The 264,758-nt window shown below is 40.3% G+C and overlaps 6 protein-coding genes, 2 long non-coding RNA genes and 1 other non-coding gene across 14 annotated transcripts; 4 read left to right on the forward strand and 5 right to left on the reverse strand.

Moving 5' to 3' along the window:
- Window positions 1-13,008: 13,008 nt before the first annotated feature.
- On the reverse strand, window positions 13,009-20,745 carry LOC139478729 (uncharacterized). Its single transcript, XM_071261338.1, has 4 exons — window positions 20,351-20,745; window positions 19,677-19,893; window positions 15,135-15,281; window positions 13,009-14,445 (listed from the first exon to the last, which is right to left on the reverse strand). The coding sequence occupies exons 2-4, from the start codon at window positions 19,873-19,875 to the stop codon at window positions 14,300-14,302; spliced, it is 492 nt and encodes a 163-aa protein (XP_071117439.1). The 5' UTR covers window positions 19,876-19,893; window positions 20,351-20,745; the 3' UTR covers window positions 13,009-14,299.
- Window positions 20,746-29,280: 8,535 nt separating this feature from the next.
- Window positions 29,281-35,885, reverse strand: LOC139478889 (uncharacterized). The gene is made up of 3 exons (XM_071261564.1): window positions 35,248-35,885; window positions 32,225-32,371; window positions 29,281-31,517 (listed from the first exon to the last, which is right to left on the reverse strand). Exons 1-3 carry the CDS (start codon window positions 35,447-35,449, stop codon window positions 31,372-31,374), a joined length of 495 nt encoding a protein of 164 aa, XP_071117665.1. The 5' UTR covers window positions 35,450-35,885; the 3' UTR covers window positions 29,281-31,371.
- Window positions 35,886-43,881: 7,996 nt separating this feature from the next.
- On the reverse strand, window positions 43,882-49,595 carry LOC139480303 (uncharacterized). Its single transcript, XR_011654414.1, has 3 exons — window positions 49,314-49,595; window positions 48,979-49,060; window positions 43,882-44,352 (listed from the first exon to the last, which is right to left on the reverse strand). It is a non-coding gene; the product is annotated as an uncharacterized lncRNA (long non-coding RNA).
- A 94-nt stretch (window positions 49,596-49,689) lies between these two features.
- LOC139480175 (uncharacterized) lies at window positions 49,690-57,371 on the forward strand. 3 transcript variants are annotated; one of them, XR_011654404.1, is made up of 4 exons: window positions 49,690-49,916; window positions 50,379-50,437; window positions 55,941-56,019; window positions 56,768-57,371. It is a non-coding gene; the product is annotated as an uncharacterized lncRNA (long non-coding RNA). The 3 variants fall into 3 exon arrangements; XR_011654403.1 differs by lacking the exon at window positions 49,690-49,916 and having other exon boundaries at window positions 50,328-50,437; XR_011654405.1 differs by lacking the exon at window positions 49,690-49,916 and having other exon boundaries at window positions 50,328-50,437; window positions 55,941-56,012.
- Window positions 57,372-60,702: 3,331 nt separating this feature from the next.
- Window positions 60,703-65,452, reverse strand: LOC139478975 (uncharacterized). Its single transcript, XM_071261696.1, has 3 exons — window positions 65,013-65,452; window positions 62,034-62,180; window positions 60,703-61,319 (listed from the first exon to the last, which is right to left on the reverse strand). The coding sequence occupies exons 1-3, from the start codon at window positions 65,212-65,214 to the stop codon at window positions 61,174-61,176; spliced, it is 495 nt and encodes a 164-aa protein (XP_071117797.1). The 5' UTR covers window positions 65,215-65,452; the 3' UTR covers window positions 60,703-61,173.
- A 4,042-nt stretch (window positions 65,453-69,494) lies between these two features.
- On the reverse strand, window positions 69,495-178,207 carry LOC139480443 (probable 3',5'-cyclic phosphodiesterase pde-5). Of its 2 annotated transcripts, XM_071263519.1 has the most exons (28): window positions 177,964-178,207; window positions 158,399-158,600; window positions 149,345-149,422; window positions 132,927-133,100; window positions 124,031-124,074; window positions 123,239-123,350; window positions 122,635-122,684; window positions 119,588-119,616; window positions 118,853-118,970; window positions 117,520-117,613; window positions 115,641-115,699; window positions 112,851-112,901; window positions 111,879-111,937; window positions 110,613-110,664; window positions 105,157-105,302; window positions 102,433-102,594; window positions 101,125-101,239; window positions 100,222-100,361; window positions 99,443-99,529; window positions 97,227-97,244; window positions 89,394-89,544; window positions 87,315-87,470; window positions 86,528-86,578; window positions 85,939-86,060; window positions 78,372-78,483; window positions 74,036-74,116; window positions 73,234-73,322; window positions 69,495-72,768 (listed from the first exon to the last, which is right to left on the reverse strand). In XM_071263519.1, exons 2-28 carry the CDS (start codon window positions 158,517-158,519, stop codon window positions 72,693-72,695), a joined length of 2,547 nt encoding a protein of 848 aa, XP_071119620.1. In that variant the 5' UTR covers window positions 158,520-158,600; window positions 177,964-178,207; the 3' UTR covers window positions 69,495-72,692. The 2 variants fall into 2 exon arrangements, with proteins under 2 accessions (XP_071119620.1, XP_071119621.1); XM_071263520.1 differs by lacking the exons at window positions 112,851-112,901; window positions 149,345-149,422; window positions 158,399-158,600; window positions 177,964-178,207 and adding exons at window positions 115,150-115,200; window positions 144,112-144,443.
- A 5,545-nt stretch (window positions 178,208-183,752) lies between these two features.
- Window positions 183,753-183,826, forward strand: Trnat-agu (transfer RNA threonine (anticodon AGU)). Its single transcript has one exon. It is a non-coding gene; the product is annotated as a tRNA-Thr (tRNA).
- Window positions 183,827-189,892: 6,066 nt separating this feature from the next.
- LOC139480590 (uncharacterized) lies at window positions 189,893-201,262 on the forward strand. 3 transcript variants are annotated; one of them, XM_071263731.1, is made up of 7 exons: window positions 189,893-189,953; window positions 192,032-192,169; window positions 193,228-193,377; window positions 194,858-195,022; window positions 197,933-197,980; window positions 198,457-198,574; window positions 200,911-201,262. In XM_071263731.1, the coding sequence occupies exons 1-7, from the start codon at window positions 189,893-189,895 to the stop codon at window positions 201,260-201,262; spliced, it is 1,032 nt and encodes a 343-aa protein (XP_071119832.1). The 3 variants fall into 3 exon arrangements, 1 of the variants encoding a protein (XP_071119832.1); XR_011654426.1 differs by lacking the exons at window positions 189,893-189,953; window positions 194,858-195,022; window positions 197,933-197,980; window positions 198,457-198,574; window positions 200,911-201,262 and adding an exon at window positions 192,563-192,694 and having other exon boundaries at window positions 192,080-192,169; window positions 193,228-193,298; XR_011654427.1 differs by lacking the exons at window positions 189,893-189,953; window positions 192,032-192,169; window positions 193,228-193,377; window positions 200,911-201,262 and having other exon boundaries at window positions 194,938-194,998; window positions 198,457-198,495.
- A 21,885-nt stretch (window positions 201,263-223,147) lies between these two features.
- Window positions 223,148-252,064, forward strand: LOC139478550 (multiple epidermal growth factor-like domains protein 10). The gene is made up of 15 exons (XM_071261054.1): window positions 223,148-223,299; window positions 230,668-230,796; window positions 232,413-232,568; window positions 234,552-234,680; window positions 236,969-237,187; window positions 237,769-237,897; window positions 239,050-239,184; window positions 239,835-239,984; window positions 241,011-241,145; window positions 241,791-241,940; window positions 243,018-243,152; window positions 244,556-244,690; window positions 245,512-245,649; window positions 247,958-248,107; window positions 248,820-252,064. The coding sequence occupies exons 1-15, from the start codon at window positions 223,239-223,241 to the stop codon at window positions 248,930-248,932; spliced, it is 2,064 nt and encodes a 687-aa protein (XP_071117155.1). The 5' UTR covers window positions 223,148-223,238; the 3' UTR covers window positions 248,933-252,064.
- The last annotated feature ends 12,694 nt before the right edge of the window (window positions 252,065-264,758 follow it).

The raw sequence follows: 264,758 nt of genomic DNA on the forward strand, positions 1-264,758 counted from the left end.
ATAGTATGCAGGTAAACCTCTTGTGTTAGACAATATTTAAAGGTTTTATAGACGTCGTAGCATGTACTGTTATCTAGTGACGACCTCCAGTTTTGAGTAAACATATCAATTGCTACCTGCTTAAAAGAGCTAAGAAAATACATTTTGTCTCCAACGCTTTGATTTAGCCAAACATATCCAAATCCGTGAGAGAAGAGTAAATGCTTAATGTTTGATGCCCAGGTTACGTAAGCAACACTATAACGATAGACAAGCATTTCGTAGCATTTTCTTGGGATTCGTTCCCGCGACATTTCTGTTATTTTGAGCCAGTATCTGAGTAAACGTAAATATGAACAAATATATAATGGGTATCTACCACATTCGCCATAGACCATATGACTTGGAGCTGATTCAGAAACATTTAGTATGACAAATTAAACCATTTGAACATTTACAGGAGTCTTTTATCTGTTGCAAACAGCAATTGTTTCAGATTTGGTAAAAAACATATCTTTGCATTAAATCTTATTTAATGTCACAGGAACTTTTGTTGTTCAGTATATATTATTACTTATGTGGCCTCGACCAGAAAAAGGGAGAACACCTGGAAAATCTACAGTTAATGGAATCTTTAGATTTTCTTTCAGCTGATGATAGTAAATAACATTTCAAACTTGTGGACAGAATCTGAATGTAATGGGTCAATATTTCTAATTTTATGAGATTTTATACTGTATTATCATATAATGGGTAGGTTTCTCAGCAGAATAAAGCCAATGGATAAAAACGATATCCGTTGGGGTCATATGCGGATAGAGATGCAAATATCAAAGGTCAAGTTGGGACTACTTTCACTGTTTATAAACAAACATGGCATCGCCCTTGTCATTCAGCGATCAGAATCTGGAGAAATATCAATTACTATGTATTTAACAAGCCAAGGCTCGCTAAATACAATGTTTATTCCTAATACAGGATATTTACCATCCCCAAACACACTCGCGTGATAACCTCTATTTATCACTCATATCACCTCAACCATAAGTGGGGGTGGTCGGGTAGCCTAGTGGTTAAAACATTGGCTTGTGACGCCGAAGACCTGGGTTGATTCCCAATATGGGTACAATGAGTGAAGCCCATTTCTGGTGTCCCCCAGTGATATTGCTGGAATATTGGTAAGCAGCATAAAACCATAGTCACTTCCTCGCTCAACCATAAATGGAATAACACCTTTAAAATCTACAGTTAATGGAATCTTAAGATTTGTTCTCGGCTGAAGATAATAAATAACATTTCGCACTTGTGAGTAGAATGTGAATGCAATGTGTTAATACTGTTAATTTTACAAGATTTTTGACTATATTAAGACTCATATTGCCTCGACCATAAATGGAATAATGCCATTGAAATCTACAATTAATGGAATCTTAAGATTTCTGGTTGGCTGCAGAAAGTAAATAACATTTCACACTTGTGAGCAGAATGTGAATGCAATGGGTCAATATTTCTAATTTTAAGAGATTTTTGACTTTTTTATGACTCATATCACCTTGACCAGAAGTGGGATAATGCCTTTAAAATCTACAGTTAATGGAATCTTAAGATTTCTTCTAGGTTGATGATAGTAAATAACATTTCACACTTGTGGACAGAATCTTAATGTAATGGGTCAATATTTCTAATTTTAAGAGATTTTTTACTATATTATAACTTGTATCAACTTGACAGACGTGGGATAATGCCTTTAAAATCTACAATTAATGGAATCTTAAGATTTCTTGTCGGTTGATGATAGTAAATAATATTTCAAACCTATGAACAAAGGTCTTAATGTAATGGGTCAATATTTCTAATTTTAAGAGATTTTTTACTATATTATAACTTGTATCAACTTGACCAGAAGTGGGATAATGCCTTTAAAATCTACAATTAATGGAATCTTAAGATTTCTTGTCGGTTGATGATAGTAAATAACATTTCAAACCTATGAACAAAGGTCTTAATGTAATGGGTCAATATTTCTAATTTTAAGAGATTTTTTACTATATTATGACTCGTATCACCTTGACCAGAAATGGGATAATGCCTTTAAAATCTACAATTAATGGAATCTTATGATTTCTTGTCGGTTGATGATAGTAAATAATATTTTGCTCTTGTGGACAGAATCTTAATGTAATGGGTCAATATTTCTAATTTTAAGAGATTTTTTAATATATTATAACTTGTATCAACGTGACAGATGTGGGATAATGCCTTAAAAATCTACAGGTAATGGAATCTTAAGATTTCTTCTAGGTTGATGATAGTAAATAGTATTTCACACTTGTGGACAGAATCTAAATGTAATGGGTCAATATTTCTAATTTTAAGAGATTTTTGACTATTTTATGACTCATATCACCTTGACCAGAAGTGGGATAATGCCTTTAAAATCTACAATTAATGGAATCTTAAGATTTCTTGTCGGTTGATGATAGTAAATAATATTTCACACTTGTGGACAGAATCTTAATGTAATGGGTCAATATTTCTAATTTTAAGAGATTTTTGACTATTTTATGACTCATATCACCTTGACCAGAAGTGGGATAATGCCTTTAAAATCTACAATTAATGGAATCTTAAGATTTCTTGTCGGTTGATGATAGTAAATAATATTTCACACTTATGAGCAGAATCTTAATGTAATGGGTCAATATTTCTAATTTTAAGAGATTTTTTACTATATTATGACTCGTATCACCTTGACCAGAAGTGGGATAATGCCTTTAAAATTTACATTTAATGGAATCTTAAGATTTCTTGTCGGTTGATGATAGTAAATAATATTTCGCACTTATGAGCAGAATCTTAATGTAATGGGTCAATACTGCTATTTATAAGAGACCTTTTACTATATTATCACTCATGTCCCTTTGACCAGAAATGGGATAGCCCTTTCACATGTACAAATAATGGAATACTTGTAGCTGATTTTTATTAATTATCGATTAGATATTTACCCTTGTATTACTGTAATTAAGCCATGCAGAAGCGTCATAACACATTTAAAATTTATTAACTGTTGAATCTTTATAGTTATTTTTAGCTTTTGAAAGTGATTAGGACCACAAACTTAGCAAATATTGAGGGAGGTCATGATTGGTACTTTTATAGGGAATATTATACCAGTAAGTGTGTTACACAAGGAGTGTCAGAATTCAGAAATTCTTGTATTTACCCAGTGAGGGTGAAGGTAATACATGGATTCTTACATGAGTTTTGTAAAACAGAATATGTACTGTGTTTATCCAGGTTTATCCATGTAATGCCAATCGTCAAGCACGGGTACTATCTTATTCCGTGTATTTTACCTTCCGCTGTCTGGGGTGCGATTGGTTAGCCTATTGGTCAAAGCGTTCGCTCGTCACGTCGAAGGCTCGGGTTCGATTCCCATCATGTGTTCAATGAGTAAACCCTATTTCTGGTGTCCCGTGCCATGATACTCCAGGAATGCTGCTAAAAGCAGTGTAAATACATATTCACCCACTTACTCACTCCTTCTGCAGACGTCTATCCACTAGACCACTCAGGCAGTTGATTTCGTGTAGAAGTGGTCCCCAGCACCACATGCTTAATTTTAATTGTCTTACTAGGCGACTTCATGGATCGGAGGTTCAAGGTCCTCCGACGTTCTGGATGTTTGCTTATAATATCAATCACTATTTTGCTCTCTGCCCATGTGGACCAACATTTTACTGCAAGAACCAGTAACAGCAAAGCTGACCATGCAGGTAATATTCCCATGATCGGATGGGGAGTCCGGCTTAGAATCGTATAATGAGAGGTGACTAACGAGCCTCGGGTAGTCAGGTTCGTTATTTGGTTGATTGCGAGACATCGTACATGTCGGCGTGGGACGTTGTTCATACTTAAACCAATCGTTTATTTACATGTTTTTATATCGGGGTACATGACACACAATTAACGAAGTCACAAGCATGCCCACCCGGTCCATCGATTGTGGTGCCCGTGAAGACCCGGGGTAGAATAGGTCTTTTCAGCAATCCATGCTTGCCCTAAAAGGCGACTATGCTTCTCGTAAACGGCAACTAACGGGATCGGGTGGTCTGGCTCACTGACTTGGTTGATGCATGTCATCGTATCCCAAATGCATGGATCGATGCTCATGATGTCTATCACTGGATTGTCCGTGTTGTCTGGTCCAGACTCGATTATTTACAGACCGCCGTCATATAGCTGGAATATTGCTCAGTGCGGCGTTAAACAACCAACCAACCAACCATCGATTGTCGCCTAACATGACAAGCGAAGCGATGGGTATATTTTAAGCAATGCCCAACATAGACATACACAATGCACTGTCCATGGATCATCATGATTTTAGGATAGATATATAAATATGTTATTTCGACTTGCTTCAATATATCTTTCCTTTATTTCAAATTGAAGCTGCCTGGTTCCTAAAACACTATGGAGTAACTCTATACTCCTTTCTGTTAGGTCTGGTTTACCGGTGCATGCATGCGTGCATGAGGAGTCATATCCGTCTTACCGCTTATATCTGTTAGTTCTACATTTATATTTATACATTTATTATAAATTTGCACACCAAACTTCTGAACTTGCATTACCTGCATCATGTATATGTGATAGGGTTAAGTTAAGGAGGTATTTGAGGTTACCACTAACTTGTATATGTGGGTAGAATGCCATTCTGAAACAATCGTCAATATCAAGCTTGGATACTTCTTAGCATGTTTCAAAGCTTACATTGGTCTGCATCTACAGCATTCTGAAGTATGTAAAATATAATACATCCCATACAAACCCTCTATCGTTATCTATCGTTCTGAGTGATGTATAGTTTATATCCGATATACATACTCCCCCGCGTCTTTCATTTATAATGATGTATATAACATGTCTGATATACAACACCCCGCGTTTCATTCTGAGTAATGTATATTTTATGTCCGATGTACCTGTGTACTTCCCCGTAACTTTGTAAAGAAGAATTATAAAACACTTTCATCTTGTGTAATTTTCGCCTCAATCTTCTGGCAAACCATATACAATTAACCCATCGAACTAATTAAAAGAAGTGGAAAGAGCTTGTCTAAATACAGAGGCAAGTGAAATAATTGTTTTGAAATTATATAAATATGATTTCTCACATCTACTCATGTGTGAATTACAAGGATTCCATTCAGCACAGTTACATTAAATAAATTAATGAGGATACATGTTTTGCATTTCTATTCAGATCGTGGGATTGGAGGAGACCGCACGTTAATTTGGCCCACAAACAACAGAATACGGAAAATTGTTTACAGTTACAAACAAAACAAAATCTAAATGGAATGCATAATGTGTCGGGGCTCTCTTATTTAACGGCCACAATCCGAAATATTTCATAAACCCCTCGAGTTACCGCTTTTACTTTTGTAATATGGCCGATTCCATTACATTCTATACACTATTGTGACCACAATGTGATGTAGAAACACATCCTTGATTTCAATTATTGATCTAATTATAACATAATTTGTTAAAAGAAATATCGCACAGACACTGTGACATTTGTGCATAAATGTGAATTGCCGCACAGAAAGGCGTGTGAATATTTGTCAAGTACAAAATAACAAAATAATAATAATATCTAAAGATGTTTCCAATTTATAGTGAAGAATTTAATGGGCGTTATTTATTTGGAATGGGACATGGAAATATACAAAAGATCATATTCAGTACGGTCCCCCCCAAAATATAAACTAAATCATACTCCGCATATATATCGCCATGTGTTTTAGAGCTAACCGAAAGCATTACCGCAGTAAATGGGGTTTTGCGAAATTGTGGACTGTTTATCCCAGTTCTGGTCGTATCCCAGTTCTGGTCGCTACACACGTGTGCCTCATGCATTCAAGACGTTTGGAATAAGGCTTACTATTCATTGCTGCTGCCGCATATTTGAACCACTGTATTGCGTCTAATGATTGTAAAAATGTACTGTGTATTTCAATATTATTTGATGATTGTTCACTGGTCTTTTGTGGTTACTTACTGATTTCACAATTTAGTTCGGTACGTACCGAGTTCTGGGTTTATCTCCGAGTTTCAGTTTGGTAATCAGCACGTAACAACAACACACCTTTCGAATTTCATGATAGTCCCTTACATGGTACTTTATTACACGTTCGGGTCGACAGGTGTGTAGACCAAGTCGCAAGAAATACAGACATGTACAGATACAATGCTATCGTATAACATGTATAGATGTTTTCAAAGTTTGACCACTTTAGTTACATGGTGATATTGTTTCCTCTTCAGCGATAAATTTTACTTGTTGGTTGTTTTAAAGGTGGATATACACATCAGTGTGTGTTGTTGAACAGACTCGGCAATATTCCTGCTGTATGACAGTCTGTTGATGATCGAGTAAGGGCCTGACAATCCCGTGATTGATATTGTGAGCAACGGCCCACGCCCACGGGGTACGAAGACACGCAATCAAGTAACCACCCGATCTTTTCTTAGAAAATAAATAATTTTATGAAATACTGCCTTGTTGCAGGGTTGTGTAGAATCACCGACGTGTGGAACGATACGCGGTAATGTATCAATAGGATGCATGTCTTCATATGCAGCACTTACTGTAAAACTGTAAAATACTATTTTTAACCCTTTGTAATAACTTTTCAATGCTCGAAAGCCTATCTTACATCGTGTCGTGGTCTGATCATGTATCCTATCAAGACCTCGTCGCTCAACGTATCCCAACCTTATCGTGTATTTGATCGTGACCTTGTCATTCATCGCATCGTCAGCCTATCTTATGTGCCATCGTGGTCTGATCGTGTATCGTATCGTCTCACGTATACACATAAGTAAACAGCACACAAAATAAAATGACAAAAGTAATAGTTAAACTATATTCACATACACAGTACTGTGTAAAAACTTTACATATACTATGACTGACCGAACCCTACTGCATATAGTGCAAGGAAGGGTCACTGGACGGTACTATCAAGACAACAAACTGACACACTTTGTTGTCCTGCTTGCAAGGGGTGTGGGTCGACGTTATGACCTTCAGGGTGACAACGCCCGTGCTCACCGTGCACGAATCGTCAATGCTCACCTCCAGCAGCACAACATCCAAAGAATGCCATGGCCAGCAATGACCCCAGACCTTTCCCTCATGGAACACGTCTGGGACATGATAGGGAGATGTATACGTCAACGTCAAAGGCCGCCGACCACGTTGCCTGAACTTGACCAGACGCTGCAACAAGTCGCCATTGGGAGACTCATGCCTCGTCGAGTCAATGAATGTATGACTAATCGTGGTGGTGTTACTGATTCAAAAACGCCATTTTTGACATTTCCAATCTTACCTCTATCGTCCTTCGTTGGCGGCCATAACATCTACTGTCATACTTCACCACCGGTTGTAATGCGTTCCCGAATCGTTCATTATTATCATTCATCTTGTACTAGAAACTTATATCTCTTACAATTTTGGAAATTTTATCAATGAATAAGGAACATATTAACCATTTTGTATGATTTTGACAAATGCACAGGATGGTGTACGCCCAAAATATTTGTTCGGAAATACACTCGCAGTTTAAGATCATGAATACACCCCCGGTTAAACCTTTTCATGGTAGAAGCTTTCTACAGATGTTTGCATGGAGGGCCAGCAACCAGCTTTCATCCCCTATACAGCACCTAGTAAACATTACATCATGCAAACGTGAGAACGTTAACGCAGAAACGAGTGCAACTTTCTTTTTAAGATTTTGACGGGATGCATATCAATGGTCAGTATCTTATTAATCTAGTATTCTTTTTGAAACGCTTCAGTATTTCTTTGAAGATTTATTGGTCAGAAGATGGGCCTAATAGGCCACACATTTCATACATACACATTACTGTGTACGGCAGAGTCAGAACATACCCATCTCATAGCGTGTTAGGTGTCTCCACTCACAGGGTCTCACGGCATGGTGGGATATATATTTTAAGAGTGAGTGAGTATGGTTTTACGCCGCTTTTAGCAATATTCCAGAAATATCACGGCGGGGGACACCACAAATGGGCTTCACACATTGTACCCATGTCGGGTATCGAACCCGGGTCTTCGGATCGACGAGCGAACGCTTTTACCACTAGGCTACCCGACCGCCTCTATTTTAAAAGAAAACATACTCAGACTATATACTGAACCGCTAAAGAAACGTAAGACGGCATGCTGTTGGTGACCTGGTTGGTGTTGCTGTAATTTGTAGATGGTTCTCACGTGGACATTAAAAGCATTGACAACCATTCGTGCCGTCTGGCCAGCATGTAGTCGCCCTAAAGCCTGGTTTCTCCGATTCTTCGTTAGTCTTGGCATGGCGCTAGTATCGATACAAGAATATTGTACCAACGTATTTGCGTGCCGTTTATCAGAAAAGGCACAAGGAAATTTTGATTTTCATGGAAAGCATTCGGGACTTTGTACCAGGGTCGTTTGCTAAGCTGCGTTTTGGCGAACCATCTATCCATATTTATGGCACTTTTAGGCCGTTAACATTAAATTTGGGTACAGACTAATGTCAAGAACGAGATGCCTCCAAAAAAGCATTGATATTTCAATGAGGATCTTTCACGAAGTATTTTCATGAAGTGACGTTTCATTTGCAGTACAGTTGTTTAGTCTTACGACTTCATATTATATCCCTTCCGTGCATGTATTAATAGTGAAACACTGAAGCTGATATTTGATAAAATACCCACTTACCTGATGTATGGTGTTGGTTGATGAGTTCTAAGCCTCACATAGAAAGACTTGACCAAAATCCATTTAAATGATGATATTATATTTTACTGATTTGTGCACTGGGGCTTTGACCTGATGGAAGAGCACACATTTTCTCAGCTTCACGTGTCTCTCAGGAAGGAATCAGACTGAGCCATGATGACAGGCGCACCAGAGACGTGGCGGTGTGGACTCGCGTGATGACGATGGCGACAGATGTATTATGTAACTGTTGGCATTGATTGTAGTAAGTAACGTGGTCAGAGAATATGCATTGATGTAAAATTTAACCTGACGTATTCACACTAATAACTTACAGGGAATGTAACCCGTCATCATATAACTTACAATTGCATGACATCTTCCCAAGGTGAAACGGAATTTCAAAATACAACAAAGAAAGATTTGCATCAATTTAGGTACCAGATGATGCCAAATTTCGCAAGACCAATATCATATGTGATTGATTCTGTAACAAGCGTAAAATCTATGAAAAATGTTTTAGGTTTTAAATATCGTTCCAGTTAGTGAACAAAGGGGGATAACTCCTGTTAGCTTTAATGTCTTGGCACGTTCATCTGTGCGTGACTGCCAGGTGTGTTTTGTGAGCTTGTGCACAGAGTGCGGTGTTAAACAACAAACAAACATTTGTATCTGTACTTGGGAGTAAGATAACAGGACGTTCTTTTCAGCATAAATGTCATTTTTAGACATTTCAAAAGGTGAAATGGGATGAGGTGAAACTGCTCCATGGCTTCTCCTTAAGCCAGACTTGCGTTATGAACTCAATTCCATTAAGAAGAATAAAGCAATCATTTTTAGGTTATTGCGTCTTGAGTGAGTGAATGAGTATGGTTTTACGCCGAGTCATTTATGTCATTATTCTTTTGTTAGATATCATTTCAAGCCCTTGGTTGTTATGATGGTGAGTGAGTGAGTATGGTTTTACACCGCTTATATTTAGCAATATTCCAGCAATATCACGGCGGGGGACACGAGGAATGGGCTTCACACACTGTACCCATGTCGGGAATCGAACCCGGGTCTTCGGCGTGACGAGCGAACGCTTTAACTACTAGGCTACCCGACCGCCCCTATTGCGTCTAGAGTTATTGGGTCCAGAAATGATATTGTGTACGAAATATTGAAATTTAATATTTAATATTGTATGGGTTTCAGCTCATGACGGTTTGCTTGGTTAAATTACTAAAGGATGAGGTTCATAATTGTGATATTTGCCAGAGATTTCGAATATGCCATTGTGAACTCGGTCTCCATCAAATTGGGATGTTGGTTCTTCTGGATGACAATTGCACAGATTCTGCGCACCAGTTACAAAAGTAATAAAATGCATCATCATAAAATGTGTCTGTTTGTTTGTTTGTTTGTTGTTTAACGCCGCACTCAGCAATATTCCAGTTATATAACTGCGGTCTGTAAATAATCGAATCTGGACCAGACGATTCCCTGATCGACATCATTAGCATCGATCCACGCAATTGGGATACGATGACAAGCATCAACCAAGTAAGCGGGCCTGACATCCCGATCCCGTTGGTCGCCTTTTACGACAAGAATAAGTCTTTTTGTATGGCAAGCATGGGTTGCTGATGACCTATTCTGACTCGGATCTTCACGGGGTTTTGGTTGGTAAGGACGTATTCCCTTTGTATGACCTGTGCAGTGATAATACGCCTCAAACAGTTCAACATTACACGTTAGAATCCCCTCTTTATGACAACAAAAGTGTAGTGCTCGAGAAAAGTGAAACATTTTCCCTTGCTTCAATAAAGGGCCCCAACATGCTGTATGGTTCAACTCAGTGGGCAGCACGAGTATGCATCAGGCACGTATGAGACTATCTAATAATATGTCGTCTGGTGGAAATAAACATTAAACCAAACATTTGTATCGCTTTTAAATTGTTTTAACTTTTCTTTATCTGTTAGATTTTTTTACTAAAGCCTCATTTTCTTCCAAACAAAATTGTGTTTGTGGTTGTTGTTGTGGCTGTGGTGGTGGTTGTGGCTGAGGCTGAGGCTGTGGCTGTGGCTGTGGCTGTGGTTGTGACTGGTTGGGGCTGTGGTTGTGGCTGTGGTTGTGGTTGTGGCTGTGGTTGTGGCTGTGGTTGTGGTTATGACTGGTTGGGGCTGTGGTGGTGGTTGTGGCTGAGGCTGTGGTGGTGGTTGTGGCTGTGGCTGTTATGGCGCCCGGTGTATTTGTATTATGAATAACGTGACAGCATTAGTAGTGAGGGGCGGCGGGGTAGCCTAGTGGTTAAAGCGTTCGTTCGTCACGCCGAAGACCCGGGTTCAATTCACCACATGGGTGCAATGTGTGAAGCCCATTTCTGGTGTCCTCCGCCGTGATATTGCTGGAATATTGCTAGAGAAGCGGCGTAAAACCATACTCACTCACTCGCTCATTATTAGAGAACGAGAGCAGTAGAGGTAGCTGCCTTTGTGAATCAAAACCTCAACACTACAATGGACTGAAATGTAGTCTCATGAGCGACGACGTAAAGTCACATTGTAGTCGCTCACTGTCCTGTGCGGTCTCTTAGCGTCATGAAAAACTGTTTGAATTGTTTAACCCGAAATATTTTGCTCAAAATATCTAGTTGCTTCGGCAAGCACCGGCAGGTTGGATAATAAACCTCCAGCAGCGATCAAAGGCCGTCGTAGTTTTTGTAACCAGCTCGGTTACCATGTTAATACAGGCTGTCGAGCACAAGGGGGTCTCTGTCAAGTGGGGGAGCGGCAAGAAGTCTCCCCGCGCCAGGTGGTGAACAACGGACGCGTCCAACTATTCCAGCCATTGATTTCTGTGCACGCCTTTTCTAAGAAAACAGTGACAACTTAAAAGTGTATTTCCAGGAAAAGGTTTAACCCCTGTTCATTATTATCTACGAACCCAAACTGAAATGCTGATATTTATAGAAATTTGGATATGAACGTGTATAACATCTTAAAACAAGCTTTATTCTATATTTTGTACATCAAAAGTATACACGGATCCTGCAGATACGACTACATCCATTCAATCAATACAATGAATATTTAGTGTTCGAGTTATGTCGATCTTGATACAGCAATTTGTGGTGTGGACTCACAGGCGGGCATATCTGTCTAAATATGAACCTCGGGCACCCGTGAAGATCAGGGGTAGAATAGGTCTTTATCATCCCATGTTTGCCGTAACAGGCGACTGTGCTTGTATGACGGGATCGAGTGGTAAGTCTCTACGGTGCACGTGTCTATGCGTGCGTGCGTGCGTGCGTGCGTGCGTGCGTGCGTGCGTGCGTGTGTGTGGCTGGTTTGACAAGAATACCCCAGACACAATATACTGACTCCGAGCCGACCAGTCCTTGTTTTAGCCCCTTAATGCCGAGCACCAGCACCAGGGTAACATGAATACACAATGCCTTTCAGAAAGTGGTCAAATGTAACAACTTCTATATTTGGGATAACACTTTCTTGGAAAAGTACAAATTCTTGTACTTTTATGGATTGAGTCCCTTCCGGGATTCGAACTCACACTCTCAGAGTGAGGCACCTAATTGCCAGCACACAAAGTCAGCGATCTAACTAACTCAGCCATCGAGGCTTCCACGAAATGGAAGTCCGACAGCTGGTAGTCTAGATCACGTACATTGTGTACCCCTCTGACAAGTGTAAATTGGCACGACTCCATTGACATGTTACATAACCTTGACAGGTCGTCTCATGGTGTAATTATTTTTATCGTTACCATTGTTTTAATGTTCCCGGTTTTGCATTGTTATTTGCATCAAGTGTACATTTTACTTAAATCATCAATCATATATTACATTTTTCTGCCATTTCGCTTTTTAGCATCAACCTAGTGCTTGAAATCACATTGGCCGCCAGTGGTTCTGAGATCGCCAGACCGTGAAGTTTGAACATGTTCCCCTGAAATCCAGCCGCTTTGTTCAAAGGAGATCTTCTTCGTCGGAAGTAACCCCAACAAATAAGGGGTGGCTTGTTGATTCATTGTGCTTTGAACGGCATTTCAGGGTATCCTCCCATTAGTTAGACGTCCCATTTGTCACACACTTGAAACAACATACTCATGGCTGAAGGCACTGACTGGTCTACCCTATAAGTATTAGACTCGAGTGATCCAAGAACAGGAGAAAAGTAATCTCGTACTTTATGTACTTATACAAAGATATAACATATAATAAATAATAAATATATAAAACTTCTTTATTAGCACTGGTAGTAGCACTGATTAATTAATTGAATTGAATGTCTCTGAATATTCCTTGTTTACCCCAACTCTGCATAGAAGCCTGCAGCATCCAATAATTTGCTTGAGTTCCTGGCGAAGCTGTTCTTTCAATGGAGACTCTCCTGGACGAGTGTCTTTAGCTGGCTGAAGAGTCTCTGGTATGTTCATTCAGATATATTATGTCTGAGGATAACGGCTCATTGCAGATCGTTGACATGTAGCACTATTGTTTTTTACTATTTACAAAAGATCGAGATCGCTAAAACAAAAGAACGACTGCCTCTTCAAAATCCAAAGTTAGCGGACGAAATTACGTTCAACTCTCATCTGTCATTGATCACTTTCCTTAACTGTAAACTTTTCTGTCCTGTTTTCTAATTTCACTTTCTTTGACAGGGGCTTCACTTTTTGAGACAATAAAACCATTTTAACCACCATCACTCATGGTCATCTTACCTTCATGTGAGGATGATGAGATCTGATTGGTTCACGAGATCGTGATAAAATAATATTTATCCCGCCCAGGAAGGAAAGACATCTGAGCGGGAGAATAAGTTCCTTATACCCCGCCACGAAGAACACAGGCTGCACGCACGCATGCACGCACACGTGCACACACACATGCACCATTTACAAAAATACACATATTAAATACACCAATTAAACATGCGCCCAGTGCGTTGTAACGTAAATATAACGTAATCACAGATATAGGTCTACACCAGAGGCCATGAAATTGAGAAGTCTGCTAGCATAACGCCCAAATAAATACGATATCAAAGATAGGTTTAAAATTCTGTATTTTTCAATGAGCATCACTTCGAACATTATGATTTTATGATGAACTATTGTACTATTGCCATGAAACATACATGTATATCTTATTTGTCTGTCTGTCTCGCTCTCCTATTCTCACTCAAATAGGCAGTAGTTACATATGCGTATTACAGTGAGTGAGTATGGTTTACGCCGCAAATATTACAGCAAAATCACGGTGGGTGACACCAGAAATGGGCTTCAAACATAATCCCCATGTCGGGGATCGAACCCGGGTCTTCGGCGTGACGAGCGAATGCTTTAACCACTAGGCTACCCGATTGCTCCTGCGTATAAGACAACCGTATTAACAGTTATACCAGTAAAGAACAATCGTTGTCTACAAAGAGTAAATATTTTTGGCTTCTTTCTCTATCGCGTTTAGTTTGAATGAGAATACAGCCATCCACTTCACCCACTCCCGGCCCTGAGTCATCCAATTATTTTATCCACCGTCAGGACAATCCCCCCTATCAGGAGCAACACCGCCCCGACAACTGTGAGAGCAAACGACCAGCCTAGATTTCTGTGTTCCTGTTTGTCTGCATAAAGGATCGCCCCAGCAAGGATGAAAATTGCTGAAAATAGAATGAATTATGCATTAAAACATTACATACAAGTTTTCTTGTTTGTTTGTTGTTTAATGCCACAAACAGCAATATTCCAGCTAAATGGCAGCGGTCTGTAAATAAACGAGTCTGGACAAGAGAGTCCAGGGATTGACATCATGAAATCGATCACATACAAGTTTGTTTGATGTTAAACGCCGTACTCAGCAATATTCCAGCTATATGATGGCGGTCTGTAAAGAATCGAGTCTGGACCAGACAATCCAGTGATTGCCATCATAACCATCGATTCACGCAATTGGGAAACGATGACGTGCATCAACCAAATCAGCGAGCCTGACCACCCGATCCCGTTAGTCGCCTCTTACGAGAAGCAACGTCGCCTTTTACGGCAAGCATCGGTTCCTGAAGACCCATTCTACCCCGGATCTTCACGGGTCCACATTCAAGTAAGTGAAACAAATACAAAGTTAACTTTACTAGAAACAACACTACTTATTATAACTGTGTTACACTAACTGCAAATCCATGTCGGTCACAGAAATGACTGGAATGAGTATTATAATTAATTTTACATGTTGTGTATATTAGACAATGTATACTCCTGATGTTGTTTGCCTTCATGTAATTTGTCACATACCCAAACACATTATTTCGACATTGATGCGTTAACGCCTAAGTGTAGGATGAAAACCTACCTGAGAGGAAGGCCAGCACCAGTGCACTGATCTGTAACAGCTTCAAGTCGTTCTTCACCAGCACGAAGATGCACAACACAACCACGCAAGCCAGTCCCAGCAGAAACCCAATTATGGACAGGGCTCTCACTGCGTCGTACCAGTCAGCTGAAAAATATATAACTGCAGCTAATGTCGTTTCAAAATATAAGGCTACTCTATATGTATGTACGAGAGCTGGTCCAAAAGTTCTAAGCCTAGCAAACAAAACAAGCATTTTTTTAAAAATGTTTTAAATTTTACTTTTCAAGATAATCACCCTGCTTTTCAATACATTTCTCATATCGATAATAATGCTTTTCAATTCCAGTCAGGAGTGAGTGAGTATGGTGTTTCGCCGCTTTCAGCAATATTCCAGCAATATCACGGCGGGGGACACTAGAAATGGGCTTCACACATTGTACCCATGTAGGGAATCGAACCCGGTACTTCGGCGTGACGAGCGACCACTTTAACCACTAGGCTACCCGACCGCCCCTTCCAGTCAGGAAGAAGTTTTATGAAGCCACCCTGAAGAACCCATTCACGGCCGTTTTGAGGTCATCGTTGTCGTCCACGAAAGTGTTCTTTCAGTTTAGAAAACAGGTGGAAATCACCTGGTGTCAGGTGTAGCGAGTATTGAGGGTGAGGAAGCTCTTGTCGCACAGCAGCCTTTACAAGTCGAGAGGTGTGAGTAGAGGCATTGTCACGAATTAGTAGAACTCCAACAGAGAGCATTCCTGGCCGCTTTTCTTTGATAGAGCCTCTCAGGCGATGAAGCGAATTAGCATAGTAGGCACCGGTCATGAATTTCTTGGGGAGTACTTTTCCATGAAGTAAAAAACTGCTCGGTACTCGTTCTTTTCCATTTCTGTTTCCATTTGGACCACAATCACGTTCAACTGGCTGTCACTAATATACAAACGGCCTCAACAGACAAAAATGCACTTGCAATGAACTCCTACTTTGTACTTTGTTATGGCCCATAGTTGAAAGTTAGTCTGGCTTAGAATGTTTTGACCAGCCGCTGTGTGTGTGTGCGTGCGTGCGTGCGTGCGTGCGTGCGTGCGTGCGTGCGTGCGTGCGTGCGTGCGTGCAGCCACAGAAATATGTTTCCCTCCCAGGCGAGATAAATAATATTTGATCAAGATCATGTGAACCAATCAAATCTCAACACCCTTACATTGAGGTAAGATAACCATGTTTGATTGCGGCTAAAATGAATTCAAACAATCAAGAAATGGGTATTCGATGTTGATGTATTTGAGATATCATAGTTAAGGTTTATTGTCTCAAACGCAAATGAAAAGTGAAGTCCCTGTCAAAAAAGTGAAATTAGAAAACAGGACAGGAAAGTTTACAGTTAAGGAAAGTGATAAATGACAGATGCGAGTTGAACAAATGGACTTATGTAGATTTCTTTATTCCCCCAAGACCACCAACAACGAGACGTCAAAACTGTATAACTCCTTAATATCACTAATACACACAGTCTGTCAAGTTGGGTTTTGGATCACAAGTTTTCAGTGTTTCTTTGACTGTTTTCAGTGATAGCGTTTGTAATAGCCATCTCTTGCTTGTTTAATTTTTAGCCACCATCAAACATTGATGTTTATTACTTTCTTTTGCAGTTTACTTATAGTAATAAAAAACCTAAAACAATGTAGCAGGTGTATATATATGTATTTGAGCTTTTTGCAAATAAACCTATTTCAAGTTTTTGTTTTGTTTTTATTGAATATAATTCAACAGAGGTTTGTTTTTATCCCATCACTCTATGTCCAGCCCCCTAGTGACCAATCACATCCCAAGCTATCCCTGTGATTGGCCAAATTCAAACTGTACCTTCTTGCTCTGACTAACTCCATATTGTCACTTTCATTATGCGCTGCATTGGGAATATTTGTAGATCACCACTAACGGTTAGTTTATAAGTTATCTTTACTTCTAAATAGGATTAAATAGTAATCAAAGATAATGCATTATAAATAAGCATCTAAGAAGTACTTATCATATTTACATTAAATTATATATTTTTATTAAGTTGATGTTTTGAATGAATGCGTTTTAGAGGCTGAACTTTAACCTAAGCAATAGTGTATTTTAATATACTACTCAAAATTTGATAAGGATCACTAGGTGATATGTGTGTAAGTTACCACAAACATAACAAAAGACATGACTCTGACTCAGAAACGTGTTTAATCATGTTATGAATGAAAATACGGCATGAACTTGTATCAATATGGAATGTTTGAAATCTGCAAACACCAAAAGGCATTTCAGTAAAAAATGTTAACAGCAAACAAGAGAAAGAATTACACAGTTATGAGGGATAGTCCATCATTACACTTAGTCGATGAAGTGTCAATATCGAGTATGACCTGCCCTTGCATCAATGACGGCCTGACAACGTCGAGATATGCTGTCAATAAGCACCCGGATGTTCCCAATGGGAAGGTTGTTCCACTCTTCCACGAGGGCATGTCCGAGCTCTGCCAAAGTCGTGGGTTGTGCTCTACGGCGTGAAAGGGCAACCTGCAGCATGTTCCAGACATGTTCAATCGGGTTCAAGTCCGGCGATCGCGCTGGCCAATCTATGCGGACAATTGTCTCCTGCTCAAGGTACTGCTCAACCACCCTGGCGCGATGAGGACGGGCGTTATCATCCATCAGGATGAACTCAGGGCCAACAGCACCAGCGTAGGGTCTGACGTACACATCGAGGATCTCATCCCGGTACCTCACCCCCGTCATTGTTCCTCTCTCCAGGACATGAAGATCTGTCCTTCCATCTCTGTTGATTCCACCCCAGACCATGATGGAACCACCACCATAACGGTCATGTTCACTGATGTTGGCATCATGGAAACGTTCACGTTGTCGTCGCCACACCCGCTGCCTCCTGTCTGTAAAGTCCAAACAATACCTGGACTCATCGGTGAACAGAACTGGAACCCAATCGTTCCGTGTCCAAGTGACATGATCTTCAGCCCATTCCAATCGCTCCCGCCGGTGTCGAACAGTCAGGGGGATTCGGACACATGCCCTTCTCGAGTAGAGACCTGCATTGTGAAGACGATTCCGTATCGTCTGAGTGGACACATTCACCCCCGAGGCGTTCAGGGGGTCGTTACGTAGGCTGGTTGCTGTCCAGAAGGGATGACGTCGTGCCTGAAGAGCCACAAAATGATCTTGGCGTTGGGTTGTCGACCTCTGACGACCACCCCCATGTCGGTGTGCTGCTGTACCAAAATTTTGCTGTCGGGACCAGGCCCTGCTTACAACGCTCTGGCTGACGTTTAGTGCATTGGCAACGTCACGTTGTGAATAGCCAGCATCAAGCATTCCAATACATCTGCCCAGTTGTTCTGTCGTCAGGCGACGCCTTACACGTTGAGGGGGCATTGCGTAGATAAACGTAGTGTAAACACTCAATTGAGTTTAAAGTTTCAGAATGAATCAGACACCCTTGCCTGATTGGAAATCGTGCAATGGTAGCAAAAGCATGAACTGTGATGTGAAACGCATTTCCCATGGCATGAAATGCACGTGCAAGTGTGTTGGAGACGTTTTTGATTTCACTTGAACACAATATTGCCAGTTATGCAGTTATTTTTTTTTTTATTAAGAAAAATATCTACGATCCTTATCAAATTTTGAGTAGTATATTATCTTGTATACATGCTAAGTTATATCTACAATTATGTCAGTGCACAAGCTATGCATTTTGTTATTTATTTCATTGTATTCAGTCACTCTAACTATTTACATATCATGTACATATAATGCGTAAGTAATTATTCCTGCTGTCTCTTCTGCAGGACATATCATAGACGGTGACATTTGAAGGGTATTACGTTTTACACCCTTGTGCCAAACATAGGGTATGCATATACACATGTAGGAGAAACCATTTTACTTAATATGTATTGTAAGACATTTCTATCATATCATCTGATAATACTTAGTTGTAAGTAGGGGCGGTCGGGTAGCCTAGTGGTTAAAGCGTTCGCTCGTCACGCCGAAGACCCGGGTTCGATTCCCGACATTGGTACAATGTGTGAAGCTCATTTCTGGTGTCCCCCGCCGTGATATTGCTGGAATATTGCTAAAAGCGGTGTAAAACCATACTCACTCACTCACTAATTGTAAGTAATAACTGAAATGATCGTATTGCTTTGATGATTACATGATATATATTATGTTTTAATATGCATATACTATAATATCTGTTGTTTCTTATTACATGGTGTCTATCGTGATTATTCACAAATAAACATAAGCCTCACACCATGTAGCCGTCTTGTCATCTGTATACAATAATGGATAAGGCCATGGAAAACCCGGTTACAAAAATACGATAATCAGAGAAATATTAGAAATGAAAGTTGAAATAACACTGGTTTGAAGCAGAGGAATACAAATGTGTATGAAACAGTACACGCCGTGCTCTAACTCAAGCACTGTCCAAAGGGGCGTTAAGCCATATTCACTCACTCACTCACTAAAAATGCAACTTACCGACTCCAGTTAATTGTATACACTCCGATGAACTGGATGAATAAGCACATATCTGGAACAATCCATATGCAGTCGTTACTGAATTAATAGTGTATGTCGTCCAACTCGGTGATGGGAAGCCAATGAGGTCAAAAATCAGGCCAGCCACACAAAGTCCAAGTCCGATCTTGGACAAGAGAGATGCTTGAGAGAACCCCATCTCATGTGCTGAAGAACCCTGAAAACCGGGGGAGATCGCTTATGTACTTGGCCTCGTATGTCGTGGACTGTATACCCCGTTGGTTTCCAAGGCCCCCTTTCAATAACAATGTTCTGAATGGCTGACAAACAGATGCACCTCCAAATATGGTCAAGCACATAAAACAGTTCTCGGAAGGTTGGGGGCTCCTGAGGATTCACACGTACCTGTCTGGAAATCTGACTTAGGTCTTCGGTGTGGTGAGCCCCTGAGTTAAACACTTGCCTATCAAACGTACCTTACCCCCTTCCCAACGTCCTCCAACTTTAACTCCCCATCGAGTCTCCACCCGTGTCTATTCTAAAGGCTAACAATGAATCTTAGTCATGGAATATTCCGGGAAAGCCAACGTTGGCCTTCCAGCTACAGTAGTGGTAGTTTCAAGTAAATCAATGAAGCCAGTTCTAGGAAATATGCTTTTGCCTTTGTAACTTACCGACTCCAGTTAATTGTATACACTCCGATGAACTGGGTGCATAAGCACATATCTGGAACAATCCATATGCAGTCGTTACTGAATTAATAGTGTATGTCGTCCAACTCGGTGATGGGAAGCCAATGAGGTCAAAAATCAGGCCAGCCACACAAAGTCCAAGTCCGATCTTGGACAAGAGAGATGCTTGAGAGAACCCCATCTCATGTGCTGAAGAACCCTGAAAACCGGGGGAGATCGCTTATGTACTTGTCCTCGTATGTCGTGGACTGTATTCCCCTTTGGTTTCCAAGCCCCACCTTCAATAACAATGTTCTGAATGGCTGACAAACAGATGCACCTCCAAATATGGTCAAGCACATAAAACAGTTCTCGGAAGGTTGGGGGCCCCTGAGGAATCACACGTACTGTCTGGAAATCTGACTTAGGTCTCGACGTCCTTCAACTTTAACTACCCACCGAGTCTCCACCCGTATCTATTCTAAAGGCTAACAATGAATCTTATTCATGGAATATTCCGTGTAAGCCAACGCTGTCCTTCCAGTTACAGTAGGAATTCTAGGAATTATGCTTTTGCCCTATTGATTTGTTTTGTAAATAACACCTGGCCCGCCATCTGTCATCCTTAACCTTATTCAGCATGGGTACAGACCACTGACCCATACAGAGCTGCAGTGCAGACAACATGCATTATTTGAGTCTCATTGATACTATTGTTTAATACAGTAAACTACGGTTATAACGAACACAAAGGGACTACGAATTTTCGTTCGTTATAACCATAATTCGTTATAAGCATATATACAGTATAGCTACAGCAAATAGTCAGGACTAAAAAGTTAGTTCGTTATATTCGTTAGTTCGTTATAAGCGTGTTCGTTATAACCGTAGTTCACTGTAATTGTACTGCATGAAAACAAACATGGCCAAATGTCTAACAATTTTAATGTCATCAACAGACATTAGTATATTATATTTATGTAATATGGGATGTACTTTTAAAAATATATTTCTTGTGAAGATACATTTGACCCAGATCTACATAAGCCTCACGACAAGCAGCCCATGGTACTCTTCCTACATATCATTAGTTACGTGCTTTAAAAACTCTTTCTTTTTCTTGTTTTTTCTAATGAACTTATGAACTCTAATATGCTTTAGATAAGGCTGCACATAAAAGGAATGGTAAACAGGACAGTGTTTAGAACCACCTGTTAATGGGGCATGCCAGTCTTGACATATGTACGTTTTAATCGTTCATGATAAAACTATCATAGTTATGCTTTTAGATCTAGACGGAAGGTAACATTATGTATGGCTCTGTACATGCTCAGACCAGTGAGCTCTTAGGGTACTGTCTTGCTGGCGGAAAGAAGCGGTAACTTGACAAAGAGATTGAAATGTATAATGTTTATTTATGAGTGTACAGCATGGTTCATGTTTTTGTGTCTGCGCTAAACATATGTGAACATTGGATTGTAACTGAAACACTTCATCTCTCTATAGCGAACATGATGGTCAAGCAGGTATTAGTGATTATCAGTATATTAAGAATGGCGCATGTGTGTACGCCATCAGTGTTATTGGTCTAATAACAATTATCCGCTTATAAGTAAAAGGTATCAGTGACAAAATATCCGTGTTGCTTGTATTGTAATTCAGTGATATTGTTTATTCAGCTTAACCATAGAATGAGTGAACTAACAGAGGGGAGGTCATTTATTGTGACTAAATTATTTAATAATCTTTCCAATTTAAACTTTCTTTACTATTGATAGACGCATTGTATTTCAATCATTATTAACATGAATGGGTTAGATGATATTTTAGTAAGTGTACATGTATTGCTCTTTATGTTCAAGATGAATCAATACATCAGATGTTTTAAGTGTAACAAGGGCAAAAGTGAGCGTGGCTCACTAATACCCCCGACCCGCCTAGTGTGTCAGTAGTTACAAATTAAATAGCTATGATAAGGTTAGCCTTACTTAGTATTTGAAAAATTCATAAAAAAATGGAAAATTAATAAAAACATTTTCTTCTTTTGACTGCTCCCCTCCATATGACACAGATTATATGTACTAAGTTTCAGATGAGTCCACTGAATAGTTTAAGATAAATCGCCTGGACAAAGTTTTCGGACGGACAGAATCTTGGTATAACTATATACCCCTGACATTTTGTCGGGGGTATAATTAAAAACGGTCTCGACTCGGGAACATTGCTGTCTTTTGAATCGTAAATCAGGTCAATATCAAAACAACGCTTTATTATTTCTGCTACCTTGAGATGGCGGATCAAATCCAGCACTTGCTGTTTGCTCAAATTACATGACAACATTGGGACCAACCGAGAGGGCTTGTCACAGCATGAATGGAAGACATATTTTAAAGGTGTGAATTACATAAGAACATGGCTCCATGATGACAGGCTCCGTTATCATGCATGATAGCGGAACTTCAAATTAAGACAAAAGATATTATTGGATGAAATGGTCGCGGATGTGGAGGTACTGGTGGACTGCAGCAATGAGCTTAAACCCTGTTAAGCAACCCCAAATGCAGCTACCGCTGCCCTGCAACCACCGTCGCCAAGCAACCCATGTTGCTTACCGATGCAACATCCGCTGCCCCACAACTACCGTTGCCAAGCAACCCATGTTGCTTACCAATGTAGCGCCCGCTGCCCTGCAACTACCGTTGCCAAGCAACCCATGTTGCTATGCAGCTAGTGCTGCCAGGCAAGTACCATTGCCAAACCATGAGCGAGGGCAACTATTGTTGCCAAGCTGACCATCCGTTGTAAAGCGGATACTAAGCCATCTGCTGTAAAGCAGAATGGATAAATTGGTTCCTGCTGTAAAGCGGGCAACCCTATCCTAAATAATTTATAATTTGGGATGTATTCCAAGACGCCAAATGTAACTTGTAATGCAGTCCACCAGCACCCCGCCCATCCGCAACATTTTATTCATGACAACATCATTATATACAAACATTATCCTCCAGTACCACCAACTGACAACTGCAAAGCTTGAATAACTTGGAATTAAGGATAACAGGGTGGGTGGGTTGGTGCAACAAACTATAGATGAATCCGCGAATATAACTAAGTGGAGAGCAAGTGCTGCGTAAGCTGATGCCAAGCTACAAGATGACATAGAAAATATAAACAAACGCTCCTTTACCGGACGTGCCAAGAGCGGATCTAGGCCAGAGACGATGGCACCATGCAAAACAGCACGTAGCCGCACGGAATGAAGGTATTTCGCTGTAATAATATTAGCAACTGTGCCAAGCCTAACATAAAGGCATTTAGTTCTAATCACTAAATGCTATTATATTGTAGGAATTGATTTCGTGGGCGAATTCTTTGAATTGCTGTGCGGGATAAACGTGTTGTCGCCCAGATACGATCAAAATGTAGTTTGTCACAACAAAGAATCACCTCTCAAACGAGTCTTTACTCGTTTTTACTGGGGTGTCTTGTCCAGGTAGCGTTTGTTTTTCGGGAGTATTGCTGGCTGTATAGTTTGACAACGAAAAAACACTCACCTTTTTATGTAAATTGTGTGAGTGGCGGATGCTACCGGTAGGGCAGGACATGCATAGAGGATATTTCATGTGTCGAGTGAAATATCATGTTCCCCATGTTTCTCTCAGCGAGTGACAGGGGGAAAGGAGATATTTTTGTCTATTGAACTGTAAAACATCATGTTCACTATCACTCAAGATCACTCTGGCTTTTGTCCAAAAATATTTGTTTGTAATTGACTTCTAAACTATGACAATCAAATACCAGATTCAATTCAGAAATTAACTCCAATTCTTCTTTGTAGTATTTCATTTGAAGCTTTGGAGGATATGTTTATTGGACAGTGTAGAGTATATTGCTGACAGGTAGAGAGAGGCTTGTTTGTCTCATTTGGAGTATTACAATCTGTTATATTTTAAAGTAATTAGTTTTTGAATAACTGGTCTTTAACATGTGAATCCAAGGGTACAATTGTTGCACATGTGTGACTCCTGGGGGCTGGTAAGGAAAACTTGAATAATAATACCCTGATATGTGAGGATGGATCACCACCATGTGCTTCATTATAATGATGTACATATTCCTGGTATATGTATGTATTACATACATACTTTGTGTTTGTGATTGCGTAAAGTGTTCAACTGTGTTGTGATTTGAAAATGGTATACCTTGGTATGGGACAAACATCGAAGTACTTCTATGTCTCAATTGACTGTTGAGATCACCGGTTTGTATTAATGAAACTCCATGTCATTGATGTCCGATGTATGTATATCTTACAGCTGCCAGTGATTGGACAAAAATAAACAATTTCAATATGATTTTGTATGTTTTCAGCAGTATTTTGTGTGAGTGAGTATGAGTTGGAGTGCCTACACAGCAGGCCTACATAGCAGGCCTATCATGGGGTGAGGGGACACTGAACATGGTCTTCACACATTGTACCTATAGGTGTAATCAGGGACACTGGGGTAGGTTTTGAATATCGGTTGACCAAAGTTGCCCATGATTTAGACAGATTTAGAAATGCTTGAGTTAGGAGATAAACATTATGTTTTCAACTTTACGGGTTTATTGTAAGCTCAATAATAAAACTTCCAGGACCGCCTCCGTGGTCTGGTGGTAGAGCGTCCGCACGGAGATCCCAGGATGTGTCCTACCAAAAGATGTTAAAAGATGGTACTTGTTGTTACCCTGTTTGGCGCAAAATTCAAAGACAGTACAATTTCAATGGCAATACAAAATACAATGGCATTGGTAATAGCATTAAAGTCAGAGATAATAATATCCACCTAGCAGCAACAGTGGTCAAGCTTACAAAATAGAACTAGGTAGGATATCCAGTTTGTTACTTAAACCATATCGAAAATGAATACCACTTTTTGTTAATTTGTCCACCTTATAGCCATTTTAGGCAAAGTTAAAAAATCTGAATGGTACATCTTTCCAAATATTCTGAAGTTTAATACACTAATGCCGAGCACCAGCAGCAGGGTATCATGAATACACAATGCCTTTTAGAAAAGTGGTCAAATGTAACAACTTCTATATTTGGGATACCACTTTCTTGGAAAAGTACAAATTCTTGTACTTTTATGTATTGAGTCCCATCCGGGATTCGAACTCACACTCTCAGAGTGAGGCACCTAATTGCCAGCACAGAAAGTCAGCGATCTAACTAACTCAGCCATCGAGGCTTCCACGAAATGGAAGTCCGACAGCTGGTAGTCTAGATCACGTACATTGTGTACCCCTCTGACAAGTGTAAATTGGCACGACTCGATTGACATGTTACATAACCTTGACAGGTCGTCTCATGGTGTTAAGTTGCCCTGTAATTTTTTTTATCGTTACCATTGTTTTAATGTTCCCGGTTATGCATTGTAACTTGCATCAAGTGTACATCAATTATATATTTCATTTTTCTGCCATATCGCTTTTTAGCATCAACCTAGTGCTTGAAATCACATTGGCCGCCTGTGGTTCTGAGATCGCCAGACGTGAAGTTTGAACATGTTCCCCTGCAATCCAGCCGCTTTGTTTTCTCACCCCAAAGGAGATCTTCTTCGTCTGAAGTAACCCCAACAAATAAGGGGTGGTGGGTTAGGCTAGTGGTTAAAGCGTTCGCTCGCCACGTAAAAGGCCCGGGTTCCATTCCCCAATGGGTACAATGTGTGAGGCCCATTTCCGGTGTCCCACGCAGTGATACTGCTGGAACATTGCTAAAAGCGGCGTAAAACCATACTCAATCAATCAAACCAACAAATGATGTCAAGGAACAAAGTCTGCAGATTTAGACCCAGTTCTCAGATTCAAGTCACGTGGGGAATACCCTGGACAGAGAGACTAACCATTGGCGTAACCCTGGCCTAAACAAATTGATAGTAAACACTTGGTTTATGCACTGCTCCAACAACAGGGCGTTGATTGATTAATGTCATATTGGCGGAACTAATATCCATATTCCATCGATTTCTTCTCATTATCTATTTCTTGCATACAACGGCATGTTGGGTTATATGATTCTGGGGACGTTTAGTTATGAAGCCGGATCGTGGAGCAACAGTTATAGCGTTTGACTACAGAGGTAACGAACCTGTCAGGATATTCTGGTATTTCTTTCCCCGGGTATAGCAGGAATTGTTAACCTTTCGCGAACACTTGGTGTCCTTTACGCTCAATGGAATATTATTCGGCAGAAAAATCGAGACTGATTATTCTCTTGCCTTGAGTTTTTACATGTATTGATTTACTTTCAAAACGTAGTGATCGGTTATCAAAGCCCGTCGAAGTGTCCATGTCGTCCCACTTGGCCAGGATACTAGGATACATTTGATATTCTGATCTAAAACTGAATACATGAACGGAAGAGCAACAAAATTCACACAATATGCAGTTCTGTCTTGTACTGAACACACACACACACACACACGCACGCACGCACGCACGCACGCACGCACGCACGCACGCACGCACGCACGCACGCACACACTCCACTATTCAAGATTTACACTATTCAAATGTTCAAAATTAGTCATGTCTGTTCACCAGATGGGAATTCACTAGCTTCTATAGGTGTTGACTACCCCTTTCCTTGAAGACGATTGTCAGACAGTTCTCCTTTTCCACGAAAACATTCGGTGACACTAAACGGTGAAAAAATTGTGTGTAGAACTATACTATTGCACAATGCTATACAACGTATTTACAACGGTAAACGGATTTTGTTATGCTAATGATAGTTCAAGGTCTCTGGTTTAATGCCGCAAGGGAGTGACGGCAAAAGCTGCCTTTAATGAACATTAACCTTATTTCAACACAAATGGCGTGATTTGGGCGGGCATTGCTGCGACAAAATATATCCGGCTTTGGAATAAATAGGGAAGAAACACTCGGTACACACATGGGTACAAAAGAAACAGTAGGGAATGTTGCTTGTTGATGCTTGTGCTTTGAACGGCATTTCAGGGTATCCCCCCATTAGTTAGACGTCCCATTTGTCACACACTTGAAACAACATACTCATGGCTGAAGGCACTGACTGGTCTACCCTATGTTACATAAGTATTAGACTCGAGTGATCCAAGAAAAGTAGAAAAGTAATCTCGTACTTTATGTACTTATACAAAGATATAATATATAATAAATGATAAATATATAAAACCTCTTTATTAGCACTGGTAGTAGCACTGATTAATTAATTGAATTGAATGTCTCTGAATATTCCTTGTTTACCCCAACCCCGCATAGAAGCCTGCAGCATCCAATAATTTGCTTGAGTTCCTGGCGAAGGTGATCTTTCAATGGAGACTCTCCTGGACGAATGTCTTTAGCTGGCTGAAGAGTCTCTGGTATGTTAATTCAGATATATTATGTCTGAGGATATCGGACTATTGCAGATCGTTGACATGTAGCACTTTTCACACTATTGCTTTCGACTATTTACAAAAGATCGAGATGGCTAAAACAAAAGAACGACTGCCTCTTCAAAATCCAGAGCTAGCGGACGAAATTACTGATATAATTTACAGCCTTATACTCCATATAAAATGAAATGTTGAGACGCTAGACCCCATGGTTGTGCATGCAGCTTGTAGTTGGTTGTGACAGACTGTGTGTATTGGTGATATTAAGGAGTTATACAGTTTTGACGTCTCGTTGAGGGTGGTCTTGGGGGAATAAAAATATAAAGAAATCTACATAAGTCCATTTGTGACGCATAGTGACATCAGCTCGTTCAACTCGCATCTGTCATTTATCACTTTCCTGAACTGTAAACTTTTCTGTCTTATTTTCTAATTTCACTTTTTTGACAGGGACTTCACTTTTCATTTGCGTTTGAGACAATAAAACGTAACTATGATACCCGTCTCAAATACATCAACATCGAATACCCATTTCTTGCTTGTTTAAATTCTTTTTAGCCACCATCACTCATGGTCATCTTACCTCCATGTCAGGATGATGAGATCTGATTGGTTCACGTGATCGTGATAAAATACTATTTATCCCGCCCAGGAAGGAAAGACATATCTGAGCGGGAGAATAAGTTCCTTATACCCCGCCACGAAGAACACAGGCTGCACGCACACGTGCACGCACACGCGCGCACACACACACAAACACACACACACACGCACGCACGCACGCACGCACGCACGCACGCACGCACACACACACACAGAAGTGCGTGAGGGAATGTTGTTTAACGCTGTAACAGCGATGTTCCAGCTATATCACGGCAGTCCCCAAACAACTGATTTGCTCCCATTCGTGACCAACTCGTGTTATTCCGGGACAAGCCGAATAGCGACTCGTGCCCCTCTCGTGGCCATTTTTGCGACCGGGTTCCGTCTTAGCGCAAACGGGCATACCTAAAACAAATGTCAACTCGTTGCGTAATGGTTAACATGTATTTCCCCATAAATTATATATATTTAAGATGCAATTTATAGCACAACAGGACATGCGGAATTATACAGTATGATTGAACACATGTAACTGTGTCTTCTTGCAGGTTACGGAAAGAGGCGAGTGACGAATGATTTGCTCTATGAGCAACGACCTTTGTCGTGGGGTCACGCTGATGCACAATCAGCGAGGTCACACATTGTAACCATCCGATCCGAATTAGTCAGCTCACGTGACAAGCAAGGGGATCCGGGAATATCCTGAGATGCACTGTGCACACCATTTACAAAAATACACATATAAAATACACCAATTAAACATGCGCCCAGTGCGTTGTAACGTAAATATAACGTAATCACAGATATAGGTCTACACCCGAAGCCATGAAATTGAGAAGTCTGCTAGCATAACGCCCAAATAAATATGATATCAAAGATAGGTTTAAAATTCTTTATTTTTCAATGAGCAACACTTCGAACATTCTGATTTTATGATGAACTATTGTACTATTGCCATGAAACATATATGTATATCTTATTTTTCTGTCTGTCTCGCTCTCCTATTCTCACTCAAATAGGCAGTAGTTACATATGCGTATTACAGTGAGTGAGTATGGTTTAACGCCGCAAATATTCCAGCAAAATCACGGCGGGTGACACCAGAAATGGGCTTCAAGCATTGTCCCCATGTCGGGGATCGAACCCGGGTCTTCGAGCGAACGCTTTAAGGTATCTTCCCAAAAAGTAGACCTGCCAAAACGCAGACCCGTTAAAACAACACTCGTTTTGGCTGGCTGCATCAGTAATTAGCACCCTGTACCCTTGATTAAGTAGAATGGTATCACCCATGTAACAAGCTTAAGAAAGAAAGCTGGGTAGATTTCACAATTTTTTATTATTCCGTCCGTCCGTCAGTCCGTCCGTCCGAAAACTTTGTCCGCGCGATTTCTCTTAAACTATTCAGTGGATTCATCTCAAACTTAGTACATATAATCTGTGTTATATGGTGCAGTCAAAAGGAAAAAAAATGTTTTTATTAATTTTCCATTTTTTTTAATGAATTTTTCAAACCCTAACCAGGGTTTCCCCTGATGCAGAATTCTTGCGTATATGACTCTCAATAAAGAAAAAATACGTCCAGAAAGAAATGACTACATCATGACTGACACAATTTCAAAATATCTATGTTGTTGTTTGCCAGCTTGGGAATGAAAATATTACAACTACTCACCTGAACGTAATTTATAAACATTTTTCGAAGACAATATATGCAAACGTCTTAAAATTTACGTCTAGCTTTTAATTAATCGTCTTTTTTAGAAGTAACATAACTTCGCATAACACCACTGCCACGGGCTAATTTGCATAGCCTGTCACATGATCAGACTTTTCTCTCGTTTTAAAACAAACGCTAAAATCAGAAATCGGAAGTTGTAAGTATCGGACGGACACATGTTTTTGCCGAAATTTAGGTAAACATTGAATGAAATTTTAAATAAAATTGATAAAATAGATGACAAACATAAGGTCGGATATACAGAGAACACATTTTTATTTCCAGATAGTGTAACAACAGGATTAACTTGCGTAATTCAAATCGGATTTGTTATGCTATTTCCGATGACAGATCATGACAGCCTGACATGAGACTGAAGAAAAGTCTGTGCATATTATACACGAGAGATTTTTTTCAGGATTTAATAGCCCATAATTAGGGGTGCGTATTATACACGAGTGTTTGTTGTTGCTAATAAACTGTATTCAACCAGAAAACCAGAAACTGTTGATAGATAATACAAGATAACTAGATAAAAGATGTAAATGAGTTAGTGGTATTAAATTATAATCTGACATGAAATGTATTTTAATATCCATCCATGATTAAAAATTATGTCTCACAGTTGAGACTGATGTTATTTATTCATCCTGTATTAGTGTCACTGTAAATTGTTTCATGAGCTGTGAAGTAATTAAAGATTGTGAAAAAATAAAACCAACAAACATGGTTTTTCATTCAAATATCCTTTATTTTTCTGTGGTACAATCAGCTTAGAACATTAATTAGCACTTGTTAACTTAAACTAAAGACATATAATATAGTGATTGAGAACATTTGGTATATTCTTACACAAATCCCACAACTTGTTTAAAGGTAATGTGTGAATAAGATTTGTGATGTACCGGGAGGGAGCAGATTAAAGAAAGGAGGAGTTTTTTTAAGACAACGTTGTTGTTGTCCACTACTGCTCTTTGTCTCAACATATTGATAATCCCTCATAGCAGGGGAGTGGACCAGTCCATTCATTAATTAGGTGTGACCAGCATGGCCCAATTAATTAGTGAGCTAATTTTAACTGCTTTTTGGGAGGTCTGCATTTTGGAGGTCTACGTTATGGGAAGGAACCCGCTTTAACCACTAGGCTACCCGACTGCTCCTGTCTATAAGACAACCGTATTAACAGTTATACTAGTAAAGAACAATCGTTGTCTACAAAGAGTAAATAGTTTTGGCTTCTTTCTCTATCGCGTTTAGTTTGAATGAGAATACAGCCATCCACTTCACCCACTCCCGGCCCTGAGTCATCCCTTTATTTTGTCCACCGTCAGGACAATCCCCCCTATCAGGAGCAACACCGCCCCGACAACTGCGAGAGCAAACGACCAGCCTAGGTTTCTGTGTTCCCACTTGTCAGCATAAAGGATCGCCCCAGCAAGGATGAAAATTGCTGAAAATAGAATGAATTATGCATTAAAACATTTGCTCTGAATATACAACTGAAACTGTATTACATACAAGTTTTCTTGTTTGTTTGTTGTTTTATGCCACAAACAGCAATATTCCAGCTATATGGCAGCGGTCTGTAAATAATCGAGTCTGGACAAGACAATCCAGGGATTGACATCATGAAATCGATCACATACAAGTTTGTTTGTTTGATGTTAAACGCCGTACTCAGCAATATTCCAGCTATATGATGGCGGTCTGTAAAGAATCGAGTCTGGACCAGACAATCCAGTGATTGACATCATAACCATCGATTCACGCAATGGGGATACGATGACGTGCATCAACCAAGTCAGTGAGCCTGACCACCCGATCCCGTTAGTCACCTCTGACGAGAAGCAACGTCGCCTCTTACGGCAAGCATCGGTTCCTGAAGACCCATTCTACCCCGGATCTTCACGGGTCCACATCCAAGTAAGTGAAACAAATACAAAGTTAACTTTACTAGAAACAACACTACTTATTATAACTGTGTTACACTAACTGCAAATCCATGTCGGTCACAGAAATGACTGGAATGAGTATTAATTTTACATATTATGTATATTAGACATTGTATACTCCTGATGTTGTTTGCCTTCATGTAATTTGTCACATACCCAAACACCTAATTTCGACATTTCGCGTAAGTGTAGGATGAAAACCTACCTGAGAAGAAGGCCAGCACCAGTGCACAGATCTGTAACAGCTTCAAGTCGTTCTTCACCAGCACGTAGATGCACAACACGACCACGCAAGCCAGTCCCAGCAGAAACCCAATTATGGACAGGGCTCTCACTGCGTCCCACCAGTCAGCTGAAAAATATATAACTGCAGCTAATGTCGTTTCAAAATATAAGGCTACTTTATATGTATTTACGAGAGCTGGTCCATAAGTTCTAAGCCTAGCAAACAAAACCAGCATTTTTTAAAGTGCTTTTATAATTTTACTTTTCAAGATAATCACCCTGCTTTTCAATACATTTCTCATATCGATAATGAAGCTTTTCAATTCCAGTCAGGAGTGAGTGAATATGGTGTTTCGCCGCTTTCAGCAATATTCCAGCAATATCACGGCGGAGGACACCAGAAATGGGCTTCACACATTGTACCCATGTAGGGAATCGAAACCGGGACTTCGGCGTGATGAGCGAACGCTTTAACCACTAGGCTACCCGACCGCCCCTTCCAGTCAGGAAGAAGTTTTATGAAGCCACCCTGAAGAACCCATTCACGGCCGTTTTGAGGTCATCGTTGTCGTCCACGAACGTGTTCTTTCAGTTTAGAAAACAGGTGGAAATCACCTGGTGTCAGGTGTAGCGAGTATTGAGGGTGAGGAAGCTCTTGTCGCAGAGCAGCCTTTACAAGTCGAGAGGTGTGAGTAGAGGCATTGTCACGAATTAGTAGAACTCCAACAGAGAGCATTCCTGGCCGCTTTTCTTTGATAGAGTCTCTCAGGCGATGAAGCGAATTAGCATAGTAGGCACCGGTCATTAAATTCTTGGGGAGTACTTTTCCATGAAGTAAAAAACTGCTCGGTACTCGTTCTTTTCCATTTCTGTTTCCATTTGGACCACAATCACGTTCAACTGGCTGTCACTAATATACAAACGGCCTCAACATATAAAATACACTTGCAATGAACTACTACTTTGTACTTTGTTATGGCCCATAGTTGAAAGTTAGTCTGGCTTAGAATGTTTTGACCAGCCGCTGTGTGTGTGGGTGTGCGTGCGTGCGTGCGTGCGTGCGTGTGTGCAGCCTGTGTTCTTCGTGGCGGGGTATAAGGGACTTATTCTCACGCTCAGAAATGTGTTTCCCTCCCAGGCGGGATAAATAATATTTGATCAAGATTATGTGAACCAATCAAATCTCAACATCCTTATATTGAGGTAAGATAACCATGTTTGATTGCGGCTAAAATGAATTCAAACAAGCAAGAAATGGGTATTCGATGCTGATGTATTTGAGACGGGTATCATAGTTTTATTGTCTCAAACGCAAATGAAAAGTGAAGTCCCTGTCAAAAGAGTGAAATTAGAAAACAGGACAGGAAAGTTTACAGTTAAGGAAAGTGATAAATGACAGATGCGAGTTGAACGAGCTGATGTCACTATGCGTCACAAATGGACTTATGTAGATTTCTTTATATTTTTATTCCCCCAAGACCACCAACGAGACGTATAACTCCTTAATATCACCAATACACACAGTCTGTCAAGTTGGGTTTTGGATCCCAAGTTTTCAGTGTTTCTTTGACTGTTTTCAGCCGAGTTACGTTGTGATAACGTTTGTAATAGCCATCTCTTGCTTGTTTCATTTTATAGCCACCATCAAACATTAATGTATATTACTTTCTTTTGCAGTTTACTTATAGTAATAAAAAAACCTAAAACAATGTAGCAGGTGTATATATATATAGGTATTTGAGCTTTTTTGTAAATAAACCTATTTCAAGTTTTTGTTTTGTTTTTGTTGAATATAATTTAACAGAGGTTTGTTTTTATCCCATTTATCTATGTCCGGCCCTCTAGTGACCAATCACATCCCAAGCTATCCCTGTGATTGGCCAAATTCAAACTGTACCTTCTTGCTCTGACTAACTCCATATCGTCACTTTCACTATGCGCTGCATTGGGAATATTTGTAGATCACCACTAACGGTTAGTTTATAAGACTTATCTTTCTAAATAGGATTAAATAGTAATCAAAGATAATGCATTATAAATAAGCATCTAAGAAGTACTTGTCATATTTACATTAAATTATATATTTTTATTAAGTTGATGTTTTGAATGAATGCGTTTTAGAGGCTGAACTTTAACCTAAGCAATAGTGTATTTTAATATTATCTTGTATACATGCTAAGTTATATCTACAATTATGGCAGTGCACAAGCTATTCATTTTGTTATTTATTTCATTGTATTAAGTCACTCAAAGTATTTACATATCATGTACATATAATGCGTAAGTAATTATTCCTGCTGTTTCTTCTGCAGGACATACCATAGACGGTGACATTTGAAGGGTATTACGTTTCACACCCTTGTGCCACACATAGGGTATGCATATACACATGTAGGTGAAACCATTTTACTTAATATGTATTGTAAGACATTTCTATCATATCATCTGATAATACTTAGTTGTAAGTAGGGGCGGTCGGGTAGCCTAGTGGTTAAAGCATTCGCTCGTCACGCCGAAGACCCGGGTTCGATTCCCGACATTGGTACAATGTGTGAAGCTCATTCCTGGTGTCCCCCGCCGTGATATTGCTGGAATATTGCTAAAAGCGGCGTAAAACCATACTCAGTCACTCACTCGCTAGTTGTGAGTAATAACAGAAATGATTACATGATATATATTATGTTATATTATGCATATACTATATTATCTGTTGTTTCTTATAACATGGTGTCTATCGTGATTATTCGCAAATAAACATAAGCCTCACACCATGTAGCCGTCTTGGTGTCATCTGTATAAAATAATGGATAAGGCCATGGAAAACCCGGTTACAACAAATACGATAATCAGAGAAATATTAGAAATGAAAGTTGAAATAACACTGGTTTGAAGCAGAGGAATACAAATGTGTATGAAACAGTACACGCCGTGCTCTAACTCAAGCATTGTCCAAAGCGGCGTTAAGCCAAATTCACTCTCTCACTCACTAAAAATGCAACTTACGGATGACGCCAGGTATTTGATGACACTCCGATGAACTGGATGAATAAGCACATATCTGGAACAATCCATACGCAATTTTTACTGAATTTATAGTGAATGTCGTCCAACCCGGTGATGGGAAGCCAATGAGGTCAAAAATCAGGCCAGCCACACAAAGTCCAAGTCCGATCTTGGACAAGAGAGATGCTTGAGAGAACCCCATCTCATGTGCTGAAGAACCCTGAAAACCGGGGGAGATCGCTTATGTACTTGGCCTCGTATGTCGTGGACTGTATTCCCCTTTGGTTTCCAAGCCCCACCTTCAATAACAATGTTCTGAATGGCTGACAAACAGATGCACCTCCAAATATGGTCAAGCACATAAAACAGTTCTCGGAAGGTTGGGGGCTCCTGAGGATTCACACGTACCTGTCTGGAAATCTGACTTAGGTCTTCGGTGTGGTGAGCCCCTGAGTTAAACACTTGCCTATCAAACGTACCTTACCCCCTTCCCAACGTCCTCCAACTTTAACTCCCCATCGAGTCTCCACCCGTGTCTATTCTAAAGGCTAACAATGAATCTTAGTCATGGAATATTCCGGGAAAGCCAACGTTGGCCTTCCAGCTACAGTAGTGGTAGTTTCAAGTAAATCAATGAAGCCAGTTCTAGGAAATATGCTTTTGCCTTTGTAACTTACCGACTCCAGTTAATTGTATACACTCCGATGAACTGGGTGAATAAGCACATATCTGGAACAATCCATATGCAGTCGTTACTGAATTAATAGTGTATGTCGTCCAACTCGGTGATGGGAAGCCAATGAGGTCAAAAATCAGGCCAGCCACACAAAGTCCAAGTCCGATCTTGGACAAGAGAGATGCTTGAGAGAACCCCATCTCATGTGCTGAAGAACCCTGAAAACCGGGGGAGATCGCTTATGTACTTGTCCTCGTATGTCGTGGACTGTATTCCCCTTTGGTTTCCAAGCCCCACCTTCAATAACAATGTTCTGAATGGCTGACAAACAGATGCACCTCCAAATATGGTCAAGCACATAAAACAGTTCTCGGAAGGTTGGGGGCCCCTGAGGAATCACACGTACTGTCTGGAAATCTGACTTAGGTCTCGACGTCCTTCAACTTTAACTACCCACCGAGTCTCCACCCGTATCTATTCTAAAGGCTAACAATGAATCTTATTCATGGAATATTCCGTGTAAGCCAACGCTGTCCTTCCAGTTACAGTAGGAATTCTAGGAATTATGCTTTTGCCCTATTGATTTGTTTTGTAAATAACACCTGGCCCGCCATCTGTCATCCTTAACCTTATTCAGCATGGGTACAGACCACTGACCCATACAGAGCTGCAGTGCAGACAACATGCATTATTTGAGTCTCATTGATACTATTGTTTAATACAGTAAACTACGGTTATAACGAACACAAAGGGACTACGAATTTTCGTTCGTTATAACCATAATTCGTTATAAGCATATATACAGTATAGCTACAGCAAATAGTCAGGACTAAAAAGTTAGTTCGTTATATTCGTTAGTTCGTTATAAGCGTGTTCGTTATAACCGTAGTTCACTGTAATTGTACTGCATGAAAACAAACATGGCCAAATGTCTAACAATTTTAATGTCATCAACAGACATTAGTATATTATATTTATGTAATATGGGATGTACTTTTAAAAATATATTTCTTGTGAAGATACATTTGACCCAGATCTACATAAGCCTCACGACAAGCAGCCCATGGTACTCTTCCTACATATCATTAGTTACGTGCTTTAAAAACTCTTTCTTTTTCTTGTTTTTTCTAATGAACTTATGAACTCTAATATGCTTTAGATAAGGCTGCACATAAAAGGAATGGTAAATAGGAAAGTGTTTAGAACCACCTGTTAATGGGGCATGCCAGTCTTGGCATATGTACGTTTTAATCGTTCATGATAAAACTATCATAGTTATGCTTTTAGATCTAGACGGAAGGTAACATTATATATGTCTTTATACATGCTCAGACCAGTGAGCTATTATAGTACTGTCTTGCTGGCGGAAAGAAGCGGTAACTTGACAAAGAGATTGAAATGTATAATGTTTATTTATGAGTGTACAGCATGGTTCATGTTTTTGTGTCTGCGCTAAACATATGTGAACATTGGATTGTAACTGAAACACTTCATCTCTCTATAGCGAACATGATGGTCAAGCAGGTATTAGTGATTATCAGTATATTAAGAATGACGCATGTGTGTACGTCATCAGTGTTATTGGTCTAATAACAATTATCCGCTTATAAGTAAAAGGTATCAGTGACAAAATATCCGTGTTGCTTGTATTGTAATTCAGTGATATTGTTTATTCAGCCTAACCATGGAATGAGTGAACTAACAGAGGGGAGGTCATTTATTGTGACTAAATTATTCAATAATCTTTCCAATTTAAACTTTCTTTACCATTGATAGACGCATTGTATTTTAATTATTATTAACATGAATGGGCTAGATGATATTTTAGTAAGTGTACATGTATTGCTCTTTATGTTCAAGATGAATCAATACATCAGATGTTTTATGTGTAACAAGTGCAAAAGTGAGCGTGGCTCACTAATACCCCCGACCCGCCTAGTGTGTCAGTAGTTACAAATTAAATAGCTGTGATAGGGTTAGCCTTACATTTTTTCTTTTTACTGCTCCCCTCCATATGACACAGATTATATGTACTAAGTTTGAGATGAATCCACTGAATAGTTTAAGAGAAATCGCGCGGACAAAGTTTTCAGACGGACGTTAGGGTTTGAATAATTCATTAAATAATGAAAAATTAATAAAAACATTTTTTTCTTTTGACTGCACCCCTCCATATGACAGATTATATGTACTAAGTTTGAGATGAATCCACTAAATAGTTTAAGAGAAATCGCGCGGACAAAGTTTTCGGACGGACGGACGGAATCTTGGTATAACTATATACCCCCGACATTTTGTCGGGTGTATAATTAGAAACGGTCTCGACTCGGGAACATTGCTGTATTTTGAATCGTAAATCAGGTCAATATCAAAACAACGCTTTAATATTTCTGCTACCTTGAGATGGCGGACCAAATCCAGCAGTTGATGTTTGCTCAAATTACATGACAACAGTGGGACCAACCGAGAGGGCTTGTCACAGCATGAATGGAAGACATATTTTAAAGGTGTGAATTACATAAGAACATGGCTCCATGATGACAGGCTCCGTTATCATGCATGATAGCGGAACTTCAAATTAAGACAAAAGATATTATTGGATGAAATGGTCGCGGATGTGGAGGTACTGGTGGACTGCAGCAATGAGCTTAACCCCTGTTAAGCAACCCCAAATGCAGCTACCGCTGCCCTGCAACCACCGTCGCCAAGCAACCCATGTTGCTTACCAATGTAGCGCCCGCTGCCCTGCAACTACCGTTGCCAAGCAACCCATGTTGCTATGCAGCTAGTGCTGCCAGGCAAGTACCATTGCCAAACCATGAGCGAGGGCAACTATTGTTGCCAAGCTGACCATCCGTTGTAAAGCGGACACTAAGCCATCTGCTGTAAAGCAGAATGGATAAATTGGTTCCTGCTGTAAAGCGGGCAACCCTATCCTAAATAATTCATAATTTGGGATGTATTCCAAGACGCCAAATGTAACTTGTAATGCAGTCCACCAGCACCCCGCCCATCCGCAACATTTTATTCATGACAACATCATTATATACAAACATTATCCTCCAGTACCACCAACTGACAACTGCAAAGCTTGAATAACTTGGAATTAAGGATAACAGGGTGGGTGGGTTGGTGCAACAAACTATAGATGAATCCGCGAATATAACTAGGTGGAGAGCAAGTGCTGCGTAAGCTGATGCCAAGCTACAAGATGACATAGAAAATATAAACAAACGCTCCTTTACCGGACGTGCCAAGAGCGGATCTAGGCCAGAGACGATGGCACCATGCAAAACAGCACGTAGCCGCACGGAATGAAGGTATTTCGCTGTAATAATATTATCAACTGTGCCAAGCCTAACATAAAGGCATTTAGTTCTAATCACTAAATGCTATTATATTGTAGGAATTGATTTCGTGGGCGAATTCTTTGAATTGCTGTGCGGGATAAACGTGTTGTCGCCCAGATACGATCAAAATGTAGTTTGTCACAACAAAGAATCACCTCTCAAACGAGTCTTTACTCGTTTTTACTGGGGTGTCTTGTCCAGGTAGCGTTTGTTTTTCGGGAGTATTGCTGGCTGTATAGTTTGACAACGAAAAAACACTCACCTTTTTATGTAAATTGTGTGAGTGGCGGATGCTACCGGTAGGGCAGGACATGCATAGAGGATATTTCATGTGTCGAGTGAAATATCATGTTCCCCATGTTTCTCTCAGCGAGTGACAGGGGGAAAGGAGATATTTTTACTATCGAACTGTAAAACATCATGTTCACTATCACTCAAGATCACTCTGGCTTTTGTCAAAAAATATTTGTTTGTAATTGACTTCTAAACTATGACAATCAAATACCAGATTCAATTCAGAAATTAACTCCAATTCTTCTTTGTAGTATTTCATTTGAAGCTTTGGAGGATATGTTTATTGGACAGTGTAGAGTATATTGCTGACAGGTAGAGAGAGGCTTGTTTGTCTCATTTGGAGTATTACAATCTGTTATATTTTAAAGTAATTAGTTTTTGAATAACTGGTCTTTAACATGTGAAACCTAAGGGTACAATTGTTGCACATGTGTGACTCCTGGGGGCTGGTAAGGAAAACTTGAATAATAATACCCTGATATGTGAGGATGGATCACCACCATGTGCTTCATTATAATGATGTACATATTCCTGGTATATGTATGTATTACATACATACTTTGTGTTTGTGATTGCGTAAAGTGTTCAACTGTGTTGTGATTTGAGAATGGTATTCCTTGGTATGGGACAAACATCGAAGTACTTCTATGTCTCAATTGACTGTTGAGATCACCGGTTTGTATTAATGAAACTCCATGTCATTGATGTCCGATGTATGTATATCTTACAGCTGCCAGTGATTGGACAAAAATAAACAATTTCAATATGATTTTGTATGTTTTCAGCAGTATTTTGTGTGAGTGAGTATGAGTTGGAGTGCCTACACAGCAGGCCTACATAGCAGGCCTATCATGGGGTGAGGGGACACTGAACATGGTCTTCACACATTGTACCTATAGGTGTAATCAGGGACACTGGGGTAGGTTTTGAATATCGGTTGACCAAAGTTGCCCATGATTTAGACAGATTTAGAAATGCTTGAGTTAGGAGATAAACATTATGTTTTCAACTTTACGGGTTTATTGTAAGCTCAATAATAAAACTTCCAGGACCGCCTCCGTGGTCTGGTGGTAGAGCGTCCGCACGGAGATCCCAGGATGTGTCCTACCAAAAGATGTTAAAAGATGGTACTTGTTGTTACCCTGTTTGGCGCAAAATTCAAAGACAGTACAATTTCAATGGCAATATAAAATACAATGGCATTGGTAATAGCATTAAAGTCAGAGATAATAATATCCACCTTGCAGCAACAGTGGTCAAGCTTACAAAATAGAACTAGGTAGGATATCCAGTTTGTTACTTAAACCATATCGAAAATGAATATCACTTTTTGTTAATTTGTCCACCTTATAGCCATTTTAGGCAAAGTTAAAAAATCTGAATGGTACATCTTTCCAAATATTCTGAAGTTTAATACACTAATGCCGAGCACCAGCAGCAGGGTATCATGAATACACAATGCCTTTTAGAAAGTGGTCAAATGTAACAACTTCTATATTTGGGATACCACTTTCTTGGAAAAGTACAAATTCTTGTACTTTTATGTATTGAGTCCCATCCGGGATTCGAACTCACACTCTCAGAGTGAGGCACCTAATTGCCAGCACAGAAAGTCAGCGATCTAACTAACTCAGCCATCGAGGCTTCCACGAAATGGAAGTCCGACAGCTGGTAGTCTAGATCACGTACATTGTGTACCCCTCTGACAAGTGTAAATTGGCATGACTCGATTGACATGTTACATAACCTTGACAGGTCGTCTCATGGTGTTAAGTTGCCCTGTAATTTTTTTTATCGTTACCATTGTTTTAATGTTCCCGGTTATGCATTGTAACTTGCATCAAGTGTACATCAATTATATATTTCATTTTTCTGCCATATCGCTTTTTAGCATCAACCTAGTGCTTGAAATCACATTGGCCGCCTGTGGTTCTGAGATCGCCAGACGTGAAGTTTGAACATGTTCCCCTGCAATCCAGCCGCTTTGTTTTCTCACCCCAAAGGAGATCTTCTTCATCGGAAGTAACCCCAACAAATAAGGGGTGGTGGGTTCGGCTAGTGGTTAAAGCGTTCGCTCGCCACGTCGAAGGCCCGGGTTCCATTCCCCAATGGGTACAATGTGTGAGGCCCATTTCCGGTGTCCCACGCAGTGATACTGCTGGAACATTGCTAAAAGCGGCGTAAAACCATACTCAATCAATCAAACCAACAAATGATGTCAAGGAACAAAGTCTGCAGATTTAGACCCAGTTCTCAGATTCAAGTCACGTGGGGAATACCCTGGACAGAGAGACTAACCATTGGCGTAACCCTGGCCTAAACAAATTGATAGTAAACACTTGGTTTATGCACTGCTCCAACAACAGGGCGTTGATTGATTAATGTCATATTGGCGGAACTAATATCCATATTCCATCGATTTCTTCTCATTATCTATTTCTTGCATACAACGGCATGTTGGGTTATATGATTCTGGGGACGTTTAGTTATGAAGCCGGATCGTGGAGCAACAGTTATAGCGTTTGACTACAGAGGTAACGAACCTGTCAGGATATTCTGGTATTTCTTTCCCCAGGTATAGCAGGACTTGTTAACCCTTTCGCGAACACTTGGTGTCCTTTACGCCCAATGGAATATTATTCGGCAGAAAAATCGAGACTGATTATTCTCTTGCCTTGAGTTTTTACATGTATTGATTTACTTTCAAAACGTAATGATCGGTTATCAAAGCCCGTCGAACTGTCCATATCGTCCCACCGGGCCAGGATACTAGGATACATTTAATATTCTGATCAACAAAAGAGCAAAATTCACACAATATGCAGTTCTGTCTTGTACTGAACACACACACACACGCACACACGCACGCACGCACACACGCACACACACTCCACTATTCAAGATTTACACTATTCAAATGTTCAAAATTAGTCATGTCTGTTCACCAGATGGGAATTCACTAGCTTCTATAGGTGTTGACTACCCCTTTCCTTGAAGACGATTGTCAGACAGTTCTCCTTTTCCACGATAACATTCGGTGACACTAAACGGTGAAAAAATTGTGTGTAGAACTATACTATTGCACAATGCTATACAACGTACTTACAACGGTAAACGGATTTTGTTATGCTAATGATAGTTCAAGGTCCCTGGTTTAATGCCGCAAGGGAGTGACGGCAAAAGCTGCCTTTAATGAACATTAACCTTATTTCAACACAAACACAGCAAAAAAAGTGTAGGTTTCCGTCTTCCGGAAACCTTCCGGATACCTTCCCATTTTGGATCCGGCCCGGATACCTTCCGGAAACCTTCCCAAAAAAATGTCAAAATTTGGGGGGTGCATTTTGTTCACTTAAGTGTGAAACACATAAAAAAATTAACTTGAAAATACCAAGCAATTTGAAGGTTGTTGAAGGCATCTGGAAGGTTTCCGGAAGGTTTCCGGAAGGTTTCCGGAAGGTATCCGGATGCAAATTTTCTTCATGACTTGCTTCTGGTAAATAATGTTAGCCTGTGCATTACAGGTACCTGTTGTAATATTTTGTGTTATTTTAATGGTAAATATCCTCCTAAAACATTTTTGGAGAAGAAAATTGTTCAATTTCATATTTTGTCCTTTTCGGATGTTAATGGTACTTAATGAACAAACATCAGTTCTTGTATAATGATATCCTTAAATTTCACGTCCAGACTTCCAGTTTGTACTGAGAAAAAGAAAAAGTTACAGGTACCTGTTGTAATATTCTGTGTTATTTTAATGGTAAATATCCTCCTCAAACTGAGATATGTGGGCATGCATTGTTCACAAGTTGTTTTGCGACATGGGTCCAATGTGTGAAGCTTATTGCTGGTGTCCGCCACCATGATATTGTTGCAATATTGCTAAAAGTGGCAAAACAGCATTCTCACTCAGAAAAAAATGGAAAGTCATTGGCTATGTGCTTTGGCATTTGGCCCTGGTGAGATTAACAGATTAGTTTGGAACGGTATCAGTACTTGTTATATCGGGACAGTGTAGTTTCATGGGAATATAAAACAGAATACAATTGTCCCAAATTGGTGCATAAGACTAATGGCATCCATAGAAAACACCTAAATAAAGTACAGAAAAAATATCAATGTCATTTGTCTACTAAGGTGGAACTACAACTTTTGTTAAGTATTTATAGTAGGAAAACATTCAGGGCATTAGTACATTTCATATTTGTTCAGCACCTATGTTATGGCTGATCAGTATTATATATCTGTATGCTAATGAAGCAAAACAAATCATGTTTTTGGAAAAAAATCTTATTTATTGATTATATGGCATTTCATTGGTACATATCACAAATTGAAATTTGATCAAGCAAGAAGAAGAACTAGCATAAAGTAACCAGTGGTGTTTGCAAGGCCTTACAGAACAGACGCTTCAATGCCATTTTCTAAATAAACAAATTAGTCAAATCTCAGAAGAATTTTATTGAAGAAGAATATCTAAAGTCAAATATGTTTCTGCAGTAAACCACAAAAGTCATTCAGATTTGTATGGTCAGCATCGGTGTACACAACCTGGACATAGTCACAGTGCTTTGGCATAAATTCATTCAGACTTCATTAGTGTCATAATAAAACCACCTACAGTCACACTGATGTGGCATTATTCATTCAGAATCATCACTTTCTGAGGTGAATCTGTTGGTTGTTATCAGGAGTACTGTTCATCTTCCGGCGAGTCCCTTGTCTGAATTGTGTGAGCAAGATCTTCTTAAATGTAGCTGGTGTCAGATTGTGAAATCCAGGTACCTGAAACATTTCATAACATCTTTAGAAACTTGTTAGTCAAAAGTTATGAAACACACACATATTTACAAATGTTTAAAGTTGTTTTCTCAAACAGTGAGGTATTGACAATTTATCTTGCAACTGATATTTAACCAATCTTTGAACATGTAAATAAGCCATTGCAAACAGAAAAGTGTTCAGAAAATACAAAAATGTATCCGGTCTTCTAAAACAATACCACAAGGTTCACCTGAATTTTGGTTGAATGTTTGCATTACATCAAAATGTAAGGAAGGTTAAACAAGACTATGCAAAACTAAGTTACATAGGTTCTTATACATAAATACATAAATGCAACTATTCATAATTATCAAAACACATGTCATGTAAGTGATCTCAAAATACAACATAATGAGCGAATGAGTTGGTATAGTTTCATGCAGCTTGTTAGCAATATTCCAGCTATGGGCTTCACACATTGCACCCATGTGGTGAATTGAACCCAGGTTTCAGAGACTGTTTCACCCACTAGGCTACCCTTGCACACCAAATACAAAAGAAAGTATATTAGGAATTCAGACAATAGATATTCTCACCAAATTCATTAATTCATTAATGGAAGCTATATTGAAATTCAAATTTTGACAAATTAGGATGAGACTGTAGAAGCATTTATCTAAGTTATTATGGATATTAAATATCTACCGTTAATTGGTAGTCCATCATAGACAGTGATAAGAAATTCAACTGAAAAGTACAACCTGAACCATCAACTAAAAACTATGTATATTACATTAAAGGGGCCAGTCATGTATTACCGGTATGTTCTCATTCATTTTTGACACAACCCTCCCTGAAAGAAAATGCAAAGCACTTTATATTTTATTGTCCATTTTGTCAAAAGTCTCCCCTAGAGACTCTCACATTTTGGGGTGACCCTCCCTGTTTGTTCTGATCTGAATTCAAATATTCATGACTCATTATCATATTTTATCATTCATCTTATCTTTTTCGAAAATTAACTAAATGAAGATTAACAATAACATGCAAATCTGCCAAAATATTGGCCTGGCAAAGTTTAAATTAATCATAATTACTGTTATAAAGTTTTGGATCCATCGTCTGTTTCTAAATACAGTGAAACCCAACTTTGACTTGTGTGGCATTGTTGAATCATCTACCCAATGTTCTTTATGCATTGATATGCATCTGCACAGAGTGGTCAAAGTCTGTGTCTGACACATAGTGTGCTACAAGGGAGACATCAGTTTGTGTCTAGCCAAACTGTCTGATAATCTCAAGGGCTGCCTTGGTAGCATCAAGGGATGTAGCTAATCCTAAATAAACATAAAACAAGTGACATCATCTCTTCTACAGAACACATGATCAAAGCCTGCCCCACCTTTGATGTTTATTACCTTGCTACTCTAAAAACAGCTAATTAGCAAAATGAACTCAATGTCAACTCATTGTGGACTAGGGATTAACAGGGCAATTAGTGTCGGGTGGGTATTAGTACTCGCAATTGTCTGTTAATTACTTAACTGAGTAGTGACGGCTTAGTCAGTTGTGCCTTTACAACTGCTATTCAACTTATCGAGTCAGTTTACTATGTAACATGCTTCTTGGGAACAAGGAAATGTATCTTGCTGGATAACAGTTTTTTTCTAATTGATCAGAGATCAGAAATAATAATAATGACGTTTTTGATGTGCATTTCTTTGTTGTGTTCACTAGGATGATGGTGATGGTGTTTGAATTATTAGACACTATTTATTCCAAAAGAGGAATAGGGTTGGTGAAGAGGCAAAGCTTATTTGAACAACATATATATTGATATACAGAAACTGTACAACAAACAGATTAACTGTATCTACAGTTGAAACTATCATGATGCAAATTTTGACTGAATCAAAGTCATATCTTTTCAAGACTCAGATCAGGTTGTAGTGATTGAAGGTCACATTAAACTTGCTAATTTCAAATCATTCATCCCACACTTATGATTTGGTTTGTTGTTTTATGCCGCACTCAAGCAATATTCCGGCTATATGTAAATAATCGAGTCTGGACCAGACAGTCCAGTGATTGACATCATGAGCATCGACCCACACAATTGGGATCAATGACATGCATCAACCAAGTCACCGAGCCTGATCGCCACCTGATGGCGTTAGTCAACTCTTTAGACGAGCATTGTCGCCCGTTTCGGAAAGTATTGGGTTACAAATATCCCTTGTAAAACCTTTCAACATGTTCAAATGACACATCGAAAGGCCATTGTGAAAAAATGCACCATGTTAGGATTCTTAAATACAGTTTCAGCTTGACATTGAGTACTTTGAACTTTAAAGTGAAAAATACATTCACAACAAGTGACTGTGTCTGCCAATCAGAGTCGGTGAGTAAATTGGAGTAGGGGACTAATTTCGAAGGTAAACTTGTTTCAACGTTTAACAACTACATGCATTTGTGTTTGTATGAGACGATGTGTGTTTAATTCCATATATTTTACTTCAAAGCATGTTATCACAATAAATTGAGTCGGGTATAGGATAAGTTGGAGTAGAGGCTAATTTCTCTTGTAAACTTGTTTTAACATTTCACAATTATTGGTCTTTGCAAGTTATCAATCCTAGTTTAATTTCATTTATTTTACCAAGGTAAAAAAAAAAAATAAGGTGTCATTTTCGTCAAGTAATAATCGCCGTTTTCGCTTTCGGCGAGTATTTCGCCAGTCAGTGCTGTTTTGCTAAGGTGTCGTTTCAGCTATAACCCGCTTATTGCACATTATTAGTTTCAATTTATATTTATAATCATTTTAACCACTGTAATAAGTAAAAAATGAAATAAAAGTATATAGAAAATAAACAAGCACTTGTTATAAAATGTGCATCCGCAGGCAATATTTATAAGATAATCCTGCATGTAGCTGTGGCCATCACACTGAAGATGCACTTCACTTCTTTCTCATATGTCAAAATTACAATGATTTAAGACAGAATATGTACTATTAATATTATGTTAAGGGATATGATCTAAATTCAATTCTATTAGGTAATCCTGAAAGGACGTCAAAAATAAACTTAGAAATTCTTAAATCAGTAGAAGACTACATTCAGCTATCCAATAGGTTTTGTGATTGTACATAGCATCTTAAATTTATAATACTATTCCTTGCCGTATATTGCAGTACACTATTACTACTAAAAATGTGACCTGACAGCGCCGACAACGTAGTTTCTATAATAAGAACATGTATATAATTGTATTCCTTGACTGTACTTTTTGTATTCTAATTCTGGAGCGCTATTCAAATAAGTTTTTGCTTGTTTACCCATCCAGTTCACATATAAATGTTTAAAACAAATAATTTAAACTCATGCAACAACATAGCGTGTGGAGACGATAGACCACTGAAAAGCGCATATATATGCACATCCATTGACCCCTGACATCACAAGGCATTGTTTTGCCAGTGTGTCAGGCAACAGAATACTACGAATTACATCACAGGGTACTGTGACCTGTTTGAAAAGTTAGGTACTGTATTCTAAAGGTAGGCCCAAAATTCTAGACAATCCAGTGATTGATATTGTGAACATCAATCCACACTGTTAGATGGTCACTGTCAGATGCCATGAACCAGGTCACTGAGCCTGATCACCTGATGTATTAGGTTATCTCTTATGGGTGAGGCTAAAACGGCACCTCAGCAAAATGTCACTGATTTCTCCAACGAAAACAGCACCTTGATTTGGCAAAAAGGGCTACTAATTGTTGTCTGTTATCTGGAGAGACATGTTGATTCCTGGCCGAAATATATATAAATGAAATTTCTATAAAATTACTATTTATTTCCTACTTACTAAAATAAATATGACATATATAGTATACCTGTTGTCCAGTTTCTTGACATTTTCGCCAGACTCAGGTTCAGCTTGACATTGAGCTAATCTGAGTAAAGCTACTTAAAACTTCAAAGCATGTGATCTTTCAATGATAAGTTTAGTTGCACCTCCCAATCAGAATCATGAGTAAATTTGAGCAGAGGCTAATTTCTAATGTAAACTATTTTTAGGTGACTAACATTTAACAATTATTTGTGTTTGCAAGTTTAATTGCATTTATTTTACTTCAAAGAAATCAAAGCATATTATATTTTCACAATAGGTTTAGTTGCATCTCCAAATCAGAGTCGGCAAGTAGATGCTAGTTTTTAATGTAAACCTTTTTGAACATTTCTCAGTTATTTGTGTTTACAAGTGACCATGCAAGTTTAATTTCATGTATTCGGGCATATTCAGACCCAAGGTAAAAAAAATAACAAGGTGCTGTTTTCACCAGGCAATAGTAGGCGAGGTACTATTTCCCTTTATAGTATAACCCTCTCTTACAACTAGCATAGGTTGATGGGGACCAATTCCAACCTGGAATCCCCAAATGAGTGGGTATGGTTTTACGCTGTTTTTAGCAATACCACAGCAAGGGACACCTGACATAGACTTCACACATTGTACCCATGACAAGAATCGAACCTTGGTCTTCAGCACTTCAACCACTAGGCTACCCCACCGCCAAAATTCCCAACATGATAAAGTTGTCATCACGGTATTCTTCAACAAGTTCAAGTGAAAATATCCATACCTTTCAAATGTCTTATCTTCCACTTCACAATGTTCACTGTTGCAAAACTCCTGTCATTTAATTTGTTCTTGATTATTCACACCTGCAAAAGTAAGTTTAGTCGGTACGGTATGAACTAAAAATTGAGTCACTATAGAGTATCTAGATAAAGGAATATAAGTAAGCAAACATATTTCTACATCATATACATTAGCAAGGATTAACATAAGTTAGGTAGATTGCTTATCCTACAAAAATTAAATCACACATTTACTAACATATATAAAACAGAATAAGTGGCTTACAGAAGATAAATAACTTTAATACGTGATCAATATTATTAACATATTCCTTACCTGAATCAGAGGCCATATAACAGTCTATGTATTATGGTCTCTGTCTGAATATGTCACATCTTCAGCTCCCTGCAATCGAGGTTGTGAAACATTTCTGCTGTAGGAATATTACATCCGCTGGGATATCCCTTGTCACACTGCCTGGCATGGTAGGCAAACGCATATTCCATACACCACATAGGTATACTTCCTAATACACACTGTCGAAATCCCCGCGGCTCCCAATATGGCCTGTATGAACAGTAATCGGCCAACCTCGTCTCTTTCCGTAACTGCTGTAGAAATGACTAGAAATGACCGCTCGTCATTCGTGACCAACTCGTGTTATTCCGGGACAAGCAAGTCTACCCATAATTCCCTGTATGGCCGAGGGCGCCATTTTGGAACACAAATGTAAACAAACACTCAAACCTCGTGTAATCGATGTACACCGTGATGCTTGATTGCGATATGCTTACCTCGTGTATTGATACATTGTTCTCAATCACCTCTAACTCGGAAATCCCGGTCGAAATCCACCTGAGCCATCCACAACGAGGACGTCAAGTATTTCGAAAACTCGATTGACAGCCGAAGGAAGGAAGAGCAGCTTGCAGATGCCAGGTACGTAGCAGGGCTTCGAGACATAATGTTCCATGATTTCTTTACAGAGATCTTATGGAATGGATTGATTTAGATATTTTCCTGATCTCCATGTTACTACTGTAAACATTAGTTTTGTTGTTTTCGGAAACCCTTTGTTATTATTATGATCAAGTGTTTGTTGTGACATGGTATTTCTATTTGGGCTTGCATAAGAGCTACAGGTGCAGGACTTTTAAGGGTCGTGTCCTTATTCTCAACATAACGCTGGGATTTGATGATGAGGGTTAGTTACCAAGGGTATAAATCTGGCAAAGTGCATGTCAAACAAAACGTGGCATTCAATTCCAATCATGTGTTGCCACCTGAACCACCTGAAAGTGAGATATGGATTACAAGGAATAATGACAGCTTATCAATCTTTAACAAATTCACACTGAAACATTGAAAGGATAAAGACAAGTTAGTTGTTTTCTGTTTCAGCATGTTCAGGGTTTGTGGGCAGGTTCACAGACATCCTCAGGGAGGATACCAAGTATTGAGTGAGTATTTTTGTTTGTGATAAATACAAACTACATGTATTCATCATGGTATATTTCAATGTAATGTAGTGATTTTACTTCCGCGACAATGTGGTGATTAACTGCTCTGATGGTTCCGCCAATTAATAGTGTGATCGTCCGGCACGATCTGCGTAGTGTTATTCTAAAATGCGGTCCGCGACTGTAAGTTCAGAACTAGGGATTTTACCTTTCTTGAAGCTTCGTTGCAGACGATCCCTTTTCCGGCAGCGCTCGGCCACGTGCATCTTGGCCTCGGCTGCCCGAACACTTCCGAGGGAAACTGAATGTCTCCGACGGAAGAAGAGATCGCCTCACACAACACTCCTCCCTGTTTTCTAAGCTCGGGTACATCTGAGGACGTCCGTCATTGCTGAAGGTCCTCCCCCCATCATTTCTGCTCAGGCACATCCGGAGACGTCCGTCATTGCTGGAGGAACACCTTGTTTTTTAGCCGCTCTGGCACATCCGAAGACGTCTGTCATCGCAGGGAGGGATGCTTTAATATTGCTGGAAACCCTACTCCACACATTCAATCATGCGAGGCGTTAAGGGTTTGTACCCATGAATGGACACGGGTACTTGATTTACGGTGTCAATATGGAGTTTCTATATTCTTGCAACCCTACTCCACACATTCAATCATGCGAGGTGTTGAGGGTTTGTTCCCCACAATTAGCATCGGATAATTAAGATACCCATGAATGGACACGGGTACTTGATGGGGAGTTGTGTATCGTGGCTGTACCACTTCCCTGACCCCCAAGAGTAAACCCGGGTGTCCTTCTAGTCACCTACTAGAAGTGGTACAGGGCTTGGTTGTTGGCTGTGGTGGTGGCGAGAACCGATTCCACTGTTCCATGTAACAGGGTGTCCTGGTTACCGAATGGGGAGGTAGTAACGTACGCCGGGGTATCATGATGCGACATACATTAAATGGTTTACCTGACTCCCTTAAATCCATGTCCACTGTTGTTCCATTTATGGTTAGGATATGTCAATTTCTGCACTATTTTTCAGCAAGAAGTCGAAGCCCAGGATTATCTCATCTCCTATTGGAGCCACATATACAGGCATTTGGAAATGCTTGTCTTGAACCTGCAATGTGACTGGTTGGTCAGAAAACCCTGCATCTTCAATTCTCGTCCAGCAGTGCGTAAGGTGACATCATGGTTCTTCGCTGGTTTATGTTGAAGCATCTTGAAGAGCTTGTCAGAGATAATTGTCACCTCTGCTGTATCAATTATTGCCTCTGCCTTTGTGCCCTGGACCAATAGCGGGATGGTAAAAACTGTTTCATGATGCTCTGCATTGATGGTAACTTCAGGACATGGACATTTGAAGATGTCACTACTCACAGCAGTTTGTGGTCTGCTAGAAACCATTGCCGTGTGCAGTGACTTCCTCGTGGGCACCTTTAAAGGAATTTGAGAGACCTAGCTGTGGCGCCCTGATCGCAGTTTCCAGCTGGCCTTCACTCCAGTGCGGGGTAGGACTTAGGCCTTTCGACCCACCCCGTTGGAGTTTAATTCCTTCTCCCCAGAACTCTGTTCCTCTTGAAATGTTACCCTTTTGTGAGGACAATTTATCTTAAAGTGTCCCACTTGGCCACACTGGTAACATTCATTGCTGTGACCAGGTGATGTTGCAGGACTAGAGGAACGGGAACGCCTATTACTAAACCTTCCCATTACTTTGAATAGCATGGTTTCCATCTTGTCGAACCTTGCCTCAATCTGGTCTATTTTCTTTTCCAGGGATGGGGTTCTGGAGTTGCTAACTAGTGACCTTGAAACAGCCCTTACTTGAACATCTCCACACTCTTCTCGATCAGATGCCAGGTATCTTATCTGCCTCTGCTTACCATATATGGCCTGATGGGTGTGCTGGAATGTGCGCACAGCATCCATTGCTTCCTCTAGAGAATAGGGATGTAGGTTGGCTGCATACTAACCTGCCTCCTTCTGCTCACATCCAAGACAGAACCTCATAATGACTTGTCGCTCAACATAGTCTTCTGGCAATCTGTCAAATGCAATTGTTGCTGTTGACATGAGCCGTTCAGACCATTTCTCGAGTGACTCATCTGGTTGTTGGCGCATGGTATTGAATTTTACCTGCGCTGTTTCTGGAAGTTCTTGGCGATCATACCACCGTTGAAACTTTTTAATGAGATCCTCAAATGGGATATCGGGATCTCGCTCAGTGCACGAAGCAAAGTATTCACTCGCTTCGTCCTTCATGCAGAAGCATAACTGGTCCCGTAGCTCCTCAGAATTCCAGTTCTCCCGTTTGGTATAAGTCCTAAACTTTAAATAGAAAGCAGACCAACGGCTCTTACCATCAAAGACCAGGGCCCTAGGTACCTTAATTGCCGGGCTGTGTCGGTCCTGACTTGCATAGCTCTGCCTTGGTTGATGCTGTCGGGCCCTTCCTTGGTTAGGAAACCTGTATTCCTCATCATCAACATGATCAAGCGCTGGCTCTATGCAAATCTCCGGTTCTCTGGTACTTGGGCGACCAGGCTCTGTAACAATCTGAGGGTGTCGTCTGACATCCCCTGCCCCATACTCTCGGTCACGGTGAAATTGCCCAGGATGTATATCTCTTCCTGGTTGGTTTTCGACCCTTCTTGGCTGGGGAATTGTTTGAACATGTGTGGCCTGATATTTGTCAATGACAGAAATTAAATGATTTTGCTGTCTTGTTCGGTCATCTTTAATCCGTGATGCTGTTGCCTGTGCTGGCACTTTGGGTCGAACCCCACCATGGATATTCCGGTCTGGGGTTTGAACTGGGCTGCTTACCGGTACATGTTGTGTCCGCTCTTGGCGTTCTGCCAATAATGACTGAATTAATGCATCTCTTTGACGCAACTCTTCCTCATATCGGAGTGCTGCGACTTGAGCAAACGCTGGCGATGAGTATGGTGAGTACTGGTAAGGCGAGTACTGTGCCAGGATGTGCGGATATGTGTTGGGCATGCTGGTTGCAAGAGTGCTCGCAACTAGTGGTGGTATATGATGGGGTGTTGCAAGAGTGCTCGCAACACCGCCAACAGGTGGTGGTATGTGAGGGGGTGTTGCAAGAGTGCTCGCAACACCGACAGCAGGTGGTGGTTGATGTACTGGGGTCATTAAACCCCCTGAACCCCCATACCCTGATGACATACAGGCCGCTGAACTTGGCCCCATGTTGGCTGAACTTGATATACCTGGTTGTAGAAGGCTTTGAGCCAGAGGCTGGCTACCCATTGTAGGGCTTCCTATTTCAAGGCTTCAAGGTGCAGAGAAATCAAAATAGTCAGCCAAGGAGGTGACTTTATGAATTTTTAAATTTAAAAATTCCTCGCTGGTGATTTCCCCATTATTTTCAATGTGTGCCATTATTAATTTTGCTGTGGAACGACCGATGCCAGGCACTGTGACCAAATCTTGAATTTCACAAGAGTTAATGCAAATTTTGTCTTCTGCCATGGTTTGATTCAATTTTGAAGTCCTAATTCACTTTATGAACAAGATGTTTTTTTCAAAATCTATCGCAACACACAGCAGGTGTGGGATCCAAACTACAAATTGTTGAGCAATATTGTATTTTGCAAAAAATATCGCAAAACTCAGCGAGTGTGTGATCCCAATCTCGACAATATTGACGATTGCTGTGTTGTCTTGCCACCTCAGAATATTCAACAGATTTCAATTTTATTATACGATTAATCCACGATGAATAGGTAACACGGTGGACCCAAAGTGGTAATAAATCAATCTCACACAAACATTTCGTTCAGAAAATACATATACATACAAACAATCGCTCGTATGCAAAGTATCAAGGATGAGGGTAAAGGTCACGAGGTCAAAGGTTTTGTTGACGCTCGCAACAGACTGTCAAATTTTCTCAAAATCTGCCAAACACATCAATTCGCGTGGCACATGAATGTAAAATGTTTGAGACATACATATAATAACATACAGCATCAATAATTACAATATTTGCCGTACAAAAAATGGAAAATATCTTCCAATCGTACGACAAAATTTTCACTTCAGATCGGCAACGGTCAAAACAATTAAAATGGCGGCCCGTTCAAAAGCAGAAATCGTATTTTTGTTCGCAGCGCCACTGTATTGATTTTACTTCCGCGACAATGTGGTGATTAACTGCTCTGATGGTTCCGCCAATTAATAGTGTGATCGTCCGGCACGATCTGCGTAGTGTTATTCTAAAATGCGGTCCGCGACTGTAAGTTCAGAACTAGGGATTTTACCTTTCTTGAAGCTTCGTTGCAGACGATCCCTTTTCCGGCAGCGCTCGGCCACGTGCATCTTGGCCTCGGCTGCCCGAACACTTCCGAGGGAAACTGAATGTCTCCGACGGAAGAAGAGATCGCCTCACACAACAGTAATGTGAAACATCACACTCACAATAGTCCAGCTCTGTGATGGCAGCCTGTAAATAATTGAACATGGACCAGGCAATCTAGTGATTGTTATTTTCAGCAAAGATCCATGCCCTCAGAGTATGATGACAACCTAGTCTGACCACTCAATTCATTAGTTGATAAGTGTTTGCAGCGGTAGAAACTAACACTTTCAGTCCACTAGTCCTAAAATGATAGCATATAGCAAAACCTTTAAAATGTCAAAATGACTAGTGCCAATTTCTAACCCTGGTGTTTGGATGTTGTGTTTGTGTGTGTATGTATGAGTATATTTAGGTTGGTTTGTTGTTTAACGCCGCACTCAGCTATATGACGGCGGTCTGTAAATAATCGAGTCTGGACCAGACAACCCAGTGATTCATATCATGAGCATCGAGCCACGGAATTTAGATCAATGACATGCATCAACCAAGTCAGAGTCTGAGCACCCGATCCCGTTAGTCACCTTTTACGACAAGCATAATGGCCTTAATGGCAAGCATGGGTTGCTGAAGACCTAGTCTACCCCGGAATCTTCACGGGTCGAGTGTATTTAACTTAAATCATGAATCTTATACTTGTTTCTCTGTGCTTTTACAATGTAACCCAAATTTTCTCGCGAATAATAAAGTATTCTCTTATTTATATCATTTCTGAACTAAGTGTCATATCAAGGTTAGATCTCTGTCAAAAGAGTGCCATGGAAAAGCCAAACAAATAGCCTAGAAATAAAAGTAAATACTGCATTGCATTAATCTGCATTTCAAGAAAATGTGGCAATAATTCATGGAATGATATTCACCTCGGTGAGCATCTCTCTGCATTGTCGAACAAGTTATTTCCTATGTAATGTATGTGTTGAATGACCCTGACTTTGTTGTCAAAATATTGTTTTAACATTTGTTAAATATGGGGATAAATGTCATCTCTGAATGTTTGACATGAATTATTATGATTAGGGTAGTTCTAAGTCGGAATCACAACCGGGGTCTTTTCATTTGAATCAAATGTACAACATGTACAGTTTGGACATTTCTGTGATGTGAATGCTACTTATGTTTGTAGAATGTCCGGATGAATAAAAGAGACAGTCATCCGTGCAGCATCAATGCAAAGAAAGACCATAGAAGAGCAACAGTGAGTGGTAAATATTTTGAAATTATTCTGTTTGGTTCATATGGTTATTTTGCAAACATGTCTTCAGTTTGTTCCTTATCGCTGTAGGCACGGATGTCCTATTATCTAAGGCACTACAATTTTCTGTGCAGAGTTGCATCTCTTGGGCTTAGCAGAAACCTATAGTCATGGGTTCAAATCCTGGTTCTCCCCGATTATGTTGCTAGGTTTGTCAGCATTATACACATACTCGTGGGATTCATCAAAGACCTGCATCACTTAGGACTTTCTTCCCACATCAAACTAACATGCGGTGATATATCTGGAATACTGTTCAAAGCAGTGTTAAAGCCAAATCATTTATTTAACACTGCATCCAGCAATAGTTTGGCTATATGACAAGGATTGTGAATATATATTTTTCCATGTTGATGAGTTGAAACAATCACTAAATGACATCTCTTAAAAAGATTCCCAGCATTCCAAGCCTAATTAATAGATAAGGTTGTGATTGAGTAGGCTCATTGATCATATGTAATCATACCACAGTGATGTGGGATATTGTCCATAATAGTTATCATCGGTTTGTCTGGACCGAGTTCATAACATTAGTCACTGGTTTGTCTGGTTGAGATTTGAGATGTGATTATCTTAAATGTTTAGCATATAACAAGACTCACATATGACAACTTAAGTGATTTTGCTGCCTTCTATCTGTAAGTACATGTGGCAACAATTCTTTTTGATTGCTAAAATCTTTTTACATAATGCTGCAGAAACTGAAGTCCTGCTTGAGATCCCCGGATGAGTACTCCAGGTTGACAGTCTGGAAGGACCAGACAAGGGAGTCCTAAACAGAGGCTGCACCCCTTCAGATATCAGAGGTGATTTGCAGACAGCGATGATGAGGGTCCTGTTATTTCATTGGAGGCCGACCGAGAAATTGTATGCCAAATGGTACTGGGACACACTAAGGCTGGTCTGGCTAATGTGAGAAGACCAACCAATGCCAAGCTGGAGTGGAATTCTTCCAGGACATTCAGGAAAGTCTTGTAAACACTTGAAAGGAATGATAAATGGGACTTATTGTCTTTAAATGTGGACCCAAACACCAAATGGAAAGTTCACAATTCTACTAACACAATGCAGCAGAGATAGAGTCTAACTGGTATCCCCTCATCCTGGTTCCTGTTCATCCATGGCAATATAGAAAGAAAAGGAGGATTGAGGGAAAGTAAGTTATCTGAACTGGTGAACATAATCCGTAGGTACTGTCAAGGGAACAGTTATCACACTCTGTTATGAGTATTGAAGAATAGGATGAAATTGCATACTGCATCAGGAACCATCATGTGAACACTGTTCAATGTGCGATATACTATAGGCATATGAATAAAAGAAATTGATAATTTGATTGTTGCTTATGTTTCATTTGCCAGCTGTGTAAATGGGGATGTTTCATGATTTTGCCTCAGTTTAATAGCCACACTTATCTTATGAAACCATGCATTGCTTGGGCATCTCAAGATAAATAACACATGTTTCCTTTGCTCTGAAAACGTCTGATGACACATTGATCTGTTATGTCAAAGGTTAAAGTCACAACCAGACAAAAAGTTTGTTTGTGGTCTAACTCTTCCTTTGGGCAGGGGTCGAAGTTGGAAAAAGGTCGTGTGTGATCTATATATACTACATTTTCCCTTAAATTGCCTTTTCTACAGAAGTCTTAGTAACTCTTATACATATACTGGTTACATTACTTCCATATTTTGGTCAATGATATGTTGAATTCTACCAAAGGACTGCATATTTGGTTTATGTGCTGGATAGCTCTTTGAAATGTTTTAGAAATATTTGTCACTGATATTGAAGGTCAAATTCACACTCAAAAGTGATAACTCATGAGGGGTTGAAGTGTAAGATCAAGGCAACAGTGAAGGGGTCATTCATAAAGTATTTCTGCAATTATAACTAAAATGCCTATTTCTGGAGATATTTGTGAAGTATTAAGCACATCGTTGTTATATTATTTGAATACACATGTATGTGCAGTGGTTACAACTCCAGTGTCAAATTAACTGTCAATCCCTTTTAATAAAATAATTCACAGTAACTGAGGAAGAGCTTACTGTAGTACCATAAAACTAGGGTGAGGCAAATGTCAATGAAGTTAGTATTTTGGATATAACAAGTACATGTACCGTTACAAATAGTCTTATTATCATCTCACTAGGACCAAAGGCCCAAGTGAGCACATTGTCAATGACTTTTTCTTTTTCTCAGTACAAACTGGAAGTCTGGACATGAAATTTAAGGATATCATTATACAAGAACTGATGTTTGTTCATTAAATACCATTAACATCCGAAAAGGACAAAATATGAAATTGAACAATTTTCTTCTCCAAAAATGTTTTAGGAGGATATTTACCATTAAAATAACACAGAATATTACAACAGGTACCTGTAATGCACAGGCTAACATTATTTACCAGAAGCAAGTCATGAAGAAAATTTGCATCCGGAAACCTTCCGGAAACCTTCCAGATGCCTTCAACAACCTTCAAATTGCTTGGTATTTTCAAGTTAATTTTTTTATGTGTTTCACACTTAAATGAACAAAATGCACCCCCCAAATTTTGACATTTTTTTGGAAGGTTTCCGGGCCGGATCCAAAATGGGAAGGTATCCGGATGACGGAAACCTACACTTTTTTTGCTGTGAAATGGCGTGATTTGGGCTGGCATTGCTGCGACAAAATATATCCGGCTTGGAATAAATAGGGAAGAAACACTCGGTACACACATGGGTACAAAAGAAACAGTAGGGAATGTTGCTTGTTGATGCTTGTGCTTTGAACGGCATTTCAGGGTATCCCCCCATTAGTTAGACGTCCCATTTGTCACACACTTGAAACAACATACTCATGGCTGAAGGCACTGACTGGTCTACCCTATGTTACATAAGTATTAGACTCGAGTGATCCAAGAAAAGTAGAAAAGTAATCTCGTACTTTATGTACTTATACAAAGATATAATATATAATAAATAATAAATATATAAAACTTCTTTATTAGCACTGGTAGTAGCACTGATTAATTAATTGAATTGAATGTCTCTGAATATTCCTTGTTTACCCCAACCCCGCATAGAAGCCTGCAGCATCCAATAATTTGCTTGAGTTCCTGGCGAAGGTGATCTTTCAATGGAGACTCTCCTGGGCGAGTGTCTTTAGCTGGCTGAAGAGTCTCTGGTATGTTAATTCAGATATATTATGTCTGAGGATATCGGCCTATTGCAGATCGTTGACATGTAGCACTTTTCACACTATTGCTTTTGACTATTTACAAAAGATCGAGATCGCTAAAACAAAAGAACGACTGCCTCTTCAAAATCCAGAGCTAGCGGACGAAATTACTGATATAATTTACAGCCTTATACTCCATATAAAATGAAATGTTGAGACGCTAGACCCCATGGTTGTGCATGCAGCTTGTAGTTGGTTGTGACAGACTGTGTGTATTGGTGATATTAAGGAGTTATACAGTTTTGACGTCTCGTTGAGGGTGGTCTTGGGGGAATGAAAATATAAAGAAATCTACATAAGTCTATTTGTGACGCATAGTGACATCAGCTCGTTCAACTCGCATCTGTCATTTATCACTTTCCTTAACTGTAAACTTTTCTGTCCTATTTTCTAATTTCACTTTTTTGACAGGGACTTCACTTTTCATTTGCGTTTGAGACAATAAAACGTAACTATGATACCCGTCTCAAATACATCAACATCGAATACCCATTTCTTGCTTGTTTAAATTCTTTTTAGCCATCATCACTCATGGTCATCTTACCTCCATGTCAGGATGATGAGATCTGATTGGTTCACGTGATCGTGATAAAATACTATTTATCCCGCCCAGGAAGGAAAGACATATCTGAGCGGGAGAATAAGTTCCTTATACCCCGCCACGAAGAACACAGGCTGCACGCACGCGTGCACGCACACGCACACACACACACACACACACACACACACACACACAGAAGTGCGTGAGTGAATGTTGTTTAACGCTGTAACAGCGATGTTCCAGCTATATCACGTCAGTCCCCAAACAACTGATTTGCTCCCATTCGTGACCAACTCGTGTTATTCCGGGACAAGCCGAATAGCGACTCGTGCCCCTCTTGTGGCCATTTTTGCGACCGGGTTCCGTCTTAGCGCAAACGGGCATACCTAAAACAAATGTCAACTCGTTGCGTAATGGTTAACATGTATTTCCCCATATATTATATATATTTCAGATGCAATTTATAGCACATCGGGACATGCGGAATTATACAGTATGATTGAACACATGTAACTGTGTCTTCTTGCAGGTTACGGAAAGAGGCGAGTGGTGACGAATGATTTGCTCCATGAGCAACGACCTTTGTCGTGGGGTCACGCTGATGCACAATCAGCGAGGTCACACATTGTAACCATCCGATCCGAATTAGTCAGCTCACGTGACAAGCAAGGGGATCCGGGAATATCCTGAGATGCACTGTGCACACCATTTACAAAAATACACATATAAAATACACCAGTTAAACATGCGCCCAGTGCGTTGTAACGTAAATATAACGTAATCACAGATATAGGTAGGTCTACACAGGAGGCCATGAAATTGAGAAGTCTGCTAGCATAACGACTATTAAATATATATCAAAGATAGGTTTAAAATTCTTTATTTTTCAATGAGCAACACTTCGAACATTCTGTTTTTATGATGAACTTAACTATTGTACTATTGCCATGAAACATATATGTATATCTTATTTTTCTGTCTGTCTCGCTCTCCTATTCTCACTCAAATAGGCAGTAGTTACATATGCGTATTACAGTGAGTGAGTATGGTTTAACGCCGCAAATATCCCAGCAAAATCACGGTGGGTGACACCAGAAATGGGCTTCAAGCATTGTCCCCATGTCGGGGATCGAACCCGGGTCTTCGGCGTGACGAGCGAACGCTTTAACCACTAGGCTACCCGACTGCTCCTGCGTATAAGACAACCGTATTAACAGTTATACCAGTAAAGAACAATCGTTGTCTACATACAGTAGTTATTTTTGGCTTCTTTTTCTATCGCGTTTAGTTTGAATGAGAATACAGCCATCCACTTCACCCACTCCCGGCCCTGAGTCATGCAATTATTTTGTCCACCGTCAGGATAATCCCCCCTATCAGGAGCAACACCGCCCCGACAACTGCGAGAGCAAACGACCAGCCTAGGTTTCTGTGTTCCCGCTTGTCAGCATAAAGGATCGCCCCAGCAAGGATGAAAATTGCTGAAAATAGAATGAATTATGCATTAAAACATTTGCTCTGAATATACAACTGAAACTGTATTACATACAAGTTTTCTTATTTGTTTGTTGTTTAATGCCACAAACAGCAATATTCCAGCTATATGGCAGTGGTCTGTAAATAATCGAGTCTGGAAAAGACAATCCAGGGATTGACATCATGAAATCGATCACATACAAGTTTGTTGGTTTGATGTTAAACGACGTACTCAGCAATATTCCAGCTATATGATGGCGGTCTGTAAAGAATCGAGTCTGGACCAGACAATCCAGTGATTGACATCATAACCATCGATTCACGCAATGGGGATACGATGACGTGCATCAACCAAGTCAGCGAGCCTGACCACCCGATCCCGTTAGTCACCTCTGACGAGAAGCAACGTCGCCTTTTACGGCAAGCATGGGTTCCTGAAGACGCATTCTACCCCGGATCTTCACGGGTCCACATCCAAGTAAGTGAAACAAATACAAAGTTAACTTTACTAGAAACAACACTACTTATTATAACTGTTACACTAACTGCAAATCCATGTCGGTCACAGAAATGACTGGAATGAGTGTTAATTTTACATATTGTGTATATTAGACAATGTATACTCCTGATTTTGTTTGCCTTCATGTAATTTGTCACATACCCAAACACATTATTTCGACATTGATGCGTTAACGCCTCAGTGTAGGATGAAAACCTACCTGAGAGGAAGGCCAGCACCAGTGCACAGATCTGTAACAACTTCAAGTCGTTCTTCACCAGCACGTAGATGCACAACACAACCACGCAAGCCAGTCCCAGCAGAAACCCAATTATGGACAGGGCTCTCACTGCGTCGTACCAGTCAGCTGAAAAATAGATAACTGCAGCTAATGTTGTTTCAAAATATAAGGCTACTTTATATGAATGTACGAGAGCTGGTCTAAAAGTTCTAAGCCTAGCAAACAAAACCAGCATTTTTTAAATGTTACTTTTCAACATAATCACCCTGCTTTTCAATACATTTCTCATATCGATAATGATGCTTTCAATTCCAGTCAGGAGTGAGCGAATATGGTGTTTCGCCGCTTTTAGCAATATTCCAGCAATATCACGGCGGGGAACACTAGAAATGGGCTTCACACATTGTACCCATGTAGGGAATCGAAACCGGGACTTCGGCGTGACGAGCGACCACTTTAACCACTAGGCTACCCGTCCGCCCCTTCCAGTCAGGAAGAAGTTTTATGAAGCCACCCTGAAGAACCCATTCACGGCCGTTTTGATGTCATCGTTGTCGTCCACGAAGGTGTTCTTTCAGTTTAGAAAACAGGTGGAAATCACCTGGTGTCAGGTGTAGCGAGTATTGAGGGTGAGGAAGCTCTTGTCGCACAGCAGCCTTTACAAGACGAGAGGTGTGAGTAGAGGCATTGTCACGAATTAGTAGAACTCCAACAGACAGCATTCCTGGCCGCTTTTCTTTGATAGAGTCTCTCAGGGGATGAAGCGAATTAGCATAGTAGGCACCGGTCATGAATTTCTTGGGGAGTACTTTTCCATGAAATAAAAAACTGCTCGGCACTCGTTCTTTTCCATTTCTGTTTCCATTTGGACCACAATCACGTTCAACTGGCTGTCACTAATATACAAACGGCCTCAACATATAAAATACACTTGCAATGAACTACTACTTTGTACTTTGTTATGGCCCATAGTTGAAAGTTAGTCTGGCTTAGAAATTTTTGACCAGCCGCTGTGTGTGTGTGCGTGCGTGCGTGCGTGCGTGCGTGCAGCCTGTGTTCTTCGTGGCGGGGTATAAGGGACTTATTCTCACGCTCAGAAATGTATTTCCCTCCCAGGCGGGATAAATAATATTTGATCAAGATCATGTGAACCAATCAAATCTCAACATCCTTACATTGAGGTAAGATAACCATGTTTGATTGCGGCTAAATGAATTCAAACAAGCAAGAAATGGGTATTCGATGTTGATGTATTTGAGACGGGTATCATAGTTAAGTGTTATTGTCTCAAAAAAAGTGAAATTACAAAACAGGACAGAAAAGTTTACAGTTAAGGAAAGTGATAAATGACAGATGCGAGTTGAACGAGCTGATGTCACTATGCGTCACAAATGGACTTATGTAGATTTCTTTATATTTTTATTCCCCCAAGACCACCAACGAGACGTCAAAACTGTATAACTCCTAAATATCACCAATACACACAGTCTGTCAAGTTGGGTTTTGGATCCCAAGTTTTCAGTGTTTCTTTGACTGTTTTCAGCCGAGTTACGTTGTGATAACGTTTGTAATAGCCATCTCTTGCTTGTTTCATTTTATAGCCACCATCAAACATTGATGTATATTACTTTCTTTTGCAGTTTACTTATAGTAATAAAAAACTAAAACAATGTAGCAGGTGTATATATATATGTATTTGAGCTTTTTTGCAAATAAACCTATTTCAAGTTTTTGTTTTGTTTTTGTTGAATATAATTTAACAGAGGTTTGTTTTTATCCCATTTATCTATGTCCGGCCCTCTAGTGACCAATCACATCCCAAGCTATCCCTGTGATTGGCCAAATTCAAACTCTACCTTCTTGCTCTGACTAACTCCATATCGTCACTTTCACTATGCGCTGCATTGGGAGTATTTGTAGATCACCACTAACGGTTAGTTTATAAGACTTATCTTTCTAAATAGGATTAAATAGTAATCAAAGATAATGCATTATAAATAAGCATCTAAGAAGTACTTGTCATATTTACATTAAATTATATATTTTTATTAAGTTGATGTTTTATATGAATGCGTTTTAGAGGCTGAACTTTAACCTAAGCAATAGTGTATTTTAATATTATCTTGTATACATACTAAGTTATATCTACAATTATGGCAGTGCGCAAGCTATTCATTTTGTTATTTATTTCATTGTATTAGGTCACTCTAAGTATTTACATATCATGTACATATAATGCGTAAGTAATTATTCCTGCTGTTTCTTCTGCAGGACATATCATAGACGGTGACATTTGAAGGGTATTACGTTTCACACCCTTGTGCCACACATAGGGTATGCATATACGCATGTAGGTGAAACCATTTTACTTAATATGTATTGTAAGACATTTCTATCATATCATCTGATAATACTTAGTTGTAAGTAGGGGCGGTCGGGTAGCCTAGTGGTTTAAGCGTTCGCTCGTCACGCCGAAGACCCGGGTTCGATTCCCGACATGGGTACAATGTGTGAAGCTCATTTCTGGTGTCCCCCGCCGTGATATTGCTGGAATATTGCTAAAAGCGGCGTAAAACCGTACTCACTCACTCACCAGTTGTAAGTAATAATAGAAATGATCGTATTGCTTTGAAGATTACATGATATATATTATACTATATTATCTGTTGTTTCTTATAACATGGTGTCTATCGTGATTATTCACAAATAAACATAAGCCTCACACCATGTAGCCGTCTTGGTGTCATCTGCATAAAATAATGGAAAAGGCCATGGAAAACCCGACTACAACAATACGATAATCAGAGAAATATTAGAAATGAAAGTTGAAATAACACTGGTTTGAAGTAGAGGAATACAAATGTGTATGAAACAGTACACGCCGTGCTCTAACTCAAGCACTGTCCACAGCGGCGTTAAGCCATATCCACTCACTCACTCAATAAAAATGCAACTTACGGAGGACTCCAGTTATTTGTGCACACTGGGATGAACTGGATGAATAAACACATATCTGGAACAATCCATATGCAAATGTTACTGAATTTAAAGTGGATGTCGTCCAACTCGGTGATGGGAAGCCAATGAGGTCAAAAATCAGGCCAGCCACACAAAGTCCAAGTCCGATCTTGGACAAGAGAGATGCTTGAGAGAACCCCATCTCATGTGCTGAAGAACTCTGAAAACCGGGTGAGATCGCTTATGTGCTTGGCCTCGTATGTCGTGGACTGTAAGGCCCCCCTTCAATAACAATGTTCTGATTGGCTGACAAACAGATACACTTCCAAATATGGTCAAGCACATAAAACAGTTCTCGGAAGTTTGGGGGCCCCTGAGGATTCACACGTACCTGTCTGGAAATCTGACTTAGGTCTTCGGTGTGGTGAGCCCCTGAGTTAATGACTTGCTTATCGAACGTACCTTACCCCCTTCCCAACGTCCTTCAACTTTAACTCTCCACCCGTGTCTATTCTAAAGGCTAACGGTGAATCTTAGTCATGGAATATTCCGGGAAAGCCAACGTTGGCCTTCCAGCTACAGTAGTGGTAGTTTCAAGTAAATCAATAAAGCCAGTTCTAGGAAATATGCTTTTGCCTTTGTAAATAACACCTGGCCCGCCATCAGTCATCCTTAACTTTATTCAGCATGGGTACAGACCACTGACCCATACAGAGCTGCGCGTGCAGTGCAGACAACATGCAATATTTGAGTCTCATTGACGCTATTGTTTTATAATTGTACTGCATGAAAACAAACATGGTAAAGTGTCTAACATTTTTAATGTCATCAACAGACATTAGTATAATATTTATGTAATATGGGGTGTACTTTTAAAAATATATTTCAACAACTACCTTACATCCGTAAGTTGCATAAGCCTCACAGACAAGCAGCCCATGATACTGGTAAATAGGACAGTGTTTAGAACCACCTGTTAATGGGGCATGCCAGTCTTGACATATGTACTTTTTAATCGCTCATGATAAAACTATCATGGTCATGCTTTTAGATCTAGACGGAAGGTGACATTATGTATGACTTTGTACATGCTCAGACCAGTGAGCTCTTATAGTACTGTCTTGCTGGCGGAAAGAAGCGGTAACTTGACAAAGAGATTGAAATGTATAATGTTTATTTATGAGTGTACAGCATGGTTCATGTTTTTGTGTCTGCGCTAAACATATGTGAACATTGGATTGTAACTGAAACACTTCATCTCTCTTTAGCGAACATGATGGTCAAGCAGGTATTAGTGATTATCAGTATATTAAGAATGACGCATGTGTGTACGTCATCAGTGTTATTGGTCTAATAACAATTATCCGCTTATAAGTAAAAGGTATCAGTGACAAAATATCCGTGTTGCTTGTATTGTAATTCAGTGATATTGTTTATTCAGCCTAACCATGGAATGAGTGAACTAACAGAGGGGAGGTCATTTATTGTGACTAAATTATTCAATAATCTTTCCAATTTAAACTTTCTTTACCATTGATAGACGCATTGTATTTTAATTATTATTAACATGAATGGGCTAGATGATATTTTAGTAAGTGTACATGTATTGCTCTTTATGTTCAAGATGAATCAATACATCAGATGTTTTATGTGTAACAAGTGCAAAAGTGAGCGTGGCTCACTAATACCCCCGACCCGCCTAGTGTGTCAGTAGTTACAAATTAAATAGCTGTGATAGGGTTAGCCTTACATTTTTTTCTTTTTACTGCTCCCCTCCATATGACACAGATTATATGTACTAAGTTTGAGATGAATCCACTGAATAGTTTAAGAGAAATCGCGCGGACAAAGTTTTCAGACGGACTTTAGGGAACATTGCTGTATTTTGAATCGTAAATCAGGTCAATATCAAAACAACGCTTTAATATTTCTGCTACCTTGAGATGGCGGACCAAATCCAGCAGTTGATGTTTGCTCAAATTACATGACAACAGTGGGGCCAACCGAGAGGGCTTGTCACAGCATGAAAGGAAGACATATTTTAAAGGTGGGAATTACAGTGGAGGAATTTATTTCGTGGGCGAATTCTTTGAATTGCTGTGCGGGATAAACGTGTTGTCACCCAGGTACGATCAAAATGTAGTTTGTCACAACAAAGAATCACCTCTCAAACGAGTCTTTACTCGTTTTTACTGGAGTGTCTTGTCCAGACTCTTTTGTTTACAGGTAGCGTTTTTCGGGAGTATTGCTGGCTGTATAGTTTGACAACGAAAATACACTCACTTTTTTATGTAAATTGTGTGAGTGGGGGTTGCTACCGGTAGGGCAGGACATACAGACATATATTTTATTTTGGCAGGCTCAACCTTTTCTTGAACGTCTGGTGTAATCACTGGTTTTCAGTGCTCCATTCATATAGTTATAATGATATAATATCATTTTTATCACTGGTTTTCAGTGCTCCATCCATGTAGTTATAATGATATAATATCATTTTTATCACTGGTTTTCAGTGCTCCATCCATGTAGTTATAATGATATAATATCATTTTTATCACTGGTTTTCAGTGCTCCATCCATGTAGTTATAATGATATAATATCATTTTTATCACTGTTTTTCAGTGCTCCATCCATGTAGTTATAATGATATAATATCATTTCTATCACTGGTTTTCAGTGCTCCATCCATGTAGTTATAATGATATAATATCATTTTTATCACTGGTTTTCAGTGCTCCATCCATGTAGTTATAATGATATAATATCATTTCTATCACTGGTTTTCAGTGCTCCATCCATGTAGTTATAATGATATAATATCATTTTCATCACTGGTTTTCAGTGCTCCATCCATGTAGTTATAATGATATAATAATATCATTTTCATCACTGGTTTTCAGTGCTCCATCCATGTAGTTATAATGATATAATATCATTTTTATCACTGTTTTTCAGTGCTCCATCCATGTAGTTATAATGATATAATAATATCATTTTTATCACTGGTTTTCAGTGCTCCATCCATGTAGTTATAATGATATAATAATATCATTTCTATCACTGGTTTTCAGTGCTCCATCCATGTAGTTATAATGATATAATATCATTTTTATCACTGGTTTTCAGTGCTCCTTCCATGTAGTTATAATGATATAATATCATTTTCATCACTGGTTTTCCAATTACACCCAACGGAATCTGTTTTGGTAGATATACTGGTTTGACGTGAGTTTGCACACGTGGTATCTCTCACTTTATTCAGTACTTTTATGACACGGGCCTTTTTGTAAAAAAACGAAATAAAATTTAGGCGCAGTTAAGTGGTTTTAACAATTGCATATTATCAAAGTTGGAGTATTTGTGTTCTTACAGCTTTGGCCAAGTACAAGTACAAGACAAGTACTTTGCTGTATTCATATTGATTATAGTCTTACGATGACAGTAGTGTATTAAACTTCTGAATATTTGGAAAGATGTACCATTTAGATTTGTTAACTTTGCCTAAAATGGCTATAAGGTGGACAAATTAACAAAAAGTGATATTGATTTTCGATATGGTTTAAGCAACAAACTTCACATTTTCTAATTTTCAAATATTAAAATGTCACCCACGTTCAATTTCACGAGTATTATATGGCAGTGTCATGTATTGTGAAGCAATGTTGTAATTATGTAATATTTTTTCTGTTAAGATTCAGTAGAAGCTCATAACATTGTTTTAACAATAATTAGTAGCCTGGAATGTATTACAATCTAATGTCAGCAGTGGTGTTGAAATTACTATATTTTGATGCTGTTGGGGTGAAGTGTAATCTAGAATCTTCTAGAACAGCTATAGACTTATCCAGCATGGTATGGAACTTTCTAGAAGGTCGTTGGACTATATAAGTGGGCAAGTGCATGCATCACTCTCATCTCACATTACATCAAGACCAGCGGTTGTGTTAAGATCATCTTTAACCCTGGATATCCAACCTAGTTCTATTTTGGAAGCTTGACCACTGTTGCTACTAGGTGGATATATCTCTGACTTTAATGCTATTACCAAGGCCATTGTATTTTATATTGCCATTGAAATTGTACTGTCTTTGAACAGGGTAACAAGTAACATCTTTTAACATCTTTTCGTATGAAACACCCGGGGATCGAACGCCAGACCTTCCACTCTCCGTGCGGACGCTCTACCACCAGACCACGGAGACGGTCCTGGAAGTTTTATTATTGAACTTACAATAAACCTGCAAAGTTGAAAACATAATGTTTATCTTCTTAATCAAGCATTTCTAAATCATGGGCAACTTTGGTCAACCGAAGTTCAAAACCTACCCCAGTGTCCCTGATTACACAAAAAGGTACAATGTGTGAAGACCATGTCCAGTGTCCCCCCACCCCATGATAGGCCCAAAGCACTACAACTCATGCTCACTCACACAAAATACTGCTGAAAACATACAAAATCATATTGAAATTGTTTATTTTTGTCCAATCACTGGCAACTGTAAGATATACATACATCGGACATCAATGACATGGAGTTTCATTAATACAAACCGGTGATCTCAACAGTCAATTGAGACATAGAAGTACTTCGATGTCTGTCCCATACCAATGAATACCATTCTCAAATCACAACACAGTTGAACACTTTACGCAATCACAAACACAAAGTATGTATGTAATAAATACATATACCAGGAATATGTACATCATTATAATGAAGCACATGGTGGTGATCCATCCTCACATATCAGGGTATTATTATTCAAGTTTTCCTTACCAGCCCCCAGGAGTCACACATGTGCAACAATTGTACCCTTGGATTCACATGTTAAAGACCAGTTATTCAAAAACTAATTACTTTAAAATATAACGGATTGTAATACTCCAAATGAGACAAACAAGCCTCTCTCTACCTGTCAGCAATAGTCTCTACACTGTCCAATCAACATATCATTCAAAGCTTCAAATGAAATACTACAAGGAAGAAGTGGAGTTAATTTGAATCTGGTATTTGATTGTCATAGTTTAGAAGTCAATTACAAACAAATATTTTTGGACAAAAGCCAGAGTGATCTTGAGTGATAATGAACATGATGTTTAACAGTTCAATAGTTTTCCTTAAACACTTTACCACTGCTGTGAACTTAAAAACTCTGTCTAATAGAAATGTCCTCCCTTAACATCGCAAGTCAATCAAATTCCACTGATATGACTAATGATGACAAATCAAAGTCGACACAAAATTTCATGTTCACTTCCAACGAAACTACCAACTGAACATCGGTGGTAAGATCCCTAGTATCCCAAGTGAGGATTCCATAGAACAGGTCCTCAGTACCCATTGCTAGTAGTAAGAGTGAGTGAGTTGGGTTTGAACAGTATTCCAGGGCATGTTGGGGTAGTGTAGGAGGAACGCCTGAAGTGGTGCAGGTCTGAGACGTTTACCACTTTGGTGAAACCCACAAGCATGGGTATGGTGTTGACAACCCTAGAATTATAATTGGGGCAAACCAGGAATCGAAACCCAGAATCATAGGTTTCTGGCGTGGTTTGTGGTAAGAAATAAGGATTGGTTGGCAACAATGTGTGACCTGGGCAGTTTCCATCCTACCCCAACAGTGTGGATCTTTGAACATGATTATTTACATGTCAACCATCACATGGCAGCGACATTGCTGACAGAGGCAGGCATTAGACAACATCATAACATTCACTCACAGTTGTGAGAACATTTGCTGGATACATCCATGTGTGACTTTTACAGAATAAATGCAGTCATCTTCCTCATTCTCTTTGTGTCAGCATACAGCATATTCATCAAAAACAAACAAATTTCAGTGAAACACAAAACTTCGTTATGTCATGTTATCAGAACACATTTTATCACCTCCATTCCCTAAAAAGAACCCAGCCAAAGGCTCTGGTACATTGCAGGTTGTACATCTGGGTCGGAATTACCTGCTCCACAATTGTCCTCTTACCAATGCACCAATACAGCAGTGCTGCTTTAGCTGTATGTACTACAAGTATTACACAGGCCAAGAAGCTTGTGGGCCTTGAGAGGTAAAGGATTTGTTTGTTTGTTTGCAGTTTAATGCCGCACTCAGCAATAGTCCAGCTACAGTGATCCCTCGCTATTGTGCTCTTCGATATGTATATGACAGAGGTCTTTAAACAATCGAGTCTGGACCAGGCAATCCAGTGATTGACTTCATAAACATCAATCCATACAATTCAATTGAGATACGATGACATGCATCAACAAAATCAACGAGCCTGACCACTCGTTCCCATTAGTCGCCTCTTACAACAAGCATAGAGGTAAAGGAAAAACTGCTCTGAAGTTTTTGGCTGTGCTCAGACAAGGGACATGGGACAGTACTGTATCAGGATGAAAGGAATATTTTGTTCTGGCAACTGTCTTCATGTCCCAGTCCTTTCAATCATCATTTATTACCAGAAAAGCTCAGGTTCCACATTGCATTCCACACACATTTATATCCATTGCTATCACCTCCAGACAGGTGACACAGAGACCTTAGCTGGCTGTCCTGTATGCATTGCTTTCAATGCCTCATCACTGATAAAAACTAACAAAACTCCACTGTCCTTATATAAATGAAAACAAATAGTAAAACCCTAATAAGGGAAAATGTCTACTGGTCCTTATAATAACTATTGGGCAGTTTGGCAAGGACTATAGGACTAGTGCCAATTTCTAACGTTGCTTATACATACAAGAGGCACATTGCTCCCCCAGTTAGCCTTGGAGATGATCCACATGATAAGGATACCTCCCCTGCTGTCATCCCCCGACAGGTGGCACTGTGACCTAAGCTGACTGTTCAACCTCTAATACATACAAGAGGCACATTGCTCCCCCAGTTAGCCTTGGAGATGATCCACTTGATAAGGATACCTCCCCTGCTGTCATCCCCCGACAGGTGGCACTGTGACCTAAGCTGACTGTTCAACCTCTAATACATACAAGAGGCACATTGCTCCCCCAGTTAGCTTTGAAGGTGATCCACATGATAAAGGAGGTATAGTACATAGGAACATGATGATGTATATATATATTTGTGCCAGCAAATATAATGAAGATAAAGAAGGATACATTGTTATGCAAATTGGATGGCATCATCATCCTAATATTCCTCAGGAATATATCATGCCTCTGAGGTATTTAAGTCGTAGCGTCTACCTGACAATTCAAACATTCCAACAAGTAAGATACCCATGTATCCACACGAACGTTTTGATGTCCTTTTTGCACTCTGTAAATATCTTGCAAAGTAATGAACCATACCAATATATATCCACTTGAGACCTTCCTATGTCCCATGTTTTGGAGTCCAAGGTGAATTCAATTCACTGAGCAAATCAAAAGTCTTCTCACAATGATTCACAGTAAACTGTAGTGTTCAGACATGCTCCTACTGAACCAGCTCCATGTCCCCTGTGCACTCAGTCCAGACTTCAGTGTTACAATGGGGTTAGGCACATACATGTCTTCACAGCAGCAGTGTCCATGCTATCTGACACCATGGGGGCCAGTTCCAGGAAGATAGCCATGTCCTTTAATGCATCACAAAGGCATTATCTTCATTTGTCATTAACTCCATTTGAAAAGCATCTCTTTGGCCCTTAGTCAGCACTTTTTCTTTTGACTTAGTTTCTTAAGGCAACACCTTCTCTCTCTTGCTTTCTTCCTTGGCTTCCTCAGCCATTTCCTGCCATTTGGATAAGTTTGCTCTGGGAAGGGAATGTTTAATGTTAGATCTATCATGTAATATTTATAACAAATATTTCGTTCATTCAAATAAGATGCACCAAATAAGGTTAAGATATATGGATGAAGAACTTCTTATTACAATCAGGAGCGACGTCTCAGTGTAACAGTTCTAACACTGTTATCAAGCAAATAAGGATAAGATATATGGATGAAATAGGGGCGGTCGGGTAGCCTGGTGGTTAAAAGGCTCGCTCGTCAAGCCAAAGACCCGGGTTTGGTTCCCGACATGGGTACAATGTGTGAAGCCCATTTGTGGTGCCCCCCGCCCTGATATTGCTGGAATATTGCTAAAAGCAGCGTAAAACCATATTCACTCACTCACTCACTCAGGACAAATAAGTGTCAAATAAATAAAAAAATATTATGATTACATTATTATTCTCAAACTATTGCTACAGTTTTTTTTAAAAACCCAAGAGTCTCACCTTATTCCATCGACCATTGGTGTAGTCGCAGGAAGAATCTGGGCCAGCAACTCATAACAGGGCAGACATATGCCAACAATGAAGCCCACCTAGAAGTAAAAGGTCATGTACTCAGATTAGATGTGGATATGATGTAAGAGTATGTTAATTCAAAATGTCAGAGCCAGAGAATAATCAGTCTCAATTTTCTGCAGAAACAGATTCCATAGGGCATAAAAGGCAAAATATTGATGAAAATTATAAGAATGGGTCACTGAAAGAAATGATGACACCAGGTGTAAAGCATGTTCTGTCCTAGTGGTAGCACCAGCCACTCACACAAAAGTCGAACAGAATATATTCTCTCAATATTCGAATCTTGGTGCACTAACCAGCAACAAAGTACCTCTCATCTGTTTGACTAACACATATCAATAGTCCTCAGGTAGTGTTGCACAACCAAAGAATTTCTTATAAAGCATTATATTTCTGACCCTGGTAGACCATCCTCCTTCAACAAGAGTTTAAATACCATGTCACAAAAAGGCCAAAATATTACTGACATGGTCATAAATTTGAACTCAATCTCCTCCTGTCACATTAAGGCCAAAATATTGCTGACATGGCCATAAATTTGAACTCACTCTCCTCCTGACACAATAATGCTGAAATATTGCTGACATAGCCATAAATTTTAACCCACTCTTCTCCTGTCACAATATGGCTGACATATTGCTGACATGGCCATAGATTTTAACCCACTCTTCTCCTGCTACACAATATTGCTGAAATATTGCTGTCATGGCTACAAATTTGAACTCACCTCCAGCTGTGGTAGTTCATGTTTCTTGTCCCGGTCCATCATTGCCATTGGGGTCATGCCCTGTTCCTTCTCCTCATCTCCCTACAAGGTCAAGGTCAATGTTACTATATTCAAAGACCAGGACACTCTGCCTCACCTGCACAAGTGTTACTAATAATCATTTCTGATAACATTTGAAGATTTTTCATCACTTGAAAAATATGAGGAGTCAATGTAATAACTATTAGTTTCTGTAATAGAATGTACAACACTTTTCTTTATATTATCTGAGACACAAATAATTAGATGACATTAACCAATACAGAATCTTACAATAACTGTTACTAGAAAGTTTATACTAGTTATTCAAGTGTAAGCATATGTTTTAGGCATTAAATTGTTCATTTATACAATGAATATCTACATATCCAGCATTTATCCAGGACAACTTGGAAAATGTTCTGTGACAGTATTAACACATAAATATGGTCCTACTGTAGGATTTATGACAAAGAGGACACCCAGAAGATGAAAGAGAGATAGAGAGAAATTATTAGAAAACATCAAAGAAAGAAATCCAAGAAAACAGAAGGCAATAACTGGTCAGAAGTGACCATACTCAAACAAGATACCATATTAAACAATTCCCCTTGACTAAATGACTAGATTGAAGGATGGTGGATCTCTGCTTGCACTGAAAATTGGATGTGATGATTCATTGAACTATTGATGCATTGCATTGTCTCATTGATGCACTGTCTATGGGCCGATGACAATTTAACTATGACAAGTTGTAATATTAATATGAAAGATACCAATAGATGAACAAAATAATTACTTTAATATCATTCATTCTTCTACAACATACATATTGTTTTAAGAGGGTGTAGGTATCCATTCAGAATTCATTCACAACTTTACATTAAATATTTAACTACTTCTGTAACAACTTCTAGTACATTCTACATGATTGTATGGAATCTACATTGTGCCAACTGTTGCAGTACTATCACAGCAATATCTGTAAGTATATTACAATATCTACAATGTCACCAAAGGTTAGCCATACTGAAAATAATGGATAAATAATGATTATATTTTTGGAATTAGAAAGGTGTTTGAATCACATGCAAATACCGAAGCAGACACAACCCCATACTTAATGCCCCCAAACTTTCTTATCAGAAATATGTATCATGAACCATGTTGACTTGGCCAACCTCATACAATGCAGTAGAACTTTGAACAGAAACTCCAACTACTCTAGCAACATTAATAACAAAGTTACGAGCCCTTCCTGTTCAATAGCATTACTTCCACTTTGTGAAAACACATCTCCCATCGCCATTGCAGTACCATGTTGAAACAGAAACTCCCATGAATCTAGCTACCTTAATAACAAGTTACAAGAGCTTGTATAGGTCATTGATGAGGATATGACCTTCAAACTGACCTCGAAATTTGAACACAGCCATGACATATGACAGGTATTGAGTTAATTATTGGGAGTCAATCATAAGTCATTGGAAAATGCTTTGATTTCCTATGAATTAATCTGAAACATCATGAAATTTGAACGATGTTCCATAATTTGACATATGTGGCCTAGACCTTACAGGGGTGACCCAAGACCAAACTAGAGTTTCATCAAATTCCATAACAAAATTAAAGATATCACCAACATAATCTTTTGACTCCTTTCTTAGGAACATTTGTAACATATTCTCCAAGGGTATTGTTGTTTCTCATGGGAGTACAGGACTGTCCCAAGTAGGCCAAGTTGTCATGTGAGTGCAACACCTTGCCCATTAGGGACCGTAAGATCTCCTCAGTAAGTCTGTTTCTCAAGGGAGTGTAAGACCTTCTCAGTAAGTCTGTTTCTCAAGGGAGTGTAAGACCTCCATAGTAAGTCTCTTTCTCAAGGGAGTGTAAAACCTCCTCAGTAAGTCTGTTTCTGAAGGGTGTGTAAGACCTCCTCAGTAAGTCTGTTTCTCAAGGGAGTGTAAGACCTCCTCAGTAAGTCTGATTCTCAAGGTAGTGTAAGACCTCCCCAGTAAGTCTGTTTCTCAAGGGAGTGTATGACCTTCTCAGTAAGTCTGTTTCTCAAGGTAGTGTAAGACCTCCTCAGTAAGTCTGTTTCTGAAAGGAGAGTAAGACCTCCTCAGTAAGTTTGTTTCTGAAGGGAGTGTAAGACTTCCTCAGTAAGTCTGCTTCTCATGGAGTGTAAGACCTCCTCAGTAAGTTTGTTTCTGAAGGGAGTGTAAGACCTCCTCAGTAAGTCTGTTTCTGAAGGGAGTGTAAGACCTCCTCAGTAAGTCTGTTTCTGAAGGGAGTGTAAGACCTCCTCAGAAAGTCTGTTTCTCAAGGGAGTGTATGACCTCCTCAGTAAGTCTGTTTCTGAAGGGAGCGTAAGACTTCCTCAGTCAGTCTGTTTCTCAAGGGAGCGTAAGACCTCCTCAGTAAGTCTCTTTCTCATGGAGTGTAAGACCTCCTCCGTAAGTCTGTTTCTGAAGGGAGCGTAAGACTTCCTCAGTCAGTCTGTTTCTGAAGGGAGCGTAAGACTTCCTCAGTCAGTCTGTTTCTCAAGGGAGTGTAAGACCTCCTCAGTAAGTCTGTTTCTGAAGGGAGCGTAAGACTTCCTCAGTCAGTCTGTTTCTCAAGGGAGCGTAAGACCTCCTCAGTAAGTCTGTTTCTGAAAGGAGAGTAAGACCTCCTCAGTAAGTTTGTTTCTGAAGGGAGTGTAAGACCTCCTCAGTAAGTCTGCTTCTCATGGAGTGTAAGACCTCCTCAGTAAGTTTGTTTCTGAAGGGAGTGTAAGACCTCCTCAGTAAGTCTGTTTCTGAAGGGAGTGTAAGACCTCCTCAGTAAGTCTGTTTCTGAAGGGAGTGTAAGACCTCCTCAGAAAGTCTGTTTCTCAAGGGAGTGTATGACCTCCTCAGTAAGTCTGTTTCTGAAGGGAGCGTAAGACTTCCTCAGTCAGTCTGTTTCTCAAGGGAGCGTAAGACCTCCTCAGTAAGTCTGTTTCTCATGGAGTGTAAGACCTCCTCCGTAAGTCTGTTTCTGAAGGGAGCGTAAGACTTCCTCAGTCAGTCTGTTTCTGAAGGGAGCGTAAGACTTCCTCAGTCAGTCTGTTTCTCAAGGGAGTGTAAGACCTCCTCAGTAAGTCTGTTTCTGAAGGGAGCGTAAGACTTCCTCAGTCAGTCTGTTTCTCAAGGGAGCGTAAGACCTCCTCAGTAAGTCTGCTTCTCATGGAGTGTAAGACCTCCTCCGTAAGTCTGTTTCTGAAGGGAGTGTAAGACCTCCTCAGTAAGTCTGTTTCTGAAGGGAGTGTAAGACCTCCTCAGTAAGTCTGTTTCTCAAGGGAGCGTTAGACCTCCTCAGTAAGTCTGTTTCTCAAGGGAGTGTAAGACCTCCATAGTAAGTCTGTTTCTGAATGGAGTGTAAGACCTCCTCAGTAAGTCTGTTTCTCAAGGGAGTGTAAGACCTCCTCAGTAAGTCTCTTTCTCAAGGGAGAGTAAGACTTCCTCAGTAAGTCTTTTTCTCAAAGGAGCGTAAGACCTCCTCCGTAAGTCTGTTTCTGAAGGGAGTGTAAGACCTCCTCAGTAAGTCTGTTTCTGAAGGGAGTGTAAGACCTCCTCAGTAAGTCTGTTTTTGAAGGGAGTGTAAGACCTCCTCAGTAAGTCTGTTTCTCAAGGGAGTGTAAGACCTCCTCAGTAAGTCTGTTTCTCAAGGGAGAGTAAGACCTCCTCAGTAAGTCTGTTTCTCAAGGGAGTGTAAGACCTCCTCAGTAAGTCTCTTTCTCAAGGGAGAGTAAGACTTCCTCAGTAAGTCTTTTTCTCAAGGGAGCGTAAGACCTCCTCCGTAAGTCTGTTTCTGAAGGGAGTGTAAGACCTCCTCAGTAAGTCTGTTTCTGAAGGGAGTGTAAGATCTCCTCAGTAAGTCTGTTTTTGAAGGGAGTGTAAGACCTCCTCAGTAAGTCTGTTTCTCAAGGGAGTGTAAGACCTCCTCAGTAAGTCTGTTTCTCAAGGGAGAGTAAGACCTCCTCAGTAAGTCTGTTTCTCAAGGGTGTGTAAGACCTCTCAGTAAGTCTGTTTCTCAAGGGAGTGTAAGACCTCCTCAGTAAGTCTGTTTCTCAAGGGAGAGTAAGACCTCCTCAGTAAGTCTGTTTCTCAAGGGAGAGTAAGACCTCCTCCGTAAGTCTGTTTCTCATGGGAAACCCCATGGGACCCCACTAGAAAGTTTGTTTATGATGGGAGTGATGTCTGGAATGGAGAGTGTGAGTCACATGGGCTGTTAGGATGTTAGTGCTGGTTAGTAGAACTAATATATCGACTAATTCCAGTATAAGGATTCCTACCTGCTGCCAAAACTCTTCCATAATGACATAAACGAGGTTAAGCTGCGTGTCCCAGGGCTTATACATGGCACAAAGGTCACATGCGGTCATGGAAACAGTCATTAGCATATGTCTGCAGATTGAGAGAGATGTCCACATAATCACACTAGCCACAAAGTAAGCACTAAAATAACAGACTTGTCTCTACATACCTTACTCTGTACTGATTCAGTGACATAGAACCTTACTCCACGGCCTTGTTTCCACCAGTAATACAAATCAAAAGGTTTCCAGATAAATTTGCTGGCAAACATAAGCATAATTATACCAACCTAACAGCAATTTTATCATTATATTTTTGAAGTATTTTAATCATTTTCATAAAATGTGAAGAGTATGTAGTGACAAGTCTGAGTGTTAACAATAGCATCTCTGAAAAAAAAGTTGAATTAAGGCTTTGCACCATACTTATTCCAATAAAAAAAGAAGTATTATAAAACCATCATGAACAGGTAGATGTACACCACATTCGTCTATCACCAAGATATACATTGTACAGATAAATGCAGAGCTAATGTAGTGTTAATTTTCAGTCAGAAATATAGAATGGGCCCTACTCCATAAATGACTTTGAGGCACTGTATAGTGAGTGAGTATGGTTTTATGTCGCTTTTTAGCAATATTCCAGCAATATCACGGCATGACGAGTGAACGCTTTAACAAGTAGGCTACCCAACTGGCCTGAAGCACTGTGTAGAGGAAATGCCACAATTTTGCTGTTTTTCCGATATAAGCTAAGTGTTCATTGGTCTGATTAAATTTGCCGATGAACTCGCTGCTGTATGTATTCATGGGTGATGTCGGAACATAGTGTACGCAAACCCTTGAAATACTGATGATTGCATAAATATCTCATTAAGATCATAATTATGTTACCAAAGAAATATTTAAAAATCATTGATTCATTTTTCGTATTTTTTACAAAATTATTTTCATTGGAATAAATCTGATGTCCCAGACACAGTACAATCCTCCATTGCTTACAACTAAGTAAGACAGTTTTATTTCATCTACAGAAGAACTCATAATAACAGGCAAACACAGGTGATGAAAAATAATTGGCAAAACCTCATGAATGTCATTTAAGCAAACCCCAGAAAAAGATTGGGATTCATCCAAAGAACATTAAAGACTTTTAAAAGTAATGAAGTAAAATAAACAGTAATAGGTGGGTCAAAATATGTTGGAAAGAAAATTTAGAAAATAAAATTGGCATTAAATAAACATAAAAATATAAGTGTGGATACACGTACTTAAAGAAAAATGGTGTGCATATGCCATCATCAAGTTCATAAATATTTTGAAAAGTTGATTTTCAATGTAATTAGAAAAAGTCATAAAAACACTACCCAAAGAAGAAATATATAAATAACTAGCAAATCCAGAAATGCAGTGATAAAAGAATCAAAACAATGTGCACAATACAATAAACTAAAGCAAAAACTCATGCACAAATACTCCTTATAACAGTTTTTACAGGACTGCCGGTAAGCTATGCTAATGTATCTGCCATGCATACATAGGCTGATTACATTCAGCTGAAACAGGCAAGACAGCCTCACACTCTGTAGAAGTCACCTGTGCATAAAACTCCTCATAAATGACCTTGACCGTTTCCGCCTGCACGTCCCATGGCTTTGTCATTGCACAAAGGTCACACGATGTCATGGCAATGTCACGTAACACCCGCCTAGCATGTCAGGGAAAATTGAAAATAATAATTGAACAGATGTCTTTGAATGTCATTAACAACAAGCTCACATCAGTGACACTGGAAAACGAATACCTTTGTCGTATTAAAAATACTTTTCTTAAATGTGAAGATTAGATATATTTCTGCTTTCTGATTGAATCATATTCCAGTCAAATGACCATGAAATTGACATTCACAAGCATCTGATTGTCCTATTTTGACTTTCATATGCTCATCAAGAGAGAGGTAAGATTCTACAAATGAAAGCCACTGGCATTCCAGCCGAAACTCCAGGGAACTAACTGATGCAATGAACTGCAGAAACACTGTTAATGATGTAAAGAGATTGTTTCCTTAACATAAGCGTCTTTGGAAAACGTGAAGTGAAATTATTTATGATCACATATTCTGTAATGCAACTTCTGCACCATGATCTAACCTACAGTGATCGAAATGAGTGAGTGAGTTGGGTTTTGATGCCGCTTTGAACAGTATTCCAGTTATATCATGGCATATCAGCTAAATGTGCAAGGAAAGCCCGAAGTAATGCAGGTCTCAGAGGTTTCCCACTTTGGAGAAACCCACAATCTTGTTTATGGTGCTGACATACCTAGGAACATAATTGGGGCAAACCAATCATGAGAACAACAGACATCATTGTTTATAGTTCTAAGAATACTACCTCTATTACATCATTGCCATAAATCCTGTACTTCGGCTGCAATCACTGAAAACTAATCTTTAGAATTTTCAACAGAACACTGTCAACCACACATAACTAGTTGTCAAGACAATAGGACCGCCCATCGTCTAGCTCTCTGGCTTGTCAAGGCAGGAAAACCTCACCTCTTTTCCAAAGGCTTATCATCGTAGAGACAGAAGATTGGGGAGGAGGGTGGGAGAACTTCTGAACTAATAGAGGTAGTTGCCTTAGAATTATAAACAATGATGTCTTTTGTTCATATAATTCTTGCGAATCCTCTTCCTCTATTACAACCAATGAAGTTCAGGAATGGAATAGGTCTTCAGCAACCCATGCTTGCTTGGCGACTAACGGTATCGGGGGGCCAGGCTCAATGACTTGGTTTGTGCATGTCATCGTATTCCAATTGTGCGGATCGATGCTCATGATATCAGTCACTGGATTGTCTGGTTCAGACTCGATTATTTACAGACCACAATCTTGTAGCTGGAATATTGCTGAGTGCAGCATTAAACAACAAACAAACAATCAAACAATGCTCTATCACATCATTGCCAGAATATACCAGAGGGATAGGCGGGTTCTGGCTCTGGTGTGCTCCCAGTGTAGCTGACAGTGGCATAATATTCTTGTGATTTCATCCCCTAATAGTTGTTTCCAATCCTGAAGGTGAAAAACCAACTATCAAATCACCACATTAGGACTTGAAAAACTTCATGTGCAAAACACAAATATGTAGTATCTTCACTAGAACTACCATTATATTTGTTATTATACAAATAAATGACATCATAGATGTTCCAAACCTATCTCTCATATTATCTTTTCTAATTTTGTGACGCCACATCCGGGTGTGGTTTTAAGTGTTCTTTCTGGTTTTGTGTTGTCTTTTCCGGCTAACTCTGGTCCAGGACGTCACTTCCGGTTATGATGACACTTCATTGTGACGCTTCCTCTCCCGAGAGCATAGAATATTGCCTTAATTTCTAGACAGTTTATGTTAAGGTTTTTTTCGGAAGTGTTCCAAAGACCTTGAATCCTGATATTGTCCATATTAGGCTCCTGAAAAGAGACATATACCAACAGAGCGGTCGTATGGGACGAGATGGTACTGTGAGCAACATGGTCAAGGTCTTGGCTTATTGATCCTGCAGGGGGTAAGACCTCCGAGATGTAGCTTGAATCTGGCCCTATGTGTACACTAATAATGTCTGGTGATGGTCTCTGACTTCGTTGTATATACCACCAAACCCAGATAAGTTGGCCAGGAAGATCCTGTTGTAACCATGGTAACTGTGACCTGTCTTGATCCGGTGCCCCCAAATCGTCCAGGTAGACATGAAGACGAACCGTGAGTCTGGTGAATATCCAAGGTACTATAGATATCCCGAATGGAAGAACCTGAAATTCATACCTCCTTCCATTGACGGCAAAACATGGAGATATGCTCATGAACCTCACTGTCTGCCTTTCCCAGAGTTGAACGCCACTGTATTGATTCCATCTGGAACTGGCGTGGCGGTGCTAGAAAAGACTTGCTCAGGATCTTGCCTGCTATTATCATGTCTGGGGAATTCTTCACTGGTGCAAGAAATGTAAAATCCTCTGTGATGTAGCAGGGCATAGAGTCATCCCACAGATGACATCATTACCGTGACAGTTTGCTGACGGGGTTAACCTCTTTGGTCATGTGGACAAGATGTCTAGTAGCACCTCAATGGCAATGTTTGCAGTTTATAACTTGGGTCCTTCCAGATGGAATCTTTGGCCTTCTGGTAGGATTACAAGTAGAGGATAGCGGTGGAATTAAAGCTTGTACCATTTTGTTACAACGTTCAGGATCTAGCCATTAGACATGATCTGCTTCCAGTTCTGGCTGCATGACAAGAGATGTCCCCCAAGTAGGCGTTTTGTTGACAATCGGCAGTCTTAAATCGTGGTCCAAAGTTAATGCCAGGTCGATAGGATGTAGAGATTGTTGAAAAGAATCCTTCCTGGTGTCATGGGAAGAATCTCTTGAACGTTTAGCTAGGAAGGAAGAATCATGGGCCTTAACTTGATAGTAGATAACTGAAAACGTTCAGTCGTATCTTATCTTACTTCTTCAATAACTTTACCAAGTTTATCATTGAAGGTATTTGGTGCTGTGCCGTCCAAACTTGCGTGGATAAGAGATCTTGCTGCATGTGAACAATTGTATTTAATGGGTTATGGATAAGACTGAGCTGATCCATCCTGATGGGTCTTGTTGTGTCTGCTGAAATTCCTTCAAAGGATTCCGGTAGCTTGGTGAGATACTGGTCACAAACCAAATCATCCAAATCTTTAAACCTAGCTGAAGGTAGGTCAAATCTTGAGTTTGGAGACTCTCATCCAAAACTTGAGAATCTGGTAGAGGTACAGTCATGTGTCTGATATTGTTTCTTCTTCAGCGACGTAAAGGGGAGATGATAATCATGTCTCAGCCTCCATAAATTCTCTGATGCAAGGTCAATGATCTTGTGAGCATAGCTTGGCCATTCAAGAGTATGATGTACTCTAACAGGTGATTGGGGTCTGAGATCCCGTATACTCTGGTATTTGAGGGAAGTCAAATTCCTCCAACTTCGGATGTATCAAAGGTATTAATGATACAGCTGTCCAATCTGCTCCGAGGTAGAGAAATGAGGATCAAAATCTCCCGACAGAGAATAATCAGATCCATCAAAATTATCTTCAACTTCCTCTTAGTCTGTGGGGTCAGATAGAATCTTTGGGGGTGACCTGGCGTATGGCGGCCAGATCAATCAAAGGAACCATGTGATCTTCACACGTGTTAAGGCTCGAAGGGGACCACAATGATTTAGGCCCGTGGAGTGTGAGTGAGTGAGTGAGTGAGTGAGTGAGTGAGTGAGTGAGTGAGTGAGTATGGTTTTACACCGCTTTTAGCAATATTCCAGCTATATCACAGTGGGGGACACCAGAACCCGGGTCTTCAGCCTGACGAGCGAACGCTTTAACCACTAGGCTACCCGACCGGCCCTGTGGAGTGTGAGACTCTTATCCATATGAAACAGTTCTCAAACAGTCTGCTTGGTTTGATTGTCTTCTCTACAGTCTTTATCCTGGGTGTTCAGGATAGCCAAATCTGAATGCTTCTGAGATGCAAAAGAGGCTTGGCTTCAGAAGAACCTCTATGGTAACCGTGTGGTGATTGTGACGATCTGGTAACGGACGATGACTTGGCGCCTGTCGGGTCTGTGCGGGTACCGTACTGAGGCTGTGACGACCTGGTAAGGGACGGTTGATTGACTCCTGTACTGGAACTGTGCTGTGCTGAGACGGTGTTTGTCTGGTCCATGTGGTAGGTGGATAATTGGTTGGTAGATTGGCTTCCCTCGCGACGGTCCTGATTACCGTGCGGTGACCGTGCCGGCTATGAACTCTTGGTCAAATAAAGCTGAATGGCATCTAGCTCTCTGGTCAGTTAGTGACAAGCTGGGCGCTTACTCAGAAGGTCGTACGGCCATGGTAGTAGACAGGAGATGTTTATCCAGCGGCTGTCCACCTTGCGGCATCTTGGCCAGGGACTTCCTTGCTTGATCGCAGGAGCCTTAGGCATTCCCGATCCTGATCCATCTTCAGTAGCAGTTGAGGGTGAGGAAATAACATCGGCAATGGCATCCATATTAAATATTTAATGAAATACCGTGACCAATGTTAAGTGACAATAGTGAATGAGTAGAGAAAATTATCAATGACAACAGAACATCTAATATCTGTCTAATAAAAGCTGTGAAAGAAGTACTGGGAAGGCAAAAGTTAACGATCAATATGTATTGTTAAAAAATAGTGTTTTGCTAATTTCATTCTTCACCTTCACTAAAAAATACGGATTTCCATCAAATTAACTATTTATGAAACAAATTATCCTTTTGGCTTTCATTTGCTCATTGCCCATTGTCCATTGCCAGTCATTGATAATTTAAGTCCTGGCTTCCAATTGTCCATCGCTATCAACTATTAATTAACTAACTGTCGTGTGTTGGCTTGCATTTGTCCATTGCAAATCTTCTATCAGCAGCAGTGAACTGATGGCTTCCCTTGTTAAGTTCCTCCCTTTGTTATTTCCTTACTGTTGTTGTTCTAGCTTACAGGAACATATATATGTCCTCTGCCTCATAGCATTCATTCACCTGATGAAGGAGCAAGTATACACTCTGAAACGTTGTGTTCCTCATAATAGAGAAGTTGACATCAATAATTTATCTTCCTTATGTGTATAACTTCTAAATGCCATTCAAAGACTATTTGTAAAACATTAATGTAAAATCAGCTTCTCTTGCAGTAGTTGCCTTACATTGATGATCTTCACTCTAGAGTGGACACTTTTATCAGAAAATACATAAAAACATAGCATTAGCACACACAGATTTCATCTAGAGATTGTACATATTGCACAATATTCCACTGTTACACTTTGAGGATAAACAAAACTTTGCTCAAAATAATGTAACGTCAGTGCCAGACATGATCTGAATCAGTCAGTACATACATTATGTAAAAAACACATTTTTTATGTTAAGCAAACAATGGAGAGACTGCACAACAACATATTAAATATCTCAAATAAAGAAGTTAAAAAACAAATTCAAACACAATTCAATGCACATGAGAACGACCTAAACATGAATATAGAGACAACTATGAATATCCTTGTGACTCAAACAATCATCACCAGTATATCATTATGTGCATGAGATTATAAGTTAGTAAGTGAGTTTGGGTTAACGCCGCTTTTAACAGTATTCCAGTTATATCTTGGCATGTCAGCTTAATGTGGGAGGAAAGCCCAAAGTGATGCAGTTCTCACACGTTTACCACTTCGGTGAAACCCACGAGCACGGGTATGGTGCTGACAAACCTAGAAACTTAATCGGGGCAAACTGGGAATCAAACCCACAATCATAGGTTTCAGGCATGCCCAAGGGAGGCAACTCTGCACAGCAAATCGCAGCGCCTTAGACGGCTGGGCCACCCATGACCCCATGAGATTAAAAGAAAGAATTATTGAAAAACATTGAATCATAATCTTTTTCCATGGCTTGCTGTCCAAATCATTGGCTATCACACATGACTGTGTGTGAGTTTACCTGTGTTCTTGTATGTCCCATGAAAAGTCATTCCTGTCTGCAATGTCCTTTAACTTGGCTCTGTTCCCAAAGAACAGTGCCAGGTCTGTAGCCAGAATGCAGTGCCGAATGTCACCCAGAACCTGCAATGACAGTAGGAACATTGACTGCTATCTGGATTCTAGGAGTGTTGATTATGCCCACCTAAAGTATCAATACATACATTCTTAATTCTCCATGTTCAACATGGCCCATTTAAATTTCTAAATTCACCATGTGTAACGCAGCCCAGCTCAATTACTAAATTCTCCATGTTTCATGTTGCCCCCGCTAAATTACAAAATCCTTCACGTTCAACGCAGCCCAACTAATTTACAAAATCCTCTGTGTTCAACCCAGTTGAACTAAATTACTAAATTCTCCATATTCCATGCTGCTCAGCTCAATTACAAAATCCTCCATGTTCCACGTAACAAAGCTACCTTACTAAATTCTTTATGTTCCATACAGCCCAGCTGAATTATTAAAATCTTCTTTCTTGTAAGATATAGAGTCTATTCCCCACCTGTAGTGCATAAATATACATGTAACTTCTCAGAGACCACCTTACCTTCTTGTATTCTTCTGAACATAGGTGCTTGAAGATATTGTGACCTTCATGCTGCAACAATTAAATTCCAGTATTACAATCACATGCAAACTGACTCCACTGAAACATTACCATGCAGGCTGATATATATGTATCTGGTCTACAACATAACAAAAGATATCACTGTGTTTTATCTGTATATTTGATCTGTACCTCAGAGCCAGATCTACATCACAAGTTGTCAACCGGTCGGTCTCAAGGGGTATATGGTGTGATGTATTAATGAATGTCGGTAATCCCGACAAGCGATCCCTCAGGGAATATTATGAGTTGTCGCAGGATCATGAGGGCTACATGGGGTATTATGTGTCCTACATGGGGTATTAGGTTTTATACCACGATCCAGAGAGTGATAAAACCCAATGATCCCCTCATGATCCTGCTACAACAATTTATGCATGATAAGCATGTTACCTAGATGTTTCCCTATTGATTTCCCAGTGGGCTACATGCAATTTGCACCCTGGCTGTGAGCTGACCACAAGGAAGCTAGTATTATAATTATAGGTAATATAAAGAAACAACAAATGTTATATTGCGGATAACATTTTCTTAGTAAGGTACAGATTCTAGTACTTTTTGGGGTTGAGTCCCATCCGGGATTTGAACCCACACGGCCAGAGTGATGCACCTAATCGCCAGCTCACAAAGTCAGCAATCTGACCTACTCAGCCACCGAGGCTTCCACACTAAGATAATGAAGATAATGTGACCCACGACATGCTACTGTGGGGCTCCAGCATGCTACCTGCAGTATCGCGACTGTCTGGTTGAAGTGATGATGTTCCATGGTGGAGGTGGAGTAGATGGCTGCCAAGGGGGAGGCACTCTTCACCATGAAGGCGTTGGTCTTCCCGCGATGATCCAAGTCATGACACAGGCATGCCACAAACAGTGCCAGGCTCTGAAACAGATGAACAACATTGGAATTCAACTTTCATGTGACACTGGAGTAAAAGAAATGAATGTACAATGAGTTACCCCATTTAGATGTTTCAGAAGACTTGTGCCTTCACTGATATCAATACATGAAACTGGGGACATTTGGCACACCATGGTACAGTGTGATCACCAAGAGTCATACTGAAGTTAGCTCACTGGTGTCCTGCCCTACTAGCATTACAGTTATTATACACAGCCTATGAGGGGAATTTGTTACATTTCTTAGAAGTTGAGGGATGGCAAAGTAGACACAATTTATTGTCATGTGATCCCTCGGGGAATATTATATGTTATTGCAGGATCATGAGGGGTACATGGGGTTTTATGCGTCCTGGATTAGGTTTTATACCAAGATCCTGAGAGTGGTATAAAATCTAACAAGGGACGCATAAAACCCAATGATCCCCTTGTGATCCTGCTACAACAAATTTATCTTACCAACATGCTTTAATGTGACATTGTTATAGAATTAACACACATTCAAAATTGATAGAAAACAGCGGTTCGATTGAGCTGAGGTTAACTTGTGCAATGTCACGTGACTTATGTGTGATAAGTTACCTAGATGTTTCCATATTGATCCGTATGGATAATAACTTCTTTATTTTACTGCAAAGGCAACGTTTTGGTATATACCCTTATAAATTATCAAAAAGAACAATGTTATAAGGACCTATACCGAAATGTCACCTTTTACTGACCTCAAGTGGAGTAAACAGGAGTCATGACTGACCTCAAGTGAAGTAAACAGGAGTCATGACTGACCTCAAGTGGAGTTAACAGGAGCCATGACTGACCTCAAGTGGAGCAAACAGGAGCCATGACTGACCTCAAGTGGAGCAAACAGGAGCCATGACTGACCTCAAGTGGAGCAAACAGGAGCCATGACTGACCTCAAGTGGAGCAAACAGGAGCCATGACTGACCTCAAGTGGAGCAAACAGGAGCCATGACTGACCTCAAGTGGAGCAAACAGGAGCCATGACTGACCTCAAGTGGAGCAAACAGGAGCCATGACTGACCTCAAGTGGAGTAAACAGGAGTCATGACTGACCTCAAGTGGAGCAAACAGGAGCCATGACTGACCTCAAGTGGAGCAAACAGGAGCCATGACTGACCTCAAGTGGAGCAAACAGGAGCCATGACTGACCTCAAGTGGAGCAAACAGGAGCCATGACTGACCTCAAGTGGAGCAAACAGGAGCCATGACTGACCTCAAGTGGAGCAAACAGGAGCCATGACTGACCTCAAGTGGAGCAAACAGGAGCCATGACTGACCTCAAGTGGAGCAAACAGGAGCCATGACTGACCTCAAGTGGAGTAAACAGGAGTCATGACTGACCTCAAGTGGAGCAAACAGGAGCCATGACTGACCTCAAGTGGAGCAAACAGGAGCCATGACTGACCTCAAGTGGAGTAAACAGGAGTCATGACTGACCTCAAGCGGAGCAAACAGGAGCCATGACTGACCTCAAGTGGAGCAAACAGGAGCCATGACTGACCTCAAGTGGAGCAAACAGGAGCCATGACTGACCTCAAGTGGAGCAAACAGGAGCCATGACTGACCTCAAGTGGAGTAAACAGGAGTCATGACTGACCTCAAGTGGAGCAAACAGGAGCCATGACTGACCTCAAGTGGAGCAAACAGGAGCCATGACTGACCTCAAGTGGAGCAAACAGGAGCCATGACTGACCTCAAGTGGAGTAAACAGGAGTCATGACTGACCTCAAGTGGAGCAAACAGGAGCCATGACTGACCTCAAGTGGAGCAAACAGGAGCCATGACTGACCTCAAGTGGAGTAAACAGGAGTCATGACTGACCTCAAGCGGAGCAAACAGGAGCCATGACTGACCTCAAGTTGAGTAAACAGGAGCCATGACTGACCTCAAGTGGAGTGAACTGGTGTGCTGCCCGCTTGATGACTGTGTACATGGAGTGCGCCACTGAAAACGCATGAACCCAGTTGTGGTAGGGCACATTGCGGTAGTTCTTCCGCACAGTCAGCGTGAACCGAATCAGAGCATCCGTGTCAAACCTGAAAATTGGAATTATTGATAAATGTCCATTTCGTAATAATTTACGACAAACTTACATACCAACAATATATTACTGGATCTGACACTTACAGCGCAAGAACCAAATACGTTTCCCTGTTCTGTTTCTTATTTTATAATATATTTTTCAGAATTATGTAGACTCCAACAACACTGAGCTACCAGTAGACATAAATATTGGAAGGTGCACTCTTTCTGTAAGACACACATCGATCGATGGAATCAGTATTCTTGACATATACATTATGATCAAATGCAAAGATTGATTAAAGATACTAGGTTTGGTTTTAAGAAAGTGCTACAATGCTGTGACCTTGTTTCCTTTGTATTGCATTTTGAGTGCAATCTTAAATTCACAAGTCCAGGAAATATGTATTCTTGGGGCAACTGAAGTGACTTCACGTCTTGCAAGAAACAGAACTAAGAGCATGTGATGTAAAATAACTTGAGGTGAAAAGTGAGAAATGAGAATCAACAACTATTTGGAACCAAACACAACAGAGCAACTTTCAGTGGTCAAGTTTATCAATCTCCAAAATTGTATTTAAAGTCGGTCCACACTCAAGTAGGTTTACAATTATTTTCTTCTTCTGAAGAACAATTATTCTGATTGAAAGATTTTTTTCATATAAGGCATTATTAATACTTGGTGAATAAATGTGACAACCTTCAATTTCACAAATGTGGAATCAAATTTAAAAAAACAAACCAAAAAAACATTTCTTTCCTTCCTGTCAAAAAGTTGTTAACTTCTTTCAGCAATCAAATAAAAACTTCAATAGAGGTCAACATAAGTACGGAAGGATATTTCAAAACACTTTTCATTTTTTGTTTTCAATTTAATTTAAGTTTCTTAAGGTGAATACCATCAAAGATCTGAAAGCCAAGTGATACAGATGAGGTCTACTGATGACCATTTCATATTCTGTGTGTAAGAGGGGGAATGGAGGGTTGGGGTCAGGATGGATTTGTTTTACAAAAACAATTTGTTCAACGATAAATACTGGAAAAAAAATCTTGCCTCAGATTTTGCTGGTTGTCAAGACTAACAAAGAAGTTGGTTAAAAAAAAAAAAAAATGAAAAGCAAAAGATTGTATGTCATGAAAATGTCTTGAATGTCTCCATAATCCCCCAACCCTCCAAGAATATTAAATGGTCAGTCTCCAAATATCTCTTATACTAAGGAGATAGTTCTAGCTCTAACAACATTAGTTCTATAAGCTTTAAGCCAATACAGGACATACCGTCATCACAACTCTATCAACTCAGTATTTACTTAAAGGAATGTTTTCACATCTTTTATCTTTTTAGATTTATCATTTCGTTTGCTAAAAAAGTGATAGCACAGAAGGATTCACAAAAGGCTGAAATACTTTTCAATGGAATTTGTAAAACTTAGCTTGATAGTGTACATGATGAGTGTATACATATATACATATATATATATATATATATATATGAGTGTGTGTGTGAACTTGCAGTGCATCATATTATGCTTTGCAAAATAGAGACTTCTACAAATACAGAATCATTGTAAATAACGTGATACTTCATTTCAATGATGTAAAAAAAATCAGTTACACGTGAACAGATTTTGAAATTACAAATACTGAATGAAAATAACAGTTAAAGTAAACCTGTAACTCCTTACATACGGTAGTCATGTCAATCAATGTATACTGAGCAAAAATAATTAAGAATCATGAATATTGTTTGGGATATTTTTTTGGAATATTGTGTGCTCTGTCTACACTATAAAGCAAATATCACAAAAAATATTCATGACCCCTTAATGTTTTTATTCAGTATCTATTCATTTTGCAAACAATTCACTTCCATGGTTCCATGAATACTGACACTTCAGGGAAGAACATAGGCATTCTCTTTGGCTTGCGACTGTACTGACTTCTGTACTATATCCATAGCAAATGTCTGTTTAAGTTTAATCGTAGGAAAAGATTTGTTTGTTTGCCACACTTAGGAGATAAACCTACTGTGTTTTGAAATTTGATGTAGTCCCACTGTAGAATAGATACCTCTTTTTATAATTTTGAACCGAGCGCTTTAGCGCGAGGTTACAAATTATAATAAAGAGGTTTCTATTCTACAGTGGGACTACATCAAATTTCAAAACACAGTAAGTTTATCTCCATTCTACCATGACTGCAACTACGCTTTGAAAACGGCGCTCTCTTGCAACGCGCAATAACACAGGTGCACAGGTCCGCGATCTTAGAACATTCCTAAAAGTGGTCACAGGTAGTTGTATATGTAACAAATATTACTAAAGTTCAAGATTAAAAAACACCAAAGTCGTGAGTAGTTCATAATAAGTGTTCAAAACACATAGTTTTTCAAACGAAGTTGACAAATAACACTCCTAACTTAATCCAAAGAAAGATGTTTTAATTTCTATCAAACTGTTGCACACTGTTGAACACTGTGGACTTGGCTGTCGTTTCTCGGAAATTTGTGCGAGAGGTCATTTCTTGGAAATCGAACATGCCATCATTTCTATTGTAGGGGTGACGGGTAATAGAAAAAGGTTTTAAAATACTAAACAAATATATTTCTACAGCAAACTTTATGAATAAACATTCCTATATACATTTAACATGTCTAAGAGTTATTAGGTAGATAGCAATTACCCCCAGTAAACAAGAATAACATCAAAGTAAATGCCTCTCTACCCCGAACTTGGATGTGGCAGAACTTGACCTAAATCATGGTTACTCACACCTCACAGCTGTCAATGGCTGACAATCATGTGTTTACATTAACTTGATCTAGTTAAAAGAAGCAAGATGACAACCCCGATCTATGATGTGGTTCAACATTTACCTGTAGATTTACTGGGATTGATCGAGCCTGCTGGTACATCCATATGCTTACTAATGGAACTGAGTATGACTGAACAGCCACTGTTTAGGCTGCAGACGAGCCGGATATTTTGAAACGAGGAATCTGCATGGTGTGACCTGTCAATTTCAAGATTTCACGGATCCAAAGCCAAATAGTGGCAGAACTTAGACATTTGTGGTCCAGAAATAGTAGGTCGTGTATAATTTTCATAACTGTGCGTGTTCTGAAATGAATTTCATCAAGTTTAATAAGCTGTCACTTCAGTTGGGACATTGTTTTCGTGGACTTTCGAAAGGGAGTGTGTTCTGATGCACTTTCAAATCCCCTCCTGCCAAATTCCAACGGTGGTGGTTGACGGAGGTGGTAATGGATATCGATCAGAAAAAGGTTTGTAAACACTATGTTGTCATGAATAAAATGTCTTCAAACATATTTTATTACGTTATATTTCACTTTCATTGTCGGTTGTTTCAATATGAAATTACCTGTTCGTGGGTTTCAGAAAAAGTTACCAAAAAATTAAAAAATGAACAATTATTATTTTCTAATTTTTTTTATTAGATATCACTCTTTCACTTATTTTGAATGTGTGAATCTTTGAATTATACCTCCCCACCCTGAAATGAGAACCGTCCTAACGTGTCCCGGTTGTCACTGTACCATCTGCACTGCACTCTCAGTTAACGTTATGGCCGCCAAAGAAATTGTTAACAGTAACGGAGGAAACCAGAAGACAACCCAGTACTGATGCACAGTGTGATGCTGTTCAACATTAACACGTTGACTAACTGTCCCTGCTGATGTAATGTTGTTTTTTTCAAACAATTTTTATAATGTTATATTTTACTTTCATTGTCGGTTGTTTCAATGAGGAAATAGCTTAAATTGTTCCGATTCTGGTCACCATAGAACATTTCTGTAGATCTAACAGTTTCATAAACATTTCATTTGTATGCAAAAGATATGCCTTCGTTAAATGTTTTAATGTCATCATCAAAGCAGTCAGGGTTGCAGCCCAGAACGCCCCAAACATCCGATATCAAACTACCGTATTTCCTCTGTTTGACACTATACGCCGTCTATTAATTTCGCGAGAGCCCTTGACTCGGCGTGTATTAGAGACCTGTCTGGTATTAGAGACCCAGCGTGTATTAGAGGAAATATAGATATGTTTTACAGTTCATATGGGGGTGATAGATCGGCAGCCATTTTCTGTGAATCGATATGTAGGCTATCTATGTATTCATACGCACGTTTTTTTTGTGAAAAGGCTTACTATATTTGAAAGGGGTTTCCGTAGCAAAAAGGAAACCTCTTTTTAACCAATCAGAATCAAGCATTCATCAATGTCATGGTAGAATCAGCAATATTCCATCTATATGACAGCAGTCTGTAGATAATCAAGTCTGAACCAGACAGTCCAGTGATTGATATCATGAGCATTGATCTACGCAATTGGGATACAATGACATGTATCCACCAAGTCAGCGAGCCTGACCATCTGATCCCGTCAGTCGCCTCTCACGATAAGCATGGTTTGCTGAAGACCTATTCTAAACTGGATATTCAGGGGTCCGCAGGAAAAGAAAATTCCTTTGGTGATTTGTTTCTCACTGATATCTGGGCCCATAAATTGAAAAGGGCTTTATACATAGCTTTGTGATATTGCAAGAAGAATGTTTAATACTTTAGTGTGTAATATACCTACCATTGGCACATATTATATAATCATAGCTGAGGGTGGCGTTAAACAACAAACAAACATTTTAAAATCCTAGATAAATCCCTGATTATGCATTGAAACTGGAGCATACGTATCTTGATGATACTTCATCACGGTTAACGTTAACAAATATCCTAACCTGGACCAAGCATCGGTGTTATCTAACCATGACAGAATAAAAACATACTATACACAATGGCACGTGTCAGTATAAACTTAATGTTACAAGAAATCATCTAACCATACTGCTAGACATATCTATCATAAGGCACCAAGCATGAAGGTAGAAAACAGGTGTTTTATCTATATGCACAGGAGAAGAAATTTCAGAAAGAAGGCTGGGCAAAACAATTCAAACATTAATTACAATAGATTGGTATCAATTTCTTGTTTATCACTGTTGCACATTTTGGTGAACCATCACTATCCAAAGAATCCAACACCTCTAACACAGATACCGGAAAACCAACTTCCACACCCTTCCTTTTACCTTATACTTGCTCCATCACCACAAACCTCTCATCCAGTCACCCACCGTGCCACCATCCCTCCCAACTTCCACACCACCCTTCCTTTTACCTTATACTTGCTCCATCACCACAAACATTTCATCCAGCCATCGATCATCCCTCCCAACTTCCACACCACCCTTCCTTTTACCTTATACTTGCTTCATCACCACAAACATCTCATCCAGCCACCCACCGTGCCACCATCCCTCCCAACTTCCACACCACCCTTCCTTTTACCTTATACTTGCTCCATCACCACAAACCTCTCATCCAGCCATCCATCATCCCTCCCAACTTCCACACCACCCTTCCTTTTACCTTATACTTGCTTCATCACCACAAACATCTCATCCAGCCACCCACCGTGCCACCATCCCTCCCAACTTCCACACCACCCTTCCTTTAACCTTATACTTGCTCCATCACCACAAACCTCTCATCCAGTCACTCACCGTGCCACCACCCTCCCAACTTCCACACCACCCTTCCTTTTACCTTATACTTGCTCCATCACCACAAACATCTCATCCAGTCACCCACCGTGCCACCACCCTCCCAACTTCCACACCACCCTTCCTTTTACCTTATACTTGCTCCATCACCACAAACATCTCATCCAGTCACCCACCGTGACACCACCCTCCCAACTTCCACACCACCCTTCCTTTCACCTTATACTTGCTCCATCACCACAAACATCTCATCCAGTCACCCACCGTGACACCACCCTCCCAACTTCCACACCACCCTTCCTTTTACCTTATACTTGCTCCATCACCACAAACATCTCATCCAGTCACCCACCGTGCCACCACCCTCCCAACTTCCACACCACCCTTCCTTTTACCTTATACTTGCTCCATCACCACAAACCTCTCATCCAGCTACCCACCACCCTCCCAACTTCCACACCACCCTTCCTTTTACCTTATACTTGCTCCATCACCACAAACATCTCATCCAGCCATCCACCATCCCTCCCAACTTCCACACCACCCTTCCTTTTACCTTATACTTGCTCCATCACCACAAACCTCTCATCCAGCCATCCACCATCCCTCCCAACTTCCACACCACCCTTCCTTTTACCTTATACTTGCTCCATCACCACAAACCTCTCATCCAGCCATCCATCATCCCTCCCAACTTCCACACCACCCTTCCTTTTACCTTATACTTGCTCCCATTATTTCTGAATTATTGTTAAAAGTTATCAAAATTTTATTGACATTGACCAGCCTTTGTTTCTGGAACTTCCTATTATATTAGGGCAAGAAGCAGCTGAAAGGCTTGGCTGAAATAAAATTTAATACAAATTTATGACTATCATGTAAATTTCTGATTCACTTGGTATTATGTGTATTTCAAAAACATACTTCAATACAAGCAAGGTAAGCTAGCTAATGAGAAAAAGGAATTCAGAGACTACAAAATGATTCCACATAAATTCTCAAATGAATGATCAAATGCATGTGTTTTCTAACACACCGGTAGATTTAGCTGTGGACCAACTTTCAATACAATCAAGGATTTTAAAAATATGAAGAAAATTTAGTTAATCAAATTGTTCTTATTAACAGAAACACATAAATTTCATTCATATAAATAAAACTTTGGAAAGTCATAAACCTAATTGCAACCTTAATACAGGGGAGGTAATCCAAACACAAAAGGGAGACTACTCATAACCACTGCTTCAAGCCCTTTTGTTAGTTGATATAGTTGATAGATATCAGCATCCCCAAAACCCAGGTGTATGTGTTCCACTATCCATTCCACTCCTACTCCGGGACAACAATGAGGGTAACCTTCTGTCTCTGTCACTATATAACTCCTACAACACTCACTAAATCAAAGATTCACAGACATTCATAGATGGAACAGGCAAGGGGAATAACTCCTGTGACCTTCCATATCTTGACAGTCACATGATCACAAGGAGAAAGGAACATAAACTACCTCAGAAGAAAGTAGTTCAAGTTCACTACTAAAAATAGTCGCTTCAAACATGTGTCAAGAGCCAGCTTTTTTCTTTTGAGCCTCCTCTGAACTATTTAAAGTCAAGACATTTCCAAATGATTTGAGGTAAATGTGCATATTGCGATTTATTTTGTATCGTGACCCATTTATCATTTCCTCACTATCTTAACTGCACAGGGGAAATGTGTAAATCATGCACAGTCTCTCTTCAAGCCCCTGTATAGAAGTGGATGAAAGTTGAATTAAGAATGCCAACATATGTCACTTTGTTAACGGGACACTCATGAAAAGAGGTACTCAATAATTCCCAAGCTTACTGGCACCCCAAATTGATAGTAAACTGGATCTATCATCAGTGTCTGAAGGTCACACAGGGTAATCCGCGAAGTGGACATGAAGCAAATTACGGATCATCTACACCTGAGTTTCAAGGATGAGCCAATGGATAAAATTTGCAAAAAGCCTAGATGTGGCAAAAAAACCAAACATATTCTCTTTAATTCTAAAGTGAAAGTAATAATAATAAGTGAAAAGACTTAAAAAGGTATGATATATATCATATATAGACTTGATTATATTGTATACCTTGGATCACTGACAGAACTGAAAGACAAAGGTGGTGTTTATGTTGAAAATATATCAAGGAGTAAAAGCGTATATATCTATAACCATCCTCCATGGTCTAGTGGATAGAGAATGTGCCCAGAGAGTGGAAGGTCGGTGGTTCAATCCCCAGCCATGTCAAGATGGTACTTGTTGTTACCCTGCCTGGCGCTCAGCATCAAGGGGATAAAACAAGGACTTATCAGCTCAGAGTCAGTATACTGTGTCTGGGTGGGGTATCTATGTTAAACTGTGGCATGGTATCTCAACTGGCTAGCACTATAAAACCGGTTTAAGTCCGGACCTGTACATGCAGCCACAACCACACATAACTATATAAGTGCAATAATGTTGAATGCAATATTAATCCCCATTTCACCTTACCTCACAAATATCTATCACATAATAATCAGTGAGCAAAACAATCAATTGATATAGTTTAACATCATATCTGCAATATTCTAGCCATACAACATTAGGCATTGAGTGAAACAAATCAGGACACATGACACTGACCGAAGAAACTGACAAACACACTTTTAGTATAAATGGAACAGCAACAACCATATATCATGCAGTAAAATGATTTGATTTTATCATCCATGCCTTTCCGAAGAAACTGACGAACACACTTTTAGTATAAGTGGAACAGCAACAACCATATATCATGCAGTAAAATGATTTGATTTTATCATCCATGCCATCTTTGAAAATTACATTGTGCTTTCCATTTCCTAACTTGTATTTCACAACTGGGTTAATAGATTCTTGGTTTTGCCAATCTATTCTTTTCACTGAGCCATTCATAAAAGTTTTCATCACTATTTTGCCTTTTTATGTCCAATGGAATGTGTCTGGGCAGATAATAAAGAAAATGCTCTGGTATTTAATATTTACACAATAAATCCCTGGAGTTCCTATATTGATTCCCACATTTTAATGTGTACATTTTGCACTTGAGTATAATGCACACTCCCCATTCTTGGGTACAAATTTCGGGATAAAATGTTATTCCATACAAAGTGTGAGGTAAAAAACTACATCGTATTGCTTCAGCCTGAATAACTACTGAATGTATTTGTGCTCGTGGATAATGATCTAATTTCCCTTTTTTTCCACAAGCTCTTTGATGTGCTGAGTTTTCCGCTCCCTCCAGTATACTACAGTTTGCACCTTTACAATGAAGTTAATCATGGCAGAGAGTGTTTAGTCAACAACGATCAGTTCCACATGGAATAAGTCAACTATTGCCAGTGTAACTGTGTCATGGACAATGTTCCATGTGAAAGCTGTTCTATGAAATAATTCCCCTAGACAGACAGATTTAGTTTGTATAGATCTATCTGACCATGAGGCCAATAGTACAATGAAATTTTGTTGTAGGAAAATTCGTCATGGAGCACTACTTTTTGTTGTAGCTGAACAGATGTACAGAGTTTTATTTATATTCAATGTCAAATTCTTTCAAATATCTTGTAAACAAAAACTGCAAGTCTGAGAAGAATGTGGCTATTTTTGCTGTTCATAAACTGTACAAATTTTCTTTGTGATGGATACGTATAATAATAGTGAGGCAGGTATTTGATTCTTATATCTTCATATACTGGACATATTAATAAAACATGGTATTCGTTTTCTTGGTAATATTTGCACTAAGGACACATTGATGTTATAACATCATTATCTTTGGAATGTCTGCATATAACTGTAGATTGTGGGTAAACATTAGGGCTGTTATGATTCACTCGCATATTCGAGGAATCGAACTGTATCTATTCATGAATTGAATTCGTTATTTGTGGCCACTAGAATCAAATATTTAAGAATATGCAATCATGTGCATTTAAATACCCTGTACCTAAAAATACCCATTAGAACATATTATATGCATAGATTAATATTCATATTCGTTACCCTATATTCATGATACGAATCGTATTCCCCTCATAGTTTATTCGTTACAGCCCTAGTAAACATCGTTGTTTAAACATTGTTAAGAACATAATTTTCATTTTTTTACAATGGCACTACAGGCATTTAGTGATACACCAAACCTACAAAAGGAAGAGTTTTGCAAGGACTAGTTTTACAAGTCTAACAATTAGATCAATAAGCTAAGAAAGGCTCACACACTCCTAACTATTCTCACATAGTCAGCTGAGTCTTGTGTAGAAGGACCTTAAAGTCTATGTGCTCACCTCATTGTGCCAAACAGGTCCTTGAACATGTAGAGAACATAGAGTGGCTTTTCGTCATTGTCAATACCCCAAGGGGAATAGGCATAACTGAAACACAAAACTTGTTTGTCATAAATAATGCTTGTAAGATTTATGCCATAGTGGCTGCACTCAATATTGATAAATTATTAGGAATATATAATTCAATAGTGTTTGTCATTAAATATGTTTGTGGTATGATTAGTTGTTGTGATTCTTCACCATCTGTTAACAGACAATATGGAACAAATCCCAGTTTTCATCCCAATGGGCCCCTGTCTACACCAGAATGTACCCCAGTCTCCATTCCAATGTACCCAGTCTCTGTCACAATGTGTCCCGGTTTCCCCTTTCGGATAGTATAATTCTCATACATAAGTGTTAAATTACAACTGGCATAGCTCAGGTCATTCGGTAGAATGTTTGTTTGTCGTTTAACGTCGGACTCAGCAATATTCCAGCTATACGACGCGGTCTGTAAATAATCAAGTCTGGACCAGACAATCCAGTGATTGACATCATGAACATCGATCCACGCAATTGGGATCGATGACATACATCAACCAGGTCAGTAAGCCTGACCACTGATCCCGTTAGTCACCTCTTACAACAAGCATAGTCGCTTTTTACAGCAAGCATGGGTTGCTGAAGACCTATTCTTCCCCCGATCTTCACATTCGATAGAAATAGGCCCTGATTGTTCTTCAAAAGCACATGATTAAGGGATAACAAATTGGTGTGGTTCTAGCCTCTGAGTTCACCTTGTGATTGCATGCATGTCATGAGGTACTGGTCTGGAGCGCAGTGACATCATCTCCTCCTCAGAACACTGACTGTGGTAGGACAACACCTCCAGGGCCACCTTGTACTTCTGTTCTGACCGCCGAATCTTCTCATACAGCTGTGAATAAGAACATCAACTGATCTTAGTATGAGTGGAGCAGTTGAACACAATAACTCCCAGGGTGCTGTTGTACAAAACAACCTTAGCGCCAAGATTGCCGTAAGTCTATGTTAAGGTATGGGAGTTATGATCACCTTTGCTCTAAGATCGCTTTGTACAACGGCACCCTGATCAACACAAATCACTTTGGATTTTGTTCTCTTATGTTAAGAAAACATATTTTTTTATATAAATATAAAGACTTCAAGTATTCCATTTGTATTCAGGATGAAGATGCATTATTAGACAAGTCAGGGGAAAAATAACATGTTCAAACTCCCATCACCACTGACATCAATTTGAAAATATCAACATCAAGCCTTCCTTCACTCCTCCCTTCACTTTCCCAGGCCTTCCATCATTCTTCATTTACATTTACCCAGTTCTTCCTTCACTTGCTCACTCCTCAACTTCTCAAGTTACCAACACTGTACTTTTGTTAGTTTTCTAATGCACCAATTCATTGATTGATTCCCATCTTCTTTCATCCTTCACTCGGGGCAGTCGGGTAGCCTAGCGGTTAAAGCGTTCGCTCGTCACGCCAAAGACCAGGGTTCGATTCCTGACATGGGTACAATGTGTGAAGCCCATTTCTGGTGTCCCCCGCCATGATATTGCTGGCATATTGCTAAAAGCGGCGTAAAACCATACTCACTCACTCACTCATCCTTCACTCAATCACACTCCCTTCCGCTGCTCAGCCTCCCACGTCAACCAATACCTTTGCGTGATGCAGTGCCAGGCCACAGTAGATAGCAAAGGTCTCAAAGGCTTCCTCATCTGCCCTAGTGAATGGTCCACTCATCTTGTTGACCATCTGAACCACTCCGATGATACTGAAACACCCACCATGCATCACTCAACTGGGGTGGATTAACCAGGTAACCTGACACTCAATATACAGGTGACAGCTATCTTGGACATACTGAACACCAAAAAGGTTTTGAGTATTTTGATAGATCGTATATTGTTTCAAATTTTTATGTCAATGTCAAAAACACCATCAGTTATAAAGGGAACAGTCATACTGAACACCAAAATGGTTTTGAGTATTTTGATAGATCGTATATTGTTTCAAATTTTTATGTCAATGTCAAAAACACCATCAGTCATAAAGAGTGAGAGAAACATTCCATCTTAATCGCAACAACCTGTAAACAATTAAGTCTGGGGCAGACAAACCAATGGTTGATTGCATGAGCACCGATCAATATCATCTGGGTATGTTGAGACACAATCAGCAATAACAACACACTGTAACCACCTGATTCTCATTTAAGTTGGTTCTTACAACAAGCATGGGGTACTGGTGAAATATTGACCAATAACTCAGTTGGTACATTTGGTCAAACATATCTTGCTACACAATTCTACAGATTACACAGAAGTTAGAGAATAACTAAGTTATAACTACAAGTCATGTTTACATGTCACCATCAAAGACAGAAACTAATGTTATATGTTTTTTGCACCGATTTACTGCTCATGATAAGATTCAACATTACCAGTTTATAACATTTCCCAAAGTGTCAGTCAGAGCAACAGACTGGCAACTTTGCAAAGTTATCAGACCAGATAAAATGTTGCTTGTCTGGAATGCTGCAGGCTAACGAACACAAGTAACAAAAGGGTAAACATAAGAATAGAACTGTTTAATGTTAGTTCTCAGAAAAAGCCAATAACCTGGTGGATTGCCATCTATGTTATTTTAACTCATTGAAATTTTATTCATCATTAATGTGTTTAACATTTACAGTTAATTTACCTCTTCACTGAATTAAAACAAGAATGCTTAGGTAATTTGGGGATACAATAATAGCCCGACTATTGGTCGTGCAACATTTCAAAACTGACAGTTCTTTAGCAAAATAGACCGTCTCGGACTGCTCGCCAAAAAACGGACATTGCATTGATGAGAACAGAATTCAATACCTGTAACAAGAAATTTCAGTTGATAGGGACAATGGGATTCAAAGAAAGATGGTTTCGGGTACCCTCCTTTCTGTGGTACTGATGTGAAGGGACTTACTTCCCCCTGATGTAGATGGGCATACAGAGGATGCTCTTGGTCCTGTAGCCAGTCTGTAGGTCTACGTCGCGGTTAAATCGGATGTCCCCATAGGCATCCTGGATGTTGAGAACCTCCCCAGTGGTGGCGACGTGGCCAGCCACGCCTTTGTCCATGGGGAATCTACATGCAGTAATATAGATCAGGTGTAAGAAAATGTACACCTCAGAAAGATCATATTTGAGACAAGCATTTTACTTGAAAAGGATGAAAGACTAGAGATATTCAGTTTTTAAGACATTTACCTAATCCACGAACAAGACTTTAGTACTGACAGACCAAGGTTCATGACTGGGGCTAATTGGAGCTTCAATCTCATGATCATTGGATGCATAAAGTGCATGTGAAAAAGATCTGACTAACCTGTCCACTCACAAAATCAATCTTAGAACACACTCAATACCTCTGAGGTTTACTTACCATACTAGATCTCTAATCCCTGTGTCATGTGTAATCTGTCATACTTTCTTGGGCTTAACATCATCAACTTACGGGTGGTAATTCAAGCAAATGTGCACATGTTCCTGTTACACTTCACAGCAATGCGTCATTAACATATGTGACTCTAGCAGCAGCAGACCAGCCCATGTTTCAACTTTGATATATTTATGGGACCGGGGGGGGGGGCACAGGTGGCCGAGTCGTCTAAGGCGCTGCAATTGGCTCTGCAGAGTTGCATCCCTTTGGCACGCCAGAAATCTATAATTGTGGGTTCAAATCCCGGTTCGCCCCGATAATGTTTGTCAGCACCATACCCGTGCTTGTGGGTTACACCGAAGTGGTAAACGTCTGAGACCTGCATCACTTCTGGCTTTCCTCTCACATTAGGCTGACACGCCGCAATATAACTGGAATACTGTTAAAAGCGGCGTTAAACCAAACTCGCTCATTCACTCACGTATGGGACCTGGGTGCAACCTGCTTTTGTTTGGTCCAACTTGGTTTTCATGTCAACATGCATGTGGTGCAAGTTAAATCAAGTTCCTTAAATGGAACCCTGCATATATTTGCAAATGTGAACATACTTGTTTTGTGAGAACTGAACGAGAATGGCCTGGCATATTACCATATGATGTATAACCATCTCAGGTCAGTGCTGCAGGGTCATTCACTATACATGTTTACAGCAGTCAAATTCACCCATTTCCTTTTCCAGTGGGTTTAAGGCTCCTATTTTAGCCATGTCCTGGCGTGGATAAGCTAACTGAGAGAGGAGAGGCCACTTGAGACATTTTACAGGCATACATCCTGAATCAGACACAACTGATTTCTGCCTCCATTTTAACTTCGCAGTATAAGCAGACATTCGAGAAAACATTACATGGGGACATTTGATGGATGTTGGAACCTGAATTAGTTCCTCTGTGTTCAGTAATGCAGCTAATATAATGATAATTTCAGTAAAGATCCAACCTTATTTCTTTCTGTGGTACATTTTCTTCACACTTTCCAGTATCAAATATTCGGGAGAAGAGTTCCTTGGTGCGGGAGTCGAGCATAAATAATGATGCCCGATCGGCATGCACAAGAGTTTTTGCAAAATTCTGCCAGAGGAAAAAGTTACGAAAAACTTAAGTTATTTGACTTGAAATTGATGGAAATAACTCAATTCAAAAGCAGGCTAGAGACAACTGAACATAATCAGAGGAGGTAGCAAATAAGTTAAGGGGAAAACAACAAGCAGACTACACTATGGTTATCACAAACACTGGTGCAAACTCTTGTACAGTGAGTAGACCTTGGGTTTCTGAACATACAGTACAAGCTATGGATTGACTAAGGATGGCGCCATCTGGCTTCCCTAAGGACAGCACCATCTTGCTTCCCTAAGGACAGCGCCATCTGGCTTGACTAAGTACAGCACCATCTGGCTTGACTAAGGACAGCGCCATCTGGCTTGACTAAGGACAGCGCCATCTGGCTTGACTAAGTACAGCGCCATCTGGCTTGACTAAGGACAGCGCCATCTGGCTTGACTAAGTACAGCGCCATCTACCACAATCATCCACAGGCCAAGGCTACAAGCATGTTCAGTATCTAAAGCATGGGTTACTGGGTTTGTCAAACATAAATGCACACAAATAAAGCTGATATCATTTGCACAAATGATATAATGAGTATGAAATATTTATATGGAAAATATCTCAATGTAGTTTCAGAATCAAGAGCATGAGGATATACTTTAGTCATTTATCAAGTTCATTTTAATTTTTGAAAGCCAGAAAAGATTTGTGCCAATGAATCCTGTCAGCAGAGCTCTGGGACTTAAATGTCTTTGTTGCGATTCAGTCGAAGCACCAAATGGTAGAACTTGGCTTACATATAAACAAGATAACAGCACAAATGTAAGGACAAAATGGATTATTATCACTACAAAAAGACAATCAAATACTGATCACAAAAGAGGCTCTTTTTAAAAAAAATTTTAAAGCAGCTGTAGGAACAAATGTTATCAACTATATGACAAAAAGCTTAAGTTTTGGAAGTTAGATCAGACCATTTTAAAGTCATTGTTTTACAGTCAACCTCAGTACTTTGATACATGTTACTTTTGTAATATGGAGGACATATTTATCTGTAAATCAAGAAACAAACTGTCCTTAATTTCAAAAGATGGAATCGTACTACAAGACGTTGAAGTGCCAGATGTCCACTGATGCACTGGGCTGACCCAGTCACTCTAACCTGATTTCTTTCTGCTGACTACTTTCAGGTGAAGGAACACCCATAGTGCTCCCGACGTCAAAAATACGTGCAAATAACTCCTGCCGGTGGTGATCCAATAGGAACAGTGAAGCTCGATCCGCATTCACCAACTTTTGAGCAAAATTCTGTCACAACGGAACAAAATTGGGAATACTACAGGGTAAGAAAATAAAGCAAACCAACAAGGGGTGATTGATAAGTTCTCAGCCTCACAGAGAAAGAATTATTCACAATCCATAATCCTCTGCTACATTGATACACTTTTGCCCATGATATTGGAGTTTCACAGATGTCCTTTGAGTGTCCGAAAAGCTTTAGAGTCCAAATGGGTTCCTGATAGAGCTTTCCTCATGTTTGGGAACACATGGAAGTCTGATGGAGCCAGATCAGGAGAATGAGGTTGGTGCTGAAGGAGTTCAAAGCCACACTCGTGGATTGTACCCACTGACTTGTGTCCTGGGGGAAGAGCACACGATTTCTCAGCTTTCCATGTTTCTTAGTCTTAATTTCATCCCATAATTGCCTCATAAGTCCAGCATAATATGCTCCATTTATTGTCTGGCCCTTTGGAAGATCCACCATGAAGACACCTTTGAACACAGGAGGCCATCTTTCCCGGTCATGGGATAGTCTTTGCCTTCTTTTGTGGTGGTGATGTCAAATCCTGCCACTATTTAGAATCTTGTTAGAACCTAGGGATCATTGATTGTCACAAATCGTTGCAAGAACCTTTCTGGTCAGCTTCAAACATAGCTAAATCACCACAAGACATGGTGTGAATGGTTGCATATTTGATCAGTTGACGCAAGTTATTCTGGATATACCCCTCTGACATCATGTCACAAGAAACGATTTCCCCATTGTGCAATTCCTTCTATTTGAGGCTCAGAGCTTATTAGTCAACCCTTGTATAAGCATGAGTGTCTAACATCCTAGAGTTGTGAGTGTACCCCAAAATAATCATTTGATTCAATAAGCCTTGGTAATTGAGGAAATGGGACTAAGGACATGAATATCATGTTCAGAGTTTGCTGAATTGATTTCTGTCAACTGTATTTCAGGCTTAATGTCATGCAGCTGTACCGCTATGACGCTGTAGCTCACCTGCTGATATTTACTTAAAGTCATGTGAAAATCTATAACGATAAACAAGTCACATACGCTAAATATTTAAAAACGAATGTGCTATTATTAATATTTCATAAAAAGTAACAAATTTAACCTGCTCATCAAGTTTCAATCCCAATGGCAGCAGAAATAACAAAATTTGATTCATTGTCAAAGTAAAGATCCAATCAAAGTGAAACAATATATCAAATGACTGACTGCATGGTACTCAGATGTCAAATCTAATTTAATTTACTTCAATAATGGTAAATGAATAGGCAAAGGGTTTTTAATATAACTGCTATTTTGAATACTTTATGAAAAACACCTGATCAAATTCAGGTACTATCCTTTGAATGAGTATGGTTTCACACTCCCCTAAGAAGTATTCCAGCAATATCATGGTGGGGAAAAACCAGAAATGAGCTACACACATCGTACCATGTGGAACATCGAGGCCAGGCATTTGGTGTGATCAGTGATTGCATTAAACCACTAGGTTATCTTATCGCCCACCGAATTGCCCTAAATGAAGCAAGTCTAGATTTTCAGGTTCTGAATCTCCCATCTCATAGCTGCGTGTTTCTATCAACATTATATTTTTTCAGAGACAAAGAGTTAGAGTATTTCTGGGGGGGCCTGCTCTCATTAGCTTTTGTTTGTTTGTTGTTTCATGCCTCACTCGGCAATATTCCAGCTATATGACGGCGGTCTGTAAATAATTGAGTCTGGACCAGACAATCCAGTGATTGACATCATGAACATCGATGCACGCAACTGGGATTGATGACATGCATCAACCAAGTCAGCGAGCCAGACCACCCGATCCCGTTAGTTAGACGCTTCTTACGACAAGCATAGTCGCCTTTAACGGCAAGTATGGGTTGCTGAAGACCTATTCTACCCCAGATCTTCATGGGTCTCTCATTATCTCTGGAATCATCAGAAGCTCTGATGAATACCTTATTATGTTTAACATACCAAAGATATGCTATACTCTACTTTTAAACATTAGAGGTCTTAGGAAAATGTTTTATGATACAGTGAAACCTATCTAATCCATATGGTAATCCAGAAATCATCTGGATTAACAAATTTCCAGATTGACGAATCACTGATACAGTCTCTTAAAGAACATACAGATGTTCCTAACAGTAATCTTCTTGAGGACATGGTTTCCAGATTAACTGGTTCCAGACAAACAGGGTTTCATAGCATTCATTTGTTCATAGCCATCATCAACCTCCAAACGGTGACCACATCTCGTGATGAGGTGATGAATAGAGACACTGTAATCATTTGGGTACAAACACAAGTGATGAAAAGCAAAATGGTAAACTATTTGGTGAATAAAAGCCAGCTTCTACTCCGAAGTCTAACAATTGGGTAAACAAAAGATGGGGTAAACTTTCTACGTGACATAACATGACGAGTCAGGACAAAGCAATGCAAAAATCAAAGCTACTCATCTCTACAAGGATTCATGTTATGAAGCAAACCAATAGAAAGATAATTATACTCAACAACAAAAGTTCCTGTGACACCAATATTTAAGTGTATTTTTCAAACAAGTAAAGTTTGGTTTTCAATATTGTTTTGACATATCATACATGTAGTACATGTATGGAATCAAGTCACAAAAACGCAACTGCTACAGAAAAGCATGCATTCCATATGCATTGTTTAGCATCGTGCTGAAAACAACCACTCAGAAAAACAACAAAATTACGCAATTATTCAACATTACGAAATGCCATGCCTGTCCGAAAATGAGTGTCTGCGCACCATTGGTATGCTCGAAGCAGGATCGAGTCAACGTGATGTTGCAAGACAATTAACGTCAACAGAAACACCATTTGGTGTTTATGGCAACGTTGGCAACAGACGAATGCAGTCAGACACCATACTCGGAGTGGCAGGCCACGCGTAACCAATAATCGACAAGAAAACTGGATTCGAACAACACGAAATCGATTCCAGTCAGCAACAGCGACTGCAAGAAGCATCCCTGGCCTTCGACGAATATCTACACAAACCGTACATCGTCGCCTCAGATGTGCAGGGATTGTTGCCAGTAGACCCACCAGACGTCCCATTTTGACAGGAAACCACCGTCAAGCACGTGCATTGGGGATGAGTCTTGTTTTCACCTCAGAAACAGCGATGGATGGATTCGACTGTACCGACGTCGAGGTGAACGTTATGTCAATCATTGTGTCATGGAAGAAGATCGTTTCGGGGGCGGCAGCATTTTGGTATGGGGTGGGATTACAGCAAGACAGAGGACCTGTTTGATAGTGGTAGAGGGAAATCTCAATGGACAGCGCTACCGCGACGAGATCATAGGCCCTGTTGTTCTACCGTTTTTGCGTCGTCATGGCCCAGGCATTACCTTTCAACATGACAACACCCAGCCTCATATTGCCTGACTTGTTCAGGATTCTCTTCAACAAAACAGTAGGAATGTCATCCCTTGGCTGGCTCGCTCCCCTGATCTCTCACCAATCGAGTACATGTGGGATGAGATGGATCGGCGCCTTCGATGTCAACCACATGTTCCACAGACACTCCAGGAACTTCGAAACATGCACCAGCAGATATGGACAGATATTCCACAGGACTTTGTGCGACGCCTGGTCCATTCCATGAGACGAAGATGTGTTGCTTGCATTGCAACCAGAGGTGGACACACAAGCTATTGATATGTAAATTGACATTTTAGCATGTTCATGGTTTTTTTATTATGAAATCACGCATTTTCTGAAGTCAGTATGGCACTTTAAACCATTTGAACACTTACAGGAGTCTTTTATCTCTTGCAATCCGAAATTGTTTCAGATTTGGTAAAAAACATAACCTTGCATTATAACTTATTCAATGTCACAGGAACTTTTGATGTTCAAGTATATATACTACTTTCAAAAGACACTGAAATCTACATAAGAAATATGGCTTTCTGAAGGGCTCCAACATCAGTAAAACATAATCCAACAAAAAGAACAATATGTTTCATATATATCAATGAAGGTCTCAAGAACCACAAGGCTCTGTAGCTCACCTTTCATGATAGAATGCATATGTTAACTGTCTTATATAAACTTTTCAGGCATTATCATCAAAAGCTGTACATGACTTATCCCAAGTATACCAATTCTTTCATTTACTGACAATAATGTGCCTATGGTTTCTCATTTTACAAAAAGTATACTGTTAAACATTTCAATGTCTTTAGGTATAAGGAGTGAGCGAGAGCTTTGAGCAATATTTCAGCAATATCAGGGCACACCAGAAATGGCCTTCAAACATTGAACCCATGTGGAGAATTGAACCCGGGTCTTAGGCGAGATGAGTGAACGCCTTAACAGCTAGGATACCCCACCACCTTACCACAAAGTTATTACAAGTATTGTGATGTGATATTGAATGGTGCTTAAGTTGTAACCATCAAGGTAAGTTGAACATACACCCTGATTGATTCCATGAAAATCCCCCAAATAAGATTGAGAAAATGTAGTGCTTCATAACTAGTTTGTATGTGTGCAAAATTTGTAATAATATACAATCTTTTTAAAATCAAATCTTTTACCCCGATCTAACAATACCACAATAGAATGTCAAGTCAGGTGAACCCTGAGCAGAATTTGACCATCCAATCAACATTTGTACACGACCTTGATATGAAAATTTTGATCTTACCATATTAGAACTGCCACTGAACACAAATTCTATTCATCTGTTCTAGTTGATAGACGTTTGATGCTGATTTAGGGTACTATTATGTAGACAACTAGTTGTGTGAAGTTGACGGTTACACTTCTGTTGAAAATCTGAAGATTTGTTTTGGTGTGATTGCAGCCAAAATACAGGATTAATGTTAATGATGTAATAGACTCTATGCTGATTGGCGCATTAGCAAGTTCACTTGACGCCACCTCCTTAAATGGAGTTGTCCTGAGATCTTCATATCAGAAAAGAATCATATCAGAGTAATGGATCTGATTTTAACAAGATTGTGAAAAAATGGTCCATGGTCTTTGAGTTATGACTGATACAGATATTCTCATTGCTAGATTGCTAGATCCCGGGTCTAAATGACAATTAATCACGCTATATGCACACCAAGACCTTAGGTCAAGGGGAGTTTCTCAACCAATCAGAAAATCTCTTCATTATGGCTCTCAGTTTCAATCATTGTGACAATGACACTTTTGAATTCATGTAAAGAATATTCATATTTCATAAATATTGTCATTTATAATATTCCTGAGACAACCAGGAATTACCAGTATCAAGAAATAAACACAAACATATTAGAAGTGACAACCTACCATTATTTTCATGATGACAGTATCCATGCTGATGATGTCTTGAAAAACGGACCTGTAGAAATCAGCATCGTCTTTTTACATATTTCAACATTACGGTGAGAAGCTCTCACCAATCTTAAAGGTTATCTTCAACTCACAAAATACAAGGCAGTTTCTTTTGTCATTGATAAAAAAGTGGAAATGTGCACATAGGTGAGTAGGTGAGTGAGCGAGCGAGCGAGCGTGTTTTGCTTAATGCTCATCTGAAAAGTACTCATGACACAGGCACAAAAGCTCCAAGGACAGGTCTGTTAGTGCTAGCAGATGATATTTGGGTTGAAAATTGGATTCAAACCCAATCTGAAGATCCTGGGATTGCTGAGGGACTCAACTCCAGACAGGAAATTGAGACAATTATACCTCTGGGCCTGGTGGGTCAGTGGGGACAGACAGTGAGTATATGTTAATGTTGGACCTATGTTTGGAGGTTTAGTAGAGACAGTGAGTGTATGTTAATGTTGGACCTATGTTTGGAGGTTTTGTGTAGACAGTGAGTATATGCTGTTGTTGGACCTATGTTTGGAGGTTTAGTGTAGACAGACAGTGAGTATATGTTAATGTTGGACTTATGTTTGGAGGTTTAGTGTGGACAGACAGTGAGTATATGTTAATGTTGGACTTATGTTTGGAGGTTTAGTAGAGACAGTGAGTATATGTTAATGTTGGACCTATGTTTGGAGGTTTAGTGTAGACAGTGAGTATATGCTGTTGTTGGACCTATGTTTGGAGGTTTAGTGCAGACAGACAGTGAGTATATGTTAATGTTGGACTTATGTTTGGAGGTTTAGTGTGGACAGACAGTGAGTATATGTTAATGTTGGACCTATGTTTGGAGGTTTAGTGTAGACAGTGAGTATATGCTGTTGTTGGACCTATGTTTGGAGGTTTAGTGTAGACAGACAGTGAGTATATGTTAATGTTGGACTTATGTTTGGAGGTTTAGTAGAGACAGTGAGTATATGTTAATGTTGGACCTATGTTTGGAGGTTTAGTAGAGACAGTGAGTATATGCTGTTGTTGGACCTATGTTTGGAGGTTTAGTGTAGACAGTGAGTATATGCTGTTGTTGGACCTATGTTTGGAGGTTTAGTGTGGACAGTGAGTATATGCTGTTGTTGGACTTATGTTTGGAGGTTTAGTGTAGACAGACAGAGAGTTTATGTTAATGTTGGACCTATATTTGGAGGTTTAGTGTAGACTGTGAGTATATGCTGTTGTTGGACTTACTTTGTGACTGTTAATAAAAACTCATTGAGTTTTCTTTGTTTTAACATACTGCTATGAACCTGCAAGAAAAAATATATAATTGATACATACATACTAGCAGCAGAAGGAAAAGACATTCATGGTATTAATTATTAACTGTTGAAGAAATGTTTACTTTCGTCATAGGTGTCTTCTAGATAAAGGCTTTAAATGATCGTTGATGTCATAATTCTTTCATAATATATTCATAAAACATATTACCATATTAAATTAAAATGATAAAGTGTGCTGATCATGGTCCTATAGTTGAATAATGTGATACGAAAACAATTCTCGGAAAGGAATACATTACTGTACAATTGTTAGTAAAATGAAAATCACAAAAAAAGATGTTAGAAGCGTCTAAATCTAAACAGTACAACACAAACTGAGGTCTGTTAGCAAATGAACAGCAAGATACTTATTGCTAAAACAGAGACTACCATTCATTACCATGATGGTCTAAAGCATTACCTGCCGCAGCACAATAAGGGGAGATAATCACATGAAGTACACAAAAGCATATCACACAATCACATCTTTGTTTACACAATAGAAATATCTGTAAAATTCAGTAAAAGAGTTTCCACAACAAACATTTAACAAACCATACGGTAAATTCAAAGTGTACAATACTCTGGTACATTCAAGGTCAATGCGGATCACCGTTGCCATAGTTACAGGTTTAGTCAACGCAGAATTTCAATACAATAACACACAGTGGAATCTGTTTTGGCAGATAATCAAGACTGAATATTCTCTGGCACTGTCATTTAATATTTTTCTGAAGACCTTTTCTAAACATATAATCTTAATAAACAAAAATGTGAAAAAATGATTGTTTATACATTAAGTAGGTGAAATAATAATAAGCAAACAGTGAATCAGCATTGGCCTCTGGTTGATGTGAATTCACAAAGACATGCACAGATACCACTACTCTGTTCAGGATACCTCTGTATAAAACAAAACCAGTCCACCCCAAGCTAGTATTCTCTCAGCAGCCTGTAGGAACAGACACAGGTGATGCTATAATGTCAGGCACAGACAAGAAGGAGGGGGAGGAGGAGGCAGAGGGACTTATCACAAACTCCCAGAGGCGGAGCCTATGATTTTGAAAAAGGGGTGGGGCATGTAATACCAAAGTCAACAAAGTGGCTTGGCCGAGGGGGGGCAGTTAACATGTAAAGTGTCTGGAATGAGGGTGGAGGTGCTCACCCCCTGCACCACACCCTCCTCTGGATCTGCCAGTTAACTACAAACACTACAAACTCCATCATGGACAAACTTCAACATTAACACTGGGTGTCATTTCCAAATTTCCAAAACATTGTCTGACATTTCAAAAAAAATATTTGCAACATTAACTTTTACTTCAATATGTAACTGAATTCATCATGCCGATATGGGTTGGTGTGATCTGAATGAAATCTGGAATTTAGCATTCAGCAGCAGCTGATGACGTCAGTCAAGGAATTGTGTTTAGTGGTTTAAAATTCAAAATGGCACACAAGCAACATTACAGTCATATTGTGTGGAATTGGTTTAAACAGGCTGTACATATCTTTGGTGAAGTTAGGATTGGGGCCTACGGACTACAGATCATAATTAGGGAGAATCTAGGATTTGGAACATGCCACCAACAAATCCTGGTATAACTAAGGGAGGCAACTGTTTATCCCCCTAAACAGGAGAAAAGATTTTCTGATGATTGTGGTTAAAATTACCAACATGTATTTGACCTATTCCAAATACAATTTTATAATGACATTACTCATTAGTATATAATAATTAATAAACACACATAATACACACACCTTTAAAATTATAAAATATTTTATGGTCACTAAACCGTGTTCTGACTGTGTCAGACTAGAAATACTGTCCTCTACAGAACAAGTCTAGCTAGAGAGTAGATAAAATGATAAGCTTGTCAGGCCTCTACCTGTGACACTACGGTAAGATATATAAAAATCTGTTAAAGCTGAGGGGTGGGAGGGGAACAGGGTGGCGTTAGCAGGCTGCAAGTGTTAGTCAGGAGTCTACATTTTCAGACTATCCCTTAGCCGATATGCTTCAGACCCAGCAACAACAAATACCTTAGATCCTTCAAACATATTTGTGACTATTATTTGCTCCTTTTGTTTTTGTAATGAAAGACTACATGATTAAATCATAAAAATATTGCAAAATAGATTCAAAAGTTCTGACGGATTTCTTTTATGATCTCAAAATCCGTATTACTAAGTTTCTATGATTATTATCCATATAGCTAAACTTTTTATGAAATATGAGTTGTGTTGAAGATTTAGCCATCCAATCTCATAAACTTCTCTTTTACATCAGATTCCCATCCTCTCTCCATCTACTCCAGACAAACCAGTAAATAAGAGGTCATGTCAGGTGAAGTACATGTATCTAGTCTGACAAGCAGATTGGAAGCTACAAAACTCTCAGTACAAGTAAGCAAACCATTTGGAATGTGAACAAATGAACATAATTGGGCAGTTCTGGATGGAGAACAATAATGACCCAATGTTGTTGATATTTTGCATCCTATAGTTTCAATCTTGTCTTTTTAATCAGCTTCATTAGAAGTTCTTTTTGCTGTGGTTTCATTTCTCTTATACCCAGCTTTGATCAAATTGCAAAGTGTTTGAAAACACTGGCCTGTAGGACCTGTGTCACCAAATTTTCACAAGAAGTTTGCTCAACTCCTCCACCTATTGGCCAACATCTACATACATACATACAGAGTAGACCTGTGAAGATCCAGGGTAGAACAGGTCTTCAGCAACCAATGCACAGACCGCCATCATATAGCTGGAATATTGCTGAGTGTGGCGTCAAACAACAATAAACAAGCATACAGAGTAGCTGTGAAACTGAATTTTAAATCAATATAATCTTAGATACATATGTTTTGATTAATAATATGTTTTTGTCTCGCGTGTAGATTCTGAATCAGGGCCATTGATGACATGGGACAACCTATGGGCTTCAAAAAACCAGGGGGGAGGGGTCAACGTTTGCTCAGGGCTGATGATCTCCTGTCAAGGGTTTGTCAGATCCGGATGGAGAGAGGTACAAAATTAGTGCTTTATATACATCTATATTTAACAAGACTGAGCTGTGGCAAGGAATTTGTTTGAGAAAGTACTACAGAATGTTGGTAGGTCTGATCGCTAGGGTGAGATGAAGGCAAAGGTGGTAATATGTAAGCCTGGTTTAGGATCTGGATTATATGGTTTACCTCAACATAATCTACTAGCATATCTGCCCACATTAGAAGAAGGATTGACACCTACAAAATGAACATTGTCACATGACATAAATGTGTGCCTCAGTATTTCAACTTTTCACAGAAGTCATTAACTTACACATCTCGTGGATCATATACATCTGACTGCATTTCATTGAGTGCCAAGTGTAGGCAAAACATACAAATGGCATGAAGAATGCTCTCAACAGGTAGGGATGATAATAACACAAATGCTAACTACACGATCTCATTTCAATCAGCTTTTACTCAAACATTGGGCACAGGGGACCTCACTGGGTCAACATCTGGACTTATACTAAAGAATGGTATCATAGGGCAACAAAATCAAAACAGCTGAAGTTTAAAATGTGAATTTCAATGTGACTTAAGATGCACTTAATTGAATTCATAAATTTAATAATTTCGACCATTTTTCATTATCAAACGAACAAAATTCATGCCCTACGAAACAAATATCTTACCTCTTCTTCTTCTTCTGTAAATGACGTATATTTAAAGTTTCTGTAAAATTCTACTACACCTGAAACCAAGTTATTTCATGTTACTTCGCTTGCTAAACTAAATGAGGACAATGATGATGTGGATTTGAAAACAAAGGAGTATTTGTAATTTTGATGTTACTCTGAATCAAAGTCGTCCAGGCTAAACAAGTTTTTCTCAAACTAATGAAACAAGTATCATATACAATGTCATATATTGTAATCCATCTTCCCGAGGCAAGAGAGTTAACTGACTTTAAAATTCCAGTTTCCACCCTTGCCGAACTTGGCTGGAATTCCTGGGCTCGATCGTAGCGCCACCAGTGGCTATTATGAGTTATGTCCCTTCTATGCCATTCCTATAGACCAATCAGATTCCAGCTCTCGTATCACTTGCATTTGCTTCAATCTAAATGGCAGCGCCGAGTCAAGACTATCTGATCAATAATCAAGATCTATATTGTGATATAACAAGTCTTACATCGTTAAGTGCATCAAATCACAACGTTAGCACCTGATTAACCAGATGAAAAGATTTAGAAAATATCTGTTGACAAAGAGGTAGCGGTGCACATGCTTTGCAAATCCTGCAGTCAACCGAAATCTGCATGACAGTGTATGAACCGGATTTCGATTTCGTTGCGCGATTTTGATTGAACTATGCATAGACTCGTTAGTCCAGCCAAAATTAACTCCATAATACCAGCCTAGTTTGGCAAGGGTGGAAACTGGACTTTTATAGTCATTTAATTCCCTTGCCTCAGGAAAATGATTGTAATCACTGTCATGGTAGGTCCCTGGAGTGAACTATCCAGTGAGTAAGTGAGTGGTTTTGTGCTGCTTTTGTCAATATTCCAGCAATATCATGACAGGGACACCAGAACTTGGCTTCAAACATTGTCCCCATGTGGTGAATCAACCTGTGCCTTCAGCGTGATGAGCGAATGCTTAAAGTACTAGGCTACCCCACTGCCCAAAACCTATCCAGGTTCATTAAGTTTCCCTGTATCAATGGTGATGTAGGAAAGAGGTGGTCCTACAGTCTAAGATGCTGTAGTGTGGTGATGATACAGGTTAAGGGTATCTTGGATCATACAAAGGTCAATCAGCTCCCTCAGATGCATCTTCCTGAGGCAAGAGAATTAACTGACAGTAAAAGTCCAGTTTCCACCCTTGCCGAGCTACCTCCCTGATCACGGGTTTCAATATAAAATTTAATCTGATTATGATCCTTGGTCAGATCCATTTCAGTGAATAGGAGTTTCAAAAAATGGTAAATGCCTATGTCCCAAATGTCTCTAACACATTAGACTTTCCATGACAAGCTGTGATACAATTAAAATACTGTTCAAAGCAGGTCTAAACAAAACTCACTCAATATGCAAAACAGTTATCATAAAGTATTTATTATGACAGTTAGATAGTTTAAATCCACTATAAACAAAACTGAGAGTATCTGATCTTCAATCTCAGACTCTGTGGGGGCAGTGGACAGCCTTGTGGCCATATTACTGGAATATTTGCTAAAAGCGGTGTAAAACCAGACATTCATAGTGAATGAAGCACCCTTTAAATATCTATTCAATCTCTTGTTATACATTGTTATACAGTCATCATACATTACATCAAGTAATACAAAATGTGTACTAGAATGAATAAAAAGTACGAGAACATTTTTAAAGGAAGAATTTATTTGCCACAATAAATAAATAAATTCAAAATTTTTAGATGATTTATGCAACTTCATCATTTGAAAATTTAGTCCTTGAATTCTTTCCAAAGTCACAAATTCTAGATGTGGACTGATGCAATGTGATACTGATTGAATGGTAGTGATTTAACAGACAATGCTTCTTATTACCTAATAAGGACCCCCTGCCATCCTGCAGTGGCAGGGCTAGCACTGAATGAACCTTGATATTGCCGTGTCCCAAACCCTCAGGGAACCGACCGTCCTGAAATATAGTGAAACAACATATATCTTATTTTAACTCTTCAAAACCAATATAAACATCATAGCATTTTGGAAAATAGTCACTTTGTAGTCTAGAGTCCCCTGTAATGTAAGTTATATAGATCATGGTGACCTGATAGAATCGAGTCTGGGCCAGGCAAACCAGAAATTGAAAGCATAAGCAGTAAACTGCATCATCAGGGCTAAAATTTGCAACAGTTAATCAGCAGTCGCTGAGTCTGACCACCCTTTCCAACTTCGTCACCTAATGCGACAACCTGTAGTGCTTGGGATCCATTCCAACCCTGGGCCCATTATGTTACAGAGACACAAAACAGACATATAATCTCAACCATCTGCCCACTACAATGTCAACTGCCTCATCACGTAGAGAGTTATCTGCCCACTAAAATGTCCAGTGTCTCATAGGAAGAGAGTTATCTGCCCACTAAAACATCTGATGTCGCATCAGGTAGAGAGTTATCTGCCCACTAAAATGTCCAGTCTCATAGGAAGAGAGTTATCTGCCCACTAAAATGTCCACTGCATCATCACAAACAGAGTTGTCTGCCCACTAAATTATCCGCTTAAAAGTGTAGAAAGAACTTCAACTCGCAGTCCAGTGTCACTTTGTACATCCATGACCTGTTTTCAGTGTGAGAATTTGTTTGAAGCACCCCACAAATATCAGAACCATTTACGTCTTCATCAACAGTTATGCTTCCTTTGATTATCAATGAAAACACATTATCTATAGTAATTGGTCTTCCAACTGTTGGGTTTTTAAGAGATGGTGACTTGCCACATAGCATGATTTTCTGATGAGTATGATCAATCATCTAACTCGAAATACCAACTAAATGAAGTTAAAGTTTAACAAAGATGTTTCACTTTGTGGCATATTAAATATTAGGCCAAACCAAATTTTTTCTTGTATTACAGATCTGCTGGATAGAAGTTTTCCCTGATTTCAAAAACAAATCACTGAAAATGATTAAAAAATATAACTGCCGACAACACTAACATATCGATCGATTTCTCATTGGAAGGGAAGCAACTCTTACGCAATTGTCACTTGCCATCAGCAGAAGTGTAAATAATTTCATTTGATGACTGCTGCAACATACAGCCATACAAATTTCATATTGGCACCAGATACGTAAAATCCAAATAAAACACTTCCATGTGTCATTACAGTGATATTTCCCAATGAGCTACTGGCCCAGCATAGTGTACTTACCCCGTGTGGATCCTTTAACCTGACTGTTTCCTGCGTGTGTGCTACATGTGCTGCTACTGTCGTCCCCAGACAGATCTGGTCGCCATTACTCGGACCGCTACTGGACATCGGCTTACTACTGCAGTAACACATACCACTAGTAGAGAAGTCATAGGAAATTGGCGAAAAACACATTTGTTTTGTTTGTAGCTTTAAACTGCATTCAGCGATATTTCTGCTGGATGAATGGCGGTCTGTACGTAATCAAGTCTGACCAGACAATTCTGTGATTACATCTTGAACATCGATCAATGCACAATGGGATTCATTTCGCCATATCTTATGACAAGTATAGACTGCTAATATTCTTACCCAGAATCTCCACAGGTAACAACATGACATACTACTATATGTGACCTTGATATAACATCAGATCAGTACATGTTCTATCATCTTAATGTTTTGTGTTACTTTGGCACTACAACTTTCTATGTAACTGGTAGGAAATATGACAACCGTATCACCATAAAATAACCTTACCTTGCACTGAATTTTGAACACATCAAGAATGAATGTTTAGCAACACGTCACTTTCAAAGATAATACAATCATTTCTAAATTCTACATAATCATTGCAACGTGTTTGTTTCTGATAGCAAGAATGACAACTTACCATAATGTGAGTATAATAAATAAATGCACAGAACATTTTTTTATATAATTTTCGGAAATAAAGATAATTCAAGCTTTTCTCACCTGTTAACATTTGGCATGTACATCACTTCCTGCAACAGAGAACAGAATGTGATGCAGAGTGTGAACACACGACTCAAACGTATGTTGGTGAAGGTCTAACCAGAATCATTTTCTTATTTGTGCTCAGCAGGACTTGTGCTGCATGCACTTCATATTGTGACCTCATGATGATACATCGTGAGAAGCTAATGAGACTGTGAAATCAATTAATTCACATGTATGCCCTTGTGTGTATGTGTGCATGATTATCTGAGTGAGTGAGTGAGTGAGTGAGTGAGTGAGTGGGTGGGGGGAGTGAGTGTGTGGGTGAGTGAGTAAGTGAGTGAGTGAGTGAATGTGTGAGTGAGTGAGTGAGTGAGTGAGTGAGTGAGTGAGTGAGCGAGCGAGCCTGGTTTTATGCTGCTCTTAGGAATATTCCAGCAATATCATGGTGGGGGACACCAGAAGAGGGCTTCACACATTGTACCCATGTGGGGAATCGAACCCAGGCCTTTGGCGTGATGAGCGAAAGCTATAACAACAAGGCTACCCCACCGCCCCTCTGAGTGTGGGTGGGTGCATGTGTAATGGATGTGTGTCTGTCTGTCTGTTGGAATGAACTAGTCACCTCAACAACCATGTTTTAATGTTTTACACACAGGTTTGTATGTGCCATTGTAAAAAAGAGGCATTTCTATTTTCATGAATATCAAAATGAAAAAAAAGAAATTGTTGTTTTATCAGCAAATGATTAACTATCTTTGGTTTTTTTATTTGACTAAAATGCTTTTTTTGTTTTTTACCCTACTGCCTCAAAGAACTTAATGCTAAACTATCTAAAAACATACTGAGTCAGATACAAATATCTTTTTGACTATTGCAGCTAACTGGTCACAATAGAAAAATAAAACTGCTGCTGGGACAATGATTGAATTTTGTTTGGCAAAATTTGCAACAAGCTGAACATCTGAATCCTAAAATAAAGAGACCTTTCCCTGCACATATCTGCATGAACATGTATGTAAACAGTGTGTCTCCAGATTACAACAAAATGCACAGTGGGAAAGTACATGGTAAGATTAGAGCACCGCATGTGATTGTCTCACACAGATACCACCCCTACGTGATGACCGACATAGTCGATAGTGAGATTAAACATCAACATTATCACAAGATCCTGAGAATGTGGGCATACGCTACAACATGTACAATAGTTATCTCTAGACCACACCGATCTATGGAAGCACATACAAGCCATTTGTAACTCACGACTTTTAATAATGATGACTCCCTCAATAGAATCCAACCTCGGCTATTTTGGACAAGTCCATTTTATGCACAGGTGAATATTTCCCGCATATTCTCACAATCTGCACCCCTCATGGTTTATTTTCCCTGCAGTGTTTTATTGTATGATACACAACTCCAACTCGTTGTTTTTTTCTTAACTAAAGGGGATTTAATCAAATACTTATAAATGCAGCTACTAGTTTTATGGCAGTTGATGAGTTAATCCAGCAATAGCATGGAGAGACAATATCGTGCAGTCAAATCCACACTGTGTTCCCATGTAGGGAATCGCACATGAATTTTTTCAGTGATGAGCCAACACTTTAACCACTAGGCTACCTCATTTTTAACAAAAATTAAATATTGAATTTCTATACCACACTTTCCAATTTATAACTGGTCAAATGCACCTAGACTATGAAAGATCTACATTATTACCCCGGTCAATGGTTCGTGTGCACTCGATTTTGTTCTCAGCTCCCTAGGGAGTATACAATCAAAGCAGCCTGTCAACAGGCTTAACAGTCACAATATCATGTCATCCTACCAGGTACCCATTCATCAATCCATGCAATTGGGACGTGATGACATGCATTAACCAAGTCGCTTCTTACGACAAGTATGGGTTGCTGAAGAACAATTCTAACCCAGAATCTTCACGGGACTGAACCTGAGTGAAGAGTCATTAAATAAACATTTTGTGTCACTGGTTCTCTGGGTTCAACAAGTTCCCAATAGGTGGTCCCCTGATTAAACCGTGACATACAATTGAATGTGACATTATATTCACAGTGAAGCATGAGCACACCGAGCAGGTGCCATCCTCACCTTTCCCCCCAACAACTGACAGGTCGACCTTAAAGATACCCCATGATCACTCAGTTATGACACCTGGTGACGTTACTGTCACTGCTGAGGAATTCATTTGCTGTCCTTAATGGGCTTTATTTGTAAACTGTCATTCAAGGTATGACACACACTGCTCAAAACAAGTTAAAGAACACCAGATTTGGAAGGGTGTGAGTTGCAATACCCACCAGAGATGATAGATCAACTGTAGTCATATGTAAAAATGTCATTCCTGACTGGTGTAGTGAGTGAGTGAGTAACTCTGCTTTTAACAGTATTCCACTTGCGGCGTGTCAGCTTAATGTGGGAGGAAAGCTCGAAGTGATGCAGGTCTCAGACATTTACCACTTCGGTGAAACCCACGAGCACAGGTATGGTGCTGACAAACCTAGAAAAATAATCGGGGTGAACCAGGAATCGAACCCACAATCATAGGTTTCTGGCATGCACAAGGGACGGAACTCTGCACAGCGAATCGCCACGCCTTAGGCAACTGGGGCACCCGTGCCCCCTTTCCTGGTAGAAAGTTTGGTCACAAATGTCAAATGATCTACTTGACCAGGTTCTCACGTTTGTCACCAGTATTCCTCCTAAAGCTGACAGCGTGGTCTGTGGTTCAATCGCTGGACGTGTCATACCAAAAGATGTTAAAAGATGGTACTTATGAGGGAAAGCCCAAGTCACAAGCTCGAGATTTTACCCATGTGGGAATCGAACCTGGGCGAGTGAAAACTTTAACCACTAGGCTACCTAAAAACCATACCATAAAAACATGAAGACATATTATTGCTATCACCCTGAGCATAAAGTTATGTAAGCAATCAAAGTGGTCATACACAATTTAATAAATAAAAAAATCCTAACCTCAAATATGATTATTTTGCACCTTGAATGAAGAGGTCATGAAATGAGTAATGCAATCTTCTTACCCTTTTGTTTTCATCCGCAACATAAAGATTATATCCATCTGCATTGATCGCTGAAATTAAAACCGACAACTCATTGACAGTCCAATGTGTTTGAAACATCATAACCCAAACGTCACACAGTTCACACTGGAGAACATGGCAATTCCATAAGTAGGGCTGAGCATATACAAACACTACCAAATTTCAGGAAATTCTTTTGGTTACTGATCTAAGTATTTTAGCCATAGAAACAGACACTAGTATGTTTTGATTATGGTCATGGTCTAAACATGCTTCCTTAGTCATGGTCTAAGTATGCTTCCTTGTTCATGGTCTGAACATGCTTCTTTATTCATGGTCTAACTATGTTCCTAATGAAATGGTCGAAGTATGTTTTTCACGATAATGGTCAAAGTATGTTCTCAAGGAAATGGTCTAAGAATGCTTTCACAAAATGGTCTAAGTATGTTCTCTAAGTAATGGTCTAAGTAAGTTTTTCATAACAATGGTCTCATTATGTTTTCATGGTTATGGTCTAAATAGGTTTTCACGGAAAGGGTCTTCGTATGTTTTTAGCTTAATGGTCTAGGAATGTTTACAGTGGACTATTTGCTGCCTACCGTACCTGAACACACACAGCCAGCCAACTCATGCAGGATAATGGCTTTCCCATTGGGCTGATACACCTCCTTGGTTAACTCCTGCAGCACCCGACCACGGCTCGACTGAATTCGCGACTGAAGTGAAATTCATATTACATTGAAGAAAATCATACAGTCAGCTTAACATGCTACTATTATCAGAAGTTACTTATGAATATAGAAGCGTCTTGTCGCTTCCTTTTTCCAAATGTTCATACTAGTAAATTTTACAATTAACATTGTTGTCATCCTAAAATGTTTTGACTGACATTGTTTGTTGTTTAACTCACTTTAACACATACTCATAAATGTTCCATCTATGTTATTGAAAAAATAAACAGGTTTGGACCAGACATCATGAGCATCAATTACTCAATTCGCATATGATGACATGCATCAACCAAGTCAGTGAGTCCGACCACCTGATCCGGTTAGTCGCCTCTTACGACAAGCGTAAGTTGCTGAAGATCAATTGTAACCCAGATCTTCACAGGGTTAACTGACATTACAAAACGCCTATTTGGTATTTATGAATGACTATAAGAGCGAAACACTACTGTCAGTTGTCACGCTGTCATCGCTGAAAACATTTGTTTGTTCGTTGTTTGACGCCACTCTCTGCAATTTCCATCTATATGAGGATGGTCTGTCAATAAGTAAGTCTGGACCAGACAATCCACTGATCTGAATTGTCAGCAACCAATCAAATCTAATGCACAGAAGATATCTTCCAAACACAGATGTTTCTAATGTTTTATTAATAGTTAATTTCCTACCTTCCACTTTGAAAGACTTGATTTATTATCCCCATGGTTTTCACCTGAAAGAAAATATCAGGAATAAAGTTCAGGTTATGAAAAATACACCAAAAAAGAGTCATTCTACAAATTTAGGACTGATATTCTTTGTTCTCCGGCACAGTGAGTTTTTTCCCACATCAGTCACCACCAACAAGGCACTTCGTAACAAGCTGTTTGTGTTGGTCAGTTTTGTGAAAAAATAAAGGCTAAGTCCTTTTAGTTTACAGCAATACATTGATGTAAACAAACGTATGTCAGAAAAGGCTTGGTTATCTTGTTTACAGTCAACAGAAACAATGCACCCTGGGGTACAATCCATTTCATCAATCAATTTCTACAAAATTAACATCTAATTTTAAGGTGGTCAGACAAATAAAATATATTTTCAGATCCTGAATTCTGAACCTGCTCACAAACCTCCTTCAACCAAACACCCACACACCCGCCTCCCCACAAACAATGCCCTCCCCCCCCCCCATCTCTCCCCCCACGCCTCCCACCCAAAAGATGATGAAACAAAGTCGCCCACAATGGTGTATCAATACTCCAGAGCTTTCCTTTCCTTTCATGAAGCACTCAATAAGCTAATGGAGCTCAATCTAAACAGAATGGGAGTGCCCAGTCACTGTTGTCACAAATTATGTCACAGATGACACACGCTAATGATGACTGTTTGTTTGCTTATTGTTTAAAGCTGCACTGAGCAATATTACAGCTATATGACGTCGGTCAGTAAATAATGGAGTCTGGACCTGACAATCCAGGAATTGACATCATGAGCATCTATCCACGCAATTAGGATCGATTACATGCACTAACCAAGTCAGCGAGTCTGACCACCCGATCCTGTTAGTTGCCTCTTACTACAAGCTGTTGGAAAGCAATAATCTTGAATGCAACGTTAAACCCAATTTTCATTAACAACACCAACAGGTGGCTTCTCACCACAATGGATGAGAACAAAATCTCTCCATAAGGTCATGTACACATTGTTATTCATGGTTTATAGATTCTTTTCTGATTATTTTTATCAGAGAAGGTTTTGTTCTCTTTATAGTTGCTCCTCAATGGACAGATATGGCATATATACAAGGGGTGGATGTTCTGAGCCCATCAATGATGGATTGTGTTGATGGATCGAGTTGGTTGCCAATTTCTTTTCAACATAATCCCATCCGAGGTCCACACACTTCTACCATCAATGCTGGAGTGCCTGGACCGCACTGGTGAAGAAGGTTCCTCCTTGTGGTGTCCTCTACAGCAGAAATGACATCACCATTTCCATAATGCTTGCCAGACAGTGCTACCTTCATGTTTGGGAAGCCAAATCTGGCGAATATGGAGGATGTTCAATGACTTCAAAACCACAGTCATGGCAACTACAGACTTGTGTACAGGTGCAACAATTTTAGTGAATTTTCCCATGCAATTAACTGTTTCTGATCGTGAGTCAGAAGCCTTGGAACCCAGTGTGCTGAAACCTTTGTCATGTCATTTATGCCTCAGAACGCTCTTCACTCTCTCATGAGAGATGCCAACTGTATTGGCTGTCAGTGGTCTATTATCCATAATCATATCAAGTCTTTGTCATCACTTTCCTCAGTGGAAGCAGTCAAAGTTCTTCCAGATCTTGGACCATCTTCAAGCCTCACTCTACCCCTCTTGAACTCTGCAGCCCACCTCTTAACAGAAGCAAAGGAAGGAGCATAATTCATGATGTCTGGCGCATCCACATGCATGGTTGCTTAAGGAGTCAGCCCTTTCAGTTGGAGATACTTGATGACAGTGCTCAGGAGCCAATTTTGTCCATTTTCATCAACAAGGAGTGAGTGAGTGAATATGGTTTTAGCCACTTTTAGCAATATTCCAGGAATATCATGGCTGGGGACACCAGAAATGGGCTTCACACATTGTACCCATGTGGCGAATTGAACCCGGGCCTTCGGCATGACTTACAAATGCTTTAACCACTAGGCTACCTGACTGCCCTATTAACATGGAACTCAGGTCACACTTAATGCCTGCGGAAATAGGCTGCCTGGTTGTGTGTTGGGTTCAAATGCAGGATGTAAACATGGGAGTGTTGTACTCGGTACTTACTACATGCAACTGTTAACGGAGCACTTTACATCCTGTGTAACCTATGAAGATTCTGGGGTAGAATAAGTCTTCAGCAGCCCATGCTTGTCGTAAAAAGCGAATAACAGGATCGGGTGGTCAGGCTCGCTGACTTGGTTGATGCATGTCATCGATCCCAATTGCGTGGATCAATGCTCATGATATTAATCACTGAATTTTTCTGGTCCAGACTTGATTATTTACAGACCGCCGTCATATAGCTGGAATACTGCTGAGTGCAGCGTTAAACAACAAACCAACCAACCATCAAAATCCTGTGTTGTTCACAACTATTCACCAACCTGCGTGCCGTGGATTTTGACAAGTTTCACCTGAAGAGTTAACAATTATACTTTCTTTTCTATTTTTTCATCTTAATATTTTTACTATATTTTTGTTTGGGCAAAAACAAATAAACAGTCTTAATTTTCTTTGTGTGTGATTTTTATCACCGGTCGAAACCAGAAACAAAACTCTCATGTGTTGTCATGTGACAAGCTGGGCATGTCATGTTACTAGTTTGGCACGACAAGCTGTATAGGAGCATGGTTTTACATTGCTGATAGCATTAATCGATATGATAGCGTGTGTGTGTGTGTGTGTGAGAGAGAGAGAGAGAGAGAGAGAGACAGAGAGAGACAGAGAGAGAGAGATTTAGTGTGTGTGCATGATAGTGTGCGTGTTAGTGTGAGTGTGAGTGTGTATGTTTGTGTATGTTAGTGTGTGTGTGTATGTGTGTATGCATATGTATGTGGGTGTAGAATCAAACCTGAGTCGTTGGCATGACGAAGCAAGGCTTAAATCACTCACCCACCCCACCGCCTCTTAGATGAATATGAAACATGCCTGAAGACAGGGACATTCTCCAAGCTTGCTCACCTGGGACATACTTATATCAAGCACCTGCATGACAAACTCAGTACCATAGAAAGTGGGCAAATCAAATTATTGGCTCACAATTTCCTTATCAACTGGAGTGTGCAAACTCATGTAGCCAGGGGCTAATACAGTCATACAGGCTGACTAGATCTGACAGCTAACTAGGTGTCCTTTAATCAGACAGACAGGCTGGATAGACTCATAGGGGGTAGGGAGTGAGGGGTGCGGCACCTCAGTCATATTTGTGATACTTAGTGTAGAATGTATGTCTATTTGTGAGCTGGGGTGGGGCACAGTCAGGTCATGTATTGGCACATGTTGCAGAGATAGTCTGGACTACCCTGAGCTCAATAGGTTACATGATGAACAGACAATGAAGTTATAACATAAAGACAGTGGACAGACAATACAGTGATAATATACAGACACAGGAAAGACAATACAGTGATAATATACAGACAGTGGACAGACAATGCAGTGATAACATACAGACAGTGGACAGACAATGAAGTTATAACATACAGACAGTGGACAGACAATACAGTGATAACATACAGACAGTGGACAGACAATACGGTGATAACATACAGACAGTGGACAGACAATACAGTGATAATATACAGACAGTGGACAGACAATGAAGTTATAACATACAGACAGTGGACAGACAATACAGTGATAACATACAGACAGTGGACAGACAATACAGTGATAATATACAGACAGTGGACAGACAATACAGTGATAATATACAGACAATGAACAGACAAAAGAGAAAGCTAACAGTGTTAAACACTGACAGTAACATAGTATGGTCTCTGGCAACTGCAAACATCAAAGACCAGTGGAATTCTGGGGGTACGGCTATAGGTTGTTTGTGGTAAGAGGCGATCTGATGGATGTTGCTAAGTGCAGTGTTAAACAACAAACAAAACAAATCACGCTACAAAGAACAGATACAACCCCTTCTGTATGATGTGAATAGAAAACATCAACGCCAGAGAATGACCAGTCTCTATTATCTGCCGAAACAGATTCCTTTTGGCATAAAGACAATGCGGTGAAAATCATAAGACTGGATCACTGAAATTCAGTGATGACACCAGGTGTTTGCAAAAAGGGTAAAATACCTGCCCAATCAGGACAATAGGCACCCTGCCACTAACACAATTGACCCGTGAAGTCAGAACGAATGCCTGCATAGTGAGAAAGAAATGTGAACATTAGCTATACTTGCAGTGTAACCATTGAGTTTTATTGTTAATGTCATTAAACAGTATGTCACGTGATTAACCATGGGTCCGGGGAGTCATGTGGGCACCTGGGTCCTACTCAGGATCCACCCGACCCAAGTACCCGAGTTACCCGTCCCAGCCCTACAATCAACCCACACAATGTTGTGTAAAACTAGAAAGTTTCTGACATCCTACATAAAATACAGCAAACATTATGTAAACCATAGAATGGTGACCTTGTGTACAGCATTCCCTGACCTCCAGGTGTTAACTGGTATCTGGGGCTAAAATAGTACAGGGTTTTCAAAGGTCGGGTTATCACAAGAAAACAACTTCAAAATCGTGGAAACGGTTTCTCTTGTTCTCCCCGTTCTCTTGTTACTTGAAAATAAATAAAAACAACAAAACCCTTTCCATAAACATTAGGACTAAGAGACCATTGTACAATTCTGACTATTATGTATTGTAGCATGTATTTATGAATCACTATCATATTTTTTTCATACCTACATCCATCAATGTATCAATATTAATGTACTGAAGCCCTTGACTGCGTATATATTCCATGCAATGAATTTTAGAAATGATAAGATGAGTGACCTAAACAAGTAGAGATCAATATGTCTACGCACTATCCACAAAGATATGTACTATAGGTCTATGGTCTTTCGGTATTTCTACAATAAAGTTTGTTTGATTGATTGATTGATTGATTGACAATCAAATGGTGATGATATCAGGTGCTTATGTAATGGTGATCATATCCTGTTCCACCCAATTCAATTGTTCACCTGAACAAAACACAGGAACGTATGGTACAAGTCAAAATAGGGAATTGCATCAGAATTGGGAATTTGTGTCAATAATGCGTCAAATTTGGAAATGTCTTCAAATGTCAACCATGACATATCTTGAAAGATTGTTAAGGCCTTGAATGTAATGTAACCCTAATCAAACAACTTTTGAGCAAGAGTCGGATGAAGTTCTTTGAAGTATTCGAAGAAAGAGCATTCTCAGTTGTGCCTCAAAAGTTGTGAAATGTAGACACCAAAGGCTGGAGCTTCTGGAATGTTAGAGTAAAGCCAAAATAGTCAAGTACACCTCTCCGTGACACCAGGGGAGAGACATAAACAAATGTCATCATCATGCCTCTAGTTTCTGACATTGAGAGAAAGACAACCATGCTTATGTAGCAGGGCGTGGAGTCATCCCACAGAGGACATCCTTACCTTGTCAGATTGCTGACGGGGTTAGCCTCTTTGGTCATGTGGACAAGGTGTCCGACCTCAGATCAGAAGGCCCGTGATTCGAATCCCATCAAGGGACACTGTACCATCAGATTACAATGACATCCACTCATTTTAACCGTCATGACAAGCAGTGAGTGGATTTTTGTTAGTTTGTTTGTTTGTTGTTTAACGCCACACTCACCAATATTACAGTTATTTGACGGTGGCCTATAAATAATCGAGTCTGGACCAGACTATCCAGTGATTGATATCATGAGCATTAATCCATGCAATTGGAATACAATGACATACATCAACCAAGTCAGCGAGTCTGAACACCTGATCCCTTTAGTTGCCTTTTACGACAAAGCGTAAGTTGCTGAAGATCAATTCTAACCCAGATCTTCACAGGGTTAACTGACATTACAAAACACCTATTTGGTAGACCTATTCTACCCTGGATCTTCACGGGTCAATTGTGTTAGTGTCAGGGTGCCTATTGTACTGATTGGGCAGGTATGCTTACCCTTTTTGCAAACACCCGTTGCCATCACTGAATTTCAGTGATCCAGTCTTTCCAGATTTTCACCGCATTGTCTTTATGCCAAATGGAGTGAGTGAGTGAGTGAGTTTGGTTTAATGCCACGTTCTTGCATGCCCAAGGGATGCAACTCTGCACAGTAAATTGTGGCGCCTTAGATGACTGAGACACCCATAACAAGCATTGAACCATGGGGACCCATTTTGCCACAGAAAAGCCATGGGCCATTGTATTAAAGTCATATTTGTTGAGACAAAGACACCTACGGACAACCTTAATTAGGGAAAAAAACAAAACGCCCAATGCACAGCGCACACGGGTTGCCTAACAGGTTGCCTATGCATGTCAGGGGAATGAACTCTTAGGCAGTAGTGTGTGTATTACAATAAATAAGTTTGTGTGGGGCTGACAGATGAAGGTTCACAGTTGGGTGAACCTGGACTCGAACAGCAAGTAGATCACCTACACTACTGGGCCACCTGAACACATGAACCACAGCTTGCTGTATGAAGAATCATTGAGGCGAGATGTTATATGTCGACATGTGTCAAGAACTTGAACTAAGATAGGTATGTTATTGACAGACATATATTGAATCCTACCTTTACAGATCTGACTGTTGCACAAAAACATATATTTATTTTAAAGTCAGCAAGTGTACAAGTTCTATTAGCAAGCACACGAAAAAAATGTATAAACGTAACAATTATATAATTCATAAACATTATATTAACTGTGTATTACCATATATAATAATGTTTTGTACAGGATAAGAACAGCATTCTTCTTATGTTTTATGTATAATATGTACTTATTTTAAAACCTCATAGCTGGGCGTTACTTTTAAATCATATGTCCCTTTTGGGCACTTACACAGCTCATGTTACGTGTGACATAAATAAACTCTCTCTCTCTCTCTCCCTCTCTGTTGTGCCAATCATTTTGAACTTTTTTAGCAAAGAAAAACTACCCTTTTTTGAATCTATGCATAACAAATGAAGCCATCAACATCAAATGATTTCAGCTGTGTAAAAACGCATAGTTCAAACCAAAGATTCAGCCAACTCAAATATAGACTGCGCCCCTGTCTACACTAATGATGTCATCTTCCCGAGGCAAGCATGTCCACTTGCCTATATCAAAGCCTAGTTTCTACCCTTGCCACATCAAGGCCACTTTTCTTGGCTTGACCCTGGCACCACCTCGCGTAGATCAAGAGTTGTGCCCCTTGTAATGAAATCATGATATCCAATCAGATCGTTGTTCTTATCTCGTATAGCTTCACAAAGATGGTGACTACCATAGGCGACGACCTAGTTGATCAGATAACGAAAACATTCGCAATTTCATCCACAAAAACACAGGCAATCGTTGGGGGTTTAAAGATGAAACAAACCATATTCATGTCAACAAAGACAGGCAGCAGTAAATCACTTTCATATGAAGGTGTACCATGCTGATTTTGTCAAACTATCTCTGATTGGACTATCGATACGTATCTGATCATGAGCAAAGGTATCGTGGGCAAGGTATTGTGATATGTATCGGATGGCACAGTTGGTGTATCATCACAGCCCTAGGAGAGACACTGTTACAATTATCCAGATTTTGTCTGCCATTCGTCAAGGTGTTAACATGACTCCTTTTATGAATTCTGCAATACCAGATAGCAATGTGGATGCTCATGCGAGATAGGAAAGGGCATTGATTTGTACCACTTATATTGGCCGCTGCCTGTTGGTTAAAAGTTCCAAGCTTGCTGTGCAAACCAACAATGGGACCAATAAAATTCAAACACAAAGAGTCAGACAACTCATTCAATGTAGTAAACATAGTAAATGTAACAAAGCGTATAGTCTGACGTGGATTAATGAAAAATTTGCATACTCGTATATGCAAGAGGCTGACGCATGGTTCTCAGTAGGACGTGACAACTTGGTGATGACGGCTTGCGGTATATACAGTTTTACTTTATACATGTAGATATATACATACAAAAGACACTATGTGCCAGGTCAGCACATAGTGGTAGTGGTTGTTGTCTAGGTGCCCTGGAGCCCCCAGTCTAACCCTAGCTAGGCTAAGGGTAAGACCTTTCTTTTTCTCATTTTCAATCTCTCTGGACCAAGGCTTATATAGCCAAGGTCACCTGACATTTAGTAAGTAATAAATATAAATATAAACAGTAATTCATCAGGGACATACTTGCACATCTCGTTCAGGATGGCAGACGGTCGATGTACACAAAAATGAGGATTAACAATTAGGATTAGCATCTTATAAATAGTGAGTGAGTGAGTTTGGTTTAACGCCGCTTTTAACAGTATTCCAGTTATATCGCGGCATGTCAGCTTAATGTGTGAGGAAAGCCCGATGTGATGCAGGTCTCAGACGTTTACCACTTCAGTGAAACCCACGAGCATGGGTATGGTGCTGACAAACCTAGAAACAAAATCGGGGCGAACCGGGATTCGAACCCACAATCATAGGTTTCTTGCGTGCCCAAGGAACGCAACTCTGCACAGTGAATCGCGGCGCCTCTGACGACTGGGCCACCCATGCCCCCGCATCTTATAAATAACAGCAATTAAGTGTTTCAAGGCATATAGATGTCATGGCTCCAGGGTAATGAGCCTTTGCAATTAAATGTTCTTCAGACAATGGGTGTCGTAAATCAGTCGCTATGACAAATGTAAGAATGAAACCAGATACAATGAGAATGAGGCACGCTGTACACCATATTTCTTTTTTATTTTTGAAGGGTTGCAACAATTCACAGGATACTCATTTATCAGGCACAAAGAAACATGGTGACCTACGGTGACATAACATGAATCAGTATCTGTATAAAGAGGTTTATCAGTACTTACCATTGACTGAGAGGTGTTCCATTGACTGCGGCCGGTTGTTGTATCTCGATGGTGGCCGGAGTTTCCTCAGCTGCCATCGGTCAATCTGGTCCAGACTGACCCGGGCGTGGACATAGTGGTCCAGGAACTCAGGGTTGTGGTCCAGGTACTCCGATACAAGGTCCTGGTTCAGGTCTGAAGGAGAAACAATTTTTAGTTATGGTCACTCTCATTATTTTAGTTCTTTTTCGTTCTTTTTTTTTCTTTGGGTTTTAAAACATTTACTGCGATCAACACACAATGAATGTCTCTGACCCACTTTTACAAATATGGAAACGTCACAGAACAAACCAGATGACGTCACTATTGAACATCAATATGACGTCACCTAACAACGGGTGTGATAATGACCATCGTCAAACGATATGAGGGCATTATCAAGTTACAGTGGCCAGCTCATTTCTGATAACCCGCGGGCGGTTTAATTATAATTCTATCCATTTCAGCTGTTAACATCTGGGTTAATGTCAAGGTACTCTGATACAAGCTCCTGGTTCAGGTCTGAAGGAGAAACACTTTTTAATGATGGTCAGTCTCATTATGGCACTTAGACCCGTGAAGATTCTGGGGTAGAATAGGTCTTCAGTAACCCATGCTTGCCGTAAAAGGTGACTATGCTTGTCGTAAAAGGTGATGAACGGGATCGGGTGGTCAGGCTCGCAGACTTGGTTGATGTATATCATCGATCCCAATTACCTTGATTGATGATCATGATATCAATCACTGGATTGTCTGGTCCAGACTCGATTATTTACAGACCACCGTCATAAAACAACAAACCAATCAATCATAATGGCACGTGCACTTAAGCCAAATAGCAGACATTTTGGGTGAGGGTAGGAACAAGTAAGCCTTATCAGATTGCCACATGAAATAACCTGTGTTCAAGTTGACAAGGTAACAGAGACATCTACAAGATTACATGGCTGAGCTTGAGTATACAGTTAACCTTGAATCTCTCGATCTAGGGTACCAAACACCAATGATGAGGGATGACAAAAGTCTTTTTCATCTAAATAACCTTGCCACCTTTAACTCTTAAATCATACCTTAAATCATGCCTGTAAAAATATAATATTTATTTAACTAATTTCTATTTCCTGTCAATAAGCTGAGCCTCAATTTGGAAAAAATGTATTTTTCTTAAGTCAAACCTTTGATTGAAAATACACTCATTTTCCCATCTTTTTGTCTGTTTGGAAATAACCTTTAGGAACATCATTGGCTGTTTGGAAATAACCCTAGGAACATCATTGGCTGTATGGAAATAACCCTAGGTACATCATTGGCTGTATGGAAATAACCCTAGGAACATCATTGGCTGTTTGGAAATAACCCTAGGAACATCATTGGCTGTATGGAAATAACCCTAGGAACATCATTGGCTGTTTGGAAATAACCCAGGGAACATCATTGGCTGTTTGGAAATAACCCTAGGAACATCATTGGCTGTATGGAAATAACCCTAGGAACATCATTGGCTGTTTGGAAATAACCCTAGGAACATCATTGGCTGTATGGAAATAACCCTAGGAACATCATTGGCTGTATGGAAATAACCCTAGGAACATCATTGGCTGTTTGGAAATAACCCTAGGAACATTATCGTTTTCAATTTTACTTCCTGCCTCTTTGCATATTGACCATGAAAACTGGAACACACAAGAAATAAAATGGATACAGGCTAATATACATTTTAATTATGTACACAAAATATTTTAATGACATCCACAAGTATTTCTCTCACAATATCATTATTCAACCCTAAGTATTATCCCAACTGCAGGCTATAAAGATATAACCACATACACGCTCATTACTCTAGCTTAAAACTCCAAAAAGTGGAACGTTGAGGCAGGTGGCGAGTTTACACTCTTGTAAAGGGATTCTCTTAAATCCTGACATGCCCTTCAGTTCACCCCAACTACTGTATTTTCATGAGTATTGTGCGCACGTTTTTCCCCAAAACACAGATGTGTAGAAGGGTGTGTGCATGATACAGGTGATAATGAGTTTTGATGTTTTTTCCCCCTACCGTGAGACACTACGGTGAGCAAGTGAACACCGGAAATACCATGTCAACAAATCCATATTAAAGTATGCAAATTAATCATGTAATTACGCTGTATGGTTATTAAAATAATTCATTGTATATCTGGACTTATATTTGTAACTTATTTCATTAATTTTTTTCAAAATTCCTTTAATGTGGTTTTAATTAATTTCGGCAAAATTGTTATTAACAGCAACCGCGGTCAGATTACCGATATTGGCACCTTGAAACGAACATTTAGTTGACAGAGAATGGATAGATATATCATAAATGCCATACTTTGACTGGTTAAAAGTCATATTTGTAGTAGTTTGATGATTCGATGTCAACATGTAGTTTTTGCGATCACATGTGCGGGAAACTCGACGGGGACTGGTCAAATTGTTCCATGTGAAATAAAATAACTGGCAGTAGTGCTGCGCTTAGGGTTATTAATATTTTAAATATATTTAGTTAAAGCTGCATGTAAATAACATGATATTGGAATATATTATTCCTGTTAAAAAAAAATAGTTTCAGATACAATTTTTCCCAATCCTTGCATCAAAATTCTTAAATGATTGCTGTTTTACGAGAAAATTAACAAGGTAATCTTAATCCCTGGATGTAAAACAAAACAAGAAATACAATTTGAATGGTAAATCAACATGCCTGGTGATTTTTAATCTCAAATTTCAAATTTGTACTGACCAAGTTTCTTATCACCCGTTTGTTTACCGGAGATCGCTGAAAGAGTACGGTGTAATTTTTTTCTGCACATAATACTCAATTTTTTCCCCCCAAAATACTGAATCCTCTAGAGGGGGGTGCGCATTATACTCATGAAAATACGATAATCAAGATCATCCTGATCAAAAGATCATTAATAAAGCGCCACCCTAGGGCTGGGACGAGTCCAAATTTATTATCCAGGTACCCACCCCACTATTACCAGGCCCTACCCGGGGACCCGCTGTAGGTCTCAAGAGATGGGTACAAGTGTCCGATTGGGAATAGTTTGACTCTAGCCCTGGCAAAATGTATTTAGGCATACGTATAAAACGTTCAGGTCATGCATACACGGAAGTTGACTGAAGCTTTATCTAATTAAAAAAATTACAAGACTTGTGAGTAGCCAATAAGATCTGTCTTTGTGTTATGTATAATGATAAAGTGTTGATCATACACATACCAGTGCTGGTAATAATGTCCAATACCTACAGCACATTCCTTTAGGATTATTCCTTTTGTTATTCAATATATTTTAACATTTATAACAGCATAGTGTCATGTCACTGATCTAGGTGAAACAATTTCTGTTTCTGATTACTTTGATTAGGTTCGGTGGATGGCGAAATCATGTCATTAAAAGTCCTACTGGATTCTGTTTAATGGCAAATGAATGTGTTTGCTTGTTGAGGTTACGAGAAAATACACAAGGTAATCTTAATCCCTGGATATAAAACAATGCCTAGCAGAACAAAAAATACATTTTAAACGGTACATCAACATGTCTGGTGATTTTTTATCTCAAATTTCGAATTTGTACTGACCAAGTTTCTCATCAACAGTTCGTTTGCCAGACTTTGCTAAAGGGGTACGGTGTGAGTATTGTTTTACGCTGCCTTTAGGAATATTCCAGCATGGGACACTAGAAATAGCTTCATACATTGTACCCATGTTGGGAATCCAACCCGGGTCTTGCGAATGCTTTAATCACTAGGCTATCCTACCAACCATCCACGCACATGCATGCACATTGGTATATAAGTGCAATAATCATGAACATGACATTTAAATGCATTCCACCTCGCCTAAACTCACTACAGTATCACAATAGAATTTGTATGCCCTAACAGTTATCTCCATTGAAATGTGAAGTGATAGGGGGTGTAACAATGTGGCGACTAATGGGATCGGGTGGTCAGACTGGCTGACTTGGTTGATGCATATCATCGTATCCCAATTGTCTGGCTCGATGCTCATGATGTCAATTACTGGATTGTCTGGTCTAGACTCCATTATTTGCAGACCGCCGACATATAGCTGGAATATTGCTAAGTACAGCGTTAAACAACAAACAAACATATTAACTATAGTAATGTGAAAGAATCAGGTGTTCTTGAACTTGTTTTGAGTAGTATATACGTACCACATCCTAACATTTGTAAGTATCATATTCTAAGCTGCCAATTCTAGAATACTTCTGCCTCATCAACCCTCAGACTGAAAGGTGGACATATCAGCTGTAAATATGTCATGCTAATCATCTATAAGAATCTAGGCGATAACCAGCTACCAACAAGAACTGCAGTACAACAAGAACAAGATGTACTGCAGTAGTCCCAGGTTAGAGAACACCTAATTCTGAGTTATGAGAAGAACCCTGCATTATCTGTAACTTTATATCTGGTGGACGTGACAACCAGGTAATATCATGTAGACATATTTCATGCCTCTAGTTGACTCAGCTTTGTGGTGTCAGGGTACCTTGATATGCCCTTGAACAGATTTATACCTACTTGTGACTTCACTTTGGCCAACAGGATTCCCTTTCAGTCAGGGGATGTAAACATACGAATTAGGCAGCGATTAAGATTAGTTGTGTTTGAAATTTATTTCAATCAATCTGTATTCAAGCTCTTAAAGGTCATAGGCCTAGAGTATTTATATTACACAGGTGTTACATACATGTTAACCATTATTTACAAATTTGTTCCTTTACAGCCATGTGTGATGTATAAAGAACCTTACCCGATTGGCTTACTACGAAGTTTGCCGAGGAGTTTTAAACATTTATTGACGCGAGTTAAAAATTTCATTTGAAAAGACATGAGGGTAAGATTATATTTATCATTTATATTCCATTATATATTCTTCTACCTTTCACAGTTTGTAATCAGTAATAAGCTGTGTCTTTAGTGTAAAAAGTACAGCTACTTCACTGCTTGTACCATACTGTGGATATGGCATATAAATAACATCATACATTTATTGATTTTCCATCAATAAAATAAATCTTTACAATAAGGCAACATACATAGTCAGACAACCAGGGTGTAAAGCTTTCACCTTGAAACCCTAATCTATGGCTTAGACAAAGTCTCACTCTCATATCAAATGAGCTTAATCTTTGTACCACCTCAAACAAACAAAATCACATTCTTTAAAATGTGAAAGTTGTCTCCCTGTCTGAAATGCTTGAGTAAATACAACCAAATTTTGCACTCCATTCATCCACCAATCCATTCAACCACCCATCCATCCACTCTACATCCATCCAACCACTCAGACACCCATCCATCCCCTCAACCACCTCTCTATCCACTCAACCACCCCTTCATCCCCTCAACCACCCCTCCATCCCCTCAACCACCTATCCATCCCCTCAACAACCCCTCCATCCACTCAACCACCTCTCTATCCACTCAACCACCCCTTCATCCCCTCAACCACCCCTCCATCCCCTCAACCACCTCTCTATCCACTCAACCACCCCTTCATCCCCTCCTCCATCCCCTCAACCACCTATCCATCCCCTCAACAACCCCTCCATCCACTCAACCACCCCTCCATCCACTCAACCATCCACTCTACCACCCTTCCATCCACTCAACCACCCATCCATCCCCTCAACCATCCACTCTACCACCCATCCATCCCCTCAACCACCTATCCATCCCCTCAACCACACAACCATCTACTCAACCACCCATCCATCCCCTCAACCACCTATCCATCCCCTCAACCATCTACTCAACCACCCCTCCATCCACTCAACCACCCATCCATCCCCTCAACCACCCCTCCATCCACTCTACCACCCATCCATCCCCTCAACCACCTATCCATCCCCTCAACCACACAACCATCTACTCAACCACCCATCCATCCCCTCAACCACCCTTCCATCCACTCAACCACCCCTCCATCCACTCTACCACCCACTCAACCATCCACTCTACCACCCTTCCATCCACTCAACCACCCCTCCATCCACTCAACCACCCCTCCATCCACTCTACCACCCTTCCATCCACTCAACCACCCCTCCATCCACTCAACCATCCACTCTACCACCCATCCATCCCCTCAACCACCTATCCATCCCCTCAACCACACAACCATCTACTCAACCACCCATCCATCCCCTCAACCACCTATCCATCCCCTCAACCACACAACCATCTACTCAACCACGCATCCATCCCCTCAACCACCCCTCCATCCACTCAACCACCCCTCCATCCACTCAACCATCCACTCTACCACCCTTCCATCCACTCAACCACTCATCCATCCGCTCTACCACCCCTCCATCCACCCCTCCATCCACTCTACCACCCTTCCATCCACTCATCCATCCACTCTACCACCCCTCCATCCACTCAACCACCCCTCTATCCACTCAACCACCTCTCCATCCACCCAACCACCTATCCATCCATCCAACCACTCAGACACCCCTCCATCCACTCTACAACCCCTTCATCAACAGACAGACTGGCAGTTTTGAAAAGATGCCATGTGATGGTCGGCCTGTTATTGTATTCCCTAAATTACCTAAGTATTCACTTGTGAAGATCTGGCTTAGAAGAGTTCTTCAGCAACCCACACTTGCTGTAAGAGACTCGCTGACTTGGTTGATGCATGTCATCATATCCCAATTGTGTGGATCGATGCTCATGATGTCAATCACTGGACTGTCTGGTACAGACTCGGTTATTTACAGACTGCTGTCACATAGCTGGAATATTGCTGAGTGCGTAATTTAACAACAAACAAACAACCTAAGTATTCTAGTTTTAATTCAGTGTAAGAGGTAAAATATCTGTAAACGTTAAACACTGTGAGTCTTCAGCATGTTGATATCAAGTTGTAGAAGATTCTGGACTGACAATATTTTACCTGGTCTGGTAACTTTGGCAAAGTAGCCAGCTGGTTGTCTGATTGAAATTTGGGGAATTTATACACTGCTATCATCCATCCATCCACTCAGACATCCATCAATCATCTATTCATAAATCCAGTAAACCCTACATCCATCCATCCATCCATTCTAAGAGAAAGTTCACAAGAAACTAATGAATATTCAAGCTAAGTTCATAGCTGTTGAACATGCCGTATTACATGCCTGTAAAAAACACTTGAAATTTCACACCATTGTTCAGTAGATAATAAATCATATCAGCCAGGAGAAGCGTGTTAGCACAAGAATAAGGCACATGGAGACCCATGAAAGGAGACTACTAGAGGATATTATATTCGTGTTCATGTCATACTATGTTTACGACACAAGTGTCTAAATTCCGTAATTTCCCGAGTGGTAGCGATGGTAATACTGGAATTTAGGCACAAGTGTCGTAAACATAGTATGACATGAACACGAATATAATGTTCTATTTATTACTGAAGAAGATGTCTACATACAGGGATGAATTTTAGTGTTTACCTATAAGGACAGCAAGTCCCTACAGCAGCGGAACCACAATTTGTCGAATGATGTCAACAATCTTCAGCTATGTTGTCATTTCTAGTGTGACGTCATTCCGAACTCCCTTCACAATAAGATTCAAATGATGTCAACAATGCCGTCTGGATGGTGAAAACAATACACTGTTGTCTCGTGACGCGATATGACCCTAGGACACATATGATTTTTATGAACCCAGATATGTTTGGCCACGTAGGTCATAAAATGGTTTATCACCAATTCATGACAATTTGTTTTATCATCTTTTCAACAATGATATTGCACATCTTCTTTATGCCAGTAAAACCATAGAAAAATATATAGAGCTTTGAATTTGAGAAAAGCAGAGTGCTGATGTTTGATCATTACTCCGATAATAATTCTGCATGGACCCTACAACTAATGGAGTCCGAGTTGATGAGACTTGCTAACACAGAGACGTCTCGTTAGTGTGAGCCCTGTCAGTAGTCTTGACAATGTGTTAGTCTGGACCCTGTTGGTCCGTAACCTGATGGACACGTTAACTGAGTACAGTATAGGGCTGGGACGAGTCCAAATTGACTACCCGGGTACCCGACCCCCTATTACCCGACCCTACCCGGGTACCAGCTGTAGGTCTCAAGAGATGTATAACAAACTGTCCGATAGGCAAAAGTTTGACCGTAGCCCTGGCAAAATGTATTTAGATACACATATAAAAGGATCTGGTCATGCATATGAACTAATGTTTAATGCATGAAGTTTTATCTTTTTTCAAGCATATAAAAGTCAGAAGGAATGGGTGCATAGTCAGAAAGAAATGGGAACATTACTGACTTGTAGTGTGACCATAGAGTTTTAGATACGTATTGTCATTAAACAATATATCACGTGACTAACCACAGGTCCTGGTAGTCCTGTGAGTACCCAGGTCCTGGTAGTCCTGTGAGTACCCAGGTCCTGCTTAGTACCCACCAGACCTGTGTACCCAAGTTACCCGTCCCAGCAATAGTACAGTACTGTCCATATTAACAAGGTTTCACTGTCAAGAGATACATCTGGACTTGTTCAGAGGCTGATAATCGGGCCCCAAATGTCATGAGAAATTGAGACAAAAATTCTGAATTCTTGCTTAACAACTAATGTTATGGCTCTGTAAAGGTGACTTCGCCCATAACATGACCAGAAAACAGGAAGACTTAGAGGCTCTTATGCTTAGTTTTACAATATTGCATTGGGTGCTTTGTCTAAATACCTCAGGGTTTCCGAAAATAAAAATGTGAATAAAATTCTAAATTTTTAACAAAATAACTAATTTTTCCCAATATGCCAGCCTAGGGCACTTAATTTGTAATCCTAGATAAATCCCTGATGCATATACACCCCAGGTTTGGCAAAAAGAATCGGAATTATCATCGATGGGAAGAAATAGTAACGATTATTGATATGAAAATTGTGTCATCGACGATAACTTACATAAACTATTGTGAAGAAATTAAGTTTAGATTTACCCAAACAGACTTGTTATTGTCAATAATGTCAATTTCTGAAGATGGAAAGTAACTCTCTTTGTGATATCTCAAATGTCCACTGAGTAATCCCTGAATAAATGCGCCACCACTCACTAGTGGAGTGAAATATGTTGATTTCTTTAGCATATTTTGTTCTTTGCGTATGTGCTCAAAGATACTTCTCCGATATTCATGATAATTGAGCGGTACTTAGTTAACAATAATCCATCTCTAAGATCTGTATCGATAGCCAGCCCTTATACCCCCAGGGGTAGTTATGTCAAGAGGCAAGTATGTATGGATAGCTAATACCCATTACTTTCAGTTATTGCAGATTCTTTCACACTGAACCCAAAATCTATAATTAAGGAAAACATTGTAACATGACACATTCAGAAACATTCTGAACACAGCTTAGCAAATAATGGTGAGTTAACAGAACAAGCACAACAGAGCGCCAGCTATAATATTTAAATCTTTATGATCATCATGTCGTGCTGAAAGAGAGTGTCCATTAAAGACAAGATAACTATCGATATTGGCCCCTCCCTGAGAGTGTATGCTGCAAGTCCAGGCAGGGTAAGCAATTGCAATAATTCACCTTATCTTATCACTAGCCGCAATAGCTGGACAACACTTTAGACATACTTTATCTATATTTACTGATAGCAAATCCATTCAATGACTTGTAATCTGTCATAAACACTTACCCATTATGCCATGTTTTTATGTTTAAAAGATACCTTTTCTGATTTAAGATTTTAACCTTGCGTGAATGTGAAACAAAATGAAAAGCTTTCAATAAATTGATCTCACAGAGACTTAAGGATGTCACTTGAGGAGTCCTGACAGCTATAGCACTCTGAAAGGTAAATGTTATCTAATAAAGCCTCAAGAGACTTGTTACAAATACCTGAATGAAGGGTGAACATAATAAGTGACCTTCCCATATACTAGTTTTCATACCAGTCAGTGTTATCACACTACTAAACTGCCAGGCAAAACAAAGTATACACTCATGTTGGATGGCGACTATAAATGAAACAAACAAGAAATAGTCATACGATGGTTATGTATTTGATGTTGGTATCACATTTGTGTTTTAGACATTGTGTTTAGGAGTGTTTTGCAGCCGAGTAACGTTTTTGATAACGTTTGTAATTTTGGGGTCAAATCCAATTTCCATGTGTATTTATTTTCGAGACCAGGGAACTATCAGTAATAATTCTGGGGGTCCGCACAAGGGCATGGGGTTCCCTGACTGGCACTCTTCTGTTGTCTTCCAAGAATGTTACTGATGTCATATCATTGCATGTGCTCAGAAGCCCATTCTAGATGGGCATTTCAATGTTGGTTAAAAAATATCACTCATTCTCTAAATGCTGGGTGTATTTCTCACCATAATATAAATGTCACTCATATGTAACATGCAATTTTGATTAGTTTTAACAAGCAGCAATACGTGTTTTATATCCCCCTAATTAAAATAATTGCATCCAACCCTGATGACTGACACCCACATTAAATATTTCAAGGTGCCAAGCAAGCACTTGTTTTAGTTGATTTGAGGTTTGAATTACTAATTCATCTAAGATCTATGGATATTTGCTTCAATTTCCTAAAACAATTTCTTGAAATAGGTTAAAACAAAGTAACAAATATTATATTCAAGATAAGCATATTTTAAATTTTCTCATTTAAAAGCATAGTTTTGCAAAATTTGCTCAGTCGTAAAACAAAATAAATATTTTGCTCTGGTCTTATTATTCTGTAACATCTAGGAATAAATAAACAAGCTGTTTTATAACATGTGAAATCTAAAGCTGTAAAGCAAAGATTGTTTAAGAAATAAATTGAAACAATTTAACGACTTTATCTTAGCATTGATAAGAGTTTGAGATTTGTTCATAGTCTTGCATATTGGCTGATTTTGATCTAAAATGTCCTGAAGAGTGTTTTCAAATTGCTATTATAACAGAAAAATGACCCATAAAAAATAACAAATTAATGAAAATGTTCTTGAATGTACTTATGTCTTTATGTCTCCAGAAATATCACTGACGTACTTTTGTACTGTTGTGAATACCCCAACACTAAATAATTCATAAGATCTGTTTACCTTCCCACTCAATACACAATTGAGCAACTCACCTGTCATGCTGCCTTGGGCCCTTGATATACAATTCCACGATCTTTCCTCCCAGAATTACCACACATAGTACACACGGCAAGGAATCCACAAACTAATAATCATAAATCTCCAAACTCCAAGATCTTCAAAACTGTCACAAGATATCCAGAATGAGTTCTCACAAGTAAAATCCCCACATGCTAGGACAAGAAAGCGCTGCACCAGATATACTCAATGCTCTAAAGCAGCATAAAACTTGCTCCACAAAGACTGTATTCCCATGTAACGGCATTCTGACAACTAAGGATTCTTGTAATTAAAATGTGTATTGATCCTTGTGTGTATGGGAGGCCACTGGGGTCATAAAGTGATAAACCACAATACCAGCCAGTAGTGGTCTTTTCACTCGCCCAATACTTGTTTATGTACAATACAGAAAGCACCCCTCCTACAATGGGCATACGCATGTGTATAACAGTGTATACGTCCTTTAGAAAAGTCTGTATACACTCTGCTCTTGAGCTTGCGTCAAACTCTTGCTACCGGCACGGCTTTGTGTACATGTCTGCTTGACCGAGCTTGGACAAATGTATGTCATAACATTTGAGATTACTGACATCAGTTTGACGCTCCCCGGTTTAACAACTTTCAGGTACCTTGCTGTCTTTAGAATATCCTTTTGATGGTTATTTGGGGGTTTTAATGGATTAGAATTGAGCAGGAAATGAGTTATGGGAGGAACTTATTAGCATGCAAGTCACAGACTGATCTTGGATCATATGAATATCTGAAAACTAAATTTTGTAACTCCGATCACTTACGTGACAACAAACCACTCCGTGCCTGCTCTTCTTAGCATGTTGAGATACAAAATGGAATTCTCTACACCTGACTTAATGTGGGGTTATTTCAAATGGAAATATCAGAGCTCCAGATAAGCTTTTGGTGTTGTGGGTATTTAACCCATGCATTTTAAAATCATTGGGTATCAGTAATTCTATCTGGGTATTCAAATTTCTGTTACCCACTAGTTTTTACACATGTGCGTATTTAAGTTAAATATTTAAAAACACTATTCATCTAGTCCCTGCAAACTGGTGTCGTGTGGGTTCGAGAGCTGTATAGGACTCAAAAATACCACGATACTTCCACAAGAAAGTGTGATGGCAAATGATCATGATGTAACTGTCATCGTGGAGTTTGACAAGGTTGACGGAATGCCTGTGTATAATTTCATAATAAGTTGCTGATTTGCTAATCAAATACGCAGGGTTACTGTTCAAAGTTCTACTTTGTTATCCCTGTCATAAATCAGCGTGCACTCAAATTTCACTTCTCAGCTTCCTGGGGAGTATCACGACAACCCAAGCAGCACACCACCATCTCATCCTACCGGGTACCCATTCATTGCTGGGTGAACAAAGGCATATTTCAAACAAAGACACCACATGTAACATGTGTTTCAGTGAGCAGGACCCTAGAAACTCTAAGGAGACAAGCCCTCCCATCCACCTGCTCACCCATCCATCGACTCTCCACAACCAAAATTGCTGATTTGTGGTCTGTGCGCTGTACACTGAACACCACATATGGCATAACTATGGCACACACTACTACACAAATAACTAAATCTAATCACCACAAAGGAGAGCTTATAGGTCTCTCATTCATAATTCTGTGGGGGCGGTCGGGTAGCCTTGTGGTTAAAGTGTTCGCTCATCAAGTCGAAGACCCAGGTTTGATTCCTGACATAGGTACAATGTGTGAAGCCCATTTCTGGTGTCCCTCGCCGTGATATTGCTGGAATATTGCTAAAAGCGACGCAAAACCACACTCTTAAGTCTGTGGGTTACAGATTAATTATTTACTAGACAATTAGCAAGGGTAGATTGAAATATGAATATATTGCGTACACTCAACTGCTCATTGCATACAAATTGCAACATGTTTAATATCCTTTTAGGAACATGTACTTCAATTGACTTCATATTCAATAGTTTTTGTGTGTTTATGGACGAATAAATGTAAAAACAGTGTGCATACTGTTTAAATATTCTCAAACACCATTTTTTATGTTCACAACTCAATAAATGCAAAAACATATAGAAGTCAATTCTAATAAATAAATATGTCATCAAAGACTGCTTGTTAAAAAAACTGTCTTAGAATACCCTCCAACCCCACAAAAAACCCAACATCCCACAGTAACAGCCGCTTTAGAATACCCTCCAACCCCACAAAGAAACATACTACACCCCACAGTAACACCGGCCTTAGAATACCCTCCAACCCCGCAAGGAAACACCCTACACCATTTGTCACCATTCGCCCCTTTCCGTAACCTGCAAGAAGACTCGTCCCCCTATGGATGAATGTTATGTGCGAAAATACGACAAACCCATCAGAATGCGCATGTGATTTCAAGTTATTCGTCAAAGAAATAATTTTTGATTTTACCAGAGACCATACAATAGATGGTCCCTGATTTTACATATGTCTTGCAGCTAAAAATATACCAAAGACACAGATAAATGTTTTCAATCATACTGTATAATTCCGCATGTCCTGATGTGCTTTAAATTGCATCTGAAATATATATAATATATGGGGAAATATATGTGAACCATTACGTAACGAGTTGACAATTGTTTTAGGTTAGCCCGTTTGTGCTCAGACGGAACCAGGTCGCAAAAATTGCCATGAGAGGGGCACGAGTTCCTATTTGGCTTGTCCCGGAATAACACGAGTTGGTCACGAATGACCCTACACCCTACAGTAACACCGCCTTAGAATACCCTCCAACCCCACAAAGAAACACCCTACACCCCACAGTAATACCCCCTTAGAATACCCTCCAACCTCACAAAGAAACACCCTACACCCCATAGTAACACAGTCTTAGAATACCCTCCAACCACACAAAGAAACACCTTACACCCCACAGTAACACAGTCTTAGAATACCCTCCAAGCCCACAAAGAAACACCCTACACCCCATAATAACACAGCCTTGGAATACCCTCCAACCCCACAAAGAAACACCCTACACCCCACAGTAACACAGCCTTAGAATACCCTCCAACCCCACAAAGAAACACCCCACACTAACACCTCTTCAGTCTATAACTTGATATGATTAGCACACATTGAAACTGAACGTCAACCCTGGCTGTTGTGTATTTACTGACGGTCAGATTAAATTTCTGCTTATGAGACATACGTAAAAACAAACACTGCTATGTGCACTACAGCTTTCTTCAGCGGTGTAAGGAGATTTATCAAGACTAATGTGGAAATTTGACACAAACACCACGTGGGGTAAGATTTTCACCAAAGCTCACATGGGCCAAGGTATATAACAGAAATATGAGGCTTGTAAGCATACACTTATCAGTAAATACATATTTATCATAGGTTTGTGCTGGGAAATAAAAGATTTATTTCATGATAAGAATGTTATGACTTTGAATGCATGGCGTTTAACAACGAGGACTATGATCTCTGCCCTTTATCATTGAAGTTATTGCTGACATATTCAGAAGGAAAATCTATACACTAATCAGTGCATTACATTTACATATCAACTGATATGTTTTTGAATTGATTAGGGACTGACAATTTGTATTCTGGGTGGCTGGGATTCTGTATGGAGAGTTGGTATTTTTCAGCTACAGCTAAACTGGATATATTTTTTATTAAAACTATGAGCCCAAATATTTTTTAAAAACACACACTTGCAACTAGGTATTTTTTGTGACATCCATTTTTTTCAACAGTCTGAAAATTATATGTACACTAAACTATGTTTATAACGAACACGCTTATAAAGAACTGACATATAAAACAAACTGTTTTTTGGTCCCGTCCTTTTGCTGTATATATGCTGTAGATATGCTTATAACAAACTATGGTTAAAACAAACCTAAATTTAATTATCCTTTTGAGTCTGTGATACTGTATTGGACGTAATAAGCGCCCAGGGCGCTCTCAACATTAGAAATAGGTGCTCTTATTAGAATGTTATTTTAGTGAAAAAAACAGAGTTGAAAAATAAATTTCGTGGTTTATGCTGACAGCCTGAAATGTTTATGTACGACAGATATATTTTTCCAGAATTAAATGCCCGTTATTAAGGGTGCATATAACACATGAGTGCGTATTATACGCGATAAATAAGTCTTGTATACATTGATCAATCCGAAGGGGTGCTAATAGGGATTGTTCACTAGCCAATATCTTATCAAATGTCACCGTGGGCGCTTATTAGAGCGGGGCGCTTATTACGTCGAATACGGTAACCATAGTTTTCTGTAAATACCCAGCATAAGGTATCAATCAAAAATGAACACATGCCAGCAAGCATCAATAGCAAGGGCAGACCCAGAATTTTTAAAAGAGAGGGGACCAAACCATCAAAATCCCCTCTCAGACAATTTTACTACCTACAAAATACTACATTTGGATTTCAGGGGGGGGGCAGACTCCTGCACCCTGGACACCCCCTGGGGATCCGCCTATGAATAGGACTGGGTAAATTCACAGTATGATTAACTGATCAACAGTGATATCTCGTTTATGCCTATGTCACACTGATTGAATGCTTTTTATGAAACCTGGAATATGGACCGCTATTAAAACAACGAAAAGTGCAAGAAAAAACTACCTGAAACACATTCCTAACCACAATCAGTCGTTTAGCCAATGCATGTGAATACTTAAAAACATAATTATCAGGCTACAGTTGTTATCACTCTAGAATTTGGTTGCACTGGTCATTGAAAAAACAACCAAATACCGTACTCGACGTAATAAGCGCCCAGGGCGCTCTCAAAATTAGAAATAGGGGGCCTTTATTAGAAAATTATTTTGGTGAAAAAAAAGGGATAAATTTCGAGGTTTATGCTGACAGCCTGAAATGTTTATATACGACAGATATATTTTTCCAGAATTTAATTGCCCACACGTGCCGCTGCGTATTATACGCGAATCAATAAGTCTTGTGAACACTGATCAATCGGAAAGGGTGCTAATTGGGATTGTTCACTAGCCAATATATTAGCAAATATCGCGGTGGGCGCTTATTACGTCGAATATGGTAGATGTTTAAAAGCTGTCTTTTTAGTTTTTATTCTTAAAAATCTAAGCTGAGACTAAGTTTAAATCGATCAGAGAATAAATCGAATATGGCTGAATATTGGAAGGTCATGTTTGTTACAATGTTTTTAACCATTTTGAAACATTTTGTATACTTACCATGAAGGTTTATTCTGCCATTGTTTATACCTCCTAGGTTGCCTCCATGGTTACCAGACCCTTGTATAGTACTGTAACCTGAAAAGAAAAAGTGAATAATGTTTCCTGTGACATTGTCATAATAAACACAGCTGGCTAAGCTCGCAATGATCAAGTCATCGAGAATGCAGCTAAATTAAATTGTGACATCACAAACTGCGAGAGGCAGGAAGCCACTATAACGTACCTTCTCATTCCTCCTGCCCGCTCCTAACATAATGGTAGATACCATATACCGATAAACGGTCTCTGATAAATGTGACTATTTCAATAAACGACATGAACTAGTCATTTGAGAACGGAACAATATTTTTTAACAGGGTCTTTTAGAAAGTAAATTTAATTAATATCCGAAAGGAAGTATTGTTTTACATTCGACATAGGTGTTGTTTTATCAACATTCGCAGCAGAACAATCTGTGACTGACTTTGGGCGTTGCCGGGGGATTTTAATACGCTTCAGTGAACTAGCAACAATGATACCGTTACCTCAGATGTACTCTGATTTACGAATTGAGGGTGATCTTTTCCAAGTATAATGTCTCTCAAAGTGAAAGATTCTTTAACTAAATAAACTCCACTGAAATTCACACTTTGAACACCACCAGACGTGAACGGCTGCACGTGCACGAGTAGTTTGTGAGGTGTACAAAAGACAATGTGTGTATCACCGTCCGAAACGAATATTTCTCATAGCACATTTTATTTGAATGTTGTCTTTTGATAATTTTATAACTTTGTAAAATAACGGAATCGAAAACGTGAATAATGGTGGTCAGTACGGGGAGATTAGGTGGTGACATTGTGTGTGGCCTCACGGTTTGCAACGTTGACCAGTATATCGATATATCTTATACAGTATACTTTCCAACCATATATTTATGTTTAGCAATACAAACATATGGACCCATGGAGACAGGTAAGGATTTAGGTCCCCAGATACCAATATGGTTGTCGTAAATGGATCGGGTGCTGAAACTGATTGACTTCGTTGATTGCTTGTCATCCTATTCCATCGGGACTGGCAGAAATATAGGTCCCTAGAAACCAATATGGTTGTCGTAAATGGATCGGGTGCTGAAACTGATTGACATCGTTGAATGCTTGTCATCCTATTCCATCGGGACTGGCAGAAATATAGGTCCCTAGAAACCAATATGGTTGTCGTAAATGGATCGGGTGCTGAAACTGATTGACTTCGTTGACTGCTTGTCATTCTATTCCATCGGGACTGGCAGAAATATAGGTCCCTAGAAACCAATATGAATGTCGTAAATGGATCGGGGGCTGAAACTGATTGACTTCGTTGATTTCTTGTCATCCTATTCCATCGGGACTGGTAAGACTATATGTCCCCAGACACCAATATGGTTGTCGTAAATGGATCGGGTGCTGAAACTGATTGACTTCGTTGATTTCTTGTCATCCTATTCCATCGGGACTGGTAAGACTATATGTCCCCAGACACCAATATGGTTGTCGTAAATGGATCGGGTGGTGAAACTTGGTGACTTCGTTGACTGCATCTCAATCTATCCCGATTACGTGGATCGAGGCTCGCGACGTAAATTACTTGATTGTGTGGTTCAGACGCGATTGTTTACATACTGCCGTGATGTAGCTGGACTATTGCTTTAGAGAACACACACATAACGGTGCAGAGACACAAACAAAGCACTGGTTTAAAGCTGCGAAAAAAACACATTAAACACGACCCACTCAGACAATTTCCGCTGCTCATAACCATTATGTGAAACAGGATGTACCACCTATTCGGAGAATATTCCATACACAAATGGGTGCTTTCCTGGCACACGTGAAGTAATTAGTTAATTGTAGGCATTGTTCGTACACGATGTTGCCGCGAGCGTGCATTACTAATGCTTCCGTTAGGATTGCTTACAATATAACCTTCAGCTATTAGTGAAATTGCCGAAGGGAATGTCTTTCGTGGAATAAAATGTTGCTTGTAAAATTAGGGCGTATGGTTAAAACTAGTCTGGTTTCTTTGCAGTATTGAAAGCTTGGAAACTCGATCACATGCAGCCCGATTGTAAATGAAGAAAATGGTGAGAAAGGCGAGACCGTTGGTGCCAGATTTACCATATTAATTCTCGAAGGAAGATAACCCGAAATTCGCAGTCTAATTCGTTGTTGTCCATACAATCCACTTTAATTACGTGTTGTAAATACAACCACTACGTTATAGGGTATGTGTGGGCAGACTTTGTCTTTGACGTTTTGGCCATGGAGCTTTATAAGGAAAAAGCCCATTCAACCAATCAGATTGCACGATTTATAAAACAGACAATTAAAAATATGAAAAACCGATAGAAAACCAGAGTGAATAACGTTTTTTCTGTTCCCCATGGGAATATCAGACTTTCTTCTCTGAACCCTGAAAACAGTGCTTCGCAAGGGAATAATACTCACTGCTACCATGGCAACAGAGACAATGACGTTACCGTTATCATTAATTAAAATCGATTAAGTAAACAGCACGCCAATTTTGCTTCTTACAATACACAAACCGCACATGAATATACAAATGTGACGAGTCTCAGAAGTTATGATTGATGTTCTCTCTATGCAGAGAACTGTTCTAGTAATGATCAGAATGTCGATATAAGACGGAATATCTCTACTGAAATGTGCATAATTGTAGTGTTCGTGGCATGTTGAAGCATATTAAGATCATCTGTTGTGATGTACATGTTAGTTGGTAATGTCTCATGACGTCGATAATTGATATGTATTGATATGGGTCAGAATTTTGCACTAGCATGTGCTGGGCGTAAGGGCGACTGCATGGATGGGGTGATCAGTTGATTGATGTCGTGTCATTGTACCCTGACGGCGTTGATCGTTGCTCATGATATCAACCACTGGTTTGTCCAGTCCAGATATAGCTGGAATAGTGCGGCGTTGAACAGCTAAAGGACTAACATGTATACACAACTGAAGGACTTTGTTTAACGTTGTATCACTTGGAAGTTCTCGGGGCAGATCTGTATCTTGTGCCTATCGTAAATAGAGATCTGGCGGTTACAATGTCTGATATTCTGACCCCCTTACCCCGACGGAGTTGACTGTGCTCATGCAATATTAACTCAACGGTTTGTCCGGGCCCATGGGACCTACCACGTCTTATTCTGAGGGGTAACAGCTACAGAAACTGTGAAACTGAAGGCTTTTTTTTAAGAATAACGGCTTGCAAAAATGTAATTTTTGTTGAAGGCAAATTCTTTTTTCTGTTTCATAAGTAATTTCTCACGATTTTTCCAGAACTACTTTTTGTTCCGATAAAATGCCATGTTTCTTCAACCATTTCTTTCAGTAACGATTTACATCTGAATCTTTATTCGCATCGGCCTCCCTTCAAGGATTGAGCAGGTGTGATAATGATGAAAAGTAAGGGTTGCTATTCTGCTAATTGCATCTCCGTCGTTCTCTGAAAGGCATCAGTTCATCTGGAAGGGCATCACTTAGCGACCATTATCAATGTATTGTCTCAGCAGGTGCTGACTTCTGCTTGTGACACAGACATTAGTCGGTACTACACCTCAATCTCACAAGTCTACGTAGGTTAGGGCTCCAACTCCGGCCGGGTCGGGTTCAGCAAAGCTCGATTCCGTTTTCGACGACTTGAGTACTCGCTAATAGGAGATAACATCAATTCACACACTTTGTTAATTTCCGTTCACATGTTGTATATGAAAGAGAAAATTAATTTAGTCAAACAATCTACGCTGCCAATGAGAGCTGGTGTATACAATATGTATATAACAGCATTGATAACAATTCTTCTCTTCTTAATTTCATTGGATTAGAATTCCGTCAGTTATCCAGTCACACAGAAGCTCATGTTGCAAACAGATTTCAAATGCTTAATCTTTCAAACCAATTTCCCGATGTTCCAAAACAAACAGCAAGTATTTGGCCGAAGTAGAAAAAATATATTCATTTCGTCACAAGTTTCTATAGACATTTTAATGTGCGTCAGTCTCATTGCCTTGTCTTGTCCAGAAAGTTAAGATAATTAGGTTGGGGTATTTACATTTTATTTGAGTGAAGATATATATTTTTTGCTTTTATTCGCTAGAAAAAAGGCTAGATACGCTTTCACGCGGAACTCTTATTCACTACATCATCAGCCCCGTGAAGATCCGGGTTAGAGTCTTCAGCAACCCATGCTTGTCGTAAAAGGCGACTAACGGGGTCGGGTGGTCAGGCTGGCTGACTTGGCTGATGCATGTCATTGATCCCAATTGCGTGGATCGATGCTCATGATGTCAATCGCTGGATTGTCTGGTCCAGGCTCGATACACCAACCGTCATGTTGCTGGAATATTGCTAAGCGCGGCGTTTAACAACAAACTAACAAAAATACGTCATCAAAACGTTTTCATTATAGGGTACTCGAGTCGAACAAATTTGACCCGTTGAAGCCCTAACGTTGATAACGGAATAAACCGAGAGGGTCCAAATATAGCCGAGACAACATTGATAAACGCTTTCTCTCTCCCCCTCTCTCTATATATATATCGACTATAGTTTGTCCAGCAGTGAGCCCTTGTTTCCAAATATGACGCACCAGTGACAAAAAAGAAATGTACCATGCAAGTCTATATTTCACATAATGTTGATATCTCATATACGAAATAAACGTTGCCCAGGTACATCTATGGGGAATAACTCACTGGACCCCTCTCTCAAAAATAACGTCGTCCAATACACGCACGCACGCAGGCACGTTAGCATAATTCAATTATCTAATATCATTGACATCTATAACCGTACGTTTTAACCTACCAGTTACAGGGAAACTATAAAAAAGTTTCTTGTTTCGAAAATAGTTCGTCACTGAAGGCTAATGACTGTCTCCAAAACTAGTTGAATCTGCCTGACAAAGTAAGCTCGGTTAATTATTGGTAGATCTTCCAAGAACACCCTGTAGCTTGTTCACACGTTGCTGCTATTTATACAAGCAGTTGGGGGGAACAGATGCTACTTTCCATGGTAACGTGGAGTTTATCACGTATAATAGAGAATAGATTTGTATGAGGTGAGCTGGGGTGAAATGAGGTTTAACATTTTGTTCAAAGTTATTGGACTTATATAGGAACGTGAATGCGCACGTGTTTGTTTGTTTGTTTGTATGCGTGCGTGCCTTCGTGCGTGCGCGTGTGCGGCTGCTTTGTACTTGTCTGGACTAATGCCGTCTTACAGTTCTAGCCCAAAGTGATACAAAAAAGAAAGAAACGCACAGGTAGTATGTCGTTCATTGAACCTGACTACACAAAAAAATCCGGTATATAAATTGAATATATGCTATTGGAAAATGTTGGTGGCATGATATTCGACGAACGCAGCCATTGTCGATCTGCAATGTCTTAAACGGCATTGTTTTCACACTTGTTAAAAAATGTCATGGAGGAAATCAGTAAAGCAAAATGCACGTGCAAATTATGGCATTTGCAAATCGTGGTATTGGCTATAAAAAGGCAAGCATAAGCCAATAATTTGTCATTCAATTGTCAACATTTTTTAAGTTCGAAAATGCCGAGTCTCAGCGCTGCCGATCGGAACATCGCCATAGGACGTATCCAAAGAGGGGAATCGCAGTCTTCTGTTGCACGCGACATCAACGTCCACAACAGCACCATTTGCCAACTTTGTGACCGATACACACAGTTCAATTCCACTGCAGACCGTCCGAGAATCGGCCGACCAAGAGTAACCACCCATGTGCAGGATCGCTACATTCGACTGTTCCACCTAAAGTGTACGTCATCGCAATGCCACAGCTATGGAGACTGCAGGACACATCCATGGTTTGAGGAGGATATCGGACCAGACTGTCAGGAACCATCTTCGCGAGGCTGGAAGACCAGTTATCGTTCCTGTTTTGCAGCAGATCCATCGACAGCGACGCTTGCGTTGGTGCCATACCTTACAGCCTTGGCATTTGAGAAACTGGAGACGAGTGTGGTTTAGCGATGAATCACGATTTCTTCTTCACCAGCGAGATGGAAGACAACGTCGAAATGAGCGTTTTGCCCCACATTGTGTACGTGAATTCGACAAATTCGGTGGCGATAGTGTCATGGTGTGTGACTTGGTTGTGGTTCAGGGAAATTTGAAAGCTTCATAATTCCAACATAAACGCCTTGCCCTGGCCGTCGAGATCTCCAGATCTCAACCCAGTCGAACACCTCTGGGATGAACTCGATCGACGTGTATGTCAATGTCAGGACACGCCGCATACACTCCCACAACTGCCCAACGCGTTACAAGCAGAATGGCGCAGAATTCCGCAGGACAGAATTCGTACACTTTTCCAGTCAGTGCCGAGGAGATGCAGAGCCGTGATTGCTGCCCAGGGCGGTAACACGAGATACTGAGTTCAGCGCAACCGTGTGGCCTTATGTGACATGACAATGAACAGTTTTCAATACCTTTGTACAACGACAACATGCGACAATCGAGTTCCAAAATTTCATATTTGTATCTATGATATTAAATAAAATATATCGACTTTACTAGGTACAATACATATAGCGAAGTTGCAGCATCTTAGACGACTGACCACTTGAGTCTCCTTTCTAATTATAATCACTGATATTTGTACATAATATATGATAATCAGTAGAGTTTGTCCGCAGACGTTATGTGGTGATTGCCCCTGATTGAAGACGCCATACCGTTGTTTGCATTCTTCAACTCTCACCACGCCCTTCTCCAATACGCGCTCATTTACCTGAGATAATGGGTTATTGACCATCGTACCCAAAGCAATTAATGGATTTATTCACATTTATACACCAAGGAACAACAAAGTAGAAAGTTCAGTTCCCCGGGGAACACTTGTCGGAAGAAATGGTTCAAACCAAATGTTAATGATAACTTAATTCACGAATGAAATACTGCTGTGTTCCACTGATGGCACCAGGTGTTTGCAATACACATTTGTATGTTTTGACTTACCTGTCATCATCCGTTAGTGGGGGCATAGGTGGCCCAGTCGCCTAAGGCGCCGCGATTCGGTGTGCAGAGTTTCGTCCCTTGGGCACGACAGAACCCTATGACTGTGGGTTCGAATCCCGATTCGCCCCGATTATGTTTCTAGGTTTGTCAGCACCATACCCGTGGGTTTCACCGAAGTGGTAAACGTCTAAGACCTGCATCACTTCTGGCTTTCCTCCCACATTAAGCTGACACGCCGTGATATAACTGGAATACTTTTAAAAACGGCGTTAAACCCAACTCACTCACTCACTCATCCGTTAGTTGTGAAGAACAAGGTGACCAAAGAAATGAATTTTGAGAATATCCAGGAAATAGTTCTCCGTTACGTTATACAGGGACACAATCGTAAAGTAACTCAATCAGCGTTGAGAATGTCGTACCCCAAATTGTATGATATTTGTTTTCTTTGTGTGTCGTTTAACGCGGCACTCAGCAATATTCCAGCTATATAACGGAGCTTATTCTCCTTTGCGTTATGATAACCGCCGTCAAATACAAAAAAATAAATAATATAACATTTTGGGTGACATTCTGAACGCTTTATTAGTTGTGTTACAGTTGTGTCCTTGTATCGTATTGGTACAACTACTCTAGGAGACAAACATGTGTTTGTTTGATGTTTAACGCCGCAATCAGCAATATTCCAGCAACAAGACGACGGTCTGTAAATAATCGACTCTGAACCAGGCAATCCAGTGACTGAGCATCGATCGATGCCATTGGGATACGATGACATGCATCAACCAAGTCAGCGAGCCAGACCACCCGATCCCGTTAGTCGCCTTTTACGACAAGCAAAGTCGCCTTTAACGGCAAGCAGGATTGCTGAAGACCTCTTCTACCTCGGATCTTCCCGGATCGACAAGAATGTAAAGTGGGATGTGTTGAACGTGACACCCTGTAAAAGCGTGTATTTCGATGGTGATAACAGATTATTTTTAGAATTCAACACGAAAGAAAACTTAAGTGCTATGATGTTTGATGTATGTTACTGTACTTTTAGAAGCAAACATATAATATTTATTCTTTGAAGTATAAAGGTTTGCGATTGTTTGAATGGGCCGGAAATGGACTCCTATTATTCAAAGGATTTATGGAAAATCGAATGATAACTTCAAAAAAATCGCAATTTTTATATATTTGACATGACATATTGTAAATGGTCCTGATATATATTCACATCTTTATCCGATCGTTACTTTGGCTTGTTACACACAACTAAAGGTAATCAGTTTCCAAGCATATTCCAAGCACTGCTTGCCCTACAACGAGGCTTACATGTGCTAATTTTATGGTCATGGGGCTATTCTACACACTCGTCTTTAGTGGTATTAGCAACACTGGTGTGTGCAGAAAGGGAATTCCCACTTTAACGTACGAATCTCACCTGTTACTTTAGGTATCAGTCGATGGCTTCATTCAAAGTTTGGGGGCACGGGTGGCCCAGTTGTATAAGGCGCCGCGATTCGCTGTGCAAAGTTGCGTCCCTTGGGCACGACAGAAACCTATGATTGTGGGTTCGAATCCCGGTTCGCCACGATTATGTTTCTAGGTTTGTCAGCACCATACCCGTGGTCGTGGGTTTCAACGAAGTGGTAAACGTCTATGACCTGCATCACTTGGGGCCTTTCTCCCATATTAAGCTGACACACCGTGATATAACTCGAATACTGTTAAACGCGGCGTTAAACCCAACTCACTCACTCACTCACTCATTTAAAGTTTTATCCGATTTAAGGTGCCCTTATTTGTTTCCTTTACTATTTTATTCATGCTTAATGCTCTTTAACGAAGATGTCATACAGATCCTGTAAGATCTGTGTTTCTTAAAATATTTGCACGCAAGTTTACAATAGCTTCGTAGGCTCTGTAATCTATATATATATGCGTTAATCTCTTTTGCTAATATATATTAAAAGACATTTAGAACAAGTTTTTAGAACAAGACATTTAGAACAAGACGCTCAGTGTCTGTTTAACACAGTACCTGTGATGACCATTTCTGGCACCGGAAGTGGCTGTGGCGAGCTGGGCGACCGCTGACTCGCCCGGGGGGTGAGTGCCCTCTTCCCCTTAAAGGGCAGCGGGGGGAGCCGACGGTTGTTCATCTGGCAGAGACGACTGATCAAGAAGTGGTTGCAGTTACGTCATAGATGTGATGTTACCATGGTGACTGGACGACTGGGCATCTAAATGATGTATAAGAAATATGTAACAGCAAAATAGTATTCAAAATGGCTCTCCATACATGCGCATTAGCGGAAATGCTATAGATCAGGAATAATTGGCTTGATCTCCATGAAAGGGATAATGATCCCTTATTACTGGTACTTATATTCCTGATTTTTTTCCCCAAAATACCTGAATGCAGGAGTGAAAATGATTTTGAAATGATAACGAAATCAATGAATACCTCAACAACTGTTGTAGGATATTATGTCACGTGATTCAAGCTGTTAAACAGGGTGCTGACAAACCTAGAAATGTAATCGGAGCGAATTCGAGCCCACAATTATAAGTTTCAAGGGACGCAACTCTGCACAGCGAAAAGCGGCGCCTTAGACGTTAAGTTAAGTTGGTTGGTTGGTTGACGGCGGTCTGTAAATAATCGAGTCTGGACCAGACAATCCAGTGATTAATATCATAAGCATCGACCCACGTGATTGGGATCGATGACATGCATCAACCAAGTCGGCGAGCCTGACCACCCGATCCCGTTAGTCGCCTTTTACGACAAGCATAGTCACCTTTTACGGCAAGCATGGGTTGCTGAAGACCTATTCTAACCCGGAATCTTTACGGGTCTTAAGTTAAGTAACTATGATGGTGGTGCTGATGCAGGTGCAACATTTCTCATAGATGCTTGCGTAGATTGTCAGGATAGACTGTCACATTTATCGCATGAAGTAGGAGATACTGTTAACTGTGTCAGTAAGTCAGACACAGTCATAGGCACTCTTGAAGCTTATCCTCGCTGACTAAGTGATATGACCTAATTGTGAGGAGTGAGTGAGTACAGTTTTACGCCGCTTTTAGCAATATTCCAGCAATATCAGGGCGGGGGACACCAGAAATGGGCTTCACACATTGTACCCATGTCGGGAATCGAACCCGGGTCTTCGGCGTGACGAGCGACCGCTTTAACCACAAGGCCACCCGACCGCCCCTCATTGTGAGGAACATACACATGGATGAATGAATGAATGAATTTCGGAGAGTAATATACATTTGTAATTATGTTAACACAACATATTTACAAGATCATTATGCAGAAAAATCGAATGTTTCACAAAACTGAATATTTACATGTCTCGGTCCTGGTATGAGATATACTGTCTACAGATAGATGATGGATCGCAGGTTCCAGGAGCTTATGTCTCGTGATACAGAAGATATGAATTCAGCCCAGCTGTCAAGGCTCATGTCCTCTACAATAGGGGTTATACCACCTGGTAATGTCACAAGGTTTAAGGTATCAAATAGATGCTCATAGGGTGTTCCTGGCATCAGCTAAGGTGTACAACATAGCAGTTGGCGCTTTATTATGTCATCGCACTCGTCATCACACATTAAACACTGTCCAGGTGTTATTGGTCGTGTTCCCAGCTTGACAAGTGCATACATAGGTCAAGTTGGCATAGTGCACATAATACACATATTCCACAGTCTGTGTGGTACAAGCTTTCTGTGGGTTTTATTATCATATTATCATTCACGGCGATCTTACCGACATGTGTGCCAATAAGCAGTTTCATATTCTGTTTCAGTTTCAGTCTGTACGATTTTGTTCCACACATCCTTGGATATAAACTGGTTAGTTTCATTAAGTATTGTAGTCCATAATTCACGTGTTACAGACATACAGTAAAGTACGGTTATAACGAACTCAAGGGGACTACTAATTTTAGTTCGTTATAACCCTAGTTCGTTATAAGCATATACAGCATAACTACAGCAAATAGTCGGGACGAAAAAGTAAGTTCGTTATATCCGTCAGTTCGTTATAAGCGTGTTCATCATAACCGTAGTTTACTGTACTTTTGTCACTGTCTGTTATATATTTAGCACACCTGAAACAGAACACCTTAGCCTAGTGGTTAAAGCGTCCGCTCGCCACTTACAAGGTTCAATGTGTGAAATCCATTTCTGGTCTTCCCCAGCTCTAAACTAGGGGTGGAACGATACATCGGAGCACCGGTGCATTGTAAGTTTTCATGCGACGATACGATACACGAAACGGGTTGTTTTTCTGTACCAATAGACGACGATACACTTAAGTAAACATTTAACATACTACTCGTTTAATGATTACTAGTCGTTTAATGTTTTTGTCAAATATTGCAGAATATGTTGTATTTAGCATTCCAAGATCGCAACTAAAAATAACCGCTTCGAACATGTATCTACAGCTAGCTGTTCCATATGAACTTGTTCTGCAATGTTTACAGTCAAAAAGTTTCAACATGCTTTGACGTAAATATGTGTATCGCGATAGTATCGTATCGTGGCCTTTGTATCGCGATACGTATCATATCGTATCGTAGCCTTGCTGTATCTGAACAGCGGGCTGGGAAACGGTCGGTCATTCAGTCGCCCAAACACAACACTTGGGATAAATAAGCCCCGTTTAAAGTACATTTTTGTGTGCGTTAATATCATCGACAAGGAAACTGATGGTTACATTGTTAAAGCAAACGATTATTTACATATCGGAATAAAGTCAAGTAAACTCAATCTGAAAAATATATGGAATAAACACATCTTTCTGGTTCATGTTCTATAAGGTTGATGAATAAGCCGAAGCGGGCTTTGCACTATACATACATGCTAGTATATGTTCTCGTATCTTTAATATGTTAGCAATTCGTAGCATAGACCATATACACTCTGGTGTACATAAACACTAAAACAGTATTATATAACTGATATTATTCCTATGCCTAAAATTAAATAACTGCATATATCAAAGAAATAAATTGTTCTTTCACGATGAAAACATATTAAAAAACAAAACATCTCACCTTTTACAATGTGACTCCATTTTGAAAAGGAAGTATTTTCATAAAAAAACAGTTGACATGTTTTCGTGTTTCAATGTGAACGTGTCTCAGGCTCAAGAGTCTGAGTCAGACAGGTGAGTGACAGACTGACAGCTGATATGTACGAAGAATGATGCATCACTCATTTCATGGTTGTATAATTGACACTGAACGGATCAGGCGCCACCTCGAGACATAATTAATTTGTGCGGATAGTCACGTTTATACCACAGTATATTTACAGATCGTTCCGCTCTTGTTGCACAGTACAACAGCGGAGGGCGAAGCTCTTCACACAAACTGCCGGGTTAAGGAAAGAATACACACTTTTAATTTTGATTTGGCCCAAAACTTGCAACCGTTACTAGGCTGGAAACAGTCGCCTGTTGTGAGATATGCATGGACATGGCGCGTATAATATCGCCTATGATACCCGTAATAAATACATCACCATCGAATAAACCACTTCTTGTTTGTTTCACGTTTAGCCACCATCAAACAAACATGTAGTTTACACATATTGAGGGGATGACAATTTGATATTCTGGTAGGTTGGCGTGTGTGCGTGCGTGTGTGTGTGTTCACTGGGCATGGTGGATATTCTGTGGAGTGGTGTGTTGTGGGGCTCCCAAAATCATTTGCCAGCTTTCAGAGAAAATAATCGCATGTTTTCAAGCAGTAACTGAAATAATTACGTGTTTCGAAAACTTCTGTCCTGCACCCCACTCCCACTCTAACAGAAAGAAAAGACAAGAAACGAAAGACACCCCAAACACCCCTCTCCCCTACCCCTACACTGAGAGCATTTAATTACGGCCACAGTGTTTCATTGGCAACAGAAACATCATAACAGGTGTTGAATATTAAAAATGTAAATACTGTAAACTACGGTTATAACGAACATACTTATAACGAACTGACGGATATAACGAACTAACTTTTTAGTCTCGACTATTTGCTGTAGTTATGCTGTATATATGCTTATAACGAACTACGTTTATAACGAACTAAAAATAGTATCTATAGAGTTCGTTATAACCGTAGTTTACTGTAGTCCTCGTGTACACAATAAACCTATTGTCAAGACAGATCCGAGTACATTGAAACCGTTTTAACATGTACAGTAAACCATAAAGTCAGCGCGAAAAGTTTCATTCCTATCCAAACTACTGTAAACTCTTTTTAGGAATGTAAACAATCGGGCATTTCATCATTTATTTAAAGAGCACAATTGCTAGGCGGAGTTTAGAGCCAAAGCCTTTTTAAAAAACACAAGATGATAATTAAGAACACTTGTAGTTATATCTGAGATCTGTCTCTCTCGGCTACGAATCATGTTGTTTGAAGCTAACTCAAAGGTAATTTACTAAAGAATTGATTTCCCTTCGTAGGGTTGTACGATTAATTATATTCGTTCTGATCCGATGTCGATATTAGTTATGATTTGCTTCATACGTAACTAATTCAACACGTAACTCACACTTACCAAGACACATACATCAAAATATTGATAAAAAACAAATGACACATGTACAGTGCAATCCGATTTCACATGATGTGGTTGGTTGGTTGGTTTGATGTTTTACGTCGCACTCATCAATATTCCAGCTATATGACGGCGGTATGTAAATAATCGAGTCTGGACCAGACAATCCTGTGGTTGAGATCATGAGCATCGATCCACGCAATTAGGATCGATGACATGCTTCAGCCAAGTCAGCGAGCCTGACCGCCGATCCTGTTCGTCACCTCTTACGACAAGCATAGACACCTTTTACGGCAAGCATGGGTTGCTGAAGACCTATTCTACCCCGGATCTTCACGGGTCTCACATGATATGAAGTATATTAGTACTCCCGGTGAAACGTAAGCACACGTATGCCGTTCAACATTTTAGCTTGTGTGAAGTGTTTTAATGTGTAAAAATACGGATAACTTAAGGGATCGCTGCAATTTACGACATCAGCCTGCACCGATTTGTGCAATTAAGATGACTGTTCTTGAAATATTCATATCTCCGACACCACGTGACCGAAATAGCGCAAGGTTACACGCGACATATCTGTATGAAACTGATCCATTAGTCTGGAGAGAGCAGTCAGTGGCAGTTTGTGTTCATTTAATACAACTGATTTAACCTGTGTAGGCTTTAACGATTAATAAAACTCGTTTTGCTCCGATGTCGATATTAGTGATGAGGACTATTTACTTTCTACTTAACTTCTTGATCGCGTAATTACCGACAATGTAACACATTACCAAGACACATATATCAAAATATTGATAAAAATCAAATGAATGTAAATATCTACTCACGTGACTGATCGTTACGATGCAGAATAATCCGATATCACGTGTTGTGAGGTATATTATTACAGCTTAAGTTACGAACTGTTCTCCCGTAAACGTATCCCGCGACAAGACGTGTTCGACATGCCAGTTGGTATTTGTATGTTTACAGAATCCACGCGTGGTTACTGTTCCAATGCAATGTCAAGCATTCAAATAATGTAGTAGCAACGTGTCTACAAATTGATCAGAATCTGGACATAGTCGCCACAACGGTTATAAAACTCCTATCGCAACATCACAGAAACGGTTAATGGATGTCGTAAACCGTCGTAAATACTGACAGGCGTTCTCGAATGAATGTCGTAAAAATCTTCAGAACAAATGACGTCAGTACTTTCATTAACGATAAGGTAGATTTGTTCTCCGTAACGAGTTCGTGATCGGAAAATCGATGTTTGGTGTAGGACCCACACCATCTCCCCAGAAATGGTAAGGTAACTGGACGATAGGCTAACGATTTGCGTCTTTGTTTTATCGGAAGACCAGGTGAAACGTAAGCACACACTTGACCTTAAACATTTAAATCTGTGTAAATCTTATTATGTGCGACAAAATCGAAACAACTTAATTGATCGCTGGAATGTACGACATCGGCACTGCACAGCCAGCAACGAATTGTTTATAAAGATGAAAGTTCTTGAAAATATTTATATTTCAGACACCACGTGACCAAAGTATGGTAAGGTTGCACGTGAATTATCTGTATAAGTGTTGTCTGTATCAACAGATACATTAGCCTGGCGAGAGCAGACAGTAGCAGTTTGTGTTCAATAACTAATTTATAAAATCAATAACACTACTGTTTACCGGTCTTAACCTGAAATGTACGTTTAGGTGAGAGAACAATGTTCACTGGGCGTACTGAGTGTTCTGAAATATGTACACCCCCTCCAAAAATATGATACATATATTTTCTCTCTCATTTTCAAAAAATAAATAAATAAATAAATAAATAAATAAATAAATAAATGATCTACCCCAAACAAACATATATTTTCTCTCTCATTTTCAATAAATAAATAAATAAATAATCTGCCTCTAACAAACAACCCAGCCATCCCACTAAACCCCAAATCAAACTTTCAACTTCTCAAAGACTATACTCTCTGCCAAAGTTCCCACAATGAAACTGACATAAAAGTCTGATTTTCAGTGATCCTTTGATATAACTGCCACTGCCACTGCCCAATGAAATCTGTTCAGTCGGCTAAACGAGACGGGTTATTCTCCGGCGTTGATGTTTAATATTTACAAGCCCGGTAGTGTTAATGTCCAATAAGCAAATGCGAAGTAGTGTGTCAATTGATTGTGTATACGAACAATATATACCGCAGAGCCCGACAATAATGAAACCACTTCCAGAACGTGGTAATTTACATTATTATTTGATTGCGATGGTAATATTAATGGAAATCCTTCTAACGCCTCACATAAAGGTGGGGCTATTTACTCCCCAGTAATCGACCGTGGTGACAACGTCAGTGATCATGCCTGTCTATTGTGTGAATTATTGCGTTTGATAAGCCTCTTATCGTTATTATTGTTATCGTTATGCCTGCCCAGGGGTTGCGCTTTTAGATCCAACGAAATGTTTCTGTTCGCTATGTCTACAATGTTAGGACAAAACATTTTTTAAACAAAAAACATTTTTACAAATTTAAAACAAAAAGAAGAAAAACCCTTTGAGTAGCTTCCAATGTGTGGCTGGTGCGCACATTGCTTAGTCTAGTGGTTGAAGCGTTGGCTCACCATGGCGCAGATTCGGGTTTGATTCAATTCAGTTACAATGAGTAAAACTGCTCTTGACCAGTGCTCCCAGCCGAGTTTTCGTTGTCGTTTTCGTTTGTTGTTTAACGCAGCATTCGGCAATACTCCAGCTATATGACTGCTGTTTGTAAATAATCGAGTCTGGAGATACGATGACATGCATGAACCAAGTCAGCGAGCCTGACCACCCGGTTCCGTTAGTCGCCACTTACGACAAGCATTGGTTGCTGAAGACTGGTGTGTATAGCACTTGGAATTTGATATATAGCAAATGACGAGAGAGCAAGGCTGATAGACCTCATTAATACTACTGTAGCCATGACTTTTTTTATACTCTTTCGAAAGCTACATGTACATATACTACATGTAGCTTTCGAAAGAGTATAAAAAGTCATATACTACATAGCTACATATCCAAGATTACTGCACTTATATAGCGCGCGCGCCTGTGTGTGTGTGTGGGCGGATGCTCTACCACTGGACCACGGAGGCTGCCCAGGACCCCTAAAGCATACAGGGACACAATAATATTATATTTAGTTATTTCTTCATCATTACTGAATTTGAATCATACAGAATGAGGTTTTGATCACAATAATGGAATGGTGCGATATTGCGCCATTTTCAGTCTAGATAATGGATGCAGAATTATGAATTATGAGGCCATATAGCCACGCCCTTTAAGTAGATGGGTAAACAGTAGCCACGCCCTTTAACTAGATGGGTAAACAGTAACTACGTACTTTAACTAGATGGGTCAATAGTAACTACGTACTTTAACTAGATGGGTCAACAGTAACTACGTACTTTAACTTGATGTCAATCTAGCGTCTTTCATGATTTTCATAGTCCAATATCGTCAATAGAAGAGGGCAGTTTTCAAATAATGATCAAAATTGTGGGGCTTCCTTTATGAAATATGAAATAATTGCTTATATATGCTGATTATTTTAAAGTTGTCGGGTACAAAAAACACTAACACTTTCAAATAAATCAATCTGTCCGGGACTGTTTGTCAGGGAAACAAATTGCATGAAGTATGATCCTTGCCCTTCCATCATCCGTTCTAACAAACATGTCCGTGGTAAACCATCACGTCCTTCCGGAACTATCAGGATTAGCGGAAACAGACAAATAACAACGAATGATTTGAGTATTTGTTTGTTGCACTCAGTAATATTCCAGCTATATGACGGCGTCTGTAAATAATCGAGTCTGGACCAAACAATCCAGTGATTTGCAGCATGAGCATCGATCCACGCAATTGGGATACGGTGACATGCATGAACCAAGTCAGCGAGCCTGACCAACCGATCCCGTTAGTTGTCTTACGACAAGCATAGTCGCCTTTTACGACTAGCATGGGTTGCTGAAGACCTATTCTACCCCGGGATCTTCACGGGTGCTCTCATATTTGAACCTATAAATTGACCACAAATTGCATTTGACATGAAATGAAATATATGAAATGAATGACACATGCTGGGTTGGCCGCGGTGGAGTCCAGATGTCAGTAATTTGTAGCTGAGTGAGTGAGTGAGTGAGTCAACGCCTCTTTAGTATTCCAGTTATATCAGGTCGTGTCAGCTTCATATGGAAGGAAAGTGATACAGGTCTTAAACATTTACAACTTTGGTGAAAACCACAATCACGGGTATGGTGTTGACAAACCTACATTCATAACCAGCGAGAACCGGGATTCGAACCCACGATCGTTGGTTTCTGGCGTGCCCAAGGGACACAAATCGGCACAGCGAAAATCTTTTCGAAATCGAACTCAACGGCGAATCAAATCGCAGCAAATTTTCATCAGGCTACTGGAGTACGAGTTACGGGTCAGAAGATTAGAAATAGTCTACATTCAGCTCATCTCCATGCTCGACGGCCGCCCCCTACAAATCGTCACATTGCCAACAGACGTCAATGGCGTACACAACGTCGAAACCGGGGTATCGTCGCTGGTCACGTGTCATGTTTTCAAGTTCCGATTCACTTTGCGCTTCCTTGATAGGCGTGGCTGTGTCTGGCGACGTCGAAAAGAACGTCAAGCCAATGTCAACCTCATGACAAATTTGGTGGTGGATCGGTTATGGTGTGGGGTGGCATCACTATCACTGAACTTGGTCAGGTGGTTCTAGAGGAGTGGGAAAGACTCCCTCAAATCGTCGAGTGAATGAATGTTTGATATATCGTGGCGGTATTACGCACTACTGATCCAAAAACGTCAACATAGAGATTGCCATCTTACCCTTGTCGTCCTTCAAGATCGTTGGCGGTCATATCATCCACTGTCACAGTTCATTACCGCTTGTAATGTGTTCGGAGTTTGTTCATTATTATCATACAACTATTAGAAAAAAACAAATATGTTTTACAATTTCGAAAAGTTGCGTGTAGAGGAGGGAAGGGCGCTGAGCTCAGGATGAGCCTAACGAGACAAAATCACAAAAACCCTCTTTGCTGCATTTTTTATATTGATCTGTATATTAGAATAATAATAATAATAATAATAATAATAATAATAATAATATGCAACTTATATCGCGCATCACTCTATAAACAATGCATGATCGAAACGCACAAGTGTACAAAGTTAATCTTGAAAGGCCATCAGGAACAGAGGGGTGTTTAGGGGGACTTTAAGAGTCAAAAGTTTGGAGACTGGTTATTCCATTCCGTGGCGGCGGCGAAAGGGAAAGGCCGCTGGCTATAGTTCACGGTCTGGGTTGAGGGAAATGTCCTGCATTAACCAACTATCTCACTCATGAATAACTATTTAAATACGGTTATCAAAACAATGTATAAGGTGCTACGGTTCTTTGAATGTTGGCCATAGATTTAACAGCTCTAACCTATACTTTACTGTCGTGGTATAAGCTGGATACATGCCTTGGGATTAAACAACAATCACTCGCCAGAGTATACAATCTAGAAATGCGGTCGCGGTTCGAAATCAAACATTAAGATCACTTTAACATTGTAGTGCGCTGTGTATTTGTACCCCGACATGGCTGATGTCACGGCGTTTGTGTTGGACCACGTGGTCAGATTTAACCAGACGTCAGAAACTACACAGTAATATATTTCCAGAGTATATGAACCACTCAGAGAATACCGCCACATAATACCGCCCGCACTGGCTGTCAATGCCGCCCTGATGTTGAGATGATTGAGGTAGATTTAAGAGTAAAAACATCTATTGTCCGCCATTGTCCGCCATTATCCGGTCAGTGCAGGTCACTCGGTGCCAGGCGTGAGTAAAGTACAGTTCCAGGGTATTGTTAATGTGCTTTGATAGATGTAAGGGGTTATTCGTTCTGAATCGACGTGCGCAGTTCTCTTGACGCTTTCAAACAGTAATTGGTAATCGAATATGACGTCACGAGTCATTAGTATACACTGTTGAATTATTAGGCTGAAAAAGGAAAGTTTCGGCTTTAAATCGAATGAGTCAGTCATTCTTACCTCCAATACCAAAAAAAATGTTTCAAAATAGCGTATGCTATCAACCATTATTTTACTTCACTGAGCTTCCATTGCTCGCATACTCACTCACTCATTCACCCACCCACCCACCCACTCACCCACTCACTCACCCACCGACTCACCGGAGCATCACTATAGAAATGTGGTCGCGCTTCCAATGCTAACCTTAAGTTCACTCTAACCTTGCAGGGAGCTGGCGAAGAAGGTGTGTACCACGGATCTTGCAAGAAAATAACCCGTTTCAAAGATCGTCGCAATTGTTTATTGATATTTCTTGCATAGCGTATTATTATTGTTCAATTATATTGAACGTCGCTCGTGGCGATTCCGGTTCAGAACAGGCCGCTTTGAATTCATGATCTGCCGTCATAGTATTCAGTCGGTATGTACGACGTATCAGAATCGATTATTTTAAAGGCCGCCATGAGGTATGTGCATATGCGGCGTTTAACAACACTCATTCTGATTGTTGTTTCATTTTTTGTGTCTTTTGTTTAACGCCGCACTCAGCAATATTCCAGCTATATGACGGCGGTCTGTACATAATCGAGTCCGGACCAGACGATCCAGTGATGGACATCATGAGCCTCGATCCACGCAATTGGGACACGATGACATGCATCAACCAAGTCAACGAGCCTGACCACCCGATCCCGTTAGTCGCCTCTTACGACAAGCATGGTCGCCTTTTACGGTAAGCATGGGTTGCTGAAGACCTATTCTACCCCGGATCTTCACGGGTCTGTTGTTTAGTAAATCTAATACATGTGTCAACGCTTTGGCAAATAATTTGCCTTTCTCACAGAATATAACCGGTTCTGATATATCCGTATCATGTTTCGAAAAGCTAGATCCCCAGACAAATCAAGGTATATTAAATACATGCCATTGAAAACCATTACAGCAATCAATTCAAAATACACAAACAAAACTACATTTGCCTGTTTGGGGTGGGGTTGGGTTGGGTTGGGTGAGTGAGTTATATCACGGCGTGTCAGCTTAATGTGGGTGGAAAGCCCTAAGTGATACAAGTCTCACCCGTTTACCACTTCGGTGAGCACGGGTATGATGGTGCTGACAAACCTAGAAACATAATCGGGGCGAACCGAAATTCAAACCCACAATCATAGGTTTCTGGCGTGCCCAAGGGACGCAACTCTGCACAGCGAATCACGGCGCCATAGATGACTGGGACACCTGTGCCCCCGGGTTGGGTGAGAGTAGGGTAGGGGGTGGGGTGGAGGACAGTATATCAGTACTAGCACGACGTGTCAGCTAAATGTGGCAGGAGAGCGACGTTGACAATGATATTGCTTTAAAAATGTTTATAGCGGTAAAACAACATTCAGTCATGCATATAGACCATACACGAACTGAGGTTTGTCAGCACAATACCCGTGCTCGTGGATTCCCCCACGGTGGTAAACGTCTGAGACTTTCCTTCCACACCAAGCTGACACGCCGTGCTATAACTGAACTACTAACGGCGTCAAACACCACTCACTCACTCACTCACTCGCTCACATACAGTGAAAAGGACTGTGTACATCAGACCTAAGAATGCCCGCTCCCGAGTGTGCAGTGGAAGTAGCATGTATGTAAGTGAACACCTTGCCTGAAGTAATGGGTTAATACAAAAAGCGGAACGAGGCGTCTGGCGAGCGACGATTGTAGACGATTATGTAGTGATTGTTAACCCAAACTAGTTCATGTACAGGTATTCAATTTCCATATATAAGAAATAAAACACATACTTTGTTATTTACACTTTGTTAATATAAATTTATATACCTTGTCGAGTTCCTCATATAAATGTGTTTTCCTTCCTCACACAAATCTGGCTTTGCGTTTCTTTCTTCTTTTTTTGAAGAGTATAATAAACGTATACATCATCATTTTATTATATTTTGTCACTGTAGTACAAGTAAATCTTGTCATTGATGTCATATAAGCAGTATATATTTGGGATTACAGTGTAGTGTGATTACAGTGTATACAGTGTGTGTGTATATATATATATATATATATATATATATATATATATATATATATATATATATATATATATATATATATATATGTATGTATGTATGTATGTATGTATGTATGTATGTATATATATAGATAGATAGATAGATATTAACAATATATATGTGTATATATATATATACATACACACACACACACACACACATACACACACACACACTGTAATCAAAATGAATATTTGACAGCTCATATGACATCAATGACAAGATTTACTTGTACTACAGTGACAAAATATAATAAATGATGATTTATACGTTTATTATAGTCTTCAAAAAAAGAAGAAGAAAGAAACGCAAAGCCAGATTTGTGTGAGGAAGGAAAACACATTTATACGAGGAACTCTACAAGGTATTGAGCCAAAATGCTGTGGAGAGAGCACTTGTTGGTTGTAGTCATCTCAGTTATCGGTAGATATGAAAAGTCCAAGGTGAAGGTCAGCTACCATTAATAACGCGTATGTCCCCCGTTGGATAGCGGCCTGCAACGTGAAAGACAACTGCTGTAACGTGTGGGGTTGTGGTTGATGTCGGCGTAGCCGTCTATCCAATTCATCCCACAGGTGCTCTATCGGGTTCAAATCCGGGGATCTGGAGGGCCAGGGTAGAACATCAACGTTGTTCTTGTGTAGACAGGCCCAAGTGATCCGTGATGTATGGTAGGAGAATTTCGTTGATGTATCGTTGAGCCGTAAGATTGCCCTGAATATGGACCAAACCTGTCCTGCCATGATGATAGATAATCGCCCACATCATAACGCTACCCTAACCAAACCTGTCCACTTCCTGTACGCAGTTTCCGGCGTAACGTTCTCACCGACGTCTGAAGGCCGGTGCTCTTCCATCCCCTCGACTGAGGAGAAATCGTGATTCGTTGCTGAGCCAGACATCTCTCAATCTGAGTTGAGGCCATACCCTGTGTTGACGACACTAATGCAGTCGTTGTTGAGGATGTTGGCGACTCAATATGACACGTCGAACAGGACGTCTTGCTCGTAGACCTGCTGCTCTTAAACGGTTTCGTAAGGTTTCGTCGGATATTCTGCGCAGTTCGGGTATTTGGGATGCGGTTGACGTGGCTGTGGTCATCGTTTCACGTAGGTGGCGCAGTCGGATGTAGAGATCTTGGGCGGGGGTGGTTACTCTTGGTCGTCCTGACCTTGGCCCATGCTGTTGAATCCGATCCCATAGCCTTGTGATGGTGCTGTGTGCTACATTGAAAACCCTGGCTACAGCTGATCGGGATTCCCCTTCCTGCAAGCGGCCTATGACGTTGTTTCTTTGCACTTCTGTTAAACTTGGCATATTGTTGAACTGTCACTGTTCGATTGATGCAGATTTCAGGCAATCAAAACCCCTGCACTTTATTACCGTTCATAATGCTGCTGCACGTGCAGTACGTGCAGTCCATGGCCCTTTTGTTAGTGCATTGGGTGTGTTTTCCGAATCGTACGTGTTTCCCGACTAATGGTTTGCATGTCCTTGTTGTGATCATTTTGATCCTGGAGATTTGTCCCTGACACTATAACACATTAAACCTATTCATTTTGCACCTCTTACCTCTTTGTCAGCTAATTTTGCTTTATGACCAAAAATATCCGTATTGCGTTTCTTGTTTTGAAGAGAATATTAAGTCTCGAATAATGCTAAACCCGATCCTGAAATACAGTATAAAACGTTTGAGGTTTCAATTGCACAAACTATATCATGAAAAGTCTACATATAACGGGGCGGTCGGGTAGCATTGTGGTTAAAGCGTTCGCTCGTCACGCCGAAGACCCGGGTTCGATTCCCGACATGGGTACAATGTGTGAAGCCCATTTCTGGTGTCCCCCGTCGTGATATTGCTGGTATATTGCTTGAAGCGGAGTAAAACCACTCACTCACTCACTCACTCACTCTTCATATAACAGTAAAACGAAAGTTATACTGCCTATGTCATTGATTCTAACAGTTTTCATGGCGAGGACGAATGTAAATATTTACATACTCTGAACCAAAGCACCGGTCCGTGCACGCAGATGGGAGGATTTATTCAGGTACGCATGACATGACGAGTTGTGTGTTTGACAAACACCGTTTCATTTGCAGGAAGTAGTTTTTCTTCTGGCAGATTGACGCAACTTATATGGTATGGCTGTGTTAACCAAGAGTGATGGTAAGTTTTCACGAATATTGATTCTGCATTATCCGTTAAGCAGAACATTGCACTGTTTGTCAGTGGGTTGTGGGCGATAAGAATTTAATTGTCAGCCGTGGGTGGTGATCAATGAAGTATGTGCATATGTAAGCATGTGTTTATGAATCCCTATCAAATAGTTATGATACCAGGTGTTCGCGAAAAGGTGCGAGAATCCAGCCCTACCGGTGGCACCAGTCACAAACACATGCAAAGGCAAATCAAGTATTCATCTTTACAAATACAGGAACATAATGTACAAGTCAAATCTTACATCTTCCTCCGACAATACATAGAAGTCGAATAGAAGGGAATATAGTCGTACCATTAAGATCACTTTGTGGAACGAGACCCAGACATTGTAATTAGTGCTTTGTGTGAAATTCATGTTCGTTATGTAATTAGAATGATCATTAATCATTGCTATACATGATAAAGTCTGTGCTTAAACAGACCAAGCTTGGTAGGTGTTCAACTTTGTCCCAATAATTAGCTCCATACCACAAAGAACTCCCCAACCAATACCATGTACTCATATTGTATAACCGGTCAATAACCTGCTAAACACTGCTACCTGAGACACCTGCTGTCCGATTAATTGGTACATTCAACCTTGGCTTGACCACCGGTCAAAACGCCCAATCAGGTATACTGTCTATATTTCTGACTCAGAAACAACAAATAACAAGGCAAATAACTACGGTACGGAACAATGCATTGATTTTCACAGTTAGCGTCGGGTGTGGACGGTGTGATGCATGCTGCGGGGTGTGGCAGTCTGCTTCCCGCGTCTTCCTCGTCACTCCAGCCTTAATTTGACGCGAGTGACTAGTATTCCGAAAGAGTTAGAAGTCGCCATCTTGTCGCCAGGAATACGAAAAAAATCATATTTTTTAAGTACACATTACTGTACCCTTGCACTAATAATGAGATAAGTACCCGTTGCAGTATGTTCTTCTGTGACGGAGGGAATATATGACGCCGGCAACAACAGCGAGGAATGTTGCATCAGTATTTACTTTATATTTCCACGAGACGTGGTATGATAGAATATAATTGTTTGTTGGAAGAAACCACTATGATTGTCGAAAGAGACCACTATGCTTGTTGTAAGAGACCACTATGATTGTCGTAAGAGACCACTATGCTTGTCGTAAGAGACCACTATGCTTGTTGTAAGAGACCACTATTTTTGTCGGAAGAGACCACTATGATTGTCGTAAGAGACCCCGATGCTTGTTGTAAGAGACCACTATGCTTGTTGTAAGAGATCAATATGCTTGTTGGAAGAGACCACTATGTTTGTTGGAAGAGACCACTATGATTGTCGTAAGAGACCACTATGCTTGTTGGAAGAGACCACTATGATTGTCGTAAGAGACCACTATGCTTGTTGTAAGAGATCAATATGCTTGTTGTAAGAGATCAATATGCTTGTTGGAAGAGACCACTATGATTGTTGTAAGAGACCACTATGTTTGTTGGAAGAGACCACTATGATTGTCGTAAGAGACCACTATGCTTGTTGTAAGAGACCACTATGCTTGTTGTAAGAGACCACTATGTTTGTTGGAAGAGACCACTATGCTTGTTGGAAGAGACCACTATGTTTGTCGTAAGAGACCACAGAGGATCGGGTGATTACAATGTGAGACGTGAATGCTTGTGTCTGCAAGCATGCAGCTATGGTCGTTAGGTGAGGCTCTGTGCCTTGTTCATTGCGTGTCATCGTACCCCAGGATATGGATCGTTGCTCATAATATCAATCACTGGATTTTGAAGTACAGATTCGATTATTTACAGGTCGAAGACATATAGCTGGAATAAGTTTAGCGTTAAAGGGATATTCCACCTAAAACATCAAATTGATATGTTATATATTTGAGCTTTTCCATGAGCCCTTTACGTCCTTTAAGCTTGTGCACATGAAGCCATTTCTTTTAAGAAACTACCCAATATTGATTAATAAAGGATAACTTTAGCTGGTCTTGCTCTCGTTGAGTGTATCACATACAGTTCATAGAGTATTTTCGTGTAGCATGATTTATGTGCAAAAGAAAGGTTAAGTGTACTAGGCAGTGATCTTTTCCTCCTAATCGATCTGATACATGGGCAAATGCATGTTGAACAGGTAAGAAGAATGAGGGTGCATATGCATGATTGGATTCTTCGACATACAGGTCCAAATCAATACTAGGTAATCTGGTGCTTACTGGAACATGTACCTATGACCTTCTCGCGGGACATGATACCCCTTGAAACAATGACGAATGCAGAGAGTAAAACATAGAGGGGAATGTCAACACACTCTATCATTGTGACCCGGTTTGTGATAATAATAATAATAATAATAATAATAATAATAATAATAATAATAATGATAATAATAATAATAAAAAAAAGAAAAGAAAAAAGAAAGAAGAAGATAATAATGATAATGATCATGATGATAATGATGGTGTTACTACTACTAATACTACTACTACTACTACTACTACTAATCTTGGTTTTGACACAGAGGTCCATCCATGGTACGACCCGTAATATGTAGAGGGCGTCATGGAAAATGATAAATACAAAATCCTTTGGAATAGGCCCGTATGCAGCCTCAGCCGTACTAAGGCCAACAAACCTGATCTTGTCCTTTTTCATAAATCCAATGAAATCATTTATATCATTGAATTTTCTGTCCCCTCTGACACTAATGTGATTGACAAGATTGAGGAAAACCATGGCAAATATGCGGACCTCGCTTTCGAAATGTCACGATTGCATCCCAAGTACCAAGTTGGCTCCCCATTGTTCTCGGTGCCTTAGATTTGGTACCTCCCAATCTGTTGACTGACATTGGGAGAGTACCCGGGTTTGCTACCAGGAATACAGCCCTCCTGACAATCTGGGTAATACAGAATGCTGCAGTGTTGGGGAGTCTCCACATTTTCCGAAAAGTTCTGGGTGGGTTTGACTTCCCATTCGCTGTCTGGGCTGCGTGTAGAGGAGGTAAGGGCCCTGAGCTGATGATGAACCTAACCAGTCTGACAGTGCCAGGATCACCCAAACCCTCTTTGCTGCATTTTTTATCATAATATGGGCTGCGTGTAGAGGAGGCAAGGGCCCCGAGCTGATGGTGAGCCTAACCAGTCTGACAGTGCCAGGATCACCCAAACCCTCCTTGATGCATTTTTTATCATAATATGTAAATGATAATTATGATGATGATTGTCTTGTGGTTTTGACACAGAGATCCATCCATGGTACATATCAAATCGGCCCAGACTCAGTTTTTCAAGGAGAGGCTATCTGAACGACCTCTGCATCGAGTATATATGCAGCGTGTTGAGAAGGTCAGCAACCCTGCAGAAACGTTAGCTTGGATGAGGTCGGCTGGCCTGAAAAGTGAAACACAAGGTTTCCTGTTTGCTGCTCAGGACCAGTCACTTCCCACTCGAAACCGTCAATGTGTGATTTCGCATCAGTATGTAAATTTGAAATGTAGATTATATAATGAATTTAATGAGACTGTACAACAAATTGTCAGTGGATGCCCAGCTATGGCATAAACACAGTATCTTAAGCGACATGATGTAGTGGCTTGAACATATTATTAACGTCTTCGCAATGCTTGTCGTTCTGACGCAGAGGTCATGGAAAATGATAGATACCCGGAGTTATGCAAGTCTTAGACGTGTACGACCATGGTGCAGCTCACGAGCACGGGAATGGTGCTGACAAACCTAGAAACATTATCAGGGCAGGCAGCTCTAGGAGTCGAACACGGCCGTCAGTTTCTTGCATTGAATACATGACCGGGGGTGGGGTTGGCGGGCCAAAATGATACTGGTCATAAACGTTTGTTGCTTTAATGACATCAATGGGCATGGAGTGATGCTGACAGATAAAGGATCTTAATAAGCAGTGGTAATCCAGGATGCGGAACTAGCATCAGTAGGTGATGGGCGAATTTAAGACCACTGGTCATCTGCCATATTCTAACATCGCAACTCACACCACCCATGACAGTAGTTCCACATAGTAATGAAAGTTGCTGCTGATATGTGAAGTCTACGCTGAAGTACATAGTTCAAAATGCTGTGTAGAGGTGTTCGCAGCCGTGGTCTAGTGGATAGACCGTGTGCCGGGAGAGCGGAAGGTCAGGGGCTCGATGCACTAGTCTTGACAAAGACGATAAAAGATGGTACTTGTTGTTACCCTGACTGGCGCTCAGCGTTAAGGGGATAGAACAAGGTCTGGTCGGCTCGCTGTCATTATACTGTGTCTGAGTTGGGTATTTATTTAAAAAGCAATGTACCTCAGTGGGTTAACTCTATAAAACCGCTATAAAGTCCAGACTAGCATGTCGACACACACACACACACACACACACACACACACACACACACACACACACACACACACACACACACACACACACACACACACACAGATATATAATTGGTAAAATCATAAAGGTAAACTATGTTGGAATTTAAAATGTGAAAACGTTCTTTAACTGGAGCTACAATGCCGACAAAGGATCTGACCCCCTCATATACAAATAGACGTATAAAGTATTGACATAAACGTGTAATACTTATGTCACATTTATGTTTAAATCGCATCCAAATTCAGCTCGAGCATAAAATGCGTAAAAGTTGTTAATTCAACAAGCATCACTGCCACTTACCTCATTCCTGCAGAGTGAAGTGACGAAGGTAGCTCACATCCTGCTGTTGATGAATTGGTCCTCAACACACGTAAATAACATGAAAACAGTCGCGTACAAACACAATCTACCACTACGCTGTTTATCTTTGCGGGATAAAACTGAAAAACCTCGCCCTAAAACTCGCTCTCACGTGACGTCATAGCGGGGATGCATGTCCACGACGGAGTTATGTGAATAGTAGAAAGAGAGAGATAATAGTATTTGGATGAAATGGACGCCAATGAACTAGCAGCTGTCGCTCACGCCTCTCCAACTATACTTCATCATCTAATTCGCGTCAAAATATTCCCTAGCAACCAAACGCTCTCCGTGGCATCTTTGCAAGAGAGGTTGTGATTGGTCCAAGCTGCTAATGAGTATAGATCATTGATGGCGCATATCTGCCAGCGGTGGTATAACCAGGACAATACAGCGGGGTCTATATTCACCTGGTGGACGGGCCAGCGGGATATTATTCAAGGACGTATTATGACAGCAAACGTTCTATCGATTTATCACAGTGCATTGTGATTTGACATACGGCTGGTGAATGGGGAACCTATTAAGAGGCGACAGTCTTTCGGCAACAGTTAGAATCATTTGACTCAGAGCAATTAGAATGAGCGGGTAGATTACTGGAGCGTTTATATACACTCACATACACAAATACACCAATACACACATACAGACACAGGCAGGTAGGCAGACACACACATACACATAGCCACACGCACACGCACGCATACACACACACGTTCCTATTTCATATAACATTTAAACACTAGAAACGCGCGGGTATATTGCTAGAGCTAGAGCGAGCACACACACGCGCGCGCACACACACACACACACACACATAAAGCATAAAAAACACTAAAAACGAGAGGGTAGATTACTAGAGCCGTTCCTGCACACTCACAGACGCACAGACGCACAAACACACAGACACACACAAAGCAGAAATAGACGCATGCCCACACACATAGCCATACAAACGCAAACACACGCATCCACATACACACACGCGCGCGAAGACACACACTCACACACATAGCCATACACAGCACACACACACACGGACACACACACACACACACACACACACACACACACACACACACACACACACACACACACACACACACACATATTTGTACTTATTCAAACATACACTGAACAAGTTGTAAAACGTACCGCGTAATGTGAAATCTGAATCAATGTTAATGGCTGCTCTGCGTCCTTTATGTCTATTTACTCCTGGATGACTGTCGACAGCACTTTACTGTGTCGATGTATTGAGTTTTGGACATTATTCATTTAATTAGGTCAGTACATTCAAATACTACCAGCATCCAAAAGATGAAAGGAGGGAAAAAGAATTCCCAGCTGATCAAACAAGTAACACACTTTCATCAATAGTCAGGTCAAGGCACTGGGGGGGAATAAGAAGGTACCCGGCACTTTGGGCACAGTCAATAGCAGCGGAGGGTTTCATACGTTAGACGTGTCAAGACCTTTGGACCTTTCGTGAGAGGGAGGGTTTGGTTTACTATTTTATTTCAGTTATTTCACGCTGGGTGACCTCGATGTGTGCGGAAAACGAAACGAAAGAGGTAGTTTGTGAAACCAACGAGTAAGGATCATAATTGGGATAAATCTGTGATCCTGGCACGGCTAAGGGAAGCAACCATGAGCAGCGACCGCTGGACCATCCATGCCTCCTCTGTTTATATAGTGCCCCTTTACAATCATGCATGTGTCTGGTCTTATAACTTTTAACGGGGGCACGGGTGGCGGTGTCGTCTAAGGCGCGCCAATTCGCTGTGCAGACTTGCGTCCATTGGGCACGCCAGAGACTTATGATTGTGGGTTCGAATCCTGGTTCACTCCGATTATGTTTCTTGGTTTGTCATCATCATACCGGGCTCGTGGGAAACACCAAAATGGATAACGTCTGATACCTGCATCACTTAGGGCTTCCTCCTACATCAACTGAAACGCCGTGATATAACTGAAATACTTTTCCAAGCAGCGTTAAACCCACCCCGCTATATTTTAATGCCCGATTGGAAGAGTGAGTGAGCGGCACTTGAACATTTCAGTAATCATCAGGCCATTGACGTTTCCTACGGACATGCGAAGACAAACCAAAGGTCATAACCATGGAGAACCCGAGACTGAACTAGGCGGAATTGTTAAATAGTTGCAAATATTGTCCATAGACGTTCGTGTATTCCCCGTGGCGGTCGGGTAGCCTTGTGGTTAAAGCATTCGCTCGTCACGCCGAAGGCCCGGGTTCGATTCCCGACATGGGTACAATGTGAGAAGCCCATTTCTGATAAGCCGTGATATTGCTGGAATATTGCTAAAAGCGGCGTAAAACCATACTCAGTCAGTCAGTGGTGTATTCTCCCCCGAAACGCCTGAAAACTGGCAATTCTTGTTTGTGTCTTTGGCGAATATCATGATATAGGGTACAGTAAGATAAAAATGACAAAAAAATATGCTCATATATCTGAAAAGCAATATACAAATAAGGTATTCAAGTACAAATATAAATCAAGTCATTCAGGATGTTACAGACACATATCTTCATGTATCACATATTGGCTGGTTTTGAAAAGGGTTTAAAGGCCAGTCGATGGAAATGTATAGATACGCCTATTGGAAATCCCATAGACTGTAAGTTAAAGCGTTTCGACCAGTCCAGACAAGCAGCTCTACTCTATTAGTTTTGAAACTATATCTCTGTTAGAACGGCTACGTTCATGGGTATATTTATGCTGTAAGGATGTAAGCCAGAGGTCAATCAGTCAACTCCAGATACATGGTACGTTTTTGTAATAATAACAGTATGGCATATTTTGTACTGGGTACTGGGGATCCTGGGTTAGACAGGGCCCAGCAACCTATGCTGGTCGTAAGAGGCGACCAAATGGATCGAGTGGTTAGGCTCGGGGACTTGGTTGTACCTTCTTCGTACCCGACAGCGTAAATCGTTGCTCACAATATCAATCACTTGATTGCCCGCACCAGACTAGATTATTTACAGACCGTCGTCGAATAGCTGGAGTGCGGCGTTAAACAACAAACAAACGACGTGAGTTTCCATTATTTAACACCGTGATAGGAGTGGAGCTACCGTGGACTCTAAAATGGTGCCCATTAAGCAGATCGGGACGACTATCGACCGTGATATTATCTCTGTGCTAATTCGCAGGTAAAACAATTCCTATCTTTAATGGCTCCTACTTACAGGCCTTCGCCTGATAATCTATCTCCACTGGTTCTGGTATATCCGTATTGTCGAGCTACATGCTAATAAAAATATCTTCTTTTATCAGCAACGAACTCTCTATTATGAAAGATGGTTATTCAACCATTTAGGAGATAAACGTTATGTGGTTTGTGATTTACGACCTTATTCGATCACTTTAGAACCGACGGCGCTACATTAATACAATGGGAACATCCTTGTTATCTCCCCGGGAAATGGCTGCATTGCTAAAAGATTAAACCTTTCTCACTCACTCACAAACGTAGAGAGGCGGTGGGGTAGCCTAGTGGTTAAAGCGTTTGCTTGTCACGCTGAAGAGCTGGGTTCGATTCTCCAAATGAGTACCATTTCTATTTCTGGTCATCTCCCCGAGGCAAGGGAGTTAACTGACTATAAAAGTCCAGTTTCCACCCTTGCCGAACAAGGCTGGTATTATGGAGTATTTTGGCTGGACTAACGAGTCTATGCATAGTCCAATCAAAATCGCGTACTGAAATCAACTTCCGGTTCGTAAACTGTCGTGTAGGTTTCGGTCGATTGATGTATTTACAAAGCATGTGTACCGTCAACGTAGCGTTAACAGATATTTTCCATTTTGGTTTGAAGCAAATGCAAGTGATATGAGAGGTGGGCTCTGATTGGTCAATAGGGGGGACACAGATGGGACATAACTCGTAATAGTCACTGGTGGTGCTACGATCGAACCAAGAAATTACAGCCTAGTTCGGCAAGGGTGGAAACTGGACTTATGCAGTCAGTTAGCTCCCTTGCCCCGGGAAGATAATTTCTGGTGTTCTGCGCTGTGATATTGCAGGAATAGTACAAAAAGCATAGTACTCACTCACTTATAAACGCAGTATTGTATTTGTCTTCACACAGCGACCGTTACGAAATGTTGAAAGTATATCAGTATTAGTATTGGAATCGCAATAACATCTGGCATAAAATTATATTTTATATTTTTATATTTTTGTAATGAGATCACAAGAAAACTGACCTGATTTTTCATACTCTGATCACAGAAAAATCTTGCGAGGCCACATTCCTGATCAACCGTTTGAATTTGGGTGTATGTGGAACGCGTCTCAGTTAGAGGTAAAGATAAACTGCATCATCATATGTAATCAAGCATGAGATAGGGGACCTTATGGTTGAAAAATCACATTTTGACTTTTCATTATGTTTTATCGACAACATTTTCAGCACTATTTATCACAGATATCGATCTTCACTGAAGTAAGTTGACGTCAAACATTTTTATGACGTCATAGCACAATTGTATCATTGCACCAATGGGGTCCTTTGACTCCTGGTGGGTCGCATATGTTGTTTGTGTCACCTTGTGATGTCACTGCGCCGGCCTCCAGGTAAATCCCTTGTTGACCATGCATTGTCGCCATCACTATAAAGGTGCACAAATGAGATTGACTAGTCAGCCATCAAGGCTGCGGAATATCTGCAATATGTTATTACTTGAACCAATTAGATGATAAAGCAAGCTATATTCTCCATCAACGTTAGGTATGTTTTAAAAAGAGAAATCTATTGTGCAATAATTTTTTACCTGAGCTATATAAGTATGAACAGTCACCTGGTCGTTTGAAATGTAAATGCGATGTTTTGGACATTTGAATTTTCGTTCCTCCAACATCAAGTTGACAAAAAGGCCATGAGTCGCTGTGGGTTTTTACTCCAACATCAAGCTGACAAAAAAACGCCATGAGTCGCTGTGGGTTTTTCTCCAACATTAAGCTGACAAAAAAGGCCATGAGTCGCTGTGGGTTTTCCTCCAACATCAAGCTGACAAAAACGGCCATGAGTCGCTGTGGGCTTTCCTCCAACATCAGGCTGACAAAAACGGCCATGAGTCGCTGTGGGCTTTCCTCCAACATCAAGCTGACAAAAACAGCCATGAGTCGCTGTGGGCTTTCCTTTAACATCCAGCTGACAAAAACGCCATGAGTCGCTGTGGGCTTTCCTCTAACATCCAGCTGACAAAAACGCCATGAGTCGCTGTGGGCTTTCCTCTAACACCCAGCTGACAAAAAAAGGACATGAGTCACTGTGGGTTTTACCCAACATCCAGCTGACAAAAACGGCCATGAGTCGCTGTGGGTTTTCCTTTAAAATCAAGCTGACAAAAAACTGAAAAAATCTTAAAATGGTGATTAACTCACACACTCGCTAACAAAAGAAGTGCAGCCCCTACCCCTAACCCCCTACCCACCCGTCAACGCTGATAACAGTAGCTCATTCACTTATCGTGAAATATATCAAATATTGTTTGGTTAATTGATGTCTGTCCCTCAACGACTGTATTATGTGTGCTGACAGAGAGCAACTGCGGTGGGTCAATACATACATGCATATCAGTAGATCTATATGCGAAAATTCCCGAAAGTCACCGACGGACGAGAGATCATGGTCACAGATGGTTACGATAAAGAAATCTTAGACAGCGCGAGAGTTGAAGTCGATCACTGGCTGTAGCGGCTCTATAGCTCAGTTGGTTAGAGCGTCTGCCTAGTAAGCAGAAGGTCGAGGGTTCGACTCCCCCTGGAGCCTTCTTTTGTCTTTAATACAAAACTGGTTTATACAATCCCGTACACTTTCTGTACTCAAAATGAAACAGTAATGTCACGTGGGATTATATTTTACTTACAAGCCTTTACATGTATATGGATTTTGGGATTAATGAATTATTTTAAAGAGTCACCAGATGACAAGCTTCATGCATTCGAGTCAAAAACAAAAGGAATTTTGCCAAGAAATTTAACTCTGCGCCCCTGATATCGTTCAACAATGGTCAATAGCCAATTCCCTTCCACTGATTCACCCACCCGAGCCTCGTCTGTTTCTCTGTATAAACATCAAATATCGAACCTTCAAATCAGAAAGAAAGATAACATTATGATTGTTTATGCATAGAGATTCAGAGTGACATTGATTATCCACAACACTGTGTGACAAGAGGGATGACTTCAGCTATCCAATAGTTAACGTTCTATTTACGTCGAGCAATATTCCAGAAGCTCCAGCCTTTGCCGCAGCTTTTAGACACAATTGAGGACGCTCTTCTTTCGTAGATTTCAAAGAACGTCATACGATTCTTGCTTAAAGTTTGTTTGATCAGGGTTTCTTATTCAAGTTCTTAATAAAGCATTCACGTTTGTGGTGGTAGCAAATGTCCAAATTTGTACGCATCAATGACAAAAATTATGTCGGGTTCAATTCCTTATTATGCCATATGTTCAGTTTCTTTTCAGGTAAACAATTGACTTGACTTTACATGTGTTTGTGACCAGTGCCACCAGTGGGGCAGGATACGCTGACCTTTTCACAAACACCTGGTGTCAATACATGCTTATGATATAGTCAGAATCGTGCAATAGATTCTACTTTTAGTTGAGATTTTTTAATTATGGAAAGGTTTTGTCGCCTTTATCTCTATATAAAATGCCAGACAACCAATATCATTGTCACTGCTAGCCACTTCTTCGGAAGATCAGAGTTCAGAAAGACTGAGCTTGTAGATTTGAATTTCTTTTGCGCCGGAGAAGTGGAATGGTGCCATTCCATGGACTGACGTTTTGACTCGTGTTCGTAGTGGTAGACCCATGTTTCATCACCCCTTACTAATCTCTTTTTGAACTTGACGAAATCCTCCTCAGTTAGCTCTAAATATTCTCTGGCAATGTCAGTTCTTTCTTCCTTGAAATCAGAATTTAGAAACTTTGGCATCCAACGAGCAGATATCTTATGCATCTGTAAATGTTCAAGAATAATAGTTTTAATGGATCCGTGACTTAGACCTGTGTCTTCCTCAGGTTCAGCAATGGTAATATGTCTATCTGACAGTATAAGTTTTTTCTATCTCCTTGATTGAATATTGATTGATGGAAGTCCAGACCTAGGGTCACCATCAAGGCTTGTTCTCACAGCCTTAAACATAGCCGCCTAGCGTTTAACAGTGGAATAGCTAGGGTACGTATACCCATACAATTGTGACATGCTGTCATGAAGTTCCTGGGGAGTACTCTAAAGTAAAAAAACTTGTTGACTTCGGTCCTCGTTCTCTTCCATTTCTGTGTCCATTTAGACCCCTATCACGTTCAAGTGGCTGTCACTAATATACAAACGGAACCAACAGACCAAATACACTTGCAATGAACTACTTAAACAATGTACTACATTGACTAGTTCACTTTGTTATGGCCCATATAGTTAGTCTGGCTTAGAACTTTTTGACCTGCCGTCGTATCTCGCAGTGTGACGTAGGACGTCAATTCAACGTCCACGGGAACACCATATGGCACTTCTGGCGTCGTTACCAACGGAACAACCACGCCAGAAACCGTCCCCGCAGTGGCCGCCCATCCGTGACACAGGTTCCAGACAACAACTTCCTTGCGAAGACATTCCGACGACGTCTGCGCATCTACCTCATCTCTTCGAACGCCCACCTAGACATCCAATCATAACGGCAGAACATCAACGTGAACGTCTCCAGTGCTGTTGACATTTGCGGTGAACAACAATGTTAATGTGTTACCCTGGCTTGATCCCTGATCCAGATCGCTGAGGTGAGGCGTAAAAGCAACAAACAAAACAATTCTTATCTGACATAATAGAACATCATTTTATGATTTTTTTTTAAAAGATATACCAGAACTCTATGTAATTTGAATTTACCCTGTGTAAGTTGTAGTACACGTGGAATAATGCATTAATGCGTTTTCAGATGCTACTTTATTTAATCATTTGTACGTTTAAAGATCATGAATATAGGGATTTCGTGAATATATAAATCCCTGAAAGGTTTCTCGTATATTTTTCATATTTCTCATCGAAAAGGTTTTCTAATTATTGCTACATGAATATCGTTCCAGTTATTATAATGTGAGATAAAAGCACCATGTGAACATTTGTCAGCCTAGTATTATGCTTCTGTTGATTTTACATTTAATAATAATATTAATATTAATAATAATAATAATAATAATAATAATAATGATAATAATAATAATGATAATAAGTGCATTTATAATGCGCCAGATTCCATTCACCAAGTGGATGCTCATAGCGCTACACTATTATTACCCCGGTCAGTGGATCAGTATGCACTCGATTTTCATTCTCATCTCCCTGGGGAGTATACAACCAATAATTTGTCCGTCATCCGTCGTCCTTGGGGAGTTGGCTTTTACGCTTCCTCAAATCGGGAGATGAGGGTTCGAGCCCAGCTCTTTATGAAAAATAATTGCAATCACTCACTGGAATGCCAAAGCAAGAACTAGTTCCGTCAATTTCCAATGTTTATGACTTAGTTGATTGCGTATCATTGTATCCCGACGGCGTGGGTCGTTGCTCATGATATCAATCACTGGCTTGTCTGGACTCGTCTATTTACAGACCGCCGTCATGTAGCTGGGCGATTGTTAAGGCGGCGTTAGCAAACAAACAAAGAAACAAAGAAACAGACAAACAAACTGTGGTTCGAGTTAAAAAGATATTTTTATTCCTGCCCCATTTTCGGCCCTTTTGTGTTATATTGAATTAAACGTATGTACAATGTCGTATACAACAGTAGCAGAACAAAGTGATAAATCGTTGCAAAAGAACTTTTATTGTCGAAAGTAATATATTTGAATAATAACATTTATTTATTTGATTGTGAAATGGGGAATTGGGTATATGGGGCCGGTTTTGTTACGTTCTTTCATATATGATTATAAACGTGTGTTTGATATATGATGAAACAGTGGCCACACACCTACATGTAAGAGTATGTAATGCATAAATGACTACGGTATAATCGAACCTTTTACCGCCTCTTCAACAACTTGCTCGTGAGGTCTGGGAATTAGGGTGTGAACCAGTGTCCTAACATCACATTTTGTTTCCATTACCAGACCCGTTGAATTCATCTCGAGTTCCTTATCATTTTTAAGTGGACTATTGTGAACTTTCATCGGTCACAATAGGGGGACTGTGGTGTGACCTGCAAACATCCTGATATACAGTGCATATTTGTTAGATATGGGAAGTGTATATGTATCAGCCAGAAGTTTAACAGCAGCTGTTACCATAGTTTTAATTGCAACAACAATGTGATATATTACCACACGGTCATAGTTGATGTGTTCCATATTTGAAGTGTTAGGACCTCGATACTCTGTACATATTTGATGTGTTAGGACCTTGATACTCTGTGCATATTTGATGTGTTAGGACCTTGACACTCTGCATATATTTGATGCGTTAGGACCTTCACATTCTGCATATATTTGATGCGTTAGGACCGTGATACTCTGTACATAGTTAATGTGTTAGGACCTTGGTACTCTGTATATATTTGATGTGTTAGGACCTTGGTACACAGTCAGTACATATTTGATGTGTTAGGGCCCTCATACAAAGTCAGTGCATATTTGATGTGTTTGGGCCGTGATACTCTGTATAAGTTAATGTGTTAGGACCTTGATACTCTGTATATATTTGATGTGTTAGGACCTTGGTACTCTGTAAATATTTGAAGTGTTAGGACCTTGATACACAGTCCGTACATATTTGAAGTGTTAGGACCGCGATACTCTGTATAAGTTAAGGTGTTAGGACCTTGATACTTTGTACATATCGGATGTGTTAGGGCCTTGATACACAGTCAGTACATATTTGATGTGTTTGGACCTTGATACTCTGTATAAGTTAATGTGTTAGGACCTTGATACTCTGTATAAGTTAATGTGTTAGGACCTTGATACTCTGTACATATCGGATGTGTTAGGACCTTAACACACAGTCAGTGCATATTTGATGTGTTAGGACCTTAATACACAGTCAGTGCATATTTGATGTGTTAAGACCTTAATACACAGTCAGTGCATATTTGATGTGTTAGGACCTTGATACTCTTTATAAATTAATGTGTTAGGACCTTGGTCCTCTGTATAAGTTAATGTGTTAGGACCTTAATACACAGTCAGTGCATATTTGATGTGTTAGGACCTTGATACTCTGTATATATTTGATGTGTTAGGACCTTGGTGCTCTGTACATATTTGAAGTGTTAGGACCTTAATACACAGTCAGTGCATATTTGATGTGTTAGGACCTTGATACTCTGTATAAGTTAATGTGTTAGGACCTTGATACTCTGTATATATTTGATGTGTTAGGACCTTAATACACAGTCAGTGCATATTTGATGTGTTAGGACCTTGATACTCTGTATATATTTGACGTGTTAGGACCGTGATACTCTGTATAAGTTAATGTGTCAGGACCTTGATACTCTGTATAAGTTAAGGTGTTAGGACCGTGGTACTCTGTACATATTTGAAGTGTTAGGACCTTAATACACAGTCAGTGCATATTTGATGTGTTATGACCTTGATACTCTGTATATATTTGATGTGTTAGGACTTTAATACAAAGTCAGTGCATATTTGATGTGTTAGGGCCTTGGTACTCTGTACATATTTGATGTGTTAGGGCCCTCATACAAAGTCAGTGCATATTTGATGTGTTAGGAACGTGATACTCTGTATAAGTTAATGTGTTAGGACCTTAATACTCTGTATATATTTGATGTGTTAGGACCTTAATACACAGTCAGTGCATATTTGATGTGTTAGGACCTTGATACTCTGTATAAGTTAATGTGTTAGGACCTTGATACTCTGTATATATTTGATGTGTCAGGACCTTGATACACAGTCAGTGCATATTTGATGTGTTAGGACCTTGATACTCTGTATATATTTGAAGTGTTAGGGCCTTGGTACTCTGTATAAGTTAATGTGTTAGGACCTTAATACACAGTCAGTACATATTTGATGTGTTAGGACCTTGATACTCTGTATAAGTTAATGTGTTAGGACCTTGATACTCTGTATAAGTTAATGTGTCAGGACCTTGATACACAGTCAGTGCATATTTGATGTGTTAGGACCTTGATACTCTGTATATATTTGAAGTGTTAGGGCCTTGGTACTCTGTACATATTTGAAGTGTTAGGACCTTAATACACAGTCAGTGCATATTTGATGTGTTAGGATCTTGATACTCTGTATATAATTGACGTGTTAGGACCTTGATACTCTGTAAATATTTGAAGTGTTAGGACTTTAATACACATTCAGTGCATATTTGATGTGTTAGGACCTTCATACTCTGTATATAATTGACGTGTTAGGATCTTGATACTCTGTATATAATTGACGTGTTAGGATCTTGATACTCTGTATATAATTGACCTGCTAGAATCTTGATACACTGTCCGTATTTGATACACAAGTAGTCAATATTTGAAGTTTTGGGACCTTGATACTCTTTACATATTTGATGTGCTAGGACCTTGATACTCTGTGACATAATATGTGACAGTATGTGACATATGACCTATGATTACTAATTGTCCTCGTGTCACACTCAGAATTGAGGAAGTAGAATAATGTACATTCGTGTCTTGTATCGGTATGGTATGTGGTATTACACACACACATATATATATATATATATATATATATATATATATACATATACCAGGACTCTAATTGACATTTACATCCTTAGTTTGCCAGGGAGCGACACGAGGCTCTTCAGTTGTCATTACGCGAAGCAAGAGCAATGGCTAACCTCATCTTCATTTTTATATGTGTTCTTTTGTTACAGTGGAGGCCAACAAATGGTAGGTTTCATTACCTAACTTACTCTGTATCTTCACGTGACATGTAACATATGTTGTCTTTTGACTTAAAGAAATAGGCTATTGCTTTGTTCACTGACGTCAATGTCTTCAACAATTTTCTTTCTTGTTGTCAATTAGTAGTGTAGATAATGGATATCGCGCTACGAGTTACTACTGTTGATAGCGCCTGGTTAAATGCACGATGTAAATCCCAACCGTCATGTCACTATTCGGTACTGAATACCATGCCCGTGTTTTGGGCCAAATATCAGTACTACATTACATCCTTGTTCAAATATTCATTTTGATACTTTTGTGAGAACAGCTGTCATTTAGTTAAGACTTTACGACCAGGAACACAATGATTCACCTTACGACTAAAGTGAAGCCTCAATAATTCTGTCGGTGTTGTCCGGAAGAAAATGATTATCATATTTCCAGAGGCTTAAGTGTATAATGTACGTTATTTTATGATTGTCTATATTCGCAATAGGTTTCAAAAGTTTGATGTAAAGGGATTGGTTTTTTTAATAATGTATAATTGATGAAATGTTACACATTGTATTTTATTTGAAATGTGAATAAAGATTTAATAATAATAATAATAATAATAATAATAATAATAATAATAATAATAATGTACGTGAGGCGGAGTCAGGTCTTTGGGTTATAATCCCAGTGTCAGTTTGAAACTAAATACTGTGGTCATGGAAAGTCAAGCTTTTAACATTACGATTTTCATTAAAGGCTTAGTGAAGTCATTCCAAACAATTTATAGTAGACATTCAGAGGAATTTAACCAAAATGACACGTCGCTTGTTTGCATGATTCGCGATGCTGTGTCATTCTATGTCCTTTACAGGGAGTTTTCACACGTCCTCAATCACTCCACTTTCACGTAGTGTCATCACTGATTTTCAGTGAGCAATTCACATAAATCATTTGACGAAGTTGCCTTTTACACCATATGGTATTTTTTTCGGCCGATATTCGAGACTGATTGTTTCGTGGCGTTGACGTTTTGAATACTGTCTAACTCGTAAGGGACAATCTTTTTAATGCTGCACAAGAAATGTGGCATTTCTGACAACCAAAACCTCTGAATTGACATACATGTGTATATTAAATGACCTACGTTTAATGTATGAGTACGTTATGTTCTAGCTGTGGGCACGGGTGGCCTAGTGGTATACGCAGCCTTATTTCACTATGCAGAGTTCCGTCCCTTAGCACTGTCAGAATCATATGATCGTTGGTTCGAATCCTGTATTTGTCCCGATAATGATCGTAAGTTTGTGAGTACTGCGTCCGTGCTTGATCTTAAATCAAAGTGGCAGAGGTCCACGAAATGCGCCACCTTCGGCATTCCCCTCATGAAGGTTACACATCTTGATAAAGCTGGCACTATATGACATTATTTGGCCTCGATATCCCACTTTGTAGTCTGACTAGGTAGACTCGTGAAGATTCGGGCTAGAGTAGGTCTTCAGCAACCCATGCCTGCCGTAAGAGGCGACTTTGCTTAACGGGATCTGATGGTCAGGCTCGCTGACTTGGTTTGATGCTCATGATGTCAATCACTATATTGTCTGGTCTAAACTCAGTTATTTACATACCGCCGTCATATAGCTGGGATTTTGCTGAGTGTGGCGTTAAACAACAAATTAACAAACAAACTGACAAAGGAACTTGGTTGATATCCCGATGGGCTGGATCGTTGCTGACAATATCAATCACTGGTTTTACTCGCACTGTCATATAGCGGGAATACTACGGCTGTAAACAACAACAGTGAGTGAGTGAGTGAGTGAGTATGGTTTTACGCCGCTTTTAGCAATATTCCAGCAATATCACGGCGGGGGACACCAGAAATGGGCTTCACACATTGTACCCATGTCGGGAATCGAACCCGGGTCTTCGGCGTGACGAGCGAACGCTTTAACCACTGGACTACCCGACCGCCCCGTAAACAACAACAAAGGCCAAATCTATGGGCAGTGTGATCTGTAGTTAAACAGACATCTGTTGTCTCATTCCAACGGTACAGAAATTAACAATTACATCTCTTGTAAAAAAAGGGTGCAGATCAAGAGGCCGCCGTTATTATAAGGAAGGAAGCTGTACATATTGTGGTGCTGGCTGTAAGGACGGGAGATGTAATGATGATGGTAGCTGTAGCTGTAAAGCTCAGTGGGCCGGACGTGGCTGCAAAACAAGTATGTCATTTTTCTGAGTAATGTACAGTACACATATATCTCGTTAACTCGAAGTCCTGATGATAAAAGTGGAACAGATTTCGAGTTATGCGTAGTTCGATACAGGCGGAGTGGTAGTTTAAGAATAATTCCGATAAAGATTCTACAGTGAGCATGCAATGTCTTAAACGATACATCGAGATAATGGGGTTCGACTTAATAAGGTTTCGCTATATTGGCGAAACCTGGATATGACACGGTTACCAGATGTGCTTTTAAAGGAAGCCATCGACCAATACCATTGGGCTCGATTGCTACCTTAAAGGAGATGCGTATTTGGAAAGTACTGCATGACATTCACTTATTTGTCGATAATTATTTATTGATTAAATGTTGATGCACTATGCTTTGCAGAATGCACTAACGGCTATGTGCAGGGGCAAAGTTGTGTGGCGTGTGGGTCTGGGTGTCAGTGGGGCAGATGTGATGCTGATGACGGCACATGCAGATGTAAATCGGGCTGGGCAGGACGTCGTTGTACAATCAGTATGTGTATTTTTACGCCTATTATTTTCTTATTGTATACAGGTTTATCACGTGAAGTCTTGCAATAACAAATATGTCTGTACTGATTGTATGCTGTATCATGTAGTACCGTTGTTAAAAGCAACATTTTTTATGTATAATTAATACAGCTAACACAACCCTTTGTTATCTAAAATGCTGTGACGTCATGTTTTTATAAGAGACACAACTTACACGAAAGTGTTTTGTTCATAATGCTTGGAAGTAATGTTGTAATTGACACAACTTATACAACGCTTAGTTATACATAATGCTGGGACGTCATGTTTTTTAATGACAGACACAATTTATACAACCCTTGGTATATATAATGCTGGGACGTCATGTCTTTATAACTGACACAAATTATACAACGCTTTTTATTGTTCTTAATGCATGGATGTCATACCCTTAACTGACGTAATTTATACAACGCTTTGTTGTTGATAATGCTGTTATGTTGTTCATAGTGCTCTGTATAATTGATGCTGCTAACACAAGGCTTTGTTGTGCAGGATGCAGGTATGGTTATTACGTGAAAGGACGGGTGTGTAGGAGGTGTAGTACCAGGTGCCAGTCGAGGGGGTGTAATCCTGATGACGGCACATGCAAATGCAGACTTGGTTGGGCAGGACGTCATTGCACAACACAAATGCCGGTATCAGGTAACAAACTATTAGTGTATTAAAATATTCAGTTGTTTAAGGATCTGTGAGCTTGCTAAATCAGCCTTTTTAGCATGCAGGAACGTCAGCTGGAGATGAATAAATGGTAGATTCATTGGTGGTGCAAAGTGAAAATAAAGACAGAAAACATTAATTAATTGAATTATCATTCATTCATTCATTCATTCATTCATTCATTCATTCATTCATTCATTCATTCATTCATTCATTCATCCGTCCATCCATTCCATTTCCATTTATTAATTTCAACACTATTTATTTTAAAATAATATTTAAAAATGAATATTGAAAATCACGGATCATGGAACAATCATCAGTGTTGAACAGCTAGGAAGTAAAAGAATCATATGATAATACACGCCTCAGATCGCTTGGAACGAATGGTAATCGGTCGTTAATATGGGATATAGGCACTACTTTCCATCAGGCGAACTGGACTGTAAACTTTAGAGGTGTGTATATGTAGTTATCATATAAATAAAATATAAATACATTCACTAATACAATCTCACTTATTGTATATAATTGTTGCAAATGTGCGCTCATAATAGGAATAATCGTATTAATAGGAAACAGATATATATCATGATTGAATACTCCCCAGGGTGATGAGAATGAAACCGAGTGAACACTGATCCCCGAAATAATGTTATCTTATTTTAAAATATATATTTACAAAATAGAAAGTATAATCTAAATGGAGTCCAGAACAATGCAAGTTGGGGCCAGCTAGACTTGCCAAATAATTGATAATGATTAATGTAAATTATTATTATTTATTCTCAAATCACGAAATCACGTGAATGGGAGTGTAAAATACAGTGGTAGTGACGCCGACTCGTCTTCACAACGTCAGTGCTAAGAAGTTGAAGTAGAATGAAGTTTATGTGTAGTTTCAGTGAAAAACACGAGTAGTCTTTTTCGATGACAGTGTCTTCCGTAATTTTCACAACATTATAAAAAGTAGCAGGATCACAAGGGGTACATGGGGTTTTATTTGTCCCGCGTTAGGTTTTGTACCACGAGTTAGAGGCGCGTGGTAAAACCCCATGTACCCCTTGTGATGCTGCTATAACGAATTTATCTTACCGACATGTGACATTATAAAAGAATTAACACAAATTTGATAGGCTGTGCGCCTTTTTGCTTTAAAGCCGGTATAAGGGATTTATTCTGTCGCTCAGAAATCCACGTGCAGTCTGTATTGCTCGTGGCGGGGTATACGAGATATATTCCCCCGCTGAGAAATTGATTACCCTTCAAGGCGGGTTACACAGTATTTTATCAAGATCACGTGGACCAAAATCAGATGTTATCATTCTGACATTGAGTTATGATAAAATATTTTATCAAGATAACGTGGACTAATTAGATCGCATCATTCTGACATGGAGGTATGATAAATGCCTTTATTTCACTCTTACGTGTTAATAATAGTTTTACATGTATTTTCTACCAGCAGTTCAAATACCTCCAGAGGCATCGACCCAGAGTATAATGAGGCCAATCAACGCTGCCACACTCTCTCTCACAGATAAAACTCGTACCGCAACACCAAGTATGACGGGCTCGACCAACAGCGACACAGTCTCCCTCACAGGTAAAATTCGTACCTCGACACCCAGTATGACGGGCTCGACCAACAGTGTCACAGTCTTCCTCACAGGTAAAACTCGTACATCGACACCCAGTATGACGGGCTCGACCAACAGTGTCACAGTCTCCCTCACAGGTAAAACTCGTACATCGACACCCAGTATGACGGGCTCGACCAACAGTGTCACAGTCTCCCTCACAGGTAAAACTCGTACCTCGACACCCAGTATGACGGGCTCGACCAACAGTGTCACAGTCTCCCTCACAGGTAAAACTCGTACATCGACACCCAGTATGACGGGCTCGACCAACAGTGTCACAGTCTCCCTTACAAGTAAAACTCGTACCTCGACACCCAGTATGACGGGCTCGACCAACAGTGTCACAGTCTCCCTTACAAGTAAAACTCGTACCTCGACACCCAGTATGACGGGCTCGACCAACAGTGTCAGTCTCCCTCACAGGTAAAACTCGTACATCGACACCCAGTATGACGGGCTCGACCAACAGTGTCACAGTCTCCCTCACAGGTAAAACTCGTACATCGACACCCAGTATGACGGGTTCGACCAACAGTGTCACAGTCTCCCTCACAGGTAAAACTCGTACCTCGACACCCAGTATGACGGGTTCGACCAACAGTGTCACAGTCTCCCTCACAGGTAAAACTCGTACCTCGACACCCAGTATGACGGGCTCGACCAACAGTGTCACAGTCTCCCTCACAGGTAAAATTCGTACATCGACACCCAGTATGACGGGCTCGACCAACAGTGTCACAGTCTCCCTCACAGGTAAAACTCGTACCTCGACACCCAGTATGACGGGTTCGACCAACAGTGTCACAGTCTCCCTCACAGGTAAAACTCGTACCTCGACACCCAGTATGACGGGCTCGACCAACAGTGTCACAGTCTCCCTCACAGGTAAAACTCGTACATCGACACCCAGTATGACGGGCTCGACCAACAGTGTCACAGTCTCCCTCACAGGTAAAACTCGTACCTCGACACCCAGTATGACGGGCTCGACCAACAGTGTCACAGTCTCCCTCACAGGTAAAACTCGTACCTCGACACCCAGTATGACGGGCTCGACCAACAGTGTCATATACACACACAAAAATGAGGTAAATCTTCACTCGGTGTACATGTAATATACACTGACGTCCAAAAGAAACTTACCCAGAGTTTGAAATCACTCTTGCTCAAAAGCAATAAAACATACATGCGTGAAGTAAAGTGTATTGAGAAGATCAATATATCAACATAATCTACACTGAAAATCATACCGCGACCGAGAATGACGTCAGAGCCCCCCAAAGTTGGGTGTGGTACAAAACTCGAGCTTTCAGAATCATGGACAATAGGTAGAGTACATAAACAATCGCTCACGTTCAATAACAAGTCACGAGTAGCATGTGTGACCACCAAATGCCTCAATACACGCAAAAACTCTTCGACGCACAGAAAGTCACTCGTCTGATGAGGTCACGTGGGATTTGACGTCATTCTTCTTGGAGGGCCAAGATCAGTTTTTGCTGGTTGGCTGGTATGGAGAGTGTGGTAGTTGTCGAACACGACGATCCATCAAATCCCAGAGGTGTTCTATGGGGGACATGTCGGGTGAGCGTGCTGGCCACGGCAGGACATTGACGTTGTTGGCTACGAGAAAGTTAGTGACAATTCTGGCTGTATGGGCTCTAGCGTTGTCATGCTGATAAATGACACCACGTGGCTGCTGTTGGAGAAATGGTAGGACAACTGGACGAAGAATGTTATCCATATAACGGTGAGCTGTCAAGTTTCCGTCAACGATGACCAGCGGTGTCCTTTCCTGCCCACAGATCCCTCCCCACACCATGACACTCCCTCCACCATATGGCACGACCTCCTGCACGCAACACGCCGCCGTTCGTTCACACCTTCGGCGGTAAACACGTTGTCTTCCATCAGCCCTAAACTTACAGAATCGACTTTCGTCAGTGAAGACAACCCTCTGCCAGTCACGTCGTTGCCAACGTCGTGCAGTCCGGGCCCATCTCAATCGCAGACGACGATGTTGCGCTGTCAACAGCTGTCCTCTGTATGGTCTAAAAGCCCTGATTCCATGGCCACTGTCTGTCGACTAACCATGTGACCTAAGGCATTTGTCGCCGATGACGTCACTGTCAGGAAGCGATTTCGGAGGTGCAAGGGACGCAAGTACCGGTCATCATGGGGCGTGATCACCCTGGGTCTGCCCGTTCTTCGCCTGTCAGCGGTCCGCCTTGTCTGTCTGTCACGTTGCATCAAGTTGGTAACGACAACACGGGAGCAACCGAAGGTTCGTGCAATATGGGCGTGTGTGGCTCCCATCTGTACCATACCCAAGGCTCGTTCACTCTGTACCATACCCAAGTCTCGTTCACGTTGTTCGACTGTGAGTCGTGGCATTTCTTTTGTGTGTTTTTTTATCACTGTGGATGTCTGGCTTGCCGTTGCAATCGTTTTATACCCTTACCCGCACGTGCATTTGCAGTGTTTTCTCGCAAACATGTAACAGACGATTAACATTTTTTGCATACACTATTGTTGTATTTAGGTTATGTGTTTTAGATAGACTTCATCGAAAAAAAAATTATACTTTGTCTGAAATTTATATTTTCAGTTGGTAAAGTTTCTTTTGGACGTCAGTTTATAATAACATAATAAAGTCCACGTTAGTCCAACATCTTTATGTCAGAAACTGGTAGTCAGAAATTGGTAGTCGATGACATAAAGTTCTAAATGTTAACAGTTTAATGTAAATAAATATAACACGATTTCTTATATGCGCGGCAAAACGCCGTCCTTACTCAAATACTCAATAACAAGCAATATCAGAAGCATTATAAACGTCAATCCGAGAACTGTGAGGTTTGCATGACTCCAATACTGGACATATTTCTAACCATCAGGGACACCTCGGACGTTGGAAAATGTCACAAACACCGACCCGGAACAAGGTAAGTTGTGTCAGTGTCACATTGCCAGGAAGACCGGCGTGCTGTTGGCAGTTAATAGTACGACTATTACAAGAAATACCGGTTTAACATTAGTGAGATTAAAGGAGGACAAGGATCACATTCTATTTGACGGTCTTAGCAAATATAATTCAAGTTCCTCTGATGCACCAATTTCGCTGTTGGATTTACAGTCTTTTTAGATCAACTAATTACACACACACACACACACACACACACACACACACACACACACACACACACACACACACACACACACACACACACACACACACACACACACACACACACACACACACACACACACACACACACATACAGAGAGACACACACAAACAGAGAGAGAGAGACACACACACACACACACACACACACACACACACACACACACACACGTTTTGAATTGAGCGAGAGGGCATAGATTAGTCCTAATTTAAACATTTGATTGTGTTTGTCAGGTGGAGAGCTGTTGAAGAGGGCAGAAATCCAAACTTGGCCATACATACTCATATATAGTTTGACGCCAGTCGTGATTATATCATGTACCATACTGGGCCTGTCCTTGGCGATAAAAAGGTGAGAATGCAGAAGTAAGGTGGCACGCTGTTACATAACTGTCACTTCAGGCTTACCAATCACAATTGCTGACTCGCCTTGACATAGGTGTCACTTTAGGCTTACCAATCACATTAGCTGACATGCCGTGATATAGGTGTCACTTTAGGCTTACCAATCACATTAGCTGACACGCCGTGACATAGGTGTCACTTTCGGCTTTCCACCAACATTAGCTGACACGCCGTGATATAGGTGTCACTTTAGGCTTACCAATCACATTAGCTGACACGCCGTGACATAGGTGTCACTTTAGGCTTTCCACCAACATTAGCTGACACGCCGTGACATAGGTGTCACTTTAGGCTTACCAATCACATGAGCTGACACGCCGTGACATAGGTGTCACTTTAGGCTTACGGCTCACATTAGCTGACACGCCGTGACATAGGTGTCACCTCAGGCATACCAATCACATTAGCCGACACGCTGTGACATAGGCTTACCAATCACATAAGCTGACACGCCGTGACATAGGTGTCACTTTAGGCTTACCAAACACATTAGCTGACACGCCGTGACATAGGTGTCACTTTAGGCTTTCCACCAACATTAGCTGACACGCCGTGACATAGCTGTCACTTTAGGCTTACCAATCACATTAGCTGACACGCCGTGACATAGGTGTCACTTTAGGCTTACCAAACACATTAGCTGACACACCGTGACATAGGTGTCACTTTAGGCTTACGGCTCATATTAGCTGACACGCCGTGACATAGCTGTCACTTTAGGCTTACCAATCACATTAGCTGACACGCCGTGACATAGGTGACACTTTAGGCTTACGGCTCGCATTAGCTGACACGCCGTGACAAAGGTGTCACTTTAGGCTTACGGCTCACATTAGCTGACACGCCTTGACATAGGTGTCACTTTAGGCTTTCCACCAACATTAGCTGACACGCCGTGACATAGCTGTCACTTTAGGCTTACCAATCACATTAGCTGACACGCCGTGACATAGGTGTCACTTTAGGCTTACCGAACACATTAGCTGACACGCCTTGACATAGGTGTCACTTTAGGCTAACCAATCACATGAGCTGACACGCCGTGACATAGGTGTCACGTTAGGCTAACCAATTACATTAGCTGACACGCCGTGACATAGGTTTCACTTTAGGCTTACCAATCACATTAGCTGACACGCCGTGACATAGGTGTCACCTCAGGCATACCAATCACATTAGCTGACACGCCGTGACATAGGTGTCACCTCAGGCATACCAATCACATTAGCTGACACGCTATGACATAAGGTGTCACGTTAGGCTAACCAATCACATTAGCTGACACGCCGTGACATAGGCTTACCAATCACATTAGCTGACACACCGTGACATAGGTGTCACTTTAGGCTTACCAATCACATTAGCTGACACGCCGTGATATAGGTGTCACTGTAGGCTTACGGCTCACATTAGCTGACACGCCGTGACATAGGTGTCACTTTCGGCTTTCCACCAACATTAGCTGACACGCCGTGACATAGGTGTCACTTTAGGCTTACCAATCACATTAGCTGACACGCCGTGACATAGGTGTCACCTTAGGCTAACCAATCACATGAGCTGACACGCCGTGACATAGGTGTCACGTTAGGCTAACCAATTACATTAGCTGACACGCCGTGACATAGGTGTAACCTCATGCATACCAATCACATTAGCTGACACGCCGTGACATAGGCTTACCAATCACATGAGCTGACATGCCGTGACATAGGTGTCACTTTAGGCTTACCAATCACATTAGCTGACACGCCGTGACATAGGTGTCACGTTAGGCTAACCAATTACATTAGCTGACACGCCGTGACATAGGTTTCACTTTAGGCTTACGGCTCACATTAGCTGACACGCCGTGACATACATGTAGGTGTCACTTTAGGCTGACCAATCACATTAGCTGACACGCCGTGACATAGGTGTCTCTGTAGGCTTACCAATCACATTAGCTGACATGCCGTGACAGGCCATCTAGTGACATGATTAATCAAGCATGATATTAATACAGTATGTAAGGGAGTGTTTTTGGATTTACGTTTTACGTCGCTTGTGGGGGAGAACCTGTAGCTCTGAAACCCACGAGCTCTGGTATGATAATGAAGATCCTAGAATCATATTCAGGGTGAGTATTGGATTTGGACCGACAACCATGGTGTCCTGGTATGCCCAAGGGACACAACTCCGCATAGCGATTAACGTCGCCTTAGATTGGGCAATTAGTTCCCTTAACTGACAAACAAAATATGCAGATTTTGTTGGTTTAATTTAATTTCTTTTATCGTTTAGAAGACGCTCAAGGAAGACTTCCGCGAACTCTGGGGCCAAGGTACCCTCCACAACAGACGGTCTGGGGTCAGGACAGGCGGTACACCTCGCCGACGTTTCGGAGGCGGGTGAAGACAGACATTACGACGTTATTCATGAACCAATGACTCAAGTCGATGCCAGTGATGCAGATAAACCAGATAATATCACGGTCGAGAATGTGTATGAAGTTCCCTTCGAGAACATGGGTGTAGATTTCTATGAAAATACTTGCCAAAGTACGGATGGAAATATGTATGCAATTCCTACAGCAAATATGGACACACATGTCTATGAAGGAATTAAAACACGTACAAAAATATCAAGAAAGTAATTACAACGTACTACTTCATATACTTTTTAGCTACCTTGTAGATACTTATGTCTGCTAAACACCGAGAGCAATAATTAAGTTGGTGAAAGTACTTATGTAAATCTGGAAACATTTTTGAATATCATATACAAAATTTATTTGACTTCATTTCCACATCTATGAGATAGTAAGGAATAAATAGTCAACGCCTGTTGTAAAAACCTATTTTAATTTGTTATACAATATGCTATATATCGGATTAATATTTTCAAACAGCGCCGATTTTTTATCATAATCCTAACATTATACCAAAACGTTTAACACTTTATTATGTATATACGGACTAAAGGAGATCTATTAAAAAATCAACCTTTTAAGTATTATTAAGTACATATTTACACAAAAAAAAGAGTTATATGTGAGTTCGTGGTTATCTCTCCTATTTTATTGACAAAACATGCAGGATGAACTTTTCTACATTTTTTAGGGTGCCAACACCCTCCTCCCTTGAATCGGGAATACCATCTAATTATCTCATTTGCTCACCCTTGGGAGAGGGGAGATATGCATTGTTGAATGAACAGTTCTTTACACGAATATTTTAGTTGTACATATATAATGTTGTACTGGCTTAAATATAGCTTCATTTTCTGTAAGGAAGCTTTTGCGTACGCCATTAAATTTTCATAAATGTTGAATCTGCGTACCAAATACGATATCATATACGTCCCGCGTATGACATCGCTGAGTACCGAATACCCTCTAAATAGACCCCTGAATCCCGCGTACCAAAAGGGGGCTGGCAGCCTTATTTTGGGGACGTTTTTAATAAACTAAACTTGAAGTTGAGAAGCTTCTGTATGCACAGTATCTGTAACCCCTGAAAAATAATATAAAACACGTTAATACTCACCACAGCGTACATAATATACCCCTTTTTTTAAAATATGGAAACAGGATAGATGATATAAATAAAGGAAGATGTCTTAGTCATAAAAAAAACGAAAAAAAAAAAAAATATCAGGCGCATGTATTCGTGTATTTTATTGGATGTATGTTTATTATCCATTATTAATAATCACAGGCGGATCCAGATTTTCTCAAACGAACTATTTCTTCCCTCGCTGGGGGTTTTCACTGGTTGTGGATTTCAAAAGTAGGGGCGCTGGGGGTGGAGGTCGTTTAATCCCTTGAATCCCGCCTCTGGATCCGCCATCGACGATTATTTCAGTCATCATTTGTATAAATCTGGGATAGGTTATTGTTTGGCGCAAAACTGGTTTAGGTGAGATTAGTGTGAATTTGTGTACATTTTGAGAGAAATGATAGTGACAGGTATTTTTAGTGCGATATTGTCAGTTTTATTTCATTTAATTCTTGTTAAATAAATTTATTTTATTCTTCGCTTGTGTCTCTCTAATATATGGTAGTCTATGTTATAATGATGGATGTTTTTTGGACGAGACGAGTATAGTCACTGTACATGTAGTAGGGTAAATGCTTGCCACAAATATCGATCTATTGATCGTTGAAGTACAAATTATTATAAAACGGCAGTATTAACTGGACCAACCATCACTAGACAGTACAATTTTAACACATCACATTCGTTTGTATAGAAAACAAATTTGTAAATGATATAATCCCATATTTATACTTTACTGTAAATTTCCTTTAACTCAGGATAAATATATATTCTTTGCCTACATGTATCACTTTCTCATTACAACTCCCTTTTCTCCAAGAAAAGTGACGTTCTTGCGTCCAACCAGGACGGAAGCTCTCTGTCAAGTGTTAATATTGTCACGAATATGGAGCTCCTTGACAACATACACAAACAGCGCCTTGACCTAATCCTATTCACCCACTCTTGGCGACATGGTGACATCCGGTTCCCCCCAAATCCATCACAGAGTACAAGGAAACATGCCGTGTCTCTCGAATTTCCCTTCCTTTTGGTGAACATATGATAGACTTGTCATCATGTACAGAATGAGTATATGTCGCTTATAAACTCAAGTCTATGGATGATGTCACGTGAGGTTAGGTGAAATTGGCTTAAACGTCGCGTTAAAGATTGTTTAACATATATTGCGACGTGCATGCACGTGTGTGTATACATTTGTGTGTGTGCGTTTACTATTCCGCCCTAATGCCGATTTTATAGTGCTATCCCACTGAGATACAATGCCGTAGTTTAACATTAATACCCCACTCTGACACAGTACACTGACCAGTCCTTGTTTAAGTCCCTTAATCCCGAGCGCCAGGCAGGGTAACAAAAAGTACCATCTTTGAACGTCCTTTGGTTTGACGCTGCCGGGGATTAAACTCACGACCTTCCGCTCTCCGGGCAGACGCTCTATTCACTAGACCACGGAGGCGGTCTGATGTCATATGAATGTTGTATAGAAAACATGTGTCAGCCCACGTGTATTACACTGTTCACAAACATCCATCTATTGAACGTTAGTACCTTTTGTTTGTTGAACGATATGATTACATAGCCGGTCAAAAAAGCATACACGTGAAAACTGAATTTGACAAAAAATATATAAACGTTATCAAAACGTTACTTGGCTGAAAACAGTCGCCGAAACACTGTAAACTTCAGGTCCAAAACACAACTATGATACCCGTATCAAATACGTCACCATCGAAAGATTATTTCTTGCTTGTATCATTTGTAGCCATCATCAAACATGGCTGTACATATTTGCCCGGCAGTATAATAAGTATCGATGGTTGACTCTATGTGACTGGTCTGAGGTTTAAGGTTTCACATTCTGACGTGGAAGATGACTAATTGTGCTCGTCCAAGGCGAAGCAGTTCGCTGTGAAGAGTTGCACCCCACAGTCGTGTATTAGTCAGCACCACATGTCATTGCTCATGGCTTTTACTTAAGTGATAAACATCTAAGACCTGAATCAATTTGGGTTTTCCGAAAAATGTTGGCACATCAAACTGGTGATAAATCTTACTGACTGACTCACCCACCACCCACTGACTGACACACCGCGACACAGCTACTTCCACTTTAAAGACCGGAGTGCAAACTGAAAAAAACCCCATGGGTTTCTAATTAGTCACCCATTGGCTACTCCTCAGCAGTGTAGATTTTATTTGCCCATGAGTGACAGAGCTCTAACGGTTTTGCTGCATGGTGAGAGCCTGGCGAGGTCAAAGGTTAAGCATGGAATTTACTACAAGAATAAACATGTGCCTTGTAGTAAATCCTGTATTCAACTACACTTTGTTTACAAATTCAGAAGAAAAAGACAGACTCATTTGATAACCATATATGATATTTTACTTATTCATGAATGTACATATTTTCAAAAAATGAGTTTTAAGACAAAAGTAATATTCACAAAAAGTTTCAATCACAGCACTTCAGTTATACTCGATTCACACACACACACACACACACACACACACACACACACACACACACACACACACACACACACACACACACACACACACACACACACATTCACTGACATACACACTCACTCACTCAGTGTGTCAAGTATCCGTAACAGGGAGGAGGTGCCCAGCATAAATGTCAAGGTTTCCATGAAAGATTATCCATTATTCATTTACACATTTTAATTCAATTTACATTGAGGAGAGGAGATTGGTATATTTTTATTAAGGTCCTGTGAAATGTAGGTTATTATAAAGAATTTAGTACAAAAAAGGTTAACCATCAAATGGAATGAAAATTAACTAGTTGAAGTGTTGGTAATGATAACATAGATACCAAACAAATATCCCCCCCTCTTGGGAGAATCAAATGTTCTTGTTGGTTTCAGTATCAAAACAGAGTAAACTCCCGCACAGGGGGTTGGGGGTCAGTTTCACTGTCTGGGGAGAAAGTGAAATATGAAACCTTGAATGGCAATCTTTCCTCCACTAGCAGACATGTTGCTATGGATACACACCTCCTCTGGTCACCTGACTGATACAGTGGCAAATTCAAATCTGGATTACAATAAGGGGGAAATATTTTCCAAATTGTACGTTTTGTAGACTGTCTGTATCCATATCTTTTCATAGTAAGTCTTCATAACATCCTTCTGTGTACTTTGGCTGAATATCATCATTAACTGGTAAGTTGATTTTGATTTACCACCCACATCAAAGTGTAAGTGATGTCGAGATTGAAAATCATTATCTCTAATATAGCCTAATGTATCACATGAACCACACGGTGGCTTGACAGTGTGAATGACGCCTACATATGTACCTATGCTACTGAAGCAGTCGTAGTATTCATATTGAAAAAGCCATTTTGCCCTATAATATATCCCTATTATCAACACATTATTTGTTTATAATGAAACTTTCATCTGTAATTTTGGCACTCATTTATACTACTTAGAAGGTACACTTTCAATTGTTTTCTCAACCCAGTGAACAAAATGATACTTCCAAATGTAAATTGTCTTGAAACCATGAAGGTTTACATCCTGAAAATCAGCTAATCTATTCCTCGTAAACTGCCCAGCTCCAGTGTGTAGAGTGTATATAGCCGATGCGGATGCCAGAGTTTCCTGTTGTGTCGTCTGTTTAGTTTTATTGTTTCTCCTCTGTAGTTGTAACGCCGACACAGACTCTCCCATCTGCAGCTGTAACGCCGACACAGACTCCCCCATCTGCAGCTGTTACGCCGACACAGACTCTCCCATCTGCAGCTGTAACGCCGACACAGACTCTCCCATCTGCAGCTGTAACGCAGACACAGACTCTCCCATCTGCAGCTGTAACGCAGACACAGACTCCCCCATCTGCAGCTGTAACGCCGACACAGACTCACCCATCTGCAGCTGTAACGCCGACACAGACTCTCCCATCTGCAGCTGTAAAGCCGACACAGACTCCCCCATCTGCAGCTGTAACGCCGACACAGACTCTCCCATCTGCAGCTGTAACGGCGACACAGACTCTCCCATCTGCAGCTGTAACGCCGACACAGACTCTCCATCTGCAGCTGTAACGGCGACACAGACTCTCCATCTGCAGCTGTTACGCCGACACAGACTCTCCCATCTGCAGCTGTAACGCCGACACAGACTCCCCATCTGCAGCTGTAACACCGACACAGACTCCCCCATCTGCAGCTGTAACGGCGACACAGACTCTCCATCTGCAGCTGTAACGGCGACACAGACTCTCCCATCTGCAGCTGTAACGGCGACACAGACTCTCCCATCTGCAGCCAGGATCCTACACACAATTATATCATCGTGAAGGGACAGTACATCTCGTATCACTGATTTCATTCATTGAGTTATCTTTGCCCGAAGACACGAGCATCTGATTGCATAACTTATGTCCTTGTGTCTTCAAAGATACAGAAATAATTTAGTATGTCCTCGTGTGGCCAAGATACAAAAACAACATGTTGTTGTATGGCCAAGATACAAAACTAGTATGGCCTCGTGTGACCTAGATATATGAACAATACGTCCCCGACTGAAAGACTAGGGTTAGAGAAGCTACCCTTTGATAAAGGGCAGTTAATCGAGCGGACAGACCGATGGATTGCCTCGGAACGCAAGCGGAAACAATGTGTGTTGGCAATTATCGTTTTGCCCATACATGTACGAGGGCTGGTCAAAAAGGTTCTAAGCCTTACAAACAAAACGAACAATTGTGGAAGTGTTTTTAATTTTATTTTTCAATATGATCTTCCTGCTTTTCAATACACTTCTCATATCTTTTCAATCTGAGTCAGGAAAATGTTTTCTAAAGCCACTCTGAAAAACACATTCACGGCAGCTTTGAGGTCATCGTTGTCATCTTAGCGCTTTCCACGAAGGTGTTCTTTCAGTTCAGGAAACAGGTGGAAATTATTTGGTGTCAGGTCTGGCAAGTATTCCTCGTTGCTTTTGTTGGATAAAATGTCTCAGGCGATGAAGCAAATCAGCAAAGTAGGCACTGGTAATCGGCTCTTGACTTTCTAAGTAATCAACTAAGATCACACCCAGAATCCCAGAATACAGTGCCCATAACGTTCTTCACTGATCTTGAAGACTTGAATCTCTTTCGTGCAAGAGGAGTGGAATTGTGCCATTCTGTGGATTGACGTTTTGACTCGGGATCATAGTGGTAGACCCCTGTTTCATCACCCGTTACTAATCTCTTTCTGAATTTGATGAAATCCTCCTCAATTTGCTCTACACATTCTCCTTGATTAAATCTTCATTGATGGAAGTTCATGGACGTCCAGACCTAGGGTCATCATTAAAGCTTGTTCTCCCAGCCTTAAGCATAGCTGCCCAACGTTTTACAGTGGAATAGCTAGGGCACTTATCCCCATACACGTGTGACATGCGGTCATGAATTTTTTGGGGAGTACTTTTCTCTGAAGTCAAAATTTGATGAGTGCTCGTTCTTTTCCATTTCTGTGTCCATTTGGTCCCCTATCACGTTGAACTGGCTGCCACTAAAATACAAACGGCCTCAACAGACACCATGCAGTTGCAATGAACTACTCAAACAATGTACTACATTGACTAGTTCACTTTGTGGCCCCTAGTTGACCAGCCCTCGTAGTTACGTCTCTGTATAAGAAACAGGCTTCAGTTGGAATTATATGGACTGTTCACTTGACTTGACACATCACTTACCTTCTGACGTAATATATATTAATGCGTACATTCCATGAAAACTTGCAATGTAATGTTTAGGTAATGTTTGTGAGAGATGGGCAATTCAAAATAATTTAAAAAAAATTAATTTATTGCTCTTCTTGATGTTGGAGATATATGGATGGCACGTTTACTCATGACGAGACCCACGTATGCTTAATCAGCAAAAGAAAAATATCCAAAGAATCGTTTATCATCGACGAAACATTACGAGAATCAATCATCCGATAATACCTTTTTTTCATTGTCCTGTATACATATGTAGTTTGAAAAGAATTTGTTATTATATATGAACAAGAAGAACAATGTAAATAGTCATGGAGTTGCGAAGTTGTTTTTAAACATAAGATGAAAACGATTTTCTAAACATTATATGAGTTGCCTCCCTTTGACCCTTCGTTACACACTGACTGGTCGTGCATGTTTGGTCCTGGCCTACACAGTGGGCTGTCCATGACAACGGGTACAGGTTCTACACCAAATCAGAATCGACAAGCAGTTCAGTGCAGATTGAATCCTTTGGCAGCTGTGATTCGATGATTTTGTGTAAGATTTTTATGTTTTTTTAAAATGTACATATATTCAGTAATTAAAACTGACAATGTTTTTTCCATACATGTATTTAGTGTTCTTTTTCAACATAATGACTTATGCTGAATGTGACCACAGATATTTTCAAGCAAGTGACATTTGGTGCGGAACTGGGGGTGGTGTGTTTAACTTCCTGTACTCGGAAAAGGAGCTGGGTAAGCTGGTCATTTTTATTTGGTCTGCATTGCTGCTCTAATGTAAGGCAAAGCTGTACACACACGTACAGGTAATAGCTGTTGAATGGTTATTATATATATATATATATATATTATACATATTTGTACAAGTATCACTTGTCCCCAAATTGTATTTTCATGATTCAAATAAAACTTTTCTATAAACAATAAATCCAGGGGGAGGGCAACGGAGTGCGCCATATTGGTGTGTGTTCTGTGTTCGTGTGTCGAGGTGAAAGGGAGACAACTTCTTATGATTTTACAAGATCATTGTTTCGCAAAACTGCCCGACAACTTGCGCATGTCATGCCTTTTTATTAGATCTATTTCATTTACAAACGTACAATTCCCATTAACGTTCCGTTACCTTGTTAAAACTACAAACATTTATGTATGAGTATTTTCACTTATACGTGTGACATTAGTACTGCCTTTCTCGTGATAAACACCGTGTTACAATTAAATATTGAGTTTGACAGCAAAGTTCCTCTGTTAACGTCACGTGACTAGCGCAGTTGGGAACTTGGGATTTGGGATATCTATTTTTTCCTGTTAACAGGGAGCCCTTTTCTTATCCCAATAGACTCACATCTTGTCTCTGAAATAAAACATATTTTACAGAAAGAACGTTGCTAGATTACAATACAATAAAAAGGAACCAAGAGACTCTTCATTTTCCTGAAACTGCAGTAATGTAGACTTGCCAACTATTATAGACTTGCATGGGTCGTGTTGGTTATATTTATTTCAGGGTCTATACGACTGACAGTTTATCACCCCAAGGCAGTTTATGATTATGTGTTCCAGAAACACGAACCCTTTTATCGGACATCAAGTATGCTATCACAGCGATGAGGATACCATTTAGAAACAATGTGTATACGGGATGATTGAAGTGAGTGTGCTGTGTTGTATGCCAATTTGGTAAGTATTTGAGTTAATCCAGTGTTTCATGTCAATATGGAAAGAAGCCGAGAGTGATGTTTACTGATGTTGATGTTTCCCGTTTTGTGTGATACGGGGGGCACGGGTGGCCCAGTCGTCTGAGGCGCCGCGATTCGCTGTGCAGAGTTGCGTCCCAGACCTATGATTGTGGGTTCGAATTCCGGTTCGCCCCGATTAAGTGTCTAGGTTTGTCAGCACACCGTGGGTTTCACCGAAGTGGTAAACGTCCGAGACCTGCATCACTTCCGGCTTTCCTCCCACATTAAGCTGACACGACGCGATATAACTGGAATACTGTTAAAAGCGGCGTTAAACCTAACTCACTCACTCACTCAATTGTGTGATACGGGTTTTGTGTTGACAAACAAAGCATCGTGTGAATCGACTGAGTCACGAAAAAAGGGATGCAGCTCTGCATAGCGAATTGTGTCACCTCAAACGACTTGACCAACCGTGCCCCCAAATTCATAAAGACATACATTCACGGGACGATACGAATGTTTCCACCCACTTGGATATAGTTGACATGATCTTCTGATATTGTCAGTAGAAATAGGACATTTGAAATCCCTATTGGGGTGCCCGGGAAGACTACGTCACAGGAACAGCATCCTTGTCACAAGAGCTGATTAATGAGTATTGGTTGGTCAAAATGGCGCCATGTCACCGTGCTCCAGCGACTATCAGTTCTATGAACCACTTGTTTACCGACCTGGTTTTATTGTTGTACGTTTGTTATTGAGGGTACATAGTCTCTCCCTTCACTAGCGTCTGTGAGTGAGTGAGTGAGTTGGGTTTTACGCCGCTTTTAACATTATTCCAGTTATATCGCGGCGTGTCAGCTTAATGTGGGAGGAAAGCCCGAAGTGATGCAGGTCTCAGACGTTTACCACTTCGGTGAAACCCACGAGCACGGGTATGGTGCTGACAAACCTAGAAACATAATCGGGGCGAACCAGGATTCGAACCAGTAATCATAGGTTTCTGGCGTGCCCAAGGGACACAACTCTGCACAGCGAATCGCGGCGCCTTAGACGACTGGGCCACCCGTGCCCCCCACTAGTGTCTGAACACGTTATGCTATTAAATAATAATAACCATGTAAGGAGGTTTTATTAATCATTGTGTGAAGAAAGTAGGATAAAGTGGGACCACCAAATATATTAAAAGGTTGAAATTTTGAGGCCTTTTGAAACAACACGTCAAAGTTCATTATCCCGAGGCAAGGAAGTTAACTGACTGTAAAAGTCCAGTTTTCACACTTGGTGGCTATTACGAGTTATGTCCCTTCTATTGACCAATAGGTGAAGGAATCAGACCTGCGCATGACTCCTTGAAAGAAATATTTCGTTCAATTGAATTATTATTCATTCATACCATTAGTTGTTTGGCTAACAGTGTAAACTACTTAATACAGGTGATGCGCGGATTTCCAATTTCCAGTGACGTCACAGTGCACGGAACCGGTGACGAAAATGGGGACAAAGTGCTTATATGTTACGGGGAATATGTATTGTCAGGGAATGTGTATAATCCCTGCAATTGTCAGGAGTATACCCCGGAGTACACATATAACGTTTACCCCCTGACATGTTCGGCTATCATACATATTTAGATCATCCAACAAGTTCTGAGACATATATGGGGCGGTCGGGTCGCCTAGTAGTTAAAGCGTTCGCTCGTCACGCCGAAGACAAGGGTTCGATTCCCGACATGGGTACAATGTGTGAAGCCCATTTCTGGTGTCCCCCGCCGTGATATTGCTGGAAAATTGCTAAAAGCGACGGAAAACCATACCAACTCACTCAGTCTGAGACATATTCCCTGAAATTAATTTTACATTGTTTGCAGTTAGTTTATGTATTTTTTTTGTAATAACAGAGGGAGAAATGTAGCCACCTGCACTTTGATGTTCTCTGAATTAACCGTGAAAAGATTAATATGGAGTTGACCTTCATCAAAGTTTAACATTTCAAAATATCAAGCTATTTGACACGAGCTCGTGGCAAAATAACCTTTACTAAAGTCCAATTATTTACTTATGTGTGTACTTATATACGTATCTACATCGTGATGGTGTGTTTGTTGCTGCACTGTGGGTGGGGCTTTGGTTAGTATATAATTAACCTACAGTTTTACTATCGTGTCGTGTTTTTTGTAACTAGCCGATATTTCAAACCTTTGTCAGTATTGTATATTTATACTTTTATTAGTATATATTGGTGCTTACACTATTTAATTCTACTGTAGAACACAATGATTAGTAAGTATCAATTTTCCACATTAGTGATAATCCCGTATTTCCCCTCGCTATCGCCCAAGATCTGCAAAATCACAAGAGGCAAAATGCTATACTATTTTTATACTAGTCGAGCTCGGTTTCTTCCACCCATAAGGCCTAAAGGGAAGTGTTTTCAAACAGGTGTCGAGACAATATTGGCCTCCGATAATCCACAGTAGTAGTAGTAGTAGTAGTAGTAGTAGTAGTAGTAGTAGTAGTAGTAGTAGTAGTAGTAGTATTAATAGTAGTAGTAGTAGTTGGAGTAGAAAGGAAATTCTACTGTAACGTATTTAGGTATTTCGTTTGGTGGTGATTGCGTGAAAGTCGGACCGGTCCGAAACGGAGCAAATCTATTTGGGGCTAATTACGCCATCATCATACATAATTAGTATAGCTTACATACATGACATTAATATAGTAGGTTATAAGTAGGTTATTGAGTGGCAGTTGTTTTAAAGTGAAGAATGCTTGATGGCTTCACGCGTGTTTTGGAATGGTAAAATCTAAAGGACGAATCCTTCTACAAAAAGAAAATTATAATGTTCGCTGGAAATGTTTCATGTTCTGAAAATAATGTGTGTGTGTGTGTGTGTGTGTGTGTGTGTGTGTGTGTGTGTGTGTGTGTGTGTGTGTGTGTGTGTGTGTGTGTGTGTGTGTGTGTATGTCAGTGAATGTGTGTGTGTGTGTGTGTGTGTGTGTGTGTGTGTGGATGGGGGCTGCTTGTACTAGTCCGGACTGATGCCGCTTTATAGTGCTATCTCACTGAGATACAATGTCGCAGTTTAACAGAATACCCAACTCAGACACAGTATACTGACTCCGAGCCGACCAGTCCTTGTTTTATCCTCTTTAAGCCGAGCGCCAGGCAGGGTAACAACAAGTACCGTCTTTTAACGTCTTTTTGGTCTGACGCGGCCTTGGATCGAACCCCGGACCTTCCGCTCTCCGGACGGACGCTCTACCTCTGAACCACGGAAGCGGTCTGTTCGTTCTGAATCAGTGACCGAGCAAATATCCTGTCTGTAAAACACATGCGAGAACTGCACTTGTTGATCTGATGGCGTTGACGACGCAAGTAAACTGATGAGTAGTAAAACTTGTCGATCATATTGACTTCAAACATAAACTGATCTGAATGTATGCATCACAGAACAGATATCAGAACAACAGTGATTACGATTTGTCCTTAAAGTGCAAGTCTCATGGGTATATATAAATTTGCAGATTTGGAGTGAGAGAATTTGGTTTTACGCGGCTTTTAACAATATTCCAGCAATATCACGGCGGGAGACACCAGAAATGGGCTGCAGATTTGGAGAAGATCGTACTATCGTTACTGCAAATATCGTATTAGAAACATCGATAGCGGGGCGTGAATCAAATTTATTTGCCCTTTTGTCCCCTCTATCGATTTCAAAGCCTGAAACGGACAAACAGCGGAGACGAAGCCTTTATATACTGAGGCTCCGGAGGAAATTGCCTCCGCAATAACATGCTTGATCGCACATCAAACATGCACGTTCATGGAAAGCGAACCTTTTCTTCACCTTTTTAACTTTTAAACATTCTCATGTCCACAATTAAGCAATGATCATCTTACACTGTACTGTACTTCGTTGTTGTCGTTTGTCGTTGTCGTTTGTTGTTTAGCGCCCGACTCAGCAATATTCCAGCTATATGACGGCGGTCTGTAAATAATCGAGTCAAGGCCAGACCACCCAGTGATTGATATCATTGGCATCGATCCACGCAATTGGGATACGATGACATGCATCTACCAAGTCAGCGAGTCTGACTAGCCGATCCGCCCAGTCGCCTCTTACGCTTAGCATAGTCGCGTTTTACACGGGTGACTACTTCGTAATGAAAGGGATTAAAGGACTGAAATACACTCCTCTTTTTTCAACGAAGGTCATTTACATCACAAAAATTAGTTCACTATGTGGCGAGAGAGCAGTATGAGAAACATGTTTTTTCTTTAATCATGTTAAATGTTCGCGTTTCGGTACTTTCATTTTTGTTGTTGTGAGACTTATCTGTGTTTAAAATATTCGCTGATCTGTGTATATGGTGATGAAGCAGCGATCGTACTTACTTCGTGTTCTTTTTGCAGTGTCCTGATATGTCCGACTCTGACAGTGACAATAGTTTTCGAGTTATTATGGAATGTGAATGTTTATCGAAAGATGAATGGGTGATTTCGGACAAAGTACAAGTAACCTCCCCCCGTGACCATGAAAAATTAGTGAAGAATAAACAGGATAATCCCCATGTTGGACGAATGGACTACAAGCGATTGTAAAACACAGATTGGTTCGTTTGTTTGGTTCATTTAACATCCTTTCATAATTTACCGTTGTAGTCTTGAAATAGCACTACAAAGATGAAGCTATCTTACGATGTTAAATTTCAATTCACGTTAAATTAAGGTTACTTGACACGCCTTCACTAGCCATACTCGTGACATACATGGAATCCATAACAGTATAATAAATACAACACAGGTCTCCAAACTATTAAAGAAACAATCGCGAATATTCTGGTAGTGTCCAATCAGCTTGCAGGCCTAGCTGGCCGTGCTAATTAAGCCACGCACACTCGTTAGCGCTTTTATGATTCGTTTGGGTTGTGACAAATGCAGACCTCGAAATACGTACTTTTTATTTTCACACCTTTTCTCTCGGCCGTCGTATTGTACATCATACTGGCTGCATAATGATGAAAGAAAAAACTATTACTATTTTTCATGATACTTGCACTGTAATAAATGTTTTTTCCTTCTTCATCAGTTTTCCCTATTCAATAAAATTACCATATGCTCACAAAACACATTTCGTTTTAAAGTTCCATAAACCTATTTCAGAATTAACCGTCTGCGCGACTCGTTCCGACTGCCTGAAGCTGACGGCTCAACAAAACGAAGGCAATCGAGTGCACAATTTTACAGCAGAGAATGACATCACGGCTGAAATAATGTTACCCAGTTTCCATGAGCAATCGGCCCGTGAAGATCCGTGGTAGAATAGGTCTTCAGCAACCCATGCTTGCCCTAAAGAGAGACTATGCTAGTCGTAAGAGGCGACTAAGAGGATCGGTTGGTCAGGCTCGCTGACTTGGTTGATGCATGTCTTCGTATCCCAATTGCGTGGATCGATGCTCATGTCAGTCATTGGTTTGTCTGGTCCAGACTCGAATATCTACAGATCACTGTCATAAAGCTGGAATATTGCTGAGTGCAGCGTTAAAAAACAACCAAACAAACCATGAGCAATCATCATTTTAAGGCTTTTATAGTTCGCCTTTAACCAAACACCAAAGCCTTATATTTGCATCTCTTTCACACGAAGAGCCGAGGCAAATTGACAAATTGAAGCCATAATAAGGATAAGGTTACAGCTCGAGGCCACTACAGAGGTGATTACGCAGTGCAATGTCCAGCAGAAATCCAGTCCCAGGCAATTGGTGGATGACAGTTGTATCCTGGGGTCGACTCTGATAAAGCAGTTAAGTACATTGACACAAACTAGAACTATCATGTCATGAAAGTGAAGTGCGGACGGGAATAATTTTTAACTCCCCAGGTCGTGACATTCCATTCCTATGACGGAGGCCTGCACATATCGGTGTGAAGACCAATCAGAACACCTCGTGTTATCACTATTGTATAGGGATTCATTATCACCTGCTTATTATATACTCCGAATCATACAATGGATCTTCTTTTAGAAGAGATTTCTTCTTGGATATGGTTTGTTTTTTGTTATTGTACGCTGCACTTAGCAATATTCCAGTTATATGACGGCAGTCTGTAAATAATCGAGTCCGGACCAGACAATTCAGTGATTGATATCATGAGCATCGATCCACGCAATTGGGAACAATGACATGCATCAGCCAAGTCAGCGAGCCTGACCACCCGATCCTGTTTGTCGCCTGTTACGACAAGCATAGTCGCCTTTTACAGCAAGAAGGGTTACTGAAGACCTATTCTACCCGGCATCTTCACGGGTTTCTGGATATGGAAAAGGTTTTGTCACGTACTTTATATAATCAACGACCAAAGGCGTCCCAATGCAACCATATGCAATTAATCTGATGCATGTATCTGAGTCTGACCATCTAATAAATATTCTTACTCGCCTCAAACGACCAGCATTTGTGACTTGGAACAATACTACAGCGAACCTCAGTGGGGTATTCAAGAACAGGCAAGGAAACATACATGCGGATGTCAACAAATAACACCAATACGATTATAAACGATCCACACTATGTTTACTACATGTAGACACTCAATACCATGCACATATTTCCGGATCTGTAGGGATTCCGTGAATTGTTGTATTAAGTCCCAAGTACCCATAATTGTCATAAGCGAGGAGTGAAATGAAGGTCGGAGGGTCGTTATGTGCGATCAGGCTGACAAGGTGTCATCGATTTTTACGTGACTTGAATATTGCTGCGTGTGGACATCTGTTAGACGTAAATGCCTGCATCCAAACATGAACAATGTAGGGTCTCTCATTTGCTGCTTTGATTTTTGATCCGCCGATACAAGTTATATACGTTGTAGCTCGGGCAGGGCAAAGGTGAAGCATGGACGTCACATGCAACAAGAGTAAACACTTGTTCTTCAGAGTAATTCGGACTTTGGTCTTGAGACTAAAATGAATTTGGCTCTATGGAAGTATTTTCAGTAAAAACCAGAAGGGCATAACTTGGCAACGAAGCATCATTCAAAGTTAACAATACTTAAGAGATGCAGCATGAGGTCAGAGGAAGGCGGTTGTGGAAGCTCACTGCTCTCTGACAACCTGACTGATAGAAGATTATTAAAAATAGGACAACTAAGTATGGACAATATTTACAAAATGATTTTTATTTCAATATGTTTAACTATTTATTTATTTCCACAATGTGTACATGGTCGTGACAAATATTATCATGATCCATGATTGATGGATGTTTGTGATATTTCACTGATTGTATTTGAATGTTGCTTTGCTTTGAATCGAAAGACAATTGGAGTCACACAAGCAGGGCACGCCTCGCCATCCTTTGTCCTCGCTTCCCGGCCTTCACTGATCTCTGAAGAATGTTAATCACTTGACCTACAGATTGATTGCTTATTGAAATAATTGAAATAAATTGAGGTACATTGTACGTGCTTTGATCCTGAAACTGGTAATAATGGCAGTACGTTAATCTGCTTACTAAAAATAGTTTCGATTAATTAATGCTTTTGTTTTTGGAGTACACAAACAATATGTTTGCAGAATATAGTTCACATACAAACTTACATACATGCATCTATGGATGAAAATGGACAAAACATTTTTAGGGTGAGGATGAAAATGTTGTAATTGAAAAAGAATATGGATTAGTGACATGGAATAAATATTGACATAGAGACCAAAATGTTATGAACTTTATGTATCTATTAATTAATGTGTATGTTTATAAAGGCTGGCTTTGAGTTTGTGAAACTCGCACGCTCAGTGTTATTGTTAAACCTTTGGGCACTGTGATTAGGCTGACATAACTATAATGCTTGTGTTATTGAAAGGCCACGGTTGTCACTACTGACAAGGCTATTAACACAATATGCATGACGGATAGACGAACACAGGCAGCATTAAGGTGCATGGAATAATTGCTTGAGGCTCCAATTAAGTGTTATTTCACTATTAGTGTGTGTACATTTTAAATGTCCGATCACAGAGCTCACGCTGTGTACCGTTTAGCATTAGCATGATAAAACATTGTCGCACACTGACATTTCCCTAATCAGACATTTTTCCACTATTACATTTCCTCACCCTGACATAACTCCACACTGACATTTCCCCACCCTGACATAACCCCACACTGCCATTTCCCCACTCGGACATAACCCAACACTGACATTTCCCCACTCGGACATAACCCAACACTGACATTTCCCCACCCTGACATAACACCACACTGACATTTCACCACCCTGACATAACCCAACACTGACATTTCCCCACCCTGACATTTCCCCACCCTGACATTTCCCCATCGTGACATAACCCCACACTGACATTTCCCCACTCGGACATAACTCCAAACTGACATTTCCCCACCCTGACATAACACCACCCTGACATTTCCCCACCCTGACATAACACCACACTGACATTTCCCCACCCTGACATTTCCCCATCGTGACATAACCCCACACTGACATTTCCCCACTCGGACATAACTCCAAACTGACATTTCCCCACCCTGACATAACACCACACTGACATTACCCCACACTGACATTACCCCACACTGACATTTCCCCACCCGGACATAACTCCAAACCGACATTTCCACACCCTGACAAAAACACCACACTGACATTTCCCCACCCTGACATAACCCCACACTGACATAACCCCACACTGACAACTCCCCAACACTGACATAACTCCACACTGACAGTTCCCCACACTGACATAACTCCACACTGATATTACCCCACACTGACATTTCCCCATCCTGACATAACTCCACACTGACAGCTCCCCACACTGACATTACCCCACACAGACTTTTCCCCACTCGGATATAACATCACACTGACATTACCCCACACTGAAATACCCCCACACTGACATTACCCCACACTGACATAACTCCACACTGACATTACCCCACACTGACATAACTCCACACTGACATCACTCCACACTGACATAACTCCAAATTGACATTTCCCCACACTGACATTACTCCACACTGACATAACTCCACATTGACATTTCCCCACACTGACATTACCCCACACTAACATTTCCCCACCCTCAAATAACTCCACACGGACATTACCCACAGTGACATTTCCCCACACTGACATCACTCCAAACTGACATAACTCTACATTGATATTCCCCACACTGACATTACCCCACACTGACATTTCCCCACCTTGACATAACTCCACACGGACATAACCCATGACATAATTCCACACTGACATAACTCCACACTGACATTACCCACACTGACATTTCCCCACCCTGACATAACTCCACACTGACATGACCCCACACTGACATAACTCCACACTGACATTACCCCACACTGACATTACCCCACTCTGACATAACCCCACACTGATATTGTCCCACCCTGACATAACTCCACACTGACATTTTCCCACTCGGATATAACACCACACTGACATTTCCCCACACTGACATAACTCCACACTGACATAACCCCACACTGACATAACTCCACACTGACATAACCCCACACTGACATAACTCCACACTGACATAACCCCACACTGACATAACTCCACACTGACATAACTCCACACTGACATAACCCCACACTGACATAACTCCACACTGACATAACTCCTCACTGACATAACTACACACTGACATAACCCCACACTGACATAACCCCACACTGACATAACTCCACACTGACATAACTCCACACTGACATAACTCCACACTGACATAACTACACACTGACATAACTACACACTGACATAACCCCACACTGACATGACCCCACACTGACATAACTCCACACTGACATAACACCACACTGACATAACCCCACACTGACATAACCCCACACTGACATAACTCCACACTGACATAACTCCACACTGACATAACACCACACTGACATAACCCCACACTGACATAACCCCACACTGACATAACCCCACACTGACATAACCCCACACTGACATAACCCCACACTGACATAACCCCACACTGACATAACCCCACACTGACATAACTACACACTGACATAACCCCACACTGACATAACTCCACACTGACATTTTCCCACTCGGATATAACCCCACACTGACATAACTCCACACTGACATAACCCCACACTGACATAACTCCACACTGACATAACTCCACACTGACATAACTCCACACTGACATTTTCCCACTCGGATATAACCCCACACTGACATAACTCCACACTGACATAACTCCACACTGACATAACTCCATACTGACATAACTACACACTGACATAACCCCACACTGACATAACCCCACACTGACATAACTCCACACTGACATAACTCCACACTGGCATAACTCCACACTGACATAACCCCACACTGACATAACTCCACACTGACATAACTCCACAATGACATAACTCCACACTGACATTTTCCCACTCGGATATAACTCCACACTGACATAACTACACACTGACATAACCCCACACTGACATAACCCCACACTGACATAACCCCACACTGACATAACTCCACACTGACATAACCCCACACTGACATAACCCCACACTGACATAACCCCACACTGACATAACTACACACTGACATAACCCCACACTGACATAACCCCACACTGACATAACCCCACACTGACATAACTACACACTGACATAACCCCACACTGACATAACCCCACACTGACATAACCCCACACTGACATAACTACACACTGACATAACTCCACACTGACATAACTCCACACTGACATAACTCCACACTGACATAACTACACACTGACATAACCCCACACTGACATAACACCACACTGACATAACCCCACACTGACATGACCCCACACTGACATAACACCACACTGACATTTCCCCACCCTGACATTTCCCTACTCGGATATAACACCACACTGACATTTCCCCACCCTGACATAACTCCACACTGACATAACCCCACACTGACATTTCCCCTATAGGACATAACTCCACACTGACATTACCCAACACAGACATTTCCCCACTCGGATATAACACCACACTGACATTTCCCCACTTGGACATAACACCACACTGACAGTCCCTATTCTTTCTTTCTTTTCTTTGTTTGTTTGTTGTTTAACACCGCACTCAGCACTATTCCAGCTACATGATGGCGGTCTGTAAATAATCGAGTCTAGACAAGACAATCCAGTGATTGATATCATGAGCACCGATCCACGCAATTTGGATCAATGACATGCATCAACCAAGTCAGCGAGCCTGACCACCCGTTCCCGTTGGTCGCCTCTTACGACGAACATAGTCGCCTTTCATGGAAATCATGGGTTACTGAAGACCTGTTCTACCCCGGATCTTCACGGGTCGACTACCGCACTGGGCAGAGAAGGTATGTGTTTTTGTGTGGATATTTATACTGAAGTCGCAAATCGTCGACATAGGGGAAACCAGAACAGCAAAAACAGTTGGACAGATTAGGTAGTGAAAAAGTAGAATGCAAGGTTTTCTGCATTGAATTCAGTTGTTAATAAAATAAGTACAAGTTATTATTTAATACAATGATAGTACACAGATGCATTCAAGATAAAACAGTTAAAAAGACCGTCACTACCGTGGTTCGTGTTATTCCAACGATATTTTTGCAATATGATGTTTTGATAAACGGAAATGCCGTAAATACCTGACATTGTGAAAGCACCCTATTTTGCTTTACAATCGGAGACAATATTTGAATAGTTTTTCAGTTTTTCTCATGACCCGTCAATTGAATTTCATAATGGGGACTGCTGATGATCTTGGAACGACCAAAGGACTGAACTTTGAATCACTTCGACCTTCACTCCCACGTCAAGCTGACGCCATGATTTTCATTGAAATACTGCTCAATCGGCGTTAAACCGAATTCCACTCTGCTTGGAGAAGTGAAGTGCGTGATACAGGAACGATTGGATCCCCATATCCCTGCGTCGAGGATACATTTATATGTAACTCATATAGAGATGCCCTTCATCAAATTACAATACAGTAACTTCAAAATATCAATTGAACTACATTGTTGCTAGCTCGTGGCAGTGATAATTAACCTTTACCAAAACCAAAGTATTTAGTTATATAAATACTTATACACTTATCTACATTGTGATCAGGTGTTTGTTGCTACGCTGTGGGTCAAGCTTTAGTTAGTATATGTTTAACCAACATTATCCCTGTTGCGTTTTCTTTCGCCATGTCAATCAAGTTTTTGTCAATGGCCGATATTTCAAACCTTTGTGATGAAAGTATATGTTTGTGTATATTAGTGCTTATATCATTTAATGCTGATTTAGAAATTTCAACAAAATGATTTATAATTATCAATGTTCCATTTTAGTGATAACAGGTTTGCATGTTGTATTCCTGTGAAATCCCATATTTCCTCTCGCTATCGCCCATCCCAAGAGGCGGAATAGTTGCAGTACTATTTTTAGAATCGAGCTCGGTTTCTACCCATGAGCCTTTGCGTGGAATGTTTACAAACAAGAGCCAAGTCAAGATTGGCCATAATCCGCAGTAAGAGCAGCAGTGGAACACATGCATGGCATTTCGTCAGTCTTTTAGTGGAAGGTCCCTTTAACGATATGCACCAAACGAATAAGTACTGTCAGCTATTACACTGGTACCGTGTGCAGAAAGGGAATTCCACTGTGACGTATTTAGGACACGCTATGCCGCAGGCATTCCATTCGTTTGGTGGGGATTGCCGGACCGGACCGGGCCGAGACGGACCGAATCTATTTAGGGCCAATTACGCCAATATCGACTACCAAAAACGTTCATTATTATTACATCCTTCACATATTAGTTATCAATAACACTACAAAACAAGTCGGGTATTTGGAGACAATGGTTGTAAAGTGAAGAAGTGTTTGATGGTGTCGACCATGTGTTGGTACGGTGAAATGTGAAAGACGACTCCGAAAACGAATAAAGGACCCCTCCTTTAGTATTCTTGGGCGGGGTTGGGGTTTGCGCTTTTTTCAATAATAATAATAATAACAACAACAAGAACAACAACAATAATAATAATAACAATAATAATAATAAATAATTCTGGAGAAAATACTGCTTCAGATCTCGCAAGATGAAAATTATATTGTTCACGGGATATGTCCGAGGTTCTGAACTATAGTGTGCTGTAAAAGTGTATGTCCTGAAGCAGTGACCGAACAAATCTCCTGTCGCTGAGACGCATCCTAGAACTGCACTGGTTGTCCTGCTGGGAATGACTGTTGACACTACACAAGTAACCTGACGAGCAGTCAAAGCCGTTGATCATATTGACGTCATACTTAAACAGAAAAGATAACTTTAGAATAACGACCACGTTCAGTGCTTAAATATTTTGTTCTTCTTCGCCAGTTCTCCCGATTCAATAAAACCTCCAAACGTTTTATTTCGTTTTATAGTTCCGTAATCCTATTTTTAGCATTACCCACCATCGCGGTCCGTTCCGACTCTCTCAGCCTGACATGCCCGATGACGACCTTTAAATCCAGGATGCACATGCTGTAGTTGGTAGTTACACAGTACTCGCAGGTGGTCAGTGTGTTTCGGAATGGATGTATCATATATCATTGCGATATGGTTTCTCCTGTTGCAGTGCAGGCTAAGCCTCGGTAAGTAGGACTTGTATTATAATGTAAGCATTGTTTTCACTCTGGCGCTCCGTCCTTCCTACATCTAATGCACATATAAACAAGTGCATATGTGTTTTACGTTCGTTGGCACTTGTCACACGTACGGTGAGGGGTGCAAGTCTATGTGTTATTATCCTTCTGAATGATCAATAAACGTACATTACCATATAGGGTAACTTTACTTCGCAAACCTAAAATATTTGCTTTCCAGTAAAATAGCCTTATGGTGCCTTTTTTAGGCTTATGTAGTTCGCATTAAAATATACACATATAATCATCTCTTTCCAACGAAAGGAGCCGATACAAGCTGAATACTGGCGAATAAGGATAAGGTAACACTGACTACACTTTCATGGCTCGTGGTTGATGTTGAGGTGGTCACTCGGTGCAGGAAAACGGCCCACACAAGCAATTGGTGGATGACAGTTATACTCTTATGATTTAATATCATTATGCTATTAGGAAGAAAGTGACGTGACCAAATGGATCTTGTTCAACGCCACAACCTGCGGTATTGCATTAGTATGACACAGGCCTGTAAATATCGGTGTCTGGGCCAGACAAGCTAAAACGCGCGGGTATCATCATTATTGTATAGTGGTTCATAATCACTCGCTTATTATATAGTAGGTTTGGGGCAGATAGTTTTTGATGAATGTGGAAATATTTTGTCGCGTTTATTTTTATTCTAAGCATCGTCCCACCTGAGTACAATCATACGCAATAGCAAATGAATGACAGTGTATCTGAGTCTGCCAATCCGACCCGTGAAGATCCGGGGTAGAATAGGTCTTCAGCAACCCATGCTTGCCGTAAAAAGCGACTATGCTGGTCGTAAGAGGCGACTAACAAGATCGGGTGGTCAGACTCGCTAACTTGGATGAAGCATGTCATCGTATCCCAATTGCGTTGATCGATGCTCATGATACCAAACACTGGTTTGTCTGCTTCAGACTCGATTATTTACAGACCGCCGTCGTAATAGCTGGAATATTGCTGAGTGCGGCGTAAAAGAACAAACCAAACCAAATCATCCAATCCAATGTGACTTGGATCAATAATCTACCAGAATCTCCGTGGGGTGTTAACAACTCATAAGAAGCGCGGCATGAGGTCAGAGGATGGTTGTGGGGTCAGTTTTACTGCCTGCCCGTTGGAGAGTGTAATTTGAAACCATGAATGACCTACACAGACATGTTGCTATGGAAACACTGCCCACTGACTGGCAGAAGGATGACTCGAATTAGGATCACAAGTAATCGACGGTATTTTGAACATACTTTTAATCCAAAAGGTGTTTTTTTTAATTTTCACCATGTGTGCCTAGTCACGACTAATATTGTCATGTGTGTCGCCCTTAACCACTTCAATTTCACCTCATAGCAACTGTCGGCGAGGAACAGAGACCGGCTCCATTTCAGGCCGATATCTCTGCACCAGGAGTTTTCTACTCTCACTGACCGTGTGTCCGCATTTTACAACTTGTCTGCATGTTAACTACCATACAGACTGTTGATTTTCTTTACATGATTTTCGTATTAATGCAAATACCAAATTATGGCTACAAATGTCTGTACACTTCTCAATCACGTTCTCAAATATGTAGGCTCTCCCTCATTCTGTTGGTTTGGAAAAGTGGTAGCCTTCCTTTGCAACAACAGGGATGGCGGAAAGGTTTGAGGAATTCTTCCTGAGCGTGTGACAGGTGTGTCCCCTGACTTTGTGGTACCTCCCAACCAATATTACCAGATATATATTGCCGCGTGTCCTGGGCTTAAGACAGTCGGTGTCACACAAGGAGGAGAAGTCTCTCCTTCTTTATACTCGCATTCCGAGCTTTAAACCCAAGACCAATTAACCTGTAGATCCACAACTATCATCTCCACACCCGGACAAAAGAATGTTCTCTGGAGAATGTAAATCATTTTACGTTCTTGTGGTTTGATCGTCTATTGTAATAGCTCAAATACAATAATATGCATTACCTGGATCCCCAAACTGATAATAAAAACAATACGTTGATACGCAAATTAAAAATATTTTCCATTGATTAAATGTGAATGTATTATTATCAAGGTTTGCGTTGTTGTGAAAATCGCTGGCTCCTACTTGTTGAAAGCCCCTGCAGCACTGTGATTCCTAACTTACACACAGTTGAATGCTTGCATTGTTGAAGCGGCACTGCTCACACGACTGACAAGGCAAACACAATCTGCATGAAGGATAGACGAATTGGTTTGTTCAAGATATGTATGAACACAGGCAGCACTGTTTTGAGTGGGAATGAATGGATGAATGAATTTCTTTATTTCCTGCAGAGTTGAATCCGAAGATTTTACATGGGCAAATACATAATTTACAATACATCAATGAAATTACTTGACTATATACAATGGAATCATGTTATACACTGCTATGAATAAATAATCTACAATGTACATTTTGAGAGCAGTAAGGTATCTAGTAGATATACATGAGGTGTTTCTTTAAATTCCATATCAAGTGGCAGAAAGACAGTATGATGCTTTGCCAAGTGTCGTAATCAGGTTTGTTAGTCAAGTCGTGGACATCTGCACCGAGAAAGAATGAAAGCATATCATCATCGTCAAGCATATCTATTTTCACGTATACATCTACATCAAGTTTATCAATCAGGCATGAGAAGAAATTATTTCTGTCAGGCTTAAACATTTCACAGTGCCAAATAATATGGCAATCATAGTCATAGCAATGTCTATTACAATGGTTACATTCTTTCGACACTTTTGCTCTTGACCCGATTTTAATACAAAGATGAGGGGGTTGTCTTAAATGTGGATAGAGATACATTACATTATTAAAAACATGCATTTGTAACCGTTTATGAATTTTATGGTATCGTGAAAGATCTGGTCTCTGTGCTAGTCTCTCTCTCCAGATGTACTGTTCATTCTCTGATAGACGTCTGATTACAAGAGCTCGCCAAGCCGATTTAGTTGGAAATGAACCGCTATCGGTATATCCCTTTATGTAGTTATCTAAATGGTATCTTTTTAGCGTTATAAAGAAGGATGTTGCATATGCTGACTGGACGGCTAATATTGACAATAGCGTTGGTAGCAATATGAGCACAAAATAGTTCTTTTGTTATTGAGTTACAATCGTTATTGCAGAGCCTTCCTAATAATTGTAGTCTACATTTATCAATGTAGCCATTCATTGACCACATTCCCAAGTTAAAAATAGACGAAACGGTTGGATGTCTTTTACCAAATCCTTGTATATGACGAGCAATTTAACGTTGTGTACATTCAATCATTTCAAGTTCTTTACGGTATAAGGCTGGTAACAATTCACATCCATAAAAGATTGTAGATAAAATCATTCTTTTCCATATATTGACACATGTAACTGGGTGGAGGTCGGAATCGTTGAGGCCGAGTGATCGTAGTGAATTAACACATTTTCTTGCTTTGGAGCAACATGTCATTATTCTTTCTTTACAGGATAAATTACTGTTTATGATTATTCCGCCATATTTGACGGAGTCGGAGGTGTCAATTATTGCATCGCCAAACTTGTAGGTTACCTTATTATGACTCTGGCGTGTTTTGCAGAATACAAATGACTTACTCTTGGAGGCATTATAGGTGAGTCTCCATTTATTGGCATATAAACGAACTGAATCAAGGGAAGACTGTAAGCCCCGTGACTTTTCCCCACTCCGACATACTCTACACTGACTTTTCCCCACTCCGACATACTCTACACTGACTTTTCCCCACTCCGACACAACCCCTCACTGACATTTCCCCACTCGGACATAACTCCTCACTGACATTTCCCCACTCTGACACGGTATTTTGAACATACTTTTAATCCAAAAGGTGTTTTTTTAATTTTCACCATGTGTGCCTAGTCACGACTAATATTGTCATGTGTGTCGCCCTTAACCACTTCAATTTCACCTCATAGCAACTGTCGGCGAGGAACAGAGACCGGCTCCATTTCAGGCCGATATCTCTGCACCAGGATTTTTTTTACTCTCACTGACCGTGTGTCCGCATTTTACAACTTGTCTGCATGTTAACTACCATACAGACTGTTGATTTTCTTTACATGATTTTCGTATTAATGCAAATACCAAATTATGGCTACAAATGTCTGTACACTTCTCAATCACGTTCTCAAATATGTAGGCTCTCCCTCATTCTGTTGGTTTGGAAAGGTGGTAGCCTTCCTTTGCAACAACAGGGATGGCGGAAAGGTTTGAGGAATTCTTCCTGAGCGTGTGACAGGTGTGTCCCCTGACTTTGTGGTACCTCCCAACCAATATTACCAGATATATATTGCCGCGTGTCCTGGGCTTAAGACAGTCGGTGTCACACAAGGAGGAGAAGTCTCTCCTTCTTTATACTCGCATTCCGAGCTTTAAACCCAAGACCAATTAACCTGTCACACTGACATTTCCATCTCGGACATAACTCCACACTGACATGTCCCAACTCGGACATAAGCCCACACTGACATTTCCAACTCGGACATAACTCCACACTGACATGTCCCCACTCGGACATAATTCCACACTGACATGTCCCCACTCGGACATAACTCCACACTGACATGTCCCCATTCGGACATAACCCCACACTGACATTTCCCCATTCGGACATAACCCCAAACTGACATTTCCCCATTCGGACATAACCCCACACTAACATTTCCCCACTCGGACATAACTCGACACTGACATTTCCCCACTAGGACATAACTCGACACTGACATTTCCCAACTCGTACATGACCCCACACTGACATTTCCCAACTCGGACATGACCCCACACTGACATTTCCCCACTCGAACATAACTCGACACTGACATTTCCCCACTCGAACATAACTCGACACTGACATGTCCCCACTCGGACATAGCCCCACACTGACATGTCCCAACTCGGACATAACCCCACACTGACATTTCCCCACTCGGACATAACTCCACACTGACATTTCCCCACTCGGACATAACTCCACACTGACATTTCCCAACTCGGACATAACCCCACACTAACATTGCCCCACTCGGAAATAATTCCACAATGACATGTCCTTACTCGGACATAAGCCCACACTGACATGTCCCCACTCGGACATAACTCCACACTAACATTCCCCCACTCGGACATAACTCGACACTGACATGTCCCCACTCGGACATAACTCCACACTGACATTTCCCCACTCGGACATAACTCGACACTGACATGTCCCCACTCGGACATAACCCCACACTGACATTTCCCCACTCGGACATAACTCCACACTGACATTTCCCCACTCGGACATGACCCCACTCTGACATAACTCGACACTGACATGTCCCCACTCGGACATAACTCCACACTAACATTCCCCACTCGGACATAACTCGACACTGACATGTCCCCACTCGGACATAAGTCCACACTGACATTTCTCCACTCGGACATAATTCCGAACTGACATTTACAACTCGGACATAACTCCACACTGACATTTCCCCACTCGAACATAACCGCACACTGACATTTACAACTCGGACATAACTCCACACTGACATTTCCCCACTCGGACATGACCCCACTCTGACATTTCCCCTATAGGACATCACTACACACTGACATTCCCCCACTCGGACATAACCCCACACTAACATTTCCCCCCTCGGACATAACTCCACAATTACATGTCCCCACTCGGACATAACCCCACACTAACATTCCCCCACTCGGACATAACTCAACAATGACATGTCACCACTCGGACATAAGTCCACACTGACATTTCTCCACTCGGACATAATTCCACACTGACATTTACAACTCGGACATAACTCCACACTGACATTTCCCCACTCGAACATAACCGCACACTGACATTTCCAACTCGGACATAACTCCACACTGACATTTCCCTACTCAAACATAACCCCACACTAACATTTCCCAACTGAGACACAACTCCAAACTGACATTTCTCTAGTCTAATATAACCCCACAATAAGATATGCCCGCCCCGTCATAACCCCATGTGACGTTGACATTTCCCCACATGGTTAATTCCCAACATATAGAACGGTGTCGGTATGACCGAACAACTGACACTGCATCCTGCTTCCTCTGTGTTGTCTTTTCATGAACGCACGACGAACCTTTCAGTATTATTCAGATTCACATGTAAAGACGAGTTTCTGTCGCCCAGCTAACTTATGCGAGACGAATACATCGTCAACTTTGTTAATTGTCGGCTCTACCGACCAACCGTATTGGGATATTCCGAACAAACAGTTAGTGAGCTTTATGAATATTTTGATGTACGAAGTATCATTTTTTCCCTACGTTTTCGATGGAAACGGTAAATCGACCAGAAATGATCAACTTGGACCAACTTTATATTACTTCACATTAAAAGGTCCGTTCCAGGAATGGCTGTACTTACCGCACTGAATAAATGGAGAATGCATATGTGTTTATGAATTGGAAGAACATGTATTACGAATCAACGTCAATATAAATAGGAATTAAAACCAGCAATCACGTAACAAACACAACACACTGTTGATGGTGGAACTTTATAAACTTCACATTCCAAGGGTTCTCAATAAATAACGTGTTAACAATCATTTTACGCCAGTTCCACGTCCTTTTTGCGGTGTTGTTTTACAGCACCAGAAAAGAAAAATAATTGCTTCCACAATTTTCTTTGTGTGAATATCAACAAGAGCCTTTGGGGGTTGAATTTCTTAATTTACAGGGTTTGACGTTTAACTATCCAAAGAAAAATTCGTAAAATATATTTAGATTTTGTTCACAATATTGACACTACTATCACCATGAAAGTTAACACGAAGGTTATATTTAATTGACCACTGATTCCAAATTTAACCCAAGTTGGATCTTCATTGTCTTAAAAAGTGAAAAAGATGTAAGATCACTGAGCACAACACTCAGAATTCTCAATAAACCTTAAAGTCAAGGGATTTTCATACAGTTTGTTGAGACATGTATGGGATAAATACGTGTGTTGGGGGAATGAAAGTTTTATTTCAGACAAGTTATGTTTTTGATCAGGGCTTCCAGACATAGACCTTTTCTTAAGAATGAGGAGCCAAGCAACCCACATGTTTCAGAACACTAGCCTAGTCCCAGAAGCGATATATGTTTTTGGTTGACCCTTTATAATACAATGTCCAGGGACGTTATGAGATCGTAACCCTGTCTGACGCTCGCAATCGGCATATTACACCACTTGGTTAAACGCCATTCCATTCTCACCTCGCCCCATGACCTACAACAATGTGTATCACACATGTATATCGGCTCTATTTCAGAATGTGAGGCTGGGCGTTACGGAACTGACTGCAGCAAACAGTGCAAGGAGGGATGTGACGGCCCATGTGACAGTGTGGACGGCTCCTGTACCTGTAAACCCGGATGGAGAGGAAATACCTGTTCAAAAAGTATGTTTGTTTGTTTGTTTGTTTGTTGTTTAACGCCGCACTCAGTAATATTCCGGCTATATGACGGCGGTCTGTAAATAATCGAGTTTGGACCAGACAATCCAGTGATTGACATCATGAGCATCGATCCACGCAATTGGGATACGATGACATGCATCAACCAAGTCAGCGAGCCTGACCACCCGATCCCGTTAGTCGCCTCTTACGACAAGCATAGTCGCCTTTTACGGCACGCATGGGTTGCTGAAGACCTATTCTAACCCGGATCATCACGGGTCTCAAAAAATATGTGCCATAAGTAGCGCTCTCAACTATGAAATGTCAAATATGTTACTAATTCATGTATACCTTTCCAAATGAAACAATAAACACTCGTCTTGTAGTCTACTTCATAATGTATAACATAAATAAGTAAGAGCATATATGGATGTCAGCTTCATTATTATAAGAACACGGCAACGGAGTTAATACTCACTACTTTTTCAGGTGAATAAATGCTAAGAGGGAGAGGCCACACACACACGCACGCACACACACACGCACACACACACACACACACACACACACACGCACGCACGCACGCACGCACGCACGCACGCACGCACGCACGCACACACACATATATGTACCTGTAAGCGAAACAAAAGTGACAAGGTAACAAAGGTGGACCTTTCAACAGATACACACATGTATGTAGACAGAGCATAGATAAGTGGCGACATTTTACAGATCGTCATTTTAAAATTAAATACTTTTTATCTAAAGAAAGAAAGAACTCACAGAGTTGTTTGTGTATATGATGTTTCAGAAGTTACTCGTTTCATGAAGATCCAATGTGTTGACGGGAAGGCCCTTTATGGCCCTTTATGGCCCTTTATGGTCCTCTAAAGATGTTGTTATTGAAAATTATGTCTTAAATGTAAATGTCTCTGAGGAATTGTTGTGTTCTTTTACAAGGTATATTTAAATGACATGATTTGTGTCATTTCCCATTAAGACAGTTTAAAAAAAGAACTTATTCTTGACGCAATACCTCCTCTTTTTCACCTACATGCATTAAAAAATATCAAGCTGCATGGTTTGGCTTGACAGGTGGTTTGTCATGTGTCTATTTAGGATATGGATCAGTCTGTAACACCATATAATACGCACCGTCATCATTATTACAGCTGAAGATATTTATCATTAGTCACAAAATAATTCAGCCATCTGATTGGCCAGTCGGCAGTCCTGTCGGATCCCACACAAGTGTGTCTGTCTCCCCATGACACTGTCGTGTTTCATATGATGTCATCAGCTTGTCACAATATAATTCAGCCATCTGATTGGCCAGTCGGCAGTCTTGTCGGATCCCACACAAGTGTGTCTGCCTCCCCATGACACTGTCATCAGCTTGTCACAAAATAATTGACTCTGTTCAAATTTAGATCTAGAATTACCATACCTAAACCACTGGCGGTCTTCAGGAAGATCTGTATAAGTTTTTATATTTCGATGTCGTGATGCCCATTGAGCTTGTAAAGTCTCGTACACCTTGCCTGTGACATATGCTATTTATATCATATGATCACACTAACATTGACTTGTGAACTTAATACACTCTCTCTGTGTTATAGAATGTTATCGTGGGCGGTACGGCCTTGGCTGTGCAGAGTGGTGTTCCAATGGATGCCAGCAGAGGAAGTGCCACCCAACAACTGGATTTTGCCGTCGCAAAACCTGTAGCCCTGGCTGGAGGAACTCCGATCCTGACCATCCAATGTGTGATCAACGTAAGATACCTAACATCAAGGTTTCAAACTGCACGGAAGCTAATTAATTTCCTGAAATGTTATTGTGATATATTTTATTGACATTTATATAGTTCGAACGTTAATGTTTGGTTCACATTTTTTCATGTTTGCCATTTGTTTATATTTTAAGAAATTGTCCGATTTAGTCAAGTATGTCAACGCTCGGCATGGTTTCACTGCCCATAGTAGGGAGATTTGGGTAATTTATAATTGCACACTTCAAGTTGTTTAACTTGTGACGAATACCGCACAGATGGGGGGAGTGGTCGGGGGACTGCAGAGAGTGGTTGAGATAGTTGATCTTTGGGACAGAAAATGGAGATCAGGTTACCGCCTAAACCACTGTGTAACAACGTATAATAGATAACCTGGTCAAGGGAATGTTCTTCAATGTGTCCAACCGATTCGGGGTCGGAATAGGCCCCCAGTATAATGAGACTTTGTGGTTAATCTGTGAGACCGGACATCGTGATATAGATCTACTACTGCTGACTGGTGTTTAAAACAATCTTCTGTCGCCCATTAAACATCTTAAGGCTTGAAAGTGCGTCATATTTAACACCAATGCAATTCAATATGTGAGTGAGTGTGAGAGACTGAGTGAGTATGCTTTTACGCTGCTTTTAGGTTTTTGTTTGTTTGTTGTTAAACGCCACACTCAGCAATATTCCATCTACATGACGGTAGTATGTAAATAATCGAGTCTGGACCAGACAATCCAGTGATTGACATCATGAGCATAGATCCACGCAAATGGGATACGATGACATGCAACAACCAAATCAGCTAGCCTGACTACCCGATCCCGTTAATCGTCTCTTGATGTCAACCACTGGATTGTCTGGTCCAGACTCGATTATTTAAGACCTCCGTCATATTGCTGAGTGCGGCGTTAAACAACAAACAAACAAAACAAACAAATACAACAAGCATGGGTCAACGAACGAAGGCAGTGTAATGAAGGACAAGACAATGAGTCCACCACTTGTTAAGTTATTATGGTCTACGAAAAATATAATTTTATAAACCAGGGATAAGGAAATATTATGGATGCCGGTTCTGTAGATACACTCTGTGGATACTGGTCGTCTATCCGTCTGAGTTACCACATTCACAGTGCAGCTGGCCCGTGAAGATCCGGGATAGAATAGGTCTTCAGCAACCCATGCGTGCCGTAAAAAGCGACTATGCTTATCGTAAGAGGCGACTTACGGGATCGGGTGGTCAGGCTCGCTGACTTGGTTGATGCATGTCATCGTATCCCAATTGCATGGATCGATGCCCATGATGTCAATCACTTGGCAGCACCGTACAGGTGCTCTTTGGCCTAACCAAAGTTGTAAATACCTGCATTATGCCTGCATGGTGTGTAATACCTGCATCCCCTTCGCCCTACACTAAGCTGACACGATATGATATAACTTACATATCGTTCAAAGAGGCATTAAACCCAACTCACTGCTAGAAATGTGATGCACTAAAGTTTCAGATTGTCTTATGTTGAAGAATGTGCGTTAGGTATTTCACAATGTGTGAGGTGGGGTGAAATGGGGTTTAACGTCGCGTTCAGGATTATTGCACTTACATGGCGACTTGGATGCACGTGTGTGTGCATGTGCGTGTGCTTGTGTGTGTGTGTGGCTGCTTGTATTAGTCCGGACTGATGCCGATGTATAGTGCTAGCCCATTGAGATACCATACCGCAGTTTAACATGAATACCCTACTCAGACACAGTATACTGACCCCGAACCGACCAGTCCTTGTTTTAGCCCCTTAATACCGAGCGCCAGACAGGATAACAACAAGTACCATCTTTTAACGTCTTTCGGTATGACGCGGCCGGGGATCGAACCTCGAACCTTCCGCTCTCCGGGCGGACGCTCTACCACTAGACCACGGAGGCGGTCTATTTCACAATGTGCAACTACACATTTATATATGTATATGCTGGGTTTCTTTAGGATGTGAGGATGGACAATATGGAGCTTCCTGCAGAGAACGTTGCGCCGAGGGATGTGAGGGGAACTGTCATCGTGTGAGCGGCACGTGCACGTGCAAGGACGGATGGAAAGGGCCACAATGCTTGTTACGTATGTTGAACTTTCACACTATTGATTCGTCTCAAATTTTCAGATTCAAATGTGCAATTGGATCTGCTTTAATTTAGGAGATAAAAAAATACCGTGTTTCCAATTTTGATGTTTCGAACATGACAATGATGAATGCTAGATTCTGTTTGGTCAAAATAAGTTTAATTGCATGTAGATATGACTGCTTTTAACCCTCTAGAACTGTACACGTTCGAGACGGCAGATTATCATGCATGATGAAATCTATTTCAGAACGCGCACAGTTACATAAAACATACACTAACCGTTGTGGTGTAACAACACGATCATTGGGCACATTAATGAGCAGTCGCGTCATGCCGTATCGTCTTCAGTTGTAAGGTGGTTGGGTTGGCGATGATGTTTTGGTTCATTTCCACTAATTTATCAAGTTGATATTAAACATAATTATTCCCTCATAATCACGAGGCAAGCATGTCCACTAGCCTATATCAAATCCTAGTTTCTACTCTTGCCACACCAAGGCCCATTTTCTTGGCTCGACCCTGGCGCCACATCGCGTAGAGTTGTCCCCCCTGTACTGAAAACGCGATATCCAATCAGATCGCTGTTCTTATCTCGTATAGCTTCACAAAGACGGCGACTACCATAGGCAACGACCTATTCGATCAGATAATGAGGGATCATGTGGAAACAGGACTTTGATAAACACGTTAAGAGGCGAGTGGACGTTCTTGCCTCGGGATTATGTGAAAACAAGACTTTGATAATAAGGCGAGCGGACGTTCTTGCATCGGGATGATGTGAAAACAAGACTTTGATAAAAAGGCTGGTGGACGTTCTTGCCTCGGGATGATGTGGAAACGAGACATTGATAAAAAGGCTGGTGGACGTTCTTGCCTCGGGAAGATGCCCAACAATGGAAGATGTCATGTTTATTTCCAAGAAATGACTCGGTTGAGTCCAATGAGTGCAATATATGTAACAGGTTATGGAGTGTTTTAAAAAAGTACTTTGTACATGTAAGCATTATTTTGATCCAATAATGAAATTATCAGTAATATAAGTCATTAATCTCGAACATGAGTAGTATACGTTATTCACTTCATGAGTCCCCTTTCGGCATTTTGAAGATGCTCATTTGTGACTACGCGTTTGATAAGAGAATCATTTTTTAAAAAGCGCTCTGTCGTCATTGTAGAATGGCGAAAAGAGTCGATTCCAAAATATAATAAAAGGAATTTATGTAATGGTTAGCCCGTAATGACCTGGTATTTAGCTTACTATTTCAACGTTTTCAGACCAGGGCTCGATTTCTGAAATCTATTTACACCATGGCCCCGAAAATGCTTAAACAACAGTGTTGTCGATAACATATTAAAAGATTGTCAAGAACTTCATGCTATACTGTGAGACCACTGTGTGAGTCACCCCTGGGTGATGCACGTGACATGTGTTCCGCACGTACACCTCTCTTTGGCGACTCGGGTTATGAAATGCATGTCCGCGGCAAGTATATTCATATTGGACCTAAATATTACTTACTAATCATATTAATGGGCCTATTATGAGCAAACAAAATGCAAAAATAACAAAAACGCATGTGTTTCGTGCAATAAAATATACACTCTTAGTCCAACTATTTACTGGTAACTTTCATGATAAATGTCCTTTCATGTCTCCCGTGATGAATTAATAAACGATCCAGTTAGTTAATATACGGTCAAGGACAAAGGAGCCATTGTTTAATCTACATTTAGACTATCTCAAATTTTAAAACATACTATGTTTATCTCCAATTTCGATAACCGTAAATCCCATTCGATACCCAACGCGTTATTGAGTTATTAGAGTTTGAAACCTCTAAACTGAAAACCCGGTAGGTTAATTTCCATTATAACGTGGCAACTAAGCGGGAAATAACTCGAACGCATTGGAAAATACGGTGATTATTGATGTTGCATCGGTAGATTTTCATTAGGTTGAATTCAGGGATCAAAGACGGCCGATTTGATTTTGTTTTAAGCACTATACTACTTTGGTCACCATGTGCAATTTAAAAAAAATACGTATCTCAAATACCATGTAAGTATCATTGAAAAGATCCTCTCTGTGTTGAATGCTCGAATTTAGGGTGATGGTCCGCACATGTGAGCTTCCATATGTTTAAATACAATTTTCGCCATCATACTTGACTCTTCAATATAAGATCATATAGTAGATAGCATTCATCAATCTTAGCTACTACTCGTCCACAAACGGGGTTCAAACTCTTCGTGATGTAACTGCTAGTTTTGTTTTTATTTAAGGATGTGAGGATGGGCGTTATGGGAATGGCTGCAGAAAACAATGTAGTGAAGGCTGTATCGACACATGTAACAATGTTAACGGCAGTTGTTCCTGCAAACTCGACTGGGCGGGGCCATTGTGCAGAGGACGGTGCGGCGCTGGGTGTGACGGACCATGTGACCAAATGACCGGCCACTGTACCTGCAAACGTGGCTGGTTTGGATTGGTCTGCAGAGGACGTACGTTGATACACTCATAGGATGACAAAAGTTTAATGCAAACATTTCCGAGAGTCTTTGAATTGCTTAAAGTATTGTAGTCTTTAAAAGTTTGTATTAATGCCTGTGTATCATCATAAACCAAAATGTCGAAGTATGTATATTCAATGTATCGATCTCTTCCACAGGAGATATCGCTTACTTCACAGTTCTTTGCAGACCATTGTGACGTCATCGGTCACATGGCTTCACATTCAAATGATATCAGTTATCGCCCTGCCTCAGCTAGTTGGACTTTTTACCCTCAAGGCAATTATTACTGTTTACAAACAGAATGGTCTGGAATGATATTTCGAATCTCACCCTCGTGTTTTAAGATCTCTGTCAGGTACATCTTAAAATCTGTATCGACTCGTGTTGCCGTATTCAATATTTATACACACTCGTGTGAGATTCTCTTGAGATGTATATTTGATAATGTTGTTTGGAAATGATCAATTAATTATATTTTCATTATTCTTTCAGCCCTTGCAACTATATATTTTGTTTTTTGTTTATGCATACATACGTTCAGCTGTTTTAATACATGGCTGATTAACCAGATTGTTCCGAGGGGCATTATGGACCAAGCTGTCTTAGAAAGTGCAGTGTGGGATGTGTGGACACTTGCGACAGAGTAGATGGCAACTGTACCTGTAAGCCAGGTTGGACGAGGGACACCTGCTCATCACGTATGTTCGTATTCTTATAATACGTTTCAAACATATAATGTCAATTTCATATCTTATTACAAAGGGTGTCAGAAATGGTTTGAGCGTACGTGTGAAAGATGTATTGCACACCCTTAACATTTTGCATTTATTAAGTACAATACTTTCCATGGTAATAGGCTGCATTTTCGGATTCGACAAAACACCATAGGGTGCATAGATAAGGGACGCAATTCTGAACGATTGGGTCTTCTGTCGTTGTTAAAGACGAAATCCGTTGAGATTCTGAGGTAGAATTAGTGAGTGAGTGAGTATGGTTTTACGCCGCTTTTAGCAAGTTTCCAGCAATATTATGGCGGGGGACACCAGAAATGGGCTTCACAAGGTAGAATTAGTACTCAGTAAGTTGTATTCTTGTATGAGGCTACTAAATGGATCAGATAAGTTATCAGGGTCAGCTGGATCAGTGTTGTGTGCGGCATTAAGCAACATTCACCGACTCCTCACTCACTGGACTACGAATACGGCATATTTAGGAAATAGGGGTCCTGTTTCACGACATAATGGGATTTGCTAGTTTGTCTTGTCCAGACGAGAGACTAACCTGTTACAACTGGAATATGACTGACTGCGGCGGTTAACACATTTCATTCCCGTACCGACCAATGTTGATACTGACATTGTCAAAAATGGGAAATAGGTGTATTATCAATGCCTCTCTTCATCGGTCACTGGCACACTGCAACTGTCTAACAGATCTGAGCATGCGCGGAAAGGGATTCATCGTAGTCCGTGACACCACGTTTTCACCTGTTGAGCTCAGAAAGAAAAAGACACAGAAACTGGTAGAATCGTATATATGCTTCAACGGCTCAAATAGATCTGAACATGCACGGTTGTTGGGTTCATCAAGTTTGTTGGAGGTCGTGATTCATGTTTATGGTTCTGGTGAAAGGGTTCAGGTAAAACATGCTATTGTGCTATTCAGAACATTTGACAGATTTTTGTTACACACACACACTCTCACACACGCACGCACGCACGCACACACACACACACACACACACACACGCACACACACACTGCAAAATAGATCGGTAGGTCTGTAGGTCTGATAGGTGTACGAACTGTGTCCAAGAAATACATTTCTCACATTTCTGACCCTCAATACAGATTGCACAGATGGTACATATGGCGAGGACTGTAAGTATAAGTGCAAGGAGGGATGCAAGCCCGATAAATGCAACCATATTGATGGCCACTGTACAGCTTGTGCAGGCGGTTGGACAGGAGAAACTTGTGAAACAGGTACGGATTGTATCGAATACATAGGAAGTGTTTGGTTCACTTTGGAGATAAACATTGTGTTTTCAGTGTAGAACTACATGTAGGTTGGTTACCTGTAGATTTAACATGGCTAAACTGACTTTGGAACCGAAAGATCAAGGTTGAATCGGGCTTTTTTTAATACATTGGGCAGGTCTAATACCATTCTACCATGACAAAATTAAACGTCAACGCTTTGATGGTGTGTAAAAAAAGTGCCACATTTCAAGATGTCTGTGGTCTCTAAAACTTGAAATATACTCTCATGGTCGATTCCTATTGTGGTTTCGTGCACAATGTATTACAATAAATACTTTGAATTAAACTTAATTTGGAAATATCATTATTTTATGATGCCTACCGACAATGCATATTTATGAGTTTCTGCAGTAATGTGCACGTCGAATCAGCTGTTTCAATCAGAGGTGGTTATTTTGATTTGGTACCTCTGATTGACCAATCAGAATCGAGTTATGGCCAAATCAAATTCAAATTTCCCAACACACCTGAATCTGAAATGATTTTGTTTATTATTAGAGTTATATTTAACTTGCAAATAGAAATGAAAATGGTTGAAACTGATATGCTTCAACGTTTTCAACAAATTGATTTCCACATTCATTTCTCATAAGTCTGCCCGCCCGGTACATATGGAGAAAACTGTGGGCTAACCTGCTCTGCTGGGTGTGTCAACCAGACTTGTGACCGAGTTGATGGCAGCTGTGACGAGTGTCTGCCTGGCTGGGAGAGCCATCGCTGGAGCATTGCAAGGTGCGACGAAAGTAAGTAGTGTTGTATCTCGATCGTAAAGATATTTGGTTAAACCCCAAAATACAACTGTTCCCTCGAAAGACTTTCTTTCTCTAAAATATGATGTTGTGGGTCCCCAAATGGTTGCTGGGCTCTTTTCACAGAAAGAAATCAGTGTAAGTCTTATATAGCTGACTGATAAATCCCAACCCCCTAAAATAATAAAAGGTTGGATTCACTCTTAAGGAGCTTTCTCACCCATTAATCTGCGGAAAAACGTAAGATGTGATACTTTAGCAACACATTTTATGAATGTGATAATATATTTTAAATGGAGGACTGTGTGGACACTCAATGACTGCATACTAATGTCACACAGGCTGACAGGTTCTGAAACCATACATGTGCCTGAAATTAAATATCCTGAGAAGTTGCTTTTCAACTTATGGAATATGCCTTGTAGTCTTCATGAAATCCCGTATTTTCAATGTTGTAAACGTTTGTAGACGTACAGTTGTTACTAAATGTGAAGGTTTCTTGTTTCTTTCGGAGAAAAAGTAACATTTCTTCACCACTCAAATTCTTTGTCCCATATTGTGATCATTTATGATATAGAGTGGGACAAGGGAATTCCCAATTAATAACCATGCCCAGTTGTAACATATTCAACAGTAGAAAAGACGAATGTACATGAAAAGACAAAATTAGAAAAAAGGTCTTATGTGTTTAGCATTAACTTACGAGATGTCGTAGGAATGGCATCCCAAAGAAATGCACAAGAATAATCACGTTTAAACAATTTGATTACATTTGTAAAGGTGTTCATTGTTAACATAAAACGTCCACGTCAGAGGTCGGCCAGTCTTGATTATATACCGAAACAGATACCGCCGGGCGTAAAATGTAAAATAGCCGTGACAGTCTTATGAGTGGACCAACATCCAGCTGTGTGAATCCATTGGCTATCAATGGTTGAATAAGGCGACACAAATCTTGACTTCTTCCCGTGCATGTAATTTACCGACAGTTTGATGTCATTAATCTAATGTTCACTCCAGGGTGTTACCGAGGCACATATGGCGAGGACTGTAAGAATAAGTGCAACGAGGGATGCAAGCCTGATAAATGCAACCATATTGATGGACACTGTACAGCTTGTAGAGGCGGTTGGACTGGAGAAACCTGTGAAACAGGTACGGATTGTATCGAATATAAATGAAGTGTTTGGTTCACTTTGGAGATAAACATTGTGTTTTCAGTGTAGAACTAGGTTGGTTACCTGTAGATTTAACATTGCTGAACTGACTTTGGAACCGAAAGATCAAGGTTGAATCGGGCTCTTTTTGAATACATTGGGCATGTCTATTACTATTCTACCATGACAAAATTAAACGTCAACGCTTTGATGGTGTGTAAAGAAAGTGCCACATTTCAAGATCTCTGTGGTCTCTAAAACTTGAAATATACTCTCATGGTCGATTCGTATCGTTGTTTCGTGTACAATGTATGACAATAAATACTTTGAATTAAACTTAATTTGGAAATATCATTATTTTATAATGCCTACCGACAATGCATATATATAAGTTTCTGCAGTAATGTGCACGTCGAATCAGCTGTTTCAATCAGAGGTGGTTATTTTGATTTGGTACCTCTGATTGACCAATCAGAATCGAGTTATGGCCAAATCAAATTCAAATTTCCCAACACATCTTAATCTGAAATGATTTCGTTTATTATTAGAGTTAAATTTAACTTGCAAATAGAAATGAAAATGGTTGAAACTGATATGCTTCAACGTTTTCAACAAATTGATTTCCACATTCATTTCTCATTAGTCTGCCCGCCCGGTACATATGGGGAAAACTGTGGGCTAACCTGCTCTGCTGGGTGTGTCAACCAGACTTGTGACCGAGTTGATGGCAGCTGTGACGAGTGTCTGCCTGGCTGGGAGAGCAATCGCTGGAGCATTGCAAGGTGCGACGAAAGTAAGTAGTGTTGTATCATGATCGATAAGACATTTGGCTGGCGTTTTCAGAAACAAAAATCGGTTCCCTAAAATGCTGGAATAACAAATTGGTTCTCAGGTTAAACCCCAAATACAACCGTTCCCTCGAAAGACTTTCCTTCTCTAAAATAGGATGTTGTGGGTCCCAAAATGGTTGCTTGGCTCTTTTCACAGAAAGAAATCAGTGTAAGTCTTGTATAGCTGACTGATAAATCCCAACCCCCTAAAATAATAAAAGGTTGGACTCTTAAGGTGCTTTCTCACCCATTAATCTGCGGAAAAACGTAAGATGTGATACTTTAGCAACACATTTTATGAATGTGATAATACATTTTAAATGAAGGTGTGTATGGACTCTCAATGACTGCATACTAATGTAACACAGGCTGACAGGTTCTGAAACCATACATGTGCCCGAAATTAAATATCCTGAGAAGTTGCTTTTCAATTTTGAAGCTTATGGAATATGCCTTATACCCTTTATGAAATCCCGTATATTCAATGTTGTAAACGTATGTAGACGTACATTTTTTACAAAATGTGAAGGTTTCTTGTTTCTTTCGGAGAAAAAGTATCATTTCTTCACCATTCAAATTCTTTGTCCCATATTGTTATCATTTATGATATAGAGTGTTAAAAGGAAATTCCCAATGAATAACCATGCCCAATTGTAACATATTCAACAGTAGAAAAGACGAATGTACATGAAAAGACAAAATTAGAAAAAAGGTCTTGTGTGTTTAGCATTAACTTACGAGATGTCATAGGAATGGCATCCAAAAGAAATGCACAAGAATAATCACGTTCAGACAATTTGATTACATTTGTAAAAGTTTTCATTGTTAACATAAAACGTCCACGTCAGAGGTCAGCCAGTCTTGATTATATACCGAAACAGATTCCACCGGGCATAAAATGTAAAATAGCCGTGGACCAACATCCAGCTGAGTGAATCCATTGGCTATCAATGGATGAAGAAGGCAACACAAATCTAGACTTCTTCCTGTGCATGTAATTTACCGACAGTTTGATGTCATTACTCTAATTTTCACTCCAGGGTGTAACCAAGGCACATATGGCGTGGACTGTAAGTATAAGTGCAACGAGGGATGCCAACCTGGTACTTGCAGCGCTACTGATGGAACGTGTGGGTCATGTGTGCAAGGGTGGACTGGGGAACACTGTGAAACAGGTACTGATTGTACAGTATAAAGGTGATGCAGCCTAAGGTTGTCTACATGTGCAATTCCACTTGCATTCAACACACATATCATGCATTATTCCCTCTTCTGACCTGGGGAAAACTGTGACGCAGTGCAGGTTTTACTCAATGGATTAGAATGTTGCATACATTCATTAAATGAACATCTTCCCGAGGCAAGGGAGTGACTGACTATAAAAGTCCAGTTTCCACCCTTGCCGACCGAGGCTTGAATGATGGGGTAATATTTTGGCGCGACTAACGAGTTTTTACATAGTCCAATCAAAAAAGCGTAACGAAAGCTGTTCGTAAACTGCCGTACAGATTTCGTTTGATTGCAGTATTTGCAAATCATTTGCGCTTAGCGTCAACAGATATTTTCCAAATCTGTTCATGTTTTTAATCACTCTACTCACGTGATTGGATGCACTTCGCGTAGTAAGACCCGTTTTATTACAATATAGATCTTGATTAGCGATCAGATAGTCTTCACTGGGCGCCACATTTTTTGTTTGAAGCACATATAAGTGATATCACAGGTGAAATCTGCTTGGTAATTAGGAAGGATATAACTCGTAATAATCACTTGTGGCGCTACGAATGAACCCAACAATTCCGGCCTTGTTCGGCAAGGGTAGATACTGGACTTTGAAAGTGAGTTAACTTCCTGAACTATATGAAATAGAAATGAACTATAATAGTTAAGTGTATGCAACATTTATAAAGTACCAACTGTCTTGTACCTTACTTTTGAGGTGGAGAAAACCACGTCTCAGGTAAGAAGTGTGACTTATATTTAAAGTTAACATCGCATAGTTCACAACTTCTGAATCCATGAATGATTTACTCGTATGAAATCTGCAGATTGGCACGGTACCAGTTGACGACCCGTGAAGATCCGGGGTAGAATAGGTCTTCGGCAACCCATACTTGCCGTATGCTTGTCATAAGAGGCGACTAATGGGATCGGGTGGTCAGGATCACTGACTTGGTTGATACATGTCATCGAACCCAATTGCGTGGATCGATGCTTATGATGTCAATCACTGGACTGTCTGGTCCAGACTCGATTATTTTACAGACTGCCGTCATATAACTGGAATATTGCTGATCATGAGTGCGGCGTTAAACAACAAACAAACAAACAAACAAACAAACAAACAAACAAACAAACGGTACCAGTTTACACACATGTAGTATTCCATAATTACAGGTTAATTTGACGTTTCAGCTACACGACATTGTGTGTCCGAGATACAGTTATGCATATGTCTCTACTAGTGTTGCAGACACATATGAATGATTTAGCGGGAAATACCTGTTCATCTATTTCATCTACCTTTATAGCATGACGTGTTATACACGTTGTTGCATTCCTCATCATTTCTCACCAGTCTGCCCGCCTGGTACATATGGGGAACACTGTGGGCTGAACTGCTCTGCTGGGTGTGTCAACCAGACATGTGACCGAGTTGATGGCACCTGTGACGTGTGTCTGCCAGGATGGAACATGGCCAAATGCGACAACAGTAAGTGGTACTGATATATCCAATTAAAGGGGTGCCAAATAGCTAAAGTAAACGTACGAGTATGTCCACCTTTCGGTTTTCGACCAGCAACGTTTACCTTTTATTGGGGTGCAAAATTTGAATTGTCACGAACTCATTCTGACACCATCAGATGCAAATATAATACGTAAATCTATGGTGTTAGATCAACAATTCAAGGCAACATAATATTTGAAGAAGACTAGTTTTCTCTGAAGTCGCATCCTCGTTATGGTGTCATACCCAAGACATTATACATTACAATAGAACACGGATATAACGAACAAACGGATACAACGAACTGTTAAAAAATTCCCGATTTATCTCCTATATAATATCATATAAAGTTTACGTATATAACGAACTCTCTACAGCGAATATATGTATATGGAAAAGGATAGAAATGACGAAATGACATTAATATATTCTTATGTAAACAGCAAGCAAAACGGTGTGAATTGTGTTATGTACAACTATATTCCGTTATGTTAACTGACCCGTGAAGATCCGAATAGAGAATAGGTCTTCAGCAACCCATGCTTGCTGTAAAAGGCGACTATGTTTGTCGTAAGAGGCGACTAAAGAGATCGGGTAGTCAGGCTCGCAGACTTTGTTGACGCAAGTCATCGTATTCCAGTTGCGTGGGTCGATGCTCATGATGTCAATCACTGGATTGTCTTGTCCAGACTCGATTATTTACAGCGTGCGGCGTTAAAAAATACACCAACAAACCAAAGTTATTTTAAGTGAAAAAGAAATACAAATCTGTTCATCCTGTGCAAGCAATTTCCTTTTCACGACAGGATGTGACCCGGGCACCTATGGCCCTGACTGTATGTATGAGTGCAATGAGGGATGCCAGCCTGAGCAATGCGACCCTTCTGATGGGAATTGTGGGTCTTACTGCAGATCAGGGTGGACTGGAGCAAACTGTGACACAGGTAGGAAGGTGTCCCATCACAGAATTAAATGGTGCAAATATACACAAAGAAAAAGTTAGGCTCACCCCTATTTCTGAACCATGAATAATGGCAAAAGTCATGGCATGGGGTGACTGACCACAGGAGCTGGGCGATACCAATGCCATCGGATAGATCAAACATTTGAAAACAAATAAAGAAGATATTGGTGAGTTGTAAGTAAAATTTACTGACAAAACACAGTAACACGGGTACTGTTTTTGACCTTAGACAATACCTAAAAAAGGTATGGAGCTGCATGATTAAGTAAACGAGTTACGTTTGATGTTTCATGTGAAAATGTTCCTTAAAGTCTCAACTTGACATGACACGTGAAACAGATCAGTAGCGGGTATAACCGCCACGTGCCCGGATGACGCATTCCATTCCTTACGTCTCATGCCTCCAGTCTGTTGATTGGTCAACAACAACCACTACTGATGCAATGCTGCTTCTAAATGGCGTAAATCTTGTACAGGAGGATCTCGTGCCTGTATGCGCCGCCCCAGAATATCCCAAACACGGGGGTTCAAATCTGGGCTCATTGTTGGCCAGGGTAGAGTCGTTATTGCATTTGACCTCATGTAATCCACGACTGCATGCAAACGATGAGCCCTGGCATTGCCATCCATGTACTGAGGTCGAGTAGCAAGAGGGCACAGGCACTGGAGGCAGGTGAGTGATAGGGTTATAATACGACCTATATACATAAAAAAACAAGGTACGTCACCCGCCATATTGGCCAATTTATAAAATTACGATGTTGAGCAAAAACAATAAAATGCGAGGGAAGTAACGTTTGCAATATCTTAAGGACGATCTAATCATACCATCTACGTGCATCAAACCTGTTTGTTGTCCTATTTATTTGCGTAATCTCATTATTTTATCTTCTTACCGGCGAAACGCGACTGTCGAGAACGGAAGTAAACAAATGACCACTTCCGGTATCCGCACTGAATGCCGTCCTGCTCACTGATTGGTCAGTCGACATATTTGTGCAATATTGGTGGGACGTTATTATACTTACCAAGAAAATAATTTTGATTCTGTCATTTTCGTGGATGGCAACAGTGAAAAAACTCGCACATGTGGGTTTGTAATGGGTTTCAAATTTCCCACCAATATTGCACAAATATGTCGACTGACCAATCAGTGAGCAGGACGGCATTCAGTGCGGATACCGGAAGTGGCCGTTTGTTTACTTCCGTTCTCGACAGTCGCGTTTCGCCGGTAAGACGATAAAATAATGAGATTACGCACATAAATAGGACAACAAACAGGTTTGATGCACGTAGATGGTATGATTAGATCGTCCTTAAGATATTGCAAACGTTACTTCCCTCGCATTTTATTGTTTTTGCTCAACATCGTAATTTTATAAATTGGCCAATATGGCTGGTGACGTACCTTGTTTCTTTATGTATATAGGTCGTATTTTAACCCTATCACTCACCTGCCTCCAGTGCCTGTGCAAGAGGGTGGGTGTCAAAATGAGGAACGACGACTGGCCTCAAAACGCCCCGGATGTACTGAGCCCGTTAAGTTGCCTCTTATGGTGACCAAATCCTACTTGCAATCATGAGAGATACACTCCCAAACTATTACCGAGCCCCCGCCGTATACAACAGTCGGTTTAATGTTCCTCGGGGTGTCGGCTGTGTTCCGGTGCCCTCAAACTCTCGTTCTTCCATCAGTGACGTGGAGCAGAAAGCGACTATCGCCTGACCAATGGATCCGACTGCTTTTAGACATACTCGAGGGTACCATACTGCACGGGCACACTATGCATGGGACGTGAGCTTTCGTCACCCAGACTGATTACATCATCTCGAGAAAACATAATTCTTCCCGTAATTTATCTTTCGTGACTGTTACAAATATTGGGAACAAACAATAATGAAATAAATTAGGGGCTGCTTAACTTTTTTCTTTGAGTATATGTCACCTTTTCACGTCCAAAAGACCAACAGCCAAAGGTGCATTTACCAACGTACAAATTATTCTTACAATGCACTTAGACAACATACGGCATTTCAATATATCCACATTCTATGGCCCAGAGACAATATTGTACAGGTGCATTCTTATCGTTAGTTTTAAAAAAGACAATGATGAATATTAAGACAAGGACTTATACATCCAGTGACTTTAATATTTCATGTTCTACTCTCAAGATTTTCCACTTCCCTATCTCCCTGGCACACATTGAGAAATGAAAGTGGTAGACCAACTTGTGTGCTTCAATGTTTCCAACATATTGATTTCCACATTCATCCTTTCCTCCAAGTCTGCATCCCTGGTACATATGGAGAAAACTGTCAGCTGATGTGTTCTGTTGGATGTGTTAACCAAACCTGTGACCGAGAAACTGGAGAATGTGATATTTGCCAATCTGGATGGATACATCAGAACTTGAATACATCAATGTGCGACGGAGGTAAATCTAGCGTCTTTGGTACATTTTGTGGACATGTATCTGATTGTATAGGTGTTACAAAAGTCATTTTTATAATTATTACTCCTTTGTTAAGTAGGTGTATGGACTACATATTGAAAAGTGGAAAACAATCTAAAGAGCATGACTTTTATTTGTATTATGATGAATTCAAACCTGTGCACCACAGCTAAACCCGTTTGGAACATATGATTAGTCACTGCAGACATTGTAACGTTGTCGAACTACTTTTTGAAGAACACGAAAATGATCTGAAATGTTTTTAACCCCACCTATCGACCAGGACATTTCACGGGGAAATCCGTAAACCAAGAATAAATTAATTCTGTCTTTGCGCTGGTTGTGTACACCTCTGGTAGCAATATCTAACAATGTCAATGCGGGGGACACAAGAAATAGGCTTCACTCAATTTACCAATGTGGAAAATTGGCGTGACGAGCTTTCGTTTTACCCAAAAGGCTACCTCGACGCCCAACTGGCCTAGTAATTGTACACTAATACTGTCACACAAGAATTTGCATATTTTTCTAAATACTGGCCAATCAATGCGAAGGTGGATTTTTTATCTGATCCAATGTATTTTGTATGAGATGTTTGTGTTATCTTTTAGCGTGTCAGATGCGGAGATAATGGTCAGTGAATAATTTATTTAAAAGACGAGCCAGTAATATGACATCTCCTTATCTCCAACAGAAGTCTTGATGCAGACCAGTGGATCATGCTTGCCTCCCTTTGTCCTGTGGTCTTCCATCACAACTATCGTCACGGTCGGGGCTGCTGTACTGCGACCTGCCATTCTTGTGTAAGGCTGTGAGAAAATCTTATTACATGGCCATGTGATTAATGTAAATATGAATATGGAAGTTCCTCGTCTGTCCTTGTCCTATGTGATAGGAAAGATGAACAGTAACTGGGTGTACGAAATGATGAAATATTAATTCTTAAGGGGGAGACCATTTGGTATCTTTGGGGCGGTGCGAGATGGGGTGGTAGGTATACTTACGGGAAAAAGTAATCGGCTTCATATTAAGTATCGAAAATGTTATGTTATTGGAAATAACTAAATATTTGGTCAATCGTCTGATCAATGTTTTTATAACAAATTCATTGGAAAAGAACATACCTGTTAACAGCGATACGCCCTAAAGACGGGAGGTGTAGTAACTCAATTAACCATGTCAATATTGGGCGTGACCACCATTTCCGTTGATACAGACGAGGTAGCGGTGGCGCATTTGAGACACCAGATGATTGAAAACCTCATGCTGGATGTTGTTCCAAATGTCAACCAAAGATTGACCCGACTGAGCTAGCGTTACCGGCTGGCTCTGGTCTTGTCGTAGGCGTCGAATCATCTCATCCCTGACATGTTCTATGGGCGAGGGGTCTGGAAAAAATAGCCGACCATGACAGTACAGCTGTGTTACGCTGCCTCAAAACGTGTGTTACGTCACGTGCAACATCGGGCGGACATTGTTCGGCTGCAACGTAACGTTTTTACATCCCTGCATTTGCATAAAGGGTAGAATATGATCTCGAACGACGTCGTCCTGGTTGCATAAGCCATGCAAATTGCCAATAACAATGATGAATTGTGTTCTCTGACGACGTTGAGTAACGCAAGCGTCGCTAAAACGTTCCACTGAACTCCTGTAGACCCTTGCACGACCATCAGTTTGTTTGTTTGTTGTTTAACGCCGCACTCTGCAATATTCAAGCTATATGACGGCGGTCTGTAAATAATCGAGTCTGGACCAGACAATCCAGTGATTGACATCATGAGCATCGATCCACGCAATTGGGATCGATGACATACATTAACCAAGTCAGCGAGCCTGACCACCCGATCCCGTTACTCGCCTCTTACGACAAGCATAGTAGCCTCTTTCGGCAAGCATGGGTTACTAAACACCTGTTCTATCCCGGATCGTCACGGTTCACGACCATCAGTGATATCCAGATAAAACTATGACTCATCTGTGAATAGTTTACTGTCCCAGTCTTGTCTTATGGGCCTCTTCAGATGCTGTCTACACTAAGTTAGGCGTGCTTGACGGTGATGTGGAAGCACAATTAAGCTCCTAGCTGGACGTCGGGGCCGGATGTTGTGTTCACCCAACTGTTTGCGTCAAGGAACCCATTAATTGTTGTAGCTGAGGCAGTTTGGTAATAATTCCGTTTATGCACCAACCGAATATGATTGTCTTGTTGATGTGACGTCACACATGGACGACCGTAAGCGTTATTTACGGTTAAAAAAGTGCTTGTATAAGCATGGAGTTAAACGATCAGCGTGTGCTGTTCATATTTAAAAATCACTGTGTGAGTGTCATATTCCCGACAAGAAAACAAACATCCATGTTTTGCGCCGTGCAAGTTTTATGCACGTGCATTCTGTGAATCACGACTTTAAAATCGAGGAGATGTCTTCCCGAGTATGTAATGAAAGTTGGATCTTTTAATTTCAGAATAAATATATTTTTATTGAACTTAATATGAAGCACAGTTATTTTTTCCCTTTTTTAAAAGAAAAGAAAAGAACATTAGTTCCTAGGCTTGCTTTTTGTTCACTGGACATGTTGCATGTTCTGAAAATAATTTGTTATAGGTTAAAATAAAGTGTTGGGCTCCTCCATATTAAACGCTCGGTCTCTTAATCATCTACATGACATTATATGTATTCTGGGCAGGTATTTTCCTGGAATTTAATATGGACTGATTTAATTTGTTTCCTTATCTCAAAATGTTATTTTCTCAAGACCCTTCAATGATGATAACGTATTCTCGCATTTACATTTCTCTCAATGAATTCCCCGCCCACCTGACGTACATTTAATGAGTATACATGTGTTTGTTATTATATAATACCCTTGTCATGGACGACGTGGAATGTGTTTTCTGACTCGCCCAAACGAGTTTTTGCTGAGAATATTAACACAGGCTCTGCCAGTCACGTTTTGTTTCCGGAGCATAAACTAATAAACTGTTCAATATGTCTTCGTGAAACAAACACCAGGCATGCGCTGAACTAATGTCTTTTGATATTCAGGAGTTTTTGTTCATATTTTGATTTTGTGTTTAGGCTAACAAGTTTCAGGACTATTTCATAAACTGTTCAGAATGTCAAGGTTGACACAATTTATTGACCACAAATTCTTTAATGCAGCGATATAGGCGACGTTTCGGTATAGATCCTTATACAGTTGTTCCTAATGTCTTTGTTAAACTTTGAATACACATCAAACAAGTGCTGGACAGTTTTGTACGTTTCCAAGGCTACAAGTTAGAAATGAGGGGAGGATTCGTTTCCATTGCATAACTCATATACAATTCATTATTTCTTTGTGACGCTATAGGTGCACAAAAGGCAAGCATTAAACAAGTGCCTTGTGCCATTCAGGTGTTTGTCAAGTTTAAAAAAAAATTGTTTTGCGTTTCCCTGTGCAACATGTTGTACTTCGTTTCCAGGGTATAACGGTTCGAAAAATCACGATGAAACTTTGTATTGAATTAGACTCGGTACATCATACGGCCCTGTGCAGTTTCCCACCAACTATACGTGTAAGAGGTTGCTAAATGGATTCGGTGGTCAGGCTCAGTGACTTGGGTGATTGTGTGACATTTCCATGACATTATGGAATTTTAAGCATAAGATCAATCACTGGGTTGTATGGTACAGACACGTTTATTAAAAACTTACCGTAATATATCAAGTCTTTGAACGGCGTTTAGAAGTGATACATATAACAAAGAGAATTTGTTGATGTCAACTTCTTTATACAAGATAATACTAAGCTATGGTATTTGCACATATGTATTACAAGATTTAATTTGTTTCACTGCAGTGTAAGACTTTATAATCCAATACTTACTGAAACATACATCCACATTATGGATGCATGTTTCTATTTAGTCATCTATACGTGATTAAATGATAAAACGAACCAACTGACTTTTGTTATTATTTTGTCTGAGTCACACTTTATCGCTGTGTTATAGTCTCCCTGCTGTTTTGGCATTTAGTAAACAGCGAAATCACAGCGAACAGTCAGCAAATGCCCACATTTGCCCGAAGGGAGTTCAATGAAGACAACAGACAGAAAGAAAGGAAACTTGTTACATATCTTGTCCATCCAGCGCTTGACCCTTGCGTGGATTACAACCGTCAGAAAGCTGATAATTCGTGAGCGAGTAATGTTCAAGTCGTAATCAGATTATCATGGCGGCATAAAAATGGAACAAAAGGACCATAATTTCAGCATGGCAAAGGCTTTGGCCTATGCTGTAACGGTCACACAGCGTATTCCCTGTAACTGATTTACCCACCTTAACCGAAAATAAGATGTACAAGTGAAACGTCTTATCTGTTTCATGTTTAGTCATGTGCATAAAGATTCAGAGTGACAAAAAAACCCACCACAATACTGTACATGTATGTATGCCTTGAGAGGGAACTAAATCAGCATTCTCGAATTACAAAATGTTAAGCAATTTAACTTGACTACCTATCATCAGGTCGCATTGTAGATTTTTAACAAAAGGCTAAGCAGCATTATTAAAAAAATGTTAATTTAATTTAGCATGCAGCACAATAAACATGAATCTCTTCTGACAATAGCTCTCAAACAGGTTACAAAAAGTACTGCATAACAATATACATTGTCAATTCAAGAGAATTACCAGTCTAGATTATCTACCGGAACAGATTGCAATTGGCGTACAGGGCAAATAACTTATATGAACATTATATGAATGGCGCACTGTAAATCAGCAATGACACCACTTTTTCGCGAAAAGGGTAAGCTTGTCCTGCCCTATCGTTGCACCGCCATTCACACAATTTGCATATAAAAGTAAGTATGTGCTGCCTTATGCCGCACACCAGTGCCGCTGCCATGCGAAAACAGGAGTTAGATGACAACCTTGGTTTCCTGAGAAAGTCCCCTCACTGGTACATCAACTGCGCTTGCAGCAGGTTTGGGATTTTCCTTGTCTTTTCGGCCTTAAATAGTCACCATGGAATTCAATACCATATAGATCCATATAATACTATATTTTACTAACTTATTTTCGGGTGGCACGGATGGCCAAGTTGCGTCCCTTGGGCACGCCAGAAATCTATGATTGTCGGTTCGAATCCCGGTTCGCCCCGATTATGTTTCTAGGTTTGTCAGCAGCATACCCGTGCTCGTGGGTTTCAGCAAAATGGTTAACGTCTCGGACCTGCATCACTTCGGGCTCTACTCCCACATTAAGCTGACACGTCGCGATACAACTGGAATACTGTTAAAAGCAGCGTTAAACCAAACTCACTCACTAATTTAACTTCTGGGGACATACATGCTTTTAAAGCTTAACATGACTGGCCAGTAACAGTTGTTCTCCGTTTATATCGCAAGCTTTGGTCAAGAAATCTTCAAGTGCATCAACACACACAGATGGATTCTGATCAAAGGGAGCTAACTGCGCATTGGGCCTAGGTTATTTCTAGCTCAGGTGGGTAAATCAGTGGAAGGGAACTGGCTGTGTGACCATTATTGAACGAAAACGGCTTGGCCAAATTCCCTTGGTTTTGGTTTTGCCAGCAGAAAAAAAACTGATTAGCAAGATGGTAGCACAAATGGTCCCCATGGAGATGCCTACTTCTTGCCTACATCTGCTGCACCTTTAAAATAGATATACCAAAGCATTGTAAGAATTATGCTTATCACCTGATTATACCAAAGAGTGAGTGAGGGGGTATTGTTTTACGCCGATCTGGCATTATTCCAGCAATATTACGGCGGGGGATACCAGGGCTTCACACATTGTATCCATGTGGGAAATCGAACCCGGGTCTTCGGCGTGACGAGCTAACGGGTTAACCACTAGGCTACCCGACCGCCCCTTAACACGGAGAACAAAGAATACTATGTTATTATTTATTCAAAATTTATGTTGGTGTAATAGTGGCATGATATGGTCTCTTCATCTCTTGAAATGACTGGGCCAGGTGCATTTTATAAGAATCTAATCATAAAGAGACATGATCCATATCCTACCATGGATGCTGGCTATTGATTTGAGATTTGATTTTGTTGTGGTATCTCATTTTCAGTAGTTGTGGACCAAATGTCATTGTTGTCCAGTTTCTTCAAAACTCTTTCAGAAATATCTGCTGTAAAGCCTTACCCCTCAACAGCTGAGACGGTTGATTCAAATAACTGTGCATCAACATGAGCATTTGTCGCAGACTCATCAAAGTCTAGACCTTATCGTTCCTCCCACATCGCTTTTGCTGTCAGTGTTCCATGGGCGTTGCGCCATAAAATGTCTTGTGCATTGTGACCAAGGTAGCTCTCTCTGGAAGATTTGATTAATCTGAGCTAACCTCGAAAAGGACGTCCTTGTGCTGGCCAATGTTGTCGTGGCATTACCACCTGGTTGGTGAGTTTGTCGACACCTTTAAGTCCCTTTGACACATCTCCACCAAACAGTTGGACTGATTTGGACTCAAGATAACAATATTGCCGCGTACCATGCATGTAATTTTTCACACATTATCTGTTTCTCATATTAAGTTCATGAGTGGAATATTCACCAAATTCCAGGCTTTCAATTCCCTGTACGAGAATGTCACACACATCTTATCTTCTTTAGTGCAGCATTCTCTGAATTTTACCAACTGGTGAGTTCTGTAGCACCTCTAATCAACGACAACTGTGTTCTGCATGCGAGAATAGAATGAGTGTGAAGTGACGAGTGCTACCGGTGGGGTAGGTCACCCTAATCTTTTCGCGAGCACCTGGTATCATCACTATATGATAGTGATTCATAAACACATGCTCATGGTGTAGTCTGAATTGTAGAATAGACCATACTTTCAGCAGAGATTTCTTCTTATTATCATGGAAATTGGTTTTGTTCCTTTCTACATAAACATATCCAGGTGTGACAAAAGTAAATAGTGTAGTAGTAATATCGGTTTGCAAACAGTGTATTCATGTAGAACATTAAAACTTCAAATCGCATTGAAGGTCGGAACAATTGTAACCAGAAACCCAAGTGACTGAGCGCCAAGTTGCCTTGCCATTTTACGTCAGTGATAATTCATATGTCTTTGTCTATTTCTAGTTTGGGGGACTTTCATTAGATTGCAAGAAATAATGTAGATCTCTTCTGTACAGATGATGGTCAAAATACAGACTGAGCTTAGCTACATGCAGAGGCGATCGCACGGTCAACTGCTGTATCTTGAGCATGTGTGTTTGAAACACTCTAACGTAGTGACGATACCAAATGTTCGCCAAAAGGTAAGCGTATCCTGTCCCGTAGTTGGCACCCGTCACAAAACATGTAGAGGCAAGTCAACTCGTCACCTGAAAAAAAACCCACGGGAACGTATGTTCAAGTCTAAATAGGGATTTGCATCAGCCATAATGTTTGTCACTGATGCGTCACATTTGGAACATAAAACGTTTTAGAAGCTTCACTCAGGTCGTGAACGTTGTAACTTTGATCAAACAACTTTTGAACGAGAGTCGTATGACGCTCTTTGAAATCTTCGTAGAGAGAGCATGCTTGGTTGTACCTCAAAAATTGTGAAAACCAAAGGTTGAAGCAGCGGGAATATTGCTCGACATAACGGTAAAATTGAAATCATCCCTCTTGACATTTATCACTGAATCCTCATGCATAGATTTTAATATGAAAGAGACGAGGTTGTCTCACAGGTCTCGTCTTTTTCTTGTTCAGGTAGGTAAATCAGTGGAAAGGAATTGACTATTTGATGATTATTGAACGATATCAGATCATCCATATACATAAAGCTTACGTTAAATTTATTGGACAAATTACCTTTTGACTTTTTCAATCCGTGCAGAAATTCCGATTGATATGAACAAAGAAACCGATCAGGAAGAAGGGGAACACAATTCTTGCCTAGATCAACGAGGAAGCACAGTATCTCACATACTGATTTCCTTGCAAACAACAAACGACATTTGCTTTCATTTTTGACAAATTGACGTCAACCTCTGAAGAGGGATATGTAACTGTAGCTATGGTCAGCACGTTTTGTAACAAAAGGAACGTACTTTTCCCTAAAATTTGCCATGTGAGAAAGTTCTGTGCAAAGTTAAAAGATTAAATATTTTGACTCTTTTTCTGAGATTACAAAAAAATCAAGCAAGTCTTATTAGATTTTTAGAATTCACATGGTATTTATTCCACTCAGTCTTTGTGAATAATAAGAAAGTTGTTGTATTGGTTGTTTTATGGGTTGTGGTTATTGCTTGAGATAGGGATTTGATGGTACATTTGCTGGACCCAGCAATGTATCTCTCTTTTGGAATTCCAGTACAAAAGAGGAAAGGACATGTCTTCGGCCCCGCGGGTTTTAGAGTCAAGTCGGATGATGCATGGTTTTGGCATATTTCTTCCTCATTTAGCACTCTGACCTTATATGTTTCACACATACCCAGTTCTTTAACGAGCCATGAAGTTCTGTAACGAGGTAACAGAAAGGTAACCACGAAATCGGCTCGTACACAACTAAATAAAAGCGACAGAAACCTTTCCTAATACTAAAGAAATCCACATATGACCACGCAGGATCGATAAATTGTAATCAACACATTTTATTCAAAGACAAAGGTATAGATTTGCACTGATAGCACTCGTCTTTTTTCTAGGACATCAATCTTTTTCAGCCACTAACGATTACTACAACAGTAGTATGACAACAGCTTCTTCAACCACGAACACGAACACGTAATGACAAGCTTAAGGGTCTCAAGCAACTAGGGACCCTGCCGTAGTCCCTGGCGCCGATTGGTTACGTCTAGATTGGTTACGAACGCTTTAAAATGATACTTTTGTGACCCCACCATTGTAACAGAAAAGCTTGAACAAATTAATTACGTTTTACTTTGTTGAAAAATAAAGATGTTGTCAGCCACAAAAAATACATTGTTGCATGATGGGGTTTTTTTTATTAAAAAAAGAAATAGGCTTATAGCTTTGATTAAAACAGTATCTGTCTTGCAACTGTAGCTGAAAAAATATCTAATGTCGATTCAAAATCACCAGCCACCTTAACCCCCTCCCCGCCCCCGGGATATCAAACGGTCAGTCCCTTAGTATATATTTATATCAGATCCGATAAATCGCTATATGGCTGAAATAATGCCAATGCGACGTTAAATTTGAACTCACTCACTCACTTTGAATTGTTTGATAGGCATTACTTAGAAGTTGACGGATGACAAAATAGACACAATTTGTGGATAACAACTTCTTTAATACTGTAAAGGCGACGTTTCGGTAAGTATTATCCTGTTTAATTGACTTCATGCCCCATTGGCTTCCAGATATGTGTTCCCTGTCCATCTTGTTGTTGCAGTGTTATCCCTTTGTTGTCATTACGTATACCTACTCTTGTTATCCCACTCATGTATGCACTTGTTGTTGCTGTTAATCCTCCACCTACAATGTACAATGTTCCTCATTCAGTCTTGCTTGACAACCGTATGAGGTTCTATACCGTCGCCTTTACAGCATTAAAGAAGTTGTCGTCCATAAATAGCGTCCACTCACTCACTATCTATTTATGCACAAATCTGACTTTAAAGAAATTAATGATGTGGCTAATAGCATCTTCTTATTTGCATTAATTTTTAGGTTGGGCAGAAAATTAATGTTAACATCAGTATTTGATATATTTACATAAATTTATGATACTTTGTCGAGAAGTACTGGACATCAATTTAACAAGTTTAAACATTCTAGTTTTTTTCAAAAACATAATAGTTAGTCATGAGAAATAAATATAATGTTTGTTTGTATGTTGTTTAGCGCCGCACTATATATTCAATCTTTCAGCTATATGAAGGCGGTCTGTAAATAATCGAGTCTGGACCAGACAATCGAGTGATTGACTTGAGCATCGATCCACGCAATTGGGATATGATGACATCATCAACCAAGTCAGCGAAAGGTCATCATCAAAACACATAACATATTGAAGTATCCTGGTGGCACAAACATTTCAGACAGACATACAGAAAGACAGACAGTTTATTCAGTAATTAAGGCATCAAGTCCCATAGTACATTGCAGATTGGATATTAACATTTGTCACGTGATGTACATAATTAGATTTTAAATTTAGTTACACATTCCTCGTTATAAAGACACGTTTTAAGAAAACAGAAACAGCATGGATCATATCAGGATTTTCAGAATTTAGCAGATTTATCATTAACTGACGGTCCTTAAAAATACCTTGCCACATGGGGAGAAATGTCAGTGTGAGTGAGTTGGGTTTAACACCGCTTTTAACATTATTCCAGTTATATCACGGCGTCAGCTTAATGTGGGAGGTAAGCCTGAAGTGATGCAGGGGTACGGGTATGGTGCTGACAAACCTAGAAACATAATCGGGGCGAACCGGGATTCGAACCCACAATCATAGGTTTCTGGCGAGCCCAAGGGACGCAACTCTGCACAGCAAATCGCGGCGCCTTAGACGACTGGGCCACACCAAAATATCAATTGAACTACATTGTTGCTAGCTCTTGTTAGTAGTAATTAACCCTTACCAAAGCCAAAGTATTTACTTATGTACATACTTATAGAGGTTATCACGCGAGTGTGTTTGGGGATGGTAAATATCCTGCATTAGGAATAAACATTGTATTTAGCGAGCCTTGGCGAGCTAAATACATAGTGTTTATTCCTAATACAGGATATTTACCATCCCCAAACACACAAGCGTGATAACCTCTTTATCATATAATGTCATTCTTTAATTCTGTGCTTCAAAATCGCTTTCCCTCTCTCACAAACATTATCGAAACATTGCGAGTTTTCCTCGAATGCGCGCATTAATATTTATTACGTCACAGGGTAAGTGATGTGTCAGTCGGACAGTGACAGTAGCCAATATAGTTCCAACTGAAATCTGTTTCTTATACAGTGGCGAAGCAACATATACGCAAAACAACAGTTGATTTTAATTGCCTCTCGCGGCAATCCATCGGCCTGTCCGCTAGAGTAACTGCCCTTTGTCAAAGGGAAGCTACTCTAACCCTAGTCTATGAGACGTCACGGCCACGGTCAGACATTGTTGACACTCGGTCTGTCCTGTCATTACGTTAAGAAGTGTAGTCAGATGTACACACAGCGACAAAACGAAACACGGTAACAATTCAAACATAGTTCGGCCCAATCCAACTATTTTAATATGTGGAGAAGGTTTTAAGCCGCCGAGTTCTACAAGCACAGATATGGCTACTGATCCCGCTTGGCTAGGCCTCGTGCCCTCGCAAAATTGTTTCAAAATTTATATCTCCAAAGTTGCCAAAACTTATAAAATGCCTTAGCTACAGTTAGACACTGATTCTCAGTATATTAGACTGTTTTTTTGATAATGATAGCAATTATCCCTGTAGTTTATCCAGATTCCCGATGGTTAATTCTGACTCGATCGCCGAATGACGAGGGCGACGCCATGTTTGTTTACAAACAGTGAAAGTAGTCCTACTTGACCTTTGATATTTGCATCTCTATCCGCATATGACCCCAACGGATATCGTTTTTATCCGTTGGCTTTATCCTGCCGAGAAACCTACCCATTATATGATAAATACACTTATCTACATTCTGATCCGGTGTTTGTTGCTGCGCTGTGGGTCAAGCTTTGGTTAGTATATTTTTAACCAATATTATACGTGGTGCGTTGAATATCGTCGTGTTGACTTATTTTTGTCACAAGCAGACATTTCAAATCTATATTTGCATATGTTCAGGCTCATGCCATTTAATGCTTATTTGGAGATTCCAACAAAATGATTTGTAAATAGCACTGTTCCAATTTAGTGATAACAGGTTTGCATGTTGTATGCCTATGAAATCTCATATTTCCCCTCGCTATCGCCCAGGATCCACGTCATCCCAAGACAATGGATATTGGCTGTACTATTTTAGAATCGAGCTCGGTTTCTACCCATGAGCCCTTGCGCGAAATGTTTGCAAACAAGAGCCAAGTCAACATTGGTCAGCGATAATCCGCAGTAAGAGTATCAGTGGAACAGATGTCTGACACTTCGTCAGTGTTTGAGTGGAAGGTCCCTTTACCGATATGCACCAAACGAATAAGTACTGTCAGCTACTACACTGGTACCGTGTGCAGAAAGTAAATTCCACTGTGACGTATTTAGGACACGCGATGCTGCAGGCATTCGTTTGGTTGGGATTGCCAGAAGTCGGACCGGGTCGAGACGGACCGAATCTATTTGCCATTTATAAACCATTAACTATCTTAGGATCTGATACTGGCGGACACCTAATCCTATACACGTGTTGTTTGGTCAAAGATTCAATTATTTATGTCATTGGTACCCTGCATAATACTTAATTTGTATAAATTTAAACTGATAGCCATTGTGAAACCACCTTCGACTGTAATATTACAGTATCTAACACTGGTAGATTCATATCCCCTACACCCCATTTACAGGGTCAAACAACACCTTAATGATATTACTTTAGAAGTGAGGCATTTTGGTACACCTCCTTTAGTCACCAACGTCCTCTTCAGTTTCTTCAAGGACTGTGCTGACATTTTTACATACACCTCTACACACTTCACATCCGTCGGTATATTCAAGACCATTTGCTCTGCAGGTACACTGCCTGTTGCTTCAAGCTGTTTTGCACTTGCACCTTATTACATTCAGGAGCACTCCTGTGTCTGCCATGTCCTTCTTCTGTCCTGCCTCGGACATATCCTTGTGTTGGTCCTTCTTCTTTGTTTGCTCTGGCCCCTCATCATGCTGCTCACTGGTCATGTACTTTACCGATGAGAACTCCTGCATTGCCAAGTTGACCTCAGAACAGGCATTAGATGATAGCGGCCACTTATGACGCTGTGTCTCGGTCATACCACAACCTCTTGTAAGGCCACAAGTAGTCTTCAGACTTCTCATCACCACCTGTTCAATAAGTATATCTTCAGAGAGCCCGACCCAGTATCTATCTGACCTTGTAACGACGTGGAAACCATTTTGGCAGTGCTGATAAACTTCTTTATGTTATTTCTCAAGGTTTTCCATCTTGCTCAAGTAGATGTGAACAGATTTAGTGTAGTTAGGGTGAACATATCTTGCATTGACTTCAGATGTAGGTTCCAATTACCAGTACGTTCAGCTTTGATATACTGCAGCCTCATAATAGAAGTGTGTTTGGTTTACATGGCATCTCTTGCTGCTTTCAGTTGTTGCTTTATGTCTTGCAACACCTGAGAATCCTGTATACTCTCGATGGTAATAGACCCAGCCATCAAGTCATCATAGAGTTTACCAGCAGCTATCAGGATATCTGGCATTGGTGCATAAGTTGCATTTTCACCTGCAGAATCTTCACTTTCAAGTGAAGAATCCGAGGTCGTTCCTTCTTGTTCATCAAACGCTGTGGAATCATCTACCAGCATTTACAGTACGTTCTGTGCCTTACTACTACCTTCTTCTGATTTTTGATCTGCTGTGCCATCTTCTTGATCACTGCTCTGATGAACAATATCATATGACATAGACAAATTGGATGCCTCAGTGGTAACGTGCACAGATTCAAGATCACTTTCTACAGATGTATCTGTGTTTTCAGTACCTTTCTGGTCTGATGTAACACACAGAGGTGGAATGCTAAATGCATGAGATACAATCATAGCATGAAGGGCTCCCACTACAAGTAAGTGTGCACGTACAGCCTGAGAAATCGTTTTTCCACCTAATATGTGCACAACTGTGTTGCTTGCATATATGCACTCTAGCAATTCTTTCAGACCTGAGACTACCATAAGATGTCCTATTGCACTCACAAAGCTCATTTCTGTATGAAAGCCACCCATTCTAAGTACAAGTTCCTTTATCTCGTCGTTCTTGCAGACACTTTCTTGAATTATCAGAGCTTTCTGAAACAGTGGTTGAACAAATGTGAATTGGTGTGACATTGTACTGCCTGGCATGTGAAGTAACAAACAGCAGCGTTCAGTACCGACAGGTCTTGCCAGTTGGGTCCATGTCAGTCATCGGCAAAAACTGTATGGATGATTTCCCTGCACCAACTGCATCAACCCTGACCAGAGAGGGCGAGGTGATCTGAGAGGCAAAGATATGCTCCACAAGAGATCAACATTCCCACATGCATCCTCAGTAAGATGATCTTGTAACTTTCCATATCGTAGTGACTGCAGACCATCACATTCAGGCACAAATTGCTTGATCTCAATGCGACCAGAAGTAGCAAGTTGCTCTGAGGTGGTAGTTACTCTTGAAATAGGCTTTGAACTGAATGTACCAGGGGTTACTGTGGCTATTATCCACATTCCGTGGAATGTGTTATGACCATCTAGGGTGCGTACATTATGATCCGACCCGTGAAGATTCCGGGGTAGAATAGGTCTTCAGAAACCCATACTTGCCGTAAAAGGCGACAATGCTTGTCGTAAAACGCTACTAAAGGGATCGGGTGGTCAGGCTCGCTGACTTGGTTGATACATGTCATTATCCAAATTGCATGGATCGATGTTCATGATATTAATCACTGGATTGTCTTGTCCAGACTAGATTATTTACAGACCGCCGTCATATAGCTGGAATATTGCTGAGGGCGGCGCTAAACAACAAACCAACCAACCAAACAACATTATGATCCACGTTGTCAGCTGCATATTGAACAAAGTTATTGAGTGTCAGATTTGGAATTTCCACCCCACTGTTGACTGTTGCACTGCGCTCATACAATGCAACCTCTGGGTAGCTGCAGGTAAAACCGTGCTTGTACAGTGTTTCAATCAGGAATCTGGAAGCAAAATGGTGATGCAGCTGGATGCCTAAGCCTACTTGAAGCGGTGCCAATATTGCTCGGGGGCATATAGCCTGCATAATGGCTTGACCTGTTGAGGCCACCTTCTGCATTGCATCAGTACCTGCAAATAGACCTTGGAGGAAAACTCTCAAATATTCTGGCAGGAATGAGTTGTCCTCTTCAACCGAAGCCATTTCTGTATAAGTAGGATAGGTTTCTTTCTGCCTTTTAGACGCATTTCACGTCATTCTTGATCAGCTTTGCAGCAGCTTATCTCCCTATAGCTCTCAGCTGGATGTGCCTGGTATAAGTGGAATTCATTAATTACATTTTGTGCAGTGCTCCAAAAGGTGTCAGTATCTCAGTTATTATAATTTTGTCACAGAACTTTTTTGGATCTGTTTCTTCATGTGAGGAAAGCTGTGGGGCTCGGCGTTAGTGTCAACTAGGAAGTCACCCATATTTTTTATGAGGTCATGTATGGTGGTCTGCGCCTCATCGTTTTCCCTAAGGTACTTCATTACTTTCATGAAAGCTTCAGCTTGCACTTCATCTTGTGGTCTTCCAAGTTTGGCTTGCTTTGCAGATCTACTTTCTCTTGCAAGATACTTTTGAGGAATCTGCTTCTGTGTTCTGAAATTCACACTGCAAGCTTGATGGTAGACTGCATCTACCACATGAAGGTCATTGATAAAGTCTATTCTGGCTTTAACTTTCTGTGCCCAGTTATCATTTCTATTTTTGCATGTTTGTAACACTGATGTCTAAAAGTCAAATGTTTTGACTGGTACTAACTTGACAATATTTGTCACCCGTACCACAAAATATGGAGTGTTCATAGTACTTGAAGGGGGAGTCTGCAGATCTTAATGTGGGAGTTGTCCAGTTTTGATCTTCAGCATCACATTTCCTCTTGTGATTGTATTATGCAATACACTTAGCATTGCACAGTTCTTGTCGGCACTTCTTGTGCACATTCTGTCCAGGTACTGTACTGGTATCCACACCTCTTTGTTCACTGGCTCCCTGGATCCCGTCACATCCTTTTTGGGTGAGAGTAGCATTTTCTTGGTCTTTGGATATGACTTTAGCAGAGGGCACATTGGGGTACATCCATCTTTACTTAACCTGAAATTAGGAGGAACTTGAAAATGAAACCAAATGCACTCAAAAAATTTATTGACAAACCTTTGCCAGTCTCATATCCAATAAAAGAGTAAAGATTTTTTTTTAAAATGGCCACCATTTTGAAATTATGCAAAATGAAAATGAAGAAATGGTAACAGGATGTAAATACAATGTCCGCCATTTTGAAATCATGCTAAGAAATGAGTCGATAACGTAAATACTGTTATAATAAAATTTCTTGACCCCCAAAACATGGGTGTAGACACCAGAATTAAGTCTCTACCTATCCTAGGTTCTGATTGCCTAAAAAGACCAAATCTAATACGGCGCCAAGCCATGATGGTATTCGAAACCGGTACTTGTGTCCTAACGCCATTACTTCTGGCGTTTGGGTTTGAATCGGCAGCGCTTCCTGGGAGAAGTCCCATTCGCTGTCTGGGCTGCGTGTAGAGGGGGCAAGGGTCCTGAGCTGATGATGAGTCCTAACCAGCCTGACTGTGTCAGGATCACCAAAACCCTCTTTACTGCATTTTTAAAATTTTAATCTGTACCTAATAATAATAATAATAATTCTGGAGAAAATACTCTGAAAAAAACCTGTTTCAGATCTCTCAAGATGAAAAATATATTGTTCAATGTTCTGAACATAGTGTGTTG

Source organism: Haliotis cracherodii, unplaced genomic scaffold, assembly GCF_022045235.1.
Source record: "Haliotis cracherodii isolate W230 unplaced genomic scaffold, xgHalCrac1.p SCAF_4, whole genome shotgun sequence".
Taxonomy (NCBI): domain Eukaryota; kingdom Metazoa; phylum Mollusca; class Gastropoda; order Lepetellida; family Haliotidae; genus Haliotis; species Haliotis cracherodii.

Excerpts from the sequence above, each read along its gene's own strand:
- LOC139478729 (XM_071261338.1), bottom strand. The coding sequence starts at position 19,875 with ATGGGGTTCTCTCAAGCATCTCTCTTGTCCAAGATCGGACTTGGACTT. Across the intron at positions 15,282-19,676 it reads TATACAATTAACTGGAGTCG|CTGACTGGTACGACGCAGTG; the intron begins GTAAGTTGCATT and ends TATATTTTTCAG. Across the intron at positions 14,446-15,134 it reads GGTGCTGGCCTTCCTCTCAG|CAATTTTCATCCTTGCTGGG; the intron begins GTAGGTTTTCAT and ends TTCTATTTTCAG.
- LOC139478889 (XM_071261564.1), bottom strand. The coding sequence starts at position 35,449 with ATGGGGTTCTCTCAAGCATCTCTCTTGTCCAAGATCGGACTTGGACTT. Across the intron at positions 32,372-35,247 it reads TCAAATACCTGGCGTCATCC|CTGACTGGTGGGACGCAGTG; the intron begins GTAAGTTGCATT and ends TATATTTTTCAG. Across the intron at positions 31,518-32,224 it reads GGTGCTGGCCTTCTTCTCAG|CAATTTTCATCCTTGCTGGG; the intron begins GTAGGTTTTCAT and ends TTCTATTTTCAG.
- LOC139478975 (XM_071261696.1), bottom strand. The coding sequence starts at position 65,214 with ATGGGGTTCTCTCAAGCATCTCTCTTGTCCAAGATCGGACTTGGACTT. Across the intron at positions 62,181-65,012 it reads ACAAATAACTGGAGTCCTCC|CTGACTGGTACGACGCAGTG; the intron begins GTAAGTTGCATT and ends TCTATTTTTCAG. Across the intron at positions 61,320-62,033 it reads GGTGCTGGCCTTCCTCTCAG|CAATTTTCATCCTTGCTGGG; the intron begins GTAGGTTTTCAT and ends TTCTATTTTCAG.
- LOC139480443 (XM_071263519.1), bottom strand. The coding sequence starts at position 158,519 with ATGAACAACCGTCGGCTCCCCCCGCTGCCCTTTAAGGGGAAGAGGGCA. Across the intron at positions 133,101-149,344 it reads TGGCAGAATAAACCTTCATG|ACCTGAACCAGGACCTTGTA; the intron begins GTAAGTATACAA and ends TTTCTCCTTCAG. Across the intron at positions 124,075-132,926 it reads GGAACACCTCTCAGTCAATG|GTGAAAACCATGGGGATAAT; the intron begins GTAAGTACTGAT and ends ATTTTCTTTCAG.
- LOC139480590 (XM_071263731.1), top strand. The coding sequence starts at position 189,893 with ATGGCTAACCTCATCTTCATTTTTATATGTGTTCTTTTGTTACAGTGG. Across the intron at positions 192,170-193,227 it reads CGGACGTGGCTGCAAAACAA|GATGCAGGTATGGTTATTAC; the intron begins GTATGTCATTTT and ends TTTGTTGTGCAG. Across the intron at positions 198,575-200,910 it reads CTGTCCTTGGCGATAAAAAG|AAGACGCTCAAGGAAGACTT; the intron begins GTGAGAATGCAG and ends TTTATCGTTTAG.
- LOC139478550 (XM_071261054.1), top strand. The coding sequence starts at position 223,239 with ATGGATGTATCATATATCATTGCGATATGGTTTCTCCTGTTGCAGTGC. Across the intron at positions 223,300-230,667 it reads GCAGTGCAGGCTAAGCCTCG|AATGTGAGGCTGGGCGTTAC; the intron begins GTAAGTAGGACT and ends GCTCTATTTCAG. Across the intron at positions 244,691-245,511 it reads CATGGCCAAATGCGACAACA|GATGTGACCCGGGCACCTAT; the intron begins GTAAGTGGTACT and ends TTTTCACGACAG.